A 274,442-nucleotide genomic window follows, 5' to 3' on the forward strand; every position below is an offset into this window, starting at 1 on the left:
CCTCTCTTTATTTCTCTCTCCCCCTCCCTCTCTCTATGCATCTCTCCATAAACAAAAAGAAAGAGAGAAGAGAAGAAAAGAGAAAAACAAAGAGACAATGCATTTACATCAAAGCTCAGAGAAGAATTTCTTCATGCTTCCCTCTTTCTTCTTCTCCTTCATACCTTCACTCCTTCTCCTCCCTCGCACCCATCTCCTCCTTTTCCATGGATGGAGGTGGCAGTGACTCTCTCTCTCTCTCTCTCTCTCTCTCTCTCTCTCTCTCTCTCTCTCTCTCTCTCTCTCTCTCTCTCTCTCTCTCTCTCTCTCTCTCTCTCTCTCTCTCTCTCTCTCTCTCTCTCTCTCTCTCTCTCTCTCTCTCTCTCTCTCTCTCTCTCTCTCTCTCTCTCTCTCTCTCTATGTGTGTGGGGCTTGTTACTACACTCAACTTCCAATGCTTTTTTTTTAGTACAATGTCTATATTAGTGTTGCAACATACATACATACATACATACATATGTGTGTGTGTGTTTCTCTTTTCCTCTCTACCTCCCTCTCTATTTCTCTCCCCTCTCTCTCTATTTCTCTCTCTACCTCTCCCTCCTTTTCTTTGTTTCTCTCCCTCCCTATCTTTATTTCTCTCTCCCCCTCCCTCTCTCTATGCATCTCTCCATAAACAAAAAGAAAGAGAGAAGTGAAGAAAAGAGAAAAACAAAGAGAAAAGAGAATGCATTTACCTCAAAGCTCAGAGAAGAATTTCTTCATGCTTCCCTCCTTCTTCTTCTCCTTCATAGCTTCACTTCTTCTCCTCCCTCACGCCCATCTCCTCCTTTTCTGTGGATGGAGGTGGCAGCATCTCTCTCTCTCTCTCTCTCTCTCTCTCTCTCTCTCTCTCTCTCTCTCTCTCTCTCTCTCTCTCTCTCTCTCTCTCTCTCTCTCTCTCTCTCTCTCTCTCTCTCTCTCTCTCTCTCTCTCTCTCTCTCTCTCTCTGGTGTTACAACCCTATAAAATAATATGCTCAACTTTCAATGCTTTTTTTCTCAGTTTAATGTCTCTATTAGTGTTGTAAATCATCGCTATTTGTATTATTATTTGCAACACTATATATAGCAACACCAAACGTGATGCATATAGGGACACATATAGTGAAGCTTTTAGTGATATTGTTGAATTTTGTCAAAAATGGTATTAAGCACTTGTTGGGGCTCCAGCTTGGCATTAAGCACTTGTTCGGGCTCCATTTCAGCCTTTTTGCACATGTATTGATACTTGGCACTGATCCTTGGAGATTAGGCATTGGTTGGTGGCTGAAAATAGTGTTTCAGGACTGTTATAAATAGTCTACAGACATTTGATGCTAGTCCTACATTCACAATTTATGCCTATGCTTGTTTGGGCATGACTACATAACCGGTTTGATGCCTATTGCATCTCAATTGATTGGGGGATTGAAGCTACATGTCATGCTATGATTTTGGCCTAATTGTGGGGCTGGAAATATACATTTTATAACAGTAAATGCATGCTGAATACTCTTGGGCTGAAGCTATCTTTCATGCTTTGACATATGCCTATTGGTTCTGGGTGTATGTCTTGGGTTATGCTATGATGTATTGATCATCGAGGGATGACTTCGAGCTTGTCATTGGATCCGGATGCTTTTGGAAGCTTGAGCTTATTTCAGCCCGCACTTATTGACATCGGTCTATGCTTGACAGTGGTCAGTGCTTTGACAGTTATATGCTCTTTGGGTACATGCTTACCCGACACCTACGGCTTGATGCATTTGTCTTGGCACTCTTACACAGTTATAGATAAGATGGAGTATTTTGGGAACTTGCAAAGTATTATCACGGTGGATTACTATAGCTTCTCCATGATCCTATTCGATGTGCATTGATTCAAAGTAGTACTTAAAGGAGCTGGAGCAACAGTTCGACAAGGTCCATCTGGATTTATCAAAATAGATTCCAAAAAAAATTGGACAGATTTGCACGACACGTTTGTGTTGCCGGCCCATTGTGAATAGGTGCATGAACTAAAGTTTTTTTAATTGTATTACAGCATGGTACATGTCACAATAGTTAAATCTCTCTTGTACGTGATTGTGAATATGTAATTTTCTATCCAAACCGTGCAAAGACCAAGCTCAGGTCAAAAACAACTCCAAGATATCAGTGCATGAACCATGCAACATTTAAATGTAAGAGATCCCAAAGTCTCAAGTATCTGTAAAATGCTCAAATAGCATAAACCTCCTGCTCAATGTCGGTCCAGCATACAAGATGCTCCCCCTAGCATAAAAGGCGGATAAACGAGCTCAACAGCTCAATCAAACCAAGTCAAAGTACCAAAGACATGTAGCCAAGACAATGCCTCAATAGCATCCCAAGAGCATGATGGTTACAAAGCAACTGTAGGTAGCATCCATGAGCAAGACATACATCCCAATAAAGATCTTTGACAACCAAAATCCTTTTAGCTACATGCACATCTAATTAAGAACCACTTTTCTGCCATAGTGATGCTCAAAAGCATAAATAATACTATGCAATGATTCAAATTTGTATGCAGTACAAGAAAAATATGACGTGAAGTGCTTAAATTTGTGTAAGCAAGCAAAATTTTGGATGTATTCAATGTGTTAGCTTAACACAAGATTGAGATAAGTCTTTTTATGGGTTTTTACATGAAAATTTTTTAAAACTGAAATGTACTTTTACACATTCTTATTCTTTCAAGATCTTCCCTTTTCTTAATAGTTTTAGGCTATGTCTCACATAGATATGTTATACTCTAGCTCCAAAACATCTGTCTCTCCACTTAATCCCCATGAATGAAAGCATTAATGATCAAAAGGTTATAGTAGATTCACCACACAAACGTTTCTCATTGTAGCCTTGCTACTACAAGGAAGATTGATGCTCTCATAATTTGAATATGGCTTCCTCAAGCTCTCAAGCTATCAATTCACAACCAATCCACTTGCCTATAATACTACCAAAAAGGAAGAGAAGCATTAGAGTAGAAACAGCTTCCCCTTCCCAATCTCTGACTCTTTCACTCTCCTTATCTCAAAAAGCAAATGAATTTTTCTACACTACACAACATGCAAATGGAAGCTTTCTACATCACACAATGTGAAAATGAGAAGAAGAAGAAGAAGAAGATAATAAAAGCAAGAGAAGTCCTCTCTCTCTCTCTCTCTCTCTCTCTCTCTCTCTCTCTCTCTCTCTCTCTCTCTCTCTCTCTCTCTCTCTCTCTCTCTCTCTCTCTCTCTCTCTCTCTCTCTCTCTCTCTCTCTGTGGCTATGGTGAAAGAAAGAATGAAGAGATGGAAGCAAGAGCTCAAGGATTTGCCTACATAAGAATGAGAGATTCTATTCATTCTACACATTATGTACGTATAGCTTCTTGGGTGGGTAGCCTCAACTATTTGCCTCTCCAAAGTTTAATCATCTCTCATATACATGCTTGTAGTTTTCTAGATTTGAAATGAGGGATGAACTTGCTTGTGGATCTACATGCCTTGCAAATCCTTTGTACATACATGCATGGAAAACAAAAATGCATGACTGTGACTCCAAGAGAGATTACAATTTTCATGAGAGCAAGCTTGTCTCTAAATTTTTACAAAAATGACATAAGAAAATGTAACAAAATCTAGATGTCTAAGAAAATGTCCTACCTCTAGATTCTTAACACTTGAAATTTTATATAGTTTCATAAAGATGCCCTTTGAGATTCAACTAGCTTCATTCTTATCTCAAGGTCCATTGACTCCTTTCAACATACTTTGACTATTCTAACCATCCCTTCAACTTTGAATTTTTATAATCAAAGCTTCTTCAACCTTCTTTATTTGGGATTAGCACATCAATAGATTCAAGTGAGTGTTTAGATTATCAATTTGACAAGAATCTATGAAAAAGTGGGGGTTCATTATTCCCCGAGTTGCACTCCAACTACAACCCCTTCTACTACTAAGGTGAGGTAGTATAATCTTTTCTAAGATGGCCATGACTTTCTTTCTAAATGTTCAAAACTAGGGATCAATAAGTGCTTTCACTAGGAAACATCAATCATGGATGATAAATCCAATACTCATTTATCATAAAAACACTAGGGTTTAGGATGCATTAGAAGATAGGACTCTTATCTTGCGGATTAACAAATACACCAATATATGAGCATGAATACCATCAACTTTTGGTACTTGATATCCAAATCTTGTAAATAGTATGCAAAGTCAAAAACATCAATCAACAATAGTTTCAAATAGTTCTAGTGTCCCTTTTTCCTATTTTCCAACACCTAAATTTCTCTTTGATCCAAATTAATTGTTTGCTTTAATCTTTTTGCTTTTATACCATATGTAAGGAACTTTATCTAGAAATTAGTGTGGCAGATCTTTTAGTAGTCAACAAAATCTAGTCAGGACACCAACCCCACTCATCTTCATCCATATTGGTATATTGGGATGACTATTTATTGGAGGATCTAGCTCTACCTTGTAGGGAAAACATCATTATTACCTAAAATAATCTTGTCAAGTTTGTGATTTACCGTTGAGGCCAGTTGGCCCATCATTAGTCAAATTGATCCCACACTTGGTCAATAGAGAATGTGAAATCAAGGGGAACAAGCATAGACCTCTCTAATGTAGCATAACAATACATCATTTTTGTAATATGGGATTAGCTTGGGTTCTAAACCCTATCAAATGCAATGCAAGTTCTAAGTGGAATAAACACCCAACTGATTAGGTCCACTCATTCATAGGATGGGGTCATCAAGACTTCCATCTACTTGATTTTCACCCACTCATCCACCATGAGGATAGTTGTTTAACTACTACCACATTGTATTTAATATGCAACTGTCTTTGTTCCATCCTCAATATAGGATCTTTAAAAAAAGTTAGTAATTCTTTAATCAAAACTTGAATTAAAATTAATTCAAGGAGATAAGTGCATAGTTTTAAGCACAATTTCTTTGGAACACTATCAATCAAAAAATGAAGATATTTCCAACTTCAATCCAGCTAAATTCATGCATTCATGGACAAATCATTAGATATTGCAATTTTAGACTTTTTTGCCCTATTTTTTGGCTTAGATTGAATTTTTTTAAAATATAACCATTCAAGCTTGAGTCTGAGACTTACTCTGACACTCAATGTTCAAACTTGAGTCTTGATTCTAGGATGGGCATTGAGTCTAGGGCCAAAAAAACCCTAGGTATAAGGATCAACCTTAATGCTAGGATTTTATCCTAGACTTGATATTCTTAAAAGGTTGATTCCAGGATTACTCAACAAGGCTTGGTGTACAATCAATGCCTAAATTATCCAAAACAAAGATATAATCAGGAAAAACCTGATGCTTTCAAGATATGATTTGTGCCTAACAACACAAAAATTTTGAAATACAAAGATACTTGAAGTAGAATCATTCTTACAACATGTTGTTTTTGTTGGGGGTAAAGGCACATGTGCCCAACCACCCACATTTACTCACCGTACATAGTACCCAGACACCTGTACAACACTACAAGTGGTGGCGGGTACACATCACTATCACTTCATTCTTTATTATTTTAGTGACTTGAATAAGGGAATGCCGATCACACATTGTGATTGTCGGAGTTCGTGCATATAGTGTCTCTCTCTCTTGCTCTCTTGCTCCATCCATCATAGCTCTTGCTATCGCTTGTGTGCTTACACTCAGGTTCTACCTTTCAACTAGTATCAAAGCTTGGACTCAATGAGCTTCACTGATCACTTGCTTCAACCCATGAAGAAGCTTGAGCTCAAGGTTTCATGGCAACTATTGTCTCTTCCTCTTGAGGTATACATTAATTCTTCCCTTCTCTCAACTTCTTCCAGCTTGCTCCCGAATTGTCAAGGAGCTTCCCAAGGCTTAGTGAGCCTTATTGAGTTGAAAAGTAATCATTCTATTCATTTTGAGTGGATATAGAGCATGTTGTAAAAGTCATGGACAATTATAACAACTTGACAACACTTTCATATTTGGGCCATAACTTTTACATATGATATCAAATTCATGTGTTCTATAGCTAAAATGAAGAGTGCAATGGGAGCTACAATTTGGAGCACTCATAAGTTGATTTTGTATAGTGTTCAATTCTCTATTTTATACACAACACAATAGTTCTAGTTTGAACAGTAAGCATTTGATTGGTTTATGCTCTATTGATGCTTATGGGGAATGTTTCCAATGCCCAGATGATGTGTTGGTGCTCTAGAAAAGATTCTGGCCTCATTAGAGCTTGATTAGTTCAATCATTGAAGTGTTTATTGCTATAATAACAATTTGGAGAGCAAGCATAGAGCAATGAGCTTCATGCTTTGAAAACCTATTGTGCTTACATGGTATTTCGAATATGCTACATGTCTATGGTGATGTCTAGCATTGATGCGTATAAGCCCGAAATATGATTATGAAATGCTTTGACAATTGGATTTGAGCTGCATCTAATATACTTGGGATTTGGTTAGTTGCTTTGAGTGTTTGTACTTACTCACTTATGCGTATCGAAACTTCATTGGACCTTTATGCTCACAAATGTATTTGTGATGCATTTAGGCTTCCCAAATGCTTTGATGTATATGCCTTCAACTTTGCTTGCTCACTTTGCATTCCAAATTTGCTTCTAGTGGGAGACGCTTGTACTTACTTGGTAGAGCTCAATTATTTGAGACAATGGGACTCTCAGTTTAGATATATACTCTCTTGTATGCTTTGTTCTTTGAGACTGTGGGACTCTTGGTTCATGTATATGCTCTCTTGTATGCTATTGGATGCGATTGCCTTCGCTTGTGGCCTAATTTGATTTTGTATACTTTCTTACATGGAAACTTTGGTGTAGTCAAGGTGATTACCCTATGCTTTCTTACATGGAAACTTTCATGATGAGATTTATATGCAACAGCCTAAGGGCTTTGCGAAAAAAGGTAGGGGACACCTAATGTGAAAATTGAAGAAGAGTCTTTATGGGCTCAAGCAGACACTAGGGAGTGGTATCATAAGTCCGATGTGTTTATACATTCGCAAGGGTATTCCCAGAGTGATATGGATCTATGTATATACAAACATTAAAAAGGCCCATGATGATACCCTTATTATCTTGGTACTTTACGTTAATGATATGCTTATAGATGGAAGTCCTCATCTGTGTTGGATGATTTAAAGACTCAACTTAAGGAGAGCTTTGAGATGAAGAATATGGGATAGGCCTCACATATACTCAGTATACACATTACACACAATCACTCCAAGGGACTTCTCTACTTGTCCTAGAAGGAGTATATACACAGAGTACTTGAGCGATTCCATATGTAGGATGGTAAGACTATTGGCTATCCTTTACCTTCTCATGTGAAGGTTAGTCAAGCCAATTGTCCACAATCAGATGATGAGAGGACTAAGATAATCAAGATTTCATATGCATCCATAGTGGGCAAGTTAATGTATGTTATGACAGCCACCCATCCTAACATAGCATTTAAAGTGAGAGTTGTAACACATTATATGATGACACCTGATAGATGGCATTGGAACACCATGAAGGATATCATGAGATACTTGAAAGGCACATCATATATATGCATTTACTATAGCAACTTGGATACTACTATTGTGGATTGCATTGACTCCAACTATGCATGACATGCAGATAGTAGGAAGTCCACCTCTGGATATGTCTTCACTTTTATTAGAGGTGCTATTTCTTAGATGTCAAGTAACAAAAATGCACAGCCTTATCTACTTATCGAGGCAGAGTATATTGCAACCATTGAGGCTTGCAAGGAGTCCCTATGGTTGGGTCGTCTAGTGGCAAACCTTGGTATTATTGTTACTTCTACACTACATTCAGATTCTATGAGTGTCATTCAATTGGCCCGTAATCCAATATTTCATACAAAGCATAAGCACATTGAGGTGTGCTCACTTCATCAGAGAGGTAGTAGAGGACAAGTCTATTGAGCTTGTCAAGATCTCAACGAGAATCTTGCAGACTTGCTCACTAAAGGTCTCTCAAAGAAACTATATCCCTTTCTTAAGACGTTTATGGGTGTAGAATGAGATGACGTCTTTCCTCATCCTATTGTACTCTATGTACATGTTGTACTTTTCTCTTTTTTTTTTCTTTTTTTCCTCACTAAGACACATTCGCCTTTAAGTGGAAGGTTGTTGGGGATAAATGTGCATATGCCTAGCCACCCAGATTTTCTCACCATACACTATATCCACACACATGTACAATGCACGTGGCGAGCACGCATCATTGTTACTTCATTCTTCATTGTTTCAATGATTATTGAATAAGAGAAGGCCGATCACACATTGTGACTACTGGAGTTCCCACATACAGTCTCTCTCTCTCTCTCTCTCTCTCTCTCTCTCTCTCTCTCTCTCTCTCTCTCTCTCTCTCTCTCTCTTCCTCCATCCACTTCAATTTTTGCTACAAATCACCCTTCTTCTAGGCCGAAGGGTGCATTTTTTGAGCACTTAAAGCTTTCCATTGCTTGTGTCATTTTTGTAAGTTATCATTATAAGAGCTCTCTTTCTGGCACTCATCATTTTTACATTTTTATCCCTTAAAAATGTGATCTCAAAGAGACAAGTTCACAAGGAGTGTAACATTCTCTTTTAGTAGGATATTTTTTGAATTATGATATCTAGATCTATCAGCCAATGAATCTTTATGTTGCCTTTATGCTGTAAAATCCTTGCAAAATCTTATATTTATAGTGTCTTTCGATTAGATGGCATTAGTTCTTCAAATATCGAGGTCGTTCTTGTAGTTCAAGATGTCCCCATACGAGGGTCTCCTTCTACTCAATATATACATATGGGGTGGGTGTATTAATTCAACAATTCTCATCTAATAAATGTATAATCACAACACTTTCATAATACCTTTTGTGTTGTAGTATACCTTATCTCATTTCCTCCTCAACCTTTTCCATATCCATCTCTATTGTCATCCCATCCCCTTACCAAAAACTACAATCGTTCTTGTTGCCCTTTTTATTAGGCTTAAACTTCAAGTGGCATCTCGGGTTTTCATTGTGCTTCTAAAGGACCTTAAATGCATTCAAAGAAGCTATAGTAAAAGGGTCCCAATTGACTTCAAAGGGTTGACCAAGCATCTTCATATTACTATTCTAGGTTGTCTTCTATATATTGGAATGTAGATAAATCAATGAACATGTGACATACAAAAGTCCTTGCAATGACAACACCACATGATACACCCTCTTTAGAAGTGATCCCCTATGGATATCCATTATTCCTCCCTTACAACCAAATTCTAGTTCACCACATCTCACAATGTAAAGGTAAGTCTTGATGTTGTAGCTCATTATTTTCTATGATGAAAATTAGAGTACCAAGGAGTTTGTCGGTCCACATCCAAAATTTATGCAAAATTCTTATTTTGGAAATGGGTGACTTTGTTACTTGCCAAGTGGCATATTGTGAATTGTCATGGTGACCTATAATACAAAAACATATCAAATATCAATCATGTTATGCATTGTAGACGCCACACAAATAAAAAGCCAAAACTCTAAGCATTTTAATAACTCTACTAATCCATATGAAATGGGACTCTTAAGATACAATCCAAGACACATTGTCCAACCTTGGGTCTTAAAGTTGTCTAAGAAACAATGCCAAATGATGTGATTATGTCATCGAGAAATATGGCCTTTTGATGTCTACAAAAGGCCATGTTACAAAGTACAACTAAAGTGGTATTACAGCATCAAGTACAATGAGTATGCCTTAGGAGAGTGCAAACAAATTGTAAAAACCTATTATGAAGAAAAGTTGAAAAGACAAATAAGAAATCCTAAATGGTCATCCCAAGGTCACCCTCATAAGGTGTTCTATATCTTAACCCAACACTTACTCTATACATACTGAGAAAGCAAAGCCATGTGTGGGTGTGCCAAGTAGCAACATGAGCTTATATTTCGTGTGTAACCATAATAAGAAGCCTACAAGTTTAGAAAACAAACATTTTGCCACCATACAAAGCTTAGAAAAGGTTTAGGGGACAAATCATAAAAAATGTTTTCCCTTTGAATAACTATATTGTCTTTGGAGAAACATAGATACAAAATAAACAAGTGCCCAATAGGCTATGGGCATAGTGAGGGAAATAAAATATATGACTCTACCTTGTGCACAAAAGCTATGATTCTTCTGAATGCAAAAGTAAAAAACAATACATAAAAGTTCCAAGCACAAGTGTAAAAATGAGTAAAATGCATGGAATGAAAAAGTGAACATAAAAATAAAATAATGATGAGACCTCACATGTAAGAGTGGTAAATGGAAAGAGAGAGGGTTGCAATTACCTTATTGATTGGTTGGCAAAATAGCAAAAAAAATGCAAGCAACCTCTTGATCCAAGTCACAAAAGGACCACCAAAAAATCTTTAAAATCTTTGAAATGATCATGTCAAGGAGGACCAAAAGATCTTAAAACCCATTGAGTTGTTGGTGTCACAACCAACTAAATACTAGTAAGCAAGCTTTTAGAGGCTAGTTTCCACTAGCTTTAGGAACTTTGTCACATAATTGTCCCTATGTCCTGCCTTTGAGGCAGGACCAAAAAGTATGCTTGATTTGTAAATGGTCCTGAACTATTACATTATACAGAGATACTCTCTTTCTTTTCTTTTCTACACAAGCTTCCTCTGATGCAAAATCGAAGCTGGCTAGCTCACTGGCTGATCTACAAAACACTACAAGCTAGATTGACTGTCACGGATGAAGTCAAGTAAGCTGGTAACATCATCAGGCCCTAAGGTTTTTTGAGAATCACTGAAAAACTTGCGCTTCCCAAGCCAATCCAAAGCCTCTTGAGAGTTGATAAGAGATTCCTGCATGACCAAGATTCCAAAATATATCATTAGACAGGACAAAGTGCTAGCTCACCAACATATTTTCTCTCTCATGGGAAACAGGGCAAGCTCCAATCAAGATTCCAAAATATAATTCGGTAAGACACATTGCAAGCACACCAACATATTTCCTCTCTCATGGGAAACAGGGGAGACCCCAATCAAGATTCCAAAATGTAATGAGACGAGACAAAATGCCAGCACACCAACATTTTTTCCTGTCCTGGGAAACATAGCAAGCCCCAATCCCTTAACCCCTGGCAATTGCAGCCACCCACATATTTTCTCTCTCATGAGAAACAAAGCAGGGCATAATCTCAAATCACCTGCATGATTGGTAATTGGACATTTTTTTCCATCATGGTCGAGAGAAGATGATGACATATCAGATTCTCAGAAACCATGGAGTGCTAGATTTTATTCTATATGTGAACGGTGAAAATTCTGATACGATCAACATCCAATTAACACGCACCAGAATGCCTGTTTGATTCGTTGTATATCTGAATTGTGAAAAAGTCTGATATATCAACACCCGATGCACATGCACCAGAATGCCTGTTTGATTCATTCTATATCTGAATTGTGAAAAAGTCTGATATATCATCATCCAATGCACATGCATCAAATTGCCTATTTGGATCCATTCTATACATCAATTGTGAAAATTCTGATGCATCAACATCCAATGCACATGCACCAAAATGCCTGGTTGACTGAAGAGCCCAGATTTGGATTCCATAGAGATTCCCAAATCTAATTAACCGTTCTGAAAGAAGATTGATCTTAAAAAGTTGTATGAATGGCAGTGGTATCATGTGATCTGGGAGCAAGACTTACCAAGGACAAGAAGTCAGGTGGTGTGTCCAGTACTATATTCTCTAATGCAGAATCCGCTTCCTGGCCTGCTTCCTCATTACTGGATTCTATACCCTTGAAGTTCTTTAGCTTCAGAAATTTCTGAATATTCTCATTGCACAGGAGCTTCACTAGGTCAGCATCAAGGGTGTCTGAGAACTGCTGAGATCCACAATCTGGTGCACCACTTTTCTCATCACCCTGTGGTTCCTCAAGAGGTTGGCCCACCTGATCTCCCTCTGAGGAGCAGGTTGTGTCCTTCTCCCCTTGATCCGAGATCCTTTGAACTGATTGTAAAGCTTCAGTCTGTCAAAAAAGAACTTGATCTTATCATAAGGAAGATAAAAACAAAGACCTCAATGGCAGATAACCAGTTCAAAACAAATATATAGACAGCCTGAAATTGTAGATTGCCCCGTGTATATTATGTATATACATTCACCCCTGCTTTAATACTATTCAATTCTTGCACAAACTATTATTGCAGAAAGGGATAGGGGTTTGGCCTGGCCAGAATGCCTTCAAGCATTGCAGAACACCCACACCCCCAAAAAAAAGCTTGATCATCTGTAGCATCACTCACCCAAGCAGGTCATTTCAACAGCTGCACCAATTGTCCTCACTTCAATCAGGTCTATGTCATTAGTTTGCTATATGCAAGTCTCTCTTCAGAATCTTTGCCACTTACATTCCGTATGAGTTCTCTACTAGCCATACCAGGTCGCAACACTTCTACTGATTATTTGAAGGTGACTAGTTTATGAGCAGGCAAAATTTCAACTCTTCATCAATTCCCCAAAGTTCCACCAGCAATACCAGAGAAGCTTCTCCAACTGGCACAATGTCAAAAGGATTATGCTGGACATGATCCTAAGAAAGGGTTATGATGGACATAGTCATGTATTAAGTCAATGTTGTTTTGAGATACAGACATTGCCTGAACTGTGACCCAACTTATCATAGTTTAGCAGCCATTCATGGACCTCGGGTTTTCCAACCTTAACAATGCTACTCAATGCATTTGCTTCACTTCTTATGTTTATTATTTCAGTTGAAGTTGGTTTTAAGATATAAGTGGAGATGGACTATTCGCTTCCATTGGTTCGGAGATTCTCTGCAAATTTCTCTCAATAAGATACATCGAGCACATTATTGTCTTTAGCATTCAGAGATGAAATGCACTGCTAGAAGGCCTTCTCTGATAGCTTGGTTGATTTCTCTTTGCCTTTGCATTCTGCTTTCATCGATTATAAGCCTTATATAAGGTTTGCTCGTCCTATAGGAGTAAACCTTCCCTTGTGTCCTGAGAGCAACATATACATCTGCATTTCTGTGTGAGATTTTAATCAGTCTTGGCACCTAAAAGTGGTGGACTCCTGTTGGTATCACAGCGCATGTATAGATGCACTTGTCTTTCACAGTAAGACAAGGACAACTGCGTAATATTAAAAAAAGTGAGATGTACAGGTCAGTGTCAGTTAATTCAGCAGTCTTATCATACATGACCCAAATTTGAAAAAGAGTGCAATTTTCACCATTTTGAGACCCTTGCTTTGCAAACATACCTCAAGAGAGTTACCTTTCTTATCCACACAATCATGATATGCTACTGTCTCCATAATCTGTGATTCAGACTAAAGAGTATCAATCTAGAATCAGGTATCCAGAGTTTTTAAAGCTCTTTTGATATCTTCAACACAGCAAATCCCCCAAATTCTTGTCCCCATGCATTAGGCATTTATATCATCCCCTAAAGATTTTGGTGGAAGTAACTTAATGCTCAAATGTGCTGAAAGTTGTTCTGCAAAGAACTTCCAGTATGACTCATCTAGGAGGAGATAAAGATCAAGAAGACCGGGAGTTTCAAGGAGGAAAGATCAGGGAAAACAAGAAGGGAGGATGGTCACTAACCTATTGTGGAGAAAATCTTTTGAACATTGCATTTGAGGGGGATACATAGTCTACTTAGAGGCTTGAGTGTGTTGAGGAAGAAAATTTGCAGTGTTGTCTACTCGAAAAGCCTAGACTTGCTAAAGAGTCAAATCTAGAAAAGGTGATTGTGAGTTGATGCATTCCCAAGATTCATCATCTTCCTAGGATACCGGGAAATTGAAGAAGCCTACACTCCAAGTATTGCTTTTCTTGGCAATCTACCACAATGCAACCAACATGATTTCAAGCGTTGGTGAATACGGACAATAGCATGCTATCCTAATCTAATCTAGGGAATGGAACTGTCATATTAATTGCTTCCAATTTTGATAAAATTGTGTAAGCCTTAAGCAATGAAGGAAGCCCCCATACCCAAAAAAAGGAAGGAAAAGGAAAGATGTTCGATACAAGTTTGGCATTCAAATATATTACCTGCTCCGGTTCCTCAGTTGCATCACACAGATTCCCAGAGAGTGAAGCATAGAGGTGATTAACATCCTCAGAAATATTCATCAGTAGGCCCTTGTGCTGCTTAGTTGTTTCTGCTTGAAAAGAGACGGGAGTGCTAGGGGTACAAGGCACTGTATTACTTGTGTTGGATTGAGGGAAGGAAAAGGTAGGCTCAGTTGGCTCCAATGTGATTTGATCTGTTTCATCCTCCTCTCGACGCACTACTGCAGGTTGCCTGGGTTGAGTTTGGTAAAAGACCTTTGACACGACAAATTCCCCTTCCCTCTCTTCTTCATCTGTTCCAAGGTGATATTGATGCATGACCCAGTTAGTTTTCTCTGCTTTTCCTTTCTTTCCCTGATTTGCATAAAGGACCATGATCTTTTTACAGCCTCGTTGCTTTCCATTCTCTATAATTGGCCGTGTTTTTCCTGTCTTATGCCAACGAACTTCACATCCTCCTGTAGAATCATCGCCCTGCTGAACTTTCCTACGTTTCCGTGTGCCCGTTGTGTATGCCCTTGCAGGCCTGTGAAAAAAGTGGATACTGCTACCATCACTTCTGATACCTTGATAACATCCCAAGAACCTTGAGTTAACCACAGCCAAAGAATCAATCAAGAAAATATATCTGATACAGGAGCTAAAATTAAATCCTGCAGTACCTGGCATTCTTTCAGGATGTGTGTAGCATATCCCATCCTCTTCATTTAATGTAGGGATGAACTCATCAATAAAAGGATGGGATTTAACTGCATTCAACCCCACTTTAGCAGCTAGATGCTCAAGAAGTTCCTGATCAGAAGGGTCAAACTTCACACCCGCTGGAAGTCCAGGCCATTCTGGGGCTCGCTATACCATCAAAAGAACTCTATATTAATAACATCTGGTCACAATAGAGAAATCACCAAAAAAAGAACTTGCAAGCAATTTTGAACCATGAAACTTTTTCACAGACCAAGCTTTTACTGGATCTACCAAAAAAGAAAGACTTCCTAGGAAAATGAACGACTGCATCTAATGAAAATGACATAGCAGGCTGCAAGGCAAGTCGAGCTCTTAAAGAAAGCCTTTTTGGTCTATCTTGAGCAACTTCAACAATCTTAGAAAGACTACTTGTTTTGCTCAAGTCTAATGAGCAAATTAGAGTTAAACAAACAAAGAGAAGTTATCAGGCACTTACATTGTTTTGATCAAACAAAAAACCACAAGAAGGACACTCTACGCTTCTTCCTTTCCATCCATCTTGACACATACTATGAGCAGGATTTTTTACTTTCCTTGCAAACATGCGCCCATCAACAAGCCACGACATTCTGTTAAGCCATAATAACAATGTCATTCAAAACATTAAAACATCACTTTAGGTCAACTTGAAAAGCATGCTAGATGTCAATGCTGAAAGTTATGGTAAGAAAGTGGTGAAGTCCAGGTTCTTTAGCTTCACAAAACTGAAGAATTTTAATTTGCAATAAGACTGCACTGGTAAAATTGGGAGAATACAATTTCCTATATAGCCACAATGCTGCCTTTCCAAAGGGGACTGCTTTTTGTTTACCCTTGGAAACGCTTATTGCAACCAGATGCATAGGGGGAATAAAACTAAGACATCCCTGATCCACTGTTTTGTAACAACAATACTATGTACAAGCAGAGAGAGAAAATAGCAAACACACAGCTGCCTTGCTCCCTCAGAATATAGCATGTAAAGATGCACAGGCCATAAGCAACAAATCCTTGAATGCCTCTTTTCTTACAAATCTTGCCATCAGGCTTTGGAAGATTCCTACTGATTCATCCCTGAGGCAACTGCCTGCATACAGTGGGATATTCTTTTGCCTTGCTAATGTGGCTCTCAATAATATTTTCATGTGCAATTCAATGCCAAAGCTAAAAAAGAACTGTGCCAAAGAATCCCAATCAACACAAGGTAGTAGGTGAAAATTTTAGCAAGAGTCAAAGTGACTCGAGGAGGCCACATTCCTATGACCACCATTGGGCAGTCACTGCAAAAAATAAAGAGCTTTTGATTCTCATACATGCATCAGAAAGATTTCCTAGCAACCTGAGAATACTTTAACAGATATTTCATACATTGCTATACAGATAACTATAGATGGACAAAAAGTTCAACTATTTTAGTTCTTGAATGTTCTTTTGATCATTCTGACTGGTGCGTTTTGGAAACTCCAGATCTGTCAAAAGTAAATTTCTTATTGACACTTGTGCCAATGTTTTAACATCACAAACTTGACATGTATGTGAAGTCTCATCAAAGTTGGAAATCAGATGTTATTTCAAATGCAAAGGTCTGAGCCATATAGGTGGCTCAAAACCACTTTTGTGGCCCAATTACATGTGTGATGTCTCACCCTTTCTAATTGAAGTAGTCACCTTCAAAGCTCAAACCCTCTCATCTAGTTTCCTCATCTTTTGAGGATCCGAGGGTCCGAGGGAGTGACAATTCCAGCCATCACCATCAGTACCCATGGATCCTCTACATATTCCTTTGTCCTGGGCATTACCTGACCTCATGATTTCAGCATCATAGCCTCAACCTCTTTAGAAGGCTCTTCTTAGTCAATACAACCAACTATCCAAGATGGCCATGCTAGCCGAGCTAGATTTTACCCTTCGTTTGGAGCTGTTGGCGCCATCAGAGTTACAAATTCAAAGATTCTCTCCCCAACTGATCTGCTTTCTCCTCTGTTAAGTTCTCAGCAATCTACAACAAATTGGAGGTGGACAGAAGTGCATTTGATATCAAAACCCTAATTTTTTGTAGAATTTAGGGTTTCTCAACTACCTTGAGAAATGTACCCATTAACTAAAGGTCCAATTATCAGAATAGCTACAATTGAATAAATTACAACTGATCTGAAGGGGATTGCACATCGACATTTGTATTGATCCACATGCAAGTGTTCTCAATTCAATTTGTGCCCGAATTGTGTCAAAATTAAGGGGCAAATCGGGTCCTGATCCTGCTGGTCATTGGCAACAGCCCAAAGTAAAGGAATTTGTAAAGAGATTCACCTAAACCTTACTATATTACAAATTCAAAGAAATACAAGTTAAAGAAATACCACAAGGGGCACCAGTTTGGGGTCAATCGGGTGTCAATTGTCGAATGGTAAAGTAATTTCAAATTTGTTCATTTAATGGTTGTTGTAAGTGCTGTTAAATCAGGTCATTTACCACCCTATTTGAGATGAAAGGCTGGTTTCATGATCCCATTTCCAAAATACATCAGCTCCTGCAAGTAGGTGGATCCAAGGCACCTAATTGCAAGACAAAACTACCAGTTGCCTTGGAACTCAAAGGAGTAAGAATGCAATCCTAGTTGGCTCCTTATGCAATATACTAAAAATTGGCTCTATGGCTAGGAGGTGAGAACAATGTTCATTTCCTTATGCTAACTCTATAAACTTGTATGGCTTGTGTCATGTCATGTGTGCAAGAGAAGCAAATGTATGAACAGAAAGAGAACAAGACCAAAGCAAACAAACACTAGAGCCCCAATGAGACCAAAGGCAACACGACACATACAACATAATTGCATTGTGAGAGTGCGACAGAAGAAGGAACACGAACATAGAGAGAGACGGAGAGAGAGAGAAAGCAGAAAATGAAGGAAGAAATACTCTGCACTGACTAAAATGAATGCTGAATACAAAGGTGTGGACTGATCAGTCCCTGCACGCAGCCCGGAGCGTCAGTAAGGGCACAAGATCAGGCTGAAATGTGTGACACCACCAATGTCGGAGGGGAGCAGAAGCAGTGTGTGCTGAATCTGCAGGAAAGAGAGTGAGTGAGAGTGACCAAGAGGGCTGCTATAAATAGCCCTCTCCTCCTAAATCTGGCCGACCAGCTGGCGGCCTGCCAAAACTGGCGGACTGCCCTAAAATGGGCAGACTAGAAAATGCGCCCTAAAATGGTCCAGCAGCCACTCAAAAATGAAATGTACAAACACATAAATGCTGAACAAGCTGACAAAGCTCCTCTATCTCCTACCAGACTCTGACAGGAGCTCACAACCAAGAGATGACAGACTGACATGAAAAATAGGGCAGGCTAACACCCCCTCTTAGATCCTGGGAGTGTCTGATGAAGACCTAGCAAACTCATGTGATGAAGCAAAGAAGCCTGAGGCAAAGGCTTCATGAAAGAGATCAGCTGCATTGTCCTCCATGGGACAATAGGCCACCGCTAGCTCCGAATCCACAATCCATTCTCGAGCATAGTGATACTGAACCTCAATGTGCTTCATGTGAGCATGAAACATCGGGTTCTTGGCCAAAGCAAGGGCACTCTGGTTGTCCACACGTAGCTTTGCAAGTCCTGCCTGTGGAGAGCCAATCTCCGCCAACATACGACAGAGTCAAACTACCTCCATAGCGGTCGAACATAAGGCCCATTACTCAGCCTTTGTAGAAGAAAGAGCCATAGTAGGCTGCTTCTTGCTGCTCCAAGAGATAGCTCCCGATCCAAGGGAGAAAGCATAGCCTATAGTGGATTGTCGTGAATCCATATCACTTGCCCAATCAAAATCACTCCATCCAGAGAGTGTGACCCCCTCTCCATACATGATTTTGTAGGATTAAGTCCCCTGCAAATACCAAAGAACACGCAAGGCTGCCCTCTAGTGATCTTGGGTAGGAGTCTTCATAAAAGAAGACAACAAAGCCACCACAAAAGAAATATCCAACAGTGTGTAAATCGGCTAGATAAGGGAGCCAACAAGGCACCTATAACAGGTGGGATCGGTAAGGGGAACTCCGTCTGCCACAAGCTTGGACCCATGGGGGAAGAAATAGACCGCCGACACTTGGCCATACGAAACTCCGAAAGAAGCTCGGAGATGTACCTGTGCTGTGAAATAAAAATGCCATATGCCATCTAATAGATCTTCAACCCAAGAAAGAAGTAAAGGATCCGAAGATCCGACATGTCAAACTCCTGCCTCAGAATAGTCCGAGTGTGATCCACCTCCTAAGTGTCGCTCCCTGTAATGATAAGATCATCAACATACAAAATCAGCAAAACACAGCGGCTACCCTCAACCCGAAAGTATAGGTTGGGGTCATGATCGGAGTGAAGGAAACCACTCTGCACAAAGAAGCGGTCAATCCTTTGGTACCAAGCACGAGGAGCCTGCTTCAGGCCATAAAGGGCCTTCCGCAACTTATAGACATGATCCTCCTTCCCTTGCACAAAAAAACCTGGAGGTTGTGAAATATAAATCTCCTCCTCAAGGAACAAGAAGGCTGACTTGACATCCATCTGATAGACAGTCCAATGGTAGTGGGCTGCAAGTGCCAAAATAGCTGCATGTGAGGTGGTATGGATGCATAAGTTATTGGGTGATTTGGATGTGTAGGTAGATGGTCCGGTTGCCATTCATTGTGACAACATGAGTAGCATACAATTGGCTAGGAATCCCATGTTCCATGCTAGGATAAAACACATTGAAATGCATTACCACTTTGTGAGAGAGAAGGTACTTGCAGGTGAGATCAACTTGGTATATGTCAGCACACATGATTAGATAGATAATAACTTCAAGAAGGCATTGGAGGCTTTGAAAGTTTCAAAGTTTACTTGAAGTTACAGAGATGTAGTTGAGCTTGAGGGGGAGAGTGTTAAGGCAACAAGCTCAACACATGTGGACATTGATGATGGACGGCCTAGTTAGATGGGTTTGAACACTTACACTTAGTACATTGGTGGTCATTATGACTCTTACATAGCCACTAACTTATCACTTATTATATTTGGTTTGTTACACCTATCTACAGTTGGCATAATTATAGCACCAGTCAATTTGTATTGTCCATTATGTCCTGTTTGACTTAGTAGGCCACTTTCCTTTATGTTGTATTTTATCTATACTTTGTATACATTGAAAAGTGTGTGAATGAAGAGGAAAAAATCAGCAAAAAAATGTTTTAGCCCTCATCTTCCTTTGTGAGTTGTTAAGTGAGCTTCTCCTTGAGTGTATTGTTTATGTTCAACACAGTAGCTTAAGTAACTCCCCCCACCATGCGATTCATGGCAACCCTACTTATATCCTCAATCACTTGGTTTAGCTGCTCTATTTTTCCATCCATTTGGGAAGACTTAAAGGTCTTCTTTACTAAATAAGATATGCTACCTTAATGAGTAGATCTATTGTAGACATCTGAGCCATAGAAGGAAAGGTCTCAAAATAATCCAATCCTGCTCGCTGTACAAAACCCTTGGCAACAAGCCTAGCTTTGTGCTTGTCCAAGGAACCATCGGCAAGGTACTTGATCTTAAAGACCCACTTCACATCTATCACCTTCCACTTCTTGGGACGCGGTACGAGCTCCCAAGTCTGATTTCGCTCGATGGAATCGAACTCAGCCTGTCTCCAAACATCCTGTGCAAGAGCTTCCATAATCGTAGAAGGCTCGAGATCCTAAAGAATATGTGACATAAGAGCATAGTTCACACAGAGTGAACTATCGTGTTGGGCCTATTATCGGGCTGATCTACGTGGACCTAAAGGAGTAGCAAGAAAGTGAGTAATACTGGAATCCTACATAAGCTACTTGTACCACCGAGGAATCCTAAGAGACTCCTCTTGCTGTGAGGGAGACCGAGTAGCCTTTGGAACCCGCAAAGCACCTGTCTGTGGAAGGGACTCCCCCTCACCAAGGGAAGGTGGATCCTCCTCGTTGGAAGAAGGCTCCCCCTCTGACGGCTAAGTATCCCTAGAAGACTCCTGAGGGGAGGCTAAAGCAGTGGAATAACTCGACGAAGCAGAAGTCATATCCATCAAGGGTGGAAGGGAAGCCAGAGTAGAGGGTAAAGGAGGGGTAGGAGAGAGAAAAGCCGAAGGAGGGGTGCTAAGAGGCAACCTAGAAGGAAGAAGAGGAATAGAAGGCGAGGGAGGGTCAATCGATGACGAAGTATCACCTCAAAGAGAACCATCAATCGGATCCTTGAAAGCTGCACCCTCATCGAAGATCACATCCCTGCTCACCTCAATCTTCCGTGTCGTCGAGTCGTAGAGCCAATATCCCTTCATGGTCGTGCTATAGCCCACGAAGATAAGCTTCCTTGACTTCGAGTCGAGTTTCATCTTCCTCTTCTTCTCGGGCTGGAATGTTCCGCCAACATTTCCTGGATTCAGACCTCCCGGAATTCGTTAATCCATTCCTAAGTGCCAGAACGGGCGTTCCCTGTCTCTATGTAACAAACGCATGAAACCTTTTAAAGGGATCCAACACTTCCTTTTTGCTCTTTAACACATATACCCATGACTTTCTACTGAAATCATCAATAAAAGTAACAGAGTACCATGCACCCCCATGTGAATTAACAAGTATAGTGCACACATCAAAGTATACTAAATCAAGAGCATTGAACTTGTTAATGACACCAGAGTAATAAGGAGACTTCACATGTTTTCCATATATGCAATCATTACAAAAGTCGAGACCAGAGCCTTTTACATCAAATCTCCCTAAAGAGAAGAGAACCTGAAGGCCATTCTAGCTCATATGGCTAAGTCTTTTATGCCAAAGTTCCATCTTTGAAAATGAACTTCAACTAGGACCAAAAACTTGCCAAGTAATGCTTTACAATGCAAATAGTACAAAGTCCCCTTTTTCATGCCTTTAACAATCAACATAGAGCCCTTGTGGACCTTCCAAGATCCACCACTAAACATAGTAAAATATCCTCTTGCATCAAGTTGCCCAACTGACAATTGACTTTTCTTTATGCTAGGTACATATCTGACATCCTATAAAATCAGCTCTTGGCTGTTTTCAAAGGCCAAGTGAATGGTACCCACACCCTCTATCTCACATGCATACTTGTTGCCCAAGTAAACCTTGCCTAGGCAACCTACAATGTATTCTGAAAAAGACTCCAAAGAGGGAGTAACATGAAAAGAGGTACCGCTGTCCACTATCCATGATTGGGACAATCCATCATGAGCTGAAAGTAAAGCATCAATTACCTCCTTTTTGGTAATGTGCATATCACCTCGTGCTGCCATAATATCTACATCATTGCATGAGGCTGCAACAAGTATCTATCCAGTGCCAGAGATCTCTTCAATCACCACACTAGATGCAACATTTGCCTTTGCAACTTCTTTTAAGGGAGAGCTGTCATCATCTTTCTTGTCATCCTTCTTTTTCTTTCCTTGTTGTTTCTTTCTTTATTGCTCTTTCTTGAAGTATCGACAATTGGGCATTTTATGCCCTTTATGCAAACACTAATAGCAAGTAACATCCTGTTGTTTGCCCTTGCTTTTACTCCTACTTTAGCCTTTATTTCCTACATTACGCCTCTCCTCTAACCTGCCTCTAAGATGATAGCCTAAACCACTGCTTTCTCCATTGGACTTTCTTTTGATCTCCTCACTGAGAATAGAACCCCTAACAACATCAAAGGTTAAGGTAGGGTTGTTGTTTAGTGAAACAACCAAAGAATCCTAGCTATCAAGCAAAGTCGTCAACAAGAAAATAGCCTTATGTTTATCATTGAAGGGCTACAAACTAGAGTTCCTGCAATTGACTCAAAATCCCTATGAAAGCACTCAAATGCTCCGATGCTAGCTTAGACTCATCTATCATAGCTGCATGCTTGATTTCCAAGAGAGCATCATCACAATCCTTGAGAAACAAAATGCCTTGCATCCCATCCTTCCACAATCAAAGCCAGTCCCATCAAACCTCTACATTACAAGAAGGGATTTAGTGTCATTGCTGCTAGAAGCATTAGTGGCCATTATTCAGCAAAGTGCCAAGTACCAATGCTGTATTTTATGACATTAAATAACAAGCCGAATATTCAGCTAATTTCAACCCAAAATTTCAGGAAATAAGAGCAAGTGCCAAGATTTGATTCAAATACAAGTACAGCAGTAGAAAGAATGACTTTCATCAATATAACTGAGATTTCTGCATACATTCCATGTATACACCACTACAAGGTGACTCCCACTTCAGCAATATCACCAAAAATACATTTGCAACAACCAGATCTACAAATGATCACTAAGACTCCTACACCATGAATATTCAACAATATATCAACTCAATAGGAGCTGCCTAACATGTGTATTGCATACATATGTGCCCAAAAGCACTTCTAATACACAAAAAACACCAAAATTCTCTCCAATTTCTTCAAAATCTCAAAAGTGGGAAATAATAAACTCCAATTTCACTACTTACAACACCAAGATTGCTTGAGCAATGTCCCCAAAGTGCATTTCACACATCAATTTTGCCAAAATCCACAAATTTCAGCAAAAGTCCCAAAATTTCACTAACTAATCTGCCCCAATTGCACTAATGCATGTTTCGGAGAGCATAAAAGGAGCAAATTTTGCAAAATTTTGCAAAAGCCCCAAATTTCTCGGGTCCAAATGTGCACCAATGTCAATAAATTCAGCTCAGCTAAGCAAAATTTCACTGATACATGAAAAGCCCCGAAATTTTCAAGGCCAATGTGCACAATTTCTACAATTTCCGAGTCCAATGTCACTGTTATGCATGAACAGCATCAAATCTGGGAAAAGCCCCAAATTTTCAGGCACAAAACTGAGAACTGTGCTTACATGCACGAATTGGGGCTTAGGAAGATGTGCCACATCAGCAAAAAAATCTCACATGCTGCCACCTACCGTCGCCTAGGTCCACGCAGTCTTCCACTTGTCTCCATCAACTTTTGGGTGTTGCCGCTTGCCTCCAACTAATTGCCAAGTTGTCACATGGTCTCATTTGACGGACGCCTGCTGACTCGCTGCACATGCCTGCCGCCACGCTCGCTTGGAGAAATTGCGCCTGGCCTGTCGCCTAATAAAAACGAACGCCTGCTGCCCCTCGACTAACTGAAAAATGACGACATGACTCCTTCGCGCACGCACGCTGAATTAACTCGCACTGTCCTCGGAAGCACGCACACTTTTGCCGCAGCTTTGATACTAGTTTGTTGGATGAGTGTGTAGTGGGACTACGAGTCAAAAATGGAGCAGGAGCAATGTTGAGTGTGAGAGTGAGAGAATCCCACGAAGAGTGTACTAGCTCTTCACGGTACACAGAGAATAAAATGTATTTATATGTTAGAGTATAAATAAAAGTGTGTTCACACCCGTACAAATTTATACACATGGAGATTAAGGGACTTTACACCCAACAACTCCACCTAGGGAGAGAAGCTACTGGCTCCGTAACTGCATGTTGGAAGGAATTTGAAGGTCTCATCACCAAATCGCAACTGAACCTCCAAGGCCCCAATCTAGGTGGTACCTGAAGATCCTCAGTATCAATAGGAGAAATGACTGCTTGAAGACAGCCATCCCAAAAGAGTAAATGGAGGGTGACAAACATCAAGATGAGTAGGTGCGCCCCCAGAGGGTGGTGGGGGAGGGGCCCCCTTTGAAGCTGAAGAAGAAGAAGCAGCCCCCTATAAGGGCCAAGAGAGTACCACCCCCTTTGAAGCCCCCTCTACTTGAAGCCCCTCTACGAGAGAGAGGGAATCTAAAAACTCATGGATCACAGACTCCGAATCATCTGATGACAAAGGAAGTGCCGCCGATCATGCCAAAGAAGGTATTTGGGGTATTGAAGATATCAGAGAACTCCCAAAGCTATTTGGGGTATCGAAGATATCAAAGAACTCCCAAAGGTGGCCTCTCAAACCTGAGTAATCGAGGGTGGGGAAAAGGAAGGCTCAAGCTGAGGCAAGGATGGGCAACAGTCATTGTCTCTCAATGGAGCGGACGGCGGAGCCGAAGTAATGAAGGGCATCAAACAATCATCGTCTCTTGAAGGAGCAGACTCCCGAGGGGACAGTATCCAACAATCAATGTCTCTTAGGGGAGTGAACTATAGAACCGCAAATTGTTGAGGTGGCATTCCCGAAACCCTAGAAGAAGTAGAAGCAACCTCTGTAGCGCATTGCGGCGGTCACAAGGAGGCAGTCGTACCAATCGATCCTCCTGTGGCTCGAAAGGGCTTAGTGCGCATCGAATGCGTCTTATTGCCTTGAGCATAAAAATCTGAAAGCCGGTGCAAAATAAACTCTGTGGCCTAGAAGGGAGAGGTGGCACAGCAAGTGCCTGGGGATAGATGCATATACTCCGGCAAGGTAGTGAGCAAAGGTCCATGTTGGCAAGCATCGGTGGGGGTTCTGGTGATGCCAAAAGAGGAGCACCCAGTGGTCTATCCATCTGCCTGTGGAGAAGTCATAGCACCAGAGTGTCAACCTATAAAAGGTAGGGTGGGTGGGAGAGGAAGAGGAAGGTATCTCTGTCTCCTGATGATGTAGCGGAATTGAAGGGGGAAATCGGTAGATGATGCCAAACCCGCAACCTTTCTTTGACTTCTTTAATGAACAAGGTCTTTAGCTCTTTGAGCTCCTGCTCTGATACCATGTCAAAATAAGAGAATGCAAAGAGACGGTAGGGTTTGTGGAGAGTAACACAAAGTTGTCAGAGTGAAGCAATGCGGAAGCGTATGACCAAGACAGAGAGTGAACAGAGAGAGAAGAGAGAGAGAGAAAGAGACAGTAGAACATAGAAAATCTGCAATGAAAAATGTTGTAAAGGAAGCAAATATGTACATGGGCGTAGAGTGTATGTCTGTGTATGTCTCCACCTCGAAGATCTCACAATTTGTGAACCTCAAAGCACTCTCCACGATCAGCAATCTGGAAACCTGTGTGATCAAAATGACTGAAAGTGCGTGGAGGCTGGGCAGAATAAATAGCGCAAAAGAAATGTCAAACATAATGCAGGTCGACTACATTAAATGCAAGCAACTGACCAAAAACTGGCTGACTGCACTTGCTATGCCACGTGGCACCTGCGCTAACTACCACCTATTGAGGTCACCTGCTGTAGGGCCAGCCTGTCACGTGTCCTACCTACTGTGATTGCACAAAACTACTCGTGAATGCATATGACTGCCTGTCCAGGGGATGCCAATCTCTAACACCCCCTCTCAGATCCTAGACAAGGCATAAGGCTAAAGGATTTAGAGTGTTGTCAAAGTAAAGCCTGAGGAAGCACCTTCATAAACAAGTCTACAAAATTGTCCTCTGTCTTGCAGTAGGCCATGTCTATCACAAAAGCTTCTCCCGAATGAAATGGTACTGGATCTCGATGTGCTTCGTCCCAACATGAAACACAGGGTTCTAAGCCAAGACAAGGCAACTCTCATTATCGCACTAAAGAATAATAAGACCTATCTGTGCGCAGCCAAGCTCCTCCAATAGCCTGCGAAGCCCCATAGTCTCACATGTGGTAGAAGACGCCGCCCAATACTTTGCCTTAGTCAAAGATAGGGCAACCGTGGGCTGCTTCTTGCTGCTCCATGAAACAACACCACCACCCAAGGTAAAGCAATAACCTGTCATGGACCTTCAATGATCCACATCGCCAGCCCAATCTAAATCACTCTATATTGTAAGTACCAAGCCTGCATCACTTGTATCTACTGGATAATAGATCCCGAGATCAGGGGTCCCCCGAAGGAACCGCAAAATTCTCTGAGCAGTCTGCCAATGCACCATCTTGGGTTCACTCATGAACCCAGCCAGCACACCTACAACATAATATAAGTCAACATGAGTATTGAGAAGCCATATCAAGAAGCCAACCAACTGCCTATATAACGGGTAGTATCCACCAAAGGAGAATCGGAATGAGCTATGGCCTTCCAGTTCGGATCCATAAGGGTCGTAATAGACTTGCATCCCTCCATCTCACATGTAGTCAAGAGCTCCTGCATATACCACTACTAGGAGATAAAGATCCTGTGAGAGTGCGCAGCGAAAGAAGAACACGAACACAAAGGAGAGGAGAGAGGAAGCAGAGAATGAAGGAAGAAAATCTGCACTGACTGAGATGAATGCTGAATACACTGGAATGGACAGAACAGTCCCTGCACGCAGCCCGGAGCGTCAGTGAGGGAACCAGGACAGACTGGAAGCAGAGGCAGCACCAATGCCGGAGACGGAGACGAAGGGAGCAGTGCTGAACCTGCAGAGCATGAATGCTGGACTGACTGGGGGGGCAGCTATAAATAGCCCCCAGCCAGAAAACTGGCCGACCAGCTAAACTGGCCGACCTGGCCAGATCTGGCCGACTATGGCCAGATCTGGTCGGACTGGCCAGTTCTGGTCCGACTGACCAGAACTGGTCCGACTGCCCAAAATAATGGGCAGTCACCCCAAAAACAGCCCAGATCTGGGCTGTAAAATGCCCAAGGCTGCATGCTGACTAAGGCAGCAGAAAAACACACTGACAGAGCTCCTCTGTCTCCTGTCAGACTCTGACAGGAGCTCACAACCAGGAGATGACAGACTGAGACTAAATAAGAGCAGGCTAACACCCCCTCTCAACTCCTGGGAGAGTCTGAAGACCCAAGAACCGCATGTGATGAAGCAAAGAAGCCTGAGGCAAAGGCTTCGTAAAGAGATTAGCTGCATTGGCCGCCGTAGGACAATAGACCACCACCAGCTCCGAATCCACGATCCGCTCTCGAACATAGTGATACTGAACCTCAATGTGCTTCGTACGAGCATGAAACACCGGGTTCTTGGCCAGAGCAAGAGCACTCTGGTTATCCACGCGCAGCTCCGTAGGTCCGGTCTGGGAAAAGCCAATCTCCGCGAGTAAGCGACGGAGCCAAACTGCCTCCATAGCGGTCGAACATAGGGCCCGATACTCAGCCTCTATAGAAGAAAGTGCCACAGTAGGCTGCTTCTTGCTGCTCCAAGAGACAGCACCAGATCCAAGGGTGAAAGCATAACCTGTAGTGGATCGTCGCGAATCCACATCACCTGCCCAATCAGAATCACTCCATCCAGAAAGGGTAATCCCATCTCCATACATGATCCCAAAGGATCGAGTCCCCTGCAAATAGCGAAGAACCCGCAAGGCCGCCTGCCAGTGATCCTGGGTAGGAGTCTGCATAAAGGAAGACAATAAAGCCACCACAAAGGAGATATCCGGCCGAGTGTGAAGTAGCCAGATAAGAGAGCCGACAAGGCACCTGTAACGGGTGGGATTGGTAAGAGGAACTCCAGCTGTCAAAAGCTTGGACTCAGGGTCCATAGGGCATGAGATAGGCCGACACTCAGCCATATCAAACTCCGAAAGAAGCTCGGAGATGTACCTGTGCTGCGAGATAAAAATGCCCTGTGCCATCTGATAGATCTCCAGACCTAGAAAGAAGTGAAGGATCCCTAGATCCGTCATGTCAAACTCCTGCTGTAGAATGGACCGTGTATGCTCCACCTGCTGAGTGTCGCTCCCTGTAATAATAAGATCATCCACATACAAGATGAGGAACACCGAAAGAGAATCCACAACCCGTAAGTAGAGGTTGGGATCATAAGCGAAGCGCGCAAAGCCACTCTGTAGAAAGAAGCGGTCAATCCGCTGGTACCAAGCACGAGGAGCCTGCTTTAGGCCATAAAGAGCCTTCCGCAGCCTGTAGACATGATCCTCCTTCCCCTGCACAAGAAAACCAGGAGGCTGTGAAACATAAATCTCCTCCTCAAGAACGCCATTCAGAAAAGCAGACTTGACGTCCATCTGATAGACAGGCCAACGGTGGTGAGCAGCAAGAGCCAAAAGCACTCGGATGGTGGACATCCTAGCTGTAGGAGCAAAAGTCTCAAAGTAATCCAACCCTGCACGCTGGGCAAAACCCTTGGCAACAAGCCTAGCTTTATGCTTGTCCAAGGAGCCATCTGCAAGATATTTGGTCTTAAAGACCCATTTCACACCAATCACCTTCCGTTTCGCGGGACGCGGTACAAGCTCCCACGTATGGTTTCGCTCGATGGAGTCGAGCTCGGCCTGCATAGCCTGTCTCCAAATATCCTGTGCAAGAGCCTCCTCCACAGTGGAAGGCCCGGAATCCTGAAGAATCTGTGACATAAGAGCATAGTTCACACATAGTGAACTGTCCCGCTGGGCTTGTAAACGGGCTGATCGACGAGGACCTGTAGAAGAAGCAGGAAAGTGAGTAACACCTGAATCCTGCATGAGCCGGCGATACCATAAAGGAATCCTGAGAGACTCCTTCTGTGAGGGAGACCGAGGGGTCTCCGGAACCTGTAAAGCACCCAAATCGGAGAGGGACTCCCCCTCACCGAGTGAAGGTAAATCCTCCGCATCTGAAGAAGGCTGTATATCCCGTGAAGATCCCGAAGAGGCGGTAGAAGAGCTCGTAGTAGACGAAGGCACATCCACCAAAGGGGAAAGGGAAGCCGAAGGAGGAGGAGGAATAGGGGGGGTGCTAAGAGTGATCCTGGAAGGAAGTGAAGGGAGAGAAGGTGGGGGGGGGGGGGGGGGGGGGGGGGGGGGGTCCGTCGATGATGAAGAAACATCGGAAATAGAACCATCAATCGGATCCTCAGAGGCCGAAGCCTCATCAAAGATCACATCCCTGCTCACCTCAACCTGCCGCGTCGTCGGGTCGTAGAGCCGATATCCCTTCGTGGTCGTACTATAACCAACGAAGATAAGCTTTCTCGACTTAGAGTCGAACTTCGTCTTCCTCTTCTTCTTGTCCACATGGACAAAAGCATCGCACCCAAAGATGCGAAAATGGGACACGGAAGGCTTCTTTCCGAAGAAAGCCTCATATGGAGTCATGTCCTGTAACGCCGAAGTCGGAGAGCGGTTGCGTATATGCACCGCTGTAGCCACCGCCTCACCCCAAAGGAAATGAGGAAGACTCCTATGCTCCAGCATAGATCAGGCCATCTCAATCATGGTCCGATTCGCACGCTCCACCACACCATTCTCTGATGGTGTGTTCGGATGGGAATACTCCACCCGAATACCATGATCCCTGCAAAACTGAGAGAAAAGGTGAGAAGTGAACTCTCCACCGTGATCAGCTCGAACACCACGGACTTTGGAAGTTGTTTGGGTCTCCACAAACACCTGCCACTCACAGAAACGGGAGTACGCCTCGCTCTTGTACTCCAAGAAATAAGGCCACACATAACGACTAAAGTCGTCCACAATCAGCATCAAATACTTGGCCTTCCCAAGGGAGGCCGTGCCCATAGGTCCGCAAAGGTCGGTATGAACCAACTCAAGCGGTGAAGTAGCCCTCCTAGAAGCAACCTGCGGGTGAGGCTGCCTGTGCTGCTTGCCCCTCAAGCAGCTAGGGCACAAAGTGTGAAGAGGAGGGAAATCGGGAAGTCCCTCCACCATCTTCCTCCTAGAAGCCCGGCGAAGAGAATCAAGGTTCAAATGACCATACCGAGCATGCCAGAGCAGCCCAAGCTCATGGGAAGTCCGCGCAGCCAAGGCTGTGACCGTATAAAGCCCACCCTCCTGTGTACCTGTCCAAAGAGCATCACCTGTAGAAGCATCCTCCACTGTGACTGCATCCTGAGTAAAAATGACTCGGGTACCTAATTGAGTAAGACCATGCACAGATAATAGGTTAAAACCCAAATCAGGCACATAGAGAACTTTAGCGGAGGAAGACCGCCTGTCAGAAAACATAGGTAAAGTCCCCACTCCATGAACAGGAACTGTAGAATTGTCACCAATGGTGACTGTACCCCCTCTGGAACGAAGATCCTGAAGCCAATCCTGACGGAAGGTCATATGTGAAGATGCTCCACTGTCGACGAGCCAAGGCTTCTCCTGAGTGGTAGAAGCTAGGGCAGTGTCTTCCTCAACAAAGAGATGCACAAACGCAGATTCTGTTGTGGCTGGGGCCGCCTTCGAGTCCTTCTCCTTAGGCTTCAAATGGGGATACTTCTGCCAACACTTCTCCTCGGGATGAGTGCCCTTCCCACAATGGGGACACTTGGGCTTCTTCTCCTTCGCATCCTTCTTATCTTCCTCCTCCTTGTCCTTGGACTTCTCCTTCTTTTGTTTCTTCTTCTTGCCACCACCTGTGGCAGCCGTAAATGCCTTGGTGGAGCCACTGGCTCCCACCTCTTTGAGTCGCTCGTCATGCTCCAAGACAAGCGGGGAAAGCTCCTCCCATAGGAGAGTCTCACGGGTTCTCGTAGTGATGAGGCTGGTGTAGAAGACATCATATCGGGGTGATGGCAGCTGAGTCAACAGAATCATCGCCATATCCTCAGACGATATCAGACGACCAAGAGAGGCTAGCTCGCCTCGCATATCCTCCATCTTCGTGATGTGCTCCTTCATGGAAGAAGAACCATCAAGACTGAGCATCCGCAACTTCTTCTCCAGGGAAATCTTGTGGGCAAATGTCTTGTGCTGATACAAAGACGCAAGCTTTGTCCATACTTCCGCCGCGGTCTTTAACCTGTGAACATGTACAAGAACAGAATCATGGAGACTCATAAAAAGAAAGGAACGGGCTCGAGAGTTGAGCCTATCCCATAAGGCTGCACGGTCCATAGAGGTGCCATCGGACGAATCCACGGGGGGTCGGTCGATGGGAGAAGAAACAAGCTCCCATAGATCAAAGGTATCAAGAATGCAAGCCACCTTGCATGACCATAGGGAATAGTTGGAACCATCCAACTTGTCTTCCTTCGGAAAGGAAGAGAGAATCGGCACCTGGATAGAGGGAATCAAGGAAGGCATCCGCACAGTTGATGCAGTCTTCACTGAAGAAACCTTCGCAGTAGATGGAACCCTCTGAGATGCATGGACTGAAGAAGGACGAGTGCGAGGAGGGTCTTCCCGATGACGAACTTCACGATAGTCCCGCCTCCGCTCAGAGGAATGATGAGAAAGAAGCTCATCCTCTGAGTCTTCAAAGCCTGAAAACTGGTAAGACATCTTCCAATCTGCAAAATACCAAGAAAGTTGTGCCGCTGTCGAAATAGGACCAACAGTGTGGTCACCAACCACCAAGATGCAGGCAAAGAGTGCCTACAATCACCTGGATCTGCAAAACGCAAATAGATCTGATGCAGAACACCAGAATCGAGACCACCAGCACCGGGAACTTGCCCAGACAGAGGTTGCCTGCAGGATAGGAGCAGCCATGGTAGAAGCGACCTGCAAAACAGCAAAACGCAAGCTGGAGGAGGGTCGCCCTGCAACAGAAGAGGTCGCCTGGCAGCAAACGCAGGGTTGTTGCGTCACTGGATGACGTGGCAGCCCCTGTGTACAGCAAACGCAGGCTGTACAGCCTTCTGATGCAGTCGCCTGGCTGGTATGGACCTGTTGGCAGCCGCCTAATGGAATCGCCTGGCTGTTGTGGAACTGTGGGCAGCAGCAGTAAGGTATTTCTCTCGTCCTCCGTGCTCTCAATCAGGCGATGATACCATGTGAGAGTGCGCAGCGAAAGAACACGAACACAGAGGAGAGGAGAGAGGAAGCAGAGAATGAAGGAAGAAAATCTGCACTGACTGAGATGAATGCTGAATACACTGGAATGGACAGAACAGTCCCTGCACGCAGCCCGGAGCGTCAGTGAGGGAACCAGGACAGACTGGAAGCAGAGGCAGCACCAATGCCGGAGACGGAGACGAAGGGAGCAGTGCTGAACCTGCAGAGCATGAATGCTGGACTGACTGGGGGGGCAGCTATAAATAGCCCCCAGCCAGAAAACTGGCCGACCAGCTAAACTGGCCGACCTGGCCAGATCTGGCCGACTATGGCCAGATCTGGTCGGACTGGCCAGTTCTGGTCCGACTGACCAGAACTGGTCCGACTGCCCAAAATAATGGGCAGTCACCCCAAAAACAGCCCAGATCTGGGCTGTAAAATGCCCAAGGCTGCATGCTGACTAAGGCAGCAGAAAAACACACTGACAGAGCTCCTCTGTCTCCTGTCAGACTCTGACAGGAGCTCACAACCAGGAGATGACAGACTGAGACTAAATAAGAGCAGGCTAACAGATCCCCCTCGGAGTCTAATAGATCTCATGACCTAGAAAGAAGTGAAAAAGTCCCATATCCGTCATCTCAAACTTCTCATGAAGTACTGCCTTCGTCTGCTTGACCATCTGGGCATGGTTACCTATCACAATCAAGCCGTCCACATAAAGGACAAACAGCATACGATCCCCACCTGAGGTGTGCTCATAAAGCTGTGGGTCGGCTTGGAATATCAATACCCCAATCTCTCTTGGAGAAACGAATCAATCTTCTCATTCCAAGCATAGGGAGCTTGCTTAAGGCCATAGAGGGCCTTCCTTGACCTATACACCTAACCATTAGAAGAACTAAAGCCTAGAGGCTGCTCAACATATATCTCCTCCTTCAATTCCCCATTCAAGAAGGCAAACTTCACATCTAGCTAATAGAGCGGCCATCTCATATGGCTAGCCAAGGCAAGAATTATACGAATAGTAGACATCCGAGCTGTAGAGGCAAAAGTATCATGGAAATCAATACCTAGGCGCTTTGCAAAACATTTAGCAACAAGGCGGGCCTTGTGCTTATCCAATGTGCCATCACTGCGGTACTTAGTCTTGAAGACCCATTTGATTCCAATTACCTTTTTATGAGAAGGCTTAGGCACAAGGCACCAAGTGCCATTCCTTCAATCGACTCCAGCTTCTCCTCCATTGCTCGCCGCCAATGATCATGCTATAAAGCCTCCTTAACTGAGGTGGGCTCCCGATCTTGCATGGCAAGAGCCATCAAACAGTAGTTACTGTACACAAGCTCAGTGTGGTGTGCCCGGTTCCTCCGAGAACGCCGCAAGCCTGTTAGCAGTCATGTTTGTCATGCCTTGTCATCTCCTGCCTGTGAGCCTCAGTCTGAGTCAGACGAGGACATTAGGAGCTCTGACATGTCTGTCATGTGTTATGATGGGGGAGGCTAGTCACTCTTGACTGGCTCTCTTAGGATGTGTATTTCTTTTTGGCCTCTTTTAGTGGGCAGCCACCACTGGCTGCCCGGCCACTTTTTTGGTCACTGATATGGGGCGCCCATTTTAGGGCATTTTTAGGGTTTGCGCCCATTTTAGGGTTTGCGCCCATTTTAGGGTTAGGGTTAGGGTTTGTCCTTTGCCTATTTATAGGCAGCCCCCCTCCCCACTTGATCACTTGTCTTCTTGCAGATTCCGACACTCCTCCCCCGTGGTGGTGCTGCCATCATCATCAGCCTGATCTGGTGCCCTCACTGACGCTTCGGGCTGCGTGCAGGGACTGATCAGTCCATTTCAGTGTATTCAGCATTCATTTCAGTCAGTGCAGATTTCTCTTCCTTATTTTCTGCTTTCTCTCTCTCTCTCTCCCTCCGTTTTCGTATTCCCTCTTCCGCAGCGCACTCTCTCATGGTATCAGAGCCGAAGGAGAGTACACGGAGCTGAGATCTACGCGGGAGAATACCCACAACCTTGCGTTTGCTGGTCAAGACGTCTCCAACAGCTGAGGCATCACCTTCTGCACCATCTCCTTGATCAAGGCGGCCTGTTTTGGTGTCCATCTATTTGCGTTTGCTGCTGGCGTCATCCCCAACAGCCAAGGCGGCCCTTCCAGGAGGTCCCAAATATTTGCGTTTGCTGCTGGCGCCTTCTCCAGTGGCGGCCACGTCATCAGCGACCTCTTCCTGCTTGCGTTTTCAGCCAGACGGCCTCCCCAACAGCTGGGCGACGTCTTCCTTACTGGCGTTTTGAGGCAGAAGGCTGTTTTTCTGTGGTGACTGCATCGTTAGCATTTGCGTTTGACATCATCCTTGCGTTCTGTGCAAGGCGGCCAGCTCAAGAGCTTCTGGTGTTTGTGTTTCGGCACCGGCAACCTTCCCTTGTTGTGTTTTGGTGTTTGCAGATATCGAAGATGTCTTCTCATCAGTTTACAGGCTTTGATGACTCAGATGACGAGCTTTTGTCTCGACACTCATCTGAACGGAGGCGTGATTTCTATCACGAGGACCATCGTCCGGAGTCTATTCCTCTTTCCCGTCCCCCTTCTATTCATGTATCTCGGCGAGCCCCTTCCAGTGGGCCGAAGATGCAGCCTTTGGTACCCCCTGTACAGGTACCCGTACTTCCTCAGCTGCCCAAAGAGGACCGGTTGGATGGCTCCAACTTTTCTCTATGGTCCTGCAAGGTGGAGTGTATCTTGGACTCCTTCGATCTTTGGGAGCTTGTTTCTATTCCTATTCCCCGGCCTAAGGTGGATCCCGCAGATGGGACATCTATGGATCGTGCAACCTTATGGGATCGGCTCAATTCTAGAGCCAGATCTTTCCTCTTTCTAAGTTTGCAGGATTCTGTCCTTGTTCATGTTCACAGGTTGAAGACTGCAGCAGACGTGTGGAGAAAGCTCGCGTCTCTCTATCAACAGAAGACGTTTGACCACCGGATATTTCTTGAAAAGAAGTTGCGGATGCTCGCTATTGATGATAGTCCTTCCATGAAGGACCACATCAACAGATTACAGGATATGAGGGATGAGCTTGCATCCCTCGGTCGGATGATATCTTCTGAAGACATGGCTATGATTCTCTTGACTCAGCAGCCATCGCCTCGGTTTGATGTCTTCTACACCAGCCTTCTTACATGGAGGACCCGTGAGAAGCTTCTATGGGAGGAGCTATCCCTGCTTGTCTTGGAGCATGACGAGCGACTCAGAGAGGTCAGTGCTAGTGGATCCGACTCCACTAGAGCCTTTGTTGCAGGTTCGGGAGGACAGAAGAATAAGAAGAAGTCAAAGGCTAAGAAGAAGGACAGTTCTTCAGGCTCTAACTCAAATTCAGAGAGACCGAAGTGCCCACACTGCGGGAAAGGAACACATCCCGAGGAGAAATGCTGGAAGAAGTACCCTCACCTTCGTCCGGGAGCGAAGGGTGGATCTACATCGGAGCCTTCTTCTACCTCTACACCCGCTGTTACCCATGAGTCAGTGTTCCTTCATATCCATGCTTTGGAGGAGGATCCTTCTTCCATGGCTGCAGTGTCTTCTGCGCAACCTTGGTTAGTGGACAGTGGTGCTTCGAGTCATATGACTCCCCGAGGTGATTTGTTACAGGATCTCCGTCCATCAGAGGGTTCAATCACTGTTGGTGACATTTTATTGGTGCCTATTAGTGGTGTTGGCACATTGCCTTTGTTTACCGACCAACCTTCGAGCTCCTTTTCACAGGCCCTACATGTTCCGGATTTGGGCCTTCCCCTCCTCTCAGTTTATGGCCTTACGAGGCTTAGCACACGAGTGATCTTCACCGAACATGCCGTTGTTATTGAGGATTCTCTTACAGGAGCTGTTTTATCTACAGGTTGGCAGGAGAGCGGGCTTTACAGGCTCCATTTCACTTCTTTGATGCAGGGTCCTCCGCGGCAGTCTATTGCTACACCCGTTCCCGCTTGTGCACCTTCTATTCCACAGGTTCCTTCCCATCCCCCACCTTCTCCTCCGGTGGTTCCCTCGTACCCCCCATCCCTTTCAGAGGGGGACGATCTCGATGATGCGACTGTATTCCCTGGGCCCTAGTGTTTTAGAGGGGGATTCCCAGGATCGTGAGGAGCTCCTTCCACAACAGTCTACATCGACGGACTTCATCGACATTGGCATTCCTCTTGCCACCCCAGGATCTATTTCCTCTTCGGCCTTCAGCCACATCCAGGATCTGAGAGGGGGTGTTAGCAGTCATGTTTGTCATGCCTTGTCATCTCCTACCTGTGAGCCTCAGTCTGAGTCAGACGAGGACATTAGGAGCTCTGACATGTCTGTCATGTGTTATGATGGGGGAGGCTAGTCACTCTTGACTGGCTCTCTTAGGATGTGTATTTCTTTTTGGCCTCTTTTAGTGGGCAGCCACTGGTTGCCCAGCCACTTTTTTGGTCACTGATATAGGGCGCCCATTTTAGGGCATTTTTAGGGTTTGCACCCATTTTAGGGTTTGCACCCATTTTAGGGTTAGGGTTAGGGTTTGTCCTTTGCCTATTTATAGGCAGCCCCCCTCCCCACTTAATCGCTTGTCTTCATGCAGATTCCGACACTCCTCCCCCGTGGTGGTGCTGCCATCATCATCAGCCTGATCTGGTGCCCTCACTGACACTTCGGGCTGCGTGCAGGGACTGATCAGTCCATTTCAGTGTATTCAGCATTCATTTCAGTCAGTACAGATTTCTCTTCCTTATTTTCTGCTTTCTCTCTCTCTCTCTCTCCCTCCGTGTTCGTATTCCCTTCCGCAGCGCACTCTCTCAAGGCCATCCTGCGGCTACCACTCAAGGACCCCCTCAATCCTTATGCCACGAAGAGTGTCACGTGCCCAACAAGAAGGAGACTAGATGTCTCCTCATCGCTTTCCCTCTGCTTAAGTCTCTGAAAGGTCCAAGGGCTCGATCAATGAGTCCGGTAGCTATGAACTAAGCTCCTCATCCGAAGAAGAATCCTCAAGAGGCACAAGCTCCAAAGGGACAATCATGGGCACCCAGCTATCTCTCGGATCTCCAAGAATGGGGTGTTCGTCACCCCCCTCTAAGGCTACAACTTTCACGAACCGAACATCACGGCTCATATAGACATCCCATTAACGAGATCATACAATCGATAACCTTGAGATTGCGAGCCATAGCCCACAAACACCTGTCTTTTAGAAGCCACTTCAAACTTGTCACGCTGTGTTTTCAGGATGTGAACATAGACATCACACCCAAAAACCCTGAAATAAGAAACATTCAGCTTAGACCCAAAATATGCCTCATAAGGTATCATACCAACAACAACAAAAGTAGGGGATCAATTAAGAATGTGGAGTGCAATAGCCACAACCTCAAACCATAGACACTGAGGTGTCTGTCGATATTCCATCATGGTATTGGCCATCTCGATCACACTACAATTCTTCCACTCCAATATGCCATTCTCCTGAGGAGTTTTTGTATTGGCAAACTCCTAGTAAATACCATGATCTGTACAAAAACGAGCAAGCTCATTAGAAACAAATTCTCCGCCCTTATCCGATCATATTCAGTTTCCAGCCCAAATAAGCCCATATCATCCTACTGTAATCATCCACAATTAGCATGAAATACAAGCTCCCTTTAAGGGAGGTTGTCCTCATCGGTCCACAAAGATTAGTAAAAATAAGCTCCAAGGGTACTGAAGACCACCTCGAAGCCTTGTTGGGAATAGCATCATGAGTTTGCTTCCCATGGAGACAGGATATACATGGCTGTTGACTCACCATAATATCCACCTCGAAGCCTTGCTGGGAATAGCATCATGAGTTTGCTTCCCATGGAGACAGGATATACATGGCTGTTGACTCACCATAATATCCAGCAAACCTCAAACAAGCTATCCCTTAGACGCCTTCCGTAGGAAATCGTAGTTGAGGTGGCCAAACCGAGCATGCCAAAGCTCGGGCTGTATCTAAGAGGCAAGAAAATGAGAAGTCAAGGCAAAAGAAGACCGCAACTTGTAGACTCCATTCTCCTCATAACCTGAAGCAAGGATCTGCCTCGATCCACAATCAAGAATCCAAAAGGAATCCACATCAAACTCAACCAAGAGGTCAAGGGCACGAATCTTGTGCACCGAAAGCAAATGGTATCCCAAGGCCGGTACATAAAGCACCTCCAATGTATAGGCACCACCCTACAGAATAAGATGCATATTACCTCGTGTCCCTGAATAGGGATAGAAGAACTATCACCAATGAGAATCTAGCCATACAGAGGCTGCAAATGAGCAACACCTGCTATAGAAGGAGTCGTATACTGGGAGGCACCACTGTCAACAATCCACTCTCGAGTATATGGGGCCATCAACGCAACATCAAAGGCCTTCATGGTCGATGCCTCAACCACCTCAAAGTGGAGGAAAGTTGCTGATGAGGGAGCAGCCACCGCTCCGAAACCCTTTGAATATTTCTCCTTCTCCTTTTCCTTTTTCTCCTTATTGTCGGGGCAATCCTTCTTCCACTGACCTGTCTTACCACAAATATGACAAGTAGACTCCTTTGATTTGTCCTCTTTCCCTTTTGATCCTTCTCCTTAGACGTGAATCTCTTGCAGTTGATTAAGTTGTCTCTAGGAGTGTGCAAGGAATTTAAAAAAATCATGCGTATTGGGTATATCGTGGAACCTTTGGGCATAGCGCAAGTAGGAGATAATTGGTGGAAGCATGCTGAAAAACATTGCCCAAGGGTTGCAGTCTACGTTAATGGAATACTAGTGAATTATGCTATCGTAGATACAGGATCATCTGTTAACATCATGAGTTCAGAATTGAGAAGACAAACCTATCAATGCCTCCAATTTAGAAGCATTGGTCCCTTTTAATTGCTCCTCTTGGTCCAAGACAATAGGAACCAACTCCTCCCAACAAAGAGTCTCTGACCGCCCTGAGGTAATCAAGGAAAAATAAAACCACTAAAACAAGGCAGTAACTATGAAAGAAGAGTTATCACCATGTCTTCAAAAGTGATCACCTTCCCTGCATTTTACACCTGTATCTGAAGCTGCCTTAGCTTGTTGTTATGCTCCCGCATAGAAGATGACTTCTTGACACTCATGGTCCTCATCTACACTTTCAAAGAAACTTGTTTCATGACAGTTATGCGATTATACATATGATCAAGCTCCAGCCATATCTCCCAGTCTATTGTCAAATACTCTATATGGGAGATCACAATTGTAGTACATGAGAGAGAAAACTAAGCGGATGCAAGCATTTAGTTTGTACCAATGTGCCTGAGCCTTTGCACTTCCAAAGAAACTCGTTTCTTGATAGTCATGTGATTATACATCTAATCAAGCTCTAGTTATATCTCCCGGGCCACTGTCAAATGCTCTATATGGGAGATCACAGCTGTAGTACATGAGAGATAAAAATAAGCAAATACGAGCATTTAATTTGTCCCAATGTGCCTGAGCCTTTACCAACCCCAACTTATCACCTATAGAGAATCTCGACTCGTCTCTCGAAGAAGCACGATGGATAGCCTCCGTAACAAGCTCCGCCAAATCATAAGACTCCAAAATGGCAAGCATCATAACCCACCAAATGTGGTAGTTATTGCCATTGAGTTTTCAATCTTATGAAAGAGTTGGTAACACACGCACCTTCCAATCCATGATCACCTGAAACCCTATCTTGGCCTCAGAAGACATCTTCACCTAAAATGCCTACACAATACACAAAAAGCAACCCCCTTTGACAGTGTGGATGCAACCTGCTAGGGCTCTTCTTCACTCGTCTCGCTCCTGCTTCACCTGCCAGAGGCGATGAAAAGGTAAAATCTGCACTTGAAGGCCCAAAACGTAGCCTTCTTCCTTCTCAAACAACAACAATTAGCAGCAACTCTGCTCCTTTCTTGCACACACCCACTCGCCTCAGCCATGTTCTAATGCATACCCTCTCCTACTTGTCCTTGAATGCTAAAACAGTGTCTTGTGTCACACTAGAATCTCCTCTTCGGGTAGGTCCACCATTAGTCCCAGTCCTTCAATGCTCCAATACCATGTCAGAGTGAAGCGGTGCAGAAGCGTATGACCAAGACAGAGAGTGAACAAAGAGAAAAGAGAGAGACAAGCAGACAATGGAACACAATCTACAATGAAGAATGTTGTATAAGGAAGCAGATATATACACAAGTGCAAAAGACTGTATGTTTGCGTATGTCTCCAACTCGAAGATCTCACAATTTGTGAACCTCAAAGTAGTCTCCACGATCAGCAATTTGAAAACTTGTGATTAGAATGACTGAAAGTGTATGGAGGCTAGGGAGAATAAATAGCCCAAAAGAAATGCCAAAAATAATGCAAGTTGGCTGCATTAAATGCAACTGACTAACCAAAAACTGGCTGACTGCACTTGTTGTGCCATGTGGCACCTGCACTAACAGCTACCTGCTGACGTCACCTATTGTGCGGCCAGCCTATCACATGTCCTTTGCCTGCTGTGATTGCACAAAGCTACTCGTGAATACATATGATTGCTTGTCTAGGAGATGCCAATCTCTAACAAGAGTATACAACAAACACTGAGAGAGAAGACAAACTCAAAAACACAAGAACATGATGATAATGCATTGAATCGTGCTATGAAAAGAAAAGTTGATACAACAGAACCAAAGCTCAAAAGATAACTACATTGTCATGTCTAAATCAAGCAGCAGCACCTATGGGAAATTTGCATAGTGAACGGAGCGAAATGTAGTCCTCCGAGCAGTGAGCTATCGAAGCAATCACTGAAAGGTGAAAGACAACTGTCAAGGGAGCGGACCGTAGTCCTTTGATGCCGTCAAAGATGTGGAAGATGATCACCAATTGTCAAGGGAGCGACCACTGTCCTTTGATGGCCGAGAAGTGACCTAGGCAGCAAAACACAAATCCTAGATTATTGGAGTTGTCAAACGCATGGGAGAGCAGACCAGATGTTGATGCCAAGTGGATAATGATAATGCCAGATGATGGAGGATGAGCTGGGCTGCAAAAACGCAAATCTCAGCAGCCTTTGTGATAGATGAATGACGCCAGGTGATGGAGGAGAAGCCAGGCTGCAAAAACGCAAGTCCCAACAACCCCTGTGATAGATGAGTGATGCCAATGATGGAGGAGCCAAGCTACAAAAAAGTAGGTCCCAACAACCCCTGTGATAGATGAGTGATGATATCATTGACGCTCGATGATGTAGACTATCGCCAAAGGCTAGGATGCTGATGCCAAGATGGAGAAGATGACATCATGCAATGAGAAGACCTCCAGACTGAAAAAGGCAGCCACGATCCACAAACCACGATGTCCTTCTGAAGGGGTATGAGGGTAGTGAAAGGGGCTAGTGAGAGAAGGGAAGCGGTGGTGACTGAAAAAGGTGGTGAAGAATGATTGAAGAGAGAGTGAAGAATAAATGAAGTGATTGCCTATTTATAGGCATTAGATGTCTGGGGTGGCGCACCACTGTGTAGGCGGCCATTGAAAAAGTGGAAAAAGTGGCCACAATGTGGACACCAGCCCTTTTTGGCACTGTCAGTGCAAAACCCTAAATGAAGTGTGTAAACTGAAGAAGTGGTTTCTCAACACCGAATACCCTTAGAACTTCCAATCACATTCAGTCCGTCAATATTCTCGGTTCTTTAATGCCATCATCAACTACAAAACAGCCTTTCTATAAAATACCTCCATAGTTGGCTTTACGTGCCCCACCTGACTAAAAACAAACTGTCCGAAGAGCAAATATCAGTCGCAAGTCTCTGACCAACTTTCCATAGTGTAGCCATTGCCTGTGGGCTCTGATCGTGTCATTGTTGCAAAGGCAAGCTTTTGTGCAAGAGTTGTTGTCCCTGTTCAGTTATTGTTGAGGTAACCGAATACCCTTAGAACTTACAGTCACATACAGTCCAACAATAGTCTCAGTCCTTTAATGCCCTCGTCATTCCTAACTTTTCCTTTCAGCAATGATATGCCCCCCCGTCTATCAGTGAAACAGAGTTCTCTGATCAAAGATATTGGACTTATGCAGGCGATGCCGCTCAACATTTGTCAGTCAAGTGCCGCCTCTGACACGGTGATTGATTCGTCTGCGTGGTTATCTGATTAAGCTAACTTACTGTGGTTATCTGATCAAGCTAACTTACTCGTCCTTGTGTGATCTTCCAATCTGAGCTACTCTGTGACTATCCCAGCAGTTATGTGCATGTGCATATGTGTAGTGTGCATCTGCATCATCACTGCATAGAAAAATGAAGGATTCGAACTCACCTCCTTTGCTCTTGAGTCAATGGATGCTGAAACTGGTCGTTTAGTGTGTCTCAGTGAGAGAGAGAGAGAGCACGCTCTTTGGGAGAAGAAAAAACGAGAACAGAGGCCGTCAACAGCTCCGGCCCCCACCTCACGCGCCCTGCTCATTAGAACAGAATATTCCAGTTTTTCAAAGGCCTAGCCCACATGCAGATATATATCTCTCGTGTTGAAGGCCAACCAAGCCAAACTCACCTATGACCATTGGATTGACCAAGCCTGGTCATTAGAGTAATCTATGGAGCATAGATTTCCAATAGGAAATAGTTTTCTATAGAGTTTCCCATTTCAGAAACTTAAGCTAGCTAGCTCTCTCTCTCTCTCTCTCTCTCTCTCTCTCTCTCTCTCTCTCTCTCTCTCTCTCTCTCAAGTCACATGACTCTCCACATCCTTTTTTTAAAAACTTGCACAGGGACGGTTTTCCTACACTTGACAAGTCCAATCCACAAGTCAAGGGACCTGGGCATGTCTCATCTCTTAACAAAATGGCCACTAAGTTTTCAAACTTAGGCAAACAATATGTAAAAAAAAAATAAGCACCTTTATAGACATCAAGCGGTTATTGGAAATAATGGAAGAAGGCATGTTAATTGAAAGGCCGTTGGTTTAATACTCTCATTTTAGCATTATTTTCAAGCATATGAGCTATAAGCGATGGAACCACAGTAGTTGACTTTTCACATGGTAGATATTTTCTCCTTTTTCTTGCATGCAACGAGCCAAGTCAATGCTCCTATGGCCCCAAACCATTGAAATGGGTCTAAAACATGCCTATATACCTATTATGGAAGTACCTCCAAGCCAAACTTGACAAAGGGTATAGCAACCCTACATCCCATTAAAGCAAAGACTTATAGCATCTTCCTTTGATGATAGGAAAGTAACTTTTCTATCAAAATGAAAATATATTAGAAGGATTGTGGACTTGTGGTGATGGTGCATCTATATTTGTGATGGAAATGCATTTGATAGACATGATGGTGGGCCATGACTATGGAGGAAGACCATGAAAACTTGGTTTTAATTCATGATAATATGTGTGGTTAACACTTGATGTATCAATCTTCAAGGAACCAAAAATGATGCACAACGACTATACTTGATCCTTTGTAATGTCAACATTGTAACACTCCTCTATCACACTTAAGTTAGTTGTCTCTATTTTGAACAATTCATATTTTAAGGCTTTAACCACCATGTGACCCTTCATTGTTGCTATAAGAGTGAGAGAAGAATAACTCCTTTGGGCCACAACTTGTAAGATACCTTAATGATACCTACATGGCTTCATTTGTCCCCATCTATTGTGTTATCTTTTGTAGAACATCTCCAACATTTTGGTTCCATCTACAAACAATCTGATAGTTATTATCCATACTTATGGGACTCGTTTGCAATAATGTTTGATAAATAAACATATGGGGGAAGCTCCATAGGACCTACATGAGTCCTTAGATAACTTTGAAGCTCTAATAGACTTTAATATAAGCCAATTAATTTATACACCATAGGTTGCCGACCTTTAGGCGTCTTTCTCTTCCTTGAGCTCTTATTTCCAAATCAACAAGTCATTGGCTATGGGGGATAATGTATACTACCATCTCCCTTCTCATTTTGAGCTCTCATTGTTGAGTTTATAGGGCTCGAGATTGTGTCTTCATTGTTGATCATTTCAACTTTGAAAAGACTCGACGGAATGGATGGGACCATTGCCTTACTCCTACTTGCTTTTCTCTCTGGGAAATTTTGGCTCATGTGAGTTATGTTGCATTTAGCACATATTTCATTAGCTCTATTGTCATTAAGGGGTTCCTACTTTTGTAAGCACGTGGTCGACACCCAAGTTTACTATAGTTCCAACTCAATAGTATCGCAAGCTTGGATCATGTCTTTCCCCTAGCCACATCCTAACCTCATCACTAGAATAGGCTGGTAAACCATAAGGACCTTGTTCCCCTCTTAGTAGCTGACATAGTAAGTAGTGTATGCATTGAATATCTTGTATACATGTTTGTGGCTACTTTATGGTTTCCATGAGCTTTGAGAACTCTTGTTGTTGTCGTTGTTTAAAAGCAACCCGAATATATTAAGCGGTGTTGGGATCTACATTGCTCTTATTGGGGTAGGAATGTTGTGGTCCTAACCCCATCTTAACCCCCTATCCTTATGGATACCATCTATTCTAATGGCTTCATCTAGTATGTTGTTTATGTTAGATTTATCGAGGATTGAATTGCTAGCTATGGCTTCATATATCCTCTCATCTCGAATACCCTTGATGAAGGCTTTAGTCCTCACCTTGGTATTTGGCCTTTGTAACATTTGGTTATGTTGTATAGGCTCTTGACTTTGGATAAGTAATCCCTAATGTTCTCTCCCTCTTGTTGCTCTATATTCATTAGCATTACATTACTACGAGGTTGCCTCCATATTTGGCCTCTACAAAACACATGATAAAACAGTCCTTAAGCTTAAAGAAATATGCTTTTTCTACAATATCAAGCCTACTGTGAATCCCATTCATTCCTTTTTATGTTAGCATAGCTAGAAGACTTTTGCTCTCTTGAAGTCTAATCCAAGGTTATTAGTCTCACATATTTTCTCAATTTGCTATATAATGCTATAGGGGTCATCCCTTAGTCTATACTTGTCCACTTGTTTGGCTATTGTTTAACTTGGATTACTCTTTGGTCCTAGGCATGATGCCTAGTTGTATTAGCAAGGTATTAGCCATTTGAGATTTGGCTTGGATCACACTAAACTTGTCGATAAATAATTGACATTGTACTTGGCCTTACTGTTGCTTTGAAAAGCAATGAGATTAAAAAGCTACCTAGGGTACAACTACTATAAAGGTAGATAAATAGCCTGACCCCCAAAGTGCCAATATAAAGTAATCTAAATAAGATCAAGGAGTGGGTTAATGAAATACAAGTCCAACTGAAGAGTAAGAGAAAGTGGAAGATATGAGTGCACTTAGCTTGTCCGTTACTGCATCGTTGTTAACCCCCATACATCCTAGTAGCTTTGGAGAATTGCATCTAATCAACTTGACCAAAAGGAACCACAAGAAATGACATCATAAGGGCATAGCTATGAAGAATAGAGGTTTAAGAGTTTTCAATTCAAAGAAGTGTATTGGCAATAAGTTGTGATTTTTTGCATGAATTATAGCCAAATCTTTACATTTTAGACTTATTTTATAGCCAAATTTGCAAAACCTCACCAAAAAAAAATTCATTGGCTAGCCACATTGGCCATTATCCCAACAACCTCCCACTTAAAGGCCAATGTGCCTTTAAGGGAAACAAAATAATAAGAGAATGAGTGAGATAAATATATTTGAGTTAACCTTACCAAATGCCCATCGACTCTCTAGAATGTGCAAACTTTTTGAATGGCATGTCTTCAACAATGCCCAAGCCTCCCACTGAACAAGTAAGCCATCTAGCTTCTTTGCATGCCTCTATCGCTCCAGTATACTCAACTTTAGTAGTAGATAATGCTATGCATTTCTACAAACGAGGCACCCTTGAGATTGCACCACCATACAAGGTAGAAACATATCTTGCAATTGACTTTCTATTATCAACATTCCCTACACAGTCTGTATTTGTGTACCCAAATACACAACTACTATATCTCCCACAGCATATGCACATATCTCTTCTACCATTCAAGTACCTCAAGATGCCTCTCACTGCTTCCCAATGCTTCTTTGCTGAGATTTGACATGTATATACTTACTACTCCACTGCAAAAGCAATGTCCCAATGCTTATTTGCTGAGATTGACATGTATATACTTACTACTCCCACTGCAAAAGCAATGTCCACGTGAGTAGCAATAATAGCATACACGAGCCTCCCCACACATGAGTAGTCACTTAATTTTATCTTTGATTATGCACACGCTAAGAATGTGATTTGCGTATTCCAATTCCTTCATTTTAAAGATCTCCATTAACCTTTTCTTAAAGCATCAATCTCATACTTGTTTTTCCCAACTATCAACATATCATCCACATAAAGGATCAATGATATCAACAAGCTGTCATCTTCAACCTTTCTAGTTTATAAGCAATGGATTGTCATACTTCTCTTGTAGCCATGAGAACGCATAAAGGCATCAAACTTATTGTACCATTCTCCTAGGGCCTGTTTAATCTATAAATACTCTTTTTTAGCTTGTAGACAAGCTTTTTTTTGCTATATTCCACAAAACCCTTTAGCTACTACATGTAGATCTCATTATGAAGGTCAACATGTGAAAATACTATCTTAACATCTAATTATACAAGGTCCATGTCATTTTTAGCCACCAAGATAAGCATAATACAAAGAGTAGTCAATTTTACTGCATGTGAAAAGTTAAAGGTAGAGTCCCGAGTGAAAGCAAGAGCTATGGCAAATGGAGTAAGAGAGCAAGAGAAAGAGACACCATATATGGGAACTCCAATAGTCACAATGTATGACATGCCTTTCCTTATTCTATGTCACTAAAAAAATAAAGAATAAAGTGTTGTGATGGACGGCCACCACCTACAAGGTATAGGTGTGCAAATCTATATATAATAAATGTAGATGGCTAGGCATAGGTAGCCTTTAACCCCAAACAACCTCCCACTTAAAGGCGAATATGCCTTAGTGTGAGGACCAAAAGAGAAAAGAGAAAAGTACAATACTTAGAGTACAACAAGATGAGAAAAGACATCCTCTCATCCTACACCCATCAACCTCATAAGGGTGTATCATTCCACTAGGAGACTTTACTTGACCAAATCTACAAGATTCATATATGTAGGTATCTTGACAAGCTCAATGGACTTTTTCTCTACTATCTCATTTACACCTCAATGTGATTTGCCTTTACATACTATGGATGCATACAAAACCTTGGCTATCTCGGTCCTCTCATCATGGGATTGTGAACAATCAATCTAACTAATCTTCACACAAGAAGATAAGGGATAACCAATAGGCTTACCATCCCACTTATGGAGTTGCTCAAGTACCTTATGAATGTACTCATTCTGGGACAAGTAGAGAAGTCAATTAGAGTGATTGCGTATAATGTGCATACCAAGTACATGTGAGGCATGTCACATGTTCTTCATCTCAAAGCTCTTCTCGAGCTAAGCCCTTAGAGCATCCAACTCAACATGAGCACTCCTAGCTACAAGCATATCATCAACATAAGGCACCAAAATAATAAGGCTACCATCATAGGTCTTCTTGTATATTAACATGAATCCATATCACTTCAGAATTACCCTTACGAATACATGAAATCATCAAACTTATGGTACCACTCCCTAGGTGCTTGTTTAAGCGTGTAAAGACCTTCTTCAATTTGCACACTAGGTGTTTTCTAGCTTTCTCCAAAAAGACCTTAAGCTGCTACATATAAACATCATCATGCAAGTCCCCATGTAAGAAAGGCATCTTAATGTCCATTTGATAAAGATCTAGATCTAACTGAGCAATGAAGGCCAAGACTGAGCGTAGGAGTCATCTTGACTACATGAGAAAGACTTCATCGAAGTTAACACCATGCTTCTTTTTAAAACCCTTTGCAACCAATCTAGCCTTATATCCTAGCTTTAGGTGACCAAGGGTACCCTTCAACTTGTACACTCACTTGCATAACAATGCATGTTTCCCATCAAGCAAGGAAATTAAGTTCCATATACGGTTCCTTAGATAAATAAAATGCAAACTACATATAGCCCCTCCAAGAATGAGAATCACATCTATGCATAGCCTCCTCATAGATACATGGCTCAATAGAGTCTATCACCATGACATAATCCATAGAGGGCTCATAATGATTAGGAAGACATGAAGCTTTGGTAGAGCATCTCAAAGATGGTTGTGGGACCCGTACGGCATTTCTCTCTATCTAACATGATGATCCTACACAATGGGTGGATCGTGGGCCATTACATCATCAACAATTGCAATAGGCTGTCTCACTGGGATTGGTTGTATAGTAATAAGAGGCTCCTCCTAAAAGACCACCTTGTGTACCTCTACTACATCCTTAGGTTGCATATGCATCTTCTCTTCATGAAATATAACATCATGGCTATGGGTAATCTTCCAAGCCTGCGAATCCCAAAGGTAATAGCCCATATCATCTATATCACCAAATCCAAGGAAGATGCATTTGATAAACTTCGGGTCTAGCTTGTTGTGCTTGTCCTTGGAAACATGATAGATAACCTCACATCCAAAGACTCTCAAATGAACATACGACAGAGATTTTTCATACCATACCTTGTTTGAAATGTGACAACCAAGAGCAATGCATGGGGATCTATTAATGAGATGCACAACAATAGTAATTGCCTTAGCCCAAAAGTACTATGGTAAGCTTGCCTAACTAAGCATACTACATACTCTTCTTGAATAGTCCTATTCATGCACTCTACAATATCATTCTAGGGTGGGTTATATGGGGTAGTCAATTGATGCTTAATACTCCTGTTCATTGCAAAACTACTCAAATGCCTTATAGACATATTTACCTCTATTTTTGTTAGACCTTAGGCATTTCAACCTTTATCCATATTGGTTCTCAACAAGAGTAACAAAGCATTGAATGTAGCCTTATTTCTACTTAATGGGATAAGTCCAGACCTTATGAGAATAATCATCAATAAATATCCCAAAGTACTTCATGCCATCCAATGATTGACAGAGCATGGGACCACATATATTGAAATGCACAATAGTCAATGGCTCACCCATGCACATAGAGCCAAACTTTTTATGAATGTAATGTGTTTGTCTACAATAAAGGCAATGATCATATGAATTTGAATGCAAGTAATCAAGAGACAAAAGATATTGCAAATGAGTAAGTACTTTCATTCCTTTCAAAGATATGTGTCCAAGGAAACAATGCCATAAAGACCCTCGTGGTAAATCGGTCACAACAAATACATGGTCAATAGACCCATACACAAACAAAGAATAGAGGTTGCAAGCCTTGGCACCTCGAACAAAAACAAGGTAACCACAGGTAATCTTCCATGCAAAATCACCAAAAGAGACTTGATATCAGTATCATCCAGTTGCTTAGTAGAGAGTAGGCTTTTGGTCAAATATGGGACACGATGTACATTATTCAAAACAAACAAGCTACCTGAAGCAAACTACAATTCAATATCCCAAATGCCAATGATAGCGAATGTAATGTCATCTCCCAATCGCATAGAACCTGTAATGCAGTGATAAGCATGAACCAATCACAACGTGGGGTAGCATGGAAAGAAGCCACCGAATCAAGTAACCAACACTAAGAGTAAGTAAATAAAGCATTGATCAAGTGAGTAGCATTAAGAGATGAAGCAACTAGGATATAGTCATTATCAAACTCATCCTACATGACGTTTATTTCTTCAATCTTCACACTAGACTTGCTACGGACAATGCTATGATCATTAGCTTTGCATTATCTAGTAGTTTCCCATTGCCCTTATCATTGTGCCTATCAGTGCACATATTATGGCACTATGGCTTAATATGACCTTGTTGCCAACAATAATGACATGTCATGGCTATGAGACTTACTATTAGATTTTCCATGAGATTGACACTTGCCCTTGTTGGGCTGTGGGTCTCTACCATGATTATTATTGCCATTCCCATTTTTTCTACCTCTAATAATCAATGCATGAGAAGTGCAAGATGCATCAATGTTCTTTCATTTTTACCTCTTATGTCAGTAGAGTACTCTCCACATCATTACATTTGAAACCGCCCACAAGGGGATGAGCATTCATAGCAATATGAAAGGTGTCCCATGAGTCAAGCAGTGTAACAAGCAAGAACAAAGACTTGATATTTTCTTCAAATTGAATGCCACGCAAGACAATCTGGTTGAAAATGGAATGAAACTCATTCAAATGAGTAAAAATAGTCGTACCATTCTTCCTGCAAAGATCCACAAGCTTCTTCAACCAGTACAACTGAGATGTAGGACTTTGCTTGTCATAAAGGTCACAAATCTTTTGCCATAATACATAAGCACCACCCTTAGTGTCAATGACATTAAAATATATGTACTTTAATAATGATAGAATGATAGTGGACTTATATATCTCATCAAGTTCTACCTAATCCTCTCCATCATAAAGCTCAAGCTTTATGCCCTCTTGATTTTTCTTGATTGATTTCTATTGTGATAGATCCACAAGTTCACAAGGAATTATAGAGTTTTAGGAATAAATGTATGGATATTTTGTGACTCGATGGGGGAAATTCTAGCAAAGGTGAACAATCCATAGATTAGGTTAGGATTTTATCTCCTCAAATTTAAAAAAACAAGGAACTTATTCTTTAAAATGGAAGTAAATGAATAAATTAATGGATTTTGTGTATAAATTGTTGACTTCATGGTTGGAACCCATAGGAAAATCATCCAAGAGATTGGAATAACTATTGCTATATCTTCTAATGAGGAGATGCCTTTTGATCTTGAGCTCCAGAATAGAATCTTTCCTGGCATAGTTCAATACAAATAGATGAAATTGGTTTAGAAAAATCTCACAACTTCAATGGTGTATCTTTCCTCTTTTGCACAAAGACTTGTCACGTCTACATCTTCCAATATCGGAAGTTATTGCCATCAAGATTTTCAATATTGAAAATAGCACTATTGACAGATGAACCTAAATAATCACTAGAAATGATCCAGCATCAATATATGAGCATATGGACATTAGTAGAAGCATAAATGAGCTCCCAACACTAAAATAAACTATCCAAAATGTGTATACATCAAGTTTGCTATATATAACAACAATCATAGAGATTGAAAAGCTCCAAGATGATGCTCAAGTGCAAGCACCAATGCTAGAAAGCAAGCCAAAAGTGTTTTTTAGGTGTCGAGGAGGAGGAAGAAGTGATTGATATGTGCTGCAAATTAGGGAGACTAGCTTGAAAATTAGGCACAATTCACCTTGCTTGTGGTAAGGTGTTTTCTAGTCCTATTGGCTACTACTAAGCCTCAGGTAATGGTTAATGAAGTTTGTAGAACCCCAGGAACAAGTCTCAACAAGTGAGAGCAAGCCCGGAGGAAACAAAAGCACAATGCATATCTCCAACAGCTGAAGTAATGGCTACTATAGAAATTGAAGCAATCCTTAGTTAAACTCCTCAAGTCCAAGCTCTAATACCAATTGAAAGGTAGAGCTCGAGTGGAAGCTATGGCAGAAGGAGCAAGAGAGTAAGAGAGAGAGACACCATATATGGGAACTCCAACAATCACAATGTGTGACCCACCTTCTCTTATTCTATTTGTCACTTAAAGAGTAAAGAATAAAGTGATAGTGATGGGTGCCCCCCACCCACCTACAGTGTACAAGTGTGCGAGTTTGCATACAATAAATGTAGGTGGTAGGCACATGCGGCCTTTAACCCCCAACAAAAAGCTCTAATTAAAGTCCATACCTTTTTCTTGCTTAAAACCTTTGGCCACTAACCTTGCCTTGTACGTTGATTTAATATCACATATAACATTTTTCTTGCTTGAAACCTTTGGCCACTAACCTTGTCTTATACTTTGGTTTAGTATCACATGTAACCTTCAACTAATAAGTCCACTTGGATGGCAAAGGATTTTTCCCTTTGGCAAAGGAACCAATTCCCAAGTTCAATTCTTTATAATGAAATCCATTTCAAACTATATAGCTAGCTCTTTGACTTAAGCTTATCATCACGAGTCATAGCCTCTTTATAAAAAGATGACTCCCTGCAATCTATCAATATCACATAGTCAATCCCAAGTTGAAATCTCTCATGGGAAATGGGAGATATAAGTAGATTTGTGTAGCACAATGGGTTGACTTAGAGTAGGAATTTCAACATCCATTCTAAATTCTTTCTAAAGCACCATAGGGTTCTTTTCTTGGTACTCAATCAATATCCCTCCTTTCTACTCACTAGCTGAAACATCACATGTGCCCTTTGTTTGCACACTTGGTGCACTAGCATTTTCATATGTGGCAAAATAATAGATGGAACTGCGTCCTGGAAAGTAACATTTCTTGTTTCCACTTCCAACTCTTTAGGGCCTTAGTATAATGCAAGGAAGAAGCATGATTATAGGCACAAGAGATTATTCGAGAGAAAGAAGGAGGCTTCATCCTTGATGAGAGCTCATGCTTGACCGCCAAGACCCATGGACCGCTTATTCTTTCAAGTGTTTTAGGCCGAGCACTAATGGCTACCTCTCACATAGTCGACGCGCTATCCCTCTCTACGAGTGTAGTGAGCTTACCTCAATGCTTGATTGAGTATTGTCCTCCCTTGTGCACATTGGTAGCTCCATGATTTATGATGTGAGCTCAAGCCACCTCAATCCCTCTCTTTCAAGCTCCATCCTCCATAGTTGCACAAGATAAGAGAAGAGAAGAAGAAGAGAGGAGACGGTGGGAGCTTCTCCACCCCGGTCCCTCACCCTCACACACTTACTCCCTCACCCACACTCCCTCAATTGAGCACAAGCAAGAAGGCAAGAAGAGAAAGAGCTTTTGCCACACACCAAAGAATGAGCTTCTCATTTACATTTTGAGTTTATATATACAAAACCCTTATCCCTTTGGGCACCCATCCCCTTTTTTACATGATCGTCCATTGTGGCAAGGTCCTCTTTTCCCATCCCCTTCTAGTTGCCCTATCTCTTTACCTATGCCTGTGTACCCTTTACAATTTGCACAGGAGGGAGCATGCTGTGCTCTTTTACAAATTTTTTATGGGCGCCTTGCATTTAAAAATGCACTTTTGTCTTTGACTTAGCTTTTGAGGCTGCCCTTGTGCTTTTGGCCATGCTCCTTCCTGCTTCTTTCTTAGTGTCCACATTTGGAGTTTTCTTAGACTTCTTTTTCTTCTTCTCGAACTGGGGTTAACATTACCCCCCTCATAGATGAGTGCCAGTCCCATGATACTTGCGTGTCTGTGTGTTGATGAGGGCTCGATGATCTGAAGGGTGGTTGGTGAGTTGATGATGATGGGGTCTCACAGGGATTAGTTGTTGGAGAGAAGGTGATCAAAATGTTGAGGTGGTGGAGGCCGAGAATGGTTGGAGTAGATGAGGGGGCCTCCGAAGTTGGTGGTTTACTGCCTTTGTTTGTACCTAGAAAGAAAAGAAGTGCACTACCTTGGGGGAGTGTCTACCTTGCCGTATGGTGCATTGTGCTTGTGCTAGTGGAATTGGAAGCTGGGTTGAGCCTACGAGGGTGTCCCATACTTGAGGACCCAGTTCATGCATCATTGTAGGTGCAGAGTGCACGACTTAGGGAGACAAGTCTGGAAGTCCTACCCTTTAGGTGCCCTAATCATGAAGTGGGGATTAGGGCTAGGTAAAAAATCCTAGGTGCAGTGATTATGGCACTCAAATGATTTCAAGGACTTAGTCTTTTCCTTCTCTTTCTTTTCTTCTTTTATTTTCTTTTCCTTTTTCTTTTTCTCTTTTTTTTTGATAGATAAACACAATCGACATCATAGATATTGGGGTGCTCTTAGGCTATATCGCGGTCCTCTTTTGATGATGCATCACGGGGTGGCCTAAGGGATTTGCTCAAAAAGGCATGGCTTTGCATGTAGCTCTTGAGATTAGCCTTGATGTTTAGAGGTGTGGTTGACAAAAAGGGGTGTCCACACCTCGTAAACTAGCTATCGTTCATGTCTTCAAGTACCTTCATACAAAAGGAGGGTAACAACGTAGCCCTCATCACTATTCCTAGGTTGAGATAAAAAAGGAGTGGAGGGAGGTGGGCCTCCTCAATGGCTAGCTTTTGCTTTAGTAGAAACCTAATAGTCCTAAGATAATTACAAGTTGTGATGAAAGCGGGGTTTGGACAGGATGAGAAATCCTTGAGGAAGTGTGTGATTGACGAATGAATGTCTCTAGCCTTGAAGGTTAGGCACTCCTTGGGATTCTCTACATTAGCATTTTAGATCTTGGGAAAGTCATACCTACCATACTCCTCCCTGTTGTAATCCACTCCATGCTTGCAAGGGTAGGGCATGTAGACAGGATCATTCCTTTCTTCAGGGAGCATGCTGCAGAATGCCATCCCCATGCATTAAGGTTTGTATCCCAGATCCTTCTCCACCACTTGGGCTATGCTTCGTAGTCTTGGACCATCTTGGGAATTTGGTACACCTCGTCCTGGGACCTCCCACCTCCATCGAGTGATAACTATGCTCTGATCCTTGACCCATTGATTCGCCAAGTTGTTGGCCATTTGAACTATGTTGTCCACTACTTTCACCGGTAGGACTTGGTCCAGGGACTGTGGGTAGAGGAATGATAGCTTGAAGGGCCAGGTTTGGAGTTCTCCTTGCTCCCAAATAATCAGTTCTTGGAGCCAATTGATGGGAAAGCAATCCTCATGTTGTGGCACAAGCCCTCTAGGAAATTGTTGGGGTTGCATTCCAGCTCTCTACTGCACTTGCTCCACCAATTTCTGTCTTCTTCTCTTAGCTACAATGATGCGCTCAATTGCTTGCACTCGAGTGTAGGCACATTTGGCAATGGTGGGCTAAGCTCTTGGGCATGTTCCTCTTCCTCTAACACCTGCTCAAAGTTCGGCCCTTCCTTTGGCAGTTGCTCTTGTGGGGTCGGAGTTGGGGGTGGATGCGGCTGCTCCTACTCTTCAAAACCATACTCCTTCTACTCATCGATGGAGAGGCCAACTTGCCTCAAATATTGGCATTGTTCTTTTCTCGTTAGGCCAATGTCGATTGGAAGAGCATGCTCTTGCAGGCCGTACTTCAAGGCTTTGGTGGAAATCTCTAACCTCCTTCTCATCCTCTCCACAGAATCCTTGTTGTCCACTTGCATTACATGGAGCATTGTGCTTAAGAAGGCTTGATGTTGTGCATCCGAACTTGCTTTTGCAGCTTTGGTTCTAGCCTCTACCAACACCTACTCGCATTCTGCTTGGCCAGGCGCTCGACAAGTCCTCGCACCTGTCTTCAAAGTTGTGCTCTTCCCATTGTTTGGCTCTCTCTTCTAATTCCTTCTTGCCCTTCTCCATGCTTTGAGACAGCATCATTACCACCTATTGTCATTCATTCCATACTTCCAGCATGTATGTTTTTTCCTTGTTCTGGCGGTTCAGCTACTCCTCGGCTATCTTTTGGGCTTGTTACGCCATGGTGAGTTGCATGGACGTTTTTGACAGTCTTTTAGATAGATCTTGGTTCTTTTGCACATGGGCTTCTTGCCTTCCTTCATGCCATTGTCTTTCAAATTCAACCATGGTTTTATCTCTTCCACCTCCTACTCTAGGTTCTCTAGCTCTTCCTGCAACCCTTGGGTTGTTCTTCGATGGCTTCTTCTTTCTCTTTCTCCCAACATTCAATTTCCCTTTCTAGTCTCTCCTATTCCTCCAACTCTAGGGCAGTCCTCTTCCTCAAGTTTTCTATTTCTTCTTGATGTCTTCGTGCCCTCTCTTCTCTTGCTGCCTCTAGCTCCTCTATGGCATCCAAGACATTTTTCATATCTCCTTGCAGCTCTTCATACAACTTGGCTAGCTCCTTGATGCATTGCTGCATCCTCACCAGGCCTTGTGTCTCTTCACAAAGTTTTGCTTGCCTACTTGCTTCTGCCTCTTCCTTACCTTTGAGCTGCTCTTTTAACACTCGCATTTCTCATCGATGCTTTGCTTCCTGGTAGGTTGCTTCCAACTTGAGTGCTACTGAGGCTTCTCTTTCGGTCTCTAGCTCAGTTTTGCTGCCGCTCTCTTCTCTTCCTTGGACTTTTCTAGCTCCTACATTAGAAGCTCTTTGATGTACTCATCATATGTTGCAGCCATGGGTGTCGTGGGAGGTGTTGTAGTCGTAAAGGCCTCTAGCTTCTACCTCTTGGGATCCTACCTTGACTCAGTGTGTAGCTCCTATTGTGGGGACCCTTGCTACTGAATTTGGAGCTATCTCCTGCATCTTCGTTACCAAAAATTATGTCATGGACATTAACTTGCTAGTGTCCATGGTAGCTGCAGTGTCTTGGACAGTCAAGGTGGTTGTGGCACGGGGCATGAAGATTGATGGGAGGGGTGCATTGGGGCCTTGCCCTTGCATGATACTATCAAGACTGCTTCAACCTCTAAGGCCCTAGCACTGCTGCTTGGCTCTCCTTCCCTCTAGGGGCTCATGATGGCTAGCTCTTCTGCGCCAAAAGTCTCCTCCACTGACTTGTGCATGGCCTCGGCCATGCCTTCATCTTCCTTTCTCCTCAACTCTTTCTCCTCATCCTCTGCTTTTCTTTTTCTCTCTTCTTCAATCTTTCTCGAATCCTTTTCCACTCTCTTCAACTCAGCTACTTCCTTCTCCCTTCTCTCCTCTTTGGCCCTCTTGGACTCTCTTTGGGCCCTCTTTAACTTGGCCTATTCCTCTTTGGTCATTCTTTCTTTTGTTTCCTTTTGTGGCTTCAATGGGGTTTTCTTCTTTGGTGCTCTAGACTCTCTCTAGCTATACTGTGTCTCTTGCTCTTCCCTATCACTCAATTAAGTTACTCATGAATATATGCATGCATCACATGGGTTCAAAATAAAGTATTTTAAAAATACCATTTTTATACGTTTTTTACATACAGAAGGGTGTAATACAAAGGAGTTATTCATAGATTGAATAGAAAAGGGTTATATTTTATTTAAGAAAAATTCACAGATAAGGATATTTATAAATAGGACTTGAATGCACATGATGTAGAGGATATACATTTAGTAACTTCCCCGAGCCCTATCACTTATAGTCCTTTCACTGGGTTGCTCCTGCTCGGGGTGTGGCGATTGGTCAGGGGTATCCCCTACTTCCTCTTCACCTCCTTCTGCATTCTTAAGGGCCTCTTGGATGATGGCCGTCAGAACCTGATGATGGATGCCTTGGAGGAGGACTTTTTCCTAGCTAACCTCGCTGTGGAGGTCGGGGACTCCCCACTTGCTACTGTTGGGCCTATGGCCAAGGCTTTTTTTTTAGTTTTTCATAGTCTTGCGCACGAAGGCATTCTAGTGCATCTCATTTGGGGATCCAATTGCAATGCTTTCCAACAATGGTACCCCGATTCTGTTCATAAGGGTGTTGTATCTTTGACTGGAGGAGAGGGCATGAACCATCTTTTCATGCATTTTAATTTCACGGTTTGGGATATCAACCAAGATTATCCCATCAACTATGTGCACGACAACCTTGCTCATCCCCAACATGTTATACACATCCCTCCTTGGGCATCTCTTAGTCCTGTTGGCTAAACCTAGGGCCTTCTCCACCATCACAGGGCTCAACTCCACCTCTACTTGGCAGGCTTCTTCTCCTCTTCTTACTGTCACTGTGCCACAGTTTCTTTCGACATCAAAGCTCCTCAGAAATTTTGTACACTTGCTATAATCGACAGCTTGCTTGACTTTCTCTACATACTTTTGTAGACTGCACTCGTCCATGAGTTGTTTTACGGTTGGCTCCTCCGTGATGGCATCTTCTAGGTTTAGGATATGCTTGAATGTGAACTAGCTAAAAACCTTGTTTCTACCATGAAGCCGTACTTTGCTTGCTTTTCCTCCATGAACGAGAGCTTGCCACCTTTATCTTGCCTTGCCATTTTAGGTTCCTACCATATATCATAGCTCACCATTAGTTTTCTTAAGTCAACTTCCACAAGGAGGTAGATAGACATACACGAAATCTCTTAAGAATGTAAAATGCTTAAGTATAGAGTAAAATTTCCACTTCAAGCAATCCACGTGATTTAAAAATATCCACGATAATTTTCCCCACATTCTAAGTCTTGTCATTTAAACATTGATTGACATTTAAGGCATGTTTGTTTTCTTCTTTTCTAGTTTTCTTTTTATGCTTATTTCCTTTCCACCTTACCCCCTCCCTCCCCAGGAATGATTTGAATCCTTCCTAGGATTGGAGGTGAAGGGTTAAGGGCGTTTAAGTGCACGTGGGTGGGACATTACCTTGTAGAATCAAGGCATATAATTGTGGGTTATATTCCAATTGAGCATGGAGGTCCATATCGTGAGGTCTAATGCCTACATGTGTGATATAGGTGAGGACATCAGTGATAAGGTCGCCATCATGACTGCATACCTATATACTACAGGTGACAGGCACCCATCAATGTTGCTTTATTCTTTATTCTTTCAGTGATGAGACTAGTGAATAAGGAAAGGTTGGTCATATATTGTGCTTGTTGGAGTTCCTACATCTTGAGAGTCTCTGTCTTGCTCGCTTGCTCTATCCTCCATAGCTCTCATCTCTCTTGCTTTCGCTTGCTCATGCTTCCACTCCGGCTTCTTTCTTCACTTACTCTCAGTCACATTCTCTCTCCTAGACATAGGAAATGGATTTCTTTTTTAATTAGACATATGAAATCATATGATATTTTAATGGTTGAACATGTGTATGCAATGTGTGCATACTTAAAAAAATCTATAAATGCACATACACTATAAGAAAAGAGTAAAAATTTTTAAAATTGAACATATGGGATGAGATAATAGCTTTAATGATTGAACATGTTCATGCAATGTATGAATACTCTAAAACCATACAAAAATACACATAAATTATAAAAACACATGAGTAATAAATGCATACATACATTTATGCACATGCATACACATATACACACACATATATATACACATCCATATAACACACACACACCACTATCACAAAATTTTATGATGAAGATGAGAAAGCCGTAACTCTGGCTTACCTATGCATGACTATCACTGCCCAGCAAACATGTACATTTGATGCATTGATGGATGAGGGTGCTAATTTTAATATATTGACCCACGATCATTGGCTTCAAATTGGAAGACCACAATTACAGCCCACTAACGCCAAACTCAGCCCATATGGGAGCCTATCATACACACTTCTAGGAAAGTGCAAGGTTGCTATCTCTATTGAGTCTGAAAGCCTACCAATGATCTTTTATGTGTTGTTGAATTCGAAGGATGTAGGTATGGAATTGCTGTTAGGACGTACGTTTAAAAAGCGAACACTTTGTAATGTTGGCTACGAGTCACAGTGCATTCATCTAGCCATCGACAACATACATATAATCACGGTTTTTTCAGCAAGGGCAGGCATAGCTCCATCAAAGCCTGCAAAGCTGTTGGTAGACAACCCATCACCAAGCCTAAGGAGGGGGGTCATAACTCGTCACAACCCACCAAACCGCTGAAATCAAAGCTAAGGCCCACGAATGATAGCTCAAATGGATGCCTAAGCACAAAGTCCCACCTCCTAGAAGTAGGCCCACACAACCTCGCAACACTAGAAACTCACACCCAAGAGCTAGGAGGCCACAGAATAGGTGATACGGGAAAAAATAAACAATCAACCCGTGATGGGTTCCCAAAACCTTATCACAAGCATAGGGCTATTATGAGGGCAATGCCTGGATATGGGTGGCTAAAGCCAAAGCTATCAAGGGCACTAAAGTAAATATAGGGTGGCATAGGCATAGGTACCTTTATACCCAATAACCTCCCACTTAAAGGCGAATGTGTCTCTAGTGAGGAGAAAACAAGAAAAAAGTGACAAAGTATAAATGTACATAAAGTACAACAAAACAAGAAATAGATGTTATCTCATCCTACACCCATTATCTTCCTAAGAAAGGCAAAACATTTTGCTGAGAGGCTTTTAGTAAGTAGATCTGCATGATTCTTATTAGTCAAGATCTTGACAAGCTCAATAGACTTGGCCTCTACCACCTCCCTGATGAAGTAATAGCGTACCTCAATGTGCTTTGTTTTCGCATCATGAAAGACATGCAGATTCTTGGCCAATTGGATAATACTCATGGAATTTGAGTACAATGTAGGAGTTTCCTTGGATATCTTCAATCCCCCTCACTTCCTACCTATCTCAAGCACCGGTTCGGGGAAAACCCTACTTCAATGCTCGATTCGAAGTGCGCAAGCGCTCAAGGCTTGAATCCATTTGTCCCGGAAACGGAACCAAAATGTGGGAGCTTTCACTCAACCGCCAAGACCCACGGACCGCTTATTGTTTCAAGCGTTCCAAGTCGAGCACTAGTGGCTACCTCTCACATAGCCGACGCGCCATCCATATGGGTGTAGTGAGCTTACCTCCATGCCGTTCGGGTTACCTCCTCTCTCACGCACTTCGGTAGCTCCACGATCCAAGTGCAAGCTTCAAGCAAGCTTCATCCCCAAGCTCCACGCTCCAAGCTCCATTGCCGCGAGCAAGAGAAGAGAAGAGAAGAAGAGAGGAGAAGATGGAGAGCTTCTCCTCCTCGGTCCCTCACCCTCACACACTCACTCCCTCACACTCTCACACTCCCTCTCTCAAGCACAAGCTCAAGCAAGCAAGAAGAAGAAGAAGAAGAAGAAGAGGAGAGCCACTTTTGGCCACACATAAGAATGAGCTTCTCATTCACTTTTCAACTTTATATACAAAACCCTAAATCCCTTTTTGGGCGGTCATCCCCTTTTTACATGGCCGGCCGTAGCCTAGGCCCTTTTTCCCATTGTCCTTCTATCTTCCTAGCTTCCTTTCCACCGCCTGTCTACATTCACAAATTGCACGGGTGAGAGCCCAGTGCTCCTTGAATTAAACCATGATGCACTTGCGCTCTTTTACAAAAGTTTTGACTTGCTCTTTTCCTTGTGCGCCTTTCTCCCTTATTTAGGACTCTTCTCCTTGTACGTCTTTGTCTTCCGTTTCTCTTTTCCTTGGCCTTTGTCTTTGTCTTCTGCTTTAGCTTTTCTGGATTTTCCACCTTCGTTCGTTTGAGGGTTAACATTACCCCCTCCTAGACGAGTGCCAGTCCCATGGCACTCACCGTCGTAGGTAGCAGGCTGTAGCATGCACCGAAGACGTGGGTGACAAGGATGCCTGTGGTTTCCGTGGAGGAGTGTTGGTGGTGGTGTGTGGTAGAAGGTCCTAGGGGCCTGTTGGTGGACAAGGTGGCTGGTGGAAGGTTGTTGGAGTTGATGATAGGGCTATTATGTGTTGGGGATTGCATTGATGGCCAGCACAAGTGTTGGTTTGTTGGGGATTCTGCACATGACGATTCTTTGCGGGCTTGTCGGATGGTAAGGGATAATCATACAGAGTTGGGTGTTGATGAAGAGCGAACGACACTTTCGTTGGAGTCTTCAACACCTGCAATTGAAAACCTCTCATGTGGTCTCTCCCTAAGGGTAGTGCTAGTCTCTCTATTATGCACAAGACATAGTGCAATTAGTTTGGGAGATAGGTCGAACTCTAAGCAAGCTGAGAGTATTGTCCTGCATTTGAGGACCCAAACTGTGTATATACTTCAGTGCAGGTATTATGTGAGTGCTTGTGCATACTTAGATATTACTTAGTTAGAAGACTGTCGGCCTGGTTCCTTGTATAGCAATGGGTCAGTGAAGCAAGGGGCTAAGTTGATGGAAAATTTTGTCGATGAAGATGGGGAGTACACTTGAAGATTGCTTGGGACATCATTATGGTCGTGTCAAGGCCATGTAGCATAATTGAGCTCCTTGATGTCTAGCTCTTGGTAGCTAGTGACTACTTGTAGTGCTTGAAAAGTATGGTGTACTTTTCCATTGTCTTTCATGCCTTGATTACCACTGTTGATTGTAATGACATTGAGATGGAGTACAAAAGAAATGGCAAGTGGTTTAGGGTGACAGGTCTAACCATAGGAGAGGCGAGCTCCCTAGGTATGTCCTGCCCTTGATGTGCCCTGAACAATTGTGGGGGGATGTACAAAGGCTAGGGAATTAGGGACGGAGCCAGCCGACCAAGGTCACTGGGCGTACCTAATTTGAGGACCCCTAGGTGTGCTGATGTGATCGTGTGCATTTTTTTTCTTTTTCTTTTTCTTATTCTTTCTTTCTTTCTTTCTTCCTTTCTTTCTTTTTTTTTCTTTTCTTTTCTTTTTTCCTTTTTTTTGTTGGAAAAAGTGAATACAATCAATGCCATACATTGAGACTGTTAGCCTTTCATTTGGATTGAGAAATGTTGGGATTCAAAGGCTATGAAGAATTGATATTGCAGAGATGATTGTGTCACCAGCCTTGATGCTAGAGGAACGGTTGTTGAGATGAAGAGATACACTTGAGATTTTGCAAACCTCCTTGCGACACACGCGATGTTGGTACAATTGAGGTAATGACTACCGTGAGCCAACTATAGAGCTTGACCCAGAAAGAGAGCGTAGCCTGTGAATATGCTTTGGGCTATGCGATGTGGGTGGTCGGCAAGGGTGGTTTTTGATGTCGGCAGCGTGGCTTTGTCGCGGCTCTTTGTGGGGTCGATGGTCTTGCGGTGATCAGGCATCGAACACTTTTGCACAAAGACCTGTGTCATCCTGTATCCACTTGTCACTTCATGAGAGTACATGCATGGTATATGCCGCAACTATAATAAACCAGTGCAATGCAAGGAGACATCACTTATCTGAATTCTATGGTGTTGACTTAGATATTTATCACCTGTGCTTGATTAGCTTTTTCTTTTGCTAAAGACGTGAAATATATTAAACACAGATATGAAAAGTTCGTACAATTCGGGAACATACCAACACTGAACCATTTAAAGGCAAAAATCCCTGGCCAGGTAGCATTTGATAAGCCTTTATTCAACATGGGGCTCCTCTATTTGTACGAGGCGGGGCGAGACTGGGTGGTCGGGTGACTGGGGCTCTGCTGGTGCGGGGCTCCCTTGGGGTTGGGCAGGGAACATGTCGGCCGGGATATGAATGGTGTAGTCCCGGGCTGCCACCGTTTCCAAAATGCCTTTAAAAAGTTTATTGAATTCTTCCCTGTCCCGAGCTGTCCTTTCTGCCCTTGAGCATCTGGTGCCCGAGCGTACGTTGGGGGTTTGTGCCACTGGTGTTGCCACATTGTGTGCGCCTCCTTGAGCATCCGCTCCCCTGTCCCGCGGCTTCTTCGGCCTTTGTCCGAGGCAGTGTCGCTTAGGGCCGCGTTTCTTGGCGTACCTTTTAAGAGTGGGCACGTAGCGCACCGACGGAGGGGTGTGTGCTGCATGCTCTTGTCGACTGTGGAGAGCATCCTTGCAAGCTAGCTGCCCTTGGTTCTCCATGTTTTTCTCGCGGGGGGCCTGTAAGAAGCGGATTAAGGATTAGGATTTGTTACATGATAAGATCATTCATATGTAAGGGATTATAGTGCAGGTTATCAAGCGCATAGAACGAGAAGGGGAGGGGTGGGTCATGCAGTGCTTGTTGTAGAGGGATGGCCCCCGTGATGTATATTTAGCCTCCTGCCATTAGCAGATCTTGGCTCATGCCGAGTTACGTCGGCTAGTGGTCATGAATTTAGGCAGGGCTCAACCTTGGAAGGATAGATCAGAAAAGGAAGAAGGTGTATAGAAAAGGGGCTGCACCATGTCTACACCATCAGAGTTGTTGGTCAAGGCTTCCTATGGTGGTAATGTGGGTTTCATACCCTTCACTTGGAGGTGGGGATGGTCACACGGCTTTTAAATGTGTGATGAGAGGAGGACTTGAGGAGCTTAGCCTGTCAGACCCAACACTTCTCCCTGTGCTTGACTATCATTGCTTGTGTGTGTTGATATTGTTTATACACCGTGACACAAAAATCAGTGTTTATTTATATACATATTTATGAATCCATGTCACTTCACAAGGATAAGAACCAATTGTAGAACTCGGGGTTGTACTGGAGCGTGGCACACGCATCTAGCACTCGTGGCAGCTTACTTAGTACCGATAGATATTTTGCCACATCGAGCAGCATGGACCCTTGTCCGAGTCTACTGGCAACATGTAACTCCTCCTCAGTTGAGAACCTTATCAAACAGAGAGTTTCCTTGGCTAGGTTCAGCCAAGTCCGTACCTCGAATGGTAGTCAACACTCGAAGGGAAGTTGGTGTCACATAGGTTGTGGGTCTCTTTGAGACTGCCATTTGGCCAATCGCTCCTCAGATACTGTCATGATCTGAGCTCCTAGTTCGGCCATCATTGCAATGGGTTCTCACACCAACACTATTCAAATTGACTTCGGCCCTCTGTTAGTCGCTTTAGTTGCTCTATCTCTAAGAGATTTGGTTGGCAAAGCACATCATTGAACGTGACAGTTAAGTGTAGTTCGTCGGCTTCCTCGTCAGAGATGAGTCGCATGCGTTCATGCAGGAGCCTGTCATAGTGCTCGTTAAGATGTTCTTGCTCTTCCCAGGATAGAGGAAAGGGCAAGTAATCTCCAAGCTGCTCCTTGGGGATTGTGCCCACGTTCGCAAGGACGTAAACTTGTGCGAACACCTTGAGCTTAGCATCCAACTCAGCTAAGCATTCTGCGATACTTCTATGTTCAACGAGGGCTTGCTCGGTTGCCATCTCATGCAAGGTTCTAGGAGTTTGTCTAGGCTTTAGCATAGTTGGGGTTTCAGGCCTATATGAGCAAGATTGGTTAACGCTAGGATTGCTCATGCTCTTGGGGTTTCCATGTTTCTCTTGAGGCTTCGTTATTGCGTCATGGTTCTCCTTTGGTGTGACTGGTGCGAATCCGTCACCCCGTCGTGACAGTGTTGCATCCACTCTTGATTTGTCATTGTGAGTTCTATTGTCAGTGGATAGAGTGTTGCAAGCAGCCATTGATGGTAACGACTGCTTTGATTTGTCAAAGCACACGGATGTGTCTGAGGTTTCACCGCTATTAGGAGAGACATCAATGGATTCACTGGTGGGTGGACTTAATGCTTTGTTCCCCAGCTCTCCAACGCTCGTGGTCTCAATGTTCTTGGGATCCACAACCACCTGTAGCTGCTGTTGTTTTCGATGTTTTCTCCTCTTTTTCTTGGTCAGTGAAGGTGCATCTCTCAACAACTCAGGACCCTAGACTAGGTCAACCGTTGATGTGCTTGGTTGGGCCTCAGCATTCTCTTTCTCTAGTGTGTCCTTATGGGACCTGGCCATGGCCTGCTGAATAGCCTCGCTAGGTTGTGAGAGCACAACTGCCTCCCTTTTCGGAGAGTCTAGCTCTTCAGCCAACTCCCTTGTGTGTAACTCCTCCAGCCTAGGCTTTAGGCACTTTGAAAGTGTTGGAGTTGTCGAGGAAGTTGGTTGTGACACCTCCTCCACAAGTAAACTTCTAAAAACATGTTCCACAAGGGGCATTATCACGGCCAAGGGCTGTGACTATTGTGATCCCTGATTGGAAGTAGTAGCAGCTAGTTTAGTGGGCTGGCTACCCTTGGTGGATTGCGGTGTCAAGTCCCTAGGGCGATCAGAAGTGGTTGTGTCTTTTGTTGGCCTTTGAGCACTCATCTGTGTAGATCGAACATGAGTTGATCTAGTCACATTAGGTGGCTCAGGCATATCCTTGGGTCGAGAGCTACAGATGGCGTCATGTCCCAACTCTTGGATGGTTGGAAGCTTAGATGGAGATAGAGATTGGAATTGAGCAGTCGCCCTTGACAACTGCTGTAGTGCTTCCTGTGTCTATTTGGAAAAAGAGGATATAGGAGATCTAGGACTCTTAGGTGGACTTGGCACTGACTGAATGATTTGCTTGAGGCTATTAGACGATTGTGCCATTTGCTTTGTTGAGCCATCAGCCTTGCCTTGAGCAATGTTGTGCCTATGATGCTTGTTCTTCCCTTGGGAAATCAAAGGCTCCTTGGGCACTAGCGGCTTCTACGTATCCTCAACGATTACAGCTGGCATCTGCTTGTCAAGCATGCTAGGCTGAGGATCTACCCTCAGATTGGTCCCGTTTGGTTTCTTGATTTCGACCATGAGGGGCTCGGTCACTCCACTGTTGTTGACTCGAGACTTGGTTTTTCGTTTAGATCTCCTCCTACGCTTCTTTGCTCTTGATATGATCTGGCCTTCAGTCGACCAGGGAGGTTTAGCAAGGGGTTTTGGCACCCAAATCCATGGGTTACCTACATAATACCCTTGAGCAAGTAGCAATGCTTTGGACACCCATCGTGGCGTTGTGCTGACCTTCCATCGATGCCTTCGTCTATAAGGCTTAGGCTTCTTTTGGGGTCTTTTACGATATTTGTAAGTCCAAATCCCGTCCTTGGCATTGTCTCGTGACCTTCTTGTTTCAGGCATGTCCTCACTCACCGGTTCTCGTTGCTCGACCTGTGCTTGCATTAGTTTTTCCAACAAGTCCTTGCTCTCGTTAGTAGGCTTGACTATTAAGTCAGCACCTTCCTTGCCTTTCCCTCGAGGTTTGATGAGGTCACCCTTGCTAAAGGTGGTGACTATCCTCACACCCGGTAGTGTTAGGTGTATCCTTTGTGCTACATAGTCAGCCTCACACTTGGTCGCCCTTTTGAAGGGTCTTCCTAGGAGGGTTTCTTTCCCGCAGCTATTAGCACTTTTTAGAGGAACATGAAATAGGATAGGCAAGCTTTCCGTTTCAATTGTCACAAGGATTTTGCACTTTCCTATGAGTGCTTGTGGGTGTCCCCCATAAGGGCTAAGAGTTGCACTAGTTGGTGTGAGCTCTGTTTGGCCTAGTAGGGTTCATGATTCATAGGTCAAGATATTAAAATCTGCTCCTTCATCAATTAGAGCATCGATAGTATGCTCTCTTTTCGCGGTGAGCTTGTCCCTAAGATAAGTAGGTGGTACTATGTCTTCATCTTCTGGGTCCTGGCTTGTAAATTTAAGCCTTTTGACAGATGCCCTTGAGTCCCCACTTGCATGACCAGACGTGGATTCTCCACCAATGTCTTGGGTTGTTTGTGCAGTGTTGCTCAAGGTACATCTCTCGTCAAGAGTGTCATATCTAGTCATCTTGGCATTTGTAGCTTGTTGATGTTGCATTTTGCTCTGACTAGACATGGTATGAACACAATGTCTTTGTATTCTCATGGTGTGGCCTTTTAGCCCTTGATGGCTAGATTGGCCCATTGAGGTTCTAGGATCTCTGTTTGTCTCTGTTCGGGTATGGGCTTTTGGCTGCTCTTTTGCAAGTGAGAATCCATGCTCGTGTAGAGCCATTACTTCACTAGGGTCCAATTTGGAGGGCCTGTCACGGCGCGCGTTTTCTCTCCAACCTACTTGGGGGAGGTGCCGAGGGGGCACTGCGGGGGTCCGGGGGGGCAGTCCCCCCTGGCCCACAGGGCCGCTACGGTAAAATCCATGCACAATTTGGAGGACCGTTTATAGCCAAATTTTGAACTACGTGCTCTAAATTTTAGCCCAGTGATGGATCTGTGATGTGCGTTTAGCTCTACGTAGCCTTTGGGGTCAATCTCGGGGTTTAGATGTATCAAAATTTGTGTTCTAGATACCTGTCTGATTTTGATAGTTTTCTGTCCGATTCTCAGATGTCCAATTTTCAGGAGTCCGATTATCAGAATCGGACGTCCGATTTTAGGTTGCTCCGATCGGCCCAATGTTCCGATTTTGGTCATGTCCGATTCTGGGAGTCGGATCGAAAAAGTGGTCCGATTCTGGGAATTGGATCGGACAGGGTGGTCCGATTTCCTCAATCAGAGGAGCATCCGATCGGACAGAATGGTTCGAGTCCAAGTGTTCGAGTGGTCCGATTTCCAAAATCGGACGAGTTGGTCCGAGTGGTCCAATCGGACAGGATGGTCTGATCAGACGGTTGTCCGAGCGTCCGATTATGGACTGATTCGATGGTCCAATTATGGACTGGTCTGATTCTGGACTGGTCCGATTCTGACTGGTCCGATTCGGACAAGTCCGAGTGGTCCGATCGGACAGGATGGTCCGAGTGGTCCGATCGGACAGGATGGTCCAAGTGGTCCGCGTCCGAGTGGTCCGATTTCCAAAATCGAACGGGTTGGTCCGAGTGGTCCGATCGGACAGGATGGTCCGATTGGACGGTTGTCCGAGCGTCCGATTATGGACTGGTCCGATTCTAGATGGGGTCCGATTCTGGGACTTGAACGAGTTGATTCGACTACGCGACCGACGACCTGCGAGTTGCACGCGATGCCTCTAGGCTGACGTCTACTACACCAAATCGTCCAGCGCCTTCCAAATAGGTACAAAACACTACAAGAAAATGCCAGACATGCCTGGAATCACTATGGTGCTCGAATCAAACGGCACTCCAAGGATCTGTGTCCCTATTTCCCTGTTTTAGCCTGTTATACAGCAACAGAAAACCCTAGTGTTTACTTCTTTTTCTTTGTTTTTTCCTATCCTAAATGCATATAAATCACAAAGTAAATACCTACACTACTCCATCTCACAACATAAATCTCAAAACAGCAAAAAACCTACTTGCCAAGGAGATCGAATACCATCTTCAACCCCCCTCACTTCCTACCTATCTCAAGCACCGGTTCGGGGAAAACCCTACTTCAATGCTCGATTTGAAGCGCGCAAGCGCTCAAGGCTTGAATCGGTTTGTCCCGGCAACGGAACCAAAATGTGGGAGCTTTCACTCAACCGCCAAGACCCACGGACCGCTTATTGTTTCAAGCGTTCCAAGCCGAGCACTAATGGCTACCTCTCACATAGCCGATGTGCCATCCATACGGGTGTAGTGAGCTTACCTCCATGCCATTCGAGTTACCTCCTCTCTCACGCACTCTGGTAGCTCCACGATCCAAGTGCAAGCTTCAAGCAAGCTCCATCCCCAAGCTCCACGCTCCAAGCTCCATTGCCGCGAGCAAGAGAAGAGAAGAGAAGAGAAGAGAAGAGAAGAGAAGAAGAGAAGAGAAGATGGAGAGCTTCTCCTCCTCGGTCCCTCACCCTCACACACTCACTCCCTCACACTCTCACACTCCCTCTCTCAAGCACAAGCTCAAGCAAGCAAGAACAAGAAGAAGAAGAAGAAGAAGAAGAGGAGAGCCACTTTTGGCCACACACAAGAATGAGCTTCTCATTCACTTTTCAACTTTATATACAAAACCCTAAATCCCTTTTTGAACGGTCATTCCCTTTTCCCCTTTTTACATGGCCGGCCGTAGCCTAGGCCCTTTTTCCCATTGTCCTTCTATCTTCCTAGCTTCCTTTCCACCGCCCGTCTACATTTACAAATTGCACCGGCGCTCCTTGAATTAAACCATGATGCACTTGCGCTCTTTTACAAAAGTTTTGACTTGCTCTTTTCCTTGTGCGCCTTTCTCCCTTATTTAGGACTCTTCTCCTTGTACGTCTTTATCTTCCGTTTCTCTTTTCCTTGGCCTTTGTCTTTGTCTTCTGCTTTAGCTTTTCCGGATTTTCCACCTTCGTTCGTTTGAGGGTTAACACAAATGCATGAGAAATCTTTCCCATCTCAGCCTTTTACTTATCTAATTGGGGAAAATTGGTCTAACTAACCTTCACAGGGGAAGGTAAAGGACAACCAATAGGCTTAATATCTTACATATGGAATTGCTTAAGCACCTTCTATAATACTCCTGTTGTGACAAGTGAACAAACCCCTTCGAGCGATCGTGCACGATGCAGAATATCAAGAATATGTGAGGTCTATTCCACGTCCTTTATCTCAAAGTTCTTCTTCAATTGAGTCTTCAGAGCATCTAGCTCATCACGAGCTCTCTTAACAATCAACATATCATCAATATAAAGTACCAAGACAATAAGGCTACCATGATAAGCCTTCTTTGTGTAAAGACACTGATCTATATCACTATGACTATATCCTTATGAATGCATGAAAGTATCAAATTTATGGTACCTTCCCCTAGGTGCTAGAGACTCCTCTTGAAAAATCACATTGCATTCCTCAAATATTGGCTTAGCCTACTCATGCATCTTCTCCTCATGGAAAACAACATCATGGCTATGGATAACCTTCCAAGCTTGTAGATCTCATAGGTGATAGCCCATCTCACCTACATCTTCGTAACCAAGAAAGATGCATTTCACTAACCTATAGGATCTAGGTTATTACATTTGTCCTTGGATACATGGCAGAAACCCTCACTTCCAAAGACTCTAAGATATGCATATGAGGGATTTTTTCTGAACCATACCTCCTTGACAACCTAATAACCAATAATAGTACATAGGAATCTATGTATCAAATGTAAGATAGTGGTAAATGCCTTAGCCCAAAAATACTGTAGTAAGTCTACCTAACTAAGTATACTATGGACTCTTTTTTGAATAGTCCTATTTATGTGATCAACAACACCATTCTAGGGTGGTGTGTAGGGGGCAATCAACTGATGCTTGATATCCCTCTCACCACAAAACTGCTCAAATGCTTTAGAAACATACTTACCCCTATTGTCATACCTTAGATATTTCAATCCATACCCAAATTGGTTCTCAACAAGAGTAAGCCAACCCTAAAATATAGATAAGATATCCAATTTCTACTTAATTGGATATGCCAAGACCTTATGTGAATAATCATCAATGAGTATAACAAGGTACTCTGCGCCATCCAGCGAACGATAAATAAGGCATGGGACATTAGAATGCACAAGAGCCAAAGGCTCACCCATGTGTGCGACGCTAGACTTTTTTGATAATTATGTGTTTGCTTGTCGTAAAGACAATGATCACAAGAATCAAGATATTTATAATCAAAAGGTGGAAGATACCGCAACAAATGAGTAAGCATTTTCATTTTTAAGGACATGTGCCCAAGGCAAACATGCCATAAAGATACATTTATTATATCAGCCACAACCAAAACATGATCAAGGGATCCAAGTTGAAATAAAGGATAGAAGATGCCGGTCTTGGCATCTCAAGCAAAAATAAGATTCCCCACCACTGGTAATCTTCCATACAAAATCATGAAAAGAAATATAATAGCTTGCATCATGCAATTGTCCAGCATATAGATGAATTTTAGTCAAAGTCAGTAAATGGCATACATTATATAGAGTAAAAGAGCTACATGATAAGAATTGTAGTTGTACATCCTCAATGTCAATAATATCCAATATCAAGTCATTTCCCAATCTAATAGAACTTGTCATACTATGATAGGAATAAAACTAATCCCTATGTGGGGTAACCTGAAAAGAAGCCCTATAATTAAGCAACCAACTTTGAGAACATTTAGATGAAGCATCTATTAATCAAGAAGTATTGAGAGAGGAAGTTGCTAAGATGTACTCATTATCTTACTTAGGCTATACTATACTTATCTCTTCAATCTTTATAGTGGACTTACTAGAGACAATGCCGCAATCATCAAAATTTTATTGCACTTTACCCTTGCATTTCTCTTTATGCTTTTCATCGTGCATCTTATGGCAATGTGGCCAAATATGACCCTCCTTCCAACAATAATGACATGTCAAAGAGACCTTATGATTATGGGACTTATTGTGAGACTAACTATGAGAGTGAGACCTTTGTGAGTCTCTACCATGATGGTCATTATAGCTCTTACCATCATGTTTGGCCCTAATAGTCAATGCGTCAGAAGTACAGGATGCATCTACATTCTTTCTATTAATCTCCTCTATGAGTAAAACATCCAACATCATGGAGTTTCAATCCATTTGTAGGCATATTGCCACACGTGGTAGTATGAGAAGTGTCCCATGACTCAAGAATTTTCACAAGCAATAACAAGGGAGGGAGATTATTCTTAAACTCAATGCCTTGTGAAGTCAATTTGCTGAAAATTGAATGAAATTCCTTCAAATGTGCATATACACTAGTCCCTTCCTTCATGCAAAGGTCCATGAACTGTTTTAACCAATATATCTATGATGCATGACTTTGTGTATTATAAATATTGCATATCTTTTTTCATAATTGCTAAGCATTATCCTCAAGTGCAACAACAATGAAATAAACCTATTTAGACAATGATTCTAGGTAACAATGGGATATATAAGAGCAATTAGCAATGAATAGGCATACAATTGGTGCTAAAATCTATCATAAACTCAAGGGAGTCACTAACCAATACATCCCATAGACATAGACATCATGCATATAAGAGATCTCAAGATCAAGTGTAGAGATTTGTCAAATAGACAACTAACTCAGTAGGGAGTAATGAAGCTCAATACATAAACAACAAGCATGTATACATCATTGAATCTTTTTGACAGTGGTAAGTGCTGATGTCCAAAGCATGCAAGTCATGTATAAGGCAAGAGTCCCACTGTCTAAGTAAACCAAGCTCAACTACATAGAAGATCCAAAGCTCTAATACAAAATATCTAGGAAAATGCAAATATCTCAAAAGCACATCCACTGATGTGTATTCAAAGTGTAGAAGAGAAATCCAAGGCTCAATACATCAAGTATATGACATCCAAATGCCCACAAATATGAGCCAATATATCCATGAGCATAAAACTCAAGTAAGTCTTCAAACTCATAATGTCAATCGCTTTAGCAATTGAAGCATATAGCCAAAGCTCCAAGACATCAACAAATGTAGTTCAAAGCAGAGTCTCAAATGTCATCATAGACATGTCTGAGCCCATACATCAATGCGAAGCATTCATATGAGTAATGTACTCAAGAAGCATGTAAACCTTTAGTACATAAGTCTTTTCCAGTTAAATGCTTGCTACCCAAATAGTATACAACAATAAAACCCTGCACAAATTGAGCTACTTGAGCTCAAATGAAGCTAATAAACACCTCAATATATCCTCGTGATATCCATCAATGATCCAAGTACCAAATATGCATTAGTAGAAGTATACATGAGCTTGAAACCATGTAGTAAAACTATCCCAAACATGTATATAGTAGGTGTTGTATATTATAGCAATGACGACAGAGGTTGGGGAGCTCTCAAATGATGCTTAGGAGCAAGCATCAATGGCAGGAAGTTACGAAGCAGTTTAAATTAGAAGAGAGAAAGAGTGTGTACTATGTCTTTATGAGAGAGAGAGAGAGAGAGAGAGAGAGAGAGAGAGAGAGAGAGAGAGAGAGAGAGAGAGAGAGAGAGAGAGAGAGAGAGAGAGAGAGAGAGAGAGAGAGAGAGAGAGAGAGGGATGATAGAAAATAAATATAAACCCCTCTCACCCTTTAGAAAAAAGTACTTTTGATTTCATGAATACTAAACTTCTTCTCCTTGAGCCATATAGGCTTGGGACTCTTTTGGTTGGTTCAAAATCCCCAAGGCAAACCTTAAACAATACATAGAATAGATACTTACTACAACTACATAGGCTTGGGACCTTTCTAGTTGGTTCAAAATCCCCAAGGCAAACCTTTAAAAATACATAGAATAGATACTTACTACAACCACAAGTCAATTGCTCACTTAAGAATGTAAAGACATAACGATAATGCATGGACCAAACTTTCTTATTAGTGACTTCAAACAACACAATGTCCATGAAAAACATTTTTGGTAGGGTAAGGGGGTCAACTAAAAGACAACCCTCTATATAATTCCACCACACCCCGTGTCAATATAGTAGTTGGGTGCCAATAGAAAGAAAGAAAGATCTTAGGCTCGAAACCCTTAGGGGGTACCATCTTGAAGGATGGCAAGTGTCACAAAGCCACACCGTAGTTGGGCAGACTTGATTGAAATTCGCACACCTACCTCTAAAAACTAAGATTTGGCTTGTTGGTGAGGTTTTAGACCATGTTTTATAAATATTCAATGACTTTTTTGAAGAGTTTACATTTCATATATTTTATATATTATTGAGAGCTTTGCCTTGGGGAACTTGAACCAACCAGAAGGCCCGCATGCCTATGTGGTACAAGGAGAAGGAGCTTGGTATTTAGAAAACAAAGATGGCTTTGTTTTCTATCATCTCCCCACCCAATTGCACACGCACACACACACACACACACACACACACACACACACACACACACACACACACACACACACACACACACACACACACACACACACACACACACACACACACACACACACACACACACACACACACACACACACACACACACACACACACACACACACACACACACACACACATACAATTAACATTACATTTCCATCTGCACAATATTTTCCAATTTGGAGATAACGATCTCTAGGGATGGATATCTATTGAAAAGAGTCAGCAAGAAAAATAATCTCCCCTTTGAACCTATTAGGTTCATTCATAGAGACAACAACAGACCATCAAAATAGGGATATAAAATCATTCATTTGCTAATTTATCCCTACTCATACACTATTAACTCAACATGGAAAGCTGCATCTTCAATTAAGATGACAATAAAGCATGTCTGGACTTCCATAGACTTATGACCAACATCTTCAATCTAAGGACTCTCCTCTAAGATGCGCATAGAGGGAACCTTACATGTGGGTAGGTCTCCCTATGTGGCACCCACCCACTCCTAGGCTCCCTCAATTTGTAGGTCAGGGTTGGTATTTTATGCATGTCTCTCTCTTTCTCTCTTTCAATTTATAAATAGATTCCATATCAGTTGTATGTCTATGCAACATAGAAAAAAAGATGATATTCTAATCCAATGCCATAATGTGTACATTGTGAAAAACAACCTTACAACATCTTCTGAGGGTCTTTAAAATACTTTGGCAATTATATTCTCCTTTGTAACTTGACTTTTTAGACACACATAAGTAAAAAGAATGGTTTTTGTATGACCTTATACATGCTTGATATGGAAATTGAACCTTCCCACACATTTGAAGATGGTCCATTTGATATTGATGGATTTATGCACCTACCTTTTTTTTGGACATGTCACCCAATACAAGTGACTCCATTGCTAGTTTCTTTATATAAGTTTAAGGTATTCAATGAGCTTTTTAGCTTTTTGACCTAAATAGTTTCCTTATCTATCTTACCCAGTGAAATTAAAGGCCCTCATAACATTGAAACTTTTATTCTAGGTTGCACATAAGTTTAGCTTCATGTCTTGTATGTGCAAGTTGGGATCTCCCAACACCCTTGAGATTTGTAATCTCACCTCTCCCTACAAATACATTGCCTACATAGTGTGATGGGACATAATATCTCTATAGAGAAAGTTGTATTGTGCAAACTTCACCTCAAACTCTCCATAGAGCCTAACTCCACTTAATAGCTACCAATCCCCTGGAGTGATAGCACATAGCCTCTCTATAGAGAGAGTTGTCTCATGCAAACTTCACCTCAAACCCACCATAGAGCTTGACTCCACTCTTAATTTTGAATAATCCACTTGTTGACCTTCAATTGGTTCCATGAATCATTTGACTATAGCATGGTTGTGTTACTCTAAGAGGTATTAATAGCTATGAATCTTCTTGCTAGTTCATATGCCCATTATGAAGTAAAATACATGAGCACGTAACTTGTTCATGCCAAAGGATGGCATATGTAATATGGAGCCCCAAGAGAGACACCAAGGAAATAGGGTTTGTACTGCAAGAAAATCTATCTTGTCATCATCAACAAGCTTTTTTATTAGGTTTTATATGATCACAATGAAGAAAAGAACACCAGGCACAACAAATCCTCATGTAGCATCATGTAGATCTCCCACGGATTTGATAGAATCAACCATATTCTTCATAATCTTCATAATCTCCATCAAAAGAACAATAAAACACCAAAGAAAGACACCACTTTTGCTTGAAAATACATCACATAGTATTCTTCTTTATTTTCTTCATAGTCCTTCTCTCTTCTCTCTCATGTAGATACATTGTTTTCATGCATAAAATTTACTATCTCTCACTTCTCTCTCTCTCAATGATACTCTCTCAAATATACATAATCTCCTCACTACAATAATCAATAATCAATATACAACTCTTTAATGCCGTCATGACTTTTCAACATGAAAATATATTAGAATCATTCTGATTCTTGCTTCTTAAAAGGGTGAAAGTTTAAAACTATATAAAATGACGTACACATCATATTTTAAGATTATTTTTTACCCAGAGACACCTTTTTGACTCGAGAGTTTCCTTGTAAATTTTTATCTTTTTGAACAAGTATATGCCTATTTTTGGGAATTTCTTTATTCCCTCTCAAAGCTCTAGTTTTGTCCGAAATTTTGTTTACTCTTCTCCTTCCCTCGAGAATATGGTTTCTTGCATACGAATTCTGAAGCAATACTTAGTACTATCTACAACACTCTCTATACCCTGCTACAAGCAATCTCAGGAGTGGTTTTGATAGCATTTGTTGAAATCAGATAATCTCTATCAACAAAATCACACATAATACTCCTCTCTTGGTCGTGAATACACCTTCCAAAAGGTATGTGTGGTATGAAGGGGCACCAGAGACTTCATAGTGTCCTGTGAAATATGTCTTCTATCCTGTCTTTTATAACCTTGTGAATCTTCAGCAGTTACTTCTTCACTTCAATTAGCTTGAATAGAGCTTCCATTCATCCTTTCCTAAGACAAAAACACTTCCCAAAATATCTACACATCCATCATAACACTCAACAGAAACAACAGAACAAAACCACAGAGCAACAGAAGTACAGAACAACAGAGCTATAGAAGCTTACAAAACTTCATAGAAAATCAACAGAACCCATAAAAATCATAAAAACCAAAACAAAACCAATTCAATCTTTCATAAATCTCTTCACACAACTTCAATCATCTCTCAAAACATTCATTCAACCATCTCTACTACCAAAACAAAAACAAAACAGAAGAAAACAAAAGAAAATCAGACCTTACAGAACCAAACATCCTCATCAAAAACCATCAAAAACCCTTCAAACTTATCCAAACCTTTCCAAACACTTCAAAATATCTTCAAATTCAAACAATCAGTCATAAAAAACAACCATTTATCATCAAAAACAACAAAAAACAGCCCAAAAACCAACATATTTCACACTCAACATATCCCCACACTTAGAAGGGAAGCGTCCTCACGACCTCAGGAAAAAATGAATAAAATCTCTAATCTCTTTGCTAAAAAATCTTCAATCAGAACAATGTACCAGGTACGATCATGACCCCAACATCATCTTTATAAAACCTATATAATATGGTTCAGCTTCCAAATCTTCAACTACAACTTCATCCAGCTAATAAGCAACATCATCAATCTTCACAGCTCCATCTTCATTAGCTTCTCATCCACAAAGAAAAACAACAATACCCATACACAAATATAATCTGAATGGCACAACTCCTCAAAAATATTGAAGAGAAAGAAGAAATTTCCATTAAAAAGAAGAGAGTGGATACAATCAAGAAAACCCTCCTACTAAGTAGGATGAAGGTATTTCTTCTTAAACTGCAAACTAATTTTAAGACGGTCCAAGGCTTTGTTTTCATCCACAAAGTACTGAGGTACATTTTGAAGAAGTAGGCAACACATCCTTTCCAATAAAATGATGAATCTGGTAGGGAAGGCCTATGCAAAATAATATAACAGATCCATTTGAGCAACTACTACATCCTCATTTGGATTAATCAGCATCTGGGGGATACCCTTGTGAGTATTCAAGTGTGACTGATGATGCAGAATGCAAGATACTAGCAAAAATGAGCAGCAAGACGAACGTGGTATCTCCAAAAGTACCATGTACCCTAGCAAAGTGGAGGTAAGAATTGGAACACGCTGCAGAAGTATCCCAGGACCCTGGAATGAGAGGCCAATTAAACACTGGACCTATCACTGAATCATGTAATGTCCACTGTCTTCTATGAAGGATGTCACGATCATACCCTGGGGTATCCAACACTGTTTGGGGAGGAAGGTTAATGTAATATGTCGGAGAGGGTAATGGAATGAAAGGAGAGCATTGTAACGGAGGATAGGATAGATCATAGAAAGAGGGTAATTGAAGGGATAAAGAAGGTGGAAAAGATGGAGAATACATCAAAAATGTATGAAGGGATTCTGTTGGAAAAACTGAAGGAACATGAGGAACAGTAGGTGGAATGTCAGAAGGAGTAGGAGATAATGTAGGATCAGCAATGAAAGGACATGTAGTGAACACTGGAATGTGAGGAAATCCTGAAGGGGTAAATGATAAGAGAGGAATATTATCAGGACTAGATGAAAGAAGAGAAACATATAATGGGAAACGATAAGACATTAGGGAATATGATAAAAGATCGGCAAGATCTAAAGGACAAATAGAACATCGGAAATTTAAATCCTAAAAGAAAGACTCGGTAAATAATGGGTTATCAGCAATGAAGCTCAACAAAACTAAGATTGAAGAGGCTAGATATCTGATTTATGAAAGACACTTCTGAGGCGGCAAGGTTCCAAAGCAACATCCTCCAAAGGTGGATGCCAAGCATATCCCTTGTACCTAGACATCTGCTCATGATAAGTTCGTAAACTCTCTGCTAACTGAAGCTCAACTGAATGTACATACATCACTGCCTGTAAGATGACATCTCCCACATCAACGTTTAAATCTTCCTCATCAGGGATCTGTAGATAGCTTGTAAGATACATGAAAGAGGGTAACTGGACCTCATGGGAAATCAAGTCATCCACAAATCTGTCAAAACCAGCTCGTAAGAGATCCGCAGGCCAGAGATTGAACCGTCCATCCTCTGGAGGCTCTAAATCCACATTGCTCAAAGAGATATATAAGGCAAACCTCTGTTGATGATATTTCACCCAAAAGGATGGAGGAGGTGACACCAATTCAGTATAACGGACAAAATCATTCTGCACACAATCCATCTGCTGCTGAAGGCGATCAACCTTAGTTGAGAACCCATCACAGAGCTTAGCCTTATGTTGCAACTGATTAAGCTCCTCTTGGGATGACACAACAAAAGATACAGGAGCAGGAGGGGAAACAGAAAGAACATCCACCTTCTGATTAAGTTCTTCAATGAGTTTTTGTTGGGACTCGACAGTGTCCTGAGATTGCTGGAACTGACCCTCACTGGTAGCAAGCTTACTAGCCAAAGTGACCATCTCTACAAGGGCAGAATTCCTCTCAAGCATCAAAGATGCATTCTCCTCCTCTAGTTTAACAACCTTAGCTTCTAGCTCCTGAATAGTGACCTGCTGTGAATCCATTAAGGCTGTGGCAGTAGTCATTTGATTATGGATATCACTGAGGGTAGCCCTTTCTGAAGACAGATCCTCCAGTGCCTTACTCAAGTGACTAGTGAGGGAATCCACCTTGTCTTGCATGGAAGTGTAAACACTAGTGTACAGTGTCTGAAGACAGGAAGTAAGGGAAGTTTCCAGAGTAGACTGGACATTGGAAACCATCTGTGGAAGCATGGGTCCAGCTAAAATGTTTTCTAATGATGAAGGGATCTGTGAATCTAATTTTCCTTCCTTTTGAGCGGCAAATAGATTAGTACAGGAAAGGAATGAAGGAAGGGCACTGCTAGACACAGCAGGAGTGGAGATTGCAGGATCTTGGACAGAAGGATTGGAAGGTCCCTTTGTGCGAAGGCATTTCTTTCTAGAAAAAATAATAGGCGACTCCTCATCTTCTGAATTAAGCTGCATGGGTCTAGGAGAAGAAATTGGTATTGTAGGCTGCACTGGTAAAGGAGCTGGATCTAGCACTGGAACACCACCAGGAGGAGGTGCAAAAGTAAGGATCCTCTGTAGGAAGGCACCATAAGAAACAATACTATTTTGACCCTTCCGAGCACGCTGGAAATGTTAATCCATCTTAGATACCAGGAAACTTGCCCAGTTGAATTAAGCTCCCTCCAGAATCTTCACAGAAGCTATGAATAATTCTTTTGACAGGTATTTGGATGCAGCCTTTCCTGACATGAACCGGTCCTGTAGGAACTGGGATAACTGCTTTCAGACTGGAGAAGAAATGTGGGGAACAGACACCCCTAAGCTATTAATGAGCTGGTTAAGGAGCAAGGGGGTGGAAGTTTCCTTCTTCGTCAGTGTGACTATCTCCTCAGCCATAAGTAGTTGGTTACCATTGGGCACAAAAGAAGCAGATAAGGGCAAACATATTGCTTCACTAATATTGGCTACTGATAAACAGAATGTCCGGTTGTAAGCCAGGCCAGACTGGTTTTTGTAAGAAGTGAGGAAAGAATAACACAGCTTCTCATCGACAGGTGGTAAAGTGAGAGCCACAAATGGGCGAAGGCCAGCTCGTCGAATACAATCTGCCTCTAACAGAAGAGAATAGTCATGGACCGCAAGAGGAACATGTTGGACCACAATTGGAGGTGTAGAAAGAGGTGCCATTCAGACCATGGTAAAAAAAACCCACACACACAACCAGGAAAACAAAAAAAAAACCTGCAAAACCCAAAAACAAAACCAAGACTCAGACCATCGAGACAGGAAACCGACTAATTAACACGACTGACTGGACCATAACAACCCCTAGGAAAACCACATCCTAGAAAAAATTCGGCATGACCTCTACACACGTGCGACCGAAAGCTTCATGCTATGCACACATACATGCACCCTATAACCCCGTATCAGGCAGAAAATAAGATAAAACTACATTCCGTAGCCCAAGCAGAGACTCAAAAAAAAATCATGACGCAATCAAATATTCTGACTAAAAACGAGAATAAATACCGTGTTGACCAATGTCAGATTACTACTCCCACTCCCATGTAGCATTCACGTCCTACAGTGCGACGGAGTGTGTGAGTGAAACTAACGACTCATTTTTTAGTATATAAACAATTAAGCATCGTTCATTATTAAATTAACCCGTTAATGCATGGTGAGTCGAAATCGTAACCCAGCCCCACTCAGATGTTGACACGACTGGACTGACTGACTGGGTCTCTACTAATGCAGTTCCTTGTTATAATTAGATGATGTATGGCACTTGCGTGCATGCATGTGTGACTTCGGGGGTTGATTTTAATTACAAGTTAATGTGTCTACAACGCGTGTGCGTGTGCATTTGTGAATTGATTTTAATTGACAAATTATGTGGGTTAGGGTGCAGAGGTGCACATGCAACAGCGGGGGTTCTTTTTACAATTAACGTCCGATTCATTTTATTTACGATTTATGAGGTGCAATCTATTAATTATGTGTATGCAGCGTTCGATTGATTTTATTTACAATTAATGTGTGTTATTGTGCAAGTGAGAGGGGGAAAAAAGGAAAAGAACCTGGTAATGTGTGGGTCTGCCTGCGAAGTCTGAAATCACAATCTCCAAAAGTGGAATGCCTAGTCCACAAAACGGTCAAATAGTCGACTGCCAAGAGTCGTCCTATTGGATAGAAAAACAAGAACGAGCTAACACCGTGACCACGACAAAGAACAATGAAACATATGACCAAAAGAAAAGAAGAAAAAAAATGTATGTCTTGGATTTATTTGGATGTGTTGATTTGTAGGGTTTTTATGTTTTTATATTTGTTTTTGCTTTTATTTGGGGTTTGTGGTGTTTTTTGTTTGTTTGTGTTTTTTTATTAAAAAAATTAACCAAGAACCCAAATTTTTTGAAATAAGTTCCCAACATTTTGTGAATATTTTTTTTATTCCAAGGAAATGTCCAAAATAGGAAAGAGGGTAAATGGAATTTTTTGAAATTTTTCTTATTTTAATTTTTAAAAATTATTTTCTAATTTTTATATATTTTTCTAGATTTTTTTAAATCAATTTCCATCAGTTTAGAAAGAATTTCAGCCAATTTGGAATTTTCAGGAATTTTTTAATAGGGTTTTTTAGGAAAAAAATTTAGTAAACTGTGGAAAAGGTTTCAGCAATTTTTGGTAATTTTTCAAAATTTGTTTTGAATTTTTTATGATTTTTTTTAATTTTAAATGTGTTTAATGGATTTCGTGATTAAACAATGATTTTCGGGATTTCAAAAATGAATACCTGGATATGCGTGAACAGCTACGTGTGAACGAACCAGCACGCACTACCGCACGGACAAGTCCAAATGCGTGTCTCGCGCGTGAATAGTCGTCGCAAAGAGACGCGCTCACGCATACACGCACGCGAACGGCCGCTGATGCAGAGACGCAATAAGAAACCCACCAACACGGGTGGCCGTGCGAGAACTACGGGGTGAGGTGTTGTGGATCTGTTTGTGTTTGTTTTACTCGCTGCGGGAGGGGGTAAACAGGGGCTAGGGTGGGGGAGGTGGGCTTAAGAAGGGGTTAGGGGAAAGGGGCTTAGGAAGGGGTGGGTGTGGTTGGGGGAACCGGGGGGTGGGAATGGGTGTTAAGGAAGGGGTGGTGGGAATGGGGAAGGGCGGGGGGTGGGGGGGGGGGAAATGGGTAAGGGTGGTGGGAATGGGGGGTAAGGAAGTAGGGGAGGAAGATGAAGGAGGAGGAGGGAGGGAGTAGGGGAGGAGGAGGAAGGTGGAGGCCCGACGGCGGAGGGGCAGAGCGGCAGAGGAAGACGCCTGGGGGCGGCAGGCAAAATCACGACGAGCAGGGTGGCGCACGGCAAGAAGGACCAGGGCGACGGTGAATCCGGCACCTGGCGCCGACCTGGGAGAGGCAGGCAAGGCGGCGAATGGAGAGGCGCGTGGGGCGAAACCGGCAGGCGACGACGACCTGGGAGAGACGGGCAGGGCAGCAACTCCAGCAGGCGGCACTGCACCAGGGCGGTGGCAGAGGGAACCAGCGTGGGCGGCAGAGGGGACGCCTGCGGCGCCTGGGAGGGAGGCACTAGGGGGGAGAAGGGAGAGGCGGGGTAGTAGGGGAGGAGAAGGAAGGTGGAGGGAGGAGGAGGGTGAAGGAGGAGGAGGGAAGGAGAGGGATGGTGGCGGGAAGGAGCAGAGGAGGAGGGAAGAAGAGGGATGGAGGGGAAGATGGTTGGGGAGGAGGGTGAAGGGAGAGGGGGAGGAGGGTGTCGGGGAGAGAGAAAGAGGGAAAAGAATAAGAGAGAGAGAGAGAGAGAGAGAGAGAGAGAGAGAGAGAGAGAGAGAGAGAGAGAGGGTGGGTGGTTGGGATGGGGGGCGGCGGCGAGGGGGGGGGGGGGGGGAGGGGGCGTATAATTGTTTGAAATAATAAAGAGATTAATTAAAAGAAAGGCGTGCCCCCGTCCCGCGCGCGTGTGTGGGGCGGGGTAAAAAAATTTGCAGTGGCGGGATCAGAACGGCGCCGGGACGTCGGCCCGGGGTGCGCTTACGTGATGGGGCGTAGCAAGATGCGTAAAACCGAAAATGCGTGCGTTCACGCGCGAGATGCGTCAAAATAAAGAAAAATTAATATCTCACAATCCGATCGTCGAAACGAAATGGTATAAAAACAAAAAATGTACAAGACGGTAGGGGGAAGATAGGGGAAAAGGTCAAAGGGGGTTCTGGGAGGAATGAAGGGCGTGCACATGCAAAAAACATGAAAAATAGCCCTGAAAACACCTACGGGGATTAATTCCAGGAAATCCATGCATCCGAATAAAGTGCAGGAAGAAGGAAAAATGTGCAGAAGAACGTGCCGACAACGTTATCACGTCAAAACACCGTTTCGACTGAGATAAGACACGTTCACATGAGAAAAACGTAAAAAGGACACATGCAAATACAATCGGAAATTAATAACAGAAGATCGGTTCACCGAAACAGGGGACAGCAAAAACGACAAATGTGTGGGGGAAGGGGAGGCACAAACCTGTCACGCAATTCCGATAGGAGTAGGAGGCGTTTACATGCAAAAAAACACCAAAAATACACTCAAAAACACTTTTGAAATTTAATAATTAAAAATTCAGAAGTCAGAATAGGGGGGAGAAAAAAGAAAAAGTGTAGGGAAAGGCATGATGGACACAGCTGTCAAGTCAAACTAGAATTCCGATGCAAACAAGGCAGGGTCACATTGAAAAATGTTGAAAAGATACACGAAAAGGTCCCGAAAACCGCAAAAATTAATATTGGACAAACCGTGCATCGAAATGACTTGGAATAAAAAGGAAAAATATCAAGGAGGAAGGGGAGGACAGGGCTATCACATCAGAACATGGTTCCGAAGCAAGAAAAGCACGTTCACATGGAAAATCGTCTAATTTACACAAAATGTTTCAAAAATTAATAACTCAAAAACCATGCGTCGGAATAGGGGTGGGTAAAAATGAAAATTGGACAGTTTGAAGGGATGAACAGGGTTGTAAGGGCAGATGGGGATTCCGTTGAACGTAGGGTGCGTTCACATGGAAACACATCAAAATAAGGGAGAAAGAGAAATGGAGGAACAGCCCCAAGGGAGGGGTGACAGTTGGACGGGTGCATGGGAAAGGGACCCCAGGAGGGTAAAAGAAAGTCATGACGTACATGCATGATCAAAGTGAGGCAGATGCAGGGCGGTATGCCATATAGACATGCAAGGACGCATCCCCACACTTAAAACATTATCGGCAAGGGAAATGCATCACGACAACCGACGATTCGAAACCCGACTGGACACTGATAGACTGAACGTTGACGTCCCCACACTTAACACCTTAACATACACGTGCAATCAAGAGATATGGTTGGAAAACTTGGCCCGTGTGGCACATAGTTGAAATCGATTGTTGATGTCGCGCACTGTGTCTCAGGCGGCGACAGGAGGTACCAAAGCTCGCTCTACAACAGACGCATCCATCATGGCAGGGACCATGTAGCAGCACCCAGGGAGGTAGCTAATGGATGAATCTCGTCGAGTCGGTGTCGCTGACAAAGGATAGTCACTCAGCTTACATCACTCAAATGGGATGAGAGAACAGTCATTCGCCCCATTACGGACATCACTCGATGAATAATGATTGAAACCCATATCTCACACCTGGTTTCGGAATTGACAAGGGGGATGGTGCAGAGGAGTACGCCAGGGTGCACAATTGATGGTGCATCAGTGCGTCCAACCCGTCTGGCATAGGTGCAAGGAGGAAGGCAAGGGAGCCTTACAGTGGAGTGTACATAACAGGGTGATGTATCCTGTGATGATGGCAAAGACCCAGCCTGTGGGTGCATAGGAAAAAGAGAACATACCTGACTCCAAAGATCGTAACGTCCCTCAATCTGCACCTCTCGGTAATTGATTGAAGAAACTCCAGTCACACTCAGCCCACCCTCTGTCTCATGCTTTGTTAAAAGATATAGAGGGCAGCCATGTCCTAAAACCCATTGATGTAATCCTCACGGTCACTTGTGCAAAGGTTGTATGCCTTGTGCTCATTTGCCGGCATACAGTGCAAGAAGGAAGGCCAGGGAGCCTTATAGTGCAGTGCACAGGGACATTTCGTGCTTTGTGCATTGAGAGGCCCATCCCGTGCATGCAACATTCCATTCGCACATTGTACCTCTCATTTGATTTGGAGGGAAAAGACTGGTCACTCGCCCCACCCTCTGTCTCACTCTCTGATAGATACAGAGGGCAGCCATACTCACTTCCCCATCTGGTTAGGATGAAAGCTCACGTCACTCGATTGTTTGTCGATGAAGATTGCCTCGTCAATTTTGTTAAAGAGGCGTACCCAGGGGGTAGCCATCAGATCGAACGTTGTGTTAGATAAGAGCATGGCGTCTGCTAGAGGACTGTCAAACGCTCTGCAGAAAGACACAGGACACAACGTACCAAGGGAGGCAGCTTCGGAACTGGATCCTGGGAATGTCAACTGATGAATCCACTTTCTGGACTGCTGGGTGTTGCCACCTTTTCCACAGCCAGCTTCCCACCCAAGGGTGCTGACCACCTTTTCTTGGAACGAGGCCTGCTATGACAGGGAATTTCTTCCTATTCTCCCATAACAGTTTTTTTTCTTGTTTTTTTTTTCTCATATTCCCGAGGGTGTCTCCACCTTTTCTCGAAGAATAGGTCGGCATGACAGGGACCGAAGTCCTTTTCTCCCATAATCGATATGTATATTTTTTTTCTTTTTCGAATTAAGCAAGGGAATGGTAGAAATACCATTTGTCAGAACCATCCTCACCACTACCGCTGGTGGAAAATAGAGGATAAGAGATCAGGGGCAGGAGGTGGGGCTGAGGGGACAGAGGGTTGCATCCACCTTATCAGGAGTGGCTGAAGAACGGCTATCAGAAGTAGCATCATAAGAGTTACAGTGCCACACCAACGGGGGAAAGGATCAGGTGATTGTGATTGTCAAGATCCCCAAGGAGGGAAGTACGTCTTCAGGCGATAGCCATTAATCAAGAAGGAATCATTAGAGGCATCAACGGTCTGCACCTGAACAGAGCCTTAGGGTTGACAACAAGTACCTTATATGGGCCCATCGACCGCTGTTGAAGTTTGCCAGGAAACTTGCCAAATCGTGAATCATAGGCTAGGACCAAATCACCTTCTTTGAACTCCTTGTGCTTGATGAAGCTGTCATGGTAGGCCTTACGTCGAGCTTGCGTGGCTTCCATGCACTGTAGAGCCATCCTGCGAGTTTCGTCCAAACATTCCAAGTGCAGGAGATGACGTTGCAGTGAATCATCGTCCCCCAAACGCTCTTTGATAGCCACTCGCACAGAGGGCAATTCCAGTTCAACAGGGAAAACAGCTTCTATACCATACACCAGCTGGAAGGGTGTCTGTCATGTTGCTGCTTTATGGGAGGTTCTGTACGCCCAGAGGGCCTCTGTAAGTCGATCATCCCAATCACGACGATGTGCGGCAATCATCCTTGTCAGGATTGATCAAAGGATGCGATTGGTGACTTCGACTTGGCCATTGGCTCTGGGGTAGTAAGGAGCGGACTTGCGATGGCGGATCTTATATGGCTCTGTTAACTCTTCCATGACTTTATTAATGAAATGAGTGCCTCTGTCACTTACCAGCTCTAGGGGACTGCCAAAACGGATGATAATATTCTCGTATAGGAATAGGGTCACACTGTTGCCATCATCCCGCTTCAGAGCTTTGGCTTCACACCACTTAGTAATATAATCCGTACATATTAAGATGTATCTGTTCTATTTTCTTCTGGTGGGAGGATCGATTGGGCCGATGAAGTCGATGCCCCACTTCTCGAACGGCTTCAAAGGAAGGATAGGTTGCAGTGGCATAGCGCTGGTCTTGGTGGGTTTCCCCATCCTCTGACATGCATCACATCGCTTGCAGTAGTCATAGGTATCCTTATGAATGGTCGGCCACCAGTAACCTGCTAGCTGAGCCTTCCTGGTTGTAACTTCTCCTACAAAGTGGCCTCCACATGGCTCGTTATGGCAAGCCTTCAAAACAATCCCAATCTCATCTTCTGCAACACATCTTCTGAGCACTTCATCTTTGCCTTTCTTGTACAGTGCACCGCCTAACAAGCTGTAAGGGGCTGATTCTAACATAAGCTTCTTCCTTTCCCGACTAGAAATGCCAGGAGGGTACTGTTAGGTTATGGACAGATTGGCAATGTCTGCATACCAGGGGGTTACAGTTTCTACCAGGAATAGGGAAGCATCAGGAAGGTCTGGATCATCCTGCTCCTCGTCTGCAGTCTGTGGGATACGCGATAGATGATCAACCAGAACATGGGAACGACCAGGTTTGGTAATTACCTCAAAGTCGAACTCCTGGAACAGAAGGAGCCATCTCATCATTCATCCTTTCACGTCTGCTTTGTTCATCAGGAAGGACAGGGCCTCATGATCCACATAAAATTTAAAGTGGGTAGACAGTAGGTAGTGGCGAAACTTCTCTAGGGCAAACACCATTACCAAGCACTCCAGCTCAGTCACTGTATAGTTCCGCTCTCTATCAATGACTTTTCAGCTTGCATAATAGATAGGCTGCTCTAGCTTCGAGGATCCCTTCTGGCATAGGACCGCACCTAAGCCTTCAATTGATGCATCAGTGTGTACATGAAACTCCTTCGTCCAATCAGGAGGTTGCAGGATGGGTGCCTCAATCAAACACTACTTCAGAGTATTGAAGGCTTTATCCATTCTTCCGTCCAAATAAACTCTGCATCTTTCCTCAGAAGCTTATGCAAGGGGGTTTCCTTTGTTGCAAAATGGGCCATGAACCTTCTGTAGTAACCCACATGGCCTAGGAATCCCCTCAATTGTTTGAGGTTGATGGGTGTTGTCAAAGCTGCGATCTTCTCGATCTTTGCAGGGTCTGTTGATATCCCTTGTGCAGAGACAATGTGACCCAATAGAACTCCAGAAGAGACTCCAAAGATGCATTTGTCGGGGTTGAGGGAGATCCATACTCCCGGCATCGGTCAAAGCATTGTTCCAAATGTCCCCAGTGTTTAAGAATCAAACTGTAAACACAGAAGTCATCCAGATATACCTCAATAAAGTCGTGCAGATGATTTTGGGATGCGGCCATCATGACTCACTGGAAGGTAGCAGGGGCATTGCAGAGCCCAAACGGCATCACTCGGTAAGCGTAGGTCCCCCATTCTGTGGTGAAGGTTGTTTTGGACTGATCTTCTTCTGCTATCTGCACTTGGTTGTATCCACTGAAGCCATCTAACAAGGAGTAAAGCTCATGTTCCGCCACTGTGTCTAGCAGTTGGTCTGTAAAAGGGATAGGAAAGTGATCCTTCTTCGTCTTGGAATTCAACTTGCAGAAATCCACACATATACGAAGCTTACCATTTTTCTTGGGTACAACCACGATGGGTGAGATCCATTCACTGTTGGCCACTGGATAAATAAACTCCACTTCCAAAAGCTTTAGCAGCTCTGCTTTCACCAGTGTTGTGGAATAATTCAGGTTCATTCGCCTCTGTCGTTGCCGTACTAGCTTGGCATCAGACTCCAAGTCAATATGATGCTGACATATTGTGGGATCAATCCCCTTTAGGTCTTTATAGGACCATGCAAACACGTCCAAATTCTCTTTCAACAAGTTGTACAAAGTTGACAGCTTCTCTTCTGGTAGGCTGCTACCCACATTCAAGTGGCGTTCAGTGCCATCGACATCCACAAAGGTTAACTGCCTTTCACCTTCTACTTCATGGATGAAGGTCCCACGAACTGCTTCTGGGTACAGATCCGACTCCTTCAAGGGGGTGGTGTCCTCTTCTGATGTCCCACTAGACCCAACGTCTTCTTTCAGTAAGGACTTAGGTTGCTCCTTGAAATGCTGAAATGGGATCAGCGCTGTCTCGGTTTCGGTTTGAATGTTAATTACCTTAGAGCTTAAGGACTCCTCTTCAGAGGATGCATCCAAGAATGTTACATAACAGGGGCTCTCGGAATTCTGTTGTGGCCTTGGGACTGGTACTTGTTGACAAGGAGCATCATCATCATCCTTTCTTGACAAGTGTGGATGGGTGCGACGAGAACCACTGATAAAAGACGGCTTATTTTGCTTGATCCACTTCTTATATAGGCTTTGCCTATGGAAAGATCCATTTACCAACCAAAGGGTGCTATTGCCATTCTATCCCATAGCATGGAGTCTTCTGCTTCTGAAGCTTCTGGAACTCCCTCCTCATCTATGCCTTTTGTGGCTGGAGTGATTTCTTCTGTCTCGCTTTCAAAGTCTCCTTCTTCAGATTCATCATCATCCTCTTCAGACTCCGACTCTGCCTCTGTAGGTGCTCTATAAGAGAAAAACAGATCCTCTGCTTCGCCTTCTGCCTCTGTCTCTGGCTCTACTATGGCCATGTAACAGGGAGAGCAGTACATCCATGCTTCTATCTCACTGTCAGAAGTGATTTTGGAAATCGTTCTTGGTTCAGGCAGGAAGTATTCACCCATTGATAATGGCTTTGCATCTTTTGGGAGTTGGCTTACAGTACCCACTGTTAGGGAATGTGCCTCTGTTTTCTTGGGAAGGATCTGTTTGACAGCATCTTCTTCTGCTGATGTTCCATCTGTAGCCTCATTGGGGGAGTCAGAAGATAATTCCAAGGAGGTGGATCCATGTCCTTTTTTAGCACCATATAGCTTCAGCACCACTTTATTGGGTCCTCTACCCAAGGTCAAGATTCCTTTGAACCAATCCACTCTGGCTTCAAAAAGCCATGGTCTGCCCAGTAACAAGGGGTAGGATGTACCATAAGAGTTTGGCTTCACCACCAGATAGGTTAGCCAATAATCTTTTTCGGCCACTGTAGTCTTCACATATGGAAGAATGCCCAAAGGCTTGATTCTGCTCTGCTCCGCCAGTCTGATGAGCCATTGAGTTGGTTGCATACCTTGTAGGCCTAAATCCTTCATTGTCACATCCGTCATAATGTTCACTGATGAGCCACCATCAATCAGTGCATTTGCAATAAAGCAGCCTTCTATCCACACTCCAATCTCTGGGGTACCAGGATCTAGGAAAGCGTTAGCCACATCCACTTCTTTTACAGGCTTTGGAGCTTTGTTGGACTTTGTTGCTGTTGAGGGAGCAATCCTTAAGCCACGTCTTCTTATCAGTATACTTTTGAACCTTTTTCGGCAACTAGGAGACAATATCAACAATTGTCGGAATGTGAGGTTTGGTTTAAAGGTATCTAGATCTCTGACCAGATCGTATTCCTTAATAGGATCCACTGGCTTCTCTAACCTATTAGGGAATGGGGCGACACCCATTTTCATTTTCCTTTTTTCTTCTAATAGGGGCATCATGGGGACTTCTTCTGCCACTTGTGGCACTTCCTCCTCTTCTATCTCTTGGACCTCTGGTCCTGTCTCTAGAACTGTCTCTATGACTCTCTGTGGCACTGTAGTGCTCTGTACGGCACTATCAGGCTCTGTTCTGTTCTGTTCTTCTGTTGGAAGATTAAACTTCACTGTTCTGGCAGGAGGATTATTTTCTTTCTAGACAGGTGGTTCCTTCTTCTTTGCATTCGTGATGGCAGCAACTTCCAATTCCACTAAATTGGAGGTAGGCTCTTGGGCCTTGGACGGATTATCAATAGCACTGTTTCTCACTGGGGCTGGGCTTGGACAATCTTTTGTAGTGTGGCCTTCTCCTTTGCATCGATTGCATAAGGGCTTGTAATCCACTGGCCTTCTAGGATTTGGACAATTTGGTGAAATGTGTCCCTTTTCTCCGCATCTGTAACACTCCACTTTTGATCTCTAACCACCGCCAGACTGTCGTCCTCTGTAACTTTGATAGGGAAACCTCCTTAGACCGAAATTAGGACCAAATTCTCTAGGCTTAGGTCCAATATCCTGTGTTATCATTTTGGATTCTAGCAAGTTGAATCTTGCATTTTCATCCTTCTGTCTTCGTTCATGTATCTCTTTCAGAGAGCAAATGTCCTCTGTATGGTTTTTCCTAAGATAGTAGGAGCAGAAAGCTCCAAGGACTGTTGGCTTTCGTGTACATTCAGTGGCTAAATGGCCTGCTTGATGACACTTACCACACCATGTATTAGAGCGCATCACATCTCTTCCTGCTCCTGCAATGTTGGATATGCTAGCGGTATTCACTTTCAGTGTCTGTAGCTGCTCTGTAATCACATCCATCAACTCCTTTTTGATATTTGCAACTGAGTTGGATAAATAATCCTTCAAGCTTTCTCCTCCTGAGGCATTGGCAATAGGGTTTTGAGGAGTCTCTATACTCACTGTATAAACAGGTTGGGCTGGTGCAGAGGGGTCTCTGTTCTGATTCTGATTCAGAGCTCCTGTTTGAACTGTTGGCTGGTGGCTCCAGTTGGTAGGGTTCCACTGTTCCTGCTGATTTGGCATTGGGGGAATTGTTTGGGACCATTGTTGTTGTGGTTGAACCATCATTTGAGGCATTGATTGTGGCCACTGTGGACTTGGTGCACTGTACTGTGATACTGGGGGCATCTGTTGGTAGGGGTAGGGGACAGTCCCTGGGATTGCATTTGGTGGATACATCATTCCTGGCATCAAAGGAGGTGGGACTCCTCTTTCTGGATTTATCGCCAATCTAGCTTTCACTTCATCGTATAGTCTTGCACCTTCTGTTGCAGCTTGCAGTGTGGCTGGTCTTTGTAGCTCCACAAACTTACGGACTTCTGGTTGTAATCCTCTGAGAAATACTCCCTTCTGAATGCCATCATCTAGATTATGGTTGGTCCATCTCTTCAGGATGGATTCCATTTGCGAGACATAAGCTTCTACTCTTTCTCCAGAGGACTGACTTAAATTCATGAACTCCTCTCGCATCCGCTCTTCAAAACCTTCACGCTTGAATTTAGTGAGGAAGGCCAACTTTAGGTCGTCCCATGTGCCAAAAGTTACTGCTGCTTGTCTCTCATACCACTGAAACGCCGCGCCCTTGAAAGTGGCAGGGAATATTGCTAACCAATGCTCAAGGGTTCTGGCATTGTTAGCCACACACGCTACCATAAACTCTGCTACACGAAGATCGGGATCTTCATTGTACTCTCCCTTAAAAATTGGCAACGGGACTACATTCCCTGGCCTGTCATCATCAATATTTCCAGGACGGATCTGGCTTGGAAGTGGACCTCCAGCAGGAGGAGGAAGGGCTTACTGTGCCATTGGGATTTCTGTAAAGAGTTCCACAAGGGCGTCAAAGGCGGCTTCTCCTGCTAGCTCGTTCTCGGCTTTGATTCTTGCTTTCTCTCTTCTCACGTACCTCTGAAGTCATTCTAGTGCTTGTCTCCTGATTGAGTCATTCATGAGGGGATTGGCTCCACTATGTTAATAGTGCTCCACAGAGGAATAATAGAAGGCTTTAGTCTCTGGAGGACTCTCTTGCCAACATTTCTTCTACTTCTTCCTTTTCAATGTCTCTGAATTCTGCTTTCATGCCACTGCACAGAGGAAGGTATTCGGTTCTGAAGGTGTCAAAATGCATACGTCTAAGCATTGTGGTGGTGCCATCATCATAGTAATGCCAGCTTCTGATGGTTTCAACAGTGTATGTTGTAAAGAACACTTTGTCTACCAACTTCTAGTGGGTTGCCAATTGGACAAACAAAAGATTGTCAGAACACCAGCATCCCACGTATCTTGCTGTTGAGTGTCTACGAACAAGTCCCAGCTCTGTTCCTTCTTATTTTTGTGAACCTCCATAGACCCGGACTCCTAAAGCTTTTTGACTATTTCCCACTTGATGATGTCTGGAAATTTTTCAATGAAGGCCAAATCCTCCATTGATACTCATTCTCTCTGTTCTACTCTTCAGTTTTGTGGGAGGAACTTTGCAACTGTGATGCAACTTTCTACAGCTTTTAGAGGGTAGTGAAAACAGACCGTCAGAGGGACTTCATTAGAATGGCATTGTGCTTTCTCCATTGGGGAATGAATCTTTTGTAGAATGTTGCCTTGGAAATGAAGGCCTGCAATTCTTCAACAGTGGCAGGAACTCTACTATCCATTGATTTACTTCTTTTTCCACAATGCCACTTCTTCCATTTTCAGCCTCTGTTTGTGCTTATTGATGGCAGCTTTCCCCGGCTACGCACCAAAAACATGGAGCCCCAAGAGAGACACCAAGGAAATAGGGTTTGTACTGCAAGAAAATCTATCTTGTCATCATCAACAAGCTTTTTTATTAGGTTTTGTATGATCACAATGAAGAAAAGAACACCAGGCACAACAAATCCTCATGTAGCATCATGTAGATCTCCTACAGATTTGATAGAATCAACCATATTCTTCATAATCTTCATAATCTCCATCAAAAGAACAATAAAACACCAAAGAAAGACACCACTTTTGCTTGGAAATACATCACATAGTATTCTTCTTTATTTTCTTCATAGTCCTTCTCTCTTCTCTCTCATGTAGATACATTGTTTTCATGCATAAAATTGACTATCTCTCACTTCTCTCTCTCTCAATGATACTCTCTCAAATGTACATAATCTCCTCACTACAATAATCAATAATCACACATAATACTCCTCTCTTGGTCGTGAATACACCTTCCAAAAGGTATGTGTGGTATGAAGGGGCACCAGAGACTTCATAATGTCCTGTGAAATCTGTCTTCTGTCTCACTGTCTTTTGTAACCTTGTGAATCTTCAGCAGTTACTTCTTCACTTCAATTAGCTTGAATAGAGCTTCCATTCATCCTTTCCTAAGACAAAAACACTTCCCAAAATATCCACACATCCATCATAACACTCAACAGAAACAACAGAACAAAACCACAAAGCAACAGAAGTACAGAACAACAGAGCTACAGAAGCTTACAGAACTTCACAGAAAATCAACAGAACCCATAAAAATCATAAAAACCAAAACAAAACCAATTCAATATTTCATAAATATCTTCACACAACTTCAATCATCTCTCAAAATATTCATTCAACCATCTCTACTACCAAAATAGAAACAAAACAGAAGAAAACAAAAGAAAATCAAACCTTAACAGAACCAAACATCCTCATCAAAAACCATCAAAAATCCTTCAAACTTATCCAAACCTTTCCAAACACTTCAAAATATCTTCAAATTCAAACAATCAGTTATAAAAAACAACAATTTATCATCAAAAACAACAAAAAATCAGCCCAAAAACCAACATATTTCACACTCAACATAATAGAACACGAGTCTATAAATATTTCACAGTATTTAGATAAGTCTAGCAAGAAAATCTACGTTGTGATGTTGGCCATATTGGCTATCAAGCTGTGATAGGACAATTTTTGTGAGTGACTTAAGTCTTAAAACTATCCAAATCAACCTTAATATAAAATTTGTCATTTCTCCCCAAATAAATTGAAAAAGAAATATTTTTGTTTTTTAAAAATATTGTAATCTTACTTACCCTTCAAAGCCTTTAGAAAAGAATAACTATTGCTTGTCTAAAATTGCTTTCTTTAGTGTTTTGTATTTCATAAAAGAAGCACATTTTGGGTAAGAGCCTACAAATAATTGCCCCATTCTACTCACTAGTAAAAATGAAGAGGTGCCTAGTGCTATGAGAACTTGATTCAAACATCTTATTTCATTGGTGGACAATAGACATATCAAGTCTTTATTTCTAGAACGTTATCAAATACACAACGAGTCATTACAAATACTAACATTACAATAATGGGTATGAGGTTTTTAGCACTCCCACCAAGTGGAGTGGTATGACCTTACTTGTAAATCCAATAATAGCATCGGAAGTATCCATGCACTCTATAGGTTTCATGCACTTAGTTGTGCATTAATTTGTTAGTAATATGTGAGCCCTCAAGGTGGGTTAGAAAGCACTCATTCACATAGGAAAAACACACTGCCATGAACTAAAACACTTGTTCACACTAGATAAAATACTTGCACATATTAAGACATCACTTGTGCATGCATGTCATATAGTCCATTTGTGCATATTAATTCTCTTACACACACAACCCAGCACTAGTACATAGTGTCACCACTAGTATAACATTTAGACTAATCAACACGTAGTCACAACTTAGCATTAGTATGACATTACAATAGATGCAATTAGATTAGATCTGCCACTCTCAAGCATCGAGGCTGATCAAAGTATACTAAGGACTCCTACATATTGTGGTTAGTCGCGAATGGGCTGAATGGGAAGATAGGGAAAAGCCAAAGTCTCTTACATTTACATACATGGTATTAGGGAATGATCGGTGGATTAATGCACAAGCACTTGTGAAGGCATTTCAACCCACCTATAGTGTCCTTCGTATCATTGCTATGGAGAGTAATACACTTGGACTTTTGAATGAGTGAATGGACAAGATTGGTAAAGCCCTAACACATAATATTGTGACCATCTAACTAAGTCCTATCCTTTATTCCATTGACTCACGAATCTCAATGTGTGGAGATAAGATTGGTATGCTTATCAAAAGCATATGAGATTTCACACACTTTGAATCAACTATTGAAGTTTTGCACCTAGCCTTAGTTGCTTTTGAGAATGTGATGGCTTTACTTCTTGAGAAGCATTGATGCATGAAAGATAATGAAGCCTCTACAAGCAACATTATTGATGCAATAAAGTATCCAAAACTAAAAAGTCTCGAAGGTATAATAGGTTCAAAAATATGCCACTTCAATACCTTTTCTTCTACATGGTGTAAACACTCAATAACTAATAAAAAAGGTTCATATGTCTCGTTCATGTTTGTATCTAAATATGTCCACACATTAGAGTATTTATGTCTATATATGTCCACACATTAGAGTAAACACTCAATAACTAATACAAAAGGTTCATATGTATCGTTCATGTTTGTATCTAAATATGTCCACATATTAGAGTATTTATATCTATATATGTCCACACATGCACAAGTTCATGCATGTGGCCATACACCTCAGATCTTTTAATTCACAAACCTCTTAGGGATTATAGAAACTATTCTTTCACTCCTCAGAGAAAGAAGAGGCGCAAAATATTATTTTGCTCAAAGAAAGAAGAGGTGCAAAATCAATTGATGGAAAAAAAACCATTGACTTTAGAAGAAAAAAATAAATGAGATTATTTGGCTCCCTACAAGACCAGTTCGTTAGCAATGAATATGACATAAACTAATTTTAGTTACTTGGTTGTTATGATGTGACTAACTAGTACATCATGACTATGACACCCAACAATTGGTTACTTAGAGATTGGGCAAAGTACTTTGCCACCAAATGCAGAATTTATGTGAAGTAATGTCCTCCTTTTGGCCATTCCTCATTGAGCCACATGATTTCTCTTTTCTCCCTTTGATATTCCCATTACCCGCCTTCCAACAAACATTGCATCTCTTGGTAGCAATGTCCCTTAGAAGAAGATGCGAGGCTTACTTGGGTGCTTCCCTTAAAAGAAGAGGCAAAGCTTACTTGGGTGCACTCTACTATTCTTCTAGTCTTTCTCCATCAAGGTAATGACATCAATTCTCCTTCTCCTTTTCAATTCCTCATTCTCTCTTCCATCATATGAGTATACTCACCCTTCTCTCACTCCCCCAAATCCACAAGGCATCATCTAGCTACCATTGCCTATCTCTCGTTTTAGTCACATGTTTGACCCTCTTCTCCAAGGAAAACACACACACACACACACACACACACACACACACACACACACACACATTTTCTACTTAGCTTTTCTTGGCTTCTTCATAATCACATATATATACTAACACATGTGAACACACATACACAAGTATACATATTCTCTAATTATACACTTAGATTACACAAATAGTACAAACACATTTAGATTGCTTATACTATATATATCATATGTATCCTAAGAAAGTAGTTACTACTCCACTAGCTAATAATACACTAATTCATTGTCTTGGTTTATTTCTCTAAAATATATACCCTAGTATAAACACCCTAAAATAGCTACCCTTCTTACTAATTTATGAGATCATAAATATTTTGGCCCACTTACTAATCCACTACCCATCAACCTACTCAATCAATAGTCTTAGTAATTCTTCTATCATCATTCTACCCAATAAGTAATCTCATATCATCTAAAGCCTATGCTATTCTAATTCTATTCCTTTGAGAGTTTCATACCCTAGAATATATGCCCTTACATAGCTATCCTACTAGCTAATCTAGAAGTCCATAAAATATTTTGATTCACCCACTAATCCTTCTACTTAATAAATATTTAAGGGAGAAGCGCGAGTGAGAGCACGAGCAAGTAGAAGTAATGGAGGAGTGAGCTATGGCGGATGAAGTAAGAGGAGAACAATAGAGAGAGAAGATGGAAACTTCAACAATCACAACGTGTGATGGGCCTTCCCTTATTCAAATGTTAGTAAAAGAATAAAGAATGAAATGATAGTGATGGATGCTCAACACTTGCAGTGTACATGTGTGCATGCACTATCAATGTAGCAATAGATGGGTGGCATAGGCATATGAACCTTTACATCCAACAATCTCTCACTTAAGGAGAATGTGTGCCTAGTGAGAAGAGAAGAAGAAAAAGTGATAAAGTAAAAATGTACATAAAGTACAACATAATGAGGAAAGGCGTCATCTCATCCAACACCCATTAGGTTCCTAAGGAAGGGAAAACACTACGCTAAGAGACTTTTAGTGAGTAGATCTATAGGATTTTGGTCAATTGAGATCTTGATGACAAGCTCAATGGACTTAACCTGAATAACCTCTTTGATAAAGTGGTAATGCACCTCAAGATGCTTTGTCTTCACATGGAATATCAGATTCTTAGCCTACTAATAACCCTCATAGAATCTAAATGCAGCGTACAAGCTACATCAGTAATACCAAGGCTTGCAACCAGACGATCTAACTAGAGAGCCTCCTTATAAGCCTTGATGGTTGCAAAATACTCAACATCTGTAGTTTCCACATTTGTAATAGATAGGGTGGTATATTTCTGCACCATGGATATCCAAGAAATAGCACCTCTAGCAAAGATGAAGACCTAGCCAAAGATGGACTTCCTACTATCTAGATGTCTTAGTAATCAAAGGCAATGTATCCTATGACTTCTATATCCTTTAAGGTACCTCATGATACCCTTTATGGCATCTAAATGTTGCTTGCTAGGTATAGCCATATAGCATTCCACAACTCTTACTCCAAATGCTATATCATGACGAGTGGCTATTATGACATATATTAAACTATCCACTGCAGATGCATAAGGAATCTTAGCCATGTCAGCCTTTCTCTCATCAAACAGTGGACAATTGGCCAGACTAACCTTCACATGAGAAGGTAAAGGACATGCAATAGGCTTAGCATCCTGCATATAAAACTACTAAAGGACCTTCTAGATATACTCCTTCTATGACAAGTAAAGGAGCCCCTTAGAGTGATCATGCATGATGTGCATCCCAAGAATATATGAGGCCTGTCCCATATATTGCATATCAAAGAGCTAAGTTTACAAGGCATCCAACTCATCATGAGCATTCCCAACAATCAACATATCATCCATATATGTTGGGGTAAAAGACCCTTGGGCCTACCTGTGTACAGTGACCGCCCGTATTCTTTATTCATATATATGAGATAATGCAATAAGACTGTCATATCATTCTTGACAACACCTACATTGTGTGTGCTATTCTCTCCTGCATCTTCCTCTTTTCCTTCTCCACTGCCATTGCATCCCCTTCAACTAGTATTAGAGCTTTGGATCAGAGCTTGATCATGGAGCTTGGCCCGACATTACTTCAAACCAAATTGAAGACCTAAAGCTTGGAGCTTCAATGCCAGCCATGGCTTCTTCCCCCCAAGGTAAGATTTCATCTCTCACCTCTCCTCAGCCCTCATGGGCTCTTTTGCAGGCGTTCCTTGGCCTTATTGGGCACCATGTATGCCCCTATTTGCCATCTTATCCTCAACATAACCAGCAGTTCCCACAGTAGCAGCTCACTTTTTTTGCGCCTATTTCAAAATTTTGCTCAAAAATCCCATTTTTTCTCATATCTCGGGCATCCAGAATCCGATTTAGGCAAGCTAGGAGTCTAACTTGGGGTTTTTGCACACTTTGGACACAATGGCAATGTCATATCTACCAAATTCTGATCATAGAATGTTCTCCAATAGATCTGGGTTGATTTACAGCAAGAAAATGTCATACTCTTAGCTTATGTGATGCTCCTGAGGCTTGATATTTGATGTCTAGATGCTTTGGGGATGTTTGCCAATGTTTTGAGATACTTTGGGACTTGGTTTGAGCTTTCGTAACTCGATTTATACAGGGATTTACTGATGTACATTGTTTGGGCAGCAAGGTTTTATCAGGGACAACTTAGGCATAATGCGCTTTGTTGATATTCAGGTGTCCTATTGGATGTATTGATGCTTGGTCATCATGTTTTATGCCCGGATATGCTATTTGAGAGCTATCGAGCCTTGATTTGGATGTAGAAACTTTGTTGTTGGTTGGGATTTATGCTACCTTGGTTGACATGTTATTTTACCTCTAGTTTTGGTTATTCCTATGGTCTATAGGTGCTCCCGGCTACTTGGGATGATGTGCTCATGTATTTGGATGATGCCACTTTGCTGTTTATGCTCCCAGATGCTTCTTGAGCAAAGAGTAGAGCTCAATTCTTGGTTCACTATCATTTTCTTTGCAGCAGGCATTTCACTTGACAAGGTTTATGCCCTTTGCTACCCATTATGGGACTGATGTTTGATGTGGATGCTTTTGGGTTCGGCTGCAGTATAGCAGATGTTAGGGCTTGAATCGACTTGCATTTGAGAGTTTTGTGGAGCAGTTTGCATTTGGTCGGCTTATCACTTATGCAGCTTGGATGCTATTTGGCCCTTAATGCCTCGATTATGGATCTTGGATTTTCTTGGATGCAGACATGTATCGAGCAGAGCTGCTTCATTGTCTTGGAAGTTGGTTATTGAGCTTTCATTGCTCATTGATGCTTGGATCTTTGTGGGTTACTCCTTGATCAATGGACTTCTTAACAGTGCTTGGGTTTAGTAGTTATGGCTTTCTTTCTTCTGTGTTGCCTAGCTTCTATGCTAGTTGGGTTGCTTTTGCCCATCCAGGTCAGAGAGCAGTTGCTCTTGATGCTTACCTGGCTATGCACTTTGTCTAATGTCATGTACTTTATAGAGCCACTTATTCGGATGTTGTTGTACAGATACTTGGGCTTTTCCTGGAGCTTGACTCTTGCACGATTTTTTTTTTGCCTCTTGTCGGTCTTGGCTTAACTTGGCTTTTCTGAGATGGCATTATGTACTGCAGAGCTATGCTTATGCGTATGGTTATGGGCTGATTTTATGGCCGAATGTGTTTGGGCTTTTCCCTTGGTACAGATTGAGGATGTTGTAGCTATGCTTGACAAGTTTATGGATACTGTTGGTTGCAGGTCTAGGTGCTTGCAGATGGATTATGAGAGTCATGCTATCTCTCCCAGCTTTCAGTCCTATTGTTAGTAGTCTGGCATTGATTTCCTATGCCCACAGTTTTATGGGATTGCTCATGGCATGTGCCTGACTCTACATGCAAAGGTTGCTTCTATGCTCACCATAGCTGGATTATCTTATGGCTTTTGGGCTGAGGCCCTTATGACGGTAGTCTACTTGCTTAATAGGATGCCGTATCTAACTTTGGATGGTATTACACCACACAAGGTATGGAGTGGCATGAGACCCTCCTATGATTACTTGAGGATGTTTGGCTGCCAGGCATTTGTATGTATGCCAGATATGCCTATGTCACGCAGATGTATCCTCCTTGTTTATGTAGATGGTGACTTTCAGGCTTACAGGTTATGGGATTTGGATGCTCAATCATGTTTCCTTTTATAAGACGCAAACATCTCTCAAGCCTCTTGATGCGCGTTTAGTACGCTTTATGGTTGATGCTACAGCCGTATGTCAGTCTTCTGCTTCGTTGAGGACTCATACTATCTTGAGACCCTGTGTGACATGTGTCCGAGATGCTGGCCCTTCTTGTATGATTGACTTCGGAGAGTTTATGTGCTCTCAACTGTCTCCTATGCGCCACGCTGATGCTATATGCTACTTTGATGCTTATGCATTATAGCCTTGCACTCATGAGTTGTGCTTGCTTCGTGAGAAGCATTCTTGGATTGCTCCACTATATGGAGTTGCGGGATCACTTGTCTCTTGGATGTCATGGACTCTGGGATACTTGACTCTTCTTTCGCAGAGGTTCCCGTTTATTACACAACCGATTGGGCGTTGGGTGAGATGTCATAATTCCTCACCTTGTCTCTTTTCCTTTTTCTTTGTTTTTTCACTCCTTGGCCCGTTGGTCTTTTAGTGGGAGGTTGTTGGGGTAAAAGGCCCTTGGGCCTGCCCATGTACAGTGACTGCCCATATTCTTTATTCATATATATGAGATAGTGCAATAAGGCTATCATATCATTCTTGACAACACCTACATTGTGTGTGCTCTTCTCTCCCGCATCTTCCTCTTCTCCTTCTCCACTGCCATTGCATCCCCTTCAATATAGAGTACTAAAATGATAAGGCTACAATCGCAGGTCTTCTTTATGTGTAAATATGGATCCATATCACTACGGGTATATCCTTGTGAATGTATGAAAGCATAAAACTTGTGGCACTGTTTCCTAGGTGCCTACTTAAGGCCATAAAGGCTCTTTCTCAACTTGCACACTAGATGTTCCTTACCTTTTTCTTAAAGCCCTTAGGTTGCTACATATAAATCACATCATGCAAGTCCCCACATAAGAAAGCTGTCTTGACATCCATTTGATAGAGGTCTAGGTCTAGCTATATAACCAAAGCCAAAACCAAGCATAGGGTAGTCATCTTTACTATAGGAGAGAAGACTTCATCAAAGTCCACACTATGCTCTTGCTTAAAATCCTTAGCAATCAATCTGGCCTTATAGAGTGGCTTGGGGCATCCAAGAGATCCAAGAGTACTCTTTAACTTGTACACCCACTTACATGGCAAAGCACGCTTTTCACTAGGTAAATGAACCAAATCCCATGTATGATTTTTTTGTAGTGAGTCATACTCTAACTACATGGCCCTCTCCCAAGAGTGACTATCACCTCTATGCATGGCCTCGTGATATGTAAAAGACTCACTAACATCTATCACCAAAATATAATCTATGGAGGGTGCAAACCGATCAAGTTGACCTCCACTCTAGTAGACCACCTCAAAATAGGCCGTGGGGCTTGTACATCCTATGTAATATCATAGTCCTTGACCAGTAGAGCATTAGCTACTACTGCAAGTAGTTCAACTAGCTACATAGAAACATAAGGCACCTCTTGAAATATCACATTGTATACCTTAATGACCTGCTTAGGTTGCTTATACATTTTCTTCTCACGGAAAATAATATCATGACTGCAGATAACCTTTTGAGCCAATGGATCCCATAAGTAATAGCCCATCTCACCTGCATCCCCATAAACAAGAAAGATGTATTTCATAGACTTAGGATCCAACATATTGCACTTGTCCTTGAGAAGATGGCAAAAAGCCTTACAATCAAAACATACAAAATGGGCATATGATGGAGGTTTCCAGACCATACCTCCTCTGTAACTTGATAGTTAGGAGCAATGCACGGGGATTGATTAATTAAATATATGACAACAATAACTTCCTTCACCCAAAAGTGCTATGGTAAGCTTACATGGCTAAGCATACTATGGACTCTCTCTTGGATCGCCTTATTCATGTACTCAACCATACCATTCTAGGGTGGGGTGTACACAGCCGTCAATAAATGCTTAATATCCCTCTCATCACAAAATTTCTTAAGGGCTTTAGATAAAACTCACCCTCATTGTTAGATTGTAGGCATTGCAACATATACCTAAACTAGTTCTTAACAAAAGCAAGCTAACATTGAAACATAGCTAAGACTTCTGATTTTTGCTTTATAGGATATGCCCAAACCTTATGTGAGTAATCATCAAGGAAAGTAACAGAATACTTTGCACCACCTAATGACTTGCAGCGCATAGGTCCACAAACATTAGAATGAATAAGAGCTAGAGACATACCCATACGTGTGATCCCAAACTTCTTGTATGAACTATGGGTGCGTCTACCGTAAAAATAATGCTCACAATAATCAATACACTTATACTCAAGGGAGGGGAGGGGGGGATATTGCAAATGGGTAAGTATTTTCATTCTCTTTAATGACATGTGCCTAAGATGATGATACCATAACGATACATGAGGTACTATAGCCATTGCTAAAACATAGTTGATAGACCTAGATACAAGTAAGGGATAAAGAGTTTTAGACTTGGCACCTTGTGTGAGAACAAGATTCCCATAGGTAATCTTTCCATTAGGAATCACCAAAAGATACAACATAACCTGCATCATCCAACTGTCCAATAAAAAGTAGGCTTTTAATTAAAGCTAGAATATGGTATACATCATGGAAAGTAAACATACTGCTTGAAGTGAATTGTAGCTAGACATCTCCAATGCCAAGTCATTATCTAATTTGACAGGACCTATTATGTTGCTATAGATGTGGAACCACTTCTCAATAAGGGGTGACATCAAATGAAGCTTCTGAATCAATTAGCCAACATTGAGCATCAGTGGATGTGGCCTTGGTCAACTATGAAACATAAAGAGAAGTTGCAAGTATGTTATCGTCATCAAAATGAATCTGCATGACCTTAATCTCTTTAATCTTGATGCTGGACTTGCTAGGGATAATGTTGTGATCATCATTCTTTAGTAGCACTTTACCCTTTCCCATTTCCTTGCACTTATCATCATACATTTTATGGCAATGTAGTCAAATATGAGACTGCTTTTCGCACTTAGAAGTGCTCAAGGAAGTGAAGAGCTGAAACTTTCAAATTTGGGTTGAAACAAATGTTAGGTGAAGCTTCTCAATCTTGACTTTGATGCCAGTCTAAGGGAGAAGCCCGAATGAGAAAATGAGTAAGCATAAATAATGGAAGAGTGAGCTATCATGGTGTATGGAGCAAGAGAGAGACACTCAAGATGGGGGAATGTCAATAGTCACAATATGTGATTGACCTTTCCTTATTCAAATGTCACTGAAATAAATAAGAATGACATGACAGTGATGGGCACTCGCCATCTACAGTGTGCAGGTGTGCGGGTATTATTTAGTGTAGTAATACACATGTGGCGTAGGCATAGGCACCTTTACTCCCAACAAATATAACTAGAATCTACCACCAATCCTATGAAATCTTAAGAAATCTATAAATCTAATAAACATATATACATATGGATGTTTTTCTCACAAGTTATGGTAACTTTCACATTATAAGATTATTTGCAAAACCAATTGGATTAGTTCATATTAAGAGATGAAAATGCAACTTTTTACATCACAACAAAATTGTATTCTTTTGCTTCAAACCAAGTACTATCTACATGGTGTGAAGGGGATAAAAACTAAGGTGGTCCCCTAGCACTTGTAATCCGTTGGTACTTCTTAGTCCGCACTAACTAGTGTATTGCACGTGGTAGGATCACCTCTTCACCATCTATTTATTACTGTGGTTTGGATAATGTAATAGTTGATTTTTATGTTACAAGAAATGTGGTATATTGCAATCTTCATCATACTTTAGGATTCCAATGATTATTCCTCTTACCAAGGACAACTCATTGTCCTCCCATATATATTCGATTAAGAAATGTAACCGTAATTATTTAAAATTTTATTTTATTGCCATTATATCCAAAAGTTGGTATAATGAGTTATTTATGTGATCACACACACACACACACACACACACACACACACACACACATAGAGGAAAGAAAAAATAAGAACATGCAAGAAGGAAAAAATTGTATATGTGTGTGTGTACGTGTATTATTCATACATATAGACCTACACCCACACACACACACATACATTGATTATATATTAATTATTAACTATTAACTATTATTATGTTAATTATACTTAACTTATAATCAACACACACACACACACACAAAATATATATGTATATATATATAAATAATTTTAATAATAATATATAATTATAATTTATAATATTAATTGGTATATTATTATTTTAACTAATAATTATCATATCTATTAGCTTTTATATATTATTTTTATTAATGATAGCTGTAATATATGTACTATAATTTTTAATAATTTTATGTAATTGATTAGATATTAATAAAAATATTAATATATCAATTAATTAATAATAAAAGATATATAATTGTATTTCAATTAACGTATTAAACATATATAATTGTGTAAATATGCTATTAATTATGAGAGAGAGAGAGAGAGAGAGAGAGAGAGAGAGAGAGAGAGAGAGAGAGAGAGAGAGAATTATGGGTTGTCAAATTTATGTGATATTATTGGCTTAGTGTGCGAGGATAATATACATGCTATGATAGGCTCAATGTGAATATGAATCATCATTAAATATATTTGGCTTAAAAAAATGGTCATAAAATTTCGTTAAAAATATAGTTTAGGCTTGTTTCCATTAATGTTAGTTTTTCGCTCCATCTACATTAGTGAGTGATAAATCCCCATATATTACATTTTCGTGCATTCAATATAAAATTAATATAAGTTGCCAAAGCTTTTGCAGCTCACATTATATTTCTTATATCAACCTCCCTCCAACTTTCTTGCAATGTGAAACACCAAAGAATGTCGGCTAGTTTCACATTAGCCTAGGCCTTTGGAGAACACGTTTGTTATCATCCGGGCAGGCTAGCCGTATTTTGATTCGAATGCATGTTACAAAGAGCGCTGGTTGCATGGTTGACCCCGTCGCGCGGGTCGATGGAACAGGCGGCATCTTCGTCTTCGTCTTCCTTCCAACCATGACAGGTGATCTTATTGTCTCTGTATGTCTTTCTGTTTCTCATTTCTCCTGCACTCTATCTGCGTATCGTCGCGGTTTTTGAAAGTGAAGACCAGTCCTTGGACCTCCTTCCATAACGTAGTTTTAGCCACCGTCTGGTTCTGGAGTCTCTTTTTAGTTGCTTATTCAAGTTTCCGGATACCTTGCCTCACGAAGGCGCCGTTGCTCATTTGGTGAGAAGGATGCGGTCATCACTGCTGTCCTGCGTAAAGTTTCAACAGGTTTCAGTCTGTGGACCAGTTAGATACGACAGGTTCCATATACGTTCCTTCACTGCTGCCGTCGTGGAAGAAATCGGCCGAAGCCTGTCTTTCGATTGTTGACACAGGAAATTCATGGTTTGAAAATTTGTCATGATAACGGATGCCAATCTGTGAGATGCTTGGAACATGCCACAATTTTAGCTATTTGAGTTGCAAGTCTTGGAAGTAATTAGGATCTTGGGAGATATAAGAGAAAGCAACAGCATTGCTATAAATATATTTTTTCACACTTTCATGTTTGGATTGTGTCTCACGAGTCTTTAAGTCACAAGCTTGGTCACAACTATAAGCTTCATTATTTAGACAATTCATTACAAGGCTGTAAAATCTTGTCAGAGCAATGTAGATGCTGATGCACCATTCTCCCATGCACTCAGCACTTTTGAGCAGCTGGGGGGCAGTTGTGATTCTTTCGTTTTTATTGAGGAAAAATAAGGCACTAGATCATATTTAACACAAAATAAACACAAGAGCTCTTGCAATTCTTCTAAGTACTGCTGCAAAAATATTATAAGTTGTGAGACAAAGCTGTGAATAGTGTGAAGTTTACAACTTGTAGACTATGGAGTTGTATACATGGACTCCTCTAAACTATTTTCTCCCTTTTTTCTTGTTTTCTAAGCTTGTCCTTATCATTGTTATTGTCACTACTAAATCTGCTCATTGATGCCCTTAATCATTTGGCATGTGAAAGCATTTGGTACGGGGTACATGCATTGCTCATGAGACATAGTAGGATGGATGTGGGGACTAGATGCCTCACCTCACTCTCCCTTGCATCTCCAAGGAGTGTTTTGATGGAGGGAGCACTACTATCCTCATAGATGCATCCAACTCCAATGGCACGGCATACCTACAAAGCCCAAAATTTTGGAAGGGGTACAGGGAGCATGTTGTGTTGCAGGTGGGGAGTGGGGGGAGGGTGTTTTTTCGAATTCAAAAGAAGAAGAGCTGAAATTTTGCAAAGGGAAGAGAGCGCGTCATGTCATGGTGTGTGGTTCATGGATGTAGGACGGAGGGGAGAGGGCATGTTTTTTGGATTTAAAACAAGAGGGGCCAAAATTTTGCAAGGGGGAGAGATTTGATGCCATAGAGAAGGGCAAGCATTTACTATATTAGGGACAGTGCTTTCACGTCAATGGCAAGTGCTCATACTTGTTTTGTAAAGAATCTTGTTTGCAATTAAACCTTGTCACCGACCAACTATATTTAACAAATTTATTGATCCACTATACCAATTCTTTGATCTTGAAGCATGGTATTTGGGCTACGTGTTTGTGACTCGATCTAAAATGAGAGATATTAGTCATTGGATTGGTATAAGACATGCTAGTGACTAGACTTGGCACAACGTGGACCATACTTATATTTGACAAGGTATAAGATTGATCTTGAGGAGCACGGGGATGTATGTTTAACAATTTGATCCGCACATATGATATTTGATATTTGGCTTCTTTTTTCATGGCAAAGAGTGGTTTTATGATAATGAGTGTGTTTTGAAAAATTAATTCTCACATTCTATGCATATGTATAATTATAAATTGTTCATTGTTGTATGTGTGGAGAAATATCCTAACATAGAAACTCAAACACAATCGTATGACAATAGCACAAACTGATAAAAGAATATAGCTAGAGGTAAGGTAACTCATAGACAATGAACATAGTGAATAAGAAATTGAATGAATTTGAATAGAATACAATGCTTATGTGGCAAACACACTATGCACTAAAGGAATACTAAACCCTGAACACTTGCATCACGAGGATTAGGGCAGAGAGTATGAGCTGGAGAGTTGTATTCTGATGGATCCCGAATTGCAGCAAGGGAGCCTTGTCAATGTTTGGCAAGAAGCAGTGGGCAGCCAGATCAGTGATGGATAGATAGGCAGAGAAGAGGGAATAATTGTAAAGATAGGAGCTAGTGATGGCATGATAGGTTGGCGATAGTTTGAATAGTAAACCATAGGGTCTATGATGATATGGTAGTCAGGTTCGTGTAGCTAGAGTCAAAATGCATCAGTGGATGCAGTTTGGAGTGTAGGGCGGTAGCCATCATGTCAAAATGCAATAGTTACTGCCATGTGGTAGTTGTGGCATAGATCTTATCCTTGGAAGTAGCCCACCTAATAAGCCACCTTACAGAGTTAGTACAGCCTAATAGGAGATTATGAGTTAGGTGAATGAGTTGTTAGAAAAAGGGTTGATTCAACCCAACTCATCTCCTTTTTGTTTTCTAGTGCTTTTGGCGCATAAAAAGGATGGTTTATGGTGTATATACATTGATTATCATACTGTGAACAAGATCATTATAAAGAATCACTTTTCAATTCCTCGGATTGATGATGTTATGGATAGATTGCAAGGGGTAGCTATATTCAGCCGTATAGATTTGAAAAGTGGGTATCATCAGATATGCATTAGATTGGACGATGTACCTAAGATAACTTTTAAGTCATCTTTTGGGTCGTCGTATGAGTTTCTTGTTATGTCTTTTGGACTTACGAATGCTTCTACCATGTTTAATCGGATGATGGATCGCATCCTCAGGCCACATAGAGGATTCATGGGTATTTTCTTTGATGACATGATTGTCTATTCAAGGAATGAGACACAACATAGAAGACACTTAGACATTGTGTTCAATGAATTGGGGGAGCATAGGCTGGTGATCAATGACAAGAAAAGTGAAATCTTTTTGCATAAAAATTACTTTTTAGGGTATATTGTATTGGCTGATGGTACTCACATGGACCTTGCAAAGGTTGAGGCAATATTATCATGGTTATCTTTGAGAAATGTGCAACCTTTGATATGAAGGACTTGGGGAACGTTTGTCACATTCTTAGTATGTGAATTACGTGGGATAGAGACAAAAATATATTCTATTTGTCTCAAAAGGAATACATTGATAAGGTATTGGAGCATTTCAATATGGTGAGGGTGAAGGCAATCAACATTCAATTGCCTCCATATTTGAGACTTATCCAAGATGATGATCCCAAGTTAGATAAGTAAAAGGCTGAAATGGCCAAGATTCCTTATACATTTGCATTTGATAGCTTGATGTATATCATAGTTGCTACACGTCTAGACATTGCTTATGCATTGGGAGTGGTTTATAGATATATGATAAATCCTAGAATGAAGAGTTGGGTACTTCGATAACCTCATTGTTAAGCTGATAAATATTAGCCAAAAAGACAAAGAGGACATACAAGACTACGTCACTCACGTCAGGAGTCTCTAAAGAGGATACCTACATTTGAGCGACCCAATGAGAGAGCAGTTTCCACTGTATTCATAAACGGGATCCACAATGAAGAGCTCTATAAGACCTTAGCGAGCAACTCAAACCTACAGCGAGAGATGCTGGCAAGAGTCTTTGAGGCGGCTATATGAGTGGATGACTTGTGTAGAGAGAGAAGCTCTAGGGCTACACTGCAAGAGAACGACACATTTAGAAATGTCGAGATAATTGTAGTACTTAGCGAACGATTAGTCCCTAGGTTTTTATTCTTACTACAGGAAGTACATATGTGGATTTGCTGAAATTGCATTTCCATTGCATGCTTTGCAAAAGAAGGATGTGCCATTTAGATGGACAACAGTGGAAATTTCAGCATTTAAAAGGTTGAAGGAAAAGATGACTTAGAACCTATGCTTGTGTTGCTCGCTCTAAGGAAGTGATTCATAGTTTAGTGTGATACATGTGGTAACAACATTGGGATTGTTCTTATGCAGGATGGCTGAGTTGTGGCTTATGAGAGCTGCATTCTTCACGGTACAGAAAATAATTCGGAGGTCTATAAGAAAGAGCTCTTGACTATAATCCATGTACTGTCTACGTGAAAACATTATTTGTTAGGGGCTGATTTTACAATGCAGATAGATCATCAAACTTTGAGGTACTTTTTGACGCAAACAAAGTTGTCAAAGAAGCATATGAGATGGGCAATTATTCTCTCTATGTTTCATTTTCTGATTGTGTATATTGATAGTAAAAAGAAGAATGTTATGGCTAATGCACTATTACGTAAGCCACAATTTTAGTCGTCAGCATAGTTTATCACACTGAGTTGGATGCCATGAAAGAGCAATATGTTGCTGATTCAAACTTTGCTAATGTTTATGATCAGCTTTGCAATGGCTAGAGGCATAAGCACTTTGTGCTAAGAGATGGATTTTTGATTATCCATATGCAAGACATAGAGGTATTAATGCCACGGTCAAGGCAATGGAGCACTTTTTTTTATTGGCCAGCTTTGAGGCATGATGTAGAACAATTTGTTAGATGCATCATATATCAGAAGGTAAAGCATGATAGACAAAAGATGACGTGGGTTTATTGTAACTCTTGCCTATTCCAGATAGGCCTTGGCAAAGCACATTTACACGGAATGATGGGATATAGACTATCATTTGTAGGTTTAGCAAATAAGCTCATTTCATTTCGGTGAGAAATAAAATGAAGGATAATCATATGACACAATTGTTTTTGCAGCACATCTTTATGTATTATGGTATGCTAAAGGTGATCGTCAGTGATGGAGAACCTCGAACGACTAGTTTATTTTGGAAGGGGTTGTTTGAGAATATGGGTACCATGTTGAAATTCTCATCATCTTTGCATCCGTAAATAGATGGTTAGTTTGAGGAAGCAATTTCCATAGTGTTAGATCTTTTGAGGTGCTATGTTTCAGACTACAAGACACAATGAGAACAATATTTGCCCTTGGTTGAGTTTGCTTACAACAACACAGTGCATAGTTCCATTGGCAAAGCTCCATTTGAGGTGGTTGAGGGTGGCAAGAATGTACCGCCTATCTTGCAAACTAAGGATAAGATCTTTGAGGCTAACTGTTATGTAGAAAACTTGGATGTAGTCTATGCAAAGATAAAGTATGCACTTCAGAGATAATAGAAAAAGCAAAAGAGGGCAGTTGATCGTCAGAGATGTGCTTTGTAGTTTGTAGAGAGCGATTATGTATTGTTGTGTTTTGAAAAGGCAAGGTTGAAAAAGATGAAAGGAAGAGAAATACTGTATCCGAAGTTGAGTATGAGATACTATGGGCCCTTCTAGGTATTGGAGAAGATTAGTGATGTGGCATATTGGCTGAAACTGCCTCCACATTGGCGGATACACAATGCTTTTCATGTCATTTTGTTGAGGTCTTTTCATGATGATTTGCCAGAGGATATGTTTGCTGAAATTCGGACTGAGATTGAGGAGTTGGATCAAATTTTGGTACTTGAGCAGATTTTGGTATATAAGGAAAGAAAGGTCAAAGGTAAAGTTTCTAGGAGATACTTGGTGAAATTTTAGAATTATTCACCAATGGATGTCAAATTGATAGAAAAGGATGACTTGGTAGACTATTCTTAGTTGTTGTAGCTTTACCTAGATGCCTTTCAGTTAGAGCCGACTTTTAGTTTTGGCTCAGTCAGGTTCAACAGAGCAGGGGTTCGGAGTATTGCTTGATGCTCAAGGGGGAGATAGCACTTCCACTCCGCTAGTTGTGGATAGCTCTCGTATGTAGTGGATATTGGATATATTTAGCATGCATCCAAGTTACTATACTGATAGTATGTTTGCCATGAGGTCACTACTTAGTGTACTAGTCATTGTGAGATGTATGCAAATGAGTATGAGTTTCACCTGGGCACTGGAACTATACTTTTGCATTAGCTTATGATTAGTTTAGCATGAATTTTGCCTCAATTTTGAGACAAAAATTCTGATAAGTTTCAGCTCAATTTTTGATTAGTTTGAGAACCGTTTATGGTCACTTTTGGGATTAGTTTTGCATGAGTTTTTTGTATCAATTGCTCATCAATTTTTGCAATTAGTCTATGATCAGTTTGGGATCACATTTGTAGTAGTTTGTGATCAGTTCTCAGGTTAGCAAGTGATCAGTTTATGATCAGATTATGCTCAGTTTTCAATGGTTTATAGTTGGTTCCATAGACAACAGCACGTTAGTAAATGCCATTGAGAGTTTCAGCCATGGTTTATGTTGAGAATATGCTTTATTGTGGTTCTGAAGTTAGAACAGTTATGAAACATGAGTTATGGATGCCTCCAATGAGTTTCTAGCAACAATTCTTGACTGATTTTGAGTTTTATGTTATGTATATAATGGCTGCAAATTTTCTACAGGTTTGGGGCATGTAGCATGGTTGGATAACAATGCACAATGTTGTGACTGTGATACCTTATGGAAATTCTAGTACAGTATGCTTTTTCTTTGGCACAATGCAGTGCAATCGAGGACTATTACAAAGATTTCAAGGGGGAGGTCTGTCACGAGGATGTGAAACTTTAAGATGCTTTAATCTTGTTGATAACACTTGATTAAGTTATTAATCAAATATATAAGGTTATTTAAGCACATGTGATGCGCATGGCACATATTCCATAGTAACTAGCCAAGGATTCCGAGGATGTAGTGGGTGTCGCAAAATTTGTGATAAGTTATGCCAATTGGGTTTTGTTGGTCAGTTGGTATCAGATTGGACCCTAGGGCAGTGGTTTGGCCAATAAGTATTGGTGGTGATACTAGGGACTAGCATTAATTAATAGATTAATGCCAGTCTAAGGGTCAATAGAGATTGGGGACCACTCTAGGTTGCGAATGGCCTAGCCAATTTAATTATGGATGGGCATATTTAATTTTGGGCAGGGTTAGAAGGGTTGAAATTAATTTTCAGGATTGTTTGATTTTGAAAATTAATTAAAAGGCTGGATAATGCTGAAAAATGGGTTTAGAAGGTTGCCACTTGCCAAAAATGCCATGGAAACTAAGAAGACTTTTTTGGGGACTAGGTCTCAACTGTTCAATCAGTTTACAGCTTGAGAGAGGGAGAGAGAAAGTTGCTGGTTCATTTTTTGACTAGAGAATAGCAATTTGTTGTAAAAGACAGCCATCTAGGGGCCTCAGTAGGAAGGGGATAGCAGGGAGTCACCTTTTAGGGGTTGTCAACAGCATTGCTGATTAGGTAACAACATTTTGGAGTTGCTTGGTAGTAGGTGATTGCATTAGATGCAGGTTGGAGCAAGCAACGGGCAGAATTTAGGGTTTTCTCGTGAAGAAAATCATATTTCTCTCTCATCTTGGCTTTCTCTTACCTTCTCCAACCCATTCTTAGGAGATCTCAGCATTTCTCAACCATTTTGAGTAGATCTCAGCCAAATTTGGTGGATAGCTGAGAGATCTTTGTTGTAAACCCTAAATTTTTGTAGAAGTTAGGGTTTGATAGCCACCTTAAGACCTGTGCCAATTGCTGAAGGTATCGTACACTGAATTCAATGCCTAAAATTTGTGTATTTGTTAGGGAATTCGGATGTCAGCCCATTTATTGTTATTTGGGATAGCATTTGGCCAGTTGTGGTGGTTCCATTTATGTAAGTCCTGGGTGAAAAATCAAGGGGCAATTGGCCCAAATTGATTACTGATTGTTGCTACAACAAAGAGGCTTTTTGGAACAGCAAGGGAGATTGTGAATCTCAGTTTGTACTGATTTCATTAGCAATCAAGTTAAAGAAATATCAAAAGGGGCGCCAGTTTTGGGGCCAATAGGGTGTCCAATGATTGAGATTGTTAAGATAATTTGTGCGTTTCAAGTTATATTTATTTGTTGATTGCTATAGTTAAGTGCTTAATCAGGGAATTACCGCTCTTTCCAAGAAGGAAGGTTGGTTTCAGTTGCCCAAGTTGGACAGTAGTTGATGATGGCTGAAATAGTTGGAGTCTGCATGGGAAGGTTGAGGAGTAAATGCCAGTGGTTGGATGGACAATACTCTTGGATAGTTGCGGTTGAGATGTCCTTTGTGAATGGGGTGTGGATAGTGAAGCTTCAGCACTTGCAATTTGCAAAAATGAGATTGGTTGAGTGGAAGGGCAGCTTATCTATTTATAGAAAGTTTGGAGCTTTTCAAATTAGGGTTTGCAAGTGGGACACTGAAACTCTCTAGGACGGTGTTTCTTTTTAATAAAAGGCTTCAAATCATTAATTAACTTAAGTTTTGGGGCTATTTTATTAATTCTAATGATTTTTTAGCTCAATATCCCCTCTGAGGCCCAAAACTAGGACAAGAAAGGGATGGCAAATAAGCCCAAGTTCTTTTTTTTTTCTTTTCCCCAAGGCATCCCACTCGAAAGCAGCTAGGGCATCGGACAAAGGATGCTTGTTGGCTGCCTAGTGATCTACCAAGACTACAGAGGCGATAGTAATCTTACAAAGGAAGCCGAAGTGTTCACCTTGGAGAGCCCAGAGCATCATACAAAGGATGCATGTCATTTGCCCAATGGCCTCCTAAGTCTTACAAAGGTGGATGGAGATACAATGGACTATCTTTTCGTTTTTTTTGGTGGTGGTTGTTTGATGACTTTTGTTTTGGTTTTTCAAAAGATTTAACATCGAGTGAGGGTTTTCCATGAGTTTTCAGCCTATTGAGTAATAGTGTCTCAAAGGCAGAATGATAAGGGATGGTCAGTCCCAAGATCTTCACAAAACAAACAAGACTATCCCTATTATTACTGGGTGTCGATATAAAAGAATAAGGAAAGTATGGGGGATATGTGGGAGAGGCAAAAAAGATGGATGGAAGGAAGCTAGGCGAGTTGAACAAGCTACACAAGCAAGGGAGACCTCCTTGGAGATTGCCATGTGAAATGGCATGAATATGGATCCAGGTTGACTACTCTCTAAAGATCGAAAGTGATAAATATACATGGATGCCTGTTTATAAGAATAGAATGCCGATACACTATAGTTATGCAAAAGGCAATGCAAGGAGTCATGTTGATGCAATATGCAATGCAATGGTGGCACTTGGACAGAGTCCTTGTAGGGGAATTGTCCACCCTTTTATGATCATGGTCATCTTAATGATATGGATGAAGATACAAAGTACAAAGTACTACATAATATTTGAATAAAATTGTAAGCAACAACCTATCACCATCAAGAGAAAAGAAGTTGCTCCCTCTTACATTGTAAGGGAAAGTTGGAGGGAGTCACTCTCTCCTCGTTAGTTTGTAGCAGTAGGGGAGGGTATACCCAAGTTGATTCTAGGAAGTAGATATTGTAGAACTAGCCAATTGATCACCTTGGTCAATGTATCTGAAAAATTGTCATTGGAGGGCACAAACTCTAAGCGTACAGTGTTTAGCTCAACTTGCTCTTTGGTGAAGTGAAAGCGTACTCCAACATGCCTCGTCCGTAGGGAAATGATGCGGTTAGTAGTTAGTGCAATCGCTCGAGATAGATGATAGCTTGTGCAGTTTGAGCCCTCTATGGATTATGTTATGGTGATAGATGTTGGTGAGCCTCTTACTTATGATAAGGCCATGTGTAGAGGTGATAGTTACTCTTGGAAAAGGACCATGCAATCAGAGTATGACACTCGTTGCAAAAAAATCATACATGAGATTTGGTTCCTTTGCCTAGTGGTAAGCATGCTTTGCCATGCAAGTGGATATACAAGTTAAAAAGTACCCCTATACATCCCAAGCCAGTATATAAGGCTAGATTGGTTGCTAAGGGCTTCAAGCAAGAACACGTTGTGAACTTTGACAAAGTCTTTTCTCCTATTGTGAAGATGACTATACCCTATGCTTGGTATTGGCTTTGGTTTCTGAGCTTGACTTGGATCTTTATCAGATAGATGTCAAGGCGGTTTTTCTTCATGGGAACTTGCATGATGAGATTTACATGGAACAGCCTAACACCTAGGGAATGGTACCACAAGTTTGATTCTTTTATGCATGATGAGATTTACATAGAATAGGCTAAGGGCTTTGTCAAATATGGCAAGGCAGGCACGTAGGGAATGGTACCATAAGTTTGATTCTTTTATGCGTTCACAGGGATATTCTTGCAGTGATATGGATCCATGTTTATACAGAAGAAGGCTCATGGCTGCCTTATGATTTTAATCCTCTATGTGGATGATATGTTGATTGTTGGAAGTGCTCATGATGAGTTGGATGGAGTGAAATATTGAATAAACAAACTAGGTATGCTAAATTTGGCCTAGCGTGAATTAAGCAGAGGAGCTTTTCGAAGGGCTCATTGAGAGTATCCTTAGATAAGTAGTTAGTGGGAATCAAGAGGTGTGCCACATTGCACAGGCTGTGTTTGATCAATGTTATACTAGTCCATCAACTAAAGAGCATACTTTTGTTGTGACACAAAAATATAAGCCTCAGAATGAGTAATCTCCTTGCCTAAAAAAATAAGACAACTGATCGAGGTCGGTCATCTTAAATCAAATGTGGAACTAAGCTGGCCCTTAATTTTGCCATGGCAGCAAAGTTTGAGCGAGTAAAAAGTAAATCATCAATGTATAGTAGGATATTGCTGATCTTCTTTGAAGTGATACAAACATGTAAGTTTAGGTCATAAGGGGTAGAATGGTACTTGTGAGTCCTATGGAACTCATCCATCCTTTGGAAATGAGATTGTGGTGGTTGCTTTAGCCCATAGAGAGCTTTTTGCAAGTGAAAGACCTTATCTTTTTGACCAATAGAAGAAAATCTGAAAGGTTGCTTCTCATAGACTTCCACCTCCATATAACTGTTTAGAAAGGCACTGATATCCATCTGATAGATTGACCAACCGTGGTGAGCAGCTAGCGTAATCAATAGATGAAAATATGTCAACCGCGCAATAGGGGCAAAGGTCTTTTCATAATCAATACCTTGTTTTTGTTGAAGGTCTTGCACTACAATGTGAGTCTTGTACTTGTGTAAAGTCACATCAACTTTTAGCTTGGTCCTAGAATTCCACTTGGTTCCGATGACTTTCTTGTGCCAGTCCACAAAGGTCCAAGTCTCATTTAGGTCATTGCTCTCTAGCTCCTTTTTCTCTTCTTACCATTGGGGGTGTTGACAAGCCTTTTGTTGATTTTTCGACTTGGAATACTCTATATAGTCACAATTGTAAATAGTGATGCAAACAAAGCCTAAGGGCAAGTCAGACAAATCTTCTAGGGTCCTCTAGAGTGGAATTCGGTGGAAGAATCCTTGAATCTTGTAGGATCTACTGGTAAGTGAGGTAACAGGTCTTGCGAGGGGACGTAGGAGTTGAAGAATCTGCAAGAAAATTAGGAGTGGGCAGTAGACCTGGCTTAAAAGGCACTATTTTTAATGGGGTATCATGAGGAATTGGCTAGAAGTCTAGTGCAGAAGATTGTAGAATGTTTTTTTCATAAAAAACTACATCTCTTTGTACAATCACCTCGTTTGTTCGAGGATTGAACAAATGATAGGCTTTCACCTTGGAGAAGTATCCCACCAAAATTAAGAGATCAGCTTGGGGAGTGAGCTTTTCCATTCTATTATTAGGAGTATGTGTGTAAGCATAACACTTGAAGACTCTAAAGTGGAAAACTACAGGCCAAGAGCCAAGCAATGCCTAATGCAGAGTCATTTGAGAGACCATTGCAGTGGGACATTGGTTGAGAATGTATACCGAAGTGCTAATAGCAAACAACATAGACCGTACCAATTAGCACTTAACTCGGAGATACTCAGGGAGCTCTATTGCAAGCAACATAGAGCGCCATGTTCATGATTGTCTAGTTTCTATGCTCTATGACTTTGTTCTAAGAAGGAGAGTTGGTAGAGGTGAGCTAGTGAGCAATGCCATGCTCTTGTATAAACTTTGTGAACTTGTGTGAAACTAGCCTTCCTCCTTAGTTAGATAGGGTGGTAAATAACCTGATTAAGCACTAACTATAGCAAGCATAAACACTTTATCATTTTAATCTTATCATTTTAATCTTGGACATTTGACACCTTGTTGGTCTAAAATCGACACCCCTTGTGGTATTTTTAAATCTTATATTACAAATGGAAGGAATACAATTGAGATTCTCTAATCTCTGCTACTCCAAGTACCTCTTGCTATAAAAATTGATGAGCAAGCCTTCAAACCAATTTGCCCTTGGTTTGCTTGGAGATTGGCCTTTACCTTGCTCCTTGAAAGACAAATTTAGCTTCAAATCTGATATTGGCTGGTTGGCCTATTCAATCTCCTTGAAATTCCTCAATTTCAGTTGCTAGAATTCAAGTGCTAGGCTTTCAATTCTAAGCATGCATCCTGAGGTGGCTGTCAAAGCCCTAATTTCTGCTATGAACTAGGATTTATATCAGAGATTGATTGAAATTTGTTCTTGTGATGGCTTAAACAGCTGGAAAATGCTGAGATAACTTGAGAGATGGATGGTAGATGAGAGAGAATGTTGTAGAGAGAGAAATTTTAGAGATTCATCGCTAGTAATGCTGAAAAGCTAGTTGCCTTGCTTAAACAACGATGGAAGTTGTCACCTATAGCTTAGAACCACTAAAAAGACTGTTGTCTCCTCTTATATGCTATAATTTGTACTAGAAGAACCTTGGGTTATTACTTGCTCTTGGAGGGCTCCCAATTGCTGTCACATGTTGTAGGATTGATTCGTGGTGGTTGCAAATCACATCAGTAGCCTCTCCTTGCTCTCTAATAGCCTCGTTCTCTCTCACAATGGTTGGAAGAGACTTCCACTAGTCCCTAAAGACGTTTTTCCCACTTGCACGGGCAAGTTTGGCTAAAGTGGCAGCCTTCTAATACCATTTTTTAACATTATCTAACTTATTAAAATAAATTTTAAAATACTAGTTTTAAAAATTAAGTTAATAGTTATTCTAGTGCTTAAAAAAATAATTTCACTGGCAAATAATTGAATTCGTCTTTCAAGTATCCTTGAGCAGTTATTGACCCTTAGACTAGCATTAATTAATTAATAAATGCCTAGTCTCTAATGTCACCATTGACTTAGTGGCCAATAAATTGGTCTAGGTCAAAATCTGACACTGGGTACCACTTAGTACTTGTCAAGCATAACTTAGTACAACTTTTGCCTTTGGCACCAATTGATATCTCAGGGTCTTGTTTCCACACTGTGAAATAATTAACTTGCACCCCACGTGCAAGTGACATTAGCACATTGATTAACTTTTCATCAAATGCTAAGCGAAGCAATGAAATTTCACGTCCTCGTGATAGATAACCCCTTGAAATCTCTGCAATCGTCCTCAATTGCATTGCATTGTACCAAAGGAAAAGCATGCTGCATTGAAATTTCCATAAGGCATCATAGTCATAACATTGGCCATTGTTGTTTAACCATGCCATATGTTCCAAATTTTCTGAAAATTTCCAGCCAGCATAGACATAACATGAAATTGAAAATTAGTTCAAAATTGTTGCTAGAAACCCATTGGATGCATCCATAACTTGTGTTTCTTAACTATTCTGACTATCAACCATATAAAAGTATTAATTCAACATAAACCATGGCTGAAATTGTAAATGGTATTTACTAACATGCTGCTATCCATGGAACCAGTTGTAGACCATTGAAAACTAAGTATAAATTAATCATGAACTGATCACAAATCGTTGCAAATGCGATCCTAAACTGATCACAAATTGATTGCAAAAACTGATCAGTAACTAATGGAAAAACTGATGCAAAATTGATTCTAAAAGTGACCATAAAGAGTTCTCAAACTGATAAAAAACTAAGCTGAAACTGATCAGAGTTTTTGTCTCAAAATTGAGGCAAAAACTCATGCAAAACTGATCATAAATTGATGCAAAAGTATAGTTTTAGTGCTCGGGTGAAACTCATACTCATTTGCATACATCTCACAATGACTAGTATACTGAGTAGTGACCTCATGGGAGACATATTGTCGGCATAGTACCTTGGATGCATGCTGAATATATTTGAGATCCACTACGTACAAGAGTTGTTCACAATTGGTGGAGTGGAAGTGCTACCTTCCCCTTGAGCATCAAGCAATGCTCCGGACCCTTGCTTTGCAAAACTTGATTGATCCCGAACCAAAGTCGGCTCTAATTAAAAGGCAACTTTGTAAAGTTGTAACAATTGAGGATGGTTGGCCAAGTCATCTCTTACATCCACTTTGCATCTATTGGTGAAACAATGTTGAAGCTTCACCAAGAAGCATATGGAAACTTTACCTCTAACTTTACTTGTCTCGAAACCTCCACTAGGTTGTAGGCTTTTCTTCCCGTTAAGCATTGCCATGCTTTATACTTTCACACTGTTGCAATTCCCACTTAGCTAATATATAGGTTTCTCACCCTTGTATGTAGATCTCAACCGTCAGTCTCCCACCACGTGGCGGTCCTGCCTTCGCGATTGGTGTCATCACCTTGTCTCCTTCTCTATTGTGGTATCCTACTGCCGTGTTTTACAGTTGGATTTTATTGCGGCATTCTACCGCGGTGTCCTACTATTGCATTTTACTACTGTGCTCTACAGTAGTGTCATGGGGATGTGAAATTTTAAGATGCTTTAATCTTGTTGATAACATTTGATCAAGATATTAATAAAATGTGCAAGGTTGTTTAGCCATGTGATGCACATGGCAGTTATTTCATGGTATTAGGCCAAGGACCCCGAGGATGCAATGGGTGTCAAAGGCAAAAGTTTCAATAAGTTATGTTTGAGAGGTACTAGGTGATACTTTGTTTCAGATATTGGCTTAGACCAATTTATTGGCCACTAATATTAGTGGTGGTGACATAAGAGGCTAGGCATTGATTAAGTAATTAATACCAGTCTAAGGGTTAAAAATTGCTAAAGGATACTTGAAAGACAAATTGGCCTAGCCAATTTAATTATTGATCAGTGAAATTAAAATTTTGAGCACTAGAATAATTATTAAATTAGTTTTCAGAATTAATAATTTAAAAATTAATTTAATAAGATGGATTATAGTGAAAGTGGAGATTAGAAGGTTACCACTTGGCAAAACTTGTCCATGCAAGTGGGAAAAACTTTTTTAGGGGTTGGTGGAAGTTTATTCTAGCTATTGTGGGAGAGGAGAAGGTTGTTAGAGAGCAAGAAGAGATTGTTGATGTGATTTGCAGCCACAAAAGATCAGTTCTACAGCATGTAATAGTTGTTTGAAGCTCTCCAGGACCAATTAATAGGAGCCCAAGATCCTTTTAGTATAGATGACAACATATAAGAGAGGCAACAGCCTTTTTGATGGTCCTAGCATTAGATTATAGCTTCCATGGTTGTTTGAGCACAGCCTCAGGATACGTGCTCAGAATTGAGGGTCTAGGACTTGAATTTCGGCAGCTGAAATTTATAAATAAATAAATATGTTCTGACAATTGCCTTTGGATGTATGCTCAAAATTGAGGGTCTAGGACTTGAATTCCGTATGTTTTAACAGTTGCCTTTGGGATGCATGCTCAGAATTGAGGATCTAGGACTTGAATTTCAGTAGGTGATATATATGTGTGTGTGTGTGTGTGTGTGTGTGTGTGTGTGTGTTAGGGAGATTCCAGAGGCTAGCTAGCCAATATTAGATTTGGGGCTGACTTTGTCTATCAAGAAGCAGGGTGAAGGTCAATCCCCGAGTAAACCAAGGGGCACATTGGTTTGGAGGCTTGATGGTTAGTTCTGACAGCAAGAGACACTTGGATTAGCAAAGGAGATGAGAGGATCTCAATTGTATTCCTTCTATTTGCATTATAAGATAAAGAAAATATCTCAAGGGACATAGCAACAAGAAACGTCAGAAACGTTTAGAAACGAAATGTTAGAAATGTGTTTCGTAAGTTTCTTTCAAGAGGGGGTAAAATAAGAAATGCGGGTGTTTTTATATAGGGATTTTTAATAGTTTTGACTAGGAAAAGAGGTTCTAAATCTCTATGGAACTCTCTCTTAAACAAAGAATGGCCAATTGAGCTTGAGTAATAATAGAGTCAATTGAAAATAACAAATTATACGTTATATATCCATGATCCATTATTGACTTGTCACTTATGTCAAAGTTAGTCTTTGGACAAGCTATACTATGGTTTAAAACTCAAACATTATGATTCATACATATCATACAAAGAAGATTAAAATTAACATGTAAATAGCTGATCTACAATATGGACTAAGTCAAGTTGCAAGATTATAATTCTCATTTCAAAACAAACTGACAAAATGTCAAAATTGAGAATGAATCATAATATATCATAAATAACTCATAAATGAGACTAAAGTCGTATAATATTCAACTCTCAAGACAATAATAGATACTAGATTGACAAAGTCCAATAAGTAAACAAAATCACAAAAAAATCAGTCTCTCGTCCAAAATCTTAAGCCCTCACGAGTCATTATATATCATCATCATCATCATCATCATGTTTAACATTGTCCAATAGTTCTTTCTAAAAAACCATATTTTGGATTTCAACTCACAAAAAAAAAGCCCACGTTTTTTACTCTCAAAAATATTTTTTTCTTTAAGAAAGGTCTCGTAAGCTTCAAATTCAAAGAAACACGTTTCTTAGCTGCTATGCCAAAGGGTGCCAATTTTGGAACCAACAAGGTGTCCAATGTCCAAGATTAAATTGGTTAAGTGTGCATTTTTAGTTTATGTGAATTTTATGCTTGCTGTAATTAGTAGTAAATCAGGTTATTTGCCACCGTATCCAAGGAGGAAGACTGGTTTCATGTGGCACTCTACTTCGGTATTTTACTACAGCGTTCCAACAGGGTGTCCAATGTCCAAGATTAAATTGGTAAAGTGTGTATTTTTAGTTTATGTGAATTTTATGCTTGTTGTAATTAGTAGTAAATCAGGTTATTTGCCACCGTATCCAAGGAGGAAGGCTGGTTTCATGTGGTGTTTGTAAAAACATGGATCTAGGACATGGCAATGCAACAGCTATGGAGGTTGGAAGACGAAGACCGAACTCATGAAGACATGGATATAAACAAGATTAACTGTCACACAAGTGAATTAGGTTCCAAGATTGAGACTTGGACTCATAAATACAATCTTGTGTATAGACTGACAATGACACAGAGACTTTACTGAAGGATAAAAGTACTATGACATTGCATTAGAAAAGAGAGCAAGTACAATGCTTTATAGGAATTGGATGGTAGCACTTGTCCTATTGTGCTTATGGGATTCTAGTCCTGAGCCCTTATCGCTCCTTCCAAAGAGATTGAAGTAGGTGTGATTGGAAACATCTCAACACCCCTCCTCAATCACAACCAGAAGTACAAAGCGTATAGAGACTTTAGTGAAAGCAACACCTGCAAAGTGTGGGTACATCATAGACATGGCAAAACACTAGAGGCTATTGCAGAAAAGGCTAAGTGTGGGTACCACAAACATGGTGGACATCCAGAGGTTATAATAGGGGCCTCACAAAGTATACAGAGGTTGTAGTACAAGGCTACATGAGGAGTTTACAAATTTATGTCTGAAGCATTAGGGCTAGGCAATACAAGGCTAAAAAAGTCTATCCGAATAGGACTTATGAGGTTTGTCTTTCTCTTGGTAGTCTTCTTCTTCTTCATCTTCTTTTACTCCATATTTTTCTTCTTCTTTAACAGCAACTAGATAGGCCTTTTGGGACCTCTTTTTGGGGTGGCAGAACTTCTCGGTGTGTCCAATCCTTTTGCAAAAGTCACAAAAAAGCTGGTCCTTCTTGCCTTTGTATCTGTTGCCAACATATAATGCTTGTTCATCTCTAGAGATGCTTGGTTCTTCCTTAGTTTTTAGCTTCTTTTCCTCCTCTAACAGTGATGCTTGGATATCAATAAGCTCAGGGTTTGGCATATTGATTAGAGTTATTGACATATTATTATATTCAGGAGGCAAACTTTTGAGCAGAACACCAATGCAAACATCTTCTTTCATTTTAACGTTGATTATTGTAAGTTGGGTTAGAAGTCATTCCATGTAGGCTAGATGTGTGACAAGTGATGTGCTAGACTTCATTTCAAGCCTGAAAATATCAATCAAGAGATCATACTTTGATGACTTAGACTGCGCACCAAACAAAGTGTCAAGTCTCTTCCATGTATTCTGTGAAGTGTCACAGTTATCCACGTGGTGGATATAGCTGTCGTCTAGCTCCAGTTTGATAATGGCCCGAGCCTTATCATCATTCTTTTGCCAAGTGACTGCAAGGTCCGTATCACAAGACTTCTTCTCTTTGCCACTGGTGATGGCCCAAAGACCCTTCTTCATTAGGATGAGCTTGATGCGGGTCTGCCAGGTGTGAAACCCGACCCCTTTGAAGCGAACGGTCAGAGAGTCCTTGCCCATGCTGGAGTTGGAGGATCAACAGCAAATCAACTTCAAAATTCTTAGATTTCAGCAGCAGAAGACTTTATCTTGAGTGTACTTGATAAGCACAAGTGCCAAAAGACACTAGATGAATAGTATCAAGCGATATTGATGCTAGTGGCTTGAAGCTTCAAACCTTTAGAGTGACCTTCAGAATCTTGTGGCTCGAAGCTTGAGACCTTTAGAGTGACCTTTAGAATGTCCCCTCCTTGATTTGATGCTGAACAAAGTGCTAGACAACTTCAGATTCAATGGATCAGAGTGGCAGAGGCTTGGTTTGAGTGTCAGGAGAGAGAAAATAATGAAAAGATGAAGCTTTGAGTTCTTGGCTATGGCAGTCACAGTTAGGGTTTGCAGGGCAGCCTGGTTTTTCACAGATTGCAGGAGCTGTAGTGCATCATTTTCAAAACTTTTTTTTATAGAAAGACGCTTACTTCATGGGCTATCAATGCCCTATGATGGCCGTCAACATCGTGGATTGTGGGCGCAGCGTCAGCAGTACGACAGGTCACAGACGCATTCTGGGAAGCGAATCGTTGCAGATGCAATGGGGTTTTAAGTGACAGAGAGAAGCGCCTTTAGCTGAGGAATAATTCTCTAGAAGGATTTGTGATGAGATATGGCTTCTATGAAGAGATCCAAGTGCTCAAAGGAGATAGGGTGCAGGCTGACTATGGCTGCCACAAGCTTGATTGAAGATACAAGTGAAAATGGAGCTGGAAGTGAAGTCATGAGCTGACCAAAAGTGAAGAGGAGCTGAGAGAGAAGTGAGATGAGCTAGGCCATGCTCAACTGGGCTTTGATACCATGTAAAAACATGGATCTAGGACATGGCAATGCAAAAGCTATGGAGGTTGGAAGACGAAGACCAAACTCATGAAGACATGGACACAAACAAGACTAACTGTCACACAAGTGAATTAGGTTCCAAGATTGAGACTTGGACTCATAAACATAATCTTGTGTATAGACTGATAATGAGACAGAGACTTTATTGAAGAACAAAAGTACTATGACATTGCATTAGAAAAGAAGCAAGTACAATGCTTTATAGGAATTGGATGGTAGCACTTGTCCTATTGTGCTTATGGGATTCTAGTCTTGAGCCCTCACTACTTCTTCCAAAGAGACTGAAGTAGGTGTGATTGCAAATATCTCAACAACGTTCTACTTCGGTATATTACTACAGCGTTCTATTGCTGCGTTTTGTTGCTTTGTCAACATTATTAGGCATCTTCTGCAGTCGTCTCAATCTCCTTACACTTTGGTGATTGGTGTTTGGTGTTTCTCTCGCTTCATCACTTGGACTGGTGGTCACAGCACTTGGGATTCATCTCTGGTGGACGTTAGTCTTGAAAACTGTTGTTTGAGTCTTTGTGTTTGAGTCTTGGTCATACATGATATGTTTGCTCAGTGCAAACCCTAGCATATCTTCACATGGTATTAGAGCTTGTGCTATTCAAAAGAGTATCTTGCGGTGAATGTAAAGGCTAGTCTTTGTGCGAGACTCACATATGACTCGATTCTGACTCATAATGTTTGAGGCACTTTCTTCTTCGGATCCTATGATGCCCTATCAAGCTTCTCCATCATTGGAGGCTTTGAGAAGGCATTATAGTCTCAAGGAGGAGGTAGACACACCTTCACCTTTACCATCTTCTTCTTGTTGTTTTGGTCATCTTATAGATCAAGAGTTTGAGGAGTACTTGGGTATCACATACAATTCGGTTTATACTCCGTTTGGACCGATTGGTGAGATTGGCCATCCCTTTGATCTTTGGAGGGATTATGACATTCAACACGTTTGGTGATCCATCTCTTTTATCTCTGCTAGGACTTATGCTAGGTTTGTATAATCCTTTTGAGTCGTATGAGCCAAAACCCTTTCTTGTTTTTTCTTTTGTTGTATGTTAACTTTAATAGAGGAGGCTCCTGAAGCATATATCCTTTATTAGGTATATCTCTACCATCTATTGCATTTGAGTAAGTAAACCACACTTGTCAAGTTTCTCCCATCCCACCACTATCTTCTCCACATTCTAATCTACTGACATCTTCATTCCAAAATCTTGGATTACATTCCACTTCTGCTCAAAGCATACTAGGGGTTGGCTCTTCCATCTTCGCTCCTAACACTTTCTCTTTTTCCATCCCACCATCTACCTATCCTCTATTCCCTCCACCTCTTGGTGTCATTAGGGGGAATGCCACACTTTAACACTCTACCTTCCACCTACCTTCACTTTACCTCATCCTTTCACTCTGGGACAGCTATGATGGGTATCCCCCTCATTACCCCTGGACACTCACAAACTTTCCACACAACCTTTTAGATGCAAGGATATCCATCATCTGCTTATGGACTGCTGTTACACATCCCTTGGGTCACTCTTACGTAGAAATTTCTATCTTTTGCCCCCGGCATCTCTATCCCTCCACCTTGGGCTCCTCATGCAGTTACCATATCCATACCTAGTCCACCCATGGCCACCTTTGAAGCCACTGTGTACACTTCTCGTATGCATGGTGGGCACTCTCGGATTCCTTCTCAAGTGTACTCCACTCCCTCGTCTTATTTCTTCTATTTACCCTATCCCCATTACACATCTTCTCCATCTTCTAAAACTACCACTCCTGTTGCAAATGCCCAAAATGCCTTCACGGATAAGACTTGTTTTAACGTATCGAATTTCGCCACTTGGTCGAACTTCATGCAACAAGTGCTTGAATCTCAGGGACTTTGGGACCTTGTCATTGGTGTCAAGCCTATATCTCGGACCCTCGATAAGCTCACCCTGATCACATTCATCAATGGAGAGCGCGCAATGCTACAGCCAATGTTGAGTTAATGCAGGGGTTGCTTCTCTCAGTTTATAGCATTTTCCCCTCGTATTTGAGTGTTGGAGTTATCTCATTGATTGCTATGCAGCTCGAGATCACACTTGATGTATCAATCTTGATTTTGAGCTTTAGGAGTTTTTCATTAAGAAAGGGGATGATTTGAAAGTCAAGTTGCCTAAATATCGGTAGTTACTTGTCAAGTTTGCCACTACTTGCTCCCCAAAGTTAAACAACGATTAGGTTATATTCTTCTTGAACAAGTTGCTCGACAAATACTTTCATTTTATCCAGCACATTATCTCACTCCCTAAATTACCGGCCTTCTACGAGTTTTGAGTGCCAGTTCTTGCATTACGTAAGGTTGCACAATCAAGTCCACAAGAAGTTCTCCACATACAAGGATTGGTCACCTTTGCTTCGGAAGGGAAAACCAATAGTGGGAAGAACCTGCAAGATGCGAAGGTAAGCCAAAACAAGGATGACACCATTTCCTTTGATGGACCAAAAGAAACACGACCCCTTTGGTAAGCAAATTCCTAAGAAAACTAGGTTTTACACACACTATCAGAGGTCGGGCTATGTGGACTAGGAGTGTTGTATCAAGGCCCAAGATCTTTCTTATAGAAAACTACCACAGATTGCTGCGACTGCCTCCACTCTGACTGGCCAGTCCAGTGGGGCTATGCCTCTTGCTGCTACACTATCAATTTCATTTGCTCTAGTGGCTATTGGATATGTGTCATGCAGACAATGTTAGTAGTCTATCTCCTTCACTACTCTCGAAGGATTGACTGATTGGTTTGCTAGTGGCTCACCTATCACACCTTACGCATCCATTTATAGGACATCCGCTGTACCTTTTAGGACCACTTCCCTACCTCACCGTATGCGATGGTGGTGGCCACACACACAGCCTTTCTCTTTTTAGACTTCTACTGCATACTTAATATACTCATTGCATTGCACTTAGCTTTGCTTTCTTTTATTTTCAGTTTTTTTTTTTTTTTTTTTTTGAGCATCTCACTACTCACCTTTGTGCTTGCAGTTTTTAAATCTCATTTGCAAGGTTTTGTATTTTAGTGTAGGGCTAATGTGTAAGCTTGCACTAGTCCTTCCTCAGCTGGAGAGAGGAGATACGTGCCGTTCCTTTCATGGTTCCATCTACTTGAAATTTTGCTCTTCTACCAGCATGGAGGCTTCCCCTCTTGCGACAGATCATGCAGTATCTCTCTTGATTCTATCATGACGGTGACTTCTATCCTTGCTTTTCCGGTAGGGACGCTTCATCATCTTCATTCACATGGTTCTTAGCACTACACGAAGACCGCTATCTTTAGACTCTTCTTTCTTCTTCAGCATCAACATCTAGGTTAAGAGGGGGTTCCTATCCTTGGTATTCTACAGGTTTCGGCACTTGTCTTCGACATCGACCTTCCTTCCTATTGTACCTTCCCTTATGCATTGTATGATTCCATCATTTTTGTACTAGGGCACTTGGGTAAGTGAACAATTTTCCCATGAGGGACACTGTCCAAGTAGCACTTGCTGCACGAGCATTTTTAAATATGTAGCATATCATGCATCGCATTGTGCAAAGCACCACTGGATGGATCCTAAGCTGTTTCCATCGATGGATTACACCACCATACTTATTTCCATGTGAAACCAGCCTTCCTTCTTGGAATGGGTGGTGATAACCTGATTTAAGAGTTAATTACAGCAATAAATAATTGCACATAAAATGAAATACACACTTTACCATAACATTCTTGGACCGTAGACACCCTGTTGGCTCCAGAATTGGCGCCCCTTGCAGTATTTCTTTAGCTTTCACTCAATTGGAAGGAGTACAACTTGAGATTCTTCAATCTCCTCCTGCTAACCAATTGCTCTTGTTGTCATAAATGACCAGCAAGCCTTTTGGGTCATTTGCCCCTTGATTCACCTAGGACTTCTTCTCCAATTTGACCCCTGGCTGGCCAAATGCTGCCCCAAATCAATTCGGGATGGGCTGGCTCCTGAAATCCCTTGATAATCTTCAACTATCAGCTGTTGATTTCAGTCCCTTGAGCCTTCAATCTCTGGCACGGATCCCAAGGTGGCTGCTAAACCCTAACTTCTTCTGTAAATTAGGGTTTACTGCATAAATTACAGATCAGCCCACCAAAAATGGCTGAAATCTCCTCCAAATGGCTGAGAATTGCTGAGAATGGCTGAGCCTAGGCTGAAGGAGATGAGAAAAGCTGTAAAGAGAGAAAATTTTGATATTTTTCGCGAAGAACTGATCAAAATCAGCTGCTGCCCTGCTGTACCAGCCCCAAATGGATGCACCAACAACAATAGGAGCATCAGAGACTGTGATCTTCAGGAGAAAGTGCATCAGCAGCAATTGCCAGCTTCCCAAGGTCAAGAATATGCAATCTCCATCACCAAAATGGTCTCCAATGGGGCTGGGAAATGGGCCCAAAAGTTGGCAGCAACAGTCCAACACCTCTTTCCAACAGCTCCAAAATGAAAAAAAACAAGATTTCCCTCTCCCTTCAGCCCTATTTAGCCTTTCCCCCACTTGCATGGGAAAGTTTTGCCAAGTGGTAGCTTTCTTAATCCATTTTCAGCAATTTTCAGCCATTTAATTAATTTTCAGAATTAATTAATTCTGAAAATTAATTCAGCCCTTAATCTATGCCCAAAAAATTGACCTTGCCCATCCAAAAATTAATTGGCTAGGCCATTTGCAACCCAAAGTGATCCCATGCATTAATTGACCCTTGGACAAGCATTAATCCATTAATTAATGCCTAGTCCCTAGTATCACCACTGACACTTAATGGCCAATTAATGGTCCTAGGGGCAAACTGACACCAAAATTCACCTAGAATCTAACAAGTGTAACTTGTTACAACTTTTGCCTTTGACACCCATCTTTTTCACAGGGTCCTTTGGCCTTCAACTGTGAAAAAGTAGCTTGCACCTCACATGTGTATCTTTTAATTGCACATTTGATTAATCCTTTAATCAAATGTCAATTAAACATAAGCAAAGCATCAAATTTTCACGTCCTTGTGACACCATGATACTTCATTATCCTTTTTCTTATCATTGATATTTTTGAGTGGTTGGGTAAGCTTGTACTGTTTTGTATTGTGTTGGGCGTACTATCCCTACTCTCGTCTTTTGGGTCATTGTTACTTAATCAACCACCACTCCTAAAATTAACTTTCCACCACCATCACAAAAAGAAAAGTTCAATGTGGTTCCATTCGCCTTTGTAGGGCTTGGTAGGCCACTGGGTAGTTGACAAGTATCCTTTGTCCGATGCCCTGTCCTCTCTAGGTTGACTAATTGGACTCCCTTGCTAAGATAACCATCGCCTCTGTAGTCTTGGTAGGCCATTGGATAGCCGACATGTGTGAGATGGAAGGATCGAGGTGCAGCTGGGATTTAGTAGACAGTGTGAGAGTGAGAGACAGAGTGAAGCACGACACCCAAGAGAATAGACTGAAAAGAGTGTAACCAGAAAGTACAAAGTACAACCCTTAAACCTTAGGGTTGTAGGGGGTGTTCACACCCGACACACACTAAGTGCCCATAAGTGTGTAACATAAGCACATAAGTACATACAACAATAAGACCATAAGTCTGGGGGAAAAAACCTCTCCTACCGAGAGTAAAAAGTGCCCCAGTGTCCTACTGATCACCGACACTCCCATATGAGCGTAGGCGTAAGTGAGGCGTGAGTCAAATACCCAACAAACCCCCCTGGAGTGAAGAGTGATCAAGAGTACAAGGATCATCCGCCACCAAAGGATATCAAATTTAAAGCATCGCGAAATGCTTCAAATTTGTCACGAGGAAGAGCTTTGGTGAAGATGTCTGCCACATTACTGGTAGTAGGACAATAGACAAGGCTGATATCACCTACATGTAGTCTCTCTCTGACAAAGTGATAATGGATCTCAATGTGTTTCGTGCGGGCATGAAACACTGGGTTCCGTGCCACTGCAATGGCACTCTGACTGTCAGTGAACAAAGGAGTAGGCTCCGTAACAGATACATCCAAATCAGCTAGCAAGCGTCTAAGCCATACGCATTCAACTGTGGTAGTGAAAGCTGCCTTGTATTCAGCTTCACATGACGATGTGGCAACAGTGGATTGTTTCTTGCTAAGCCAAGAAATGCAAGAAGAGCCAAGAAAGAAACAATTGCCACTAGTGGAGTGACATGTATCATAATCACCAGCCCAATCAGAATCACTGTTAGCATGTAACTGTAGTGGTCCCCCCTTGGCATAAAGCAACCCAAGAGATCGAGTACCCTGCAAGTAGCGAAAAACACGCTTGACAGCTTGCCAATGTGACATACGTGGCTGATGCATATTCCTGCTCAAAGCTGAAACTGCAAACTGTATGTTCGGCCTAGTGTTGCAGAGATAGATAAGACATCCAACTGCAGGAGCATATGTATGTATATCAAACAAATCACTGTCATCATGTAATGACAGTTTCAGTCCAGGTTCCATGGGAGTACAAACTGGCTTGCAATCCTGTAAGCCAAACTTCTCAAGAAGCTGCCCAATATACCTTGACTGTGATAGCCCAATACCTCAAGCATTATGTATGAACTGGATGCCCAAGTAGTAATGCAAAACTCCCAAGTCAGACATGTCAAAAGTTTGCTGCAAATTTTGTTTGAATGCTGAAATCTGATCAGCATGTGTTCCAATGAGCAAAAGGTCATCAACATAAAGACATATAATTAGCATAGATCCCCCTTCTTTACATACGTAAAGGGTAGACTCAGATGAGCTGTTTAGAAACCCCTGACCAAGCAAGAAAGCATCTATTTTTGCATACCAAGCTCTAGGAGCTTGTTTCAAACCATGTAGTGCCTTTTTGAGCTTGCATACCAAATGTTCTGAGCCTTCAACTGCAAAACCAATGGGCTGCTGTACATAAACTTCCTCCTGAAGTTCCCCATGTAAAAATGCAGTCTTGATATCTAGCTGATGCATTGTCCAACCATAATGTGCAGCCAAAGCAATCATAGACCTGATGGTCGTCATACGGGAAGTAGGAGCAAATGTCTCCTCATAATCAATGCCCTTTTTCTGTGCGTAGCCTTTAGCTACAAGCCGTGCCTTGTATTTATCAATGGATCCATCTGCTTTCCTTTTCAGTTTGTAGACCCATTTCGTTCCAATGGCTTTCTTCCCAAATGGCAAGGACACCAAATCCCAAGTTTGATTCTTAGTAATAGAATCTAATTCAGCTTGCATAGCTGCCATCCAATGCACACTGTGTTGTGCATCCTCATAACATTCAGGCTCTTCATTATCAAAAGTACTTGTTACCATAATAAACTCCATGGTATGTGCTGAATCATGCAAACGAGTTTGCCTTCTAGTACGACCAGCCATGGGTGCATCCAAAGGACTATCTTGCATAGTCTGCAAATACCATCTAGGTAACTGTCTAGCATCCTGACTGTGTGCAAGCTCTTGCTGAATTTCAGTTTCAGCATGATGCTGAATATTCCGATCAGCCAATGGCTGAATTTCTGCACTTTCCATAGGAGCAGCTGGCTGAACATTAGGTTCATTTTCTGAAGCTCCAGGTGAATCACCAAAAGTAATGGGCAGCAGCCCTTCAAAAACATCACGGGCAGCCTGATATGTGTCCAAACCAGCCAAGGATAATTCTGATTTTTCATCAAAAACAACATCCCTGCTGACAAAAACCTTCTTTGTAACAGGATCATAGAGTCTGTAGCCTTTGCTCTCATTGCTATATCCCATAAAAATGCACTTAACAGCCTTGTTGTCCAACTTTTTTCTAAGTACCTGTGGAATATGGGCATAGGCAAGACACCCAAAGGTACGAAAGTGACCAACAGAAGGTTTACGGCTGTTCCAAGCCTCAAAAGGTGTGATGGTCTTCAAGGCTTTGGTAGGGCATCTGTTCAAAATATGGCAAGCACACATGACTGCTTCCATCCAAAAACTATGAGGCAAGCTTTTTGCCTTCAGCATACTTTCTGGCCATCTCCATGAGTGACCGATTCTTCCTCTCTGCTACCCCATTCTGCTGTGGAATATAGGCTGTAGTATACTGATGGACTATGCCCTTCTGCTGCAAAAAAGAATTCAGCATAGAGGACATGTATTCCCCCCCTCGGTCCGAACGGAGAGTCTTAATCTTGTATCCAGATTGATTTTCAACAAGTGCACTGAAAGCCAAAAATGCATCATACACTTCTGACTTCTTTTTCAAACAGTAGACTCAGCAAAAACGTGTAAAGTCATCAATGAATGTCACAAAATAATAACAACCGCCCAATGACATGGTTTGCATAGGCCCACAAACATCTGAATGCACCAACTGCAATCTGGTTGTTGCTCTGAAAGCAACATCACGGGGAAATGAGAAACGATGCATTTTCCCCAAAATGCATCCCTCGCATAAGTGCTCAGGAGGTCTCTCCAAGAGAGGTAAGCCATCCAGCATCTGAGTACACTGCAAAAGCATCAAGTTGCCAAAGTTTACATGCCCCAAACGAGCATGCCATAACTCCACCTGTATCATAGCAGGAGTAAGAGTGGATGTCAAATATGCTGACTGATCTATTGAAAGAGCATCCAACTCATATAAACCATGACACAAAGATCCTGTCAAGACCAAAGTCATGCGTTCTTTATTTCTAATCATGCAACGGTCATCATCAAATGTGAGCTGCAAACCACAACGTGCCAAAGAAGAAATAGAAAGCAAATTCTTCTTGATTCTAGGCACAAACAAAGCATCCTGCAGGCGGAAAATAGAGCCATCAATGGCTGTGAGCTGAATCTCCCCAATACCACGAATAGGGTATGATGCATTATTGGCACATTGTACCGATTTCCCAACGGGAGGTGCACTAACTGAAGCAAACAAATCTCTGCGAGATGTAATATGTCTAGAAGCACCACTGTCAAAGAACCAAGTGTCAGCATCCTCTGTAGAGCTAAGTGCTCTATCGGCCCAAGAGATGTCATAACTGCAAGTGTAAAAACAATAGTCCCTGTCCACAACAAAGGATGCGGACTCACTAGCAGTGGAAGGAGTAGTAGAAACAGACATTCCTGACTCCTTTTTCTTCTCTTTGGCAATACGCTTCCTGCACTCAGTGATATAGTGGCCGGGTTTCTTACAATAGTGACATTTTCCTTTTTTAGCTTGCGTCCCCCCTTGTGTCTGATTCTGCGATGTGCCCGAAGTGCCAGAACTCTGTGGAGCATTTTTCACCTTGCTGTTTTTGCCTTTCTGTCTTGCCACAAAAGCCTGCTCAGAGACTATAGCATCCACACCACTATTTTTCCGTGTTTGCTCCTCCTCTAGAAGCAAACTAACCAGCTGAATAAAAGTGAGTGGATGCTCAGCAATCCTCATGGTGAGGTTCAATGCAATATGAAAAGACAAGTACGAAGGAGGTAAAGAATTCAAGGTGGTGGATATCAACTATGCATCCAAAAAATACTCATCTACATTCATGAGCTGCTCTCTCAAGTCCTGAATCTTATTTAAGTGATCCTGCATAGAATCACCCTCATGCATCTTCAAAGTTTCCAACTCTTTCTTCAAGAAAGAGATCCGAGTCTCATTCTTTCCTGCAAACATATGCTCCAAAGTCAACCATGCATCTCGTGAAGAAGATGCCGAACGGATGTGAGGTATGATGGACCGTTGAACTGCCAGAGCAATCAGCGAGAAGGCCTGTGCATCACGTGTATCCCAAGCTTTTTGAGCTGCAGTTCTTGGAGGAAGTGGCTGAGGTGGAGCGGGCTGAGGTCCCCGTTGTCCACGTGCGCCACGGGGAGGAGGAGTAACGGGAGCTACAACTCCCGGTCGAGTTTCCTCTCCACTGATATAATCCCATAAATTCTTGGCCACTAATACATTCTTCATCATGAATGACCATAGCGAATAATTGTTTCCGTCCAATCTGTCTTCCTTGGATACATACGTAAAGACATCACCTCCCTGATTTGCCATGATGACAAATTTCCAAAGACAAAATGAGCAATGTCAAAGTAGTATGGACTGGAAATCTGCAAATTTCCAGAAATTGCAGCAAACACGCTTCTGCAATTAATGTGCAAGGGCGTACTCTGTCAAAAAACTGTCTTTTAATGCACGCTTCCCAAGGTGCAAACATTGCTCAGCAACACTGTTATATCAAAATCCCGAAAATTTTTGTCAAAATGTCTGTCAAAACAGTCTTTTTGTGACTGTACCAGCAGTTCATATGCAACTGTTCTCAAAATACACAAAAGCCCCAAAATTTCCGATGATCCAGTCCAGAAATTTGCATCAAATTTATCGCATGTATTCATGCTGTGCCTGCCGCGTATGAACCTCCTCTTCCAAAGCTTTGTTCTGGGCTAAAATTAAAATTTTTTGTTTGAAATGTACCTGATGTGGACTAGGCAGACGAACAGGACGACAGGCGGCTTAGGCGGCGCCGTGGCTGACGTGGACTGCGCTGATGAACAGGACGACAGGCGAACATGACGACAGCCGGCTTAGGCGGCGTCGTGGCTGACGTGGACACTGGGGCAGACGGGCGGCCGTTTGGGCGCTGAGGAACAAGAGGACAGGCGGCAAACTGACGAGCGGACGTGTCATCTGAACCTGCGCGTTGGTAGACGTCTGTGCCTGCAGCTGATGTGACGCCTGACGACTGACGAGCGACGTTGCGCTGGAGACAGGTTATCTTTCTCCATTCTTTGGATTTGAACTGGTCTTCTTCAACGAACCCGTCTTCATCATCTTCCTTCTTGTTATCTGCATCATCTTCAAACAAGTCCCATAAGTCTTTCCGCATAAGATGGTACATGGTCTTCTCCTTCCATGCATGGAAGCCTTCACCATTAAATTTTGCTGTATGTTCCACTTCAGTCATCTTTAGTAGGAGGTCTTACCACGAGAACTCTCGGGCAGTGTCTATCCTTTTACAAGAAGATTGAGATTTACAAGGGATTCGATAATTATGCAAGCAAATAATTTCATGTGGGAAGGTCTTACCAATTGGCAATCTTGCTCAATGGTAGTGTCTAATCCCGATTACAATTTCAAAAATTGATATTGAATTTCAGTGAAGGTTTGATTGCAACCAAAGGTGTGTGTGAACGAGTTGCGCTGGAGACGTCTGCGCTGTAAGCTGGAGGCAGGAAGCGACGTCTGACAAACAGGACGGTGCTTCAGACAGACGAGTGGGCAGCGCTCAGTAGGCGAGCGGCTCTCTGACGCTGGCGACTGTTGACGAACAGCTCTGGCGTGCTGAAGACTGACGACTTGGAGCAGAAGCAGAGCAGAGGTGGCTCGGGTGCAGTCAGGACTGCACACTGCAGGCAGGAGCTGAGCTCAGAGCTGAGCTCTGATACCAAATGTGAGATGGAAGGATCAAGGTGCAGCTGGGACTCAGTAGACAGTGTGAGAGTGAGAGACAGAGTGAAGCACGACACCCAAGAGAATAGACTGAAAAGAGTGTAACCAGAAAGTACAAAGTACAACCCTTAAACCTTAGGGTTGTAGGGGGTGTTCACACCCTACACACACTAAGTGCCCATAAGTGTGTAACATAAGCACATAAGTACATATGACAATAAGACCATAAGTCTGGGGGGAAAAACCTCTCCTACCGAGAGTAAAAAGTGCCCCAGTGTCCTACTGATCACCGACACTCCCATATGAGCGTAGGCGTAAGTGAGGCGTGAGTCAAATACCCAACAACATGCACCCTTTGTCCGATGCCATGGTTGCTTTGGGGTGGGACTTCTTGGGGTAAATATTGCTAGCCTTTCCTTTTAGGCTCAGTTTTGAACCTGAGAGGGGATGTTGAGCTAAAACATGCTTTATAGCTGATTAGCATTTTTTGACAGTCCCAAAACACACTTAATTAATGAAAAACACAAATTTGGTGCGTGGTTCGAGAGAGTTTCAGTGTTCTTCCAAAACCCTAAAATTTGGGGCTTTTTTCAACATCTATAAATAGATAAGCTGCCCACCATTCAGCCTTATCTCTTTTGTGCAGGTTTCTCACCCTTGTGTTCAAATCTCAGCCATCAGTCTCCCACCACGTGGTAGTTCAGCCTTCACGATTGCTGCCATCATCTCATCTATACCTCTATTGTGGCGTCTTACTACTACGTTTTACTGTTGTGTTTTACTACGGCATTCTATTGCGGCGTCCTACTAAAGCATTTTACTGTGGCGTTCTATTGCGATGTTTTACTGTGGCATGCTATTGCTACATTTTGCTACTTCGCTCACATCATCAAGCATTATCCTTTGCAATTGCCTCAATCTCCTCACTGTGCTGATTAGCGTTTGGTGTTTCTCTCATTCTGTCACTCCGATTGGTGGTCATAGCACTTGGGATCCATGTCCGGTGGACGTCACTCTCCAATACTGCATTGCTATGCACTTGGACATTCTGTACACTCTTATATTCATTTTCAGTATTCATTCACTATAGAGTTTCTTCTCTTTGTGTTTGTCTCTGTGTTTGAGTTTTGATTTTTTACGTTTTGCAGTTTGCGTTTAGGGTTTGAGTTTTGCCTGTCTGTCTGAGTCTTTGTGTTTCGGTCTTGGTTATACATGCTGTGTTTCCTTAGTGCAAACCTAGCATATCTTCACACCTATTGCTGTCAAAACTGATGAGCAAGCCTCCAAACCAATTTGCTCCTTGGTTTGCTTGGGGATTGGCCTTCATCTTGCTCCTTGAAAGACAAATTCAGCCCCAAATTTGATATTGGCTGACTGGCCTCTTGAATGTCCTTGAAATCTCTTTATTTTAGTTGTTGGAATTCAAGTCCTAGGCCCTCAATTTTGAGCATGCATCCTGAGGTGACTGTCAAACTTTACTTTCTACCCTAAATTAGGGTTTACAGCAAAGATTGACTGAAATCTCTTCTTCTGATGGCTCCAACTGTTGGAACATGTTGAGATAACTTGAGAGATGGTTGGGGGATAAGAGAGAATGATGTAGAGAGAGGAATTTCAGAGTTTCATTGTGAGAAAGGTTGAAAAGCTATTACTGCCTTGCCCCAAACAACTATGGAAGTAGTCACCTACAGTGTAGGACCAATAGAAAGAGTACTGTCCCCTCATGTATACTTGGGAGTTAGTATGCTCATTGAAGAGTCATTTTCCTCACTTTGTCCCCGGGGATATCGTTGAGGACAATAATCATTCATAAGGGGGAAAGTGTTATGTCCTTGGACATTCGGATGGGAGCTAGGAGCATTGGTCATGGTGGTTATGAAGCAACTTAGTGCAAAAGCACTAAGGACACTTCGGGGTCAGAGCAACCGAGTCCTATTTATAGGACTCAAGGCCCTATTGAGCACATTCATTGTGTGATTACCACTCTTGGACTCTTGGCCCATTTGGTGACGAATCTGCATACCAGGATGGTGTGGGCTGGTGGTATGGGACTCCAACCCTGGGATGTGGTCGTGACTTGGAGTGCTGCTAGTTGGCAATCTCAGGGGTGAGCTTGTCTGGCTCTATGGTTGGGAGGTGAGTGTGATGTCCAGTCTCTTTTATTGTGAGTTTGGCTTGTGTTGAGTCTCGTGTGCAAGTTGGATCCTAGGGGGATATTTCACTAGCTCTGATACCATGTGGAGAAATACCCTTACACAGAAACTCAAACACAATCGTACGACAATTGCACAAATTGATAAAAGAACACAGTTAGGGTTAGAGTAACTCAAAGACAACGAACATAGTGAATAAGAAACTGAATGAATTTGAATAGAATACAATGCTCATGCAGCGAACACACTATGCAATGAAGGAATATTGCCCGTGTCACGAGGATTGGGGCAGAGAGTATGAGCTGGAGAGTGTGTCATACTCCAATGGATCCTAGATTGTGGCAAGGCAACCTCCCTCAGTGTTTGGCAGCAGCAAACGCAGTAGTGGGAAGCTGGATCAGTGTGACAAACAGGCAAAAGAGAGGGAAAATCTGCAGGCACAGCAGCTGGTGATGACATGGCCGGCTGGCAATGGTCTCTGAACAGCAAAATGCAGGGTCTATGATGATGTGGCAGTCAGATCAGTGCAGCCAGAGTCAAAACACAGCAGTGGATGCAGTTGTGGAGCATAGGGCAGCAGCCAGCAGGTCAAAATGCAGCAGTTTCTGCCACGTGGCAGCTGGCGACAGCAAGGAAAGGGTGCAGCAGCAGTTGCCCAAGCTGGACAGTAGTAGACAATGGCTGAAACAATCTGAATCTGCATAGGAAGGTTGAGAAATGGGTGCTAGTGGATGGACAGCAGTCTTGGACAGCTGTGGCTGAAATATCCTCTGTGAATGGAGTGTGGATGGTGAAGCTTCAGCACTTGCGAGCTGCAAAAATGAGATTGGCTGAGTGGAAGGCTAGCCCGCCTATTTATTGAAAGTTTGGGGCCTCCCAAATTAGGGTTTGAATGTGGGACATTGAAACTCTCTAGGACTGCATTTCTTTTCAATAAAAGTTTTAAATTCGTTAATTAACTTTAGTTTTGAAGCTGTTTAGTTAAGGCTAATGAATTTTTAGCTCAACAATATGAATATTCGATTGACATGAGAACAACTTATTAGTGATTGGACCTGAAATGAGAGATGCTAGTAATTGGACCTGGTATATGATATATTAGTGACTAGACCTGGCACAAGGTGGACCATACTCATTGATGAGGTATGAGATTGCTCTTGAATGGCATAGGGGTTTTATGTTCAGCAATGGGACCTGCACATGTGATATTATATTTGATGAGGTATAAGATTGATCTTGATTGGCATAAGGGTTTATGTTCAGCAATAGGACCTACACATGTGATATTCAATATTAGACTTCCTTTTTCACGGCTAAGAGTGGTTTGATGCTAAAAATTGTACCTAAATTGGTTCTTGCCGTGAAAAGTGGTTTGATGCTACAAATTGTACCTAAATTGGTTCTTAAATTTTGTGCGTATATACAATCAAAGATGTTTGTATGAAAAATGCAGACTGTTTTAATCACAGGAAATTTGTTTGAGGAGATCTCAGAGCTTGAGACAAGTAGTAACCAACTGGTCAGTAAAGAAATATAACAATTGATGGGTCTTAGGTAGAATTTCCAGAGAGTGAGGGGCCATTGTAGATTTTGTGTCCAGCATTTTGCCCTGGTAATATGTTAGTTTTGTAGTGGCTTACCTTATATTGTGGCAGTGTGACACCTCCTTTTGTTTTTGTATCGAAGTTCTCATGGTTAATGGTATACCTTTTTGTGAGAAATAAAACGACGACTTCATGCCAAATTGTTGCCAACTCATGATGTTTAATGATCAATTATTTTGACATAGGATCTTCTACAATTGTGTTCTCATCTTTGTACAATCTGTGAAGCCATGAATGCACAACTCACAGAAACGGAGGCAGAGTCTTCACCAAATGAATTTCATGGAACCAGCCATTGGCGTTCCATGGCACTTGACACCCTCAGGCCAGATGAATCCTACAAAATGTATGCAATAAAGCAACACTAAATGACTGCACATACAATTCTTAATTTCTGAGTGCTTGATTGATACTCAAGAGCATTACAAGAAAAGAAAATAAGAATGATTGTTGATCTGAGAGTTTTACATTTATGTGACTGCAAAAAGTCTATTATCATGCATATGTCTACAGTTTCTCAGTATCATTGCCAAAAGTTATGTTCATGTATGTTGGGAGATGTGCCCTAATGGTGTGTTAACCAAGGCTAAATTACACCAAAAAATGGCTAATAATTTGTCAAGTTTATTCGGCTCTAGAACAGCCCCTCAGAAGTCCAAAATAGGTAAACTTTACATAGTTCTTGTCAGGCGGCCATATAATCGGCTAACTCTATGCAAAGAACCAACCCAGTCATGAATGTTAAGTGCCATATCTTCTCTAAATATCAGCTTCTACTCACCATACCTGCCCTTGCTGCTGTCCATGATTGCTCCAGCCCTGGTTACATCATTACCAACTCCTATGACCACTGCTGCTACTGGTGATGCCTTCTCCAGCTTGCTCCATTAGTGAGCACTGCTATTGTTGCCTAAAGCACAGCCTTAAACTAACAAAACAGTGCTCAATGACAGTGCTGCCATGTCAATTCTGTCCACACTGATATTCTAATCAAAATGGAGCTGTTTTCTGCCTGGTGACTGCTATTGTTGCTCACACTGTGATTCCAGGCAGCTGTGCAGCCTTCTGCAGCCGCTGCACTGCTGACTATGGTGCTCCTGGACTGCTCCTACAGCCAAATTGCAGGGGTTCCACCATCTTTGGGATCCAAAACACAAATCTATCTTGCACTCTGGTATCCCTACTTACAAGTGCTAGTTGGCTGCTCAATTCGGGATCTGTACAACTGACAACACACTCCACCTTGCTTTCCGTGGTGTCTTGACTGCACCTTCAGCTGCCAGCACTGCATTGGCTGGACCACCTCTTTGGAGTGTCTACAAGCCATTGAGTGTGCTGGCTCCTTGTGGACAATCAGCCCCTATTCTAATGTGTTGTACCTCACTTAGGTTTTTGTACAGTTGTCATTGCATCTTCTCTTTCATATAGATCATTAGCATTCATTTGTCATTCACATTCATTCATTCTTTGTGCTATGGTCTACTTGTTTTACATAAGGTATTAGAGCATAGTGCTCATATTTGAGCCACCATGGACTGGATGACCATTGCATGCAAACTTATTACTCAGTCTCTTGCCCTTAATGGAGTGAAGTTCACACTATTCTTCATGGGGCAATTGTCATCGATGCACATAATTTTCATCAGAGCATCCACTTTTTCTTTCATCTTCAGCCCAACACTCCATTCACATTGACTACTTGAATCAGATTGATACGTGACGGAGGGAGGTGCACTTCAGCTGAGCCAACGAGCTTGCAACAACGCAAGGAGCTATTTTGAGCCAAGTTACAGTTCAATGTCTTTATCTCGGCCAAGATTGATGGCAAGTTGTGCATGCCTTTTGGTTTAGATGTGCCACATTCTCTCTATTACTTCTACTAATGTGCACGAACAAGTTGTAAGTCACTGGGGACACACGGAGACCCAAACTCATTCCTGTATGTAAACTCAAAAAGAGGTAGAAGACCTAAATCAAATGTATCTCAAAGTTTATACTAGTTCACAAGAGTATGTTTTAGGTGCATCCCATTCCCAGCATATCCAGACTTTGCTCATCATGTAGGATCCTTAGCTAGTCATCCTTAGCCTTTTTTGTTTTTCATTCTATCTACTCACACTCTGAGGTCTTATTTCTATTCCTTTTATTTCTATTCTGTACATATGGAGTGAACATCTGATGTAAAGAAGGGAGGACGGCATGAAACAGGCTGGATATCAAACTTCGGAGTCTTTGGGGTGGCATGATATAATGCAGCAGTGTACAGCGTAGAGTATTCTTTGGTGGAGTGTGGAGCAGGTGGCAGCCAAAACTAGCCTCTAGATGATGTAGAAGGATTGGCGATAAGTTAGGAATGAAGGGAATGGTTGACATTCAATCTCAATAATTTGATTCTATGGATGGCTGGACTCAACAAGTCAAATAGGTTTTTGAAATAAATGATTAGAAAGAGATGCTAGAACATGACCTATTTTCATATCTGAGAACCTAACTTGACACTATTTTAGGAGAATTGGAGTGTGATTGTGCTATGGCAAAGGGGTTGATGATCGACTCTCCCTTGTTTCACTCTCCTTGAACTAGGTCTAGTGTTAGTTACTCTTGTTTGTGATCGGTTGCGGAGTGACCACCTTGGATAGGCATTACACGGCTGTTTAGGGTGACCCTCTTGATGTTTTCTCGCGAAGTAGAAACGACAACTTCTAAGACCAACTAAATTTGCAGTTCCTGAAAGGGGGATTGAGTGTTGCTCATGGAACCAAAGTTTTGGTTGACTATTTGAGGACTCCTCTAGGGAGAAGGAAGAGATATCTCATACATGGTATCAATAATCAAAGCTTGTTAAGAGGACCCTCAAATTACATATAGATAACTTACTTGGTTATTAATTCTCGATTTGACTTCAATATTGGTGTGAACTAGGGATTTGAGGAATCGATCTAAGTCAGGGAAATCTTTAGATTTCTCTTTTTATATCAAGTGGCTTGTGAATCGACAAACTATGGTAAAGTCATTCATTCCTCCAAATGTTCTACATCCATTGGGAGGATGATAAATTATAACTCATGGCCGTGAAGTGGTACTCATCTAGGGATTTAATCATTTATGCTAGTAGGACTTACAATCTTCATTATGATCTTTGGAGAGTTCAATGGGTAGAGAAACTGAGAATTGTCAGTGCATTCCTTGTTTGTGCATCCAAAAAGGTAAAGGTTCTCTTAAGAGCAGGGCAGCAACATGTGCCAGTTGGTGGTAGCAATGGCAAAAATGGTGGCACCATCGGCAACAGGGCAGCAACACTGGGAAATTTGTGTGCAACGACCAAGAAGTTGGCAGCAATTGGCTAATGGGTGGCAGCACTCACAGCAGGGGTAGAATTTTCAGATGATGAGGAATGATGATGGAGAGTGTGGCACAACGTGGTAATAATGGATGAACAAAGATAGGGATGGATGTCCATGACATGTCCTCATATAAGAAAATTTTGGGTATTCTCGTATGGGCAAAATTAATTGTCTTTTACTAAACAAATCTTTTTGGGGGTTCTTTTGTGGAGCTAAATAAGGACTAAGTGTGCGATAATTATTTTTTAATGCAAACTTTTAATTTTGCTTGCTCAATACTCCTCTTAGGCCAGAATAGGTGCCCAAGGGGTGAGAGTCTAGCTCCACCAAAAGGTCCCATCCCAAAGGGAGACTAAGGCATTGGACCAAGGGTGTCATGAAGGCAGCCATTGGGTCTGCCTCTAAGCACCAACTCCTAACACATTGAGCCACCACTCTGATCCTTTGATGATAGCAGCCTATGTGATCTATCTTATCCAAGTCTGCTCTCATCAATTTGCCATCCTATGCTACTAAGCGCACGAAGTCACATACAAATGTAGTACTTTGACTCGTTGGATACAAGGATCCTTGTAAGAAAGGAGCAAATAGTCCCCTTGAAGCAAGCCCCTAGCTCGAAACATTGATGTCGATCACATGCGTGACAAATTACTAATGGTGCAACCTATGCTAGGGTTCAATTTCACTTGCCAATGCAGCCACCATAGTTTAGCATTGCGCCACCAAACTTGCCCACCACCAACCTACATGCCATAACTAGCTTGTTCTCCATTTATCTTTTTGCCTACCTTGCTACCATAGCCCTGCATCATCTCTACATACCAACACCAACTTGCATTCCCCTTGCCTTGCCCTATCAGCACAGCCTAGTTGCCACCAACTCTGCACGGCACTACTAGCTTGCATTTCACCCACCATTTTGCCTAACTTGCCACCATAGCCCAGCACGCCCAGCAGCTCCTTGTTCGCCACCACTCGCCCATAGGCACTTTCCTCTGTCCAACCTCACAACATGGACATGTCTTCAGCCTCATCATCCATCCTTGTAGCCTTTGTATGATTTCTTGCCCAGGCAGCCTCCATCTCCCCTACTCCCACACAACCTTGATAGGCACTACTACAACATAATTCGGCTCTAGTTGACTAAGAAGTGTCTGCATCACAAACACATGAAGCTAGGCTATCTCCCAAGTTTGTAGTTGGTTCTCCACCATCATCAGGGGGACTCTAGTTGACTAAGGAGTGTCTACATCACAAACACATGAAGCTAGGGTATTGCCCAAGTTTGCAATTGGTCCTCCACCACCATCGAGGGGCTCCATTGTAGCCCTCCTACACATTTAGCCATTGCCTTCCCACTGATTTGCTTCACTTTGGACACAAAGTTGGTACGTAGGGACAGAGTGATGGCCCCAAAGGCATCTTCTCTGGCCTGTAGAACGTTTGGAGGTTACTTGCCTATTCCCATCCTTGACTCCATGTGGTCAACTCTAACCGGCACCTCGACCAAGGTCACATATACATGACTCCCCAGCCAATGCTTCACATGTAGGATGATCAAACATCTTGCAATGGAGTGCCTAGGAGAAAGAAAAAAGAAAGAAAGATATATTAACGTCTACATAAGGCCAATGTGGCCTATGAGACAAAATCCAAAGTACATCCATGTCTAATGTCATCTCATCAGTAAGGTAAAGATAACATTACAAATAAGTGGGTGGCCTATGAAACAATACTGAAAATAACTATATGATGGGACTATACTAGGGTTGAACCATGTGTAGTGTTATTCCATCAATAGAAAAGAAAAGGAAAGGAAAGGAGAACCAGATCTGATAGAACCATGTACAAAAGTGTGGTGGGGACTATGGGCTGTAGGTGATCTCAAGATCTGCACATGATCTCAGCTATGATGTAGTCCCTAGCTGCTTCATTGATATGCTTGGTGGTGAGTCTACAGTGTCTCGTGATAATGGCTTCTTCAGGGATGAGAGAGGTGATGTGAGCGTGTAGACAAGCGACAGGGCAGGAGTATAGAGGCCAAGAGCCATAGAGAGAGATGAAGGGACGATGGATAGTGGTTGGGGACCTTAGACTACTAGCCCATAGGGTGCTAGGCTTGTGTTTCAATCATGAGTAAACATTGCAGGGTTTTGCCACTCCTATTTGTGTTGCAGTCTTGGATCCTTATCACTCCCATGATGGCTCGAGGTTCTTTCTAAGTTGGACTTTGAGTTCTTGATTGAGATTGATGATGGCGAGATTATTGCCTTTTTTCTTGTCGTGGTCAAGTATTGAGAAGTTTGTGATGCTATCAAGGAGGCCATTCTAGTTGAAATGTTTGATTAGGTGTCCGACACCCTAGTCATCATAGTTGTGCAAGTTGTTTGGCACCTTTGTCATTAGGTCCGATTCCATCATCCACCACTGCTTGAGTAACTTTGAAAAGCATTGGTCTTGCTCCTCCTCCTTTGATCTCAACAAGATGGTAATAGGGGGTTGATTTGCCATCTTTATGCACATGTTTTGGTTGATGTGTCTTTCGTATTGACACCTTTCTATTTGTAGTCAGATTTTTACCCATCACTTTGTAAATGGGCACTTGACAACATCACTCTTGAGGGTTTGGCTTGGAAGAGATTTGCTGCCAACATCTCTTACTATCCTTTTTGGGCATGAGAAGGGTACTAAGCAAGGCTAAAGTAGGTAAAAAAGAAATGCTTTTCAGGAAAAGAAATTTCTATCAATAATAGCTTGGCAAATAACCTACGGTAAAATACAAAGTACATGGAACTTTGTGAAGAGTAACTAAGTACATCACAAATATAGTGGTTGTGTAAATGACCAATCCGGTGGGCTGTAATGCCAAAACATATGAGGGACAATATGGAAGAAAGTGCCTAAATTCCATGTTTGAGAAAAGCCTCTCTTCTCTTCCTCATCCTCTCAGAGCCCTACAAACTCTCCCATCTCTTGCAGAGAGTGTGAATGATCTTTGTCGAGATAGAGTCTTCGCTGTGGATAAATCTAGAAGGTAATAGCGTGGCTGCATCTCGTAGTCCAAATATTTAATATACTAGGCCATTCAAGCCCTAGCTGGGATCATGTTTCCTCAGGACCAAATGAAGTTCTTGATAAGGCACTTCACTTGGCTGATAAAGAAGTAGCACGATAAGGTCTTGGTTCCTAGATCGAGCCAAAGCTGTGGATCCCTAGAAAGTGAATATGGCAACGATGTTGTGCTCTTGGACAAAACCTATCTGTGTGGGGTGGATAATATTTGGCATCAATGGGGCTACTCTAAGATTGATCACCTTTGCAAGGATCCTATATGCAGTTCCAAGCAAAGTAATCGGTCTCCATTGTGTGACAAGAAGAAATGTTAATTAGCAACCAAACCTATTTAACCCTAGAGCGATCCCAAAAAGGCCAAAGTAAATCCACCTCAAAGAGTTACCATTGTGTGGTCATATACTTGACCAACTCTTTGGAAAGGGAGCCAAGGAAAGCTATTGTTCATCCTGTCCAATCCCCAATCATCAATCCACATCTCCTTTTCTAGCCTTCCATGATAGTTGGAGTAGACAATTTTTGTTGAGGATTCTTCTTCAAGGTCCATTCTTGTGACATGTTGGTAAGAGAGGGGGCTATACAGGCTTCATTTCCCTTCCTTTGTGAAGGGCCCTCCAAGGAAAATTTCTATTGCTGCACCCATTCCCTTTTGTGCACCATCTATCCCATAAGTTCTATCGCATCTCCCACCATCTCCTTTGGTGGTTCCCTTCTAAAATCCATCCCTTTTAGATGGGGATGATAACAGTGATACATTTGTGGATTACCTAGCACTTGTGTTTCAAAGGGGGGGTTCCTAGGATCATGAGGTGCTTCTTCAGGGATTGTAGTCATCTTTGGGCCTTTATCGTCTCTAAATTGGGTCAGAGGCTTGGCTCACCCATTCTTTATTGGAGTTTTTTGGAGTGATATGTGTGAGGCCTCTCTACTTTCATTGGCCTATGGTGGCCTCCCATTGCATTGGGCTTTCATTTGGAGTGGGGGCTTACTCTTTGACTTTGATTCTTTTTCAACGGACTTAATTGGCAATGGCACTCCTCATGCCACCCTTGGATCTGTTTCATCTCCTTTGGCAATGGACTTCATCGGCAATGGCACTCCTCTTGCCACCCTTGGATTTGTTTCATCTCCTTTGGCCTTCCTCCACATCCAAGATCTGAGAGGGGGGTTAGCAAACATGTGTATTGGATGGTCATCTCCTACTTGTGAGCCTCAGTTCGAGTCAAACAAGGACATTAGGAGGTTTGACATTGTGATTATCCATTATTTTATTTGTTTTTGACACTTCTTGTGGAGGTGGTACCAATGCATTTCATTTTTGGTGTAGTGACCATTTTGGTCAATTGGGTGGCTTGACTTAGGCGTCCACATTTTGGATGTGGCCAATTTGCATGCTAGTTGTGGCCGCATTTTGCCCATTTATAGGCAGCTTGTCCCCCTTAGTTCATCCACTCATTTATCCATCATTCAACCAATCCTCCTCATTCTTCTCTATTTAGTCTGCTTCTCTATTTGCTTAGTGTTTGCTTTCCTTTCTGGTGCACACTTTCCAAGGTTTAGGTCCATAAGTAGTGATACATATTGCTACAGTGGGTTCCCTCAAACAAAGTCACTACTTGGAACCTCATGGTTCCATGTTCTATTTCACTCCCCAATGGGGGTAGTTTTTTCCTTTCCCTAATGATATTGCTTCGCTATTGGTCATTAAGCTTTCTACATGTGGGTTTGCTCCTAGAGGAACAAAAACATCTGATCTTCGTGACAACTTTTTGAGCTTCTATGATGCTTTTATAGAAACTGCCCAACATGAGGGAAAAGTGAAAACATAAAAACAAAGGAACACTGCAAAGAGAGAACTTAGAGATGTGCTCAGGAAATGGAATCCATATACCAAACACGATACAATTGTGTACAACAGTGAGCCACTAGCTCCCTCTCTCCAATAGAACTTGCATTGGAAGTCTACAAGCGAATGATAACTGAGGAGGAGGGAGGCCACAAATAAATAGACTTAAAATATTACTTGAAATGCATCAGGTTGACCAACATCACAATGACCTAAAAATACAATCAGGCAGGCAAAAAATGTCAGAAACCCCAAAATAAAGCACTGGAAAAGAGCCCAAAATAATCTCTTGTGCCGTGCTTGACTCAAAGATATACATGCAGAGACTCCCTCATGAGCGGACTAATCTGCTAAATTCTAATAGAACTCCTGTGTGTCTAAAGGATCGAGGTAGAGAGTATGAGCTAGAGAGTGTGTCCTACTTTGTACAGATTCCCAAATGCAGCAGGCAGCCTCTGGATGCTATCAGCAGTTGCAAACACAGATCTAGAGAGTGTTGGTTAGGCCAAACACGCCAGCCTCCGGATGCAATCAGCAGTTGCAAACACAGATCTATAGAGTGTGGATCAGGTTGAACATGCAGTGGCAGCTTTGAATGATGGGGGCAGCAGGTTGGAGAAGATCTAGAAGACAACAATAGCTGGCTGCAAACACAGTTGTCAGCTGCCCTTGAAGGGGTGGGTGTCTGCTGTAAACTGCAAATGTGTGCTGAGAGTGGCCGGCTGCAGCAAGGACAGCTTTTTGGAGCCTCTCTGACAGTAGGTGATGACTAAGAATAGTGCAAATAGGCTGGAAAGCTGTTGTGTGCAAGAAACACAGGATGTAGAGGGCTGTAGACCACTCCCCAGGTGCTGAAGAAGGTTGGTCACTGCCACAAACTGAGGTATCTGCCATGGAGGGGTGTAGATAGCAATGGAGAAGTTGGTGATGGAGCACCTAAAAATACAAGATGGGCTGAGTGGATAGGAATGCCTCCTATTTATAGATGAGAGGATCCTTCCAAATTAGGGTTTGGCTTATGGGACATAGACACTCTAGGAAAGTTTGGTAATGATTAAGTTTTGGGGCTGTTTTAAAGAGCTAATTAGTGTATAGTGCATTTTAGCTCAACAAGGAGAAGTAGACTTTTTTGTGTGTGTGCGTGTGTGCAAAGAAATACCCTAACACAAAAACATAAATGAAAGCTATGACAAAGCATAAACTCAACAGAACACAGCTAGGGTTAGGGTAACTCAAAGATAATGAACACATTGAAAATCTAAATGAATTCAAATGCTGAATATACAATGCTCATGCAGCAAACAAACCATGTAGGGAATGAAAACTGTACCACGAACTCTCATGTCTTGAGGACCGAGGTAGAGGTAATTAGCCATAGAGTGTGTCGTATTCCTAACAGACCCTGAAATGAAGCAAGGCAGCCTCCAAGATGTTCCCAGCAGCAAACACAGCAGACAGTGGTGCCGGATCAGTGTTGGACAGAAAGGAGAGTGTGGAAAGCAGCAAACGCAGCGTCTAGGAGAAGGATCATAGGTAAGAGAACGCCAAGAAGTGATAAATGCAAGGAAAAGTGTCAATCGCAGCCTGCTGGTACAACGCACAGCCTTCTAAAGAGGTCACTTGCAGTTGGGGAGGACGTTGGAGCAGCAAATGTAGGTGGTGATGCTGCCAAGCTGAAAGACAAGGCGTTGGAATGTGAGTGATAGTTGGTGACAACTCTTGGGGTGAGAACTTTGAAGAGGAGGCCAAAAATAGGCGCCAGATAGATGTAGACAATGATGGGCAGCTTCTATTGAGATGTTCTCTGTGAACAGGGTGTGGAATGCGAAGCTAGAGGGCCTGAAACTTGCAAAAACGAGATTGGGCTGAATGCAGGGCATCTTACCTATTTATAGAAAGTTTCGGGACTTTGAACCTCTACCCGTTTTAAAATCTCTCTAACTGCTCCTTGTTTTAGGGTTTTCATTAATTAAGCATTTTTGGGGCTGTTCAAGTGGTTGATTCAGCAATACATGCATATTTTAGCTCAACGTGTGTGTGTGTTTCCAAAACACAAATTTAGAAGGACAATGTGACTACAGGAACAAGTAGTCTAAATGACTGACAAGGGAACTGAAGGAAAAGTAGTGTGACAAAATGAAGGATGAGGAAATTGATAAGAGGAATTGTGCTCTAAAGATGAGTGCTTTGGTGAGGAAGAATGAGACACTACCCAGTTAGTTTGTGTGTGCTCTTGCAAAACCTTGCACTGGTGATAGCTTAGGTAACCCATTACCCTTACAAGAGTAGTTGGCTTGGATACCATGTGAGGATATATTGTGCTTTTGTAGAGAAAACACACAAGTGTATTAATAACCATGTGACTAAGAAATGGACTTAGAAATGTAATGAGATGGAGCAATGAGTGAATGAATGAAGGAATGAAATGAATAAAATGTGTATGTGATATGCTGTTGGAGTGGAGGGCTGCCCAGTAGCCATTGTCTTTGAGGGCAGCACATTGAGGGATGTTGGTGATGAAGGCAAAGGTAATGGTGATGGTTGCAGCGAGAAAAGTAAAGAATTCAATATGCACAGTGTGGCCAGCCCATGGATTCTTTTTGTAGATCTTTTCAAGCCAATTGTCCTACCAAAATTTTGATTAATTTTTTAGAATTTTGGTTTGGGGCTATACAAGAGCCAAAAAAGTCAAGCCCTGATTTAGAAGTGACTTTAAAGTTTAGACTAAAAACTAATGTACCTTTCTTTAAACACTTGTCTCACAAAGCGATATTGCTGTTACAAAAATACTTTTCGTGATATGTTTCTGTTGGGGTAAAAGGCCTCTGGGCCTGCCCGTGTACACTGTGACCGCCCATTCTTTATTCATATATAATATGATAGTACAATAAGGCTGTCAGTTCAGTTGAACAACACCTACATTGTGTGTGCTATTCTCTTCCGCATCTTCCTCTTCTCCTTCTCCATTGCCATTGCATCCCCTTCAACTGGTATCAGAGTTTTGAATTAGAGCTTGATTGTGGAGCTTGGCCTGGCATTACTTCAGCTCGGATTGAAGACCTAGAGCTTGGAGCTTTAATGGTAGCCATGGCTTCTTCCCCCCGAGGTAAGATTTCATCTCCTGTCTCTCCCCGGCCCTCATAGGCTCTTTGTAGGTGTTCCTTGGTTTTATTGGGCACCTTGTATGCCCCCATTTGCCCTCTTATTCTCAGCATAACCACCAGGCCCCACAGTTAGCTCACGTTTTTTTTGTGCCTGTTTCAAAATTTGGCTAAAAAATCCCTTTTTTTTTATATCTTGGGCATCCAGAACCGGATTTAGGTAAGGTAAGAGTCTAACTTGGGGTTTTGGCACACTCCGGACGCAATGGTGATGCTAGATCTGCCAAATTCTGATCACAAATTTTTTTGTAACAGATCTGAGTTGATTTACAGCAAGAAAATGTCATGCTCATAGTTTATGTGATGCTCCCGAGTCTTGGTATTTGATGCTCAAAAAGCTTTGGGGATGTTTGCCCAATGTTTTAAGATGCTTTGAGACTTGGTTTGAGCTTCCATAGCTCGATTTATGTAGGGATTTACTGTTGTACATTGTTTGGGCAGCAAGGTTTTATCAGGGAGGGCTTATGCATAATGTTCTTTGTTGACATTCGGGTGTCCTGTTGGATGTATTGATGCTTGGTCATCATGGTTTATGCTCGGATATGCTATTTGAGAGCGATTGAGCCTTGATTTGGATGCGAACACTTCATTGTTGGTTGGGATTTATGCTATCTTGGTTGACAGGTTATTTTACCTCTAGTTTGGTTATGCCTATGGACTATGGGTGCTCCCGACTACTCGGGATGATATGTTGATGTATTTGGATGATGTCACTTTGATGTTTATGCTCCTGGATGCTTCTTGACCAAAGAGTAGAGCTCAATTCTTGGTTCACTGTCATTTTCTCCGATTATGGATCTTGGATTTACTTGGATACAGATACATGTTCTGAGCAGTGCTTGCTCCATTGTCTTAGTAGTTGGTTATTGAGATTTCATTGCTCATTGATGCTTGGTTTTTTGCGGGTTACTCCTTGATCGCTAGACTTCTTGATAGTGCTTGGGTTTAGCAGTTATGGCTTTGTTGCTTCTGTGTTGCCTAGCTTCTATGCTAGTTGGGTTGCTTTTGCCCATACATGTCAGAGAGCAGTTGCTCTTGATGCTTACCCGGCTATGCACTTTGTCTATTGTCATGTACTTTACAGAGCCACTTATTTGGATGTTGTTGTACAGATACTTGGGCTTCTCCTGGAGCTTGACCATTGTAGGATCTTATGCCACTTACCGGTTTTGCATTGACTTGGATGCTACTATGTGGTTTGATGTACTGCAGAGTCATGTTTGCCATTATGGTTATGGGTTGATTTCATGGCTGAATACCATATGCTCTTATGACAGATGTCATGCTTTACCATACTATGGTTGGTTATGTCATACAGTTGGCTACAACTCTTCTTTATGTGGGAGCTTTTGCATCCTTGGTTGATGCCTTTATGTCTTCCCGTCTGTTGAGGTTTCATAATCCTTTGCTGCATGCTTCTACCACTGATGTACTTGTAGATGATTGTCTTTATGAGCAAGTTCCCTCTGTTGGGATAGCCCTTGACTGCTTGAGCTCCGTGGATGCTATGGATAGCCCTATTCATGATGACTTGGATTCCTTGTCGTCTTCTACAGGTTATTCTACTTTAGATGTTGTTTGCTTTCATTGTGGAAAGCTTGGGCATGTTCAAAGAAAATGCTTTAGACAAATTAGAGAGCAACAGAGACAGAGACGGGCTCGACATGAGCAGAGAGTCAGAGATACAGCAGATGCATAAGGTGTTACCACTCTTACTAGTGGTGAGGTACATGCAGTTATCCATGATGATTCAGTTGAGCATGTACTCCTGTCATCTTGTTTCCCTACAGCTTACTTGCTCAGTGATCAGGCCTATGCGTATGATTGGCTTTTGGACTCTATGGCATCTTGTCATGTTATCCCTCATAGAGCATGGTTCTCTACTTACAGGGAGTTTGATGGATGTATTTCTTCGGGCCTTGAGCAGACTTATGCTATTCTTGGTATAGAGGATATACACCTAGCTTTGCCTAATAGGACTTCTCTTATACTTAGGGATGTTTTACATGTTTCCATGCTCAGTAAGAGCTTGATTTCTGTAAGTCAGTTGCACAATGCAGGATATACTATTTCTCTTTAGGATAGATTATGGAAGATTTGTCGTGGTTGCTTGGTTTTGGCTAGAGGTTCTAGAGTTGGTTCTCATTACCCTGTGCATGTCTCTCATGTGGGAGATTCTATGATTGCAGTTATCTGGATACCACATGCATTGTTATGGCATTATCGCCTAGGCCATATGCATCACAGAGAGACGGAGATCTTGTCTCGTTTAGACTCATTGTTGCCTCCTATGTCACTTACAGATCTTGATGCTTGCCTTGATTGTACTCTTGGTCCTTGCAGAGCCCCCTTGGCTTATGGCAATCGTATGAGGCATGCTCCTCTAGATCTTGTCCATTGTGCAGTATATGGACCTATGCCTTCCTAGTCACTTGGTGGAGCGTCGTACTTTGTGACCTTTGTTGATCATGCTACCCACCGTGTTTGGGCTTTTCCCTTGGTGCAGATTGAGGATGCTGCAGTTATGCTTGATAGGTTTATGGATTCTGCTGGTAGCAACCCTAGGTGCTTGCAGATGGATTATGAGAGTCATGCTCTCTCTTCCAGCTTTCGGACCTCTTGTCAGTAGTATGGCATTGATTTCTTGTGCCCACGGTATTATGCGATTGCTCATGGCATGTGCCTGACCTTACAGGCAAAGGCTGCTTCTATGCTTACCACAGCTGGGTTGTCTTATGGCTTTTGGGCTGAGGCTCTTATGACGACAGTCTATTTGGTTAATAGGACGTCGTGTCTGACTTTGGATGGTATTACACCACAGGAGGCATGGAGTGGCATGAGACCCTCCAATGATTACTTGAGGATCTTTGGCTGCCAGGCATTTGTATGCATGCCAAATATGTCTATGCCATGTAGATGTATCCTCCTTGGTTATGGAGATGGTGACTTTTAAGCTTATAGGTTATGGGATTTGGATGCCCAGCAGGTTATACGCAGCCGTTATGCTGTCTTTTATGAGACGCAGACATCTCTTAAGCCTCTTGATGCGCGTTCAGTGCGCTCTATGGTTGATGCTACAACCGTATGTTAGTCTCCGGCTTCGTTGAGGCCACATACTATCTTGAGACCCCGTCTGATATGTGTCCGGGATGCTGGCCTTTCTTCTATGATTGACTTTGGAGAGTGCATGTGCTCTCAGCTGTCTCCTATGCGCCATGCTAATGCTATGTGCTACTCTGATGTTGATGCTTTACAGCTGTGCACTGATGAGTTGTGCTTGCTTCACAAGAAGCATTCTTGGATTGCTCCATTGTATGGAGCTGCGAGATCACTTATCTCCTGGATGTCATGGACTCGAGGATGCTTGACTCTTCTTCTGCAGAGGTTCTCGACACTTCTTGCACAGCTCCTTTTCTGATTGGGTGTTGGGTGAGATGTCATGATTCCGCATGTTGTCTTTTTTTAAATTATATCTTTTCTTTGTTTTCACTCCCCAACCACATTGGCCTTTTAGTGGGAGGTTGTTGGGGTAAAAGGCCTCTGGGCTTGCCCGTGTATACTGTGACCGCCCATTCTTTATTCATATATAATATGATAGTGTAATAAGGTTGTCAGTTCAGTTGGACAGCACCTACATTGTGTGTGCTCTTCTCTCCCTCATCTTCCTCTTCTCCTCCTCCACTGCCATTGCATCCCCTTCAGTTTCATCGAATAAATGTTCAAACTTGTATTCAGCAAGAGGCTTGCCCATAATGTAAGAACATAGCCCAAAGAGAGAGAGTAGTTAGATACCTGCTCTTGATTTTTGGGATGGTGAAAGCCACTGGTACTCACAATACTTTTCTTCCCTTCTCTTGAATGTCTAGCTTTCTCTTCTCACTAAAACTTCGAGATCTGACCACATCAATTCTTCAAGAGCCTCCATGTCTATTTGCCTTATGCAAACAGCCTAATGAAATTCAAAGAGATACTTCCATCATAGCCCATCTGAGCCTTTTTTGCTCCACTTCCATTGGAGCTTGATGGCCCTGTCCCTTGGATGGTATGCTTGCCTCCTAAGGATGCCTCCATGCATGCTTGAGAGGAGAGAGGAGTGCTGTGTTTCAGTTAAATAAACAAGCTAATGAAAGCACTAAAAGCTTACATGCCTGATGGCCATCCTTCGCCATTCAGTCTATTTCAGGTCCTCTTCATGTTGCCACTTGCTGCCCCAGTCGTCCAAGGAAAAGAAATCTCTTGGAATCCTTCAGGCTAGAAGCATATGCCTGCATTTTACACGAGCATTCCTTGATCTCTACACAATAGGCCTGAACATGTAGATAGATGTGCAAGGCAACACTTTATGCTGGTCCAGCCAGTCCAGGTCTCCTGCCATGTGGCTTGCAACAGCAAGCATGCAACTAGCAACAACAATGATTTGTCTAGCAAGTTCATAATAGAAAAGATGATCATATAAGAGCAGAACAACAGCCCATGAGAGTGATGAAAAATGATTTCCTCTGCCAAATCAGGCTCGTGAGCTTTTGCTGCCATGAAAAGATAAAACGAAAAAGTGCAGCTTTCAAAGCACCAATGCAGCTTAAGCTTTTAATTTTTTAAAAAGTAAACATTGACTTTCTTAAGCTTTGAATATTAAAATACCACTTCCTGAATTATAAGAAATTTGATGAATATGTCAGCAAATTGCAGTGCCACATCATCATGACAAAACAATGTTTATATTGGATGAATGGCCTTGGAAACCTCTTTCCAACACTAGAATCGTCATGCTTAAATATAATCTCCAACATAGGGCCTGATTCTTGATCCATCCACTATCTAGAACTGATGACTACATTGCTCGCCATACAATCTTGTTCACCTTCCAATATCTTTACCCCACCATGACACACATTATGGTTATACCTTGATACTTTAGGTTTAGGATTTATGTACAAAGACAATGCAAAATCATAGTTTGTCAAATTACTCAAGTTTGTGACATGCCCCTCTCTAGAAAATTTGCAAATGCCTGCAATTGCATGCTTGAGGGATAGGTAAAGATCAAAAGAAATAAGAAGAAAGAAAATCTATTTGGTTACTATTATTTCTCAATATGATCTACCAGATGCTCTAATACATTATTAGAGTTTAAATAACAGAGACTACTGCAGACAGCCTTTCAATCATTCCCAACAAGTTACAACTCTCTTTCAATGTGCCCTTTCTGAAATATTTTCAAGCTACTAACCTGCCTGAAAGCTTTGCCAAACATGCCATTTGCCAAAATTGACCCAACTGTCAGGGAGCAGTACCAGTCCAACAATACTGTAGTCTCATTCTCTTGAAGACATATCATAGAAGTCCTAATAAGGTATGTATTGGCAGACCACAATAGAAGTCCTAATAAGAAATGTATTGGCAGACCACAATAAAATCACAAATTGGTCTTTAATTTTGTCGAGTGCGTTTGTAACAAGGGAGCAGAATAACCTGCCTCTTGTGTATTAGGTAATACTCTAGACCTTGCCTCTATTCCACCTAGATGAGCCTACTATTGAAAGTCCTTAAAGATAAAGCTGCAAAATGGAGGTAAATCTACCAAGTCAACCTTTTCCATCCACTTTGCATCTAGTGGTGCATAGATCCTAACGTTCACTAGATAGTGGTGGGAATTTTCTTATGTGTCAATACCTTATTATGGAATAAGAACTTCATCAAGCTCTTCCATCTTCGGTTGGATCTTATTCGATACTTCATCATAGTGCTGGACCTTCAAAAGGTGTAGGCACACAAGAAGTGTTGTGAATCTTCAACAGAAGAACTTGATCAAGGTTGTTGGAACTACGCATACTCTTGCACTCTGTGAGTAGTGCCCATTTTGTATGGGTAGTAAAATTGATTCCAAGTTGTTATCCAAAAGAGAACTCTTGTTATAGCACAATAAAATAGATAGAGGGTACACTTGTACCACTTTCTTGCTTCCAAAGGGTCTGTAGATCTCATATGTGGACACATATAACCCATTTCCCAAAAACAATAGTGCTGTATCTATTATGTCCTTCCTTGTAATCAACCTTGCATAAGCCACTTAGAAACCAAAGACTCACAAATCCCCTCAAGCGCCTTGCACTATCTAAGTGAACTGTCTATCTTCCCTAAATCCATCAGCACATCCATGAGAATCTGCACACGAGCCAAAAAAACAGCATCATCATCTTCTATAGCAGCTTCCGAAGATTGTGCCAAATCTTTCTCTTGTTCCAGACTGCTCATGACTTATCAAAGTAATGCACCATTCTCTTCTTTTTTTGACATGCTGAATTGCTTGATCTGCACCCAACCAGCATGGGGGCACTCCCTTTAGAGATTAATGGTGATCCTGGCAATGGAACTGATGAAATGGTAAAGATATTATTGCTTTTACGTTAATGTAGCACTTTGAATAAAACTAGAAAGTAAAACATACATGGAGCTAGATTGCCCCTCCATAATTGCACAACTCCACACAGACACCAACAACAGATTGGCTTGAAACCTTTGCACCCCTCGCAAAATTTATTTAGCTTTATTCCAAGTCAATCAAGTCCATCTAACATCTAAATAAACTCTTGGATCTTTATGACAGATGAGTATGACAAGCCAACAAATCTCTTAATAGGGTATCTAGAAGAGTGCCCCCAACAATTCCACCCTAAAAATCCACGGTCTTTACATAACAGCCTTGAACATGAACATAGATGTGCAAACCATTACCTTGTGCTGGTCCAGGCAACAGTGTGTAGCCCTGGATCTCCTGCCATGCAACTTACACCATCAAGCATGCAGCCGAAAAAAACCATGATCTGTTGAGGAACTCCATGGTAGAATAGATTAGCCCATGACTGCAGAATAACAATCCATGATGGATGAAAAAAAGTATGTCTTGTTTTTCAGATCAAAATTGTGTGCTTCCTGCCAGGAACACTTCCTTGATTGGGATAAATCTGATAACATGTCAGTAAGTTGCATTGCCATGCGCAAAAAAGCTTTCTTTACAATAAATGGATAGTCTTGGAAGCGTCTTTTCCTATTTCTGTTTACATTCCGTTTTCTATAGAGATTTCAATTCTTGATCCATCCACTGTTGGAAATTGATAACCACAACGGCCACCATACAGTCCTATACACCTACTAGATCTCTTTATGCAACATTATTGTTAAGCAGAGTTATGCCATGATACTTCAGGGTTAGGGTTTATGTGCAGAGACAATGCATAGGCAGATTTTGCAAGTTACTCGGGGTTGTAACACAGTGCTCCTCAGATCTCATAGTAATGTGATATGTGTGTCTATATATATTCTGGACATATGTGAAACCCATCAGGTGTGAGTTGAGAACTAAGTAGAAGACATCTTCATTCTGAGTGATTGAACTGGTATACTTGCCCTCTGACTATGTACCCTGCTAGCCTAAAAAAATGTTTACCTTAATCACCCTGCTCTTGGGAGCACATAGAAGCATAAACTAAAAAGATAGTGGGCCTTTTAACCGAGACAGTTGGGCTGGCAATGCTAAAAAAATGGTAAAAAATGGTAGCAATGATTCACAAAGGATAATAATGATGTCTACTGTGTATAAGTGTCTGATTGCTTTCATTGGACATTCAGGTATTGCCATTGTGAAATCTAAGCCTTTCTAGTTGATTTCTCCTTTCCACTTCAGGTTTGAGAAATTAAAAACAAGATATGGATGTAGGAGAAACATAGCACATCCCTGCTCACTTACAACTGATGGTACAAACTTTTGCTCCTCCTGTTAAAACCTTTTGTTTTCATATCATAATTTCAGTTCCATGACGATGCCACTACTTTTATGTGCAGGAATAGAGCTGGCAAAACCTGCATCCCTTTACAGATTCTTGAATCGTGGTCCCCATAAAGTACTCCTGAATATTTCACAGTGTTTTTAACCATCTCCTTCTGTCTCTGTGCAAGTTGTATATATATAACATCTGAGCTGCTGACAGAAAGGTCCCGTCAGCTCAATTTCCTCAGTTATTTTATATGCAGCTCTCAAGTCTTTCAAAGTCATGTGAAGATTTCTACCACCCTCGTCCATGGATTCCTGGTAGTTGTTATGCTAATGAAGTTCTGGAAATTTGATTGGTTCAAATTACACAACACGCATGATATCTTGTACTTTGTTTTCCAGCACATGTGAATCGAACTTTCAATAACCTCACTGTTGATGACATAAAGGGTACACGCTCGAATCCCAAGGTACACTTTGTTCATTTCAGATCTAATACCAAGAAAATTGGAATCCATGGCACTGCAAGCTGTAATCTAGCTCTTTGCTATATTTTTCAATATCCTTTATTTTCATCATTCCTTTTTTGATATAAGTGTGTGCAAAAGTACTATGCAATAAAATGAATGCTGCATGGTGCCACTGGCACCTATGGAAGGTTTACCTGGATCATCTGTCAATTGAGGTGAATATGCTTTTAGGGTTTTTGGATTTAGGTAGGACTATGGTTGATGCAGGATTTGGAGCTTCGATATCTTGAGTTTGGGGATAGGTATATCATTATGAAGTTGGATTCGATAGCATAAGGGTACAATCTAAAGGCATGTGAGATCTTATGGCCATTTGAGAAACAAGACATGAGTATGCAATGCTAGGCTATCTACAAGACTACTTGTGCTGGTTATGATGGAATAGGGGGTATGGCACTTCAAAACACATACTCTCCTTCTCTTCTTAGCTTCACAAATAGGACGACTCCGCATTACTTCTCCACAACATGTAGTCTGGATTGCGCCCCTCACACAGTATTTCCCAACCTAACAAGGCTACAAGGAAAGCATAAAGCCCAAAAAAGCATCGCCTTGTCTAAAATGACCTCCCCCTTGCTATGAAAATCATCGCCACAGCCCATAATAGCTCCAGTATCGATAACACCACCTCCACATAAACTCAATAATTTTTAAAGGTTTATAAGCCTTAATATTAAGGGCCTCAACAAAGGCATTTGCCCCCTTCACATGGCTCTTCCCATCCACCACATGTAGACCCTCATTCACATGACTTTGAGTATTATTTGTCTTAAAGCCTTGTTCCCATGATTAATCCCACTCTATATTCCAAGAGCACTATTGCTATTGGTGCTATTGAGAGGGAGGATTGGGTTGCGGCCCTTGTTTTGTGGTGGTTGAAGCCAAGAGTGGGCTCTCCATTGTGCGGTGAAGAAGGTGAGAAGCTGAGGTAGTGGTTGAGGTTGCTTGCATTGAAGGCCTGGAGATTTCAAGTGCACTTGTGGACGTGTGGAGGCCACTCATGGAGTGTAAAACCTTTGGGGTTGGAAGAGTCTTGGGGGAAGACCTCCCCAAAGGTGATCGGAGGAGTTCCACTTCCCTACGTGCTATAGAGTTGCAATAGGAGTGTGATGCGATGCTCTTAGTTTATGAACCTTGGGTGGAAAGTTTGGTGTCCCTTGATGAAGAGGATGAGTATGAGGGTCTTGTTGTGTGTCCGATGTTGAGAGTGTTTTTGCGTTTACCATTACTAAAGAATTGTCCTTGCCTAGGAGTTATATTCTTGGTGTGAAAGTTATCAAGTTCATCAAAGAGCAGTTGCTACGTGAACATACCCTCTATATACCATGTACTATTGAGTTTTGGCCATAAAATTTGCAATGCTATAAGTTGTTTATTGAGCTACAAGAGGTATTGAGTTGTATGGACGAGTTTTTAATATGTGAGCACTTACCTTATTCCATCTTTCTCTTGCCTTGAGGTGTCTTGGGTTTCATAGTGAATTGGAGTTGTTGTAGGTGTTTGGATTTGATGCAGTGTTCTATGTCTCTCTCTTTTATCTTCACATCTATAAAAGAGTGACCATAGAGTTCAAGTTCTTCTTTGGAAACAAAGAATAGGATGTGGTGTTTGTTGAAGACTTTGACATGGCATGTGTAATGAGTGACTTGAAAGAAGAGAAGTGGTTAAAGATCTTTTGCAATAAGAAATGAGTGGCTAGAGAATTGCTGATTGAGTATATGATTCAATAAGCTACTAGACAACCGCCAATGGCCGTGGATTTCAAAGATGCAAAGCAATCTTGCCTTGATTGAGAAGCCTACAAAGATAGAGGATGCAAGTGTGGTACGGAGAAAACTATTATTCTATTCGTAGAGGGAGAACCAGAGTGTGGAGCAATTATTGGAGGGTTTGAAGCTCTATGAAATTGATGGACAAAGGCCTTAGGGGAAGAAAGGCCCTTGACTACGTTGAAGAAAGATTGGTTTATAACCAATTTGAGGGCCTCACTCCATCTCAAGTTGTAGTTAAATAAACCCAAGGGCTATGAAGGAGTAGTGAAGGTTCCAAACAAAAAGGAGTGAAAGATGTTTAGGTTGGGATAGTTGAATGCATAAGAGCCTTCTAGGATCTCATTTGTGGTACAAAATGTCATTCCTATTGCATAACCTAATGCGTAGGTGCCACAGAGGGAAGGCCCTTCAATGAGAGATAAGATGGAAGCAATTGCAAGATCTGACTCTCCATGTTATGGAGGGACCTAGAAGAGTGTGGTTTGGAGACCTTGGGCTTGAAACAAGTATGGTGAAGATGGAAGACAGCAAGGAAGAGGATAGAAAAGAGCAATTTCCTATTGCCATGAGATGGGTTATCGAAGACCTAATTGTCCTTGCTTACTATGAAGAGGAGACATGTACCCAATGCCTAAGAAGGAATGATTATGCTATCTAAATTAAAGAATAGGCACAACCTAGTGGGGTGAAAGAAGAAGACAAAGGGAAGTATACAGTCTATCTAGTAGGCATGGAGGAAGACACTATGGCCCCAACAAAGAGTACAAAAAGAGAGGAAGAGGAGGTTGCTTGGGAGCACAAGAGAAAATAGGTTGTTGAATGGGAGACTAGTGGAACAAAGAAGGGGAGACCTAGAAGGAAATTCAAGACTCCGGATTTGCCTTTAGCAGAAGGGCAAGAAAGTTATGACTCAAAGAGATTTGCTAAATAAGGTGGATTTGACATATGGACAAGTAATGGAGTCATGTGTGATTGTCAATCAGGTTCTTATTGTGACCATGTGGCACATCACTTCTTGTTGTGCATTTCCTAGGCCATGCATCAGCCAGGTGGAGCACCTTATCAAGAACTTTATTTGGTTGCTAGGAGATGGAAGCTTAGTGAGAGTGAAGGTTGCTTGGAATGCGATCATATAGCCTAGCTCTAGAAGAGGATTGGGATTCAGAGATTGAGATATCCAAAGTAGAGCCTTATTAGCTAAGCTCATTATTAGGGGCCTGCTTCCATGTGAGAGTCTTTGGAAGAAAATTCTAATAGGGAGGCTTTAGTCTGTGACGCCTACACATGGAGGACCATGGCAGCCCACATTCACTAGATTTTGAGGAGATCAAGACTAGAGACTTAGGGAGGAGCTTTGCGGTTAGATTGTTAGGTGCCATTATCAAAGCATGGAGATCCCTATCATTGGGCCTTCATTAGCTATTTGTGACTACAGCCAAAGAGAAGAGAAGGCAGCCTCTTCTCTTCAATCACTATATTTGAGATGAGAGTTTGGCCGTGACACACATATCCTGGGCGGAAATTCTCTCTATAGGTCGTCGCATCATCGGGAGATTGGTTTGCATTCTAGGAGCTACCATAAGAGACTCAGTGAGAGAGAGACTACATGGTCTTAGGGAAGCTAGAGCTATGATTGAGGCGGTGACAGAGTGAGTTTGACCAAATTGGCGGATAGATACAGACACTTCTCACAACCAAATTGGTCTCTTCTCTAGAGGAGACATTTTTCTAGCTATTATTATTGCTAGTAGAGATAGGACATTCACTTTCATGGTTGAGGAGGATGGCAAACTTTGACAAGAGGACTTTGACCAGATAGTGTTTATTAGATGCTCAAGATAGAGGATCATAGTAGTGGCATAGTGTGAGATGAAGTGGTACATCTCGATCTAGACCCAGCCACTTGCTTGATAGATGGATGGATATTGTTGGGCTTATAAGGGGAGGCCTCCACAAAGATTATAGGGGGACCTAGGAGCAGGGTTGTCTCAGTACGTAGTACGGATTGATCCGTACGGTATGGTACGGTACGTATCCGTACGATTTAGTATGAAAAAATGGACACTTTTTGGCCACTTTCCTTTAAGTCTACAACTTTCTTTTTTTCTTTCTCCTTTCTTTTTTTTCTTCTTTCTTTCTTATTTCTCCCCCAAGCCTCTCTCTCTCTCTGCCTCTCAAGCTTCCCACACCCTCTTTTTCTCTCAAGCCTCTCCTCTCTCTCTCTCTCTCTAGCCTCTTTCTCTCTCTAGTTGCACTAGTACCACGTACGAAATGTTTGATACTATACCATACTTTAGGTACCGTACCTTACATATTAGTACCATAAGGTACCAACCTAATGGATGCTTCTTTCCCATTCAAACTACACTTTGGGACAAGCTAAATGCTCCTTATATTAATATGATCCTATTGGCACACAAAGGCATCTTCAACCATTTCTTTTATGACTTTTGGAGGAGGCTAAATGACAGCTTTAGACTTAGGAAGATCTCTTTCTTCCTATGGCTTGTAGCTCACAGGAGCTTAGGAGTTGGCACTTGGCTTGAATATTGCAAGGACCTAGTGGCATGCATGAGATGTGGCAAGCTAGAGGAGATACAAAGACATTGCCCATGGGACTGCCCTAGAGCCCATGAGGTATGGAGGAGAGCCCTTAGGATGATATTCCATGGCACAATAAAGACCATGGTGGGGACCTGGGGGGCTGTAGCTTGGGTCAGAAATAGAGGTCTATCATGTCGCTATGAGGATGTTGAGGGAAGGCTTTCTAGTTTCTTTCCTCATCGTTGGACATCATTTGATTAGGATTGCTACTCTAGATTACTTGTAGGCACAGTGGACCTAGGGACATTGCCACAAGTGGGAGTTGATTGCTAGTATCATGGGTTGGTATGTTGTGAGATACAGTCATGTTATAGATCTTCAAGATGTATCCATAGTGGAGACTCTATTGTGGATTTGGATAGAGATCATCCATACTTTTTGTAGGAGATGGGAGAGGATGCAAGGTGGCTCTAAGAGGACGAGGATGAGAAGAGAGGCCTTCTTGCAAACCTAGGACTCTGGCACTTTTTCCATATTGCCCCTTAGATGGTTTGACATTATAGCCTACCGGATTCGTTGTTCAAACAACAATTGTATTTGTGATGTACTTTGCTACGATTTACAGAGTTCCTTGCGTTGTGTATTTCGTCTTAGGTTTCTCTTTGAGGTGTTATTAATAAAAATTTCTTTTCTTGAAAGGAAAAACTTAGACTTAGAGATGACAAGCCTTTCTAGATCCGAACTAGGCTTGCCAACCATTTGACGATCAGATGCCTAGCTATGGCTCAAGGCCTTGAGGTAAAAGTGTTTGGTGTTTCACAAAAATTGATTGTCATGTTGAAAAATGGGTAGATGGCTTCTGTGTCTACAATGCTAGAGCTGATCATTGTAAAAATATTGATATGGCTTTTAGGACATTAGATGACTCTGGAATTCAGCTAAACCCTAAGAAGTGCAGACTAGCTCAAGCTAGGTTGAAGGTACTTGGACATGTGGTTTCCGACAATGAAATAGAGTCATATCCTGACAGATTAAAGGCCTTGTTCTTGTCCCAAAGATACAAAGCAGTTAATGACATTCATTTAAAAAGTGAAGTACTTGTGTAGGTTTACTCCACTAGCATCCCAACTACTTTTCCCCTTCAATAGGCTGTGAGGCTGGACCCTTTAGTGTGGACTGAAGGTTTTCTTAAAGGTAAAGGAACTGTTGGGAAGATTGGAAAGTTTGCACCACCAAATGGCGAAAATGTTTTCTATGTGAATCTCTCAGCTGGGACAGTTGCAATTGGAGTGGTGGTACTACAAAGGGGTAAGAATATACAATATATGAAGGCAATCTATTATGTAAGCAGAGTAATAAGGAGGAAATGAATATTTCAAAAGCTGAACAAATTATATCTAGCATGGTGTTTGCTTATAGAAGGTTTCAAGCATACCTTTTACCCAACCCTTTGTGGTTTTGACAAGGTACGTCCTCTCGATCAGGGTCCATGATGGAACTTTAGGTGCTTGGCACTATATGGCCTAGAAGGGAAGCTAATCAGAATGCAAGATTTAAGTTATATGTATACAACAATAATGAAGCGGAGTATGTAATATTGGAGAAATCCTTGCAGATCGTACATAATTTAAGGATCAAGAGACTGAAGATAAGAGGGGATGCAGTGACTGTGGTAAAACAGGTTCCAGAAGTATGGCAAGTAAAAGATGCAAAAATGAAGCAGAGATGTAACTGAATCAGAAGACTATTGCAGAGATTGGAAGCATGGAGTCTTTGGCATATTGAGAAGAAAGTGAATGTTGTTGCTCACAAAGTGGATCAAGGAGTTGTTCTAGTGATGTTTGTGGCTGGTTCTGAAACACCCATGTATCAAGGGGGAGAAGTTATAGCTCTTGAGGATAGGTTTTTATTGACAAGTATGATGACTGAAGAGGTGGAGAAAGAAGTGTTCTTTTCTTTATAGAGTAGGAAAGTACAATAAATGATGATCTGGTTATGCGAAGGCATGATTTGGATCAAAGGAGAGTACTGTGGAAGAGGAAATCTACAAATCGTGGAGCAGAGTCATGAAGGGGCTTGTGGAGTTTGTTTTTCCTTCAGGATTACTCTTTTGAAGATATTGCTAGAAGGGTATATTTGGAATAGTTTGTAAAAAGATGTCAACTATTGGTGCAAAGCATGTTTGGAATGCTGGAGGATGAAAAAGAGAGTTTCGTAGTATGAAACTCAAGGAGTTCTATTTTGGCATATGATGTCTTGGGCAATCGATGCTATTGGACCCCTACTCATCATAGCAAGGAAAAAGATGTATATATGTTGTGCAGTTGGTTCATCACACTCTTTTCAAGATTGTATTGGGAGTCATGTCTTCACTCTCACACTCTCTTCACTGTCAACTGTACTCTGACGATCTCTGTGGATTCTCTTACCTCTCACACGAAAATTATCACCACAACCCATAATAGGTTCACCATCGCGAGCACCACCTCCACATATTTGACAAGAAAGTTATGATTAGAATACATAAAGCTTTTTAACTTTAAAAGGTCTTGATATTAAGGGCCTTAACAAAAGCCGTAGGTCCCTTTCACATGCCTCTTCCACATCCATAAGGTTTAAACCCTAAAGCCCAAGTCCTGCATCAACTATAGTCCTATCTAAATCCAAAAACCCAAGATAGATACTCACGCTTCCAAGGAAAATCTTGCCAACCATGGGAAATAACTTGGAACACTCTCCTAGGAAAAGCACAAGGAAACTAGTTGCCAAAACTATCTAGATTCCTCCTTCCGAAAGGCCCCAAACCATCTCTATCATTGCTTACTATAGCTATTCCATATGTTTGTCTGCTATCCCTAGTCACATTTAGGGATTTAAGAAAAAGCCTCACATAGTTAGCCATCCGTGATTCTAATAGAGCATCCATACTCCTTGGCCAAAGAGCCCTAAGAGGCTCATAGAAGTACCTTCCTCCTTGTCCATCAAAGGTGCCTCGAACCTCCATAGGCTCTTCTCTTGTGCAGTTATTCTTCACCACTATCAAAATTCATGCCTCATACTTTTGAAAGGTGACAAAGCCAAAGCCCTTTGACATGTTCGTCTCGCAGTCCATGATGAAATGGAAGTTAATAAGTCATTTGCTGGGCTGAAAGAGGTAGTAGATTTGGTGCCTTTTGAATAATATTTTAGAAGGGGGTGGGGGATTTAAAAGAACCCTCCATGTGGCCTTTTTTTTTGGCCAAAAGTTATTTTGTCCTGGGCATCTTTTGGAAACCCTTGCTAGAAAAGCTCCTTGGTGTGGGAGAAGCATATGCCATGCTTGCATTCTAAGGAATCGAAGCAATTGAAGACGGGATGGAGGCCCAATCCTTCGATGGTGCCTGGAACAAGTTTGATACCAGGGAGACAAGTTAAGAAACGGGGGAGGGGGAGGCAGCGGTACGGACGAGGCATCATGTGGTCAACCCTAATCATGCGCCCATCCAAGAATTGATTATTCATTTTCTACTATGCAGCATCCACTTGAGCCTCCTCAAAACACCAATTGAAAAGGAGAGAATTCAATCCCACTTTTTACCATTTTAATACAAGCCCACGGGCCACGAAGCACTTGGCAATTGCAAATCCCAAGATTTCTTGTTTTCCATTGTCATCTTTGTCAGATGACAATGATTTCCCCATCAAACATCTCGTTCATACCATTGCATCTAGGGTAGTAGGGTGTGCTTTATTAGTGATTTATATTCATCTTCTCACATAGATGATAGAATGTCTACCAAGGTTCAGATCTTCTCGATTCTAGGTCCCCTATGTGATGAAATCTCTGATGAATCTCCAATTTGCAGCATATATCTTAGATAAAATTTCCCACACCGTTCTTCGTAAGACATACAGTCACTCTAACTTCTGTGTTCACACCCAAAAGGTGTAAAACACGACAAGTGCCCAAGTTGTGTACCATAAACACATAAAATGAAGCAGAATAAAACTAGGGAAAAAAACTTATTGTAAGGAGAGTAAAAAGTGCCCCAACAAACCCCCCTAGAGTGAAGAGTGATCAACATACAAGGATTATCCACAAAAGGAGATCAAATTTAAAGCATTGTGGAATGCTTCAAATTTGTCACAAGGAAGAGCTTTGGTGAAGATGTCTGCCACATTACTTGTGGTAGGACAATAGACAAGGCTGATGTCACTTGCATGTAGCCTCTCTCAGATAAAGTAATAATGAATCTCTATGTGTTTCGTGCGTGCATGAAACAGTGGGTTTCGTGCCATTGCAATGGCACTTTGACTGTCAGTAAATAAAGGAGTAGGTTCCATGATAGATACATCAAGATCAGCTAACAAACCTATTAGCCATACACATTCTGTCAGAGTGCAGCGGTGCGGAAGCGTAGGACTGAGAGAGAGAGAACGCAGAGAGAGAAGGGAGAGAAAGAGACAGTGGACAATGAAGATCTGCTGTATAAAGAATGCTGAATACAAAGATATACACGGGCGCAGTGCGCTGGACTGCGTGTCTCCACCTCGACGATGCGACCTGCTGTCCACCTCGAAGTCTGCTGCAATCTGCACTGTCTGCTGTCTGAAATCTGTGAACAGAGACAGAAAACTGCGCGGCACCGGTCTGTAATCTGCGACAGAGGAGAGTGACCAGACTGCTGGAAATGTCGACTATAAATAGTCGAAAACTGCCACGAATTGGGGCGCCAGAAAATAGGGCGCAGCCTGGAATAAGTCGGCTGCATTAAATGCAGCCGACTGGGCTGTTGACAGTCGGACTGCCACGTGGCAGTCCGACTGCACAGTCCGACTGACTGTGCAGGCTATGATCTGTCTAACACCCCCTCTCAGAGCCTGGACAGGGCAGAAGCCTGAGGGATCTGGAATGTTGCCGAAGTAGAGCCTGAGGAAGCGCCTTCGTAAACAAATCCGCAAGATTGTCCTCCGTCTTGCAATACTCCACAGTGATGGTCTCATCCAGAAGCTTTTCTCGGATGAAGTGGTACTGAATCTCAATGTGCTTCGTCCGGGCATGAAAAACAGGGTTCCTTGCCAAGGCAATGCAACTCTCATTGTCACATCGCAGCAATGTAGGACAAGTCTGGGGGCACCCAAGCTCATCCAACAATCTCCGAAGCCACACAACCTCGCATGTGGTGGAAGACGCGGCCCGATACTCCGCCTCAGTAGACGAAAGGGCTACCGTGGGCTGCTTCTTGCTACTCCATGAAATAACACCTGCACCCAAAGTAAAGCAGTAACCTGTTGTAGACCGCCTGTGGTCCACGTCACCGGCCCAATCCGAGTCGCTCCAACCTGCAAGTACAAGATCTGACCCATCTGTCCCTACGGGGTAATGAATCCCCAAATCAGACGTCCCCCTCAGATACCGAAGTATCCTCTGAGCAGCCTGCCAATGCACCGTCTTAGGTTCACTCATGAACCCTGCCAAGAGCCCAATAGCAAAACATAGATCAACCCTCGTGTTGAGAAGCCAAATCAAGGACCCAATCAACTGTCGATAGCGGGACGCATCCGCCAAAGGAGAAGCTGAATGGGAAGTGGCCTTCCAGTTCGGATCCATAGGAGTAGAGAGGGCCCGACAGTCTTCCATCTCAAAAGACACCAAGAGCTCCTGTACATATCTCTGTTGAGAGATAAAGATCCCCCTTTGAGACTGATAAATCTCATGGCCTAAAAAGAAATGGAGTAGCCCCAAATCCGTCATCTCGAACGGCCGATGTAAAGCTGATTTTGTCTCCTGGACCTGCTGTGCATCATCACCTGTGACAATCAACATATAATACAAACAGCACACAACCATCCTCGGAAGTGTGAACATACAGCTGCGGATCGGCCTTGGACCGCCGATATCCCAACTGAGACTGGAGGAATGAATCAATCTTCTCGTTCCAAGCTCGCGGGGCCTGCTTGAGGCCATACAGGGCCTTCTTCAACCTGTAGACTTTCCCATCTGAAGAACCAAAGCCAGGAGGCTGTTCAACGTAGATCTCCTCCTTCAAATCACCATTCAGGAAGGCCGACTTCACATCCAACTGATAAACAGGCCATCTCCTATGGCCAGCCAAAGCAAGAACAGCTCTAATGGTTGCCATACGAGCAGTGGGGGCAAAGGTGTCATGACAGTCAATCCCTGGGCGCTGGGCAAAACCCTTAGCAAAAAGGCGAGCCTTGTGCTTATCCAAAGTACCATCACTGAGATATTTGGTCTTGAAGACCCACTTGACTCCAATCACCTTCTTCTTCGGGGGGCGTGGCACAAGTGACCAAGTGCCATTCCTCTCAATAGCCTCCAACTCAGCTTCCATAGCTTTCTTCCATGGGGCGGACTGTAAAGCCTCCTTCACGGAGGTGGGCTCTCGGTCCTGCATAACACGGGACATCAAACAATAATTGGAGCAAACAAGCTCCGAAGAATGCGCCTGGTGCCTCCGTGACCGCCGCGAACCATCCTGCGGTCCCCACTCCTCAGGAACCCCCTCGATCCCTGAATCACGGAGTGTGTCACGGGCCCAGCGAGGAGGAGGCCGAACCTCCCCTCGTCGTTCTCCATCAACAGAAGACTCTGGAATATCCACCGGTGGTAACTCCTCAGAAGGGTCCGGTGGAACAATAGACTCTGTGTCAGAAACAGAATCATAATCAAAAGGCACGGGCTCCAGTGGAACTGTCGAAGGAGCCCAACTCTCCCCTGGATCTCCAAGAACGGGATGCTCCTCACCCGTTGAAGTAGCCGGAACCTCCACAAACCGCACATCACGGCTAGTGTACACATCTCGCTTGACGGGATCATACAGTCGGTAGCCTTGGGACTGGGAGCTGTAGCCAACAAATACCTGTTTCCGGGAAGCCGCTTCAAATTTATCACGGTGAGCCTTGGGAATGTGAATATAAGCATCACACCCAAAGACTCGAAAGTAAGAAACATCTGGCTTCGTCCCAAAATAAGCCTCAAATGGAGTCATCCCTTCCACGGCTGAAGTAGGGGATCGATTAAGGATGTGGACTGCAGTAGCCACAGCCTCGGCCCACAGAACCTGAGGGGTCTGTCGGTGCTCCATCATGGTGCGCGCCATCTCGATCACACTGCGGTTCTTCCGTTCTAGAATACCATTTTCTTGAGGAGTATTGGTATTGACAAACTCCTGGTGAATTCCTCTATCTGCACAAAACCGAGCAAATTCATTAGACACAAATTCACCTCCCTTGTTGGATCGCAAGGTCGTCAACTTCCAGCCTGATCGGTTCTCCTCAAAGAGAAGCCAATCCTTGAAGTGCGAGAAAGCTTCTGACTTTAGTGCCAAAAAGTAGGCCCATGTCATCCTGCTGTAGTCATCCACGATCAGCATGAAGTAAGAGCTCCCACGAAGGGACTCATTTCTCATAGGGCCACATAGATCCGTAGATACTAGCTCCATCGGTGAAGTAGACCGCCGCGAAGCTGTGTGGGGAATGGCATCTCTATGCTGCTTCCCCCGTATGCAGGAGACACATGGCTGCTGGCTCACCACTATATCCGGCAACCCTCGAACAAGCTGTCCACGTGACGCCTTCCGAAGATAGTCATAGTTCAGGTGACCAAACCGAGCATGCCATAACTCAGACTGTGACTGTGAGGTAAGAAGAAGAGTAGAGAGGGCAATGGAAGACTTCAGTTTGTAAATGCCGTTCTCCTCATATCCAGATGATAGAACCTTCCTCGATTCACGATCAAAGACTCGCACAGTAGAACTGTCAAACTCCACCAAAAGACCAAGGGAGCAAATCTTATGAACTGAAAGGAGATGGTACCCTAATCCTGGTACATGCAAAACTTCTGAGGTATGGGTGCCACCTCGGCCATCCGGAATAAGCTGCATCTTACCCCGACCTGCAACAGAAACTGAAGAGCTGTCTCCAATGAGAACCTGCCCACGCGAAGGTCGCAGCTAGGCAACACCATCTGATGAAGGAGTCATGTGCCGTGAGGCACCACTATCAACAATCCACTCTCGATCCTGGGGAACCGTCATCGCAGCATCAGAAGCATTCGGTGAAGCGTCCTCAATGACAACTAGATGTAGAAATGCAGCTGATGAGGGTGCAGCCACCGCTCCAGAATCCTTGGTATCCTTCTTCTTGGTGTCCTTCGTGTCTTTGTCAGGGCAATCCTTCTTCCAATGGCCAGTCTTTCCACAAATATGACATGTGGAGTCTTTGTCCTTGTCCTTCTCCTTGTCCTTCTTGGACTTGTTATCCCCCTTCTTCTTCTTTTGGTCCTTCCCCTTCTTCTGAGAGGCTCTGATACCATGTGAGAGTGCAGCAAATCCACCACCTGTACTCCTTTCCTGTGCGCCCACACTCGTTTCAGCCTTGTTCCAAGGCGCAGCCCTCCTGTCTGCCCTTAAACGCAAAAAACGCAAATTTGTGTCGCGATGGAAACTCCTCTTCAGGTTGATTCTGCGCTCAGTCAGCCCTCAAACACTGCTCTGATACCATGTCAGAGTGCAGCGGTGCGGAAGCGTAGGACTGAGAGAGAGAGAACGCAGAGAGAGAAGGGAGAGAAAGAGACAGTGGACAATGAAGATCTGCTGTATAAAGAATGCTGAATACAAAGATATACACGGGCATAGTGCGCTGGACTACATGTCTCCACCTCGACGATGCGACCTGCTGTCCACCTCGAAGTCTGCTGCAATCTGCACTGTCTGCTGTCTGAAATCTGTGAACAGAGACAGAAAACTGCGCGGCACCGGTCTATAATCTGCGACAGAGGAGAGTGACTAGACTGCTGGAAATGTCGACTATAAATAGTCGAAAACTGCCACGAACTGGGGCGCCAGAAAATAGGGCGCAGCCTGGAATAAGTCGGCTGCATTAAATGCAGCCGACTGGGCTGCTGACAGTCGGACTGCCACGTGGCAGTCCGACTGCACAGTCCGACTGACTGTGCAGGCTATGATCTGTCTAACACATTCAATTGTGGTATTGAAAGATGCATTGTATTTAGCTTCACAAGATGATGTGGTAATAGTGGATTGTTTCTTGCCAAGCCAAGATATGCAAGATGAGCCAAGAAAGAAACAATTTTCACTCATAGAGTGACGTGAATCAAAATCACTAGCCCAATTTGAATCACTGTAAGCATATAGTTCTAGTGGCTCCCCTTGGCATAAAGCAATCCAAGAGTCCTAGTCCCCTACAAGTAACGAAAAACACGCTTCATAGCTTGCAAATGTGACATGCGTGGGCGGTGCATATATTTGCTTAGGGCTAAAACTGCAAATTGAATATTTGGCCTTGTGTTGCATAAGTAAATGAGACATCGAATTGTTGAAGCACACGTATGGATATCAAACAAATCACTATCATCATGCAGGGAGAGCTTGAGTCTAGGTTCCATTGGTGTGCAAACTGGCTTGCAATCCTGTAAGCCAAACCTCTCAAGAAGTCTATCAATATATCTGGACTGTGACAATCCAATGCCTCTAGCATGGTGAATAAACTGAATGCCCAAATTGTAGTGCAAAGGCACTAAGTCCACATCTCAAAAGTTTGCTGCAAACTTTGTTTGAATGCTGAAATCTGATCTGCATGTGTCCGTGTAAGCAAAAATTCATTAACATAAAGACATATGACCATCAAGGATCCCCCCTCTTTACATACGTAAAGTGTAGACTCTGATGAGTTGTTTATGAACCCTTGGCTGAGTAAAGAGGCATCAATCTTTGCATACCAAGCTCAGGGAGCTTGCTTCAAACCAAGCCTTTTTTAGCTTGCACACCAAGTGTTCGGATCCCACAATTGCAAAATCAATGGGCTGTTGTACATACAATTCTTCTTGAAGTTTCCCATATAAAAATGTAGTCTTTATATCAAGTTGGTGCACAGTCCATGTGTAATGGGCAGCTAAAGCAACCATAGACCGAACGTTAGTCATGCGGGATGGAGGAGCAAATGTCTCCTCATAGTCAATGCCTTTTTTTTGTGCGTAGCCTATGGCCAGAAGCCTGGCCTTATATTTGTCAATGGATCCATTTGCATTCCTTTTCAGCTTATAGACCCACTTTGTACCAATGGCTTTCTTCCTGATAGGCGAGGACACTAAATCCCATGTTTGATTCTTTATGATAGAATCAAACTCAACTTGCATTGTTGCCATCAAGTGCACACTATGTTGTGCATCCTTAAAAACATTCAGGCTTCTCATCATCAAGTGTACCTGCTGCCATGACAAACTCCATTATATGTGCACTATCATGCATACGAGCTTGCCTTCTAGTACGACCGGCAATAGGAGCATCTAAATGACTATCGTTCATAGTTTGCAAATACCATCTAGGCATCTGCCTAGGTTCCTAACTGTATACAAGCTCTTGTTGAACTTCAATTTCAGCATCTTGCTGAATATTCAGATCAGCCATAGGCTGATTTTCTGCATTACCCAATGGAGCAGTTGGCTGAACATTAGGTTCACTTGTTGAAGCTCCAGTTGTATCACCGGAAGAAATGGGTAGCAGCCCTTCAAATACATCATTGGCAGCTTGATATGTATCAAAAAAAGCAAGGGATAATTCTGATTTTTCATCAAGAACCACATCCCTACTGTCAAATACTTTCTTAGAGACAGGATCATATAATCTATATCCTTCGCTCTCACTGTTGTACCCTACAAAAATGCATTTAACAGCCTTGTTGTCCAATTTTTGTCTTAGTACCTTGGGAATGTCAGCATACGCAAGACATCCAAAGGTATGAAAATGTCCAATGGAAGGTTTCTAGTTGTTCCAAGCCTCAAAAGCCGTAATATTCTTTAATGCCTTCGTAGGCCACCTGTTCAAAACATGATAAGCACACATAACTGCTTTCATCCAAAAACTATGTAGCAAACTCTTTGCTTTCAGCACACATCTAGCCATCTCCATGAGTGACCGATTCTTCGTCTCTGCAACCCCACTTTGCTGTGGAGTATATGCAGTAGTATACAGATGGACAATGCCTTTGTGCTTCAAAAAATTATTCTGCATGGAAGACATGTATGTCCCCTCTGAGTCTGAATGGAGAGTTTTAATTTTTGAGCCAGATTGATTTTCAACTAGTGCTGCAAAAGCCACAAATGCATTATACACCTTTGACTTTTTCACCAATGAGTAGACCCAGCAAAACGAGTAAGGTCATCAACGAAAGTGACAAAACAATAATAGCCACCCAATGACCTTGTCTGCATAGGACCACATACATCCGAATGTAGAATTTGTAATTTGGCAGTTTCCTTAGAAGCAATATCAGGAGGAAATGAAAAACGATGCATTTTTCCTAAAATGCATCCCTTACATATATGCTCAGGAGGTCTCTTCAGGAGAGGTAATCCATCTAGTATTTGTATACGCTGCATAAGTTGGGATGAGCCATAGGCTGATTTTCTGCATTATCCAATGGAGTATCTGGCTGAACATTAAGTTCACTTGTTGAAGCTCCAACTGTGTCACCAAAAGAAATGGGCAGCAGCCCTTCAAATACATCATTGGCAGCTTGATATGTATCAAAAAAAGCAAGGGATAATTCTGATTTTTCATCAAGAACCACATCCGTACTATCAAATACTTTCTTAGAGACAGGATCATATAATCTATATCCTTTGCTCTCACTATTGTCCCCTACAAAAATGCATTTAACAGCCTTGTTGTCCAACTTCTGTCTTAGTTCCTTGGGAATGTCAGCATACGCAAGACATCCAAAGGTACGAAAATGTCTACACTTCTGACTTTTTCACCAAGGAGTAGACCCAGCAAAAAGGAGTAAAGTCATCAATGAAAGTGATAAAATAGTAGCAGCTATCCAATGATTTTTTTGCATAGGGCCACATACATTGGAATGTACAATTTGTAATTTGGTAGTTGCTCTAAAAGCAACATCGCGAGGAAACGGAAAATGATGCATTTTTCCCAAAATGCACCCCTCACATATATGCTGAGGAGGTCTCTCCAAGAGAGGTAAACCATCAAGCATTTGTGTACGTTTATAAGTATCAAGCTATCATAGTTTACATGCCCCATGCGAGCATGCCATAATTCTGCTGGTGACATAGCAGGAGTGAGAGTAGGCGCTAGATAGACCGACTGATCAATCGAAGAAGCATCTGACTCATATAACCCATGACATAAAGTGTCAGTCAAAACCAAAGTTATGTGTTCCATATCTCTAACTATACATCTGTCATCATCAAAGGTGACTTGCAAACCACACTTTGCCAAATAAGAAATAGACAACAACTTTCTTTATGCTTGGCACAAATAATGCATCCTGCAAGTGGAGAATAGAGCCATCAATGGTTGTCAACAAAATCTCCCCAATACCTCTAATAGGGTATCATGCATTGTTGGCACACTATACAGACTTGCCAATAGGAGCTACAAAAATGAAGAAAAATAAATCCATGCGGGATGTGATATGCCTAAAAGCACCACTATCAAAGCACCATGTGCTCGCATCCTTAGTAGAGCTAAATGCTCTATCAGCCCAAGAAGAGTCATAACTGCATAGGTAGAAACAATAGTCATGTCTTGCACAACAAAAGATGCGGACTCAGTAGTAGTAGAAGGTGCATCATAAATAAATATCCCTAACTCCTTCTCCTTGGCTATGCACTTCCTACATTTTGTGATGTAGTGACGTGGCTTATTACAATAGTGGCACTTGCCCTTCTTGGCTTGCGTGCCCCCTGTTTCTTGCTGTTGTGTAAAGTATGTGAAGTCTTAGAGCTCTGTGGAGCATTTTTAGCTTGGCTACCTGTGCCCTTTTGCCTTGCCATAAAAGCGTGCTCAAAGGCTTTAACATCCATTCCACTGTTCTTTTCTGTTTGCTCTTCCTCTAAGAGAAAACTAACCAGCTGAAGGAAAGTAAGTGGCTGTGGGAAAATCCTCATAGTGAGGTTCAAGGATGTATGAAATGCCAAATATGAGGGTGGCAATGAATTCAAAGTAGTAGAGATGAACTGCACATTTGAGTAATACTCATCTATATTCATAAGTTGCTCATGAAAGTCTTGAATTTTTTTGAGATGATCCTGCATAGAATCACCCTCATCCATTTTCACAGTTTCAAACTCTTTCTTCAAGAAAGAGATGTGTGTCTCATTTTTTCTAGCAAAAGCCATGCTTCTCGTGAAGAAGCTGCAAATCAAATGTGGTGGATGATAGACCGCTGAGCTGCCAATGCAATCGACGACAATGCCTGAGTATTCTGTGTGTCCCATGCCTTTTGTGTTGTTGATGTCTAGGGAAGTGGCTGAGTTGGAGTGGGCTGAACAGGCTGAGCGGGCTGAGTTGCCCTTTGGCCACGTCCTCTTGAAGGAGGTGTAGCAAGAGCCTCCAGGCCAAACTTCTTCACTGCTAACATAATCCCGAAGATTCTTTGCAATGAGCACATTTTTCATCATAAAAGACCATAGAGAATAGTTGTTGCCGTCCAATCTATCCTCCTTGGACACATTTGAATGTATCACCTCCTTGATTGGCCATGGTAAATGTCATTGATCAAGGAGCACGAACAATACTTCAAGTTGGACCAACCTGAAAATCTGAGAATTTCCAGAAATTATAGGAAACACTTTGCCGTAATTAGCAAATATAATCACACTCTATCAATAAATGTTTGATGTACACGTTGTTCAAGGTACACACGGTGCTCAACAACACAAAAAATGCAAAAGCCCCAAAATTTCTTGTCTCAAAATGCACAAATTCAGTCTATTACAGATTGTCGCTGATGTAAATTTGCCAATCTCTAAGCTGACATTAAAAGCCCCGAATTTTTGATTCAAAATGCACAAAATCTCTACGAGAAATGTGTCCCAGGCACTTGCAAGGACAGACATTGTGGTGGCATTCGTGCAGGCAGCTGGCGGGTGCTTGTGGTGGCGGCGCACAAGACTGGTGGACGTCTACTCAAATGGCGGGTGTTGTTGGAAGGAGTGCAGGGATAGACCAAAGAGCGGGTGCCTGTAGCAGTGCCAGACTAAGCAAAGGGCGGGCGTAGGCAGATGCGCTGCTTGGGGCAGTTGTGCAAGGTGGAAGGAGGGGCGGGGCTTCTGGCATCGGCGTTGCAGGCCAGCGAACTGGTAGAATGCAAGAGTTGCTGGTGGCGACTGTTTAAGTAGTGGGCAGGCAAACTGAGCTAACATTTGGAGCTGCATTGGTGGGTGGGGCTAAATGCTGAGGAGCTTAGCTAGAGATGGTGGCTATGGCTAAGCTAAGCTGAGATGAGGGCTAGCTTTGATACCAAATGTGAGAGGTGAGAGAATCCATAGAGATCGAAGCTTAGTTGAGAGTATAGTTGATAGTGAAGAGAGTGCGTGGGAGTGAAGGTACGAGACCCAATGCAATAATTTGAAGAGTGTAAGATGCAAGTACAAAGTACAACCATTAAACCTTAGGGTTGCTAAAGCGTGTTCACACCCGAAAGGTGTAAAATATGATATTAGATGAATTGATACCACTCTAACTCAAGAATAGACTAGTAGAACTTAGTAAAGTTAGAAAAACCAGGAAGGGAGGGAAGTGGGCAATTTATAGAGGAGTGAAAGCTATCATTAGAGAATTCCTTGTGAAAGCCCTTGACAAAGGGACAAGCCTTTAGTTTTTCTCTCTCTTAGTGAATGGATTATTTGTAATATAGTGGCAACTCTTATGAGTCATAAGAGTTCTTTAGGAACTCAAATTTTACTTTTTCTTTTTATTTTACTTTTGCTTGTATGGCGATGATCCAAAGTGGAATGCAAATGGAAGTGTCTATGTCCCATAGGTTGAGTTCTGCCTCTGGTGGATGTTAATATGACTTACTCTCTCTCTCTCTCTCTCTCTCTTTTCTATGGAGCTTCATTCACCTTAGTTCCATACCTAACAGTTGGTTTGTTGTCCTTGTTTCATGGTGGTTGAAGCCAAGTGTTAGCTCTCCATTACATGGTGAAGAAGGTGAGAAGTTGAAGGAGTGGTTGAGGTTGCTCACATAGAAGGCTCAACAATCTCGAGTGTGCATGTTGAGGTTTTGAGGTAACTTGTGGAGCGTAAGTGCTTGCATGTTGGAAGAGCCTAGAGAGAAGACCTCCTCAAAGGTGATGCTGAGGAGTTCTACTTGTCTACGTAATATGGAGTTGCAAGAGGATTTTGATATCGATTCTCTTAGTTTGTGAACCTTGGGTGGACAATTTGGTGTTCATTGATGAAAGACCATGAGTATGAAGGTGCCATCATACTTGATTGTGAGTGTTTTGTGTTTACCGTTCTTGAAGGACTATCCTTGCCAAGGACTTATCCTTCTGTTGTGAGAGCTATCAACTTTAGCAAAGAGCACTTTGATGTGGACACACCCTCTACATATTTTGTACCATTGAGTTTTGGCCATAAAAGTTGTGATGCTTTGGGTTTCGGGCTACAAGAGTTGCTGAGTGTATGCATAAGTTTTTTAATAGATGAGCATTGACCTTATTCCACCTTTCTTTTGCCTTGGGTTTTGTATTGGTTTGGAATTCATGTTGGTGGTTGGATCTAAGGCAATGTTCTATTCAACTTTCCCTTTCAGCTTCATATCAATCTTGGTATCCTGCTTTGGATTGGATAGGGGGTTCAACGGACTAGTCACCACTACAGGAGATGGTTGGGAATGGGTAGGAACCTGTGGGATGGATGGAAGCTTGATGGGTGAGGCCATGGGGAGATAATGAGGAGGACCCTACACAAAGGAAGGGGAATGCAAGTGATAAAGCCAATGCTTTTGCCCACCTATCCAAAGAATGGTTCTTGAGGTAGCATCATGTAAAATGACGGCTGAGTTAGTGAATATCACCTAGTACCAAGATGGGAAAGGCCACGGACTGAGAGGAGATGGAAGCCTAAATCTGGAACATGGAGGACCTTCGCTACTAAACTCAGAGGAGGACAGTCCAATGGAATTGGTATGGTGCCAACCCCATTGATAGGCACAGATGATATGCCACCAATGGTGACTTAATGCTCTTGGGGATGGAGAACTTGGAGGCAATCAAACTTGAAGGTCATATGACTCTAAGTACCACTATCCAGCGGTCAGCCATCTTTAAAGATGGGATGTTCAAAGGAGAGTTCTCCACTTGGTGAATGTGAAGGAGATTGACTTGGTCATAATGGTTGTAGTAGATGTGGATGAAGAGGTAGGCTCCTTCAATCCATCCTTCACACCATGAGTTGAAGGTGAGGGTAATTTCCAGCACTTCCCCTTGGGATGCAAGGTCTTCTTACAATATGGATGCTTGGGAAACCCTTTGTGCTTGTACTCTTTGTCAAAATCCTCCCATTTTTGGTGGTCTTCAAGATGATCTTCACCAGTCATGACTATTGAAATGCTAGACTTGATGATCTCAGTCATCATTTTCGTGATCCTCAAGATGATCTTCACCAGTCATGACTATTGAAATGCTAGACTTGATGATCTCAGTCATCATTTTCGTGGTCCTCAAGTTCTCTTTGGGACCTCATCTCCACGTTTTCTTGCTAATGGTACTGATTTTCCATGTGTATGCTTTAAAAAACCTGCAAAAAACCAATGAGGGGGATTGCCTCTTGGAGTGGACGACACTTTGCTCGCTACTGCATTTTGACTTCAATTGCCATCGAAAGAAAAGAATGACGTGATGTATGCACTAGGTGCTGCGGCAAAGGGCCATAGGAGGTTGCTCAAGTGCCATGGATTATTACATCACTTTGTTGGGCACGATGATGCCTCTAGAATTGGACAGGGATAGAGAGATTGTGTGGTAGAGTACTAGGAGAGTGGTCATAAAGAGCATGAGGATACATTTGATGGCCCCATTCTCAAAGGAGGAGATTGGCGAGGCCTTACTAGCGCTAACATCAGGGAATTACCAAGGGGATGATGGATTGGACAGGGCTTTCTTCTTGAGCTATTGGGACCTGATCATCATAGGACTTTTAGCAGCATTTCAGGAGATCCCAAAGGGCAGTGGAGATAGATTGGAGATTATCCAATGGAAACCAATCACTTTACTTGGAATAGTATATAAAATCCTAGCCAAAATGATAAACCTCGGACTCTCTCTCTTGATGCTAGACCTCATTCACCCCACCTAGATCGGTTTTGTTTAGGAGCATAATATCCTTGAGAATATTTTCACCTTTGGGAATTAACAGCTCTTGCATGATCTAGGTGACAAAATCTCATCGTTTTGCTTCTCAATTTGGAGGGGGCTTATGATAGATTTGAGTGGGAGTTTCTACAGGGCACCATGTTGAGGATGGGTTTCCCAAAGTAGTGGATCAAGGGTTTTTCAACTCTATATTTATAAGCTCTTAGCTGGGTCCTCATTCGTGGGACTAGAGGTGCTAGATTCAGTATTCAGAGGTCAGTGAGATAGGGATGCCCTCTTGCACCTCTTCTTTTCTTATTTGTTGCAGAGGCTATGATCTCCTTCCCATTCCAAAGTTTGAGGAGTTGCTGGATGTAGAGTTTGCAGATGACACATCTGTTTACCTAGATGGGGATGAGGAGAATTTGAGGGCCTTTATAGTTGTGATGGTTGTAGAGCTTTAGGAGCTTTTATTAGTTGGCACAAATCCTATGGATTTTGGGTTTGTGATACTTAGTAGATAGATTGGAAACCACATGAGAATTTCACTTGGGTCCTTTGTGGCACTTTTGGGAGATACCCGGACTTCCATGTAGGCATTGATATTTTTTCAGAGTAGCAGCTGGCACTCAATTTTACTTAGCATACGACAAAAGCTACTATAGTGGAACACATCAAGACTATCACTAGCAAGTAGGGTGATAGTTGCAAATCAAGTTATGTTAGCCTGTGAGATGGAAGGATCGAGGTGCAGCTGGGATTCAGTAGACAGTGTGAGAGAGTGAGAGACAGAGTTGAAGCACGACATCCAAGAGAATAGACTGAATGAGTGTGTCCAGAAAGTACAAAGGTATTCACACCCGACAGACACTAAGTGCCCAAATGTGTGTAACATAAGCACATAAGTACATACAACAATAAGACCATAAGTCTGGGAAAAAAAACCTCTCCTACCGAGAGTAAAAAGTGCCCCAGTGTCCTACTGATCACCGACACTCCCATATGAGCGTAGACGCAAGTGAGGCGTGCGTGAGTCAAATACCCAACAAACCCCCCTGGAGTGAAGAGTGATCAAGAGTACAAGGATCATCCGCCACCAAAGGATATCAAATTCAAAGCATCGCGAAATGCTTCAAATTTGTCACGAGGAAGAGCTTTGGTGAAGATGTCTGCCACATTACTAGTGGTAGGACAATAGACAAGGCTGATATCACCTGCATGTAGCCTCTCTCTGACAAAGTGATAATGGATCTCAATGTGTTTCGTGCGAGCATGAAACACTGGGTTCCGTGCCACTGCAATGGCACTCTGACTGTCAGTGAACAAAGGAGTAGGCTCTGTAAGAGATACATCTAAATCAGCTAGCAAGCGTCTAAGCCATACGCATTCAACTGTGGTAGTGAAAGCTGCCTTGTATTCAGCTTCACATGACGATGTGGCAACAGTGGATTGTTTCTTGCTAAGCCAAGAAATGCAAGAAGAGCCAAGAAAGAAACAATTGCCACTAGTGGAGTGACGTGTATCATAATCACCAGCCCTATCAGAATCACTGTTAGCATGTAACTGCAGTGGTCCCCCCTTGGCATAAAGCAACCCAAGAGAATGAGTACCCTGCAAGTAGCGAAAAACACGCTTGACAGCTTGCCAATGTGACATACGTGGCTGATGCATATACCTGCTCAAAGCTGAAACTGCAAACTGTATGTCCGGCCTAGTATTGCAGAGATAGATAAGACATCCAACTGCAGGAGCATATGTATGTATATCAAACAAATCACTGTCATCATGTAATGACAGTTTCAGTCCAGGTTCCATGGGAGTACAAACTGGCTTGCAATCCTGTAAGCCAAACTTCTCAAGAAGCTGCCCAATATACCTTGACTGTGATAGCCCAATACCTCGAGCATTATGTATGAACTGGATGCCCAAGTAGTAATGCAAAACTCCCAAGTCAGACATGTCGAAAGTTTGCTGCAAATTTTGTTTGAATGCTGAGATCTGATCAGCATGTGTTCCAGTGAGTAAAAGGTCATCAACATAAAGACATATAATCAGCATAGATCCCCCTTCTTTACATACGTAAAGGGTAGACTCAGATGAGCTGTTTAGAAACCCCTGACCAAGCAAGAAAGCATCTATTTTTGCATACCAAGCTCTAGGAGCTTGTTTCAAACCATATAGTGCCTTTTTGAGCTTGCATACCAAATGTTCTGAGCCTTCAACTGCAAAACCAATGGGCTGCTGTACATAAACTTCCTCCTGAAGTTCCCCATGTAAAAATGCAGTCTTGATATCTAGCTGATGCACTGTCCAACCATAATGTGCAGCCAAAGCAATCATAGACCTGATGGTCGTCATACGGGAAGTAGGAGCAAATGTCTCCTCATAATCAATGCCCTTTTTCTGTGCGTAGCCTTTAGCTACAAACCGTGCCTTGTATTTATCAATGGATCCATCTGCTTTTCTTTTCAGTTTGTAGACCCATTTCGTTCCAATGGCTTTCTTTCCAAATGGCAAGGACACCAAATCCCAAGTTTGATTCTTAGTAATAGAATCTAATTCAGCTTGCATAGCTGCCATCCAATGCACACTGTGTTGTGCATCCTCATAACATTCAGGCTCTTCATTATCAAAAGTAGTTGCTGCCATAATAAACTCCATGGTATGAGCTGAATCATGCAAACGAGTTTGCCTTCTAGTACGACCAGCCATGGGTGCATCCAAAGGACTATCTTGCATAGTCTGCAAATACCATCTAGGTATCTGTCTAGCATCCTGACTGTGTGCAAGCTCTTGCTGAATTTCAGTTTCAGCATGATGCTGAATATTCCGATCAGCCAATGGCTGAATTTCTGCACTTTCCATAGGAGCAGCTGGCTGAACATTAGGTTCATTTTCTGAACCTCCGACTGAATCACCAAAAGTAATGGGCAGTAGCCCTTCAAAAACATCACGGGCAGCCTGATATGTGTCCAAACCAGCCAAGGATAATTCTGATTTTTCATCAAAAACAACATCCCTGCTGACAAAAACCTTCTTTGTAACGGGATCATAGAGTCTGTAGTCTTTGCTCTCATTGCTATATCCCATAAAAATGCACTTAACAGCCTTGTTGTCCAATTTTTTTCTAAATACCTGTGGAATATGGGCATAGGCAAGACACCCAAAGGTACGAAAGTGACCAATAGAAGGTTTACGGCTGTTCCAAGCCTCAAAAGGTGTGATGGTCTTCAAGGCTTTGGTAGGGCATCTGTTCAAAATATGGCAAGCACACATGACTGCTTCCATCCAAAAACTATGAGGCAAGCTCTTTGCCTTCAGCATACATATGGCCATCTCCATGAGTGACCAATTCTTCCTCTCTGCTACCCCATTCTGCTGTGGAGTATAGGCTGTAGTATACTGATGGACTATGCCCTTCTGCTGCAAAAAAGAATTCAGCATAGAGGACATGTATTCCCCCCCTCGGTCCGAACGGAGAGTCTTAATCTTGCATCCAGATTGATTTTCAACAAGTGCCCTGAAAGCCAAAAATGCATCATACACTTCTGACTTCTTTTTCAAACAGTAGACCCAGCAAAAACGTGTAAAGTCATCAATGAATGTCACAAAATAATAACAACCGCCCAATGACATGGTTTGCATAGGCCCACAAACATCTGAATGCACCAACTGCAACCTGGTTGTTGCTCTGAAAGCAACATCACGAGGAAATGAGAACCGATGCATTTTCCCCAAAATGCATCCCTCGCATAAGTGCTCAGGAGGTCTCTCCAAGAGAGGTAAGCCATCCAGCATCTGAGTACGCTGCAAAAGCATTAAGCTGCCAAAGTTTACATATTCCAAACGAGCATGCCATAACTCTGCGTTCTTTCTCTCTAACCATGACACATATAAACCAACTCATATAAACCATGACACAAAGATCCTGTCAAGACCAAAGTCATGCGTTCTTTCTCTCTAACCATGCAACGGTCATCATCAAAGGTGACCTGCAAACCACAACGTGCCAAAGAAGAAATAGAAAGCAAATTCTTCTTGATTCCAGGCACAAACAAAGCATCCTACAGGCGAAGAATAGAGCCATCAATGGCTGTGAGCTGAATCTCCCCAATACCACGAACAGGGTATGATGCATTATTGGCACATTGTACCGATTTTCCAACGGGAGGTGCACTAACTGAAGCAAACAAATCTCTGCGAGATGTAATATGTCTAGAAGCACCACTGTCGAAGAACCAAGTGTCAGCATCCTCTGTAGAGCTAAGTGCTCTATCGGCCCAAGAGATGTCATAACTGCAAGTGTAAAAACAATAGTCCCTGTCCACAACAAAGGACGCGGATTCACTAGCAGTGGATGGAGTAGTAGAAACAGACATTCCTGACTCCTCAATGCGCTTCCTGCACTCAGTGATATAGTGGCCGAGCTTCTTACAATAATGACATTTTCATTTTTTAGCTTGCGTCCCCCCTTGTGTCTGATTCTGCGATGTGCCCGAAGTGCCAAAACTCTGTGGAGCATTTTTCACCTTGCTGTTTTTGCCTTTCTGTCTTGCCACAAAAGCCTGCTCAGAGACTATAGCATCCACACCACTATTTTTCCGTATTTGCTTCTCCTCTAGAAGCAAACTAACTAGCTGAATAAAAGTGAGTGGGTGCTCAGCATTCCTCATGGTGAGGTTCAATGCAGTATGAAAAGACAAGTACGAAGGAGGTAAGGAATTTAAGGTGGTGGATATCAACTGTGCATCCGAAAAATACTCATCTACATTCATGAGCTGCTCCCTCAAGTCCTGAATCTTATTTAAGCGATCCTGCATAGAATCACCCTCATTCATCTTCAAAGTCTCCAACTCTTTCTTCAAGAAAGAGATCCGAGTCTTATTCTTTCCTGCAAACATATGCTCCAAAGTCAACCATGCATCTCGTGAAGAAGATGCTGAACGAATGTGAGGGATGATGGACCGCTGAACTGCCAGAGCAATCAGCGACAAGGCCTGTGCATCACGTGTATCCCAAGCTTTTTGAGCTGCAGTTCTTGGAGGAAGTGGCTGAGGTGGAGCGGGCTGAGGTCCCCGTTGTCCACGTGCGCCACGGGGAGGAGGAGTAACGGGAGCTACAACTCCCGGTCGAGTTTCCTCTCCACTGACATAATCCCATAAATTCTTGGCCACTAATACTTTCTTCATCATGAATGACCAAAGCGAATAGTTGTTTCCGTCCAATCTGTCTTCCTTGGATACATACGTAAAGACATCACCTCCCTGATTTGCCATGATGACAAATTTCCAAAGACAAAATGAGCAATGTCAAAGCAGTATGGACTGGAAATCTGCAAATTTCCAGAAATTGCAGCAAACACGCTTCTGCAATTAATGTGCAAGGGCGTACTCTGTCAAAAAACTGTCTTTTAATGCACGCTTCCCAAGGTGCAAACAGTGCACTGCAACACTGTTATATCAAAATCCCCAAAATTTCTGTCAAAACAGTCTTTATGTGACTGTACCAGCAGCTCATATGCAACTGTCCCCAAAATACACAAAAGCCCCAAAATTTCTGATGATCCAGTCCAGAAATTTGCATCAAATTTATCCCACACCTGTGCTGTGCCTGCGGTCCCTGCTGCGTATGAACATCCTCTGCCAGAAATTGATTCTGGACTAAAATTAAAAATTTTTGTTTTTTTAAGAAAAACATACATGACGTGGTCAGGGCGGACGAGCAGAGTGGCAGGTCTGACATGGACTGGGCAGGCGGGCGGCCGTTTGGGCAGACGTAATGGCGCTGGCGACGTTTACGGCTGACGTGCAGCAGGCAATAGGGCTGACGAACAGGATGACAGTCGACTTCGGCGACGCCTGGGCTGATGAGGACAGCGCCTGATGAACAGCGCGCGGCTGGAGCTGCGCTGGCGGGTGGCTCTGACCTGGCGGGTGGAGCAGCACGCTGTAATCTGGAGCTGCGCGCTGTAACGCTGGCAGACTGACGGGGGCAGGGGCACGCTCAGCAGGCGAGCGGCTCTCTGACGCTGGCGACTGTTGGCGAACAGCATTGGCGTGCTGAAGACTGACGACTTGGAGCAGACGCAGAGCAGAGGTGGCTCGGGTGCGGTCAGGACTGCACACTGTAGGCAGGAGCTGAGCTCAGAGCTGTGCTCTGATACCAAATGTAAGATGGAAGGATCGAGGTGCAGCTGGGATTCAGTAGACAGTGTGAGAGAGTGAGAGACAGAGTTGAAGCACGACACCCAAGAGAATAGACTGAATGAGTGTGTCCAGAAAGTACAAAGGTGTTCACACCCGACACACACTAAGTGCCTAAATGTGTGTAACATAAGCACATAAGTACATACAACAATAAGACCATAAGTCTGGGGGAAAAAACCTCTCCTACCGAGAGTAAAAAGTGCCCCAGTGTCCTACTGATCACCGACACTCCCATATGAGCGTAGGCGCAAGTGAGGCGTGCGTGAGTCAAATACCCAACATAGCCAGCATGTGATACATGACTTCTTGTTGGGCCTTCTTCAGGTCATGCATTGGCCAAGTGAAGCAACTCATCAGGAATTTCATTTGGTCAGGTGGAGTTGGAGATGGTAGTCCTACGAGGGCTGAGTTAGCTTGGGATGTTATTATGAGGGTGGTTTGGGGGTTATTGACCTAGATAGTTAGAGTAGAGCATCGACGATAAAGCTCATTGTGAGGGGCCTTCTTTTGAGCGAGGAGCCATGGAAGAAGCTACTATTATGGAGATTAGAGACCATTGCTCTTGCTCATGGAGGACCATGGCAGCCTAGCACACGCTGTCTATTTCAACATATGCTAGAGGGCTTGGGAGCAATTTTGAGGTCAGATTTGCTGCATCTATGATACAGGGATGGAGATCAGTATCTACAGGACTTAATCAGATTGACCAAGCGAGTGTTGAAGAGAAGCCACTTCTTTTTAATGAGCTACTCAAGACACTGAGAAACCACACCATTGGAGAGAGGACCCTCCTATCTCGGGGGAGGCTCTCTGCACTAGTAGCTTCTACAGTGGAGAGTGGTTTGCCTTTTGGGAACTACCAGCTCATATACAAAGATATAGACTTTGAGGTATCAGGGGGGCCAGAGTCATATGGAGAGCATCAGGGAGGTGGTACCCCTTGAATGGAGGAATGACACAGCGATAGATTAGACATGGATAGGGTTCCTTACCAGAGGAAAGATCCTTATTGCAGTGGTAGCCACTAGTGGAGAGAGTGTGTTTACTTTTTCAGTAGAGATGGATGGGAGCAGACTTAGATGAGAGGATTTGAATCAGTGAGAGTTCACAGGGTGCTCTTGATGAAGGATTAGAGTTGTGGCTCATTGTGATAGGACTTGGTACTTTGATCCAAACCCTCAGACTTGTATGGAAGATGGGTGGAGACATTGGGCATATAGGAGGAGGCCGTTATAGAGACTTCAGTGGGATCTTGGGGAGAGGGTATGGAGAGATCCATTTGCACAGACGCCTCAGGATGTGCCCTTCTTTGGCTATATCACTAGGTTGGGGAGGAGAATATAGACAAGCAGGATCAGAGTGGTGCCAGCTGCAGCTAAGCATTGGACTATCTAGGATGTATCACAGCCTTTCCTTGTAGACTTCTGGAGGTAATTGGAGGACAATTTCAGACCAAGAAAGATTTCACTCTTTCTTTGATTACTAGCACACAGGAGTTTAGCAGTTGGTACATGGCTTTTGGCTATGGTAGAGACTCAGAGGCATTGTATATGGGATTGCCCATGGGCTCAGGAGGTTTGGAGGAGAGAGTGTTTCATGGCACTACAGATTCTATGATTGCTATGTGGGGGACAGTTGCATGGGTCACTGAGAGAGGCCCAGCTTGTGGGTATGAGGATGTATAGGGGTGTTAGGCTTATCTCATCTTGGGGCAGCTTGTGAGCAGGACCTTCGTGCTGGATTTCTCACAGAAAGTATGGACTCAGGGGCATTGTCACAGATGGGAGCTCATAGCTAGCATTATTGCTTGGTATATATGGACAGCCAGATGCAGCCAGCAGGCCATTGATTTTTTGGACATATCTACTGCAGAGACTCTCTCCTCTTCCAGATCCACATGGTTTGGCATTATAGACCTTGTGACTGGCTATTCACTCAAGCTTTGTAATAGACTTCCCCTTGTTATATAATTCTTGATATGGCAGTTGCTTACAAGGCTGCTTTGTACTTGGTTTTTTGCCTTGGGACACTTTGTTCTGAGGTGTATTAATAGAGTTTTTACTTTTCTCTGAAAAAAAAACTCGACCTCAAAATTTGATTTTGAGCAGGCACATGCACACTTGTGTGTGCACTCACATTTTTCAGGCGATATTGATTATAATACAAAAATGGATTGATGGACACACGCACACGCACACGCACACGCACACGCACACGTGTTTGATGACATAATGATTCACATTCTCAACTTTGTTTTATTTTTTGATATTTTTTGGTGTAAATATAATATGTATTTTCTAATGCCATCCCTGTCCACATCCCTTGCTTTTGGCCGTCTCCTGTCACCTCCCCCTCTCCCATCACTTGTGACCATGGATAGAGCTCTTTTGGATGGGCTATTGAGCTAGTTACATGCTAGAACATTCTTCTTGAGTGCCAAAAGTACGAGTTCTTTAGTTGGATAAAGTTTTTGGCATATGGGAAGAAAGGAATCATGGTCTCCACTTCTCAAGCAAGCGCCTATTGGGCTGAGTGTTAGGTTTGATAGCCTTTATGGGTCGATTGATAAGCTTGAGATGTAATGGATTGCTATATGTGATGAGGGCAAGGTCAATGTGGGAAGTCCAAGCCCTTTCTGAGTAGTAAACTCGACACCCTTATTGTGCTCTTCCTTTGAGAACGGAAGTTGTCCTACCATCTCGAGTTCTTGTTATGGCACAATGACTTACAATGCGTTGCTTGAGCCTGGTCATTCGATGCCTACAAAGCTTTCAGCATTCATGACTGTTATACCATACATTCACATCAATTCAGCTGGTTGTGTGCCTTTGCATTCATTGTTGTTGTTAAGTAGGCTGGAAAGGGCTCCGGCAAAGTCAGCCAGTAAGTCTGATAGCATTTGGTATTGGAAATCTCCATTTCTTTGTCATTATCAGATCTCATAGATTTCAAAGTTAATAGTACAATAGCATGTGTTGCATGTTGCCATTAAGTAATTTCTAAATAATTCCCTTTAGATCTCTCACTTTAGTTGATTGGAGAGTAGCTTGTATGACATTTTGGGATATGTTTTGTCTAATCAATTGTTTGTTTTCAAATTTGTTAAGAACATGAAACTGGGAAATGCTGCCAGAGGAACCAATCCTTTGGATCCAGTGTACAAGCTACCTAGCTGCAAAGACATCCCTCATTCTGAGCCTAAATTCCTTCGAGACAAGTAAAATTCAGTCGATAACACTATTACTAATTATTTTAAATAGGCATGTTTGACATGTATGCACGAAATCATAGTTCCATTAAGCCATCTACTTCATTAATTTGACTCCCTAATGTACTACACTGAAAATGGATCAATCATCTGTAAGGCAACAAATAGAAATTGTAGCAACACAGCATATTGTTAGAATTGAGGTTGCATCTCAGTTGTAGAGGCAAAAAATGGCTGAATAAAACTCATTATACTTCAGTAGTCTATCTAATTCAATGTGTAATCAGTTGGAATAATTAAAAGTTACCATCCTACACAATCATTATCCCTAGTGACAAAAGTTTTACCTTACAATGGCCATTACTTATGGGTGTGTAGAACTGAAAGACCAACTAGTTTATTGAAAGACCTGTTGTATGGCTCTTTTTCTGTTTGTATGATAGTGAAAGGAGGTATATTATTATCAACAAACAGTAAGCTCCTATTTTGTGCGGATTTTGGCTAAGATGAAGTACACTAGCAATAGCAGCAACAAAAGAACGAGGTGATGGCAGGTGACAATGTAAAAAAAGAAGGGAAGACTGAAGTCTCCCTATTGTAAAATTTGTTAATACCTTTAGGTCATACATGATACAACTATAAGTTGCTTGATAACCTAGAGGGTATGCATGAATAACTATTTTTGTAAGCCTGTTCTAATGCAAAAACCTCTTTTCTTGGAGGCTAACAAATGCGAAGTATTATTTTGTGCTTCCCTTTGATCTTGAGTGAGAATATGAGTAAGCAGGCAGTGAGAGGATTTTATGAGTATGGTCTCCCTTCTCTTGTCCTTCATCTTATGTGTGACACTTGGAACTTGAAGGTGCACTGCATTTAGAGGACACTTGAGGAGATTCAACAAACCAGTAAGGCAAGAGGTGAGGCTCGAAGTGTGAAGTTGCTAACAAATAGGAGTATGGGAAGACTATAAGAGGACTATGAGGTGAGGAGATTCATGCTTGTAAGTAGGCTAGAATGCACAATAAAAAGCCTGTTGTTCAACGATTGCTGATCCATTTTTAGGGAGAATAACGTCTCCTTGAATGGTGACAATATTCATAACATTATCTTGATGATAATGTATAGAGCTCAAGAAAGCCTTTCTTGCATTTCCCAGCATAGGAAGGTTCCAACCATTTGTGTGGGCAAGTGCCTAAGTCCCATGAGCTAATAAAGTGGCCTAGAGTGCTCTTGGGTGACCAAGCAAGCCATATAATAGATCAAGATGCTTGGAAAGAACTCTGCTACCAAAACTTTGCAGTTCTCCATTTATGCTGCTTGTATCATTGCTCTTCGTTTTCTCATTTTTTGTTATAGCATCAAAGCATAATGTGTGCAGCCCCTCATCTCCATTGTCTCTGAGTGCTTTCCTGATTTTCTGATATTCATATTTGCCCTAAAAGTTTTCCATCTCTTGCTTTTTGGCCCCTCCCTCTCTGCCACAATCAATCTTGTTGCCCACAATATCAGTTTTCTGCCATTACTTGAACTAACTGTGCATGTATTCAGTTTTCCTGTTCATGGCCATTCGAGCACAAACATAAGTTCCAAATTTCAGGCCTATTCTGCATAGGCTGGAGATCAGCATCAAAGTCTGTGGGAATAAATATGATTGGAAATGCAGCTTTCAGGACTTTTGTGGTTCCAGAAAAACTTGCAAGGGTCCAGAAGCCCAGTATACGTTAAATTTTGCATCGACAGCTGTACAATTGTATATTTGATGATCACATGGGGAGTTTAAATGCACATTGCTGTGGTGGTACTTTGCATCGAGTTTATATGTGCTGCTGCCTACGAAGTACTTGCTCTAAATCAATGGCCTGTAGAAGAGGGCTTAAGCTCAAAAATCCAAGCAACAACTTTTTGGCGTATTCTGTTGATACTTCAGTGTTCTAGTGCTCCCAGGCTCCAGGTAAAGGGAGCTATGGAGGTCACATTTTTGGATGCAGTTCACTTTATACATCGTTCTACAACAAGGCAGAAGGCAAGTATAGCCCAGTCCCTTTCTTGTGCATATTCTCTCGTGGGATTGTATGCCTGCAATTCTGAAATGATTAGCAGAGTGTGGCTTCACCCAGAAAATTGTTATATTAATGGTGTGAAGGACACCAAAGGCATCTGTTCTTGGTTGTTGAGCACTATCTTGTAGCCTTTGTGTATTGTGAGTCTGATTAAACCTTTACCACATGTTCTGATCAAGTAGATGCAGTGTTATCATCATACTGCTTTTTCTTAAACAGAGTACTGCCAATCTGGAATGATCATTTTCTTTGGGTCTGTTCCTCAAGCTAAAGTGATCATCAACATGGATGTACTCAGGGATTGCTGTTTTCCAAGCTCAAGAAATCATTAAGGGCACTGAATAACGATCTCACAGAGTTTTGTTATTTTGGCCTTGAGCCCATGATTCCTGCATATTAGATTCTGAATCATCTAGGAAGAAGCACACTGAATCCAGGAAGGGCTTCTGATTTTGGCTGCCAAACAAGTGACCTGGCCAAGAAGCTGAATGAGGCCTATGAGAAACATTGGTTGCCAACATGCTGCAGGGACCTTGAACCTATAACCTTATGTATACGAGTCTTTGTCCTAACTACTAGGCTGCCACTGGATGGTCCAATACTTATCCATTCCAATACTTATGCATCAGATGACGTGGCTTGCGCAGTTCAGTGTCAGATGATCTTCCTCAGAGTCAGTACTTCCTTCCAATGCTAGAGTGGATAGATGCATCTGACAAAGCATTTGTTTTCAGCCTTACCTAATATACAAAGGAAATTGTGGACAGTTTTGGAAATTTGTTTTAACACGCATCAGCACCATGATGGGTTGGATGGATGCCTCTTTGAGGAACACCGTTTTGTTCAGGAGAACGTTTCTTTTGCAAGATTCTGGATGAGGTCACTCTACTCTGTCATAAAAGTATAGTCTCCAAAGGTGCACTATTTAGGATAGTACCACACTCAGGCAGAAAGTAATACGCATCATACTATTAGTCATAAGTGTTGAGCAAGTAATAATCAATGGCCTCAATAATATTAAATTTCTATGCATTTTGGCCTAATGTAAAACAGCCCTGAAAAGAATATTAGAGAAAGAGATATTTTATGTGGCGGTAGGACAAATGCCCAAAAAACTCCTATAAAAGGACATTTTGTGGGCACACTGTCTCACTCTGATCATTCCGTCACTTTCAGTGCCAACTCTTCATCACCTTCATCATCTCTCCCTCTTAAGGTGGCTGCTGCCCCCACTACTAAAAGGTGCTGCTGGACCCATTGCCAGCCCTGTCAGCTTGTTGCTTGCTTCCCCAGCCACATTAGCACTAGATGGAGGAATTGCAGCCTGCATTTTCTGCTCTACAGGCTGCATTTTCAGCTGCCGGGACTGCTGACTTCATCATCATCTTCATCATCTGATTGAGATTGGGCTGCATTTCAGCTTTCAGCCTGCAAACTGCATTGGTGGATTGCTGCACTTGGATCGGTTCTTGAGGATGACGCTCTTCAATAATCTCCCTTAGCCTGCTCCCCTGAGAGAGTGGCTGTTGGACAGCATTAGCTCTTGAGATCCCTCATTGTAATATATTCATAAGTATCCATTTATTCTCTATGGTTTTGTGTTTTTGCCATTCTTGGTCGTTATACACGTTTGTGTGTTCTCTCTGCAATGCTACCATTTCCTTACATAGTATCAAAGCAGAGGTTGCTCTTGAGCTATAAACATCCTGGATCTTCTGTGAGCAAGCAAAGATTTGTAAGGGCGACATGGTCTAACTTCTAGCATCTTAGATTCCTACATTATTATTTTCCCTCTTCGGTTGCACAATTCTTGTTTGGGAGGGAACTCTATATACTTCTCCTATCCAACCCTCACATTTTAGATCTAACTATTGCAACTATAGTGTGTTATGGCTTTCTCACCTTAGGTCGATTCCTTGACTAGTGGGTGTAGAAACCATAGTTATTAGGTACGAAAGGTATGATATGGTATAGTACAATAAAATACATTACTAAATGGTACCTTAAGATTTTATATGGTACGAAAAAGTATTCAACTTGAATTTTTAAAAACTACAAATGATAGAACACATGTTGAAAGTCAAAATAGCAATGCTACTACAAAATAAGATGAACACATGAGGTTACAAGACAAAATTTGCATATGCTAGGCCTTGACTATCCTTATTGATGAGGTTACCATCATCATCAAATGATGGTTCCCTAGATAATGTTTGTGTACGCAAGAAACGAATGTCATCATGAGGCATGGGATGAGAACTACTAGAGCCTCGCCTCACATATGTTTGCAAACCATTGAAACCACCCTTTGTTAGTGTTGGGAGGTACTAAATGACCATCCCCCTGCCACTACCCACCCGAACTCCTCACCCACGAGCATGTTGACTATGAGTGCCACAAATGTTAGCTGCCATGAGCTCTCTATAAGGTCGGCAAAGATCAACTCATCATCAACCTATTGATGCACACTTGGAAGAGTGTTGTTTGTCAACTTGAAGGTATCAACATTCACCTACACGATGCACACGAAGATTGTAAGTAGTAAATTGTAAAGTATAAAGTTGAAAAACAACTAGTTAAAACTTGACTTATCATTATAAATTTATGGATCATGATATTGGGAGTAAAGGCGCCTATGCTTACACCTGTACATTGTAGGTGGCGGACGCCCATCATCGTTACTTGATTCTTTATTCTTTCAGTGACTAATGAATAAGGGAAGGTCAGTCATGCATTGTGATTGTTGGAGTTCCCACATCTTGTGACTCTCTCTCTTGCTCTCCTGCTCCATCCTCCATAACTTGCTACTCTCTTGCTTCCGCTTGCTCGCGCTTCCACTCGGGCTTCTCCCTTCAACTAGTATTAGAGCTGAGATCGAGGAGCTTCCTCTGCCATTGCTTCAGCTTGGATTCAAATACCTACAACACTTCATTTAGGACAGCTTAAGCTTCCAAGGTAATCATTTGGCCTCTCCCGCTTCTTGGCTTGAACAAGGCTTTTTAGGACATTGTAGGGGCTTCAGCGAGCTCCCCTTGAGCTTCCATTGTGCCACATTTACTCCAATCGCAGCAGCAGCAAGAATTGCGCCTGCGGCTGCTGGCCCCATTTGTGATCTTGTTGACTACTCCTTGAGCTCTCGGACACTCTTGGATACATAGACAATCATCTTGGAGACTACCTGGCATTGGTATTTGACATTGGGCATTGATTCGAAGTTCATTCATATCTAGCCTTTGCTGAATACAGCAGCTATCTGCTGTATACAGTTCTGTGCAGTGGTTTTCTTCATTGTTTGGAGGTCATACAAGCTTCTCTTGATGCCTATTTGATGCCGGATCATTGGTAGATGCTTGGGAAATGACTTGAGATGTTTTGTAGCTTATATTGAGCTCATTTAGCTCAAACTTCAAAGGTTATTTCACTGTTGTAATAAATAGGACAGCAAGCCATTTATCAGGGAAACCCTATGCTTATTGCTACTTGATGCTATTTGGGTACTCATAGGGATGTATTGATGCTTAGCATTGAGCTACATTCTCGGATATGCTCTTGAGAGCTCTTGAGCTTTGATTTTGATCTTGGGGGCATTCATCTTGGTTGTGGTTACATGCTGTGGTTGCTATGGTGATTGTTATATACGGCCTTGAAGATTTTCTTGGGTTTTATGCTCTCGGCTTATGCTTCATGTATCTTGGATGCTCGAATGTTATGTACATGATGTATTAAGCTTGTCTTGCTTAGTTGGCATTCAGTTTTGTTCCAGTGGGAGTCTCGACACTTGGATATTCGCATTAAGCTTTGGATTAATATAGTTGAGCTTGAGATTTTTCCATTGAGAAAGTGGGACTCAATATGTTTATGGTCTCTTGATGCTTCTTGGATGTAGTTATTCTTCAGTGGGCTGATTTGATTTATGCTTTGGTCCCGGCGCTTATTTTTGTTAGAGTGATGTTAGTGATGCGTATAACCTGCTTGGCTATGCATTGAGCTTCGTTATCCTTGCTCAATCAGTTGTGCATTTGGTAGTTCTCCTTTTTTACTCTTGAGGCCTACTACTTGCATGATGTCTATGGCCATCGGATGTATCTCTCCGTAACACATTGAGATTGTGATAGATCTTGGTACTGGCTGTATGCATCTTCACCACTAGCTACTCTTACATATCTCATTTGTTGCGGGATATACCTAGTAGTGTGAGCTTGGATTTTCTTGATTGATTTCTCACAATTGCTTGGATTCAATGCTGCATTTATTACATCAATGTTGTAATTTTAGGTTTATGCATTCTTTATGAGAGCTGATGCTTTGATCTAACAGTTCATTACTAACAGTTACTGGACAGTCCTACACTTTGGTGTTTTCTTCCGTTTAGACCTTGCCTTGGCTGTGATTTGGGGCTGATTTGCAGTCATTTACAGCAGCTTGTTTTCTAGTATTGTGCTTTCATTTGTTGACATGATGACTAGTGGATCAAATGGCAGTGCTATCTTTAACATTGACAAACTGGATGGTAGCAATTACAGCTACTAGAAGACATAGATATGGAAAGTTTCGGTACAAAAATTGCAGATTAAGTTATTGAGACATGAGAGTGTAAACCTCGAAGGCTTTGATGAAGAGGATTGGGATAAATTAAATGATATATGTAAATCTACAATCATTTTGTCATTCTTTAAGAAGGTATACTACAATGTTGTCTTAGTAAGGGCACAATGCATGGTAGTTATGGGAGAAGATCCATAATGTCTATGATAAGCAAAGCCTTGTCTCTTAGATGTATTAGCTAAAGCAATCCATGGACCTTTGTATGAAGGAGGAGGCTTTCATGTCCGCCCACTTAAATGAGTTTGATTCTATTTTCAGCCACTTGTCTTTGCAGGGGATTGACTTTAAGGAGAATCTTTCACGATTGTTCTTGTTGGTTACATTACTTGAATCATGGGACACATTCCGTACTGCAATGTATGCAAATATGCCCACTGATAGATTGAAATTGCAGGATGTAGAGGGTGCATTATTGAATGAAGAAATTAACAGAAAGAATGTTGATGCTTCTTGTGGCTCTCATGCTTTGATAGGCAGAGGCAATAAGGATGCTAAGAGCAGTATTGACCACCGTAGGAGAGATTCTCAGAAGTCTCATTCTCAGTGACGTGGATAGTTTCGCAGTAAGTTCCGTGGCCGTAAGTCCACATTGACTTGTGATGATTGTGGGAAGCTAGGTCATCTTCAGCCACAGTGCCATAAAATGCGTGATAAGAAGTGCAAGGAAAAGGGAAAGGGCAATGTGGAGGAAAAGAATAATGATCGCAACATTGTCCCCAGTAAGTCCAACATCAAGATTGAAGAGATTAATATAGTTGGGATGATGATTATATACTTAATGTTTCACAGTTGACTAATGCCTCATTTGCTTATGCTCAGTATTGGTTGATTGATTCAGGGGCTTCATTTCATATTATTCCTCATCGAGAGTGGTTCTACTTCTATCGTAGCAATAAAAGGATTTGTTAGATTGGGTAATTACTTGGCATTGGATATTCTTGGTATCAGAGATGTATGGCTGCAGTTTGCTTTAGGCAGCAGCATCTTGACTTTGCATGATATATATCATGTTCTAGCTTTAACCAAAAGTCTTATTTCTACTGGTCAATTGGATGATACAAGTTACTTTTTATCTTTTGGTGATTCCTCATGGAAGATTACCTGTGGGAATCTTGTCCTTGCATGAGGTGCCAACTCTGGTACTCTTTATCCTTTACTTGTATCTGGGTTTATTGACCATGTTTTGGTCGTGTTAATAGTACCACATGTATCGTTATGGCATTGTTGCCTTGGGTACATGTCATTAGAGGGAATGAAAATGTTGATCCGTTTGCAGTATCTCCCGTCCCTTCACTATAAATGTGTTGACTCTTGTGATCATTATCTCTATAGTAGGAAGAGACGCAGTTGGCATAAGAAGTTTGGCATTATGCGCATGGGTGAGCCTCTCGCTCTTGTTCATTCTAATGTTTATGTCTGTCTCGTCAGGTGGCGCAAAGTATTTTGTTACTTGCGTTCATGATTATTGACATAAGGTCTAGGCATATTCCATCAAGAAGAAATCAAATGTATTGGTTATGTTTCAGTGTTGCCTTACGCTTGTTGACAACAAGTCTGGGTTTAGATTGAAATGTCTATGATTTGGCAATAGGAATGAGTATGTATCTAATGCCTTTGAACAATTTTATGATAAAAAGAGCATTAAGCATTAGTTGACTACCTTGTACACCCCATCTAAGAATGGTATGGTTGAGTACATGAATATGTAGATTCAGGAGAGAGTTTGTAGAATGCTAAGCTAGACAGGCTTATTACAACATTTTTGGGCTGAGGTAGTTACTACTACCATACATTTGATTAATAGATCCCTATGTATTGCTATTGACTATCAGGTTATAGAGGAGGTATGGTTTTGAAAACCTCAATCATATGCTCATTTGGATATCTTTGGTTGTGAGACTTTTTGCCATGTTCCCAAGCCTCAAGGACAAGCACAATAAGCTGGATCCTAAGTCAATGAATTGCTTCTTTTTTGGTTATGGAGATGCAGGTGAGATGGGCTATCGCCTATGGGATCCATAGGCTCGGAAGGTTAACCATAGCCATGATGTTGTTTTTCTGTGAAGAGAAAATGCATAGGTAGCTTGAGTAGGTAGCTCATGCACGTAGGGTGATGTTTCAGGAGAGGTCTCTTGCTCACGTACAACTAACTAGACAACTTGCAATTGATGCTCCAGGGGCCCATGACCATAATGTTAGACAGGATATACAAGCCCCATAGCCTACTTTGAGACGTTCTACTTGAGATAGATGTCCTCTTGAGAGGTTTGAGCTCTCCATGGACTATGCTATGGTGATAGATGTTGGTGAGTCTCTTACTTATGATGAGGTTATGCATAGAGGTGATAGTGACTCTTGGGAGAGGACCATATTGTCATAGTATGACTCGCTGTGGGAAAATCATAGTAGGATTTGGTTTCTTTGCCTTGTGGAAAGCGTGATTTGCCATACAAGTGGGTGTACAAGTTGAGAAGTATCCCTAGATGCCCCAAGCCGGTATATAAGGCCAAATTGGTTACTAAGGGTTTCAAGTAGGAGCACGGTGTTGACTTTGATGAGGTCTTTTATCATGCAGTCAAAATGACTACCCTATGCTTAGTACTGGCTTTGGTCGCTCAATTAGATTTGGACCTTTATCAAATGGATGTAAAGATGGCTTTTTTATATGGGGACTTCCATGATGAGATTTATATGCAACAGCCTAAGGGCTTTGAGGCAAAATGCAAGGAATACCTAGTGTGAGAGTTGAGAAAGAGTCTTTATGGCCTCACATAGGCACCTGGGGAATGATACCACAAGTTTGATGCTTTTATGCATTCACAAGGATATACCTGCAAAATGATATGGATCCGTGTTTAGACATGAAGAAGGCCCGTGATGGCAATCTTATCATGTGGTTCCTAGTTGCTTCACTAATATGCATGGTGGCGAGTCTTCGGTGTCTCGTAATAATGGCTCTGATCCGATTGTGGTGCAGTCTGCTTGGACGTGGTCTTGGTAGATGGGGTCGTTGTGCTTGATGAAGGGAAATGACTTTATCCAATGTGACTCCACGGCGTGGCATGTAAGATGTTTGGCGGGATGGCTCGGCCAATAGTGTCAGTAGGGTCGGGTCTACGGAAAATGTCTATCACTGCTCTCTGTGTGGGTCCCTTTGGATGCATTGGCCTCTTGTCTCGTAGTAGTGTTGTGCGGCATCTCTAGAGCTCTAGAAGAAAAAGGCCTAGGCATCAATGGTCCTCGTACTCCATGACATGATGAAGGGGTCCAAAACCATCATGGAAGAGGCAGTAGTACCATGCTCATATGTCATAGTATACTGTACATTTGCATATGTAGTGCTCCTCCGTCTCTGGCTCTCGACCACAAAGCTGGCAAGTCCTATTCTCTACTAGGCTATTTGTCCATTTGCTTGTCTCCGTCTAAAGTCTATGTGAGGAGGTGCGAATTTGTCCAATAGCAGCTCGTATGCTATGGGAGAGATGGGTGTCCATATATGCTGGCCGAATAGTGAAGCCATCATAAGAGAGACAATAATTGGCTCTTGCAGAACTCCATCCTCGATCCTAGAGGGAGTGGTGGGTAGATTTATGTCCTTGCTGTCTCAATTCTCAAGATATCGGCTTTGAACACCTGATGAGAGAAAGTGTAGGGCAGTCAAGGCTATAATCAAAAGGTGGAAAAAGGCAGTCAATATCCAAACCATATAGGCTCATCCAAATAGCCATTTGTGAAAACCAACAGTTCTTGCCTCTTGTTGCTAGTTGTCTAGATGAAGTTAGTGTCAATTTGGAGTATCTATGATGTGGAAGCTCCCATAGTCTGTGCCAAAAGGTCATTGCTTTGAAGAGTGCCTTCGTAACTATAGTTGTTGCCCCTAGCTTTGCTATGATAATGGGATGTGGGATGGAGGACTTACTCCTTATCATACATGCTATTGTCATGATCAATGGCCTTTCCATGCTATCCCAACCATTATAATAATCCCTCTATGCTCTAGTTTGATCAGTGAGTGGGCTAAGATGCCTGTGGTACAAGTTGCAACCCCATACCTCTGCTTCATATAGTAGTATAGGTGTGACTAGGGTGTCAAATAACCATAGTTTGGTGCGGGGTCGTGGAACTGTATGTGAGCGGATTGTCTCTTGAGTGCCCCTAGTGCTACATATACTCATGCCAGACGTGCCTTCTAATGCCCCTCTGAATGAAAAACGTGGGTTAGAAAAGGCGACTCCTAGGTGGATATATTCCCTCACATGCTCCACTATGTCTCCTCCAAATGTGAAGTGGTACATAGATCTAGTCACCCATGTTGTTGAAGTATTGAAAACCATGGTTTTGGTCTTTCCAAGATTCACTGTGAGGGCTTTATCTCTACAGAAGATGTGCAAAGCATCTAGGTGGCATTGCAATCCCTTCGGTGAATCTAGAATGAGACAATATCATCTACATACAATAATATTGGTATTAGCACCCCTGCTAGGTTGGCTCCGGCTCATCCTCGGTCAATGTAATCAGACACTTTATCTATGTATAGACCAAACAATGTGGGTGAAAGCGGATATCCTTGTTTCACCCCTATGGTATTGTCAATTCTCTCTGATAGCCCCCCAGGTGTCCGTACATGACCTATCACTGTCTCATATAAGGCGTAGATAACCCATCATATACCCTCTGGTACTCCAATATCCTACAATCTTTGCATGATGCGTGTATGAGGCACTGTATCAAAAGCTTTGCAAAAGTCTATAAAGCAGCAATAGATTCTCTTGGACCCTCCTCAATAATGGCTCTAAGTGTGAGAATATGGTCTAGCGTGGTATATCCTTGTCTGAAACTTGCTTGTCCTTGTGCTCTTTTGCCTTGCATTTCAGCCCACTCACTAAGTTCATGCTTCAATATAGATCCACATATCTTGGCTAAAGTATGACCAATCACAATAGTCCTGTAGTTGCTAGGGATCAGGGGATCACCACTCTTAAATAGTGGAATTATAGTATTGTGTGACCAACTCATAGGGATGCCTTTACATATTGCTCTATTGAACATATGTGCTATTATGAGTGCTAGAATGTCACAAGCATGTGAGAAATGTTCTACCACTAGTCCATCCTCACCTTGTGCCCTTCCATTTTGTAATCTATAAATTGCATCCCTAACCATTTTCTAGGTGAAGAAAAACCATTGTGTTGGCCTACTAGTCTTTGGGGGATGCATAGATGGCTGTCCTAGCAAGTCATATAGATGTCTCCCATAGTCAAGTCAAGCATCCAGTGATGTAATTTGTATGGGGGGTTGTCTTTCATGAAACATCTTCCATGCACTCTTGCTATCTCGTTCAAAAAATAGCTGATATATCTTTGCTTTTGCTTGCGCTAAGTAGTCTCGTTTCTTCTTTCGCACAAGGCGTTTGAAGAACGTCTTTGCTTGATGGTGTGACTGAGTGCCTAGATCCACTTCTCTCTACAAGCAAGCTCGGGTGACTACACTCATAATCATACGAGCTATTTAAGGGAGCAGTAGAGCGTGTGGGTCTACATCGGGGCAAGGTGTGTGGGATTGCATACATGCCTGATCCATGTATGGCCTTTGCTAAATCCCTTGTACATTCTTCCAACGATCTGCTCAAGTCCAATGCATGTAAACTAGTCTGTAGAAAACTACTGTAGATGTGTGAGGTGTCTTCTATAAAGTCGTATTTGAGATGTTTAGGGAGGCATGGTGTTTCATGTTTCATATGTCCACAAGAGAGCATGAATGTCAAAATAGCATGACTTGCTGCTATGTCGATTGGTCTCTTAGATACCTTAAAGTTTTGGATGTCTGGTATCAATGTTGGTGAGTCTATCAAGTAGTCCACAATACTTGCCCCTCCTTTGTGATTCCAACATGTCAAATTGTCAAATCTTGGCCATTGTGGCAAACCATTAAAGATGGCTAGTTTATATGCACTTCCCAAAGCCAATAGGTGTGTCCCATAGGTACTCACTTCTTTATCCTTGGTTCTCTTGCGTAGGACTATTTCATCTATGTCGATCTTTTTGAACATGGTATTATCATGCATATAAAAGTCACTTTGTCTATCTCTAGTGCATGCATTGAAATCTCCTACTAATAATATGTCCCCAATGCTAGTATATCTCATGATATTCTCGTAAAGTACACCAAAGGCAGATCCATCCCATGTGGCATAGGTAGAGTTTGTAGGAGGAAAGTAGCATATTGCAATGAATATATCCTATGGTCTTCTTGCATGTATCCTAATCCATTAGAATACATGCAAGAAGATCACGGGATATACTCATAGCAATTACCCATAAGTATCATGCATTATCATCTCTCTTCATCACTTGCACTATCCCTTTGAAGTCTTTCCGATATAGTATGGCCACACCTCCAGAACCCCTAGTGCTTTTTGGTTTTCGAGCTGTTGGATGAAATGCACTTTCCCACCTGTATCCCCACACGCCTGGTAATCGGCTACCTTTACATTGGTGTATTTCTCTGTACATTGCTATATCTATGTTTTGGAAGCTATCTTCAAAGTAACCACCATCCAAGCGTAGGGTTCAATTACGATTCCATATTGATATCTGAAGTGTTTCATAGACCTCGTAGTGTCATGAAGTCCTTTAGTTAGTGATGATGACTCATGCATCCCTATAAACAACCCATTTTCCCTCTTTGCGAGCCTCAAATACCTTGGGCAGGTGTTCTCTACGATGTGCTATCTGTGTCGGGGAAGGTCCTCATCCAAATAAATCTTCTCACCTTTGAGGGCTCTCCTCTTAGAAAGGAAGGCCTTTTTTTTTCTCTATGTCTCCAAAGTGAAGAATTAGAGCCTTGGACTTAGACCTCTTTAAGCACTGACTATTGGTACATCTGAAGCCCTGATTTTGTTGGCAAGTGTCTTAGCATATTCTTGTGGGCTACTATTCTCCTCCCATCCTGCTACTCATACATTTAATGAATTATAATATGAAACTTAAAAGGTTAGAGAGTTGAGCCTTGAATGATTCAAGAATAGAGAGAGAGAGAGGCTTGGGGGGGGGGAAGAGAGAGGCTTCATAAATCACGATCATTTAATAAATCATAATATGAAACTTAAAAGGTTGTGAAAGTAACAACTTTAGAAAGACAATGGATACCTCAATGATGGCTTGTCAAATGTGGTGGTAGATGAACATGCCCATTGTTTTCTTCCCCCTCTTGCCAGTGTCTATAGCTTGTAAAAGTATATCGATGATACTCCGTTTCTTACAGCCTTTTTATCCATTGGTATGAATGGAGCAACCATACTTTGTCTATGCAGTGCAAATAGGATTGAAGACTATCAATCCTCTCCTTCTCTTCATCAATCTTCTTGGTCCTCGTGTCATTGTAGGTGACACCAATCCATCCTTAAATGGACCTTCATTTGCAATGGATTTTACCATCTTCTTCCATTGCTCTTGTTGTAGGATATTGAATGCAAGATTGCACTTAATCACAGTGCATGTTATCTCAATTGAGGAGATTATTTGTGATACACCTCCCTCTCAACTATCTCCTACCTAGCATTTGAAGGACACATTTGCATGCACCCTCTTCAGATGCATTAGCCCTAAATACTTTCTTTGGCATTCCTGTCATGTATTCCCTCTTTTCTTATCCTTGGAGGCCATTATTCATGAGTTTTCGGAATGCCTATCTACTTGAGAGGGGGATCTCTTGGCTTATGCCACCCGAGTCTCCTCCATTTTCTTCAAGAAACTCTTCCAACTTATCTTAGAGGGGAGGTGGTAGACTACAACCATCTATCAATGGACATTCATGTTCCATGAGGAAGAGCCTTGGCCTTAATCCTCCATCCTTTTTGGCATGGGCCTCTAGGATCTTTAGGTTCTGTAGGCTGAAACTGGGGATTTTCAACTATGCCTTTTTGTTGGCATTTGCACATCTTGTCTAGCAAAGAGGTAGGGATAGTGTTGTCTCTCTAGAAGTCCATGATTAAAGACACCTGTTATTCTTGCTAGCATGGAGGTGGAGTTAGTGGTTTCCAGCTATAATACATGTGCTTTTGCCATTCTTCATCATGTTCTTGGTGCTACAAGCGGATTTGGACTCCTACTCTTTAGCCATTGGTTTGATGGTGTGATGGATTCCTTTCTCAGCTTCACCTCGTCAGATTGTTGCCATTGACACCCTTGCCACATTTTTATACTTTACAGGAGATCTTCCCACCGCTATTTTGGAGAAAAAACAAAAACAAAAAAAAAGGATAAAAAAAGGACCCATTCGTTTGGGAAAAAGAAGATGTTCATCACTTTTGTGATTGTGATAGGCCCTTGGTAGTCTACCTTGACACCCTTGTGATTGTGGTAGGCCCTTGGTAGTCTGCCTTCACACCCTTGGTTCGATGCCTTGGCCTCTTGGGGTGGGACACTTTGGGTACATGAGGGCAGAGTTATACCATCTCTCCTCCCTTAAACATTTTGGGCCTCAGAGGGCTTGCTGAACAAGCGAAATTAAAGGCGTCAATAAATATAATCATTATGTATTCCAGCCTAATTTAACTCCACAAAAGCAACCTCAAAAAGAATTATTTAGAGGAAAAGATATTCTATTTGGTGGTAGGATAAATGCCCAAAAATCTCCTATACGACATGTTATGGGTCTTCTTGCTCACTCTTATCATTCCCTTCTATACCAAAAATCTCCTATAAGACATGTTATGGGCTGTCTTGCTCACTCTTATCATTCCCTCACTTTCAGCTCCCTCTTTTCATCACCTTCCTTCATCATCTCTTCCTCTTTAGGTGGCTGCTGCCTCTGCCCTGGTGGGCACTGCCTGCAGTCAGCCTGCTTCTGCCAAATACTCGCTGCTGCTACCCTAACTGCCAAAGACTGCCGCCTTGTTTGGAGGAGCCATTGCCAGCCCTGTCAGCCTGTTGCTTGCTGTCCCAGCTACATCATCACTAGACAGAGGACCTGCTGCCTGCTTTTTCTGCTCTGCAGGCTGCATTTTCAGCTGCTAGGGCTGCTGACATCATCATCATCATCTTCATCATTTGATGAAGATTGGGCTGTGTTTCAGCCTGCAAGCCTGTGTTTTTCTGCCCCCAAGTCTTCACTGATGTCTTGCTGCTGAAGGATTTATTTTTGCTCCCTCCTTTGCTGCCCAGATCGTTGAGATTGGTGGATGGCTACATCCAGGTTTGGTTCTCAGAGGATACTCTCTGATGCTCTCCCCCAGCCTGCTCCCGCGAGAGAAAAAGGCTGTTGGACAGCCTGTGTTCCTTGAGCTCCCAATTGTATATCATTCATAATTACTTATTCATTCTCCGAGTTTCCAAGCTTTTGTCATGGTTAGCTGTTGTTATAGTGATGTCTGTGTTTTTTTCCTGCAAACCCTACCGTTTCCTGAAGGCCTCACCATCAATCTTGTTAGCATATTTGTCAATTTGTTCATTTGTCACTGAGGAAGCCTACACTCGCAATTATGTTTCACATTGTTGCAGATTTGTTCACAGCCTGTAGAAGATTCTGGTCGTGTTTCTCAGCAGTGGTATAGGAAATATTGTGGCTTTAACCTGTGTTGTGCATTGATTTTTCTATGAGGTCTGCAATCTGTTTCATCGTGATACCTGCCTTTCTGATATACACTCAACAGCCCAGTTCTTTGATTTTACTTTAGTGCATCATGCAGTCTGTCAAGCATTCAACTTCCATATTGTTCTTGGTTAGGACTAAGTAATCCAAAAATCCATTTTCAAATTGTGTGGGCTCCAAAGTGTTTAGGCAGTGCCGAGGACATCTAAGCCAAAAGTGATCCCCTTTCTGTCGAATTGTTGCTGTTTATTGAGATCTAGAGAGGATGTGTTGATTATACTGCCACCTCGCCTGTGGTTTTTGCCAGATGTTTTCTTTATTTTTCTGATTTAACAAGTAAGCTCATATCAGCTCAGTATAGGCTTAGGGAGTTGTTCATATGTACCTGCAGCAGATTGTGGTCTCTGAATCTTATTATGATATAATTCATTGCAGTTTGAATGTGGATGACATATTGGGAGCTCAGCCTAAGAAACGAGTGAGATTCTTTGTAAGGGCAACTGCCAAATAGTTTCAAATCAGACTTGAAAGGATGATGATGCTGGGAATTTCAGAAACATTAACTAGATTTTTCTTAAATATAGAGTGATCCAGTACGTTCAGGAGAGGTGATAGAGGGTTCCTTTCCTGGATGGCGACCCTTCCACAGAAGGAGATTTGGTGAGTTAAGGGTCTCATCAAGTTCATTTATTGAACTCATCTGAAACATTTTGGTTAGGGACTTTAAGTCTGACTTTGTCCTTCAAGGTTATTGCAGGGAAAGCAGTGAGAGATTTATGTTTGCAGGTGCATGACATTAATAAGCCAGTGAGAAGAATGGTGAGAAATGGTGATTCAGAGGCATATCTGGAGATTGAGGGAACACATCCAAAGCATCTGAAGCAGTTTGATGGTGATGGAGTGCAACACAATCACAGCCTTCAAGATGATGATATTAAGGTTAACTTTTCAGACCTGGTCCCTGAGAAAAGAAAAATCTTGATGGTAGTTAGTATGGTGTATCACTGGTTTCTCTTCAAATGGAAACAAGGGCTAACTGTTTTTTCTCAGTAAACACTGTTTAATTTTGGAGTAAAAAATGAGAAGGTTCTTTGTGTGAGGAAAACACCCATTGTATTACAATAAAAAGAAACCTCAAGCTCTGTAAGTGGAATATATGACGATTGTATCATGGTTGTAGCATGGAGTGTCTGAAAAAGGAATATTGGTGCATGTGCCGACTATGGAAGACTGCATTGCTGCAATTAATCTGTGAGATAACAGTGTGCACAGCATCATGTTGGAAAGGAAAAGGCCAAAAGGGGATCAAGGCAAGGCCATGTTAAGAAAACAGGTATGCTTTGATACCATGTCAAGAAATGACTGCTGTGGAAGCAAATCAGAGAGACAATAGGGTTTGCAGGGAGAAACACATTGTGTATACGGCAAACACAGAGAGTAAGGATCAATAGGACGGCCTGCTAGTCTCTAGGTGAGGAAATCCAACCCCGGATGGAGTACGTGGTGCAAAAACGCAGTGTTTGAGGTAGTAGGCGTGTGTTGGAGCGTCACCAATGCTAGGGAGATGTCAAACTATGAAAACCAGGTGGAGAGCAGTGTCTCTAGGTAGAGAGAGGTGATTTGGCAGCGAAAATGCAGGTGCTTGCTGATGCCAAATGGAGATGATGGTTGTGAGGTGGAGGAAGAGAACCTGTAGCCAAAAATGTAGGTACAATCCAATGCCAGATGGAGATGGTCGCCAATGGAGGAAGAGAATTTGCAGCCCAAAACGTAGCCTAGAAGGTGTGGAAGACAGGGCGTTTGGTGCAGGGAGAGATGACGACCATGAATTGCAATATCCTCTAGGTGGGGTGTGAGGCTTGAGCATTAGTGGATAGGAAGAGAGTGACAAAACATCACAAGGAATGAATGTGGGATAGATATGGGTGAAGTCAGTGCCATATATATATATATATATATATATATATATATATAGGCATAGACTGTCTAGAGTGTCGCCCATTGAAGTCTCTCGGGTGGTGCCCCAACTCTCTCAGAAGGCACCTAGAAATCCTTTTTGGGGTTGTAAACGGAAACTAAAAATAGAAATGGAGGGAAACGGTACTGATGAATGATATGGTTTCTCAATACCTCTAGGAGCTGAAAAGAGGAGTGAGAGAGAGAAGATCAATCCGGAAATCCTAGTATTCAACTTGTAAGGTAACCTATAGTGAAGAATAGTAGGCATGATGAGTTGATAGGACCCAAAACTCATTCTTGGGAGAGAAGCCACAAGCTCCATTACTCCATGTTGGAAGGTATATGTAGGCTTAGCCACCAAGCCATGCCTGAAACAATCAAAGTCCCGAACTAGGAAGAACTTGTAGATCTTAGATATCATTGGGAAGTAAGGGGAGGGGGAATCAATGGGTGAAATGGCATGGAGATGTCAACCACCCCAAGAAGGTAAAGGGTGTGTGAAGAACCACAAGATGAGTAGGGATCCCCTCTGAAGTTGAAGAAATGGGATTCCCCTTTGAAGAAGAAAGATGAGTCCCCTCAGGATCCCCTATTGAATTTTCCTTGGAGAGAGATAGGGAATCAAGGAAATCATTGATCATGGCCTCTGAAACATTGAAAGACCGAGGAAATGCTGCTAGCAGTGTCGAAGAAGGTATCTAAGGCTACAATGGAATGGAAGCTAGATAGCTCCCAAAGGTGATCTCTCGAATTTGAGTAGAGGAGGGAGTGGAAGGAGGGGTATCACACAGAATCTCCTTGATGCCCATATCAGAGTTGTCATTAATGGAGCAATCCAAGGGAGGAGAGGTAATAGGTAGCTCCTCTGGACCCATGGGTGAACAATAGTCACTGTCTCCCAGTGGAGTAGATTGTGGAGCTGAAGAAGAGGAAGGAGTCGAATAGTCTCTATCTCTCGAAGGAGCAGATTGACGAGAAAATGGTATCCAACAATCATTGTCTCTCGGTGGAACAAATTGTAGAACTGTAGGCTATGGCCGTGGAAGCCATTGTAATTGAAAATAGGTGGGGGAGAAACTTGTGCAGCGCATTACGACGGTCTCCAGGAGGTTGTGGCGCCTAATGATCCTCCTTTTGCTTGTAAGGATTTAGTGTACATCGGATGCGTCTTATTACCTTGAGCATAATACTTTGATAGCCAATGCAGAATGACGCTTGTGGCCCAGAAGGGAGATGTGGCATAAATGATACCGGGTGCTAGATGCATATACTCCGGTGCTGTGGGGAGCAAAGGTTGAAGTCCACAGTGTTTAGCGGTATGACCGTTCTTGCCGTAGTAGGAGCACCTACTGGATTGCCTATTAGGAGAAGCCATGGTATTGGAGTGTCAACCTCGAAAAAGGAGGGTGGGAGGCAGAAGAAGAGAAGTGTATCTCCCGATGAGCATAATACTTTGATAGCCAATGCAGAATGACGCTTGTGGCCCAGAAGGGAGATGTGGCATAAATGGTATCGGGTGCTAGATGTATATACTCCGGTGCTGTGGGGAGCAAAGATTGAAGTCCACAGTGTTTAGTGGTATGACCGTTCTTGCCATAGTAGGAGCACCTACTAGATTGCCTATTAGGAGAAGCCATGGTAATGGAGTGTCAACCTTGAAAAAGGAGGGTGGGAGGCAGAAGAAGAGAAGGGTATCTCCCGATGAGCATAATACTTTGATAGCCAATGCAGAATGACGCTTGTGGCCCAGAAGGGAGATGTGGCATAAATGGTACCGGGTGCTAGATGCATATACTCCGGTGCTGTGGGGAGCAAAGGTTGAAGTCCACAGTGTTTAGTGGTATGACCGTTCTTGCCGTAGTAGGAGCACCTACTGGACTGCCTATTAGGAGAAGCCATGGTATTGGAGTGTCAATCTCGAAAAAGGAGGGTGGGAGGCAGAAGAAGAGAAGGGTATCTCCTGATGACGCAGTGGAAATAAGGGGGAAAATTAGAAGATGATTCCAAACCCGCAGCCTATCTTTGCCTTCTCCGATACAGAGGATCTTCTTGGTGTACGAGGAAGCATAGAGATCGAAGCTCAGTTGAGAGTACAGTTGACAGTGATGAGAGTGTGAGAGTGAAGACATGACTCCCAATGCAATCTTGAAAAGAGTGTGATGTGCAAGTACATAGTACAACCCTTAAACCTTAGGGTTGTTAATGTGTGTTCACACCCGAAAGGTATAAAACACGATAAGTGTCCAAATAATTGTGTAACATAAGCACATAAAATAAAGGAGAATAAAACTGGGGAAAAAACCTTCCCGTAAGGAGAGTAAAAAGTGCCCCAGTGTTCTACTGAGGATCATCGACACTCCTTTGTGAGCGTAGACGTTAGTCAAACCCAACAAACCCCCCTCAAGTGAAGAGTGATCAACATACAAGGGTTATCCACCAAAGGAGATCAAATTTAAAGCATTGTGGAATGCTTCAAATTTGTCACGAGGAAGAGCCTTGGGGAAGATGTTTGCCACATTACTTGTTTTTGAATAGTAGACAAGGCTGATGTCACTTGCATGTAGCCTCTCTCAGACAAAGTAATAATGAATCTCTATGTGTTTCGTGCGTGCATAAAACAGTGGGTTTCGTGCCATTGCAATGGCACTTTGACTGTCAGTAAACAAAGGAGTAGGTTCCGTGATAGATACATCAAGATCAGCTAACAAACCTATTAGCCATACACATTCAATTATGGTATTGAAAGCTGCATTGTATTTAGCTTCACAAGATGATGTAGTAATAGTGGATTGTTTCTTGCCAAGCCAAGAGATGCAAGATGAGCCAAGAAAGAAACAATTTTCACTTGTAGAGTGAAGTGAATCAAAATCACTAGCCCAATTTGAATCACTGTAAGCATGTAGTTCTAGTGGCTCCCCTTGGCATAAAGCAATCCAAGAGTCCTAGTCCCTACAAGTAACGAAAAACACGCTTCATAGCTTGCAAATGTGATATGCGTGGGCGGTGCATATATCTGCTTAGGGCTAAAACTGCAAATTGAATATCTGGCCTTGTGTTGCACAAGTAAATGAGACATCGAATTGTTGAAGCATACGTATGGATATCAAACAAATCACTATCATCATGCAAGGAGAGCTTGAGTCTAGGTTCCATTGGTGTGCAAACTGGCTTGCAATCCTGTAAGCCAAACCTCTCAAGAAGTCTACCAATATATCTGGACTGTGACAATCCAATGCCTCTAGCATGGTGAATAAATTGAATGCCCAAATTGTAGTGCAAAGGCACTAAGTCCACATCTCAAAAGTTTGCTACAAACTTTGTTTGAATGCTGAAATCTGATCTGCATGTGTCTGTGTAAGCAAAAAATCATTAACATAAAGACATATGACCATCAAGGATCCCCCCTCTTTACATACGTAAAGTGTAGACTTTGATGAGTTGTTTATGAACCCTTGGCTGAGTAAAGAGGCATCAATCTTTGCATACCAAGCTTGGGGAGCTTGCTTCAAATCATATGAGGCCTTTTTCAGCTTACACACCAAGTGTTCAGATCCCACAATTGCAAAATCAATGGACTGCTGTACATACAATTCTTCTTGAAGTTCCCCATGTAAAAATGCAGTCTTTATATCAAGCTGGTGCACGGTCCATCTGTAATGGGCAGCCAAAGCAACCATAGACCGAACGGTAGTCATGCAGGATGGAAGAGCAAATGTCTCCCCATAGTCAATGCCTTTTTTTTGTGCATAGCCTATGGCCACAAGCCTGGCCTTATATTTGTCAATGGATCCATTTGCATTCCTTTTCAGCTTATAGACCCACTTTGTACCAATGGCTTTCTTCTCAAGAGGCGATGACACTAAATTCCATGTTTGATTCTTTATGATAGAATCAAACTCAGCTTGCATTGCTGCCATCGAGTGCACACTATGTTGTGCATCCTTAAAAACATTTAGGCTTCTCATCATCAAGTGTATTTCCTGCCATGACAAACTCCATTGTATGTGCACCATCATACATACGAGCTTGCCTTCTAGTACGACCCGCAATATAAGCATCCAAATGACTATCATTCATAGTCTGCAAATACCATCCAGGACTGCCTAGCTTCGTGACTGTATACAACTCTTGTTGAACTTCAATTCCAGCATCTTGCTGAATATTGGGATCAGCCACAGGCTGATTTTCTGCATTACCCAATGGAGCAGCTAGCTGAACATTAAGTTTACTTGTTGAAGCTCTAGTTGTATCACCAAAAGAAATGGGTAGGAGCCCTTCAAATACATCATTGGCATCTTGATATGTATCAAAACTAGCAATGGATAATTCTGACTTTTCGTCAAGAACCACATCCCTACTATCAAATATTTTCTTGGAGACAAGATCATACAATCTATATCCTTTGCTCTCATTGTTGTACCCTACAAAAATGCATGTAACAGCCTTGTTGTCCGACTTTTGTCTTAGTACCTTGGGAATGTCAGCATGCGCAAGACACCCAAAAGTACAAAAACGTCCAACAAAAGGTTTGTGACTGTTCCAAGCCTCAAAAGGCATAATATTCTTTAATGCCTTGGTAGGGAACCTGTTCAAAACATGATAAGCACACATAACTGCTTTCATCCAAAAACTATGTAGCAAACTCTTTTCTTTCAACACATATCTAGCCATCTGCATGAGTGACCGATTCTTTTTCCCTGCAACCCCATTTTGCTGTGGAGTGTATATAGTAGTGTTCTGATGGACAATGCCTTTTTGCTTCAAAAAATTATTCTGCATGGAGGATATGTATTTCCCCCCTCGGTCTGAACGGAAAGTCTTAGTCTTGTAGCCAGATTGATTTTCAGCTAGTGCTACAAAAGCCAAAAATGCATCATACACCTTTGACTTTTTCACCAATGAGTAGATCCAGAAAAAATGAGTAAGGCCATCAATGAAAGTGACAAAATAATAACAGCCACCCAATGACTTTGTTTATGTAGGACCATATACATCCGAATGTAGAATTTGTAATTTGGCAGTGACCTTAGAAGCAATATCACGAGGAAAGAAAAAACGCTGCATTTTTTCCAAAATGCATCCGTTACATATAGGCTCAGGAGGTCTTTCCAAGAGAGGTAATCCATCTAGTATCTGTGTATGCTGCATAAGTATCAAGCTACCATAGTTGACATGCCCCATGGGAGCATACTATAACTTTGCCTGTGACAAAGCAGGAGTAAGAGTAGATGCTAGATAGACCGACTGATCAATTGAATAAGTATCTAACTCATATAGTCCATGACATAATGTGCCAGTCAAAATCAAAGTCATGAGTTCTTTATCTCTAACCATACATTTCTCGTCGTCAAATGTAACTGGCATACCACACTTTGCCAAAGAAGAAATGAACAATAAGTTCTTCTTTATTCTTTGCCCAAGTAATGCATCTTGCAAAAGGACAATAGAGCTATCATTGGTTGTCAACAGAATCTCGCCAATATCTCTAACAGGGTAAGATACATTGTTCACGCATTGCACAGACTTGCAAACAGGAGTTGCAACAACAAAGGAAAACAATTTTCTCTGGGATGTAATATACGTAGAAGCACCACTGTCAAAGAACCAAGTGCTTTCATCCTCAATAGAGCTATATGCTCTATCAACCCTAGAAGAGTCATAACTGTAAGTGTAGAAACAATAGCTACGGTCTACGACCAAAGACGCGGACTCATAGCAATAGAAGGTGCATCAGAAATAGACATGCTTGACTCCTTCTTCTTGGATATGCAGTTCTTACATTTTGTGATGTAATGATCTGGCTTCTTGCAATAGTGGTGCTTGTCCTTCTTGGGTTGCATGCCCCCCATAGAAACAGGGAACGGCCGTTCTGGCCTGTAGGAACGGCCTAACGCATTCCAAACCCTCCAAGGAGGTGAAACGGCCAGCGAACATTCCCTGCCGTTCCCTACTGTTTCTTGCTATTCCCCCTGCCATTACCTGTTTCGAACGGTTGTTCTAGGCCCATTGACAAATTGACGTTTTTTCCGGTTTTTTCTTTTTGCTTGGGTCACACTCCTACCACATGTTCACCCATCTCCATTGCCTAATGTGCACACACTAATCTCTCTCTCTCTCTCTCTCTCTCTCTCTCTCTCTCTCTCTCGGGTTGAAGATTCAAAGTGTCAAGACAACCCACAAGCTAATTAGGAGTCCATGCAAAGTTCAAATTTGATGCATTATCAACTCTTGCAAATCACAATCAAATTTCAGCCTATCCTCAATTCCAAGGTATTCATCTATTTATATTGTCTAATTTCAAGGGAAATTGGGATAATTTTGGGGCATTTAGATCAATTTCAAGCATTGAGGGGTATAAGGGCAATTAGAGGGACATTCTTTGGGGCAATTTGGGTCATGCATGGCATATTTGGGACACTTAATATGTGCCGTTCCCCCCGTTCCCGTTCCCTGACCTTGGACGTTCCCCCCGTTCCCGTTCCTGTTCCCATTCCCCGTTCCAGGTAACTATGATGCCCCCCCTATTTCTTGTTGCTCTGTGAAGTACCTAAACTCCCAGAACTCTACGGAGCATTTTTAGACTGGTTGCCCTTGCCCTTCTACCTTGACATTAAATCTTGTTTAGAGGCTATTACGTCCACCCCACTGTTTTTTCTTGTTTGCTCTTCTTATAAGAGTAAACTAACCAATTGAAGGAAAGTAAGTGACTACGGGGAAATCCTCATGGTGAGATTGAAGGCCGTATGAAAGGCCAAATAAGAGGGTGGCAATGAATTCAAAGTAGTAGAGATCAACTGTGCATCCGAATAATACTCATCTACATTCACGAGCTTCTGATGCAAGTCTTGAAATTTTTTGAGATGATCTTGTATAGAATTACCTTCATCCATCTTCACATCCTCAAGTTCTTTCTTCAAGAAAGAGATGTGTGCCTTATTTTTTCCAGCAAATATCTGCTCAAGTGTTAGCCATGCTTCTCGTGAAGAAGTTGTAGACCATATGTATAGGATGATAGACTGCTGAATTGCCCATGTAATCAATGATAATGCTTGAGCATCCTATGTGTCCCAAGCCTTTTGTGTTGTTGATCTCTGGGAAAGTGGCTGGAGTTGGAGTGGGCTAAGCAGTCTGAGTGGGCCTTTGACCACGTCCTCTTGGAGCAGGTGTTACAAGAGCCACAACTCTTGGCCAAAGTTCTTCACCACTGACATAATCCCAAAGATTTTTTGCAATCAGCACATTCTTCATCATAAAAGACCATAGAGAATAGTTGTTGTCATCCAATCTATCCTTCTTGGATACATATGTAAATACATCACCTTGTCCCTAATTGGCCATGATAAATGTCACTGTTCAAAGTGCACAAGAGCACCCTGCTGTAATTAGCAAGCACCCTATTGTAATTAGCAAAACTGATCACACTTTGTCAAAACTGTCCAATGTACATGCTGTCCAAGGCACAAACAGTGCTCAACAACACAAAAAATGCAAAAGCCCCAAAATTTTGTTGTCCAAAATGCACATATTCAGTCTATTGCAGACTAACACTGATGTACATTTGTCAATGTCTGAGGTGAATTCAAAAATCCCAAAATTTTGCCCGAAAATCAAGAAATCTCTGCAATAAATGTGTCCTGGACATGTACAGAAACAGAGATAGGCTGCTCGGGAAAAGCTCTTTCTAAAGATCAAATCTGAATAAAACATTAATAATTTTTTCTTCGTATCTATGATACTGATTGAGCAGAGCTGGACCGGGTAGACTTGTGGCAGCGGCGCAGTTGCAGGACCAGGTGGGTGGACTTGGCAGACCTGTGGCTGAGCAGGAACAGGGCATAGGCTGATGAGGGTTGGGGTTGCGCTGTTGTGGCGGAGCTGCTAGAGCAGGTTGCACGTGGCTGGGGGTTGGGCTGCAGGACTGGAGCGCTTGAGGCAGACCTGCCTGGTGGCGGTGCAGGCCAGGAAGCAGAGGTGCAAGAAGCGGATGTGCAAGTGGTGGCGCTAGCAGATTGGCGGCATCCAGCTGGAGTAGGTGGCTTAGCTGGTGAGCTCTGTAGTTGCAGGCGGACAAGCTACTGGTGTAGAGAATGAAGCACAATACCCAATGCAATAGACTGAAAGAGTGTAAACTGAAAGTACAAGGTACAACCCTTAAACCTTAGGGTTGTAGGGGGGTGTTCACACCTGAACACGGTAAGTGCCCGTAAGTGTGTGTCATAAGCACATACGAAATAATACCATAAGTCTGGGGGAAAAAACCTCTCCTACTGAGAGTAAAAAGTGCCCCAGTGTCCTACTGATCACCGACACTCCGATGTGAGCGTAGGCATAAGTGAGGCGTGAGTGAAATACCCAACAAACCCCCCTGGAGTGAAGAGTGATCAAGAGTACAAGGATCATCCGCCACCAAAGGAGATCAAATTTAAAGCATGGCGAAATGCTTCAAATTTGTCACGCGAAAGAGCTTTGGTGAAGATGTCTGCCACATTACTAGTGGTAGGACAATAGACAAGGCTGATATCACTTGCATGTAGCCTCTCTCTGACAAAGTGATAATGTATCTCAATGTGTTTCGTGCATGCATGAAACACTGGGTTCCGTGCCACTGCAATGGCACTCGGACTATCAGTGAACAAAGGAGTAGGCTCCGTAACAGATACATCCATATCAGCAAGCAAGCGTCTAATCCATACACATTCAACTGTGGTAGTGAAAGTTGCCTTGTATTTAGCTTCACATGATGATGTGGCAACAGTGGACTATTCCTTTCTAAGCCAAGATATGCAAGACGAGCCAAGAAAGAAACAATTGCCACTAGTGGAGTGACGTGAATCATAATCACCAGCCCAATCAGAATCACTGTAAGCATGTAACTGCAGTGGTCCCCCCTTGGCATAAAGCAATCCAAGAGATCTAGTACCCTGCAAGTAACGGAAGACACGCTTAACAGCTTGCCAATGTAACTTGCGTGACTGATGCATATATCTGCTCAGGGCTGAAATTGCAAACTGTAGTGTTGCATAAGTAAATAAGACATCCAACTATTGGAGCATATGTGTGTATATCAAACAAATCACTGTCATCATGTAATGATAGTTTAAGTCCAGGTTCCATTGGTGTACAAACTGGCTTGCAATCCTGTAAGCCAAACTACTCAAGAAGTTTACCAATGTATCTTGATTGTGATAACCCAATACCTCTAGCATCATGTATGAAATGAATGCCCAAGTAATAATGCAAAGACCCCAAGTCTGACATGTCAAAAGTTTGCTGCAAATTTTGTTTAAATGCTGAAATCTGATCAGCACGTGTCCTTGTAAGCAAGAGATCATCAACATAAAGACAAATGATCAGCATGGATCCCCCCTCTTTACATACGTAAAGGGTAGACTCAGATGAGCTATTAATGAACCCTTGGCTAAGCAAGAAAGCATCTATCTTTGCGAAACAAGCTCTAGGAGCTTGTTTCAAACCATACAAAGCTTTTTTCAGCTTGCATACTAAGTGTTCCAAGCCCTCAACTCCAAAACCAATGGGCTGCTGTACATATACTTCCTCATGAAGTTTCCCATGTAAAAATGCAATTTTAATATCCAAAGAAAGCATCTATCTTTGCATACCAAGCTCTAGGAGCTTGTTTCAAACCATACAAAGCTTTTTTCAGCTTGCATATCAAGTGTTCCAAGCCCTCAACTGCAAAACCAATGGGCTGTTGTACATATACTTCCTCATGAAGTTTCCCATGTAAAAATGCAGTTTTAATATCCAACTGATGCACAGTCCATCCATAATGAGCAGCCAAAGCAACCATAGACCTTATGGTCGTCATACGGGAGGAAGGAGCAAATGTCTTCTCATAGTTAATGCCTTTTTTCTGTGCATAGCCTTTAGCTACAAGCCTTGCCTTGTGTTTGTCAATGGATCCATCTGCATTCTGTTTCAGCTTGTAGATCCATTTTGTTCCAATGGCTTTCTTCCCAAATGGCAAAGACACCAAATCCTATGTTTGATTCTTAGTGATAGAATCCAATTCAACTTTCATTGTTGCCATCCAATGCGCACTCTGTTGTGCATCCTCAAAACATTCAGGCTCCTCATCATCGAAGGTGCTTGCTGCCATAACGAACTCCATGGTATGTGCAGTATCATGCATACGAGCTTGCCTTCTAGTATGACCAGCCATGGGTTGTCACAACTCTATAGAAACAGAATTTGTATCCTTTTTCATTAATTTGTATATATAATGATTTATTAAATTTATTTCCTTTGCACTAATTAGATATAAAGAAAAGTGCATTGGAGCTGGCCACTGATGAGTAGTCACAGGTTATGGTGGACCTACGCGGTGGGTTAGAGAAAAGATAGTTTACACTTCCACGTATATGGCCGATTGGGCGCCTGTGACCAGAACTTACGCATATCAGGGTTAGACTCGCACACAGAAAAGATTGATGCCTTCAAGTGTGGGCTAGATCCACCAGAATAGACAGTTACAATCAACAAGATGGCATGATCATGAAATGCTTGTATAATGTGCATGTGTGGGCTGAAAGCTTGAAATGCACATTTCTTTGCATAGGAAAGTCACATGAAGATTCTGATACCGTTTTTGCGATGTACACGGAAAAAGCTTTCATATGGCACCCATATTTGGGGGGGGGGGGGGAGGGGGGGTCCCTAAATTTTAGGAGGTCCCTAAATTTTAGGAGCCTCGAATTAGCCTAAAAATGCTAGTCTTAAAAAATAGGGATGTCATTCTAAAAATAGTAAGTTCTGTACTCTGACTGTGCTTACTAAATTTGGTTGTTTCTATTCTTGACAGTATTCAGCCCAAAAAGGAAGGCCATAGAGAAGAGACAAGTGTCAAGACACTTGTCACACAAGTTTCCAAGTGTCCCACCACTTGTCACATCTCATGACATGTGGCTGGACACTTGTCTTGTGCTACTCCACTTTTCCCTTTTGTACTAGCTCTTCCGTCTCCTATAAATAAGAGCTCGTTTTTCTTCATTCAGCATCATTTTTCTTTGCTGTAAACTCATGTATAGCACCCCCAGATAGCCAGAAACTGGCCCCATCCATCCCCATCATCATTCCCCGCTTCTCCATTATCAAATTCCTCCATATTCCCTCTTCTATCACTGCTGTTTTACAGGACAGCAAGCCTGTAAATTCATTACAGCACCTCCTTCTCAAGCTCTTTCTTCCATTTTAGCAACAAGAAACAAGCCCTATCCATGTACTACTATTCAACGATGGAGAAAGGCTAATTTCCCCTCTTTCTTCTCTCATACTATAAAGAAATCAGTTCTTATCATTGCATAATAGATAATGCATGTGTGTTTGTACATCTTTGCATGATCTTGTGAGAGTGAGAATTACTTCTCCTCACTCTCAGGTTGATTGTAATTGAGCTTTTCCCTAAGGGACTTGGGTTGAGCAGAAATACATTCCTTCGGGGGGGGGGGGGGGGGGGGTTGCCCATCTTCAACCCTCAATCTTGTCTCCATTACTTTTACATTTTCATGGCTGTAATTTTGTGAGTAATTTTCATTTTCAGCTTTAAGTGTTCATTCTCTTTTATATTAAATCTCAAAAACAAGCGAATATCATCATTGTTAAGCATACTACGTTGTTCGGGGCGTTTACATGGGTGCATCCAAATGACTATCTTTCATAGTCTGTAAATACCATCTAGGCATTTGTCTTGCCTCCTGACTGTGCATAAGCTCTTGCTGAATCTGCCATTGGATGCTAGGAAATGATATGCACCAATTGCTTATCAAAGAATAGGGGCTGCTTATTGAGGAGAAGATAAAAGGAGAACAACCTAACAGAACCCAGGTGGACCAGCAAAGATCTCCTCCACACAATCAATTTGAAGATGAGATGTTAGTCATTGATGGATCTTGGCTAGCATGGAAATCTGGCGAGTGAAGAAGAGGACAACACGCTCGTGAAAGGTAGAGGAGGAGCGAAGAACCTCTCAAGTATTCACCCATGTATCCAAAATCTCCTTCTCCGTGCAGGTAGGAGCAGCTCGATGATTATGTTTGACATACTCCTCCAAAAGAGAATTTGCAAACTTGAGGAATTGATCCCAATTTGGTTCTTGCAAGTCTAGCGAAGTAGAAGCCACCTGAGCATACAAGCGAGGCAGAGAATCATCCAAGTCATGGGCCTCAGGAGCAGGAGTAGATTCATCATGGAGATGCTTGCTGCATTTGACATATGGCTGAACATCAGGGGGAGCAGAACCATCTCATTGATGCAGGGCACCATGTCTTCTTCCATTGTGTCTTCTTTGATGTCCATATCAGATCCAAGGCTATAGTAGCTTTATCCATATCATGCATATGTGAGCGCGCCTTCAAGGAATGGGAGCAGTGAGGTGTTCGTTGTCTCTTTCTCTTTGTTGGGCTGTGCCTCCAGGCAGAGGAGGCATGCAGGTCTGTAGTAAGGCACAGTCACCATTAATGTACATGGCATGTCTATTGGAAAGCCTTAGGATCTAGATGGAGATTATCTACACATTCCATGGTCGATAGGATAAATTGAGAGTGACTCTTAAGTATATGAGAAGGAGAGATGCTTTTGTTCTCACATGAGACTCATGGACCTTCTACTACTTTGATACTCCTATGGTTTGGTACTACAACCCATCTGATTGGTTGGTTACCCAACTATTTCACTTGTAATATACTAAGTAGTTATCCATAAGGGTTTATCTTGTGCTTTGTGTTTTATTTGCGAGGATTTTCCCAAGGGTTATTTTTAGAAATTTATTTTCTCTGAACAAAAGATTTCTAAACATGTGCTCCATGATGTAATTGACGGTGGCTGGTGCATTGGCTAAACCAAAAGAGACCAAGAGTTCATAAGGACCAAATGAAGCTCAAAAAGAACTTGGGTATGAGGGATGCAATGCTCTCTCTTGTGTAAGCTCCCTCACCCATGGTGTTGAGTTAAATTGGATGTGTGTTGTGACCTCTGCCCTCACCCGTGTCATGGTCCCTTATGTGCCTTCAGTGATCAATTGTAAATAGCTCCCTTATGAATATGAGTTGCTTCCCTCAAGATGGGCCCTTGTTCATTTATTCTATGCCTTGTTGAGCTCATGTGCCTTCTAAGTGTGTGATGTGCTGTGTTGGTGCCAACGTGGGTTTAGCGATCTTGGGGATTTTGTGCGCTTTCATGCTGCAGGTATTATGAAAGCTCTTTATGAGACAATACAAAAATGTTAATGAAATCCCAATTTGAGACTTCTATGCAAGATTTGTGCATTCTAAATTCTCAGCCTCCAAATGCATAGTGAGCAAATTTTTCAGGACCATCCCATCCTGTGATTGTGACTGTTTGTTTCTGAGGAGCTAGCCCACATGGTATCGATCCCTAAAGTGTGCAAGTGTGGCCCTAATGCATGCCCAGTTGGGTCATGTAGTGGAGGTGGGCACTATCTTTATTCTAACAAATGTATGGATGCACCGTAACTTTTGAATACTCATCAGTGACCAACTCTAATGCACTATTTTAAATGAATTCAAATTTCAAAGGAACAGGTTAAACCAATCAAGTTTGCGAATTTCAACATAGAGGATGCAACTTGTTTTTCCTTTGAGTGGTGGTAGTGTTTAGGAGCATTGGCTTGAAGTAAATTCAGGTATGTTGTGATCATGTTATGCTTGTAGCAAAAAGAACTTTTCTGGTGGTCTTTAAACAAACTTACATCCAGGGCACAGAAGCTTGCAGTGGAACATGGATTTTCAATGTCAGCAGAAGAAAAGAGGAAGGGAAGCAGAGGATGTCTATGCTTAAAGAGCAAGATGATGTAGAAGTCTTAGCAAGAAATATTTTGAAAGAAAAATTCCAGGTTGACTTGTACATCCAAATAAAGGAAGAAAAGCTACCATGAGCCTGTGTGTGGTAGATAATTTTGAAAATGACATTACATTTATAGTATCCTGGAATGTTGCAACTTGTCCCATTTGTTGAATCACTTTTCTTTTTTCTTTGTGATCCTGAACATATAAAGTGCTTTGTAGACCATGTTGGATGAAAGACACTGTAAAGAGGTTACTGATATCTTCAAACGGCTTGACCGCGATAAAAGCGGTTCGTTTTTATCTATTCTAACTGCACCTAATATACTGAATTGAATGGTTCAGAGCATGTCTTGTTTATATTGGTGAAGCAAAGGACATAAGAATTAACTTATCTGTGTTTAGAGATTATGATGTAATATTGATGTACACAGGAAATGTTATTTCCTATATAAAACATGTATAAACTGCTTGCTTTTCACATAATACACTCTATTGAATATGAAATAATTATTAGAGTGTGAAATAATTCTTAAATCCTCCAATAGGGGCTAGATGAAAATATCTAAAATGTAGTTTGCACTCTTCTTTTTTTTTTTTTTTTTCAATTCAGCACCTAGTGTAGCTTTTTATAGACTGATTGTGGTTAAGCCTTCTGAAGGAGTAGCTGAAACAAATGTGAGATCTGCTATGCAGCATCCTGAGAAATGCATAGGATTGTATTTAGGGATGCCAGCAAGTGATCCATGAATACTAGGAACATGCTATGCGTCCTGTAGATTAACACCATAATTACAAGTACATAAAGTGAAAAAGGTTATCTACAGAAAGGACCACTGGTTACTGAATCATGCATAGGGTATTCTGAAAATCTATGATAGAGGAGGAACTTAAAGAGGGCTTAAAGTCAGGGGACTTCTTGACTCAAATTGGATAATGATAATAAGTTATCTGAAAGGTGATAAGACTAATAGCAGTTCCAAGAAGGGAGAATGGCCAGGATAAGTACTCAGGAACCAATTAGTCATGCTACTATGCACAACAAGGGTACACCAGCTCCAACTTCTGGAACATCCCTGTTTATGTCATTGGGCAACAAGGTAGCTTCACAAGCTCCAGCACGTCAAGGATTTTATAGACTACAACTCCTCTTCATTTTTGTATTTGCATCTGTCAAGATGGCTCTTGAGGTATCATGCGTCAGGCATGTGGATTGCTTGAGCAGGACGGTTGTGCTGATCTTCTTTAGAAGTATCACTTTTTTCTACCAAAACTATGACTTGACCTTGATGTATTTGCTCAGAATGGCTAGGTGGGGTAGAGAGATGAACCTCAGAGGTCCCAATCACCTACAAACAGAAGGGGTCCCTCAGAAGAACATCCTGTGGACTATCAACATCCACTGTACTCCCTATAACATTGATCACAATTGTTACAAACAATAGGATTAGGGATCCACAGCTGAAGTAGGGGCATCTATAGCAAAAAAGAAAAAAGGCATGGTATGAAAGGGCAGTGATTGCCAACTGCCCCACCTTACCAATGTTGCCATGAGTTTTGAAATGGCACGTTTCATATGGGTTTTGTAGATAGGACATAGTTCATTATAGGTTAAGAAATGGGAAGAAACATAGCATCCAGAAACATCAGAAATGCTTAGAAACGAAACGTTAGAAACATGTTTCGTAAGTTTCTTTCAAGAGGGGGTAAAATAAGAAACACGGGTTTTTTAAAATAGAGATTTTTCATAGTTTTTTTAAATACAGGGAAAGAGGTTCTAAACCTCTATGGAACTCTCTCTTAAACAAAGAATGACCAATTGACCTTGAGTGATATTAGAGTCAATTGAGAATAATACATTACATATGTCAAAGTTATTGACTTGTCACTTATGTCAAAGTTAGTCTTTGGACAAGCTATAGGATGGTCTAGAACTCAAACATTATGATTCATACATATCATACAAACTTACAAATAAAATTGAAATAAACATGTAAATAGGCTATCTATAATATGGACTGAGTCAAGTTGCAACATCATGATTCTCATTTCAAAACAAATTGACAAAATTTCAAAATCGAGAATGAATCATAATATATAATAAATAACTCATAAATGAGACTAAAGTCGTATGATAATCAACTCTCAAGACAAGAATAAATACTAAATTGATGAAGTCTAATAACTAAACAAAATCACAGAAAAATCAGTCTCTCATCCAAAATCTTGAGCCACAAGTCTTTACACATCATCATTATCATCATGTTTAACATTGCCCAACAATTTTTGTCAAAAAAACTATGTTTTGGGTTCCAACTCAAAAAAAAATCCGCGTTTTTTACACTCAGAAACATTTGGTACTTAAAGAAACGTTTCATAAGTTTCAAACTGAAAGAAACACGTCTTAGCTGCTATGGGAAGAAATATAAGTGGACTATGCCAATAAATTATGGCCAGTATTACCAAAATTGTAGCAATACTATTATCGTCTCCAACACAAGAAAGAAGACTCTGTCAAACCAAGGTAAACATGCATCCTTTCCAATGTTGGAACTTGGCACCAACAGAGTATTGCCAATAGGTGAAACCTGACAGATCCTCATGGAAGTACACAAGACTCACATGTAAGTGTGAGAGCTTGTGCTCCTATAACAAAAACATATCAATCCATCTAGACAACTAAGACCGCACATTCCACTAGAGGATATTGACATTCACGATAGGTTTTGAGAATATTTGCACATTGAACACAACACTAGGGTAAAAGGCCTATTGCGATGTACATTTGATGCTCAAACATAATTATAGCTAATGCAAGCACATTTGCATATCCTACAAACTGCTGTTCTAAATTTTGAGCCTGCAAGATGAAGATCCTTGGTCAGAGATGTGCATATCAGTGATGCAACAGAAATAAGAATCATAAGTCCATGCTTTGTAGAAAATTAAGCAAAAGCCTTCTAGGTTTCACCGAGACCTAATTCTGTTCAGCTAGCATCCTATTTGGAAGCTCTAATCAGCTTATTTTGGACAGAGAAAGCAAGTAATCTCCAGACATTTGAAAGAGAAACAGCTGCACCTGTTGAAGCACTTGGTTTCTCTGTCTTATGGCAGACTTGGAATAAAAATATGTCTTGGTCACTTCTTGACAGTAAAAGCAACTTTATCAGTGCAGCACTCGGTCTTTTATGGTTTCTTCAGCAGACATCTTGATGATAATCTATTGTTAGAATGGCTTACTGGAAGTGGATACAAGTACATGCAGTAGCTTTCCTTGATTTCAGCACTTTTGAGCTCGAAAAGCTGGCAGCTTCTTCTTCTTTTTTGAGTAGACAGACAAAAAACAGCTACCTTTATGCAGATGCCACACTGCAAACATGACTCCAAGAATTCCAAGAAATGCCTGCATGCAAGGAGTCCTTTTTCCACAGCATGAAATGGATCTGCTTGGTAAGAGCATTCAAGGTAGTGGTAAGCATGGGTAACATGATGGTCTGTGCAACTTTGAGACGTACATGAAAGGGCAAAGCGTGGGACTTCCCCAAGGGGTATCCCAGATGTCTGCTAACATTCCTACGGGGTACTACCATACCCTGGCATTCCAACTGAAAATCAGATTCTATATAGCTGATGAGGGAGGATTTTGCAGCATTAATATGGAGTCCAAAAGCATGGTAAAAAAGATTCCAAATATCCAATGCCTTGCAAAGATCATCCCTTTCTGCGTTCAGAATCATGAATGTGTCATCTTCTAATGACTGAGCAATGAAATGCTGTCCAAAAGGAAGGGATAAACAAGTCAAGAGTGACCACCATATGGGATAACATGGTGAGTAGTGGATGGGTCGCCAAAATAGAAAACAAAGGACTCAACGGGCAGCCCTGTCTAACTGAGCATGCAAGAGGAAAAGGCTTAGTGACACCACCATTCAACATAACCCACGAGGAAGCATGAGCATTGATAGTACAATTGAGACATACGTGGGCCAAAACCGATGTATATAAGCTCCGCAACAAAGGACCGGTCCTGATAGTCAAAATTTCTTTTCCATGTGGACAATGGTCGGCGATCTATAACCATATGGCCCTTCGGATGCTAGAGTCTAACCATGTTCAATTGGGCAAGGGAAGGGTGTGTAGACCCCTAATTAATAGAATGTCTTTTCATGTACCCAATATAATGTAGTGTTAATATTAGCTATATTATCCTTAATATATTTCACATGATTGGAGAAGGATATATATCCATCCAACGGTTGGAGCTCTTGTCCAACAATGAATTTCTTGGGCAATACTCCACTACAATGGATGTTCTTACATTCTAGGTTGTCAAGTGTCCACTACAGGTTTGAAAAGGTTATTGATTAATATGATTAAGATGAGAGAAATCTATATGAATGGTAGTTATTGTATTGTCACTTGGTTGATGGCTTAGACGGCAACATATTGGCCTATGCATTGCTCCAATGTTGGACTAGAGGTTGCTTGTACACTTGCATAAAGTGAGAACCCATGAGTCAATAACACTGCATGCAAAAGAAAGAGGAACACCATTATTAGTGAAAGCATGAGTTGCTTCCAATAATCAAGGGAGGTAGAGGGAAGCATCTTGAATAACTTATGCAAAGAGGGGCTGGGCCTCGGGGAAATAACTTGTGCTTTCTCAAGACATCAAACACCCTTTAGGCATGTGCCAAGTGCTCCTCTTGTGATTTGTTGTAAATGAGAATGTCAAAACGAGCAGGAAGGGGTGTAAGATTTTATTCATGAGGCTCTAAAATGTGGCGAGGGTATTAGTCAATCCAAAAGGAATCACTAGAAAATGATAAAGCCCATGATCAGTCCTAAAAGCAGTTTTGATCTCATTACCCTCTCTCATGTGTATCTGATAATAGCCAAAGCGCAGGGGAGTGTGGGGAAGAAGTGCCATCTATCACGAGACATTTGGGAACTATAATATCACCAAATGGATTGAGACCTACTAGTTGGCATATGGATGCATTTGATGAGAATTGCTACTGTGTTGTAGTGTATTGGGTAGTGTTCTCCTCTTATTGAGATTAACCATGCTCTTTACCTTAGTTGTTCAAAAGTGTAACCTTGATGCAACTCTTTTGAAGGGATGAATTATGTATGTACAAAGGATTCGTATCCCGTCTATTTGCCTATTTTGAAGGTGGGCACCATGTTCATACTAGTGGCAGTTTTGAGGGAAATATAGTATATGCATTTTGTATAAGTGAAAGAATATATTTGCATATGGTTAAGGCCAGCAGTTTAATGAAGTGAGTGATCACTTAACCAATACATGTATAGTAACCAAAAACATGTTTTGTCTTGGCAAAATGTGAAACCTCGAAACATGCAAAATGTTTCATGTTGTTTCACGAAACAAGGTCACAAAATGAAAAAGAAAATTGCAAAACAATTTAAAAAAAGTTTTTTTTTTAAATTAAAAAGAACATGTGGTCTATTTTTCTTTTATAGTTTGTATTTGATGCCACCCTCCTTGCATGCCTAATCATCTCTTTCATCTCTTTCTCCATTGTTTCGTTTCATGAAGCAGGGTTGCAAAATGAAAAGGTTTTTTTAAGAGTTTCTTTTATTGAAACATCCCACCACCACCACCACCACCACCACCACCACCACCACCACCACCACCACCACCTTCTCCTCCTCCTCCTCCTCCTCCTCCTCCTCCTCCTCTTGATCTCTTCGTGCGCTTTATCCTCCACCTCTTCCACACACTCCTCTAGGTTCTAGCTTCCCCTCTACCTTGGGCCTCCACCTCAACCAAAACTGCCTTCCTACAAGGTTTTCCACTCATGAGTATCAGTTTCTACTTTCACTTTATATTATGTATTATATGTGTATTGTAGACTATCCCTTTTGATTTGTGATTCATGAACGGCAATTTCTAAATCAATAGGTGAAATGGATGTTTTGGTTTTAGGCTTTTGACTTTTGACTCCAAGATCTAGGTGGAATGAACATTTTCATTTTATGGATATGTTTTCTTCCTCTAATAATGCTATACATGATCTATTTTTCTTCCTCTAGTATTATCAATACATAGTAGTTTTAATTTTTATAAACAATACTTTTTGAAACCTCCAAACCTCAAGGTAGTTCGAAATGAAATGCAAAACAAAACCTTGAAATCTTGAAACACGAAAGAGGACTAAGCGTTTCTAGTGACTATGAATGCATGTGCTTAAGGATATGGAATTATCAATAGGCGAGATTAAATGTGGGGGCTTATGATCTTGATAAGGGATGCTAGTGTAAAAGCTTGTGGAGGGTTGTTGATCATCCATCTCAAGACTTTTGGGAATTATATGTTGGATTTGACTCACGCCTACACACACAAAGAAGTGTGAGTGATCCGTAATAGGATACTGGGGTACTTTTTACTCTCCGTAAGAGAGGGTTTTTCTCCCTAGTCACATTATTCTCTACTTGTGTGTTTATCTTACATAGTTCGGTTACTTTTCCACACTTTACACACTTTCGGGTGTGAACACACCTTAAGGCACTTACACAATCCTAAGGCCTAAGGGTTGTACTTTGTACTTGATTCACACACTTTGAATCTATCGTGTGTCGAGCTATGTCTACACTCTCACTCTCTCTATTGTCTACACTGTGTGTTGAGTTGATAGTTGTCATCTCCATCTTCAACATTTGGTATCAGAGCTAAAGGTTCGCCAAGCTTCTCATCAATCCAGCTCAAGGTTCAATTAGGTAGTAGCTCCCATGCCAGCTGCAACAGTAGACACAACTTCGACTGTAGCTCTATCGCATAGCCACCTTGCCCAGCAAGGTGCATTGCCTATAGCTTGGCCCTTTAGCAGCAGTTGTTGCGTTGCATGCCCTATGGCCATCGTTTTGTAGTGGCCGCCACCCAAGAGTTGCCACCCATTTCTCCATGTGTGCCGCCCCTTGTTCACCGAATATTGGTATCAAAATGCATATATGTATGTACATTGACATAGAGTGTAGATTTAATTTCAAGGTGTCACTTTGATCATACCATTCACATGAAATAGAATGAAAAGAACAATATAAGAATACTCAGAATTTAGCAAAAATAAGTCTCACAATCAGAGTGCCATTGTAGTGGCACGGAACTTAGTGTTTCATGCACACACAAAAATATAGAGATACATTGTCACTTTGTTAGATAGAGGCTACATGTAGGAGATACCAGCCTTGTCTACTGTCCTACCAACAACAATGTGGAAGACATCTTCACTAAAGCTCTTCCTCGTGACAAATTTGAAGCATTTCGTAATGCTTTACATTTGATCTCCTTTGGTGGATGATCCTTGTATGTCGATCACTTTTCACTCCAAGGGGGTTTGTTGGGTTTGACTTATGCCTACACTCACAAAAGAGTATTGGTGATCTGTAGTAGGACATTGGGGTAATTTTTACTCTCTATAAGAGAGGTTTCTTCCCCCAGTCACATTATTCTCTATTTGTGTGTTCATGTTACATAGTTTGGAAACTTACCGCACTTTACACACTTTCAAGTGTGAATGCACCTTAAGGCACTTACACAACCCCAAGCTCTAAGGGTTGTACTTTGTACTTGATTTACACACTTTGAATCTATTGTGTGTCGAGTTATGTCTACACTCTCACTCTCTTTACTGTCTACACTGTGTGTTGAGTCGATAGTTGCCATCTCCATCTTTAACATTATAATGTTACCGAAATAGGTTTAGTCATACTTGTTGGCATATGGATGCGTTTGATGAGAATTGCTAATATAGTGTAGCCTATTGGTTAGAGTCCTATTATTGAGATTAATTAGGCTCTTCATGTTATCGAAGAGAAGAGGAGACTACCTCTTCTATTTAATCATTATTTGAGATCAGAGATTACCAGATAGATACAATTACCTCCAAAACCTGGATTGGTCTCTTCTCTAGAGGGGATATCCTTCTAGCAATTATTGCATCTAGCAGAGATAGAACATTCACTTTCACGGTTGAGGAGGATCGTTGCCTCTAGCGAGAGGATCTTGACCTCATAGCATTTAGTGGTTGCTTTAGGCAAAGGATCAAGGTAGCAATACACTTTGAGAGGAAGTGGTACATAGACCCAGACCTAACCACTTGTCTTGTAGATGGATGAAGATAATGAGCATATGAGAGGTGGCCTCTGCAGAGACTTTAGTGGGATCCGATGTCCGATGAAAGAAAAAATACATATAATATTAAGTCTATGCTCAATGTTTGGACTTATAAATTAAAACATAAACTTAGAGATTCAAGTCAAAAGTGCAAAAGAGAGTTGAAACAAGACTCAAGAGTGTACTATGTAGCATGAATAATGAAACCAACAACTTTTTTATGAGCCAGATGTGCAATCTCATACAAAAAGTGCACAAAAATGGATTGAGATAAAAGGCATCATTCATGGCTCAATCCGAATCAAGATACATGATTACTTTAGGTGCTCATATCACTCTCGGCATTGAAGGTGGAAGCATCCTTGTCACCGCTTGAGGAGCCATCACCCTCCTCAACAAAATCACCCTCACTAATGACATTGCCCTCGTCATCATTCTCTAAGCTCTACGTGAGAGGTAGTGATAGGTATGTCCTCCTGGGCCGAATTAGGAGAACTTCTCGAGCCACTCCCACGCCTTGTGTACCATCTAAGGGCCCCACAAGCATCACGGGCAGCTGATGTGGATGTCGAAGTGGAAGTTCCATTGCTATCGGCGCAAGGGCGAAAAACAACACGGGCATGCCGTGCAGGAGTGCAAGAGACCCACCGGTCTATCTCCTCGAGCTCCAAGTAAAGCTGCCTAAAGATTTGCTCCTCCTCCAAGTCTCTCTCGCAAGTCACACTTTTAAATGCACTAGCAGAGAGCTTGAGTGAATCCACATCTATCTATACATTTAAATAATGAAGAACTTAGATTAAACAAATGAAACTTCTTTAAATATATTTCATAATCTATGAATAAAGTTATGAACTAAAAAGTATAAAAATTAGATATACAATATCTGTCTTGCTATAGACATCTCATGCATGTTACGTAGTATGCGTAAATTGGAGTGACAATAAATTAGTCGCTCCAATTGTTGTGTGCTAAGCTTGTTATGAATTTTGGTGTGCACGAGGGAATAGGCAGATCAATTCCTCTCACATGCACTCGGCGAACAATCCTAAACCATGTGAAGAAAAAGTAAGTTTAAAGTAACTAGAATTAAATGAAAAAAGAGAATAGATTTTCAAACCTGTGCAAAAATGTGTAAGGCCACTCTTTGGAGGAGAGGCAATTGATAGCCAAATGACTCCCACAAAAAAAGAGGCTTCACCAACGATTCCCACTTTCAACAAATGGTAAATGCGAAAGCGGTGCCCCTTTGATCGCTGTAATTAATGAGCTCTTGGAGAAAGGCACCATGGTGCTATTCCGCCAAAGCCTTGGAAGAAAGGCATCACGATCGGCAAGGACATTGGCATCCATAAAGAGAGAGGGTTTTTTGAAGACAGGATGCAAGAGTGCCACAAACCCATGTATGGGTTGCTTCATCCACTCCCATATTTTCTTTGTCAAAAAGAGAATGTCATCTCTTTTAGGAGTGGTATCCAAGATATCACTACAGTAGGTGTAAGATAATAAAGATTTAGAGAAGAAGATTTAGAGGTGAAATTTGAAAAGAAAGTGTGAGACAAATGAAATATAGATTCTAAAACTAAAAAGAAGCACGAATCATTTTTTTAAAAAAAACAATACCATGAAGAAGAGACCTCCCCATCCAAGATGGTTGATGATTGTATCTCCTCCCTCTCATCCGCCATAAGATGATAGAGGAGGCCAATAGTAGCCCCCTCCATGTCCGTCATGCGAAGCACCTTGTAGATGGAAGTGACGGCAATGATAATATCCCTCACATCCATCCAAAATTCCTTCTTTAAGCAAAGCCTTTGAATGGCCTTTGCTTCCACTTGGCTTGATGTGGACTTCCTTTCAAGCCATTCCTTAAACTCATCTGACACAACCTTTTTTTGTAGCTTGTTGCGAACGCCAGAGATGCTCGAGGAGAAGCCACATGGCCGCAAACCGAGTCTTCAAGGGCTTGTTCAACTCCAAGTCCGAGTACGAGCAATATATTGCAAGAACTCGGACTTTGGAGCTGACAAAGCCAACGATTGTGTAAGCATCGTTGACAAACTCTAACTTGCCTATATCTTCCATAAGAAGATCTAGACAGTGCGTAGTGCATGGCGTCCATACTATGGATGGAAACTCGGCCTCAAGTTTCCGCCCCATGGATGCACAATTCGAGGCGGCGTCCGTGACAACTTGCACCACATTTTGCAGCCCAACCTACAAGATTATACACAATGAAATTAGAATAAATTTGGGAGATTAAAAGAAGAGATTACAAAATAATGGATTTAGAAGCATTACCTCAATGATAGCTTGCCGTATGTGCCGATGCATGAATGAGCCCGTGGTTCTCCTTTCCCTTGTGTCCGCATCCACTGCTCGTAGGAAGTATGTGCCAAGTGGACAAGAGACGAGGATGTTGATGATCCCTCTTTTTTTTCGGTCACTCCATCCATCGGATAGGATAGAGAATCCATACTTCACCCAACCGGCACGCACAGGCTCAAGGGACTTATCAATCCTCTCTCTCTCCTCATCAAGTTTCTTGTTGCGCATGTCATTGTACGTAACACCGTACCATCCCTTGCATGGACCAACGGGGGCAATGGCTTTCACCATCCGCTTCCATCGATCCACTTTGAGAATATGGAAAGAGAGATTGCACTTAATTATGGTGCGTGCAATCTCTATTTCCACTTGCCTTTGCCTCTCCTTGGGAAAGGAGAGAAGACCAGAAACTTGCCCCGTTGCTTGGGCAAGAGTGGCTTGTCTCTTGGGCATAGGTGCACCACTCGAATGGCTTTTTCTAGATGGAATGGAAGAGGCTCCTTCAACGGAGGAAACCGAGACAGTTGGAGAGGGATCATCTTCCGCATCCGAGACCCCATGATCGGGAGAGATCACCTCCTCATTTGCCCTTGAAAGGCCTTTCTGTCGCTTCAATGGCAAGTATTTCCGACGATAATCTTCATAGACATCGTCGGGAATACCGGGGCATGGTGTGGCTTGCCCTCCTAATTTGCAAAGGTGGATGAGAAGGCGAGTGACGGATGAGATTTGGACCTTTGGGCAATACTTGCATTGCCACTTGCAAGCGTTGGATTTCTCCTTCACTCGTTCGAAGTAGGCACAATGCAAGCGAAAAGCCTCATGGAGAGGGGGTGTCATTGATGATGTATAGAGAGAGCCTAGAGGGTCACGGGTGGAGGGTGAGATGATTGAAGAAAGGAGTGGAAAGAGTAGAGAGCTTGATGGAGTAGAGAGCTTGAGGGAGTAGAGAGAGGCTATAGCTTGATGGAGGAGGAGGTTGGAAGGGTTGAGAGGTTAAGGGAGGACTTGAGGAGAGAGCTTGAGAGAGTAGGAAGGATGGAGAGCTTGAGAGGAGTAGGAGGGGTGGAGAACTTGAAAGGATGAATGAGATGGTGGGGGAGGGGAGATTTTATAGAAAGGGAGAGTGCTTTGGGTTTTAGGGTTGGCCTTTGGTTGGGGGGGGGGGGGGGGAGAGGAAAGGAGGGAGAGTTTTTAAACTTGTTAGTTTAAATCTTTAATCTTTAATCTTTTCTCTTGAGTCTTTGTGAGAAAGAAAGAAAAGATAGAGAGAAAGAAAAGAAAGAAATAAAAGAATAGAGAGAAAGAAAAAAAGAATAGAGAAGATTCAAGAAAGAAAAGAAGAAAAAGAAAGGTGAGAAAGAAAAGAAGAAAAGAAACGTAAGAAAGAAAGCTAAGAAAGAAAGAAGAAAAGAAAGGTAAGAACGATGAGAAAAGCGGTAAAAAAAAGTGACCGTTTACAACTTTATTGGCCGCAAGGCCCAGGCGTACGGGAGTTAGGACTCGCGTGCGGCGTAATGGTCACGGCAGGGCGCAATCGGATGGGTCCGGACGGGACCGGACATAGCGGACGGGATAGGACGGGTCGTATGGGTCGACCCGTCCGTTGGACATGGACAACCTTGGCATAGAGGGGGAATCTTAGATGAGTTTCTACACGACTTTTGGAGGTGGCTACATGATAGCTTCAAGCCTAGGAAGATATTTCTCTTTCTATGGCTTGTAGCCCCTAGGAGTTTAGCACTTGGCACTTGGCTTGGATATGGCAGGGACCCAACAGCATGCATATGATGTGGTGAGCTAGAGGAGACATAGAGACATTGCCTATGGGACTGCCCTAGAGCCTAGGAGGTTTGGAGGAGAGCTCTTAGGATAGTATTTCATGGCACTGCAGGGTTCATGGTGGTGACATGGGGGACTGTAGCTTGGGTGACGGATAGAGGTCCAGTGTACTGCTATGAGGACATTCAGGGGAGCTTTTATTTTCTCATCATTGGACAGCATTTTAGCAGGATCCCTACCCCAAATTACTCACAAACACAGTGGACTTAGGGGCATCGTCATTGATGGGATCTAATTTCCAGCATTATATCTTGGTTCATATGGACTGGGGGATGTAGTTAGGTCATTGATCTTCAGGATATATCCACTGGGGCATCTTTATCGAGGATTTGGTCAAAGATAGTCCTCTCTCCTTGCGACATGGGAGAGGATGCAAGGCAACTGTAAGAGGATGAGGAAGAAAAGAGAGGCTTTCCTGCAGATTTGGGATTCAGACACCTTTCATACTATCCCTCAGATGGTCTGGAATTTCAACCCACCAGATTGGTTGCTCACACAACCGTCGTATTTTTGATGTAGTTACTCTTCACAGAGTTCCTTCTTGTACTTTGTATTTACCTCAAGGGGGGTTTTTCTTCGAGGCGTTATTAACAGAATTCTCTTTTCTTGGAAAAAAAACCATGCTCTTCATGTTAGTTGTTCAAAGGTGCAACCTCAATGCAAGTCTTTTGGGGGGGATGAATTATATATGTACAAATGATTCATATACCATCTTTTTGCCTATTTTGAAGGTGGGCATCATGTTCATACTAGTGGCAGTTTGGTGGGAGATACAGTACATGCATTTTGTGTAAGTGGAAGAATATATCTGCACATGGTTAAGGCCAGTGGTTAATAAAGTGAGTGATCACTTAACATATTACTATTAATGTATGTGACTGAAGATATGGATATTCAATAAGGTGAGATTAAATGTGGGAGCTTATGATCTTTATAAGAGATACTTGTGCAAAAGCCTGCTGAATCTTGCTGATCATTCTTTCACAGAAGAGGATAAGGACGTCTGTTCATTTTACTTTTTATAATTTAAGCTATGCATGCAGGTAAACTTACTATACAAGAGGTCAGAAAGGCATTAAGGAAATTAGACATTGATCTGAATGCAACAGAGCTGACAACTCTATCAAAAGCTTTCGATAGTGACCTTGATGGTAAGGAGTGTACCTTTCATTTTAATGACAGGGATTGTGACTAACCAAGAGCAGTAACTACGTTTGATTTCTAGAAATTTGAACCAAGACGTCATGATATTTGAGATCTATAGGCATAATTGCACATCCTTAGTTAAGGGGAATAGACTTCTTGAAAAATCTGTTGGAAGCAAGAAAAAACAGTGGTTAACCACATCCATGTAAGATGAGCCTATGTCACCAACATGGCAGCTAATATGCGAGGTTTGCTGCAGTGAGCATTTTAAAGTAGTTGCATGAAAGAAAGGACTCAGATCCCAAGAATACATGGTCCCTTTGTGCCCATCTGGTCCATAAAGTCCCAAAATCTAACACAATAGGAGGAACTTGGAAGTGTTTGGAAAGTGTGAGTGAAAACTTGCCAAATAACTAGAAGGATGCCAACTATGAGTATAAATGTGATATATACTTGCTTACATAGATTATACAAGAGTACCCTGGTGAGTGGACAATTTTAAAGGAAATGTGGGCTCTCTTTAGGATTGTCACTTCTCAAATAGTGAGATTAATCAATGCAACGTGTTGCTAACTTTTGTCCACTTGATAATTCTCCAGTCATAAATCTCTAAAGAAATAGCTTTTGTTTCAAAGGAGAATGTTTTTCCAGATTTTCTTTGGTTTAATTTCCATTAGTAATAGTGACTTTTCCAAATGCCAAAGATAATCAGTATGCTTACCTATGCAAGATGGAGGTAAGATCTACCTATAACGTTAATTGTTGACATTGATTCTAGAGAAAGGAAATTGGGAATGTTATCTTGGAGTTTTCAATCCTAAAACCTTATGTTTGTCATGTCAATGGTTCTAAAGAAAGGGCATGACCAAATTCCTCCCTTACAATAGAGAGAGAGAGAGTATATTAATGTCTCTAAAAGGCCAATGTGGCCTATGAGACCAAAGCAATACATACAATGATGGTGTGTTTCTCATCCGGAACGAGAAAAGATGAAAAACATGCCTATAAGACTAAAAAAATGAGTGTGTCCTATAAAAGGGAAACATGTCAATGATCTAAAAGTGAAAGTAGAAAAAGGAAAACTCTCCATCAATGAGATGTTTGTCCTCTAGGAGGTGTATCTCTGCATGGCTGAGGCGTCTCGGCATCTGTCTCCTGTGGCGCTCAATGATGGCTTTAATTTGTCTGTGGTGTGGATGTCTAGGTCTTCGTCCGAGTGGCGATCTTCATATAGTAGCAAAAGTAAGTTAGTTTCAAGGCTAATCTTGAAGTATCCCATCATCGAGGGGAATCAACCAACACTTTAAAAGCAATTTGCCCATGATGCTGAGTCTTGGAGGAATAGGGCTTATTTGCATTTTTAGAAGTTGAGCGTGGGTATTGGCGGTCCCATGTTGTATTACCTTACCCTTCCTATCAAATGCAAGATGGGCAAGTGGATCCCATGATCCCTCAGCATGCGATCGCAAATGTGCTAGCGGCTTAGAACCAAAAGGAGCCATAATAGGAGCATTTGGTACATCTGGAGACTCATCCTTTTGACACACATATGTACGGAAGGAATCTTGGCCTCCTCCAGCTCATTGCTCAATAGCAACCTTCTTGCCTTTTTTATTCTGAACATCAAGCCATCCTAATTCATCATGAATCGACAATAACACAGGCTGCTAGCCCTTAGCCCTCTGGTTGTCTAGATTGGCGATAAATGAATGGTGTGTTAACCATCAATTATGATTAGTACTTGCACCCTTCATTTTTGGGCATTCAGCCTGAAGTGGCCAAGCTTGCCCCACATGAGAAACATTACCCATCTAAGGTGCCCCATTTAAGTTTCAACCACAATGGATGCATACCAGAGCAATTAAAATTCAACCAATTGGGCCTCTTTCCCACAGTGTCTCATGGCATGCACAATCGATTTCTATTCGCCGCCCTCATAATTGGAGATACCAAAACAGTGCCAGTGGTTGCCATTGCATCCTGTAAGAGAGGTCAATAAACTGTCAGGCAATTTTCAACCTCAACCCATACTAGGCATTCTTAATTGAGTTAATGTTGAAAATCAGCCATGGGTCTCCATGGCACCACATGCACCATCTGTCTATCAAAAAGAGAGGGCAACTTGCCCAATAGATCATCTTGATGCTGCACGAATTTCAGCATGACCTCATAGATGGGATCTCACCTAGCTAGATACTAGGCGGACATGGTTAGCACCATGTGTAGGAGCTAGTGACAAAGATGGCTTTCTATTGAGAGCATCTTTCGATACTAAAAGTGATCGTTTTATTGTTTGCTTGAGATATATGTATATCCATCTCTCACATGGGATTAGACGCACTGTTGGTTAGCTGCGCACCTCTTCACATCAGCTAGAGATTGAGACTGGTAGATATAGAGTGCATATGCTAGACATGCCAGTTAGAGCCAAAGACAAAGGAGCACTACATTTGCCGTTGCCTAGCATACTATGAGATCCGTGGCCTATTTCATTGCCTATTTAGAGACGGATATGGCCCACTGTCTAGAATCATGGATTTTATTGATCAGTAATGACTTGGCCTCTTCCCCCTCGAGATACGGCAGCTTTGTAACATGTTCCTTAGGAGTACAATAGCTCCAAGACATTGTGGCCCCATCCAGAGGCAACTCACAGATTTGCTTGCGAGGGAGACCCAAAAGGCCTGTAGCTACAGCCTCAATCCACACAAGAGACTTTGACAGAGTTCACTCAAAGACGGGTACTGACTGATGGAGCATTCCAGCTTGGTCAATCCAGACATTCCAGGCCCCCACACATATGCCATTTGCATCTTCATAGGTAGATACATGAGATTATTGCCCAAGCTAAAGCTATAGGCACTCTATACCCCTACGAGATTGTATCAACTAGAGCCCTCTTTACTAGGTAGAGCTCTCTATTTTACATGTCACTTTGTTTTCTTTTAGTTCACTTACTTTTGTACTAAATGTTTTGGTTCAAACAGTTGTATCATCATATACATGATTGTAACTCGTGGTCTCATAGTTCATTTTGGCCTTCTATGTGCGCATGCGTGCATGCGCGCGCGCGCGCGCGCACACACACACACACACACACACACACACACGCACGAAGATGGGATGGGCTTATAGTTGAACTCTTTGTTCGATAATTGGGATAAACTTAGTCATGTTTAGTTGTGGATGATACACACACACACACACACACACACACACGCACGAAGATGGGATGGGCTTATAGTTGAACTCTTTGTTCGATAATTGGGATAAACTTAGTCATGTTTAGTTGTGGATGATACATGAGACTATTTGCAATGGCTTACACCTAGGGCAATATGTTTTTGTGCCTCAAACAAATCATGGCTAGTATTGCAAATGTTTGCATGGGCATTGAATATGCTAAGTATACTGATCACGGTGTCCTTTTATGATGGGATATTGAGAAGGCATTTGATACTGTTAGACAGCACTTTACTGCTGATCTTATGAATCGCTAGGATTTGGGCCACAATTCAGGCATTTATTTATTGGTCATATGACACGGCTGTTCTCCATCTTTGCTTTTTGAAACCTTATCCTCTTCCTGGAATTCGGGTTGACATGTTCGAAGAGGATGTCCTTCCCGTGCATAGCTGTATGCAATTGCAACTCATCCAACACTTCTTTACATGGATAAGCCTGGCTCTCAAAATGAATAGCATGGCCTTGACATTCCTAGACTACATTGTTTGTGACTCGGGCAATGCAGACGATTTCTTCTTCTTTGCAATACAGGGTTAGATGATTGTCTGCATTGGAGTTATATCCTTGTGGCAGGGCTAGGGTTCAATTAACAAATCTAAATTGTTGCCATTAAAAGAATGTGATTGGCATTGAGTATTATGGCCTATTGTAGTGCTGCCTTCTGATCAAATTGTACACCATTTGGGTTATCCAGATTCTATGAGCTATAAGCCATATAAAGAGAGATAAGTTGATAGGCCTAAAGCTGTCATCCAATCTCCTCCCTAAATCTTCCAAGAAAGATCTTGAGATATCCTGTCTGTTCCAGTGATGAGTGGCTGTTTGGTCTGCTTTAATCCTGGTCTCATGTATCCTCACGAGTGTGCTCACGCACATGTGCACACACAAAGCGCCAAAAATGCATAGCTGTCTACACTTTTTAATGTGATTGTGGTTGAAAACATTCTTAATGAGTTTATGACTTTTATTTCACAGGTTTTATTGAGTATCAGAAGCTTCTGCGGGTTTCTGCCTGTCGTGAGAACAAAAAGCATCGAAAATCAGACCATTTAGATTCACATGTTGTCGCTCTTTCCCTGAACCAGTGGATAGATAGGCCATGGCCTGGTGCTTCTGTGAAGAGCGCTGAAAGAGTTGGAATGCAGTGTGAACAAAAATTGAAGTGTGTTGATGCAACTACAGCTGCTGAGCCACAGGTCACAGATATTTCTGTCAAGACGGCTGAATCAATGAACAAGACTAGTGGTCCAGAGAGCTGTTCTGTGCACATGGACAGCCGAGAAATAGAAAGGACAAACCGGATGAATATACTTTGCTTGTCAGACAGATCAAACGATACAAGAGGACCACAGACTTGTTCTCCACAGAGATTAGAATACAAGCTCCCTCTTCCATTTGGTGGGTCATTTTGGCCAGATGAAAAGAACCTGCAAGCTCAACATAGGCCAGGACTGTATTTTTCCCTTCCTCAGGACTACAAAGAACCACCGCAGAGCCTAATCAGGCCATTGTCCGATGATGAGAAAACTTGGGAAAAGAAGGTTGGAGGAACTTTGTTCACAGGAGAAGGAAATGTTGTCAGCCATGGTTCGTACATGACTGGGTATGACTGGTCAAGGCCATCTACTGCGAGGCTTCAAACTAGGAAAGGAAGACCACAAAGCCTTCCTGATTTTTGTTTCTTACCAGATGTAGAAATGCAGTGCCAGTTGCTGTCAACTGCCAGGAGTGAGAATTACTCTACTAGCTTGAAGTCATGCGGAACCCCCAAAGACCAGCGACGACCAATGTCAGCATCTGTGGCACAGAATGGTCAGAGACCATTGTCTGCATCCATGCACTGCGCCAAAGGTACACGCTTCTCTTCTCCAAGATCTGTTCTTACGTCCCCAGCATCATCAAGGTCACCATGGTCGCCATGGTCTGGATTTTCCGGCCATGAATCCACACCTAGAACTCGAGACCTTTCGGGAGGAAGCATTTCTGCTCGAGAATCCCTTGCAAGCAAGAGCCATGCTGACAAGGTGGCTCACAAGCTGCAGTCTCTTCAAAAAGCAGATGCTGCAGCAGTGAGGGCCTTGTTATAATGTCGACCAAATATGCTAGCTCCCCGGACGGCTTGCCCAGGATGATTGTGCATGACCAGCGTAAGTCTTGCAATGATGTCAACGATACTCATGGCAAAAGATAAGCAGTACGAAAGCTTGTATGACCATTTTTGTAGTTTTTGAGAAGCTCGTATTTGAAATTGCTAGTGTTTATTGATATGAGAGAGAGAGAGAGAGAGAGAGAGAGAGAGAGAGTGTGTGTGTGTGGTCCTCTAAAGGTGCACATGATAAGAGACACGCATCAAGATTCTAGTTACAATTTACTTCAGTTTACCATTGGCACCAAAAGAAAAACAACTACAAAAGCTATAGAAGTTGCTAAATACATCATGATCCTAAGCAACTCAATGCTTCGGCTTTTTGAACTCCTCTATGATGGTTTTGCCACCTCAGTAAACTTACACATTTGCCCTCTCTTCTAGACATTTACATATTGGCGAGCTCACTTGGTCATGCTTTGAGTTGTAATGGTATAAGCTCATCTATGATCCATATTTTGTTTTAATCACTTCAATACTTTACGTTCTATTTCCAAACTCCAAAGTTGCTTCTCTTTGCTTGATGATTTTCTATGGTATCATCCATGTGAATCCTTTTTCTTCCAAAATTGCCTTAGTTTGGTAGCTTGGATGACTCTTTAACGTCCTTGGTGGTCTTCATCATCAAATTTCTATTGTGTTTCTTCATGCCATTTGTTAGGAAGGACTTTGCCGTATGCATGAAATGTGACTTTTTGCAATGTAACTTCAAAAGATAGTTCAACATACCTTGCATAATTGCCTCCTTTCTTGTTTCAATTTCCTTTTGTACTTGCTCTTGCACTTTGGTTGTCATTTCCTTGACTTTATCTTCAATCTTCTTATTAATTGCAATCGCCAATGTTCTTAAACTTTTTTCTAACTTTGCCAACAATGTAAGCCCTTTAACAAACAAGACTTTCGAAACCAGAGTCTTTACTTCCAAGGTACAAATTGGTTGATGCATGTATTCCTCCCATGGGCTTGGCTCTCAATTAGAGAGAGAGAGAGAGAGAGAGTACACATTTATTCTTTGAGAAACTATTTTAAGTAGGTAAAGTAAACTCCATAATTATCATTTAATGACCCATTTGGCCTAAGGTTGAGGGGTTTGAAGTAAACTCCATAATCATTGTTAAAAAACTTGTTTTACCTAGGGTTAAGAGGCTTCAAAAGTTCTATCATCAAGTTCTAACCTTGTATGCATCACTATGCCATTGTGGAATTGTGAAGTTGCTATATTGGATCTTACTCAAGTTACATGCAATGATTTGAAGGAAATTTTTTGGGCAACTTTTCTTCACTCATAAAAAACTCTTAGCTTATAAATGCATACCAAATTAGCACATAATAGATAAACTTCCACTTGATCCATTATGACTACATAGGATGCATGGCAAAATCTTGTGAAATCCCTAAAATTTTCTCCTTCCAATATACATCTATAAACTTAGTCTAGCATGTATGCTTTCACATCATTGCATGCTTTTTACACATGGCCAATCTCACTCATGGCTATTGGGTTGTAGCTAAAGTGCTTTTAGCATGTGGATGTGCAGTAGCATGCATGTGTTACCCTAGATTGCATCCTCCATAACATTTATCAATGATATGCACATATTAATGTTGTTTGTAAATATATAAGAAATTGTATAAAGTTTCATTATATGAAGATATAATGTCATAAAATTTATTCTATACTTTCTTCATCTATTAGCCTCTTGTTATAGAATTTTAGATCATCCTGTAAATATTTTGCATCAATATATTTATATCAACCATTGAATTATTCGAAGAAGCTTATATAGTTTGTTTAAAATTGAACAGTAAACATTTCATTCAATTGTCCTTAAAAGTTGTAGTGCACTAATTGCAAGTGTTACACAATCCTTCCACCTGGGATGGTTGGGCAGAATCTTAGATAACTTATTCAAGATGTTACATAGATTTACTTTCGTGCCACATTGGGTCTAGTAAACACTATTTATTATATTCTCTTTTGAGCAAGGTCACTTAAAAGTCACCACTTGGATCAAGCATTTAGTACACCCAACCTATCCTAGGCTTAGTATGGGGTTCAATGTCTAATGTGTCATTTCCAACACTTCTTCTAGATAAGCAACTAGATGTATCTCTATAAAGGTATCTTCATTTGATGTTAAGAAGTGGCTCAAACTATAAAGGTGAGTCCCAAATATGTGCCATGAGTTTTAAGTTCAGGCACAACCTTATCCAAATAGTATTCTAAGTTCCAACCATAAGCAATTGTTGACTTAGTTAAGCAAAATCGTTTAAAAATGTATATATGACATGTTAAGAGATTTGGAGCATTATTTCGTGCGAATGTGATCTAATATGTAACATGTAGAAAACTATTTTCTATTTGCAATAGCAATGGTTGAAGATGTTAAAAATGATTATATATAAGAACAAATGATATTTGTTTGAACAATAACATAATGTTGAGTTTGAACTTAAAGTCAACTAATATATTATTTACTTCATATTTTACTCATCACAATTAATCAATATTGTGTTGGGAGTTAAAGATCACTTGTGTCTAGCTACTTACATTTACTTGTACTTAGTTCATACACGTGTATTGCAAGTAACAATCGTCTCTCACTCACTTTATTTTTTATTTTTTACACAATAATAGAATAAAGAAAGGTAGGTACACATTATGATAGTTGAAGTTTTCACATATTGTTACTCTCTCTCAGTTGAATCTCCATAGCTCTTGCATTGTGACTATTGAAGTTTTCATATATTGTTACTCTCTCTCAGTTGAATCTCCATAGCACTTGCTTCTCTCTTGCTTTTACTCTTGTTGTATCTTTCAATGGATATCAAAGCAACATTTGATGTTCATGAGAGATCATGCTTGGAGCAAGGAGCACAAGGAGTGAAGCTTTGTTACGAATGTCAAATATTCGAGTTTTTTTTACATTGATGCTTATTATCTACACATTGATAGAGATACTATTCTCATATTTGGGATCTAGATTTGAGTTAATTAGATACTTGAGACATTGAGGCTTCATTTGAGGTTACAATAGTTTGTTTTGGCATTCATTTGGACAAACCATTAGTGGTTGAAAATGATGCAAAACAACTTGGCTTTAGATACTTGGAAAGAGGTTTTGGATTCTTAAAGAGCTTGAGTAAATAAAAAGTCTTTCAAGAGAATGGAAATCAATATTATTTTTCATTTTCTTTTTCTCAAATGCAGGCACAACAGAGAAGAAAGTAAAAATATGTTTTAAAAATTAAGTTTGGAGTCATTCTATCCATTTTAAATGGATATATAGAGTTATAAAAGTCATGGATAACTATGACAACTTGACCAGTTTCGTATTTTAGTCGTACCTTTTGCATATGACATCAAATTGAGGAATATAGCTCAAAATAAAGAGTGCGAGAAAAACTACAAATCTGAATAATCATAGATTTGATTTTGTGTAGTTTTTAATTCTCTATTTCACAAAACATAACAATTTTAACTTGGACAACAAGGACTCATGATTAATGTCTATATATTAAATGCTCACGCGTTATTCAGGTATACTACATGATTGTATTGATATGCTTGATATTGTTATTTATGTTTTTATATGCTTTTATTGGATTTTGTGTCTTGGATTTAAGCTTGGTTGGTTGCATTTGTGTAGTAGCTATTTGCTTCAGTGATTTCACTTGTAGACATGAAGTTTTATCAAAGGTTAATACTCTTAGATGTATACATGATGTATTTTGGACATCCGTATGCATCGAGTTTCCTTTGCTACTTATATACCCCAAATTTGCCCCAATGGAAATAGTTAGTATTTTACATAAAGCTTGGTTCATTTGAGTCATTAGAAAACTCTTTTATGCTCTATTGGTTTGTGCATATACTGTCATTGTAGAGATTTGTGACTATGGATCAATTTGCCTTTGGTTTAGACACCTTGTATACTGTCAGTGGGTTATCATTGGTGGATACATACTTGGCATGAATTGTGATATGTGTTTATGTATTAGACACCTTTGATACTTTAACAGTCTTTGGTACTTTATGATTTATACTACACTACTAGTTGCATTGTTCATCCCAGTTGATATCTAGATTTTCTTAGTAGTAAGAGCTTATTCTGTTGCATGTTTGCTTAAAGCTATATGTTGAATTACTAGAATTTTATGGACAATCATGTTGTTTTTAGCAGTTTTAATTTTTAGCAATTCTTTTCAGTGTAGACACTTGTATTTAGTACTATAGTGCTTCTTACTTGTGGATAGCTATGTATTGGCTCAGCCTTCCTCTTACTATACTCTTTTTGGCTTCATTTTAGGGTTTATTTGCTATTATGGCAATAGCTCGTACTCTCTTTGTTTGGTAGACCTAATGAAAGGTGCTTCAAATGCTTCCAATGACAATGCTATCTTCAACATAGAGAAGTTGAATGGCAATACTTTTAGTATTGGAAGACTCAAATTGAATAGGTATTGATGCAAAAGAAGCAAGTCAATCCATTAAAATTAAAGGATATAAAGCTAAACTTTATCATGTAAATGAATGGGAAGAGCTTGATGAGCTATGTAAGTTTACCATCATTTTATCATTATCAAAGTATGTATACTTCAATGTCGTTGAGACTAAGGGTGATACTTATGCATTATGAAAAAAGATTTGTAATCTCTATGATAAGAAGAGTCCTGCAACTTTGTTGTATTGACTTAAGAAACTCATGGATCTTCGTACAAAGTGAAGGCAGTCTATATCTTTTTATTTAAATGAGTTTCATTCCATTTTTAGTTAGCTTACTTCACAAGGTCTTAAGTTTGAGGAGAATGTCAAGTCTCTTTTATTACTTTTCACACCAACTGAGACTTAGGATACATTTTACACTACTATGAGTGCAAACCCTCTTGAAGGTGGCTTTTGGCTCAAGGATGTAAAGAGTACTTTGCTTATTGAGGAAGTAAACAGAAAGAATGTTGATGTAACCCATATTTCTCATGCACTCATAGTGAGAGGTAAACAAACTGGTAATAAGAATAATAATCATGGTACCAACTCACAACCTAACATGGGTAAGTTTAAGTCTCATGGGCAATCACATAGTAAGTCCCATGGTTTAAAGTTCTCTCGTCATTATTATGAGCAACAAGGTCATACAAGGCTACAATGGCATAAGATGCACAATGATAGGCATTAAAAAGACAAAATGAGAGTATAGGATAATGCCAATTCTTGTGATAATTGCAGCATTGTTCCTAAGTCCAGTATTAAGATAGAAAAGATATTTAAATGCCTTGGAGTACAGCTTAGATGATTTCATATTTGTTGCTTCATCATTTATGCTACTAAGTTACTTGATGCTAAGTCTACTTGTGCACAATGTGATACTATTGGCATATTTGATATGAGATTGCAATTTGGTATTAATGCTCCATTTGTGTTTCATGATATACATTATGTCCCGACTTTGACTAAAAGCTTTATCTCCACTGGATAGTTGGCTGATGACACGTACCATGTCTTTTTTGGTGATTTTTCATGGAAGATTAATCATTGCAGTCTTATTTTTGCTCAAGGTACCAATGTTGGCAACCACTATTCTTTACTTGTATTTAGATCTACCGATTATATTTTAGCCATGATTGATCTTTCTTATGTATCTCTTCGATATCGAGTCTTAGACTATCTCTTAAAGGAATGAAAGCACTCACTCATTTGTAGTATTTGTCGCCTCTTGACTACTCATGTTTTGAATCTTGTGATGATTGTGGTAACTTGCAAAAAGTTTGGTTTTAGGTATGTGGGTGAGCTGTTGGCTCTTGTGCATTCAACTGTTTGTGGTCCAATGTCTTGTCAATTATTAGATAGTGCTAATTACTTTATGATGTTTATTGATAATTACTCGTATAAAGTTTAGGTATATTCTATTAAGCAAGAGTTCGAAATATTAGCTACATTTTAGTGCTTTTTTACTATGGTTGAGAACTAGTCTAGGCATCATATCGATTGCTAAGGATTTTAAGTAGGAGAATGGAGTTGGTTTTGATGAGATTTTCTCTCCTGTGGGTCAAGATGACTACCCTACGCTTGGTATTGGCCTTGGTTGTGTAGATGGATTTGGACTTATACTTGATGGATGTAAAATTAACTTTTCTTCATGGAAATTTACATGAGGATATCTATATGTAACAATAGCCTAAGGGATTTAAGGAAAAGGGCAAGGGGAAACCTAATACATAAGTTGAGGAAGAGTAGCAAGCACCTAGGAAATGGTATCATAAGTTTGATGCCTTTATGTATTCATAGGGTTACTCCCATATAGTAATATGGATCCGTGTCTTTATAGAAGAAGATCTGTGATGGTAGCCTTATCATTTTGGTGCTATTTGTTGATGACATGTTGATTATTGAGAGTGCTCATGATGAGCTGGATGATGTTGGGGGTAAAGGCACCTCTACCTAGCCGCCCGTGTATTACTACACTGACAGTACCCACCACTGCACACTACAGGTGACGAGCACCCGTCACCGTCACTTTATTCTTTATTCTTTTAGTGACAATTTGAATAAAGGAAGGCCCGATCACACATTGTGACTATTGGAGTTTCCATTTGTCTCTTCTTCTTTTGCTCTTGCTCTCTGCCATAGCTCACTTTCAAGCAAGCTTTGATTCTTCTCACCTTTCAACTGGTATCAGAGCGAGGCTTCCCGACTTCCCAAGCTTGGTTTGTGGCACTCTTAGCTTCCATTCAAATACCTACAGCATTGGGTCTCCTTCCCAGCAGCCATAGTCGACCTTCCCAAGCTCTCGTCACTCCCTAGCTTCTCGAGCACCTTCCCGGCCTATTGAGGCACTCTTAGGGCATTGCTCCAGAGGTATTGAAGTGTTCTTTTAGTGCTTTTATTTAGTTCTCAGGTTGCAGTCAATCAGGCCAGCCATAGCTCAAACCCTTGGAGCTTGGATCTTGCTCTCTCTTGCATTTGGGCACTTGAGGCTTGTTGTGGGCCTCCCTGGGCACCCCCTGGAGCCTCTAACCACTACCATTGAGGCCACATGGATGCACAGGAACAGAAGAAGGGATCATAAAATTTGTGCCATTTTTTTGGCTATTCTGGACAACACACTACAGCAACTCACCTACTCCTCATTGATGGCTATGCCATGCTTCTTCGAGCTTGGCAAAGCACTTGGCAATGGTCTCTAGCTTCAATTGAAGCCTCCTTGATCATTGACATCAGATTTGGGTCTGATCTGTACATTCCCAAGACTGTTTACAGCAGTCCCACAGTCATGTTATGTAGAAGTAACATTGGCATCTAATGCTATGCTTGTTTGGACACTTCTACTTACCCGGTTTGGTACCTATTGATGCCAGATTGTTTGGGGGATGCAAGGCACATGTTATGCCATCATTTTGGACTGATTTTCTTGCTAAAAATACTCAATTTTGAACAGTAAATCATTGCTGTACCACAATGGGCTGAAGCCTATTATCTCATATTTGGTTATGCCTATTGATTTCGAGCTATGTCTTTGGGATATGCAATGAAGTATTGACCTTACAGGTACGACATCGAGCTTGTCTTTGGTTTCGGATCTTTATTTGCACTTGAGCTCAGTTTTGGAATGCATTTGATGCTCCGTCTTGGATGTACATATGGCATGTATCTTACCTATGTCTGACTGGTCTTGACATGCTTAGCTTATGCCACGACTACATGCTAGTTACATTGTTTGGAGCCGATTGCTACTAGTGCCTTGTCTTGGCTTACATCTAGCTTCCCGGAACTTACTTGGGATATTTCTTGGCTTGCCAGAGTTGTATTTGGGATATAGTTGATGTCTATGGAAGCTCTACTTGGAGGCTACATAGCCTATATGCTCATGATGTCTTATTGATGTCTGGTCTTGGATCTTTCATCACAGGTGATATAATATGCCTTTCTTGAGCTTCTTGGCTTAATCCATATGGCTTTTGTGCTAGTGGGAGCATCGTTGGATGTTTGATAGACATTGAGCAGGTGGTTTATGCCATTGAGCTTTGAGTCTTCTGATACTAGGATCTTCTTCACTTGGATGTTTCATGGTTGATATGCCATGGTTCGTATACATGTACTTGGGCTGATTTGGGCTTCGCACTCCCTAAGATTACACCTCTTTGTACCAGGTCTTGCCAGTGTTGTGTACACTTTGCCCTATTACACAGGGGGTGTGCCAGCTTACTGTGACGGATTCGTTTGACATGCTTGGGTGTTTTCTCAATGTCTGTATGACTATCATATGTTCATTTATGCCCACTTGATGCTGGTTATACTTTGACAGTCCATGGTTGACTTGGTGCATTGATTTTGCCTACAGTTTGCTCTCATTGTACCTGACTGTAATTTATTATAGCAAGCAGTTATGTATAGACTGATGTGGAATTTTCATGCTAAATCATCCTAATTTTATGTACTTTTAATGGTACTTGGTGGGCAGCATCATTAGCTATTAGTTCGTGGTCATTTTGCATTGGTTTTGGTGGTATTTTGCATGTTTACCACAGAAAACAGCAAATAGTTTTGAACTATCTGCACTGTTTTGGATTGCATTATGGGTTCTTTCACTGGCAGTGCTATCTTCAACATCACTATGCTTGATGTTACGAATTATGCCTATTGGAAGAGCCAAGTTTGTCAGGTATTGGTGCAGAAATTGCAGATAAAGCCACAAAGAATGCATGGCGAGCAGACTGAAACTATGACTGAAGACGAATGGGATGAGCTTGATGAGTTATGCAAGTCCACCCTCATCTTGTCTCTCACTGATTAGGCGCATTACAATGTGGTTGAGGAAGCACAGAGTGCTTGGCAGCTTTGGGATAAAATTAAGAACCTCTATGACAAGAAAAGTCCAGCGAGTCAAATATTGCCTGAAGCAGCTTATGGACCTATGAAGGAGAATATGGCAATGTCTGCTCATTTGAGCCAGTTCCATGCTATTCTCAAGAACTTGACTTCGCATGGTATTACCTTTAATGATAAGGTTACTCCATTGTTTTTGCTTGGGACTCTAAGTGAGTCATGGGATGTATTCTGCACTACCTTATGTGCTCCTGCTACTATTTTGAACTTGCATGATGTAGAGAATGCTCTTCTGCAGGAAGAGATTAACCATAAGAACTTGGATGCCTCTCGTGTGTCACATGCTTTGACTATTAGAGGCAGAGATAGTAATGGCAAGAATGACCATAGGAATGGTCGTGGCAGAGACTCGCAGAAGTCTAGGTCTAAGTTGCGTGGTAAGTCACGCAGCAAGTCTCGTGGGAGAAATACTAATGTGACATGTCATCATTGCGGCAAAAAGGGTCATATACACCCACAGTGTCTTGAGTTGTGTAATGAGAAGCGCAAAGAGAAGGGAAAAGACAAAGTACAGCAAAAGTCCTCCGATCGCAGCATTATGCCTGCAAAATCAAGTGTGTAAATCGAGGAGATAAATGTCATGCAGACTGATGACTCCGATGAGGAGTACATACTTGTAGCTAGTTCTTGTGATGCTATGTTGTTGACTGATGTTCACTCTATGTATGCGCAGTGCTGGGTTTTGGACTCTAGTGCTTCATTTCATGTTACACCATGCCGTGAGTGGTTCCACTCACGGCACTGTCTCTGGTTCCAGTGGTTCCACTCCTACTGCACTGTCTCTGGTTTAGTTCGCTTGGGTGATGACAGGTCACTTGCTATTGTTGTCATTGGGGATGTACGGTTGCAATTCTCTACTTACAGTACTTTTCTATTACATGATGTACGTCATGTACCTACGCTTATACGCAGTCTTATGTCTGCACTGTCTCTGGTTTAGTTCGCTTGGGTGATGATAGGTCACTTGCTATTGTTGTCATTGGGGATGTACGGTTGCAATTCTCTACTTACAGTACTTTTCTATTACATGATGTACGTCATGTACCTACGCTTATACGCAGTCTTATGTCTGCAGGGCAGCTTGATGATGCTGGGTTTCATGTTTCATTTGGGGATTTTGCTTGGAAGATTACCCTTGATAGACTTGTGCTTGCTAGAGGTGCCAAAGCTAGCAGCCTCTATCTTGTAGTTGATGGGTCCTCTGTTGACCATGTTTTGTCAATGGGTTCCATCCCACATGTATCTCTTTGGCATACCCATTTGGGCCATATGTCCTTGAAGGGAATGAAAATGCTTTCAGGTTTGCAATACTTACCTTCCCTTTGTCAGTCTATGGGTGGTGCAAAGTATTTTGTGACGTTCATTGACGATTTTTTGCGTAAAATCTGGGCTTACCCCATTAAGCTTAAGTCTGATGTCTTGGCTGTATTTCAGAGATGGCTTGCATTTGTTGAAAACCAGGCTGGGCATAGGCTGAAATGCCTTAGGACTGACAAGTGGGGAAAATATGTGTCACGTGCTTTTGAGCAACTATGTGACGAGAGGGGTATTAAGCATCAATTGACCACCCCCTATACCCCACCCTAGAATGGTTTGAGTAAGCGGATCAATAGAACCATCCAAGAGCGTGTATACAGTATGCTTAGCCATGCATGCTTGCCACAAAGTTTTTGGACTGAGGCAGTCAATACAACTGTGCATATCATAAATAGATCACCTTCTAGTGGTTTGGATTTCCAGGTTGCAGAGGAGGTATGGACTGGGAAACCTCCATCTTATGCGCATCTACGTGTCTTTGGATGTGAGGCATTCTGCCATGTGCCCAAAGACAAGCGTACTAAGTTGGATCCTAAGAGTGTCAAATGCATTTTCCTTGGCTATGGGGATGCAGGCGAGATAGGTTACCGCCTCTAGGATCCGCAAGCATGAAAAGTCATCTGCAGTCATGATGTAGTCTTCCATGAAGACAAGATGCATAGGTAGCCTGAGAAGGTGGCAGAGATATGCAGGGTTATATTCCAGGAGGAGCCACATACTCTTGCATAGCCAATTGGACAGCCTGCAGCAGTAGTTGGTACACATGGCCAGGGTGTTGGACCGGCCGCAGAGCCTATCGTGAGACAGTCTACTAGAGATAGACGTCCACCTAATAGATTTGAGCCCTTGATGCATTATGTCTTGGTTACAGATGCACGAGAGCCTCTCGCCTATTTGAGGCTATGCACAGGGGTGACAGTCACTCTTGGGAGAGAGCTATGCAATCTGAGACTCCCTGCACAAGAATATGACTTGGGATTTGGTTGCACTGCCTCAAGGCAAGAAGGCTTTTTCATACAAATGGGTGTACAAGCTAAAAAGTATCCTTGGAAACCGCAAGCTAGTTTATAAGGCAAGACTTGTCGCTAAGGGTTTTAAACAGGAGTATGGAGTTGACTTTGATGAAGTCTTTTCTCCTATGGTCAAGATGACCATCCTACGCTTGGTTTTGGCCTTAGTCGTGCAGCTTGACTTGGACTTGTACCACATGGATGTCAAGATTACATTCTTGCATGGGGATTTGCATGATGAGATATACATGGAGAAACCTAAGGGCTTTGTAGAACCTGGCAGGGAGCACCTAGTGTGCAAGTTGAAGAAAAGTGTTTATGGCTTAAAGCATGCACCTAGGGAGTGGTATCATAAGTTTGATGCCTTTATGCAGTCACAGGGCTACAACAGAAGTGCTATGGATCCGTGTCTTTACACGAAGAAAGCCCATGATGGCTGATTGCTTATTTTGGTAGTTTATGTGGATGATATGTTGATAGCAAGGAAAGCTCATGATGAGTTGGATGCTCTTAAGCCTCAAGAGAAGAAGAGCATTGAGATGAAGGATTTGGAACAAGCCTCTCACATTCTTGATATGTGCATTAAGTGCGACAGGCATCAGGGACTACTCTACCTCTCACAAAGGGAGTACATTCATAAAGTCCTTGAGTGTTTTCGCATGCAGGACGTAAAGCCTATCGAATGTCCATTACCTTCTTATGTGAAGGTTTCACAAGCCGATTTTTTGCCGCAGATGGATGAGCAGAGGGCCGAGATGGTCAAGATCCCTTATACATCAGTAGTGGACAGTTTGATGTATGCCATGATAGCCACTCGTCCAGATATTGCCTTTGCAGTTGGTGTTGTGGTATGCTATATGACTACACCTGGAAAAAAGCATTGGGATGCCGTAAAGGATATCATGAGATACTTGAAGGGCACAACAGATATGTGTATTTGCTATGGCAGCTAGGATACAGGAGTTGTGGGCTACATAGACTCCGATTATGTAGGACATGTAAATAGCAGGAAGTCCACTTCCAGCTATGTCTTTACATATGCTGGAGGTGTTATTTCTTGGATATCCATGGTTCAGAAGTGTATGGCTCTCTCTACCACTGAGGTCGAGTATGTTGCGGCCACCATTGAGGCTTGCAAGGAGGCCATATGGTTGGGTCGTTTGGTTCATGACCTTGGGATTGATACTATACCTACGTTGCATTTGGATTCTTTGATTGCTATTCAGCTAGCCAAGAATCTGGTCTTCCATGCAAAGATGAAACACATTGAGGTGAGGTATCACTTCATACGTGGGGTTGTGGAGGACAAGTCCGTTGGCCTTGTCAAGATCTCCACTGACGAAAATCCTGTAGATCTACTCATGAAAAGTCTCACTGTTAAGCACTTTACCTTACTCAGGAGATTGATGGGCATTGGATGACATGACATTTTTTCTCATCCTGTTGTACATGTGTACATTGTACTGTCTTTTCTTTTTCTTTTCACTCCTCACTGGGGCAGATTCACATTTAAGTAGGAGGTTGTTGGGGGTAAAGGCGCCTCTGCCTAGCTGCCCGTGTATTACTACACTGATAGTACCCGCCACCACTGCACACTGCAGGTGGCAGACGCCCGTCACCGTCACTTTATTCTTTATTCTTTTAGTGACAGTTTGAATAAAGGAAGGCTCGGTCACACATTGTGACTGTTGAAGTTCCCATTTGTGTCTCTCTCTCTTCTTGTTCTTGCTCTCTGCATAGCTCACTTCCAAGCAAGTTTTGATCCTTCTCACCTTTCAGATGCTTTGAAGGCTTTGACTCAAGAAGAGATTTGAGATGAAGGACATGGGGTATGTCTCTCACATACTTGGTATACATATTATACATAATGACTCTAAAGGACTTCTCTACATGTCACAAAAAGAGAATATTTATAAAGTCCTTGAGTGGTTCCATATACAAGGTGGTAAGCCTATTGGTTGCTCTTTACCATCTCATGTAAAGATCAGTTAGAAATATTATCCCCAGTCAGATGATGAAAGGGTTGAGATGGCCAAGTTCCCATATGCATCCATGGTAGATAGCTTGATATATGTCATGTTAGCCACTAGAACTGACATAGAATTTGTAATGGGAGTTGTGGCTCGGTCGATACTTGATAGTCAACATTGGGATACCATAAAGGGTATTATGAGATACCTTAAGAGCACAATAGATATGTGCATTTGTTATGGTTTCTGTGATACTAGAGCCTTGGGCTACATATACTCTTATTATACACAACATGTAGATAATAGGAAGTCCACCTCTGGCTATGTCTTCACCTTTGCCAGAGGTGTTGTTTCTTGAATGTCCAAGGTACAAAAATGCATGATCTTGTCTACTAATAAGGCTACGTATATTGCAACCCTTGACATATGCCTCAAAGAATATAATGGTGTATTGTCTATTGCTTTATATAATGATGTATGTGGAAAATTAATTGCTTAAAGACATTACAAAAGAGATCTCAACTTCTAGACTACAAATAGGATTGAACTTACAACTATACCTATGTTCAAAGTTAAGAACAAGATGCATCTAAATATGTATATTTTAGTGAGTACACATTTTGTGTAAAGATTATGTATATTCTTTCATTATTGAGTTAATTATAAAATAGAATTTTGATGTAATTACACCAATCATACAAATCATGTTCTAGAAGTAAGTTCCTTACAATGTGAAAGCAACAACTTAGCGATAATTTTATTTATCTTGTCAAAGTAAACCCAATTGTATATCTACTCATTAGTATTGGGTAATTATTGTGTTGCTCATAGAAAAGAATAATTACAAGTTCTATGGAAGCATGATAAAAAGGAAGTGTGAGCTATTGATTTCTCCAACTTAACTTCCATGTGCTAATACTAAGCACCCAGCATGATGTGACCAAGGAGATGCCCTATGAAGTACCTCCACCTTGAACTTTTATGCAAAAGCATCAAAGACAATGTAGTTGCAAATATTTGGCATCAAAAGAGCTCTTTAAAGCATTCACATGGTATGTAGTAGATTACATGAGCTAAATTTTTTGCTTCATGTGTGCTTGTACAAGCATTTACTTAGAAAAAATCATGGCATGCACATCCAACATAGACCTAACCTATGAGATAATGGATTATTTCACATGGGAGATCATAGGTAAATCATAGTATATCCTATCCCTATTGAAACTACGTCGATTGTGGGACCTACATGATAGAAATAAAATCAAGTTACTTGACATGCACATACACACATTGGCATGTTTTAAAGTGAATCTTTTGCCACTATTGCAATAGGGTACTTCAAGATAGTAGTTATAGGTAGGAAGCCATTACTATCTCTAGTCGAATGGTTGAATTGTCCCAAGTTTAAGACAATATGCTATTAGTCCAATCTTTGCTTGCTAGCCATTGAAAAAGGAGGGATCAATTTTCTAGAGCCCATTAATACCATGACTAGACATACCCAATCCTGCTACTACTTACTTTAGTCATGTACCAAGCACCAAAAAGAAAAAAAGATGGCCAAACTACTACACTAGGAAAACATAATATCTAGGTACAGATATCCACTCACATTTAACATGCCTGCCTCTTTTTTACAAATTTTATAGTAAGAAAATAATTATTTTTTCTTAATCATTTTACATATAAATTGAAAAGATAGAGTTCAAACTTTGAATCACGAGTAGAGTGTTCTAGAGGTAGATGATTTTATAAATCTCAAACAATTGTTCAAGCCCTCCCATACAAATCTAGATTTGTCAACATTTTTCTTGAAATACAATCCATGAATGTTTAGAGCACATATTCAAAAGTAAGCACCATAAATTTGAGCCCTAGCTTTTTACCACGATAATGTTCCAACAAAAAAAGTAGCCTCTTGAATGTCCAAAAGACATCCTATCAGTGTTTGCAACATAAAAATTGCACAAATGGGTGGGAACCTAATACACATTGACCTGTCGATTAGAGGTCTCTATGTGGTAGAGGCACCCCCCTCCTTGCCACAAACCCTCAAGAGTTGTCTTATTTATTTATTTATATATAAGGGCTCCCAACGAGCACCCTTCAGTTGTCCTAAGCCTCATTTTCCTCGTACAAGTGCCCTACCCCATGCCCTCAAATGCAAACCCACACCTCCAAAACCTCATGCCCACTCCCCTTTTTGTTGGGCAATTGTTGTGGGGGGAGGAGACACCCCTCTCTCTTGTGCACCTCTCCCAAGAATGATCTTAAAAAGTATGATCACTTTATCTAACTCAAGAACCTACCCAAGAAAGAAGATGACCCAATCCTTTGACCATTCCTTACACATGGCAACCTTTTAAGCTACACTAAACAACTTTACTAAATGTGGGCAAGGGAGTAATAATTATTTAACCTAATGCTACTAAAAAGTGTCCAATTGTCTCCCCCTCCTTTTTTAATGTAACATCCCTAGTAGAAGAGATGGTCTGTAGAAAATGATGTTATATCTCTATACGTCAACTTCTTTTGTAGCACTTGACAAGAGTATAATAATATGAAATGCTATTATTTCACGTTTATCAAGGCATGTCTTCTTAGCAAAAAAGTTTCATAGAGCTTTTATAGTTTTCAAAGCATGCCCAAGCGTTCCCCTCTTGTCTCTTTTGGCAACTCTAATCTTGGTACTAAAAACTCTATTAGGCATGTCTTATACATAAGAGTGCTAAGGGGTTTGGTGTGCAAGGCAATAGTAAATTGGAACTAAAAAGAAACTAACACCTTATTGATAGATTCAAACTATTTGTCACCTTCAAGATAGTTGAGTAAAGATCTTCTATGAAGAATGATCATGGAGGTATCAGCTGGGTGATCCACTACATCATTGATGAGATGTGAGCCTTGATCACCTAGATGTTTAAGTGAAAATCTTGAAAACAAAATGGCATTGCTTTAGAGTCTTTTGTGGCCATTTTTTGTGAGTCTTCTTTAAAGCACTATGTTTTTTCCACTTCTCAAATACTTGATGGCGAAAATTATGTAATAAGCTAGAGAATTTGGTGATAGAGCTAATGGATCCAACAAAGTTAACCCCCTATTTTCAAAGGGTTGACAAAATTCATGGCGTCACTTATATCTTAGTTCCACTTGGGATCTCTTGAATCATTACCATTCATGAAAGCTATTGACATACTCAACTACTTCCTAAAAAGGCGTGTGGAACCACAATTAGGACTTCAATATTTTTTCTAGCCATGTTGATAACATGGAAGTGTACTCTACATATTCTACCATGAGCTTCTTGGAGGACATCTTGTATTCATGCTTATATACATATCTCTTGTAAGTATACCTTTCTACCCTTAATCTACATAATTGCCTTGTTATTAGCTAGTATCTTCATATCCTCGATAACCATTGTAGCCTTGCTTTCTCAATAGGTTTCTCTAGCCATCCTATAATAAGGATATCTACAATTTTATTTGGTCCAATAATCAATAAGATTTTATTTGTAGATTTAAGGATTTAATAGTGGATATGCTATCAAGGATGAAAACTTAAGAATATATAATAATGATTAGCACCTTACATGGCACATGGTTTATTTCTTACGAAAGCTAAGCAATAACTTTGAGCTTGGACATATTCGTGGATATGCCATTTTTAGAGAGTAACATGATCAAGAAGTACGCATTCTCTTACTAAAAATTGTCAATTGAATGGATTGAGAGGATCTCAAAATGTTTGCCATCTTTGAAGGATATAGGGATGAGCATCTTAGATGGTCTCACCTTGGATATCTCAAGAAAATCTACCAACATGTGATCTGAAATAGTGCATATTGGTCTTGTTAAAATGTATTCACAACATTGTTCAGGCCATATGGCATCATAATGTAGGGGAAATACCTGATTTAGTAGCAAAGGCTACTTATGTTTTTTTATCATGGTGCACTTGAACTTAGTTATATTTTCTACTTTTCTTTTGGGGAAAATTTTGCAAATTTGGTTATAAACAAGGTTCAAAATTCAAAATTTCCGCTATTAATTTTTGTAAAATATCACTCCTTATCACTTAACATGGCTATAAGCTAAGTTTTCTAGGTACTTTATTGCCAAAAGTCACCTAGATTGCAACACAAATAGGGATAGTAAATGTGCAACTTCGTATGTAATTTGTTCATAAATCATGCATGACATGACATATGTAAATCTACATTAGATGAGTATGTGAGTGCTTGAGTATGTGTGTGTATATCTTATTTGTGTATACATTAGCTAACTTGACAAATTTACATTATAAAGAAATTTTAGTCACCAAATCTTTGAGTACACTTTTTATTACGGGCTCCAAAAAAATACATTGGTCATATCTAGGGCATCCATCAATAAAATTTTAGGTTTTCTCACTTGCTATTGTCTCCAACATCTTTTTTCATTGAAAAACATGATTGGAAAAATTAACCTTTCAATGAGTTGGTAGCAAATTATTATGGTTGGCATACTGGAATGGGATGTATAAATTTTTTTGCAAAATCTCATTATTGAATCTTACTTCCTTGGATTCCTTGTTTATTTTCCAAATCATATCTAGGATTCATTGGGCAAATTATTTAAATGACTAACTTGGCCTTTAACTTTATTAAAATACAATGCATGGCAACATCAAGTGGCATCATATGTCTTTGATTTCCTTCTAGTTGGTGCTAGCTCATCTTTGCATGTTAGTTTCATACCCATGCCTTATATCAAGGCATTTTATGTTAAACATGCCTTTGATTTCCTTCCAAGTTGATACTAACTCTTCTTCAATATTCTTTTAATACTCATGCATATATACTAAAGCTTCAGTTCCTTATTTCCATAAGAAATGTCAATTCTTTTACTTTAATCATACCATCATAGCCTTTCTTAGTGGATTTTTTATATTGGATTGTATATTGCTATACAAAAGTAATATGAGTATATTACCCTTTATTTCATGGAGTTTGAGGGAATCTCTTATGCGACTTCTTTAGAGGTTTTTTTCCCCCTCCTCACTACTACCATATTTTTTGTTGTAATGTCTATGAATACGATTAGGATTTCTAGGGCACTTCTTTCCCTTCACATGTGGCTTTGTTCTTCCAATTTTGTATATATGCCCATGTACTCTAGGGAAAAACTAGTGTTATAAATTTTCTATATCAACACTTCTCAATTTGTGTTTTATGTTCTCAAGATTCTCGTTCTTCAAGTTGGATGTATGCATTCCTACAACCCTGAATCCAAGATTTAGTAGTAGAGTTGTCTTTGTCTATGTTATATTTCTCAACACTCTCCCTCAAGCTCAAAATGAGCTTACAACCATAATACTCCAAGTGCACTCCTAAGTTAATACTCAAACTTATCTTTATTCAATGCCTTAGTAAAGATATCCATGACTTGGTTATTGGTTTCAACATGTACCAAGTCTATCTCTCCATCCATGATGTTCTCTTTAATAAATTGATAGTGCACTTCAATGTGTTTTGTTCTTGCATAATAGGCTGGTTTTTTTACAAACATGATGCTACTAATGTTATCACAATAAATGATAAATCCTCCATCTATCTCAATCTCCATGTCGCATAGAAGAAGCCTCAACCATGTTTGCTCACAAGTTGCCAATGTTACTCCTCTATACTCTGTCAAATGCCACTCCTCTATACTCTTCTTAATAAAGCTACGGTGGGTTGTTTCTTGTTTCTCCTGGCTGAACCAAATGAGAAAGCATATCTACTAGTAGATATTCTATTCATAATACTTCCTGCCCAATCTACATCTATGTATCCAATAAGGTAGGCTTGATCCCTTTCTCATAGAGAAAACCATAATTCATTGTCTTCTTGGCATATCTCAGCACCTTTCTTACTGCATCTAAGTATGATTTGCATAGCCTTTGCATGAATGACTCATCACTCCAATTGAGTAGTCAAATCTAGTCTTGTTATTATCAAATGGATCAAGCTACCAACCATCTTTCTAGACATGGTAATATCTTCATTATACTATCCATTATCAACCATCTTTATGTTTTGGTCCAATGGTGTGTCAATTGGCTTATATGTTGTGACCCTATACTTTTATAACATTTCCAAGGAGTGTTGCCTTTGCATCAACCAAATTCCATGTGATATATCAATTACTTCAATGCCCAAAAAATACCTCAACAATCCAAGGTCTTTAATGTCAAACTCCTGTGCAAACCATGTTGCACTTCTGCAATCTCTCTTTGTGATAAGATCATCAACATAAGCAACAACAACCACCATTCCATCCTCCGTGTGTTTAATATAAAGTGAGTAGTCAACTATGCTTTGTTAAAATTGTATGCTACATAAAAACTTGTTGATCCTTTTACACCAAGCTATAGGGTCTTTACTTTAACCCCATACAATGCCTTGTTTAGCTTGCATATATAATTGGATACTTAGTGTGCACATACCCTTCTAGTTGTTCGACATATACTTCCTCTTCTAATGTTCCATTCAAGAAGACATTCTTGACATCCATTTGATAAAGATTCTTGTCACCATAAATTGAAGCCTACCAATCTAACTATATTCATCTTTGCAATAGGACTAAATGTCTCCTATAGTTCAATCCATATATTTATGCATAGCCCTTTACAACCAACCTTACTTTATGTCTTTCCAATGGGCCATCTAACTTGCATTTATACACTCACTTGTAGCCAATAGCCTTCTTTCCATAAGGTAACTCAAGCAAATCCCAAGTCTTGTTCTTGTGCAAAAGCATCAATTTCCTCATCCATTCATGGCTTTCTTCCAATCCTTAATTTTAATTGCCCCTTCAAAGCAAGTAGTCTCCAAACACTACGTATAATAAACCATATATGCAGAATGCATCTTCATGTAAGCATTGCATGTCAACCTATCAAGTGGATGCCTTACGCTTTCCAATCTTATCAACTCAGATGGACTAGATGGTGTCTCAACTGATGTTGCATGCGGTGGTACATACTTTCTTGCACTTTTTGTGTGTGAAGTTCTAACATGAGGTACCCAAAACTCATCATCCATAGACTCATCTTCTGAACTCTCACCCATAGACTTTTTTCCTTTTGTTATTTTTTCCCTCTTTTGTGCACCTCTCAACTTGCCACTCCATGGGCTATAACTTTCACTACTTTCTACATTATCTTTGGACTAGACATGTCTTCAATATGTTGATTTCCATGAGTATTTTTTGCTGAAATTTTCTTTGTATAATAATCCTCATCAGTGCTATCATAAGTATCAAAATCAACTATAGCTTTAGGCTTATACCATAACTCATATTCTCAAACCTTACATATTTGCCTATATAGACTTCCCTAATAACAAGGTCATAGCATTTATATCCTTTCTTTTTATTTGAATAGCCATGGAAAATACATTTGATAGCCTTTGGTTTCATTTTTCTCCTCAACTCATTAGAAACCTAAACATAGCATATGCAACCACACCTTGAAATATGCAACCATAGGTGCTTCGATACATCTTCTCGTAAGGTGACATGTGATGAGTCAATGCCATAGGAGTCCTATTCATAAGGTACATATCTATATCTAACCTATCTTTTAATCCCATGATCTATTAAATAGTCAAAAAACTCATTTGACATATATTCACCTCCATTATCCAATCTCAAGCACATTATATATTATCCTAATTGCTTTTCTACCATATCTTTGATTTCCAAAAACTTCTCAAAAGCCTCATTTTATATTGTAAAAAATAGACCCAAGTCATACTGATGAAATCATCAATGAAAGTAATGTAAAACATGCAACTCCTACTCAATGGAGTATTTTGACATAGATCCCATATATCTGAAACTACCATTTTCAAAGGATATGTGCTAATTATCCTCCTCTTTGGAAATGGAAGTTTAGACTGCTTGCCAAATTCACATGCCTCATATACATGGTCATAGTTTACATAGCCAAAGTATGGAACACAAAAAACCTATCTAGGCTACATCTATTTTATCCTTTGCAAGGTTAAATGCCCAATTCTTCTATGCCAAAACTCAGCATCCTTGTGGTGTCCATGTCCACCAGCTTCCACATATATAGAGCTTTATATGATAGGAATACATGTATCCAATGCAAACATTCAGTTGTTCTTTTATTAGCTCATCAGGGAGTTCAAGACATGCATCTTCACCTATTAAGGTTCCATAGACCTCTTCCCATCGAAAAATCCGTGCGATAGGACCAAACTATATAGTTATTCTTGGTCCATTTATGCTCAACAATTTGCATGCTTTGCACAATTTCTAATATTATCACATCTATAATTTTAGAAACCTAACAATATGGATTATGACAAACCAATGTTCAAGAACATGAACCAATCCAAGCATCAATTGCTCAATTTTCAAGACCAAAAAGCATTCAAGAGGCCCAAAAATATGCATGTAAACTTATCACTAGCATAAATATGCCCAATTGCTATCAAATACATCAATACAACATGCCCACATATCATTTGCTATCCAGCAAGAAACACTGAATTCAAAGCTCAAACAATGCCCATACAACCTAAATTTTTTTGTAAAATTTTCCCTTTAGAAATGGCACCCGAAAGTTGCAGAGAAACCACCCTTTTTGTCTCCAAAAAAGCTCATTCACCTCGCTATAGTGTGAATGCTCAAACTTGAAACCAATTTAGCACATGCTCATTGTGAACTCAACTCTCACAATAACTAGTCTAGAAGGTCCTAGTGTGAATAGAGATCAAGATTTTAACAAGTTTAAGTGTGAAAGGGCTTTTGTGTGCTGGGGGAAGGGGTTAAGCTAAGGTTACTAATAAACCTTAAGGCTTATTAGAAAAGCTTGTGGTCTAATTTTAGCCATTGCTAGACTCGCTAGGTCTTTGCACTATTTTCACCAACTTTGAGTGCATCATAGATGTCATCACCTCTCCTACTGGTTGAAATTGTTAAGCTTAAGATATGTCTAATGATCCACCATAATAAACAAAAATATCTGGACCTCGGATTTTGCTGATAGACATAAACCCCCTATTTCTCTTGCCAAGCAGGCCGGCCATGTGCTTTTGCAATTGCCCCTGTGCTTCTTTCCAACAAGTAGGCCCCCAAGCTTCCAAGCATTACTCATAAGACAATTTGACACTAGAAGAAAAACCAATCCATTGTTGTCATACATCATTTGTAACCTCCATGGAATACAAAACATATCCAAAATGAGCATTGATGTCCCAAATTTGAGCTACAATAGATCTTGGAATCAATATAGCTAACTACTTTGAGTGATTTAATCGAAGATTTGTACTTCATTTTTCTTATGGATAGCCAGCTTACATTCGATGTAGACCTCATTTGATATGCTCATTAGTCTAATTATTTACTATCACTCTAATACCAACTAAAAATATTCAAGGTAGATGCGCAATAGAAGAGAGACATGCATGAGATATGGAGACTCAATCCATGTTTTTCTTCTTCATCTTCATTTTGCACTTTATTTCATTCTCCACTACTTGTATTAATTGATTATCTCCCAAAGTCAATAGATACTTTGACCTTAAAGTCACTTTACACATAGCACTCTCTTTATTTGATACATACAAGGATATAGACTTAACCTACGTCTATGTCATATTTTTCAACAAATATAAGGTAAAAACCTATGATCTTAGTGCCTCATTTTTTTTCTTATCTTCCCAGTCATCCATTTTTAATGTCATCATCATCAATTTTGTGATGTAGTAGAATCGTTCTCGTTGACGTCATGATCAACCAGTCTACTCTCAGCCATCTCACCATTCCCATCATCGTCTTAGCCATGAAATGATATCAAAGATAGATTGTGATAATGATTACCAAAATGATGATAATATGAAATGATCCTCCTCTTCATAGGTCAACATGCGAACCACACGACCAAATGGAAAAGCATACCACCCCTTAACAATCATAGCAAGGATGGAAGGAAAGATAGTAGTCAAGAGCTAGATTAGGCTAGGCTATATAATAGCCTAAGACCTTTTAACTAATATATCTCTTTTGTCTTTCAAACCATTTATCTAGCCCTTTGATCGCACACACACACACACACACACACACACACACACACACACACACACACACACACACACACACACACACACACACACACACACACACACACACACACACACACACACACACACACACACACACACACACACACACACACACACACACACACACACACACACACACACACACACACACACACACACACACACACACACACACACACACACACACACACACACACACACACACACACACACACACACACACAATGAATGTGTGTGATGGAGAGGAAAGGAGAAATTGAGAGGAATAGAGGGAGAGGTAGAAATTAAGAAAGTTAGTGAGAGAAAGAAAGATTGATAAGGATAAAGGGAGAAGGAGAGGTTGAGAGAAATAGAGAGGAAGAGGTATAGAGGAAGAGAGAGAGGTTGGAACAGATAGAGAGGGAGAGGTATAGAGAGATCACAAAGATCTATCATACTCCTCCTCCCAAAGGGCGGGAAGAGTATGAAAGATTCAAGGAGCATCAAAGGCACCCTATTATTGCCTTTCACTCTCCATAGCATCAAAGCTTCCTCAAGCATCACCACATCCCTTAAGGCATTCCTCTACAAGTTCCCTACACTCCTCTTACGGATCAAAGATCCTCCTACCCTCTTGAAGTGAAACTCTCATAATCCCACATTCCCTCTTCCATAACTCCCAAGAGGACTTATTTTCAACTTGGAAGAGAGCATCTAGCATGAGAAATCAACTAGTTCATAACTTCAAGACTATTGAAAAGTGTGGGGAGCAAGACATGCTACAAATTCTAGCGTTCATAGATGACAATGACTTTGAAGCAAAGAAGCACATGAGTGGGATAGGAGGTTGCACTCACTAATAACATCATGCCAAGTCAACCCATGATTCTTTTTGTTGTAATAATGATGTGGTTCAATTGAAAGCTTTTTATTGATATTAATTAAACTAAATGTGTGTGCAATGTCCTCTAAGTTCATACACCTTATGGAGCTCCATAACTCGGTAGACAGATCCTAATTTCATGATACCTTACAGGAGTGCTCCAAAAGGAGAATTCTTCTCTATGATGCAATCAAATCATAGTAATTGCATGATAGCTTAAAATTTGATCAAGAAATTACTTATTAAAGAATAATAGTAGAAGAGAAACTCAATTCTCTAGTTTGATCATTCATTGTGGTTTATTGTGCATAACATGGATTTTGTCTTTCAGGCAGAAACACTTAGGGGATCAATGCTTCTATTTTCAAGTGGGTAGCTTCTGAGGCTCACAATGCTATAAAGGCATCACTAATTTTCTCATATGTTTGAGAAATGGTTCTTATAGTAGTGAACAATCTCATGCTTGATAATAATACTTAGAATTTACTTTGCAATAACCCTTGCATGGGATGGAGCAAGGGTTATTGACAAGTCCTTTAGCAATAGCAATAATTCTATTTCTAAACCATAAGCAATAATTTCCCCAAATATAGCACACAAAGTTCATCTCATGGTAGTAGACAATTGCAAGGCCAATACTTGCTCAAAAACTTTAGCTCTCATACTATGTTTGTTTCAAGACAAGCCTACAATTAGCTATATTACTTCTCAATGCCTTAAAAAGAAAGGTGTGTGCTTTTGGAAGATTGCATATCCACACCCAAACGTTTACTTTTTTAATAAATTTTGCATAGTCTCTCAGCACTATCATGGTACAATGACCATCCTAGCTACAGAGCCTCTTGTAAGAACTCTTCTTATTATATACTACTAGCATTCCGTGTGTGCTTCATGCGCACGGAACGCTAGGCTGCTTCGCACGCTAAGTGGCATGCGAAGTTGCCGTTCTATCGCACAAAACTTCGCACAATAATCCATTTCTCCTCTTTCTCCCTCCTATTTCCCCTCTCCATTTCCAAGATGTTCTCTCTCTCTCTTTCTCTCTCTCTCTCTCTCTCTCTCTCTCTCTCTCTCTCTCTCTCTCTCTCTCTCTCTCTCTCTCTCTCTCTCTCTCTCTCTCTCTCTCTCTCTCTCTCTCTCTCTCTCACCAAACTTAAAACTAAAAGTAGTTTATAAAATTTGTGACACAGAATTATAGACATAGAAACAATCTCTTCCATGCACCATACTTACAAACTTTCCTCTTGACATCAATGTAAGGAATCACATGCTTGCTTTGTGCGATACTTAGAAGCGCGCGATACTCAGAAACAACAACGTTATACTAAAACGGGTCATAATCGAGACAAAGACCAAGCATCACGAAAAGAATTTCCATAAGAGACCTAGACAAAATGAAGCCACAAATGCCAAGTATAAAGCAGATGAGTGTTTCCAAGCACCATAGGCAAATGGCCAATGCCAACAAAAAAAGACAATGTCTCCGAGATGCCTAATAGAAAGAAAACTTCCTCTTCTTTGAGTAATCTTGAGCAAAACATGCGAAGGCAAAACAGGAAATGATCCCATAGTTTCCATTGGTAATCGCATGGGCAATGCAATAGTCCTACCTCTCTCTTTACCACTGCATTGGAATAAAAATCACAATATAAGTACATGAAACAACAACGTTATACTGAAATGGGTCATAATCGAGACAAAGACCAAGCACCACAAAAAGAATTTCTATAAGAGACCTAGTCAAAATGAAGCCACAAAGACCAAGTATAAAGCACCTGAGTGTTTCCAGTACCATAAGCAAATGGTCGATGTCAACAAAAAAAGACAATGTCTCCAAGATGCCTAATAGAAAGAAAGCTTCCTCTTCTTTGATGAATCATTAACAAAATCTTCCTCCTTGAGAAAAACATGCAAAGGCGAAGGAGGGAATGATCCCACAGTTTCCATTGGTAATTGCATATGGTAGTTGCATGGGCGATGCAATAGTCCTACCTCTCTCTTTACCACCTGCATTGGAACAAAAGTCACAATATAAGTATGTGGAACAACTAACAAAGATCATTTCATCCCAACAATAATAATACCTGGTTGAACATTTGTGAATAATTCCGTAGGTACGAATAAACATTGATGCAGTGTCATAAAACAACCCAAATCCTTGAACCCATACTTGAACCAATGCCTCGGTATCTTATCAGTATGAGAGTGTTGAAATCTCTTCTTATGGTCAACCTCGTACATATGCACCCAAAAACATTGTGTGTATCCACAATGTACAAATTCAATAAAAACTGGGAGATTTATGTCAATATTAACATCAACATATAAACACTCGATGACCCTTTCAAGTTTCCTTATTATATTATCACTCGTTACTGTGCACAACGTACACTATAGCTCCTTTTGATAGTCAGAAGTCGGGTAATAGTGTCACTCTAGGGTAGGCATCTGCAAAAGTTAAATAAATAGAAAAATATGAAAATAATTTACTTTCAAGAGAGTATATGCCAACCAAACATGGCACATAGAGCAATTCATATATATGCGAAACCAGTGTCCCTACATGGTCGTCAATAACTACATCTCCACAAAGAAAGCAATGCACATTACTGCACCTTTTGAAGAACATCCTTGTATACAATGTTTGTGGTTATATCCCCATCCTTTTCACCCAATAGGACTTTCACACCATGCGAAGATTTTACCCTTGAAAATGCAACATACAGCTAACCATGTGTAAATATTGGTGCCTTTAGATAAAGCCCAACAATGGACAGAGTCTACTCCTATGACTCCTTGATTGTCATAGCGAATGCCAACTGGATGGGAAATTATCTCCACTTCATAGTAAATGGCAATTGTGTAGCATTGAAAATAAAAGTAATCAAAGGAATAAAAACTCGATCGCCCACATTTGCCCCTGTTATTATCTCAGCATCTATCACTTTCCTATTGAAAGCTCTACATATCAACCGCATACCATTACACATACCCCTTCCTGGGTTTAGGTTTCTAAGAAGAATAATAGGTACATTTATCTTCAGCAACAATAAATGAGGAGGATATCCACCTCCAAGGTCCAATGTATTTAAATACTCAACAGAGTACAAAAATGAGTCGTCAATCTCTGTAATTAAATCCACATTATAATACTGCCTGACCTCCCTTGGCATCAGTTGCAATGCATGATCATTCAAAGTAGCCGCCTCTATATTCCGTGAGGCAAGTATAGCCTACTCACTAAAATAAGATGTGTAGTCACCCACAATGGACACGTCACTGTAGATAGTATCAATCAAGGTTTTGATAGGATGCCCTTTTAATATCATTCTAGGTGGAACACACAACTTATCACAACTTTTGGTAATACCCACTCCATCCCCTACTCCTTGAATCCAACAAATGAACCCATTGTCCACTACACTACCAGTTGTTGATACCCACATATTCCCAGATAGCCTTAGCACCCTTATGTAATGCCACAAATCAGAGTAACACAATGCATCATTAACAATATCCTCACGTGTTCCCTTTACCACAACCGGCAAGACCTACCTAAAATCCCCTCCAAACAAAACAAATTTTCCACCAAATAGCTTATCACAACTCATAACATCTCTTAGAGTTCTATCAACTACTTCAAAGGCATATCGATGGGTCATAGGAGTCTCTTCCCACAAAATAAGGCTCGACTATCTCAATAACCGAGCAAGGTCACTTTGAACAAAAATGTTGTAGGTAGATCGATTATTTAATTCTATTGGGATTTTAAACCGTGAGTGAGCTGTACAACCACTTGGTAAAAGCAAGGCAATAATGCCACATGATGTTGTTGCCAACGTTATACGGCCACCACTGCACACCTTTGCAAGTAAACATTTATACATGAAAGTCTTCCCAGACCCACCAGGACCATCCAAAAAGAATATATCCCTAGTATTTGTGTTAACGGCATCCATAACTGCACTAAAGGAAATCCTTTATCCCTCATGCAACATTCCCTCCATGCATTCAGAAACCCTATGTTGTTCCGATGTGTTGTATGCATATTCATCTTGCAAAAGAGGGTTAGCATGCAGTTGTGAGTTTGGTTGATGAGGTCCAGGCAACCCATCAAAATCATAGAGTCTTCACTCTACATGGCGCAAAAGGTCTTGCAAATGTAACAAAGCCATGTTAGATGCCTCATGCTATAGAACACCAAGAGAGGCATGCACATGCTGTAGCTACAATCTATACGTGATATCCTTTACCATTGGCACCAAATATCTTTCCCATAGATAGCCAAGTCAAGCTGACTCACAAAAGACCAAAATTGCAACAAACAAAGTACGAAGTTGAGCACCAGTTTGCATAGAGGCAGCTTCTTCTAAGCACACAGCATATTCATCATCACCCTCTAACATGCCCCTTGCAATGCAAGCATCCCTAAAAGTATCATAGATCACATTGTCAATAGTACGCAAATCTTCAAAAGAAGTACATCCCCGACGCTCTATTAAAAGCATTCGCAAATAGTAGAGCTCACCATAGGTAGGCACCACAAAATACATCCGACCACATGTATTCCCATGCTACCTCCTAGTCCACATCTTATATCGTGCATTCCACACCTAATACACTAGAAAGTCCTGATAGCAAATAGTCCTAGCCTCTGGATGAATGCGGTTGCACACAAACCATTCAGTAAGAGTAGTTTTCTAGAGGTCTTCATTGTGCACAACATCTTGTATACTATCTGTATCTCGAAACACCACATAGTTCTCACCAAGTAAGTGAATCTGCAAATGTCATATATCAGTCTTTTCATTGTGTAATGCATAATCATAGATTCGCCAACATGCCTCAGAGGCAAAAACATGTTGTGCATCCAAATAACTTTGATTCTCATCCACCTCATGAACATCGCCATCATTCTGTGTTGAATCAACCCCAACAGAAAATTTGATGTGTTGAACGGTCATGCCCCTTGTACACATACTTATACAAATACTTAACATCTGCAACTATTGAGCACACTTCCACATTTATGTGTGCATTGTATTTCTTACTCAAGAAAGGATTATATGGAACAATCCATTGATTATCAATAACATTACCATTTGTGATCACATAGTTTCCATCATCTTGTCTTCGATAAATGGGAGAGCCAGAACTATCAACCGTTGTCATGTCCACTAATTTTCGCGAGTAGTCTTTAGTACATCTACCCTTATCCATACAAGGACTCTTGGGGTTCAATCCTCCACAAGGGCCATGAATGTTGCACTTTGAAATTATCTCAAATAAGGCTGGAAACTTAACTCTATCAGGCAACTCAGCACAAACCAGTCTATTGTAGTGACATGCTTCAGAAGGTTTGAAAGACAACGGCTCTAAAATTAGCAAAGTATGAGAATGTGGTAGCCTCCTCTTTTGGAATTCAATCACACTAACATAGCCTCCAACCTTTCCAAAGAGATCCTTCCGCAACAACGTGTACATTAAATCAACATGTTTTTTATGAAACACATGAGCAATCAAATCCGGACGGTCATAAGCACTTTGTCCATGCAACAAAGCATTATTTATCTCCAACCACTTTGAATTGCATGTCATTGTTATAAAAAGTTCAGGTTTTCCCTTGCATTGCACTATAGCCATGGCATCCTGATATAATTGATACATGTGCCTTGGCCTACCCGTGAATGACGATGGTAAAACTATCCTCTTGCCAATAGAGGCACCAACAATCTGCATTGGCCCATTATCTTTTTCCCCCACCATGTCTGCCATGCCTTTGTAGGCCATTGATCGCAACATTAATTGATTTTGATGACACCAAGTTAACCTACATTTATACTACGATAAGCATCAACAATAAATTGTTGCAATAGTCGACCACCACAAAATATGCACACCTCAGTATCTTCGCGCACTTGAAGATGGAATACATAAAATTGCATTTGGGAAACACAATTTTTATTGGGAAATTCATATATGTTAACATGAACACTAATATATGCCAACCATCATCTCCCATAGGAAAAAGGAGGACATATAGCATCGGCATATATGCTCTATGCAAGTTTGAAATAGCAACACATCGACCACCCCGGGTATAAACATCAATATAGTAGCACTTTGATGTAAGCACAATTAAAGCAACTATCGTCCATACTCATGCGAATGGCTCCAAGCTGGAAAGCGTCAAAGAGATGATGTCATTGTCTTTTTGTTTAATTCAACTTGATCCACTACATTCTCAATGGAGACGAAAGCACTACGTCGGGAATATCTCCCATGGCTTTGCTTTGTTCCATGGCTATACCAAACTTTAAAGAGAACATAAGAGTCGCACAACAAATAATTCTCAATGCTATTCAATACATAAATGATAGACACATTTGCAACCCCAAACCCTAAATGCATGAAAGAATGTATGTATGCTATGCATGAGTGCCATCATGCACACATGGCGCTCACCAAGCATTAGTCACACATTGCCTAAAGGCCTTGCCAATGGATGTTCATTCATGTACATCTACACAATCTTGAGAGAAAAGAACATATCGGACATAGGAAGGTCTCTCGAGTCTTGAAATACTTATTGATGCCAATCCCATAGGACTATATTTTGAGATAGCTTACAATAACTTATGAACTCACAATAATGAAGAGAGAGAGGCATATGTACCAACCCACTAAGAGAGAGAGGCATATATACCTTGATTGCAAAACCAAACTATACAAAGCATCCCAACACAACAAAGAAGAGGAGGACGAAAAACACGAAGAAGAATGAGAGGACAGAGTGTATCTATATGCATGTGAGAGAAGAATGAGAGAGAAAGTGAGACATAGTGAGGGAGCCACACATAAGCCACCTAAATATGAGAGAGAGAGGGGGGCATATATTATAATGTTCCGGCCTATCGGCTGTCCAAGCATGTTTTAGCGGTCCATCGACAAACGAATCTAAGCGTCGCCACCCGGCACTCCCATGCAATGTTCCAGGGTTTGCCGCTCTCGAGTCCACCTCGTAACGGAACATTCGCGGCCGATGAACCCACTAGGATAGACCTAAAATCTGGACTCCTAGGGGTCAAGATCTCCTAACAGCATTCTAGTGTCAGGTTTTGGACATCCTTCTTTACGTAGAGATACCCAATCCAAAGCAGACCCCACCGCACTTGGTTCAAAGAGAATGGAAACAAGAGGGATGCGCTGCTCAACCTCCCTGCCTGTAGGGCAAAGTCCCATTCCGGTCCCCTAAAACGGCATGAATCAAGGTTCTAACCTAACAATACCTAAAGGTTGAACATCGGTAAAACTTTGTGGGAAGCCTCCCAATTTTCTGGGACCACCTTGCCGTAGGACAGACCCATCGGGGGTTCTACCCACCCGCTTCCCAGAGCTCCACTGACTCCAAACAACCTAGGAGTGAGACACAACTTTCCATGGTTGGCCTTTTCACCACTTGACCTTCGGTCTGTGAATCAAGGAGTGCCCTTTCGGGTTGAGATGCGACGTGATCTTGGAGATGATCCACCCGTGCAAAAAGATCCTTCCTTAATTAATTCAATTAAGAATCAAGCACAATCAAGGCAATCAACCCTATTATCATCTTCCAAGATTACATTCATTTATTCCCA

At 41.7% G+C, this 274,442-nt stretch overlaps 2 protein-coding genes and 1 pseudogene across 7 annotated transcripts; 1 reads left to right on the forward strand and 2 right to left on the reverse strand.

Moving 5' to 3' along the window:
• Positions 1-10,375: 10,375 nt before the first annotated feature.
• On the reverse strand, positions 10,376-43,087 carry LOC148029564 (uncharacterized). 2 transcript variants are annotated; one of them, XM_087688431.1, is made up of 6 exons: positions 43,013-43,087; positions 42,779-42,917; positions 14,826-15,012; positions 14,143-14,729; positions 11,761-12,084; positions 10,376-10,899 (listed from the first exon to the last, which is right to left on the reverse strand). In XM_087688431.1, exons 1-6 carry the CDS (start codon positions 43,042-43,044, stop codon positions 10,762-10,764), a joined length of 1,407 nt encoding a protein of 468 aa, XP_087544557.1. In that variant the 5' UTR covers positions 43,045-43,087; the 3' UTR covers positions 10,376-10,761. The 2 variants fall into 2 exon arrangements, with proteins under 2 accessions (XP_087544557.1, XP_087544558.1); XM_087688432.1 differs by lacking the exon at positions 43,013-43,087 and adding an exon at positions 15,344-15,476 and having other exon boundaries at positions 10,380-10,899; positions 42,779-42,920.
• Positions 43,088-106,529: 63,442 nt separating this feature from the next.
• LOC148029565 (uncharacterized) lies at positions 106,530-243,036 on the forward strand. Of its 5 annotated transcripts, none has more exons than XM_087688434.1 (14): positions 106,530-106,693; positions 141,418-141,535; positions 160,297-160,367; positions 160,455-160,513; positions 160,629-160,701; positions 160,786-160,853; positions 191,668-191,777; positions 208,460-208,502; positions 208,609-208,684; positions 208,782-208,963; positions 223,716-223,853; positions 224,026-224,095; positions 237,154-237,261; positions 241,478-243,036. In XM_087688434.1, the coding sequence occupies exons 1-14, from the start codon at positions 106,594-106,596 to the stop codon at positions 242,587-242,589; spliced, it is 2,328 nt and encodes a 775-aa protein (XP_087544560.1). In that variant the 5' UTR covers positions 106,530-106,593; the 3' UTR covers positions 242,590-243,036. The 5 variants fall into 5 exon arrangements, with proteins under 5 accessions (XP_087544560.1, XP_087544562.1, XP_087544559.1 ...); XM_087688436.1 differs by having other exon boundaries at positions 106,531-106,693; positions 141,375-141,535; positions 208,460-208,514; XM_087688433.1 differs by having other exon boundaries at positions 106,531-106,693; positions 208,460-208,514.
• LOC148029566 (uncharacterized) lies at positions 232,706-235,202 on the reverse strand (annotated as a pseudogene).
• Positions 243,037-274,442: the final 31,406 nt, after the last annotated feature.

This window comes from Lygodium microphyllum, chromosome 11, assembly GCF_053477565.2.
Source record: "Lygodium microphyllum isolate KBCC chromosome 11, Lygodium_microphyllum_v1.1.10, whole genome shotgun sequence".
Classification (NCBI taxonomy): domain Eukaryota; kingdom Viridiplantae; phylum Streptophyta; class Polypodiopsida; order Schizaeales; family Lygodiaceae; genus Lygodium; species Lygodium microphyllum.

Coding starts and splice junctions, on each gene's coding strand:
- LOC148029564 (XM_087688431.1), bottom strand. CDS start 43,044: ATGACCAGGCTTGGTCAATCCAATGGTCATAG. Junction 42,918..43,012: donor GGTCAATCCAATGGTCATAG/GTGAGTTTGGCT, acceptor TCTAATGAGCAG/GGCGCGTGAGGTGGGGGCCG. Junction 12,085..14,142: donor CAACTGAGGAACCGGAGCAG/GTAATATATTTG, acceptor CTTTTTTGACAG/ACTGAAGCTTTACAATCAGT.
- LOC148029565 (XM_087688433.1), top strand. CDS start 106,594: ATGCATGTTACAAAGAGCGCTGGTTGCATGGTTGACCCCGTCGCGCGG. Junction 160,854..191,667: donor GTACACGCTCGAATCCCAAG/GTACACTTTGTT, acceptor AAATTTGTTAAG/AACATGAAACTGGGAAATGC. Junction 208,515..208,608: donor AGAAACGAGTGAGATTCTTT/GTAAGGGCAACT, acceptor TCTTAAATATAG/AGTGATCCAGTACGTTCAGG.